The sequence below is a fragment of the Watersipora subatra genome, chromosome 1 (assembly GCF_963576615.1).
Source record: "Watersipora subatra chromosome 1, tzWatSuba1.1, whole genome shotgun sequence".
NCBI lineage: Eukaryota > Metazoa > Bryozoa > Gymnolaemata > Cheilostomatida > Watersiporidae > Watersipora > Watersipora subatra.
Genome location: NC_088708.1, coordinates 4,295,957 through 4,537,497, shown reverse-complemented (window position 1 = coordinate 4,537,497; position 241,541 = coordinate 4,295,957). Strand labels below are relative to the sequence as shown.

The 241,541-nt window shown below is 36.6% G+C and overlaps 15 protein-coding genes and 1 long non-coding RNA gene across 24 annotated transcripts; 8 read left to right on the top strand and 8 right to left on the bottom strand.

Moving 5' to 3' along the window:
• Positions 1-11,435: 11,435 nt before the first annotated feature.
• LOC137390856 (uncharacterized) lies at positions 11,436-14,624 on the top strand. Its single transcript, XM_068077196.1, has 5 exons — positions 11,436-11,694; positions 11,817-11,948; positions 12,153-12,356; positions 12,639-12,830; positions 14,448-14,624. The coding sequence occupies exons 1-5, from the start codon at positions 11,485-11,487 to the stop codon at positions 14,622-14,624; spliced, it is 915 nt and encodes a 304-aa protein (XP_067933297.1). The 5' UTR covers positions 11,436-11,484.
• Positions 14,440-19,607, top strand: LOC137397370 (programmed cell death protein 7-like). Its single transcript, XM_068083663.1, has 6 exons — positions 14,440-14,567; positions 14,779-14,905; positions 18,779-18,891; positions 19,027-19,150; positions 19,262-19,340; positions 19,464-19,607. The coding sequence occupies exons 2-6, from the start codon at positions 14,788-14,790 to the stop codon at positions 19,597-19,599; spliced, it is 570 nt and encodes a 189-aa protein (XP_067939764.1). The 5' UTR covers positions 14,440-14,567; positions 14,779-14,787; the 3' UTR covers positions 19,600-19,607.
• Positions 19,608-19,739: 132 nt separating this feature from the next.
• On the bottom strand, positions 19,740-48,490 carry LOC137397362 (DDB1- and CUL4-associated factor 12-B-like). Of its 2 annotated transcripts, none has more exons than XM_068083658.1 (9): positions 48,390-48,490; positions 33,977-34,406; positions 33,480-33,686; positions 33,178-33,238; positions 31,520-31,716; positions 20,981-21,043; positions 20,736-20,892; positions 20,444-20,589; positions 19,740-20,146 (listed from the first exon to the last, which is right to left on the bottom strand). In XM_068083658.1, the coding sequence occupies exons 2-9, from the start codon at positions 34,313-34,315 to the stop codon at positions 19,994-19,996; spliced, it is 1,323 nt and encodes a 440-aa protein (XP_067939759.1). In that variant the 5' UTR covers positions 34,316-34,406; positions 48,390-48,490; the 3' UTR covers positions 19,740-19,993. The 2 variants fall into 2 exon arrangements, with proteins under 2 accessions (XP_067939759.1, XP_067939753.1); XM_068083652.1 differs by lacking the exon at positions 48,390-48,490 and adding an exon at positions 48,083-48,210.
• Positions 48,491-48,704: 214 nt separating this feature from the next.
• On the top strand, positions 48,705-57,387 carry LOC137386091 (transcription factor Sp1-like). The gene is made up of 8 exons (XM_068072772.1): positions 48,705-48,842; positions 50,497-51,510; positions 51,627-51,684; positions 51,877-52,051; positions 52,728-52,826; positions 52,990-53,090; positions 53,187-53,297; positions 56,743-57,387. The coding sequence occupies exons 1-8, from the start codon at positions 48,786-48,788 to the stop codon at positions 56,877-56,879; spliced, it is 1,752 nt and encodes a 583-aa protein (XP_067928873.1). The 5' UTR covers positions 48,705-48,785; the 3' UTR covers positions 56,880-57,387.
• A 5,610-nt stretch (positions 57,388-62,997) lies between these two features.
• Positions 62,998-92,019, top strand: LOC137386092 (CAP-Gly domain-containing linker protein 4-like). Its single transcript, XM_068072773.1, has 12 exons — positions 62,998-63,165; positions 67,249-67,387; positions 68,190-68,310; positions 75,976-76,379; positions 80,597-80,658; positions 81,623-81,708; positions 84,380-84,495; positions 84,788-84,916; positions 89,301-89,434; positions 90,266-90,375; positions 90,727-90,992; positions 91,460-92,019. Exons 1-12 carry the CDS (start codon positions 63,036-63,038, stop codon positions 91,488-91,490), a joined length of 1,728 nt encoding a protein of 575 aa, XP_067928874.1. The 5' UTR covers positions 62,998-63,035; the 3' UTR covers positions 91,491-92,019.
• An 807-nt stretch (positions 92,020-92,826) lies between these two features.
• On the bottom strand, positions 92,827-108,215 carry LOC137386058 (obg-like ATPase 1). 2 transcript variants are annotated; one of them, XM_068072719.1, is made up of 10 exons: positions 108,150-108,215; positions 106,624-106,743; positions 106,267-106,410; positions 102,957-103,084; positions 100,612-100,781; positions 100,159-100,334; positions 99,512-99,652; positions 99,302-99,398; positions 93,315-93,437; positions 92,827-93,107 (listed from the first exon to the last, which is right to left on the bottom strand). In XM_068072719.1, the coding sequence occupies exons 2-10, from the start codon at positions 106,722-106,724 to the stop codon at positions 93,012-93,014; spliced, it is 1,176 nt and encodes a 391-aa protein (XP_067928820.1). In that variant the 5' UTR covers positions 106,725-106,743; positions 108,150-108,215; the 3' UTR covers positions 92,827-93,011. The 2 variants fall into 2 exon arrangements, with proteins under 2 accessions (XP_067928820.1, XP_067928821.1); XM_068072720.1 differs by having other exon boundaries at positions 108,095-108,192.
• A 4,518-nt stretch (positions 108,216-112,733) lies between these two features.
• LOC137391991 (Krueppel-like factor 6) lies at positions 112,734-121,385 on the top strand. The gene is made up of 3 exons (XM_068078572.1): positions 112,734-112,962; positions 116,839-117,571; positions 120,552-121,385. Exons 1-3 carry the CDS (start codon positions 112,861-112,863, stop codon positions 120,770-120,772), a joined length of 1,056 nt encoding a protein of 351 aa, XP_067934673.1. The 5' UTR covers positions 112,734-112,860; the 3' UTR covers positions 120,773-121,385.
• Positions 121,386-122,673: 1,288 nt separating this feature from the next.
• Positions 122,674-127,133, bottom strand: LOC137385372 (uncharacterized). Its single transcript, XM_068071824.1, has 5 exons — positions 126,994-127,133; positions 126,481-126,699; positions 123,755-123,904; positions 123,322-123,445; positions 122,674-123,093 (listed from the first exon to the last, which is right to left on the bottom strand). The coding sequence occupies exons 1-5, from the start codon at positions 127,023-127,025 to the stop codon at positions 122,986-122,988; spliced, it is 633 nt and encodes a 210-aa protein (XP_067927925.1). The 5' UTR covers positions 127,026-127,133; the 3' UTR covers positions 122,674-122,985.
• Positions 127,134-132,705: 5,572 nt separating this feature from the next.
• On the top strand, positions 132,706-162,850 carry LOC137409044 (E3 ubiquitin-protein ligase Su(dx)-like). Its single transcript, XM_068095536.1, has 18 exons — positions 132,706-132,831; positions 137,541-137,609; positions 137,893-137,959; positions 139,602-139,749; positions 139,997-140,121; positions 140,223-140,783; positions 142,676-142,844; positions 147,149-147,416; positions 151,676-151,860; positions 152,139-152,292; positions 152,508-152,596; positions 155,560-155,719; positions 159,821-159,954; positions 160,443-160,583; positions 161,007-161,127; positions 161,372-161,445; positions 161,796-161,923; positions 162,103-162,850. The coding sequence occupies exons 3-18, from the start codon at positions 137,920-137,922 to the stop codon at positions 162,273-162,275; spliced, it is 2,670 nt and encodes an 889-aa protein (XP_067951637.1). The 5' UTR covers positions 132,706-132,831; positions 137,541-137,609; positions 137,893-137,919; the 3' UTR covers positions 162,276-162,850.
• A 519-nt stretch (positions 162,851-163,369) lies between these two features.
• On the bottom strand, positions 163,370-165,426 carry LOC137407961 (zinc finger protein 367-like). Its single transcript, XM_068094352.1, has 3 exons — positions 164,756-165,426; positions 164,220-164,481; positions 163,370-163,930 (listed from the first exon to the last, which is right to left on the bottom strand). The coding sequence occupies exons 1-3, from the start codon at positions 165,396-165,398 to the stop codon at positions 163,666-163,668; spliced, it is 1,170 nt and encodes a 389-aa protein (XP_067950453.1). The 5' UTR covers positions 165,399-165,426; the 3' UTR covers positions 163,370-163,665.
• Positions 165,427-165,606: 180 nt separating this feature from the next.
• On the top strand, positions 165,607-180,594 carry LOC137396608 (uncharacterized). 2 transcript variants are annotated; one of them, XR_010978708.1, is made up of 4 exons: positions 175,555-175,745; positions 176,091-176,125; positions 180,266-180,347; positions 180,458-180,594. It is a non-coding gene; the product is annotated as an uncharacterized lncRNA (long non-coding RNA). The 2 variants fall into 2 exon arrangements; XR_010978666.1 differs by lacking the exons at positions 175,555-175,745; positions 176,091-176,125 and adding an exon at positions 165,607-165,844.
• A 461-nt stretch (positions 180,595-181,055) lies between these two features.
• On the bottom strand, positions 181,056-191,270 carry LOC137394271 (uncharacterized). Of its 3 annotated transcripts, none has more exons than XM_068082271.1 (6): positions 191,250-191,270; positions 183,818-183,936; positions 183,617-183,729; positions 183,273-183,342; positions 181,319-181,450; positions 181,056-181,194 (listed from the first exon to the last, which is right to left on the bottom strand). In XM_068082271.1, the coding sequence occupies exons 2-6, from the start codon at positions 183,891-183,893 to the stop codon at positions 181,097-181,099; spliced, it is 489 nt and encodes a 162-aa protein (XP_067938372.1). In that variant the 5' UTR covers positions 183,894-183,936; positions 191,250-191,270; the 3' UTR covers positions 181,056-181,096. The 3 variants fall into 3 exon arrangements, with proteins under 3 accessions (XP_067938372.1, XP_067937340.1, XP_067938030.1); XM_068081239.1 differs by lacking the exon at positions 191,250-191,270 and adding an exon at positions 190,358-190,446; XM_068081929.1 differs by lacking the exon at positions 191,250-191,270 and adding an exon at positions 190,409-190,427.
• LOC137392106 (uncharacterized) lies at positions 190,762-210,037 on the top strand. 3 transcript variants are annotated; one of them, XM_068079571.1, is made up of 8 exons: positions 190,794-190,874; positions 200,103-200,158; positions 205,183-205,305; positions 206,074-206,194; positions 206,427-206,592; positions 206,782-207,010; positions 208,545-208,813; positions 208,916-210,037. In XM_068079571.1, the coding sequence occupies exons 3-8, from the start codon at positions 205,192-205,194 to the stop codon at positions 209,064-209,066; spliced, it is 1,050 nt and encodes a 349-aa protein (XP_067935672.1). In that variant the 5' UTR covers positions 190,794-190,874; positions 200,103-200,158; positions 205,183-205,191; the 3' UTR covers positions 209,067-210,037. The 3 variants fall into 3 exon arrangements, with proteins under 3 accessions (XP_067935109.1, XP_067935672.1, XP_067936464.1); XM_068079008.1 differs by lacking the exon at positions 200,103-200,158 and having other exon boundaries at positions 190,762-190,874; XM_068080363.1 differs by lacking the exons at positions 190,794-190,874; positions 200,103-200,158 and adding an exon at positions 205,788-205,809.
• Positions 210,031-229,758, bottom strand: LOC137390685 (MAGUK p55 subfamily member 7-like). 2 transcript variants are annotated; one of them, XM_068077272.1, is made up of 16 exons: positions 229,698-229,758; positions 228,707-228,853; positions 227,170-227,253; positions 224,741-224,872; positions 222,665-222,746; positions 220,895-220,980; positions 220,187-220,258; positions 219,634-219,830; positions 219,363-219,469; positions 218,974-219,048; positions 216,585-216,683; positions 215,943-216,020; positions 215,736-215,829; positions 215,413-215,521; positions 211,761-211,883; positions 210,031-210,242 (listed from the first exon to the last, which is right to left on the bottom strand). In XM_068077272.1, the coding sequence occupies exons 2-16, from the start codon at positions 228,845-228,847 to the stop codon at positions 210,066-210,068; spliced, it is 1,656 nt and encodes a 551-aa protein (XP_067933373.1). In that variant the 5' UTR covers positions 228,848-228,853; positions 229,698-229,758; the 3' UTR covers positions 210,031-210,065. The 2 variants fall into 2 exon arrangements, with proteins under 2 accessions (XP_067933373.1, XP_067934106.1); XM_068078005.1 differs by lacking the exons at positions 220,895-220,980; positions 222,665-222,746 and adding an exon at positions 218,709-218,738 and having other exon boundaries at positions 216,585-216,689; positions 218,971-219,048.
• On the bottom strand, positions 213,646-215,290 carry LOC137410597 (uncharacterized). Its single transcript, XM_068096044.1, has 5 exons — positions 215,278-215,290; positions 214,596-214,659; positions 214,464-214,540; positions 214,187-214,277; positions 213,646-214,027 (listed from the first exon to the last, which is right to left on the bottom strand). Exons 1-5 carry the CDS (start codon positions 215,288-215,290, stop codon positions 213,646-213,648), a joined length of 627 nt encoding a protein of 208 aa, XP_067952145.1.
• A 2,148-nt stretch (positions 229,759-231,906) lies between the features above and the next one.
• On the bottom strand, positions 231,907-241,309 carry LOC137402076 (tRNA methyltransferase 10 homolog A-like). Its single transcript, XM_068088551.1, has 6 exons — positions 240,866-241,309; positions 239,398-239,626; positions 238,348-238,419; positions 237,958-238,104; positions 237,695-237,800; positions 231,907-232,786 (listed from the first exon to the last, which is right to left on the bottom strand). Exons 1-6 carry the CDS (start codon positions 241,015-241,017, stop codon positions 232,140-232,142), a joined length of 1,353 nt encoding a protein of 450 aa, XP_067944652.1. The 5' UTR covers positions 241,018-241,309; the 3' UTR covers positions 231,907-232,139.
• Positions 241,310-241,541: the final 232 nt, after the last annotated feature.

Genomic DNA, 241,541 nt, shown 5'->3' with positions numbered 1-241,541 from the left:
TTGTAGCGTGTGCGCATGGTTTTTTCTTTTATTTTTGCATTGATTTTGCTTTACAAATATGACATATGTCTGAATTACCATATAAGATGTTTTTTTTACTTATAAAAGCCCTTTGATCGGCTTAACAATACCGATGGTAAGTCGATAATGTATTATCGACATGTAAACAGTATTGTTGTATGGGAATACTGCGAAAACAAGATACCAACAGGGAATGCAGCCAGACCACAAGATAAGCATGTAGTGCCTACAAGCACTACATGTCTTGTAGTGACATGTACACTACATGTCTTGTAGTGAAAGACATCAGCCTAAGGTGATGTCTTTCAATTATTCCATTTCCAGTAGGTTTATAGGCACAGCTGGGGATCTGCTCTACACTCCATTTCTGCAGAAACTCTTTCATTCTAGCACTTGTAAAACATGGGCCATTGTCACTCAGAAACTCCTTAGGAGGCCCACGTTCTCGAAACACATTGTCTAACTGTTCGATTACTACATCCGATGTTTCATTAGCCATTTTGAACCAAAGAGAAAACCCGCTAGGCCCACAATCAATAATAGTCAGATAAGGTCGACCGTTCACATGAGTAATATCTGATGCAAGGCACTCCCATACATTTGCTACGTTTAGCTGACCGTGATCCCATTTGATTGGATGAGGATCTACACTGTTACACATAAAACAAGTTTTCACTACTTGCTCAACTATGTCTTTTTTGATTGTTCGTCCAAGCTTTTTCTGGGCCAAGTACAGGGTTTTGCTGACACCAAAGTGGTGGTCGTGATGAACTTTCTTTACGTCTTCTATCTCATCTGTGTTAGAAAGTACAACCCCTGAGCATGCAACAACTTGTAGCCATTTCTTTGGTACTCCGGTTAGGACATCCGACTTGTTCTCACCTGATGGAACAAGTTTGATCATTAGTGTTAACCCGTATTCATCAATCAGCTGACCAATAATTCCAAGTCTACGTCGAATGATCAACTCACTGAGGCCAGTAACCATAGGCCTTTTGGTATCTTCTATCGCTGAACTTATCTACCCATAAACAGTAGATGAATCTGTGATCACTTGCACATTTGTCATTTTCTATTTTAGCGCTAGGTTGATTCCTTTCAATGCAGCTTCTAGCTCAGCAACATTTATATGAGCACCATCATCCTCTTTACGTAGCCATACTGCATCCTCAACAGTGTAACTATCTACCTCCAGAGACACTCTGAGACCCAAGTTGCTGGCGTCAGACTACACAGTACACTGAGAGGTCTTCTTGACATCCCACTTGCCTCTCACTGGGTCTTGCTCTTGTACTTTTTTGAAATATTTCATCCAACAAAGATTTCACAGAACTAGGAACTGTTTCAGACCAGTCTATGTCATTAGTCAATCTTTTTACATAGCTACAAGCAACTCTTAACCATCCAGCAACTGGGTAATGTCCAACTAGTTTGCCACAAATGGAAAAAAGGTCTCTTTTTGTAACCTTTTCTGAAACTACAGGCAAATCACCATCTCGCTTCCAGTTGTACTGATCATCTTCTGCATTGTTTACTCTAAGACCCAATACACGAGTATCTGATAGTGTCAATGGGTCTTTTGCCACAAGTCCAAACCTTAGTAAGTGAGCTCTAACAACATCAGTTTAAACCACCTCCTCGTTTACCCAAATGTCATCAATGTAGTGATCAGTTCCATTGCAAATCTGTTCATCTAATGAGAGCACTTTATCTATAATCTTGGACATTATCTTGGGAGCAACATTCAAACCGAATCCCATGCGTGTCATTACATACGTTTTACCTCTGTACTTCACTGCCTGGAATCTTTTCAGACTGGGCTCTATATGAATTTGTAGATAAGCCTTCTTCAAATCTAACAGACATGCTTTGCTTCCCCCTAACCTCCAATCTCGCAGTTTTTCTTGGCAAATTGCAGTCTCAACACCTGGATTACTGTGAATATAATTGTTTAGTTCACGGTAATCCATAACAGGGCCAATCTTATTGGGCTTGTTCGGTTGTTTTTCAGCCATCAATGGAATTATCCCCTCTACATGACCATGGACTGTGCTATCATATAACTCCAGCCATTCATCATCTATCCAGTGTTGCACTTCTTCATCAAACTCTTTTCTGTCATCATCATTTATCTTGTATTCAGAGCAATGATTTTGTAAAATCGGTTCATCATCTTTCCATTTCCATTTGACAAACCATGCACTACCATCAAACCATGCTATGAAATCTTTATCATCAGTCTCTAAACTACTCTGGTGTCTTACGCCAACACTTATCACTGGCACCTCACCACCAAACTTAACGCCATTGTGAACATCAACATTAACTCCACCGAGTTTAGCAATGGCATCCATTCCCAATATCACTTGTGCTCCACCTACTAGTGCTGATGCAATCAAGCACTTTGCAGAGGAAGCTCTTCATTTCCTGTGACATTGACTTCTAAAACAGTTTCACCCTTACACTCAGTAGTTTTACCATTTAACAGCAAGATGCCTAAAAGACATCAAAAGAGCCAATAATTGAAAACGCCAAAAGAAAATTGGAAACTTCAGAATTGGAAGAAATCAGTCATGGAAACTGCGTCAACACCGCCTGTGAAAACTGCCAAAGGGAAGTGGAAGCAATTAAACCTACTAATCACCATCATAAAAAAGCCACCAGAGAAACATTAGAGATGAGTCAAATGAGTCACACACAGATCTGCCACCCCTGTTAAACTTGACCTAGAAACCAGGTGTAAGTCACCACCTTACATATGGCGCCTTACAGTGCCTCACGTTGCGTGTTTGCAACTCGAGTTGTACAACTCGAGTTGCTGTTCAAAGAACTCGGCCTGGGTTTTTGATGAACTCGAGTTGTGTTACGCAAAACTAACCCGGGTTTGTAAAAAAGCAAAGTGAGTAATCGGGATGTCTCACTCACAGAACTGCATTTGCGCAAGTTATGTAAAATTTAACCCTTTCGGGCTTTGATTTTTTTTCTAAAACAATACCCAAAATGCTAATTTATTTGCGAAAATATGCAATTTTCAATACCTATTTGCACTACTTTGGCTGCAGGTATTTCAATATTTTTTTTAAGTTTTACTGTCTATAAACATAGAAGATAAACATCATGCTGTGTTGGAGATGCTAAGTATGCCTTGGTAGAGTATCTGAGTGCTGCAATAGAAGCAAAATACTTCATTTAAAAAAAACGATTGTTGCAAAATTATAATCGTTTTTGTCTTGTATATACTTGTACTATAATTAATGACTTTGGCTGCAAGTATTTCAATGATATTTGTTAGTTGTACTAGCTATAAACATACAAAAAAACCATCCAGCTGTGTTGAAGTAGCTGAATACACTTTGGTAGGTTATCGGAATGCTATCATTGTGTCAAATAATCACTAATTTGTAACTCACAACAAATGAATACTGCGGAATTATAATTGTTTTATCCAGTTTATTCAAATTTCAAACAACATTGTTAAAAAACTGTTATAATACACACAATACAACATTGTTATAAACTGTTATAATACAAAACAAATACAAACATGTATATCATCGAACTACGTGTTCACATATAAAGAAATATCAAAATGTCATAAAACGTCTTCTATTTGTTTCCATAATAATTTTGGTAATAGTAAAAATAATTTCAACGTAAAGACAAACGTAGTTCCAATGCAACTAGTTGTAAAAACATCGAGGTAAGTGAAGGAAGTCCTACCTCAATAAAAAGCATCAACTAGGCAAATGATCTCTCGTTATTGTTTACAATTATAATAATAAAACGAACTTTTCAAGATGATTCGCAATAAATTACAGCGAGTATAATTCAAAGTTTTCTGTAGATCACTACAACAACAACGATCTTCATCATAAACGGCTTATATATGCCTTATGAATCAATAGAAACAAACGCGGTAAACGTTCTACAGGAATTGACACATGTGTCGCCCTGACAACGCATTAACTATACGCACGGCGAATTATGTGTCGTTCAAACCTTAAAGGGGTTAATAATTGATTAATAATAATAATTTGAATATATATTTAAATTATATGTATTGGCGATATTTGCGCTTATTTATTTATATAAATATAAAAAGACAAAAACAGTTGTAGAATGTGAAAAGCAAACTAAAAACAATCTATGTGGGGGCCAGGCCACTTCTTTTTCAAATGAAAAAAATAATTCATTTTTTAGAACCTGACAAGAAACTGAATGAACACCGAAAATGAACAAACATAGAAATTCTGTCAACAACGTTTAATGAAGCACCCAAAAAATTCCATATAAAAATATAGCTAGAGAAAATGAAATGATGAGTTGTTTAGTATGGCGCCTTACAGTGCTTCGCGTTCCATGTTCTCAAGCCGAGTTGTTGAACTCGAGTTGCTGTTGAAAGAGCTCGGCCTGGATTTTTGATGAACTCGAGTTGTGTAACTCGAGTTGTACAACTCGAGTTACATTTACAAACTCAAGATGGTAAATATAACTCGAGTTGCAAACTCGGGACACTATAATTCGCCATTAGCTCTGGTTTTACAGTACACACATACATAGTTTAATTTCTATTAGCTAACGGGTGCCTATTGATGTATCATTGTTAATATAACCAGATCTACAGTTACGCTACCGTAATACCAATATATTGCACTTTACTTTTACAAACTCGCGTTGCGTGTTCACAACTCGAGTTGTGAACACGCAACGCGAGACACCAAGGCACCATACCCTACACGCCCACATCATGTACACTGGCTAAAAACTTACGCAAACAAGATATCTTCATATGCCTGACGGAAAGCATTGAACCTTAACAATCAACCTACACCCACAGGCTAACCATCCCACATGCCAGACATCAATAAAAGAGAACAGCTCCAATAACTCAGCATCTCAATCCCCATCTCTAACTCCATCTTTCTCTTTTCCTGAGAACCTCCTTGGACGCTCTCCCCTCTGCCTGCTGAGGAGCCTCTCTCTTCTCTACCGATGGAGCCTCTTTCTTCTTCTACAGCTGGGCCTGTTCTACACCACTATCTCAACTGCTGACACTCCCTACGTATGGCCTCTCACGATTCTCATTTGACTGTCGAAACTCACAGCTGTACAAGACTGATTAACAAGCATAGACGACTGTTCGAGTAAAGATGTAATTTTATTAGCTCTTCTAATAGTTTGTCATTAATATTATTGTTTTAGAATTTTGTTAGTTGTGTATTTCATGGTTGAACTTATAGAATAAAGAAGTAACTTTGATTGGTAGATATTAGTATTGCTTACAATAACTTAACACCTTCACTGTACCTGAACCAGTAATAACTAAATTAGTTCACAAGCTAAGCGAAGGTGCACAAACTAAACATAGTCAAAATAGAATAATATGACGAGCAAATTCAACACTGATGTTGTGTGTGAATTCGGATTAGTTATGCATAACATAATTTCTCCACAACCATACATAACATGATTATAAAAATACTTTTGCGTGTTGAGCGCAAATGAGCGGGTCTTAATAACACATCAAAAATAATTAATTTGAATCTAAATCAGGTGAGGTAGAGTGATGCAACGATAATAGAACCAAAGTTTGTATTTAATGATTGGTGAAGGCTTACCAGCGTTCGCGTCAGTGTGTAATATGCTGTGAGAGAGGGCCATATTTATTTGTGCTCTGCTTCAATGAGCTATTTCATTTTTATGTAGCCTCGGATCTATAAGCTGTATGGTCAACTTACCCGTGTAGGTTTAGCTGTGAATGTAGATGAATAAAGTCTCAGCTCAGTCATCATGCATGACCATGCTATCGTACCGGCCATGCTCGGCATCTGTCCCGCTCGTCGCCTCTTTTTAAAGTCATTTCTATTTGTAGCCTCAAACAAATAACTTTTGTCAACAGGGTTCAATATTCCCACAGACAAGTGTGTTCAGTTTGTAATAATTTATAGTAATAAGTTCAAGTCTCATACAGCACCTTTTGTTAGTAGACTTTTTGTTGATTGCGAGTAGATACATCCAGAGCTAACGTATTTACTAGAGTGTGTAACTGGAGCAGAAGTATAGAAAGACTTGGCCTATTCTCAGACATAGTGTTCAATCTGGCTTGACTTTGCCCAATTTGTGTGGGGTTGTGGATTATTTTGTCCTCACAAGATTTCTTTGTCCTTTGGTCGACACCCTTGTATCTTTCTCATTTGTAGATTACCATTTGGCTTCTTTATTTGGCCATGTGACAAAGCTGGGACACATTTGCGCAGACTGACCTTGATTGTGTTGTCTGATTTGACTATCTCATGATTTCTGCAATATTTTCTTCCATTCCACTAGGTAGAATTTGTTTGATAAAAATTGTATCAGTTTTCTTTTTACTTGCTTACACAATCAAGTGCATTTTGGAAGATATAGGCTGTCCTTTTTTCAAATGCTGTAATGTTGTCAATGTTGTAATTGCCTATGCTGATGTTACATTCGTTGCTGCCTCTTGAGTTTAGTAATGCATAATTAGTTGTTCCAAAATTGGTTTTCTGCACTCCATATGAATGCTTGTCAAGTATACAAGACTCTACACTGGGCGATCTAGCGCTCTCTCATTTGGACTCACCAAGTCTCTCTTCAGTACATTTATATATACCCTACAGGATGAAATTATTCGATGTATTTAATAATTCGCGAGTTCGCGTACAGTTAATTCCGCGAAGTATTAAAATTCGTGAATATCTATTTTTATTTTTAACACAAGGAAGAATAACTACTACCTCAAACTAAAAACTAGCCGTTAGGCAGAGTTCGTAAACGTAGCTGAGTTCCAAACTTTTAAAATCATCGCCGGGGCTTTGAGTTAAGCCCATTGCTAATACATCACACTTCTTAACAAAACTATTCAAGGTTGTCACAAGTTATTCGCCACGGCATCATCATCGAAAAAATCTCTCCTGCAGTTCTTTACGTTGAAAAAACTAACTTACCAAAAATTGTTAGTTCACCAAAGGCCTCCAAATCGATAAACATTCGTGAAAACTTTTGGATGCAGCAAAAAATTTATAGCTTAGCATGATCAACATAAATTTATCAGCTACCCTAGGACACTTATGTATTTGCCTCATCTAACTTTTGCGTTTTCGCGGAGTCATCCTCTCGCGAAAATTTCATATGCGAAACTAAACTTTCATAACAAACGAAAACACGAAATTAAATAGCTTTGTTCATTGATAGTCCAAAAAACAAATGGCAGCAAGCGATCAAATTGCATTATCGACCTCGCCCACACCATTATACCTGCGGATCACAATTACAAACTAATCCTAAATTGAAATTTTTTCTTATCGGTGAACCAGGCTCGTATTCTCTGGGGCGGCTGGCCGGCTGAGCCGTCCTAACTTTTTAGGAATTTTTCGCGGCTAAGTACAGTCAAACTCGGATAACTCGCCCTCGGATAAAATGTAACATTTCATCTCAAACACAAGGTTAACTCGAACGGATTTGTTTGGTCCGTTCCCACGCAATGATAAATTGCTTCAGATAACCCGACCTCAACATCATTTATTCAAAAAGTTATTTGCCCAACGGCTATGGAGACGGTTTTTATCGCTGTAGAATATCACTTTATTCGAAGCCATAGAGACAAACATCAACTTTTAGTAGTTCTTAGGCGTCATTATTATTATCATCAGTGGCAAAATATTCTTGTTAACGACCTTTATAAAGGTTTGCAAAATATCAAGTTTTACCAAACATCCGCTTGGCCATGTCCCATCGAAAGCGTAAAAAACTCCGTATGAACTTAAAATAAAGTCGGCAAAATTGATCTTTGTTAAAACGCTCAAAAGAAAAAGATGTCTTTTTCTGAGCGTTTTAATTGCGGTCAAGTTTTGCCTATTTTAAGTTAAAAACGTCTCGTCAGTCACATCACCTAAAACAAAACAAATCTCAAAAAATAGAAAAATGTTGATACTTTCCGATAAAAAAATTTAAAACTTCACACGAGAGGTCCGGCTGAGGCCCTACATAAGAAAAACCTGTTGTGGGCTTACACTGCCCCCTTAACACTCCCAGGTGTTCATAACTAGTCGCCTAGCATTAGTGGTGCGAAATTAGAGGTGCGAAATTAAGTTGCAGTGAATTTTTACTCTGTATGCTACTCACGAAACTAAATACTAGCAAAATATAAGTGTCCTAGGGTAAATAGAAACCTAAACATGTCGTATACGCCTGCGTAGGTTTTACTCTATTGCTAGCTGCTTTCACGGATTAATTTATTTGCAAATGTGTTCATCCGCGAATAATTTAGTCCGCGAATATGCATGAAAAGACAGTTTTCGCGAAATTTAACTTGGCGAATAATTTCATCCTGTAAGGTATATTTCGCAAATTTGCGTGTCTGTATGTGTGTCTGTATGTTAGTATGTTATTTTAATGGCTATAGCTATTAAAATCTGAGAATGAAAAATCCATTTAGCAGAAGATTTGATCCCAGACCCTCCCATTCACCAGTTCTATCTCTTATCAATTAAGCCACACAAGCTTGAGGGATTCATTAGGCGATATATGTCGTTATATGGCTGCAAATACGCTACCACTCTCCATTACTGCGCAACGTCTTGGAGAGCTGTAGCGTAATTTTATGCGCGCTCAATCGTTAGAGCAAGTAGTTAACTCTTATTAGTAAAGTACTCAAATTAGTCATTGGCAATATGCCGGGCTAATGGCAAGTGGCAGGCAGCTACATTACCTCTCATTGCTTATAAGCGGATCTTTAATACTCTGACAACACCGGCCATTCTGTTGGTCATCTACTTGAAAATTGCTTGTAGCTTGTTACAGGATGTTTAATAGGCTGAACGCCGAGAAAAATGAGCTCAAAAAAACGCGATTTCATTACAAGCTAGCGTTATTATCGTGCTTTTTTGAGCTCATTTTTAAATGTACAATGTTAAATAGCATATCTACCTTTCAGAAAAGACTGAGATTATTTTGAAGGCTGAATTTATATAATAATGGGTTTCAATACACCCATCTCTATCATTCTAAATCGGACTAAACATCCCCAATTTCCATTCCTAAAAGGCTAGCGTACGTCCCATATTTATGGGCGGGGCTTGTTGTGCCGATCGGGTGTTTTCGAAACCGATATTAAAATACTGTAAAAAAGCCTTCATTATTCTGAAAATTAGCAGACCAATCTTTATTTTGAGTACAAAATCGGAATCAGCGTGTCTGTTTTACCGAGAAAATACGATAAAAGTTGTATGTGACAGTTATGGTTTAAGTGAATCACAAGTGGCCTTGCATTGTTTAACAAAATATTTTTTGCAGATAATAACTGTAAGTAATGTCTCTTCAAGTAGAGGTTCTACTTCAATGTGGTAACTTGTGCAACCCACTATGAGCAGATATGGCCACTCCTTTATGTAACATACATGTATGTTAGCTTCAGTTTTTGTGAATGACTTCTCTGAAATAGAATCATGCATGACAGGTTTAGCTGAGTTTGTTGCGCATTTGTAGATGTTTCACATTTCTCCGCTGTCTTCTGAATCACCTCTTACATTTTTGGCTGAAATAAAATTTCTTGGCTCTCCGAAGGTAGTTTTAGCAGTTTTATGGGCAGAATTAAGAACTCGACTTATACAGCGTGCCATTCTTGTGAAATGGTCAACTGGTCACCTTGAACACCACCAAATCACCTTGATGTTCAACAGTGCACCATTGGAGGCTGCTCATTCTTATTAAAGTACCAACCTAATCAAATAGTTTTCATGATTTTGATCATCTAGTCATCATCTCACATCAGGTTTCTTACATCGTCGAATTTGGAAGCAGTCACTCTACATATTCAGTTGCATTGATATCATCGGTAGAGTTGGAGAATGTCTCTTATTTTTAATTCATCTGTAGTTTAGTAGTGATCATTCAGTAAAGCTCTAGGAATGCACCTGATAGCGTCTGCTTTAAAACCTTTTTTGTACTATCTAGAGTTCATATCTCTGCAGTAATAAATACAAACACCTCAGTTTCAATTATGATTTATCCATAGATGTCTTAAATACAGCTTTTAAAGTCTGATGCTCTGAAAGTACTACAACATCTAACTTCCCATATACATGTATTTAATAGTTCAACTTACTGCATTCCAATAACACTGCAAACCACACTCGCAAGTTTCTTCTTGCATTGTTTTAGAGCGAGTGCTTTTTATGTAAATAAAATAATTAGGAAACATAATTGCAAAAACATGCCATATACATGTACAATTATGACCAGTAAGTTGAAAAATATTGTACCAAGAAAGAATATAACCAGAAAATGTTAAATGTTTCATTCCTAGCATGTCACTCTAATTTTTCATTGCTGGAACTTCAGTAAAATTACATCTCCAAATTTTGCGCGTCTTAGATATTTGATTTCTTTTCATTTCATTTCGGCCTCTAGTTATGTGAAATAGTGCACTATTAAATGTTTGTGTTGAGAAATGTTGGTAGAATGCTGTTCCTCCTCCAGGGACTGACAGCATTTTAATGTGACAAGCTGACTTGTGCTTTCCCTTATACATCTTCTTTAATGACTTCTGCTTCTGGAATATGTTGTCTATGCTTGGGTATACAATAATTATGTTGCTTTGGAGTTTTTTACAATAGTAAATTATCATAATGATGTTATCATTTTTGTTTGACGACGTATGTCAAAAAAAATTATTTTGCATTTTCTATTCTGTTTAGACCTTGAGGTCTGTTAGTTTATTAATACATGTTATTACTTTAATTGTTAAACAAGAGGCCTGAATGCTCTTGTTATCTGTTCTTTCATATCTTACATGGACAGTGACATCCAATAGCATTTTATAGTCTGATACCTTTCACCATTCTTTTTGATAGCGAACATACTCTCAAAATTGTAGCTGCAGGTATGATCCTAAGAAAGGGGTCAGACAGGCCTATAATGCAGTTCATTCTCATGAATAACTGTTTGTTGCACTAAATCATCTTCTAATGTCATAGATTATGCTCTCATGCAATTCAGTCCCAAAGGGATTCTGTTTACTCTCGATTAATGGCTGCATCACTTATTCTCGTTAGAGCTAGACTTTGCCATATAGACCAGCGACTGTAAAAAGATGAGTATTTGTGCATAATTGATCGCAATGGGTATAGCATTGTCCTTCGTTCAAAAGGTTCATCCAACTTCTAAAGCTATGGCTAAAACTAATACAAAATGTGATTGTAAAACTTCATGTAAAAACTATGTGGATGAACTGGCTGTAGGCATCATTATTAGTATCATTGTTTCTTTTTTAACCCACTCTGCTAGAGATTAATTAGTTTTAGTAAGGTCTCACCTACTCTACAAAATTGAACAATTGAAGTGTAGTCATAAGGTAAAGCGAAGTCTTATAAATCGGTTGCTACTTTGTTGTTGTAGGATTCATCTAAGCTTACTGTTGCTTAGATTTTTGGCTTATTTTTGGAGATGTCAGATTTTGTTCCTAAGTGGTGTAATAGCAACAGTCAGCGGTTGTTATATCCTTCAAACTTTGCAAGTCCACCACCATTCCCTCCCCCATTCACGCCTCCACCATTTGCTTTCCAAGGACATCCTCAACTTCATTACCACGCTGCTTCACTACCGGTAACCGGCCAAGTTCCCTTGCTGCCCTCTGCATTTCCATCTTCAAACACAGTAGGTTTTAAGTATCAAAATTTTAATTGTTTTATCCTGTAATATTTCTGTTCATAAACTGCAGTCTTGTCAAAGTTTGTGTTGGTAATACTAACTTCTGGTAAAATTATAATTTGTTGCAGGAAATTGTTCAGCCTCTGCCTTTACACATAGATACTGCACAAGACAAAGTGAAATTGTGGATGAAAACTTGTAAGCTATCATGGCCTGATGTTTCGCATGTCAAGCCACCGAACTGCACTGACAACTTAACGGTAAGTAACAGACCTTTCAATTTTATACCACTTTCACTCTGTCAGAGTAAAAGACAAAAAAACTGTTGGATGAGGATTGGAACTGTGAATAGGTCCTGTGGCCCTATGCGTCTGAGAGCACACAAGATTTGCTACTATCAGAGAGTGTTTGGTGTGGCAGATGGTACTGGGAAACGTGCTCCACCTCTTTTTCAATACTTGTAGTTACACACCATAAAGATCATCCTACACAAACTGAACCTTCACAAGCTGAAATTTAAAGCCTCTTCCAGTAACAAGGCTACGATAACAGAGCCCTCAGATCCTGAAGTTTCAACTAGTGAAACTTCAGAGACCCACCCTTCCGCCATGCACACCTGTTTGTCTTCCGTCGATCATTCATCATCATACAGAATGGAGGAAATTGAAGTATGTAACACCATAGCACTATGTAAGAAACGACAATGAACCCTGTTAGTTATACCGTTGGCTGTACTTTGTGATGAAACATACACCCAGGTTGTGAAAACTTTATCTGCATTGGGATATTCTCATTTAAAGTGGCTTGCTTACAATATGCTTATCAAAAACAGAACTGGGTTTTGCTCAAGGTCACATCAAGCACAGTCGTTTGGTTATATATTGATGATGCAGTGCAGCGATGTGCATTGTGGCTATGTTTTAGTGTACTGGTGATTTTGGGTTTTGTAGAAAGAGATGCAAAGCTTACTCGAGGTATTAGAGGATAGAAGGACACAGGAAGTTGTCAAATCAAAGATAGCTGCTGCTCAGAAACGCAAGGCAAGCCGACTTACGACTATAATGCTGATACCTCTTGTTGTAAATGTTCCCTGTTGCTATGAGACACGTTCAGCACCTAGCTGCTCTCAGATGAGCCCTAGAGTAGGGGGTTATAGATGTTAAACCTGCTAATACAATAGTTAAGTTTATGCATACAGCCCATGTCTATTTACTAGCAATTGAACTCTTTTATCCAACTAACACTAAATGTTCAATAAAAACTTGAACAAAATATTTTGATAATGTTGGCTTGAAGGTTACTTGACAGCGCAAATTTTTATTGGATTAACAGCAGAAGATAACATTACACATTGGGTTAGAATAATATTCTTATGTAGTTTCAACCAAATTCTATGTTTTATTAGCATGTTCAAGTCATGAGAATGAATAGAAAGGTTCGTGATTTGTGCAAAATATTGTCTGGAAACAGCTGTTGCGCTGTTCAATTCTACTAGGTGAATAACCAGAATGATGTTGCACGGGTAATAAAAAGGTTTTTGCACAGAAAATTTATTTTTAATCAACATATACAACATTTACCATTCTAACTTTTAAATTAAGGTGATTGTTTATTTCTGTGTGTGCTACAAGTTTAATAAAGTTTATGCTATGTGTACATGTTTATAGCATTTTAGGGAAGTCTGGGCACATATATTTGTTTTAGCAGTTTTTTTTGTAATAAATTAGTTCAAGCGTGCTAAATGAAGCGTGAGATTTTAACCAATTGCCATTGAAAATTGGCAGGTGTAATAAGTATGTGCACAAATGTTCCATAGTTTGGCAAGTAGGCCGTGTGGACTAGTAAATAGCTCGCGAGTCTGCAAGGGGACTCCCAAGTTTTAATACAGTGCTAAATTGCTTTTTTGTTCCTAGGTCTTAATCGCTATAACTGGACACACTCGTGATAGACGACAGACCAACAAACACTGAGATTTATTATATATAGATTAAAATCACTAGTTTTTGACTGGATTATCTACAACTTGTCTGTTCAAAATCTTTATTCATGAAAACAGAGCATGCGTTAGTAGGTTTTAAGTAGATGACTTCCGAGAATATCAAAGTTTTACGGACATTTTTTTTAAATTTCCAATTCATGTAAAAGAAGAATTTTTTGCTAGCACACTTCACAAAATGAGACACGCAAGCCAATTGGTGTAATTCCAAAATTAAATTAAATTCGTTAAATTAAACTAGTTAAACAAGTTAAATTGAAACTAAAATTAATGCGGTACATATAAATACAACACGGAGTTTTTCAATACCTCTGCAAACTGCCTTGACCTTGCGTTATATTTGCCATAATGCATAACCAAAATGTGAGTGTAGCATTTGTATGGGAAAAATACGTTAGAATGGCAGCCAACAGAACTGCTTTTGCCTTGCATTCATGCATTGGTTAATCGTTGGCATTGAGATTGTAATTCATACATCTGTGTTTTAACAAAACAATGACTTCATATCACAGCTTGAAGCTTGCCCCGCAAGTGTTTTCGTCTCTAAAACTGATATTTGTTCTTCTAACATCAAACTCAAAGCTAAAAAACAAAGTATCATGGTTATATTGTTATAAATACATATTATTTCACAAAGCTGTCAGTTTACTTTTAATAGGAAAAGTCAGTAATGTCTGCTCAGTTCAATTCGATGTGTTTCCATCATGATGTCCAAATCCGTTAGCAGTTTATCAGTTACCATATACATATAGTTATTTTGTAGTTACGTCGCCTCAATACGCAGCAGAGACTGTGGGAACAAAGACGGCTAGAAGAGGAACATAAGGCAAATCAGCACAAGGAGATAGAAACATGGTTTGATGGTCTTCAGGAAACCAAGCGGGTATGGTCTCAGCGTTTCCTCCTTCTGGACATACTTAAGTTCTGTATGGTTTCATAATGATGCTGCTGATTTATGTTGGAGCAGGAAACATCACTGATGCTTTGTCATGTTTAATCTGTCAGCTGTCCATATTTTTCCTCTTAAGCAAGAAACAGTTAATCTGTGATAGTATTGTCAATATATTGACACCATTTACTATGTTTTCCTTTAGACGGAGGAAATGAAGAAGGCTGCTGACGAGTCAATGGCTGATGTTCGTCATAAAATTGCTGATGTGGTGCGCCATAAGGAGCTGATAGTATCTTGGACTAAGCTCAGGTCGATACGCCTACGAAAAAGTGTGCATGTAAATCTTTAGTAGCCCTTTAATCATTGGTTTTATATCTAGCAGCTGTGCTTAACCATTCTTAACCGTAAAACCTTTATTTGAACGCCATGGTGCTCCATTTTTCAACCCTTCTCTTATAGTGGCGCTTTAGTAGAGATGCCGTTTGAATTAAAGATTGAGTAATATTTTTCAAACACCTCAAAATTTTCTGAAGATAAATTTAACCCTTTTACGAGCGAAATGAATGTCGAATAAATCTACTATAACTTGGCTCCAACTTGTCGTAGATCTTTAAATAAATAAGCCCGAGAAAGCTGACACATTTCTCTACCAGCTGATATTTATTGCTTGCAATTAACTATGATCATATAGTCTGCGTTGAATATTGTTGGAGTTTTCAAGTTTTCTATTTTGTTCTAAATATGTGGTCTAAGGCATATTTTCATTTCATAATTATATTTAACAATGTTGCATAAAAGTTCCTTGCACTCATTGATATGTTTGCTACAGTTTGCAGTCAAAATTGGCTTTTTGCGTGCAATAAAAGAGGAGTTAGGAGCATCGATCCATTGTAAGCCGAGTTTGGTTAATTGCAAGGATGCTATCAAATAATATGCTATAAATTTGAAAATTTATAAGTTACATAATAATAATTTATCAAATGCTACAAATATATATTCAAGAACAAGTGATGTAAACAAACCATATTTATAATACATTAAAAAAAATTAACATTTTTAAAACAAAAATATTAGCATCAATTACCCGGTCAATTGTGTTCTGATTTTTGCCTTCGTTTAAAACCATTTCATATTCTACTGGCCCTTCCACAGCGTTTTCTGACCTCAACTCCTCTTTTGCACAGCTGAGGTAGTCGATATTAGTGTTTCAAACAATTTTTTAGCCGATAGCAAAACTTTTATGCAATGCTGTTTACACTTCTCACGCAATTAAAGAAAAACTGTGTGTTATCAAAATAACCTCAAAATTTTAGCCTTAAAATATCTAGTAGTACAGGTTCCATTGTAAAAGGGCAAAAATTTTTCACATACATCGAAGTATCAAGACCAAGGAACTACTATTATACTGATATAGTTACTAATAAGTTTCTATGGCGTTGCATTCAAAGTTTAACGATAAAATACTTGGAGTTGGGAAACGGACTTCGATACAAACAGAAACAATAAAATAATTAATTTTGTTGGTTTAATCAAGTCATTATTAGTACGGTCTTCTGGACACTTTTTTATTGATCATTTGCTATTATGGGTTCGTAAATATTAAGAATGACAAATAGTGGCGGTCAAATAGAGGTGGTGTTCAAATAGAGGTGGCGTTGAAGTATAGGTTTTATGGTAATCGATTCTCAAACCTCTCTAATCAACCCCGAATCCTTTACAAAGGTATTTTTCTCAGTGTGCAGTTGTTTAGGAGCTGATTTTGACTGCCTCAAAGTTGACAATAATCAGCCCATTTATGCGTGACCATGAATATACATGTATGTGTACATATACATGTAGTATATATGATAACATAATAAAGTTAAGAGGAAAATACTCACTACAAATCCATTTCACGCATCCAGGTGATAAGCTGAAGACCGCAGTTGGGCAAAACAGATATATATATATATCTGTTTGTGGTGACCTTTGTGGTGACCTTCAGTTCACTATTTTTTCTCTTACTCATATTATTATTATTGTGCTCTTCGGAAATTCTATTTTTAGTGTAGAGCTATCATTAGTTAGCAAAATTAATATCATAGGCAAAGCTTCGATTTTGATGGACTATACACATGTACATGTATATACCGTATATACATGTGCATACAGTTTATACGGTATATGCACAGTATATATATACTATATACATGTATATCGTATATACATTGTACACTGTATATACATACTATCTATACAGTGTATATATGGTATAAACATCATACCAACATACATACAAATCTCAGTTTATTGTGTTTTCTGTAATTCAGTGAATCGGTGTGTCAAGCTATAGCTATTAAAATTTAGGAATGAAACATCCGCTTCATGCTGGATTTGATCTGGGAACCCATGCTTTTTCATCCCCGCCATACTAGGGGGAATTTGTTTTCTGCCATACGATATCAACAAAGGTTTCTCTCGAATTTAAAATTTGGCGACTTGTATTAATTAGGATGAAATAACAAAAATGTTCGTATGCTATTCACTGAAATACCTTCCACAACGCCGGAAGTAGATATACGTTGCTCGCTATCGCAGTTCAGCGTTATTCGCTATGGTAAAAACAGATTCACAAACAGATAAGCGTTAAAATTTAGTTAAAAGTTGGAAGTTTAATAAAGTACATACAAAAACTGTCTTTAAGTATGTGTTTAGTAAGCTAAATTCATTTAAGTTAGATTCAGGGTTTATGCTACACGTCTGTCTCAATGGTAAGAACTCTCCATGGTACGTACTGCACGTAGTACATTGTTATATTACATTTTGTTGCAGATCATAACCACTAAATACACTAAAGTTATTGTAGGTAACTATAGTTGCTGTGGTTAACATATTGTTTTGCTACTCAATATTAACGATGATGATTTTTACCAGGAGGTAATTGCATTAGATAATTACTATTGGTTTCTATACCACTATATACATCTATATGATATTGTTGCCTTATGATGCCAACACTGAAACGAACTAAAATCATATAATTGTATACTAAATAATTTTTTATTGTAATCATAGCAAAACAGACTATATTTAGCCATTACTTGCTAATGATTTTACATTTCAACACCTTTACAGTTTTCTTTCTCCTCCTAAATTATTTCAACAAAACACTTCTTTCATGGTATGAAATTTAAAAGTTAGTTATTTGAAAAAGTTTGAAAACCTTTACAGTTGTTTTATTTTTTTTATTCATTTGAACTGCACAAGAAACACATTTCTCATGAAATGAAGTTCATAAGCTGGAATGTTAAAATTTGTATATGTTGAATAAAAATAAAGTTTCTGTTCAAAGTTTTACTTTGAACAGTTATTACAGTTATTACTTTGAACAGTTATGTTGAACGTTATTACTCGGGTAGTTTACTATATACATGTATGTACAAAGCAGGCTATTATAATAAGTATAGCAGTACACAATGGCTATAACGTGGCCAGCAAAGAAAAGGAATTAGTGGAAAAATATCACCTACTCAAAGAGAACATTGAAAGGTTTTGGCATGTAAGAGCAACTGCATTTCTGGTTGTCATTGGAGCATTGCATGTAATAACATTTGCACATCAAATGTGGCCCAAACACCAGCAACAATTAACACAATAGAGTTGTAGACAAGTGAGTTTTTGGAAACGGCTAATATCTTGAGGCAAGTGCTAAAACTCCCAGGTCTCAGATGAAATGCCAGTGCTCAAGTAGATATTACCACTTTGGTGAACAGAGAGTGAGGAAACAGTTTTTATATCTATACATGTAGATTAGTGTTGCATCAGAATCGGAGCTGTGCCTACGATCCTTATTTTTTGACAAAGATTCCTCTTACACATAATCTAGGAAACTCAGTTGCTAGCACTGATACCCAGGTTATATTGAAAAATGTCTGTTGTAATTGCTATCATGGTTATTCCTATCAGTCTCCTATAATTTAATATTTCAAAACTGGGAGCTCAAGCGACTGATCAATGCAAGTAACCTTAACTCTTTGCTGTTCTTATATTAACAATATAGCATATCCTCTCCGACTTCATGCTGGGCATCCTTTAGTAGCGTAATGAGACCTCTTGAGCCATAGTGAGACCTCCGCTGTCTAATGTTCCACATTTCTGTTTTGATTGGTAAAGATTAAAACTGTAGATTGTTCTTGATGCAGCTAAGAATAAAAATGTTTCAGGGCAATCAGATGACGGTGACACTAGCGAAACCTTCGTTGATAAGATGGCAGCACTAAACAAACTACTCGATGAACGCCTGGAATTGTACAAGAAAGAGGAGAAGGCCTTGAAGGTGATTACACACCAGAGGTGGCATTATTTTTAAAATCACATTCCGAATATCGTTTTCATTTGTGACTCTAGTAAAACGGCATGCGTCATAAAAGGATGTACGGGTTACATACCGACCCATCTTCTAATTCTGTAGGTAATGTTGGAGATAGAGCAGGAGGAAACGCTGGCTAAAGAGGCGAGGATAGCAAGGGTGCGACGGCAGAGGCAACATGACAGACTCGAGAAGGGCCGGGAACTATGGTTATTTGGGTCTCAAGGTTAATAATTACTTGATATTTGTCAGTGTCTGTCAGCACACAACCAGCTATTCAACTGGCAATGTAATATTACATTTGCAAATCTTGACAACTAGTTTCTAAATATTTTAGTGGTGCCTGAAGAACTAAAAGCTTTCCATGATTACTACACGCAAGCAGAAGAAAGTTTAGATACATTTCTGCAAATCAGGTACGACTTTTTGAGGATGCGACTTTTAATGTTCATGTATCTTTATCTATTAACCAACTGATATAATAGCTTGCAGGATAATCAGATTAATGTTCTATGACCACATGAAACTAATTCTTTCAGGGGAGAATGGGATAGGTTCCTTGTTCCTGAGCATGTAGCTGAAGCCACTCGAATTCCTCAAGGATGGGTTACACCTACTGAGCCTTCATCTGAACTCTGGCAGAAATACCTTAAAAATCATGAGTTGACTTGCTAAATAGATAACATGTAAGCAATTTATTTTAAAATAAATCTGTTATTTAGTAACTTCACCTGAAGTATTTAAGGCTGCTCATGCTTTGCTATGTAATTCTTTGGGAAAGGTTAATGGAAATGAACAAACGGACCTACTACTGATACTGTATGTACATGTGCCATTTAATGTAGTGACAATAAAACAGAAAAAAATAATGGATGAGAGCAAATACATTGTCGTTAAGCTTGTCATGAGTAGACTAGGTTTCTGGTAAGTTTTATAACGATACAGCAGTATAAAAATTCTAGTAACAGTAAAATTTGCACAAATTCGTATGACGGTTCAACTGTTCGTTTTTCCATAAAAAATCTCTCTTAACACCTGGTCCAGCCAACCTACAATGAGCCATCCTCCTTCATTGCCATATTCCAGCATAATTGCCAATGAGGTTTGCAGGAAGAGGCCCACCAGCTGTAAACAGTCTAGATCCTGTGTCATCGTAGCAGTGCGTGTATATGGCATTATGACGTTCACTGGCAGAGAGGTTGTCTCGCCAGGAATCAAGGAGCTGAAGAATACGCAATGGTACATTGCAGCAGTTAACACTTGCTAGCCACTACATCAGTTCATTAGACATGCACTTCTGTACATTTGGCTTGCACACAACTTCCCGAACACAAAAATTCTACAAAATGAACTGCCTAACACAACTATTATAGACCTAAACAGAAGATGATCAAAAATGAATAGAAGTGCATTTATATGATAGTATGCTTCACTCTTCGGTTAAATGAGGCATAATTCATCTACTGAGGGTAGAACGCAGAAGAAAGAAAGGCAGGCTACAGAATGAAGAAGCGCCTACCAAATAGCCATCACCGGTATTCAGCTCGCAGATGTGTCCGCATGTACAGTGTAGGTATTTACCAGCATTCATGTCATAGAAAAGGACACTGCCCACACCAGTTCCAATGGTCACAATGTTTTCATTAAAGGAGAGAGATCGGATGCCTGTAAACACACATGCCTGTTACTCACTCGATTACCTACCAAAAAAACTAGACGAATGCAGAAAAATGTACAACAGATGCCTGGTAAAATGCTAGGAAGGTTTTTTAGCCACACATTATTGGAGTCTGTAAAGAGAGTACACTTACCGCAACCTTTTTTGAGTGCTTCTATGTTGAGCACAGGCTTTAAGTCTCGGTCCATAAGAGTTACATGAGACTGCGACCCAACAGCATAGACTTGCTTAGAGTAGTCATACGCTAAGCACACTGTCTCCCTAGAGTACTGCAGCTGTTCACTCGCCGTCTAACACACAATATACAATCTGCTATAATGCACGTGCGTTAGGTATACATAAAGTAACATCGAATTAAGTCTGAAAATAAAGACCTACCGTTTGAAAATTACAAACATCTATAGTGTGTATCCTGCTATCCATGGAAAGCACTCCCAACTCCTAAAGCAAAAAGTTATACGAAAATACATCACAATCGCTTGATGAAATGTTCTCTATAATTACTGGAAAAGTGAAAACTAGGTTTATCAAACAATAGATATAAAAGAGTAACCACAAGATCAACTTCTGAACACATCTCGGCGACCCAGAGTCAAACCTGTAGTAGGTTAAATGGGCAATATAAAACTTATCTAAATGTCAAGCAATTTACACTTTTTCATGTCTTTGTGTGCATAATCTATATATACATGTATATATATTTTTCGGAGTTTGTGTGTCTGTGTATGTTCAGCTATAGCTATTAAAATCTTGGTCTTGAAATTCTGCATTCTGATGGATTTGAACTCACGGAGATTGCAACCGCAAGTTTTAAATCCATGCGCACTACCACTGAGCCATACAAGGCAGTCAAGGACATTATCATATACCGTATAGCCTATGCCCACGCTAAATGATGTTTATTTAAAACTTTATTAACTCTATAAAACATGCTTTTTCATGTTTTCTTGAACTTTCATTTTTGGTTTTTCGTAAGATTCAATTGCTATATCGCGGTCAAGGCCAATTCTTTTCACCCGGACAATTGTATTATCACCATAGGAAGAGCCTCTACATTCTCTCTCCGTTTGGTCAAACAAAAACAGTACGATATCTCGTTTTTACATTTGTACCAATATCGAGAGGTACCAGTATCGTCGTATTCAAAGTTTGATGGGTAGTTTCTGGTGGAACAGTAGCCTTTTTATATACAAACGCACGCACACACTTCTATGCAAGAATTGTTATTATTAATTCAACATATTCAGGATTTTTATTTTGTTTTCTCAGTTCGTATTAATTGTATCATTACCGAATCATCTTTTCTTGTAATTGTAGCAGAACAGACTTAATTTAGCTATTACTTGCTAATTATTTCACATTTACATTTAAACATTTTTATAGTTGTTTTATTTAGTTTCCTAATGTATTTGACCTGCAAAAATTTTTTTCTCATGATATGAAGTTTGAAAGATACAGTTGTTTGACAAAGTTTGAAAACTTTTCCAGTTGTTTTATTTTTTTCTCTTAATTTATTTAAACTGCACAAAATACTTTTCTCATGATATGAAGTTTAAAAGTTACAATGGTCACTGTTTTTATATGTTAAATAAAAATACATTTTCTGTACAAAGATTTTTATTGCCAGGGCAACGCCTCTGACCATCCAGCTAGCCTGAAACTGTGACTAGAAAAATATTTCACACAATCAAAAATGTCATACAAAGGTGTTAGGTTACAGCATGCTTGACTAAAACCAAAACTGGCATTATGATCGGCTTTGATATTTAATAAAATGCTCAAATTGTAGCTGCTTTATTCAGCTTTTACAAGTTGGCTTAATAGTAAGTAGTATTTATCTTCTTACACGTGTTTTGATGGGTCACAAGATACAAGTAATGATGCTAGAAAGTTGAATTAAATAATTGAATATTTTAGGCCATCCAAAGAAGACATCAGAAAATGTTGCACAGAGCTTTCGGTATCTGATAACTCCTCAAAAGGTCAAGTTTATGTGAAACTTATTCCAAACTTCAAAATGGCAACGCAGGATACAACTACTATTAAATATTATGATTTGATTAAACAAGCTGCAACTTATATTATTAAGATAAACACGATTTAACTATTCTTACATACATAGCAAAAGCATCTATCTAAATAACTTATCAACTAGTTAGAATAAAAACATAAAAATTTAGTTGAGCTACAGACACGATAAACTAGTTAAACTACAGACATAATCAACTAGTTAAACTACAGACATGATCAACTAGTTAAATTACAGACACGATAAACTAGTTAAACTACAGACATGATCAACTAGTTAAACTACAGACATGATAAACTAGTTAAACTACAGACGTGATCAACTAGTTAAACTACAGACATGATAAACTAGTTAAACTACAAACATGATCAACTAGTTAAACTACAGACATGATCAACTAGTTAAACTACAGACATGATCAACTAGTTAAACTACAGACATGATAAACTAGTTACACTACAGACATGATCAACTAGTTAAACTACAGACATGATCAACTAGTTAAACTACAGACATGATCAACTAGTTAAACTACAGACATGACCGACTAGTTAAACTACAGACATGATCAACTAGTTAAACTACAGACATGATAAACTAGTTAAACTACAGACATGATCAACTAGTTAAACTACAGACATGATCAACTAGTTAAACTACAAACATGATCAACTAGTTAAACTACAGACATGATCAACTAGTTAAACTACAGACATGATAAACTAGTTAAACTACAGACATGATCAACTAGTTAAACTACAAACATGATAGACTAGTTAAACTACAGACATGATCAACTAGTTAAATTACAGACATGATCAACTAGTTAAACTACAAACATGATAGACTAGTTAAACTACAGACATGATCAACTAGTTAAACTACAGACATGATAAACTAGTTAAACTACAGACATAATCAACTAGTTAAACTACAGACATGATAAACTAGTTAAACTACAAACATGATCAACTAGTTAAACTACAGACATGATAAACTAGTTAAACTACAAACATGATAGACTAGTTAAACTACAAACATGATCAACTAGTTAAACTACAAACATGATCAACTAGTTAAACTACAGACATGATAAACTAGTTAAACTACAGACACGATAAACTAGTTAAACTACAGACATGATCAACTAGTTGAACTACAGACATGATCAACTAGTTAAACTACAGACATGATAAACTAGTTAAACTACAGACATGATCAACTAGTTAAACTACAGACATGATCAACTAGTTAAACTACAAACATGATCAACTAGTTAAACTACAGACATGATCAACTAGTTAAACTACAGACACGATCAACTAGTCAAACTACAGACATGATCAACTAGTTAAACTACAGACACGATAAACTAGTTAAACTACAGACATGATCAACTAGTTAAACTACAGACATGATAAACTAGTTAAACTACAGACATGATCAACTAGTTAAACTACAGACACGATAAACTAGTTAAACTACAGACACGATAAACTAGTTAAACTACAGACATGATCAACTAGTTAAACTACAGACACGATAAACTAGTTAAACTACAGACATGATCAACTAGTTAAATTACAGACATGATCAACTAGTTAAACTACAGACATGATCAACTAGTTAAACTACAAACATGATCAACTAGTTAAACTACAGACATGATAAACTAGTTAAACTACAGACACGATAAACTAGTTAAACTACAGACACGATAAACTAGTTGAACTACAGACATGATCAACTAGTTGAACTACAGACATGATCAACTAGTTAAACTACAGACATGATAAACTAGTTAAACTACAGACACGATAAACTAGTTAAACTACAGACATGATCAACTAGTTAAATTACAAACATGATCAACTAGTTAAACTACAGACATGATCAACTAGTTGAACTACAGACATGATAAACTAGTTAAACTACAGACATGATAAACTAGTTAAACTACAGACATGATCAACTAGTTGAACTACAGACATGATCAACTAGTTAAACTACAGACATGATAAACTAGTTAAACTACAGACATGATAAACTAGTTAAACTACAGACATGATCAACTAGTTGAACTACAGACATGATAAACTAGTTAAACTACAGACATGATCAACTAGTTGAACTACAGACATGATCAACTAGTTAAACTACAGACATGATAAACTAGTTAAACTACAGACACGATAAACTAGTTAAACTACAGACATGATAAACTAGTTAAACTACAGACATGATCAACTAGTTAAACTACAGACACGATAAACTAGTTAAACTACAGACACGATAAACTAGTTAAACTACAGACACGATAAACTAGTTAAACTACAGACATGATCAACTAGTTAAACTACAGACATGATCAACTAGTTAAACTACAAACATGATAAACTAGTTAAACTACAGACATGATAAACTAGTTAAACTACAGACATGATAAACTAGTTAAACTACAGACATGATCAACTAGTTAAACTACAGAAATGATCAACTAGTTAAACTACAGACATGATAAACTAGTTAAACTACAGACATGATCAACTAGTTAAACTACAAACATGATAGACTAGTTAAACTACAGACATGATCAACTAGTTAAATTACAGACATGATCAACTAGTTAAACTACAAACATGATCAACTAGTTAAACTACAGACACGATAAACTAGTTAAACTACAGACATGATCAACTAGTTAAACTACAGACATGATAAACTAGTTAAACTACAGACATGATCAACTAGTTAAACTACAGACATAATCAACTAGTTAAACTACAGACATGATAAACTAGTTAAACTACAGACATGATAAACTAGTTAAACTACAGACATGATCAACTAGTTAAACTACAGACATGATAAACTAGTTAAACTACAGACATGATAAACTAGTTAAACTACAGACATGATAAACTAGTTAAACTACAGACATGATCAACTAGTTAAACTACAGACATGATAAATTAGTTAAACTACAGACACGATCAACTAGTTAAACTACAGACATAATCAACTAGTTAAACTACAGACATGATCAACTAGTTAAACTACAGACATGATAAACTAGTTAAACTACAGACATGATCAACTAGTTAAACTACAGACATGATAAACTAGTTAAACTACAGACATGATAAACTAGTTAAACTACAGACATGATAAACTAGTTAAACTACAGACATGATCAACTAGTTAAACTACAGAAATGATCAACTAGTTAAACTACAGACATGATAAACTAGTTAAACTACAGACATAATCAACTAGTTAAACTACAAACATGATCAACTAGTTAAACTACATACATGATCAACTAGTTAAACTACAGACACGATAAACTAGTTAAACTACAGACATGATCAACTAGTTAAACTACAGACATGATAAACTAGTTAAACTACAGACATGATAAACTAGTTAAACTACAAACATGATCAACTAGTTAAACTACAAACATGATCAACTAGTTAAACTACAGACATGATAAACTAGTTAAACTACAGACATGATCAACTAGTTAAACTACAAACATGATCAACTAGTTAAACTACAGACATGATCAACTAGTTAAACTACAAACATGATAAACTAGTTAAACTACAGACATGATAAACCAGTTAAACTACAGACATAATCAACTAGTTAAACTACAAACATGATCAACTAGTTAAACTACAGACATGATCAACTAGTTAAACTACAGACATGATCAACTAGTTAAACTACAGACATGATAAACTAGTTAAACTACAAACATGATAAACTAGTTAAACTACAGACACGATAAACTAGTTAAACTACAGACATGATCAACTAGTTAAACTACAGACACGATAAACTAGTTAAACTACAGACATGATAAACTAGTTAAACTACAGACATGATAAACTAGTTAAACTACAGACACGATAAACTAGTTAAACTACAGACACGATAAACTAGTTAAACTACAGACATGATAAACTAGTTAAACTACAGACATAATCAACTAGTTAAACTACAAACATGATCAACTAGTTAAACTACAGACACGATAAACTAGTTAAACTACAGACATGATCAACTAGTTAAACTACAGAAATGATCACCTAGTTAAACTACAGACATGATCAACTAGTTAAACTACAGACACGATCAACTAGTTAAACTACAGACATGATAAACTAGTTAAACTACAGACATGATCAACTAGTTAAACTACAAACATGATCAACTAGTTAAACTACAGACATGATCAACTAGTTAAACTACAAACATGATAAACTAGTTAAACTACAGACATGATAAACCAGTTAAACTACAGACATAATCAACTAGTTAAACTACAAACATGATCAACTAGTTAAACTACAGACATGATCAACTAGTTAAACTACAGACATGATCAACTAGTTAAACTACAGACATGATAAACTAGTTAAACTACAAACATGATAAACTAGTTAAACTACAGACACGATAAACTAGTTAAACTACAGACATGATCAACTAATTAAACTACAGACACGATAAACTAGTTAAACTACAGACATGATAAACTAGTTAAACTACAGACATGATAAACTAGTTAAACTACAGACACGATAAACTAGTTAAACTACAGACACGATAAACTAGTTAAACTACAGACATGATCAACTAGTTAAACTACAGAAATGATCACCTAGTTAAACTACAGACATGATCAACTAGTTAAACTACAGACATGATCAACTAGTTAAACTACAGACATGATCAACTAGTTAAATTACAGACATGATCAACTAGTTAAACTACAGACACGATAAACTAGTTAAACTACAGACATGATCAACTAGTTAAACTACAGAAATGATCACCTAGTTAAACTACAAACATGATCAACTAGTTAAACTACAGACATGATCAACTAGTTAAACTACAGACATGATAAACTAGTTAAACTACAGACATGATCAACTAGTTAAACTACAAACATGATAGACTAGTTAAACTACAGACATGATCAACTAGTTAAATTACAGACATGATCAACTAGTTAAACTACAGACATGATCAACTAGTTAAACTACAGACACGATAAACTAGTTAAACTACAGACACGATAAACTAGTTAAACTACAGACATGATCAACTAGTTAAACTACAGACATGATCAACTAGTTAAACTACAAACATGATAGACTAGTTAAACTACAGACATGATCAACTAGTTAAACTACAGACATGATAAACTAGTTAAACTACAGACATAATCAACTAGTTAAACTACAGACATGATCAACTAGTTAAACTACAGACACGATAAACTAGTTAAACTACAGACATGATCAACTAGTTAAACTACAAACATGATCAACTAGTTAAATTACAGACATGATCAACTAGTTAAACTACAGACATGATAAACTAGTTAAACTACAGACATAATCAACTAGTTAAACTACAGACACGATAAACTAGTTAAACTACAGACATGATCAACTAGTTAAACTACAAACATGATCAACTAGTTAAATTACAGACATGATCAACTAGTTAAACTACAGACATGATAAACTAGTTGAACTACAGACATGATAAACTAGTTAAATTACAGACATGATAAACTAGTTAAACTACAGACACGATAAACTAGTTAAACTACAGACATGATCAACTAGTTAAACTACAAACATGATAGACTAGTTAAACTACAGACATGATCAACTAGTTAAATTACAGACATGATCAACTAGTTAAACTACAGACATGATCAACTAGTTAAACTACAGACATGATCAACTAGTTAAACTACAGACACGATAAACTAGTTAAACTACAGACATGATCAACTAGTTAAACTACAAACATGATCAACTAGTTAAACTACAGACATGATCAACTAGTTAAACTACAGACATGATCAACTAGTTAAACTACAGACATGATAAACTAGTTAAACTACAGACATGATAAACTAGTTAAACTACAGACATGATAAACTAGTTAAACTACAGACATGATAAACTAGTTAAACTACAGACATGATCAACTAGTTAAACTACAGACATAATCAACTAGTTAAACTACAGACATGATAAACTAGTTAAACTACAGACATGATCAACTAGTTAAACTACAAACATGATCAACTAGTTAAACTACAGACATGATAAACTAGTTAAACTACAGACATGATCAACTAGTTAAACTACAGACATGATAAACTAGTTAAACTACAGACATAATCAACTAGTTAAACTACAGACATGATAAACTAGTTAAACTACAGACATGATAAACTAGTTAAACTACAGACATAATCACCTAGTTAAACTACAGACATGATCAACTAGTTAAACTACAAACATGATCAACTAGTTAAACTACAGACATGATAAACTAGTTAAACTACAGACATGATCAACTAGTTAAACTACAAACATGATCAACTAGTTAAACTACAGACATGATAAACTAGTTAAACTACAGACATAATCACCTAGTTAAACTACAGACATGATCAACTAGTTAAACTACAGACATGATCAACTAGTTAAACTACAGACATGATAAACTAGTTAAACTACAGACATGATAAACTAGTTAAACTACAGACATGATAAACTAGTTAAACTACAGACATGATAAACTAGTTAAACTACAGACATGATAAACTAGTTAAACTACAGACATGATAAACTAGTTAAACTACAGACATGATAAACTAGTTAAACTACAGACATGATCAACTAGTTAAACTACAAACATGATAAACTAGTTAAACTACAGACATGATAAACTAGTTAAACTACAGACATGATAAACTAGTTAAACTACAGACATAATCACCTAGTTAAACTACAGACATGATCAACTAGTTAAACTACAAACATGATCAACTAGTTAAACTACAGACATGATAAACTAGTTAAACTACAGACATGATCAACTAGTTAAACTACAAACATGATCAACTAGTTAAACTACAGACATGATCAACTAGTTAAACTACAGACATAATCAACTAGTTAAACTACAAACATGATAAACTAGTTAAACTACAGACATGATAAACTAGTTAAACTACAGACATGATCAACTAGTTAAACTACAGACATGATCAACTAGTTAAACTACAGACATGATAAACTAGTTAAACTACAGACATGATAAACTAGTTAAACTACAGACATGATCACCTAGTTAAACTACAGACATGACCGACTAGTTAAACTACAGACATGATAAACTAGTTAAACTACAGACATGATCAACTAGTTAAACTACAAACATGATAAACTAGTTAAACTACAGACATGATAAACTAGTTAAACTACAGACATGATAAACTAGTTAAACTACAGACATGATAAACTAGTTAAACTACAGACATGATAAACTAGTTAAACTACAGACATGATAAACTAGTTAAACTACAGACATGATAAACTAGTTAAACTACAGACATGATCACCTAGTTAAACTACAGACATGACCGACTAGTTAAACTACAGACATGATAAACTAGTTAAACTACAGACATGATAAACTAGTTAAACTACAAACATGATAAACTAGTTAAACTACAGACATGATAAACTAGTTAAACTACAAACATGATAAACTAGTTAAACTACAGACATGATAAACTAGTTAAACTACAGACATGATAAACTAGTTAAACTACAGACATGATAAACTAGTTAAACTACAGACATGATAAACTAGTTAAACTACAGACATGATAAACTAGTTAAACTACAGACATGATAAACTAGTTAAACTACAGACATGATAAACTAGTTAAACTACAGACATGATAAACTAGTTAAACTACAGACATGATAAACTAGTTAAACTACAGACATGATCACCTAGTTAAACTACAGACATGACCGACTAGTTAAACTACAGACATGATAAACTAGTTAAACTACAGACATGATAAACTAGTTAAACTACAAACATGATAAACTAGTTAAACTACAGACATGATCACCTAGTTAAACTACAGACATGACCGACTAGTTAAACTACAGACATGATAAACTAGTTAAACTACAGACATGATAAACTAGTTAAACTACAGACATGATAAACTAGTTAAACTACAGACATGATCAACTAGTTAAACTACAGACATGATAAACTAGTTAAACTACAGACATGATAAACTAGTTAAACTACAAACATGATAAACTAGTTAAACTACAGACATGATAAACTAGTTAAACTACAGACATGATCACCTAGTTAAACTACAGACATGACCGACTAGTTAAACTACAGACATGATAAACTAGTTGAGCTACAAATGTGATAATAATGAACATTTACATGAAGCAGGTAAAACTTGAACTACAATTCATTATATTTATTAGCAATGATATTTCATACTGTGTCATAATACACATCAATCTATGTATATAAATCTCAGTCTGAAGTTCAGTTTATCCAGCTATAGCTGTTAAAATATTGGAATGAAGGATCCATAAGGCAGAAGAATTGATCTCGGTACCTCCCATTTACCAGGCAAATGCCTTACCAATTTAGCTACGCGAGATTCGTATCTATGGGCAATATATGTCACTATGTGGGCGAAAATACGCTACCGCTCTTTATTACGGGGCAACGACATGCTATGTATCAGTAAAAGCGTAGATAACTAGCTTACTTAAATTAGCCATTGGCAATGTGCCAGGCTAATGGCAAGTGGCAGGCAACTACATGTACATTATAAGCTGATTTTTAATACCCGTGCAACGCCGGGCATTTCGCTAGTGCTTAGCTATAATCGAATTTACTGCATTTACATGGCAATGATGTATTACACATTTTGCAGCAATTATATACAATATAGTGCATGGCACTGTACATTACATTTTGTTGAAAGCGAATATTTTACTAGAACATACCATGGAGTTGGAGTTGTACGCAAGAGCTCGAATTTTATCAGCTTGAGGTATTCGTTTAACAGCCTCGGGTTCTCGAATCTGATGACTGGGCAGACGCAAGGACGAATAGAGGGAGTCATCCGTATCAATATCCATACCTTGCTCATCCTCACCCTCGTCTACAATCTTCCAAAGTGCAAGTTTGCTATCCCTTGAGCCTGCATATAACATACATGATATTCAGTAGAAATATAACATACATGATATGCAGTAGATATGTAACATACATGATATGCAGTGGATATATAACATACATGATATGCAGTAGATATGTAACATACATGATATGCAGTAAATATGTAACATACATGATATGCAGTAGATATGTAACATACATGATATGCAGTGGATATATAACATACATGATATGCAGTAGATATGTAACATATATGATATGCAGTAGATATATAACATACATGATGTACAGTAGATATATAACATACATGATATGCAGTAGATATATAACATACATTATATGCAGTAGATATATAACATATATGATATGCAGTAGATATGTAACATACATGATATGCAGTAGATATGTAACATATATGATATGCAGTAGATATGTAACATACATGATATGCAGTAGATATATAACATACATGATATGCAGTAGATATGTAACATACATGATATGCAGTAGATATGTAACATACATGATATGCAGTAGATATATAACATACATGATATGCAGTAGATATATAACATACATGATATGTAGTAGATATACAACATACATTATATGCAGTAGATATATAACATATATGATATGCAGTAGATATGTAACATACATGATATGCAGTAGATATGTAACATATATGATATGCAGTAGATATGTAACATACATGATATGCAGTAGATATATAACATACATGATATGCAGTAGATATGTAACATACATGATATGCAGTAGATATGTAACATACATGATATGCAGTAGATATATAACATACATGATATGCAGTAGATATATAACATACATGATATGTAGTAGATATATAACATACATGATATGCACTAGATATGTAACATACATGATATGCAGTAGATATGTAACATACATGATATGCAGTGGATATATACCATACATGATATGCAGTAGATATATAACATACATGATATGCAGTAGATATATAACATACATGATATGTAGTAGATATATATAACATACATGATATGCAGTAGATATATATAACATACATGATATGCAGTAGATATATAACATACATGATATGCAGTAGATATATACCATACATGATATGCAGTAGATATATAACATACATGATATGCAGTAGATATATAACATACATGATATGTAGTAGATATATAACATACATGATATGCAGTAGATAAATATAACATACATGATATGCAGTAGATATGTAACATACATGATATGCAGTAGATATATAACATACATGATATGCAGTAGATATATAACATACATGATATTCAGTAGAAATATAACATACATGATATGCAGTAGATATGTAACATACATGATATGCAGTAGATATATAACATACATGATGTACAGTAGATATATAACATACAAGATATGCAGTAGCCTAGTAAACCACTGATTATTATGAAATAAGATGAATATAAGAACCTACCGGTGACACAATATTCATCATCAACCCAGGTAAGGTCAAAGATCCAATCACTATGACCTCTCTACAAAATTTATTGAGATTGTAACTGTAATTTGCCAAAATCGGTGTAAACCAAAACACGACTCCTGGCAGTGGTCATACTGAGAGGCTGGAAATAAGAAACAACAAATCTATGAGCTAGGAAGAAAAAAACATGGTAGCTGACACAAGTAAGAAGCGCTTGACAACGTGACTCAAATTGGAGCAGGCCTAACAAACTTACTAAAAGTAGCTAAGATGCCAATCGTCAGTGGGGAACCTACCTCTCCGAGATAAACAGGGTCAAATGAAGGAAGACGATAAACACCAAGATCATTCGTGTGCTCAGCACCGGTAGCTAGCAAAGTCTTCGAAGGGTTCAATGATATGGCGTGGATACCGCAAGAGCAGTCAGGCGCTTCAGTTCTGCCGGTACTGTCTATTGTTGGTATCAGGATAGTCTCGTTTGTATAAACATCTTTTATCAATATCTAAAAATTATAGTCTGCACTCTGCACTCTCCACAAAAGTAACGGACAGGATTGAATGTGTAACAATATACAAACATCAAGGCTGTGGCTTGCCCACCGAAATGCTGATCAAGCAAGAGATACGAAACATCATGCATACGTTTAGCAGTTTCTATTAGTATTGAACTTCATCGAAATTGAAAAATGATCTAGCAAGGATTGAACAGACGGATCATTAAGGTCCCGCTTAGGACATTTTATAACCTTATAGAGCAAATTAATACCAACTATACAAAGTCTTCTTTGCTCACCTTGTTGCATTTACTGCCCATCACTACCAGACTGTCACTGATCCATTGTGCAGCAAACACCTTGTTAACTTCGCCTAGATCAAGTTCGTGTTCTCTGAGCAGAGTTGGCATTGCTGCCGAGAGATGCTTGCTGACAATCGACTTGATAGGTTTCTCATTTTTCCCATGCAGCTCACGCTTGAAAACATGGTTGAACAGTGATAGTCTATTGGGTTGAAACTTTAGCGGTTCCTCTGACACCGTCTCTTTGCACAAACTCGCCAACCTTTTGCTGTGAGAATTTGATCTCCTGTTGGGTCGAGCAGTGGGGCTTACAAAATCATACCGGTGCCGTTCCATGTTCTTATTTCCAAATATGTAATACAGATATTTGCACCATTGGTCAGCTTGTCAGCACTGATAGTTGAAACTGAGTCATGATTCCCCTTATCTAAAATTGCATAAATATTCCTATATATATTTATATATATGCAAGGTACAGACTTCCTATACATATATAAATCCAGTCAAACATGGATAACTCGAACTTCACGGGACCGAGCGAAAGTGTTCAAGTTATCAGAGCGTTCAACTTATCAGAGCACTGTCACAAGTCCATGTATTTATTTATTTATTAGTAGATACATGCACATATACAAACTATAATAGAAATCAAAAGTATAAATGGCTTGTTTCAAATTAAATGCTTCTAATGTAAAGTTTAACACTTTTTTATCAAAACGTATAGGAGATTTTTCTATCACTTGAGATTGTTTTATTGTTTGAGTTATCCATGTTTGGCTGTATACATTTATTTATATACATGTATTTATAAATGTATAGCAAGTCTGTACCTTGAACAACAAACAAAACTTTCAGGCATTATATTTTTTAGGAAGATTTGTTTGTGGCAACAGTTTAAACAGCTGTGAGAAGTGTGGTGCTGTAGAGACAGACCTTGTTTTGTTTAGAGTGTAGGTGATTGCAAAATCATATACAAAGACATGAACTTCAAAAACATGACATATAAAGCTGGTTTCCCCAAACCATTTACAGTACAAATTTCAGCAGTGCTAATAAATCAGTCAACAGAATCTGCAAAACAAACCAATATTGTAGCAACATTGAAAATCTATATTAAGATTGCCCTGCCATCAGAACAAAAGCTTCAATTACGACTTGAAGGGTCACCTCCAATATATGTTTGTGAATCAACGAAGCAAAAACTTGTACAAAATTAATAACAAGCTTTATTCTAGCGAGTACACAAACTGTTTTCACAATGACTAACAGAGATTACTGATTGGTTGATGAAATAGATCGCAATAATGACATGACATTTAAAAGAGTTTCTGCCAGTATGCTTGACGCAATTATTAAGGAACACAACCTAAAGACGAACTTCAAATTCAAGGAGATATTTTAAGTTTTTAACTATTTTTGATATGATATAAGCTTGTTATGGACATATCCTTGGTAGCTCTGACAGCAGGAAATTAGTATTGCTAAAGATCAAAAGTTTATGCATCAAACACACACTTAGGTTCATTGAAGTTTAAAACATCCTAAAAATTGCTATCCTAACATGCACATATCAAACTGTCATGGTTCAGATCTAAAAAATAAAGCAAACCGACTATGACACCAGAATATTTTCATTAAAGGACAAACCTAAAAATTCTAGACAGTGTTGCAATGGTTTGAGGACAACTGCTTACAACAAGAACAAATGCTCATTCCACTAAATCTCACTCATTTATCTGAAGTGTCATACAATAAGCTAAAATAGAGCTGCAAAGAATATGCCTCCATGTTATAATGTTACCCCTCTTCACTCATCCTCATAAACTACTATCAAAAACTCCTCAATTCTAAAGATATTCTCTGCATCAACTTCAAACAAAAGCATCGCTTAAAATTGGCTTGAGAAATTTAATTATAACAGAAAGCCAAGAATATGCTTAATGATGACTACGTGCTTCAACCTCATGGCACGGGTTACCAATGATGCTTATAGAATCCAACTGCATGTAAGTTAAGTGCTGCTTTATGCCATATGAAATAGCAAAACAGTTTGTTTCCGGTTTAAAAATTGAGTGAGACTAATGAGAATTATGCTAAGGTCAATGTCACCAAATTTCACATACATGTATATCTTTCTAAAACGTGTTTTATACTCATCACAAAACACATTCCTTTGTCATGCATTTGAGCGAAGCTACAAAAATGCAGAGATGGCTGTCATATGAGCTGTCATATGAGTTGCATACAACCAGGAAATAGAGCTCACGTTTCCAAGAACCTAGCAATATAGATCGGATGTCCAGGCTTCTCTGAGCATATGTCAAGGTTCATTGTAACCAGCTCATGTTATCACACCGAAAATTCCCTGGAACTTACAGTTACATTTATTAAGGGAGCAGAACAGGAAACCGAGAACCCTATACTTATGTAGATTCACACACGCATCATATAAGGCTTGCAGCAAACTACACCAAAGCATCGCATTCCATTTCATGAACAAATAAATTGTTGAGAATTTCATTGGTCAATGAGGTCTGCTTAAAAATCACACAACGTTGACTGTGAGCAATTATATTGGAACAGTTCATCACTGACATACAAAAATAAAACGAAATATGAAAACAAAACTGTCTAATGGCTAATATTGACCAGAAATGAAGATGCTGCATCGAGTATGCAGTGATTGAAATGTTTTATAAAACAAATACTCTGAAGCAGTTCATCTACCTTTGAAGGATTTATAAAAGAAATCTGGCTTTTTTACTGTCAGGTTTGCCACATCAACTGCTACTGTAGCTGTTCTGAAAGGCTTTTTACCAAAGAAAGTAAATCACTGATTACAATTATGAATAACAATCTTCAATTTACATTAGAATTACAATACTCTATGTAGGTAAATGTAAAACTAAGTTTACGCAGCTCACAAATGCTCCACACTACTCCATAATACTAAGTATTGTTACTAATGTGATATTTTGATTACAAAGCAACATCTAAACAGCAACTACCCAGCAGAGTATACCAAATATGTTATCTGAATGAATAGGCATACAACAAAATATTCGCACTTATTCCTAATTGCTTACCAGCAAAACAGGCACATGTATTCGCAGATATATGAACCAACCTATTAAAATACGACATATATTGCGACCTAAACCAAGTGTTGACCTGATGACCTAAAGCTAACCTTGGTGACTTTATGTTGACCTTCAGCCTATTGAGATCCTATTCTGACCTCGAGAGATAAGAGCATTTCCGGTAGAACCAAAGACAATGAACTAAAGTTGAATCTCAATCATCTCTCTAATCTCTCTAATTTATGTAAGTTTTTGCTGCGTATTATGTAAGAAATTCCATAAAACGTCAAGCGGTGCAAATTCTCAAATTCGATTTGAATCATGACTGTCTCAGTTCGCTTTAAAAAAGTTTTTTAATGCCGCATTTGGGAGAGAGTGACATAGATGTTGTCATGCAAGTGCCAAGTATTACTGGTACTTTGCCAACAAACATTATGCTTTTTAGCTAAAGCTTTATACAAGCTAATATTATATAGTACTGTCTCATTATAGCTATTAATAATGCTTGTAGCTTTTTACAAAGCTTTTCTATGACCAAACATATAAATACTTGGGTTTTCTGTTATCAAATCAGTTGTCTCTGGAGTGTGCAATAAACCATTTCTCTAATTTAATACTCTATTTAATTGCTTCTGTGCAGAAACATAACAGAAGCAAATTGGCAACAAGGATTTCTCTTTTGAACAGTTACAAAGAGTTTTGTTCAGATTTTATCATTGATAAAATCGATACAAAGAGTTCTAGTTTATTACAAGAGTAACTGTTCAAAATTGCACCACTACAATGGCAGAAGTAGCAGACCTGATCAAGCTAATGCAGAAGCAGCAGGAGGACCAGAGACAGCAGCAAGAGGAGCAGAGAAAGCAGCAAGAAGAGCAAGAGCCAATTAGCTTCTGTTATGTTTCTGCACAGAAGCAATTTAAATGGAGTATTAAATTAGAGAAATGGTTTATTGCACACTCCAGAGACAACAGAAGCATGAGGAGTTCAAGCAGCAACAAGAGGAATACAGACGTCAGCAAGATGAAAGAATGGAGGAGAATAAGAAACTGATGGAGCTACTACTACAAAACCTACAACGGAAACAAGAAACAGCTGCAACCGCTGTTCCAGCCTTCCCAGGTTTTGACCCAACAGCAGAGCTACTAACAGATTACATAGACAGATTCAACACATTCATTGCAGCAAATTCTATTCATCAAGACAAGATTGCTGGCACTTTTCTCACCAACCAACAGCCTACACTCTACAAGCAGCTTAGTAATATGGCAGCTCAGCTTTCAACACCCAAGCAGATCAACGACCTCAACATGGATGAAATACCGGAATTTCTCAAAGACCAGTATGACCCTAAGCGCTTCATTGTTAGAGAGCGTTACAAGTATTGGAGTGACATGCAGAGGAAACCTGGAGAAACTATTCAAGAGTTAGCTGCCAGAATTCATCAAGATGCAACTACATGTGCCTTCATAGACATTACAGATCCATTGGATGAGGCTCTCAGAACAAGATTTATCTGCTCTGTAAACAATGAAGCAGTTCTCAAATCTCTCTTCAAGGTCAAGGACAATGAACTCAACTTCAACAAAGCTATACAGATAGCACAGGAAACAGAAGAAGCAGCTAAAGTTGCCAAAGAGACAGTTTATGGAAACTCGTCTAAAGTCAACAAGGTTGCTCAACAGAAATCAAGACACAAACCAATCCAGAAAAACAACTCTACACCTGACAAGCAGAAGGAAGGAAAGCTATGCTACAGATGTGACCGAACTAACCATACAGCGGATGACTGCAGATTCAAAGCAGCCACCTGCAACTTTTGTTCTAAACAAGGTCACATAAAAAGAGCATGCAAGAAAAAGAAATCATCTGCAGCAGAAAAACCAGTAAAGATGATAGAATGCACATCAACCAAGATGGTGAAACTTGCTGAAAACATCAAACTGGAGGGAGACAACTTCACACTTGAACTGGACACTGGAGCATGTGACAACTTCATCTGTAAATCAATATGGGAGAAGCTAGGAAAGCCAAACCTAAAACCTACTACAGTTAACTACAAATCAGCCTCAGGACATCTCATAGAGACGCTTGGCAGATGTGAGCTAACTGCCCAATTGGATGCACAGAAAGAAGTCAGACTACCATTTGTGATTAGTGCTGTACAAGATCTCAACCTACTAGGAAGAACGGCTATACAGCAACTAGGCATCTCTATTGATGACAAGCTACAACAGAACCTTGTATCAACAATCACAGAGAACCAGCCAGATGGGAGGTTACAAATCAAGTGTAAGGAGATGTGCAAAGAATTTCCAGAAATATTCAAAGACGAGCTAGGATGTCTCAAGAACTTTGAACTAGAGATAAACTTCAAACCTTCAACAAAGCCAGTCTTCTGCCGACCCAGACCAGTTCCTATTGCCTTGACAGAAGAGCTCAACCAAGCATACGAAGCAGGTGTAGCTAAAGGCATATGGGAACCAACTCAATTCAACCAGTATGGAACACCAGTTGTACCTGTACGCAAATCTACAACAGGTCAAGCTGCAGGGAAGATCAGAGTATGTGGAGACTACTCCAAGACTATCAATAATCAGCTAGAAACACATAGGAAACCTATCCCACTACCAGAAGATCTAATCAGAAAACTAGGTGGAGGCTATTGCTACACAAAGATTGATTTAGCAGATGCCTACAATCAAATATTGTTGGCACCAGAAAGTCAACGACGACTAGCACTATCAACACACCGAGGAGTACTACTACAGAAGAGGTTGCCCTTTGGCATAAGCTCAGCACCAGGGTATTTTCAAGAAATCATGGAGCAACTGACACAAGACCTCCCAGGAGTAGCAGTATACCTAGATGATATACTAGTGAGTGGAGCCAATGCAGAGAGCCATCTACAAAACTTACGTCGACTTCTTCAAAGATTAGAAGAAAGAGGGCTCAGATGTAGAAAAGACAAGTGCTGTTTTGCTCAACCCACAGTAGAGTATCTGGGACACAAACTCACTTCAAAGGGAATCACTAAAGGAAAGAAGGCAGATGCAGTACAACAGATGCCAGTCCCAACAGACTTAACTCAGCTAAGATCTTTCTTAGGAGCTACACAATTCTACAGCAAGTTCATACCCAATCTGTCACAACTCACAGGACCATTGCACAAACTGACACGCAAAGGAGAGACCTGGAAGTGGGGCACTGAACAAGAAAAGAGCTTCAACAAACTGAAAGATATGCTATCAACTGATAGTGTCTTAGCACACTTCAACCCAGATCTTGACATTGGAATCTCATGTGATGCTTCAGAAACTGGACTGGGAGCTGTACTATTTCATCGTTATCCTGATGGAAGTGAGAGACCAATAGCCAATGTTTCAAAAACACTGACCAGCACACAGAGGAAATATGGACAAATACAAAAAGAAGCTCTCTCAATCATATTTGCTCTAAAGAAGTATCACCAGTACCTGTATGGTCGACGGTTTATCTTGGTAACTGACCACAGACCTCTTCTCACACTTCTAGGACCTACCAAAGGAGTTCCAGCTCTAGCAGCCAACAGACTAGCAAGATGGGCACTGGTACTAAATCAGTATGACTACACCATAGAATACAGATCTACCCAGCATCATCAAAATGCAGATGTCCTCTCAAGACTGCCAGTTGGACCTGATAAAGAGTTTGATGCAAGAGATGAGGATGATGTTGATACAGTATGCACTATTCACACTATTGGACAACAGCTCAACTCTACAGACTACAATGTTCTAGCAAAGGAGACAAAGAAAGACCCAACACTAGCCACAGTAATGCGCTACACAGCAGAAGGATGGCCTGGTAACAAAGAGATGAAGGAGACTCAGCTGTCACTCTTCCACAAGATCTCAGATTCACTTTCTATCACTGAAGGTTGTCTTCTATATGGCAACAGAGTAGTCATTCCTGTCAAGTTACAACAGGAAGTATTAAAGATCCTTCACCTTGGACACTTTGGAATGAAAAGAATGAAGAAGCTAGCTCGAACTGCTGTCTATTGGCCTCGCATTGACTCTGATATAGAGGAGACAAGCCGACAGTGCACTGCCTGTGCTGAACACCAGAAGCTTCCACAGAAGTATCCTATACATCCCTGGATGCTACCTGAGAAGCCATGGAGTCGTCTTCACTTAGATCATGCAGTGAACTTCATGGGCAGCCAATGGCTAGTGATGATAGATGCCTACTCAAAGTATCCATGCATACACAGGACGTCATCTACTTCTACCAGAGCTACCACAGACATCTTAGAGGAGATATTCGCACACTTTGGATACCCTCACACCATAGTCACTGACAATGCTACCAGCTTCACCTCAGGAGAGTTTCAGCAGTGGTGTCAAGAGAGAAGCATTGTTCACCTCACTGGAGCACCCTACCATCCAGCTACAAATGGCGCAGCTGAAAGACTAGTACAATCCTTCAAACAAGCCATGAAGAAATCGTCACTCTCACCTAAATCTGCACTACAACAGTTCCTGATGCACTATAGAAGGACACCACTTCCTACAGGATACTCTCCCAGTCAGCTGCTGAATGGAAGACAGATGAGATGCAAGATTGACACCCTATTGCCATCACCCGCACACATAGCACAGTTTCATCAATCCAGAGAAGTCAACCGATCGGCAGAAAAGACAGTTAGCAAGATACACAGCTACAATCTTGGAGCACCATGCTATGCCTTGTATCATGGACCTAGACGCAACAGACAACCTAGATGGGTTCCAGCCATTGTTACTAAGAGATATGGAACTCATAGTCTCAATGTCAAAGTGGTACCAAAGGGACCTACTTGGAGAAGACATGTTGAACAACTCAGACCAAGATACTCAACAGAAGAAGATCAAGACCCTGGAGATAAACCTGATATAACAGAGGAGACAAAACTGCAACTACCAGCCCCTACAACTGTAACAGAGCAACCTCCGTCTAGAAGAAGACCACGCAACCCTCGTCTACCTGATGGAGATGAGTATAGCAGAGACAAACCCCGAAGGTCTAAGAGAACCAGAAAGAACCTTTAGCTTAGTGAGGAGGTGTCATGCAAGTGCCAAGTATTACTGGTACTTAGCCAACAAACATTATGCTTTTTAGCTAAAGCTTTATACAAGCTAATATTATATAGTACTGTCTCATTATAGCTATTAATAATGCTTGTAGCTTTTTACAAAGCTTTTCTATGACCAAACATATAAATACTTGGGTTTTCTGTTATCAAATCAGTTGTCTCTGGAGTGTGCAATAAACCATTTCTCTAATTTAATACTCTATTTAATTGCTTCTGTGCAGAAACATAACAATATACTCTACTTGTACTCCTTGGGAAGAAAGTACTCGGAATCTACTTGTAAACTTAAATACTCTACTCTACATCAAATATACTCTACTCTACTTTACTCTACATCAAATATACTCTACTCTTACTTGCACCAGGGAGTTGTCAACTCCCTGTTGACACATGATATTTCTTTTTACTTTACCTAGACTGTGATCCAATTTGTATTGTGTACTACCTGCTTTGTTCAGCACCACAATTTCTCTGTTTGTACTCTGTATGTGTGTAATGTATGTTGGAACAAGGGCTTTTTCTTATTGAAATGTCAATCCAAGGTCACATAGACTACTGAAATGTTGTGCAAGTAACATGGTATGATAGTTAAGTGTCTGTGAGAAGTATCTGGCATCTTGATGAGGCCACATCGCGCCTCAATGAGCGATGCCGTTCTGGAGAACCTCATTTTCTGCAAATGCAACAGGCTGCAGGGCCTAGTATAAATAAAGAAAACTAGAACCAGGGGATAGTTGGACATTATACTTTTATATTATCATATTATTTTATCATATTATTATCATACCCTAATCATTATCATTTTATATATATAGGCCTACCTTTACTGGTTAATTTAGCTGTTATACTTGTTTGTTCGTTTTACTTTAATTTAATAAAAAGTACTTGATATTTGATTAATGTACTCTATACTTGTACTTGAAATTCAGAAGGAAAACTCTACTTGAACTTGAAATTTGAGAGATAACTCTACTTGTACTCGGAACCAAGTTGCGATACTCTACTTGTACTCGGAAGGCAGAAACATGTGTATACTTGTACTTGTACTCAATTTTGTTTTGAGTACTCGCTTACTCTACTTGAACTGAAAAAAAGTACTTGAGCACAGCTCTGGTGTCAAAATAAAAATACAAGAGAACCCGATGGACAGACCCAACATGAAAATGGAACAGGTGCTAGAACCAGAGCCATTAAAGATGGGAATTTGGCAGAGGGATGGAAGAGGTTTAAAAGAGAATTCGAGAAGTTTCTTGTTGCAATGGGTAAACCCAAAACAGGAAAGGAAGTTAAAACAGTAATACTCCTGAGAACTATCTGCCAAAAAGGGAATGATATATCTAAATGAGAACTTTGATGTACATGTAGAAGAGGCAGATGAGGTAGATTATGATAAAATGATGACATTTGATGATTTTTGCAAACCACAGGATGAAACGTTTATAGCAAGACAGGTTGCTGAATATGAAACAGGATAGACTGAGCACTGAAGAATTTGAAATCAAACTGAGAACACAGGCCAGAATATGCAAGTTCACTAAATTAACCGATGACCTAGCATGCTATGCTTTAGTACAAGGACTTGATAATATTAGATTAAGCAAAAAACTGCTTCTCAAAGCTTTTGAGGGACCTCTCATACTAGATGTGGCAGGCAAAATGGCTAGGAGAGTGCTGTTGCTGCTACACACACGAAAGAATTGGGGAAAACACCAACAGAGACAATACACAAAATGGGAGGGTACAATAAGAGATAACAAACACAAAACAGAAAATACAGAGAACAAAGCTCAAATGAAAATTCCCACACATGCGAAAGCGATTTCTGCAGAACTAAACACAAGAGAGGCCCATCTAACTGCCCAACCTATGGAGACAACTGCAGATACTGTCAGAAAGAGAATTATCTTGAAAGAGCATACAAAAAAACAGCAATAAAAATAAAAAGAAGCTAAACTAATGTCTACCCAGCCAAACAGCTCAGTAGAGTACAAGGAACTACTGGCAATGAATCAACTGACAGTCAAAAAAGTCAGAAAAAGATTGCTTATTCCTTTGATACACAAGAAACAAAAGCTTGATTACCAGCTTCACACAGCTGCAGCCAGAAACGTTATAGCAGTGAAAGACTGAGAAGCAACAAAAGCCGGAAATAAAGCTCAGCCAGGTAGTGATTGAGAACCTACAACGAGGAGCAAATGACAAGCCAAGGAACATAATCTATTCAAGGTGAGCAACCACCTAAACTCATAGAGATCAAAACAGTCAGAACAAAGAATCGCCCAGAGTAGATGCATGCTTTGACACAGAAATAATAAAAATTGATGACACTATTAATACTGTAAATTTAAGAATTAAAGTTACTAGGAAATGGCTGATTGAAAACTATGATAATGTATTTAAAGAACTAGGACTGATGCCTGGTGAATACAAAATAAAGAAAGATAAATCAATACTTCCAGTCCAACACAGGCCAAGAAAAACTCCTGTCATGATGTGGGGTGATGTTATAAAGAAGATAAGGGAACTGGAAACAGCAAATGCTATCTCAAGTGTACATAAACCCACAGAATGGATCTCATCAAAGGCAGCTATAAGGAAGCCAAACAGCACCATTCGTATATGTATTGATCCACAGGACCTGAACAAAGCAATTATAAACCAAACCACTACCACACATTACAAACCACTACCCCATCCCTACGCCAGATGAAGTTTTACCCAAGGATAGATTCTTCCAAGTCATTAGCTTAAGCTGTAATTAAGCAGAATTAATGACGTTTTAGACATTCTTTGGAAGATACTACTAGAACCGCATGCCCTTTGGCTTATCATCAAATGGGGAAGAATACCAAAGAAGATTATGTATGGTACTAGATGGGTTACTTGTTGAAGTCATAGCTGACGGCATGCTGTTATAAGAAGTGGGTGAAAGTAAATAAAAAGCAAAAGTTGATCATTATGAATGTCATTGATCGAATAAAAGAGTAAAAATAGATAAAAAATGAAACTACATCTGACAGAATACATGGGTCCCATACTCCCAACAGAAAGAATTAAACCAAAACCAGAGAAAGTATAAGGACTGAAGGACATGCCAGAACCAACAGATACAATAGAAGTCAAGGGATTTTTAGGTACAGCAAACTATCTTGTTAGATTTGTGCCACACTTATCCACATTAGTTGGGAAACTAAAATAAGCGGCAAAGAACTTGAGAACGTCAGAAATTTCACAATTGAAAAGGAAGAACGGAAAGCGTTCAGTGATCTGAAGGAAGGTAAAAGTAAAGACACTACTACGATACTATGACCCAAATAAGGCAGCCGTCATCGAGTGCGACGCAAGAATCAAGAGACTTGGAGCGGTACTACCCCAAGAAGGAACACTTATCACTGGTATCAATGTATCATTCTTTGGAATTAGAGTGAATGGCAGTCATTTTTGCATGCAGCAAGTTCGATAAATATATATATGACAAGAAGGATCTGCAGATATTCTCTGACCACAGAACATCGGAACCAGTATTTAAGGAGAAAATTCAGAAATCTCGACAGATTAAAAAATATGTTACTATCATCACAGAGATGTTGTGGGTTTGAATTAGATTACAAACCTGAAAAAAGGCTTTCCATGGGCCTTGCAAAGAAGAGTGTTCTGACAGCTAGTCAACACAAGTCAAAGATTGAGATATTTACGGTAGACATCGATGATAGTGAGCCAACCGAGTTCACAAATATGTCAGATGAAATATTATTGTAATGAAACCATGGAGTACAGGATGAGGGATACTGCATGCTAAAGAAGATAGTGAGAGAAACTCAGCCTGATAGGAGAAACAAATGCCATAAGTTAAACAGAGACTTCTTGACCTTCAGGGACGAGCTGACTGAAAGGGCTGGTTTGATCTCTAAGGCTCACTATACCAAAAAAACTTGATCAAAGAAGTTGAAGAGACACTGAATGGCACACCAGAGTACAGATAGTATAATGCAAAGAGCTTGAGACATTATTTACTGGCTAAAGATGTTTGAGGAACTCTAGAAAACAGCTGAACAACACATAGAATGCCTGATAAACAAACCTGCCAACAGGAAGGAGCTTATGTCACATGAAGGACCTTTCCAACAGATGTCATGTACTACATGAACACACCGAATCTCATACTCGCAGACTATATGTCAGACTTCATAGCAGTTACAAAATTGCGTGACGAAGCTGCAAGCACGATCGTAGAGGGATGCAAAAAAGTGTTCGCTCGACATGGCATATAACAAACTCTACAAAGTGGCAATGCTCCATATTATGTCAGCTGAAAGTTCAAAAAATTTGCTATGGAGTGAATATTTGAACACACTACATCACCCTACCACTCACAAAGCAGCGACAAAACAGAATCAGCAGTAAAAATAGTCAAAAATATATTCAAGACTGCAGAGGATCCCTGGAAAGCACTGTTAGAGTGGCGTGGTACACCCAACAGAAACTTCAAAAGCCTAGTGAAGCAAGTATACTCGAGAAGACTTAGAAGGATGATACCGCATTCATGAGAAACACTGAAAGTTTAGAGTCGAGACTTTGACGATATAGCAGGAGCTTGCAAAGAAAGGCAGAGAAGAGCTGCTACTTCTTATGACAAGGGAACAAGAGAAATGCAACAGCTCAAACATGAACAGCCAGTTCTACTACGTCAGTACAATAACGGAGTTGCAAAGTGGAGAACAACACAGATCTTGGAGCTAGTATCCAACAGGTCATGCACGGTTAAGAATGACCAAGGCAACACCATAAAGAGGACTAGAGCGGATATATAGGCCCCACCAGAGTTGAAAAAGAAGAGGGCGAATAGCAAAGATAACTGATCAGAACCAAAGACAGAATCAGATGACGAACGGAAAAGATGGCCACTGAGAGCAGGAGTGGGCGTACTGTAAAGCCCCCATACCTTGCAGAATTCCAACCATATTAGATGGAGAATGCAGAGAGATTGAAAATACACATATTCCCTTGCTCAACAGGTCCAACCAAACCACTGTAAATATTTTCGTAGTTATAAAATCACACAGAATAATCTACATACAGATTTGTTATACAGCAACCATAATCATTACATATAGCATGCTATAACCTTCTGATGACAATCACAAAGAACTTATAAGGAAGAGATGTTACCCAACGACCTAGAGCTCACCTTGGTGGCTTAATGTTGACCTACAGCCCACTGTGATTCTATTCTGACCTCGACATTTAAAAGAGCATTCCCAGCAGAATCAATATGACAATATATATATATATGACAATATATATTGTCAGTATATTGTGGCAATATACTGAAGCTGAATCTCAATCAGCTCTCTAATTCGCCACAACTGGTTAATTAATCATACATCAGTCAATACCAAGTGTGTGGTTGCATCCCATTGCTACAGCACTCAACAAGACACGCAGCATACAGTAAGTTAGTCCTGCTTATATATATACAATACATGCAAACTCACACTGTAAAGATCAATTGAATGACGTACGGCAACTGTTGCCTAATGCTCTGCTGCAGTTATGAACGAGTAAGACGTATGCAGGTGACAAAAATATTTGATCTAACATCTTACAGCACTATAAAGACTAAAAAACCAAATTAAATTCTCAATAAAGCATTTAGCTACGTTTGAAAACAATACCAAAGCAAGTGATAATCTTTCAGTATACAAATAATATTACAATCTACAGCAAAGGTTTAGGACATTTAAGACGTTTAAGACAGGTTTAGTACAACTCGAGACATGAGAGGTTTTTAGTAAAGAATTTTTGTAATAAAAGAGTTCCCACGCCTTTCCTTCTTTCTAGAAGGGTGCAGTGGGAAAATTTTAGATTAGATTAGACATCAGCAGTCTCGCTGGAAGTCAAACCTACATTTGTAGCTTTAAAGCGGATCCACTCTAAAAACTAGTATGTTAAGAGCGCTGACTCATGCGCTATCAACAGTCTAGTAGTCAGGTACAGCTTGTAAATACGCGTCGCTTTGAGTCAAGCTAGTAAATTAACACGGATGTTGGTAACTAACAGAATAATTGGAGCTGCTACTGATGCAAAATGTTGGATTTATCCACTATTGTGAAAGATCTATTTCATGCAACAAAAATATGGTACAAAAGTAAAATGTACTTTTTTAATAAGCTCTTTACACACTAAATAAAATGCAAATCAAAACAATGAATACCTTAAACCGATAAAATGTTTACTATTGATAATTTAAAATTTCCTTTCGGTTTGAAATAGGTCCGCCCTGAACACACCCAGCGTCTGTTAGCTACGCCCTTGTCCGACCTATTTCAAAATGAGGCTGCAGAAAATATTAAGGCGCGTAAACTGTTACCTAAAATTATTCATACATTTTAATTATTTCAAGTAAACTTTAACATGTTTTTATTGTTAAAAATTTTTTTAAATTGTATAATTTTGTTTGAAGAACGTAAGTTTTTTTGTAGTAATAAAATAAATTATACGCGCATTATCATAAACGCAATGTGTGACAAAGAAAGTGGGCTGGCAAATTAAACCGAATGTGCTGAAGAATAATGTGTTGTTCGAGGTAATGCGATATTGAGATTCTACGATGACTTCAGAGCCTCCTGCGATGCAATGTGTAATTGTGTCATCTGCCAACCTTCAGGTGATAAACCATATTCGAATGTAAAGGGTTTTTCTGCATAACGCTTACGAAGTGAACAAAGAAATACAAGCGTTAAATCACTTAAATGCCAGAGCCCATTATACGTACATGTATCTAGTTTTGTTGTCAATAAGATCATATGAAAATGCACATTGATGCGTAGTCGCTGCGAATTTTTATTTTCGAACTCACACTTGGAGTAACAGGCTCTGTACAACCCTTTACTATTGTATATAGCTCGTCTATAGCCTGTAGGACCTAAACTGCGTATCGATTTCAAGTTTATCAAAAATAGATTTTTAGTCTATTTTTGATCATTGTTGATATTTTAATAGAAATGTTTCATTAGTTTGTTTTAATTATAACCAAATTTATAATTTACATAAACGTCTTACCTTCAGGTATTACATCTAAATGTCGATTGTTTGCTGATGATGCTTTGCTTCACAATACCCGAGGTGAAAATAACATTCTACAAATTGACCTCACTATACTTGAGCTCTTGGCCAAAACATGGCAACTGTCTTTTCATGCTAAAATATACTCAGTGGGGGAAGTGGACACACAACAAAAGTTTATTTTAGTGGGGAGCAGCTCCAGAATGTCAATTCCCATCCCTACTTACACGTAGGTGTTTAGCTGAGTAATGATCTCAAATGGGAAAAACATAAATCATGTTTCTTTCAAAACTTACAGACTTCTAGGAATGCTTAAAAGAGTTTTAAAAGATGCAGACACTAAAACTAGAAAAGCGGCCTACGAGCCCCTTGTTCGACGAATTCTTGAATACGGGTCTCAGATTTGAGATCCATACCTGAAAAATAACATAAATAATTAGAAAAAATTTAAAATAGAGCTCTTCGTTTTATTTTTCGTTTGATAAATTTAGTTAGTTTTACTAAGCTGCGAGCTGACACAAGTTTTCCTTCACTGTCGAAGAGAAGGCAAGATAAGAGGTTAAATCTCTTTGTAAAAGTGAAAGCAAGCGATGTCATGGAAGATTCATTTGATATTTTTAAAAACACTCACACAATACAAGACAAAAAAGGGCTTGTTTGCCCCAGCTATGAAATCCACTGCATTATTCAACCCTTTCTGGCCAAGAGCAACTGGAGACATTCACGACAAACCAAGTAGAGTTTTAGATGAGTGAGGTACTTAAGTGTATTTTATATATTTGTGGCACTGTCTTACTTTTAATCTTAGCTGCAAAATATTACTATTACAAATACTAATTAATAAAAAAGATAAAAATAAAATTTATGTGTATACATAACCACAAACAAAAGTAAAATTAAAACATTGTGCAGAATCTTTTGCAAAAAGTTCCATGCTGTTGCCTCATTTTGAGGATTTTAGTGGAAAAATTTCTGATCTGAAACGTTTTGTAATAATAATGTACAGACTCTTTGGAAAATCAGAGACATAAGTTAGTTTTAGACTTCCAACATTAGTTAAAATTTGATAAGGGTTAATACCTTGTTTGAAGTTGATGTTTATCATGGATCTTTGTGCTATCTGAGGTGTGTTTTCAATGGCTTGTTCAAAAAACTCTTTTGCTGGTATAATAATAGCTTTATTTTATTTGGTTGTAACTGCTGAATGCGGTGTTATAGATAGATATAGGCTTATTTAATTATCATCGTACTTTTAGGAAATTACTCCTTCACCATTGGCTATGTTAGCGCAGACATGTAGCAGAATTGGAAATGACGGTGGAGCAATTCCCAGTATTAAAGGACCTGATGTGGAACAAGCTGTTGCTTCTACTGCCATGTTTACTTCAGGATCACTTTCCTCTACAACTACAACACCTTGTGTAACTGGTTCTCAGTCAACTGCCATTGTGACTGCTGCTACTCCGGCTTCAATAGCTGGTAATAGCAACTGTCCAACTTCTTCAAATTCTACTAACACATTTACAATAAGCCAAGATGGTGGTACAATGTCTCTTATGCCAAATGTTACACTACTGCCACACATGCAAAGCATTAATATTGGTGGCCAAGAAGCTCTTTTTATACCCGCTCAGAACACTGGAGAGACAAGCACAACGTCCCCAATACAAGTCGGTTCTCAAACTGTAAAACCGATACAGTTTGCAGGGCAGAGCGCAATTCCTATTCAGCCTTTATCGCAAGGAAATCCCATAGTGGTGCAACCAAATGGACAAACAGTTCAACAGGTGCCTTCATTTATTCAGATACCAGTATCTACAGCCAATGGACAGACAATCTATCAGACTATACAGATTGGAACTGTGCCAATTCCAGTGAATACTACAGTCAATGCGAATTCGGTCTCACTACTTCCTACAGCAGCCACGAGCTCTGGTCAACAGTCTGAAGGCATCATTGCCGCCGCTCTGGCTGATAGTCAAGTTCAACTTAAACCTGCGAAAAAGTCTACACCTCAAGAGTCCAAAGTAGCTAGCAGTGGAGATGTGCCCATCGTGCAGCAGGCCACCCAGTTTGTTTCTACTCCCTCAGGCTATATGCTTGTGCCCATTCCTAGTAACGAAAGTAGCGAAGCTTCTGCTAAGGCGTCAGTTGTAAGTTCAGCTTCTGGTGCAAGTGCATCAGGGAAGTCAGCGGGTTTCACCACACTGGTCCCTGTTGAATCTGTTACACAGAATGCTACAGTAGTTACACAGATAGCAGGCACTCAGGTGAGGGGCAGATACAATCGGCTGTGTACTTAAAATATCTGTTGAGAAGTTTATATGAGTAGATCACAAATATATGATGGCAGATTAAGTTACTTTGTTTTTCGTTGATGTTGTAGTTGGTGCCTGAGACGGGAGCATCCAATAGCAGTTTGGGTACAACAGCATTGGCCTCCTGTATGTACTGATTAATGCATTTGCTTCCATCTCTCTTAGTCAAACCATTGCTCCTAGCTATTTGCAATCTGTGAAGATGAATATATTACATTAAGATCCTTTTTATGTTAACAACCGCAAGCAAATTCTCTCAAATTTCACATGAGATTAAAAAGAATTATTCCCGAAATCTTGTTTTGCATTTTTTCTTAGCTGTGCAACTGCAGCAGGATCCCAATGACCATACAACGTGGATGATCCTAGGTACAACCTTTCAAGATTCTCCACAAACAACAGTTGCTGGCTCTGATGATCGCAAGACAAGACAGCGACGTCACGCCTGTACTTGCCCCAATTGTAGAGATGGCTCTGCTTCCAATGATAGAACGTGAGTGGAATCTCTATACATAAGCTATCATCTCATATCCTTCGACCTCTACTATCATATCCTTAGACCTCTACTATCATACCCTTAGACCTCTACTATCATACCCTTAGACCTCTACTATCATACCCTTAGACCTCTACTATCATACCCTTAGACCTCTACTATCATATCCTTAGACCTCTACTATCCTTACATCTCTACTATCATATCCTTAGACCTCTACTATCATATCTTTAGACCTCTACTATCATATCCTTAGACCTCTACTATCATATCTTTAGACCTCTACTATCATATCTTTAGACCTTCACTATCATATCCTTAGACCTTTACTATCATATCTTTAGACCTTCACTATCATATCCTTAGACCTTCACTATCATATCCTTAGATCTCTACTATCATATCCTTAGACCTCTACTATCATATCTTTAGACCTTCACTATCATATCCTTAGACCTCTACTATCATATCCTTAGACCTTCACTATCATATCCTTAGATCTCTACTATCATATCCTTAGACCTCTACTATCATATCCTTAGACCTCTACTATCATATCCTTAGACCTCTACTATCATATCCTTAGATCTCTACTCTAATCTCTGATCTAATTGTAGTGATGAAATTTATTTACAAAGTAAACAGTTATTATTTTTCATCTGACATCTTGCAGCACCGCTGATGGAGAGCCAAAGAGGAAGCAGCATATCTGTCACTATAAGGGGTGTGAAAAAGTTTATTGGAAGACTTCCCATCTTAGGGCCCATCTCAGGTATGCAGGCTGTTACCTGCATCATCATTTGTTTTGCTTTGTGAAAAATATGTTTGCCAATCTTTAAAAACTAGAAACTTTGTCGTCGATTGTGTAGTACAAACTAGATAAAGAACTTTAGCATATACAGTCACTCATCATAACTTATTTCTTCTTGGGGCAGGGGGCACACAGGAGATCGACCTTTTGTTTGCAATTGGCCTTATTGTGATAAAAAGTTCACTCGATCAGATGAGCTACAGAGGCATAAAAGGACTCATACAGGTATATAAATCTGTCAGAATTAATGGTCATGTACTTTGTCTTGTGAATATTCTCTTGTACTTTGCCTCTCATATTGTTTGACTATTGCTATTTCAGGTGACAAGAAGTTCGAGTGTGACGAGTGCAAGAAACGATTCATGAGAAGTGATCATTTGACGAAGCATAAAAAGACCCACGGCACTGCTCGAGCACGGCGACAGATCACTGGTTTGTTCAATGCTACTTCGTAGGGTCAACTCCAGCAGCTGTAGTAACTATAGATTTGACCAGCCTTCATTCAATATTCACTCTATCTCTTCTCTGTCATCTTACGAGCTCCAAGCTGACACTGCGCTTATGTATCTATAAGAGCCTTTTAGACCTAAGATACAAAATAGAAGTATAGTGCATGTCAGAGTCTGCTAGCTTGTTTATCTCCTGGTGTTTTTTCCGTTCCAAATCGCTGCCTCTGCTAATCAGTTTTATTATATAGTGCATTACCAGGTCTTCAGGCAAACTATATTTAATGGTGGTAATAATGAGACGTTTATATAATGCAGTATGATGTCGCTTTGTAATGAGACAACGTATTTACAGGCCAAAATCACCTGAGTTTTAAAAAAATGCAATGCAACTTCTACTTATGAAAGCGCTTCACTCCAGAAGTGGTTCATATGTAGAAACTTTGGTACGTAGTTTCCGATTTTACCATATAACTTCCCTAATCCGTTCCAAACCTGCATAAAACAGATATAGCATCTGTATAAATTGTAAATACATGTAATGATTAAACCCGGTAACAAATATATATTAGAATTATATTACTATATAGTAAATAAAAGAAGTACACAGCGAATGAAAAACTGAAGTACCGGATGAAACTATGAACAATGTTTGTTTATTTACCTCTGTTGCTAAGACCAGACCACGGTTCTGGTTTATTTACCTTTTTTGCTGGCCATCTAGATCAGGCTAAGACCAGACCACAGTTCTGGTTTATTTACCTCTGTTGCTGGCCATCTAGACCAGGCTAAGACCAGACCACAGTTCTGGTTTATTTACCTCTGTTGCTGGCCATCTAGACCAGGCTAAGACCAGACCACAGTTCTGGTTTTTCTCAGCATTAATGTTTTTTAAAAGCGTAAGTAGAAAGATTTTTTTCATTGGCACAAACTTAAAAGCTGTCTTCATAAAGTAACGCAGAATTTGAATTGCCAGAAACGTAAGTTGTCCTGCTTTGTATGCGGTATATGATAACTCCAAGTTATACAGCGAAACAAAACATTGGAAGTGATGTGTTATTGTCCATGCTGTCATTGGGATGTTTTTGTGATAGATCTGCTTTTTGCTGAATACACACTTGCAAGACATGTATGAGTGAATTCTACAACATCATTTTTTTATTTTTGCTGTCGCAGATTCCTCTTGTAGAAGGATGGTCTTACAAATGCTATGGGAAGCGAAACAAATTATGATTTGTTGTACTATTTAATGCGTGTGGGCCATGGGAGCTAAGTGAGATTGGTAACCTAAAGTGAGACTACCATTCATATTGTTCACAAGTGAATGGAGGCTTTAATGCAATTATAATTACATGTAGCTACGAGGTAGTCAGTGCGTGTTCTTGCAACCTCCTGGTACTAGATAAGTCCATCAAACACTGCTGCATAAAAACTACTCAGTTGGTTTTTCATAGAACTGTAAGTGTAGAGAAAGGGTAATTAACATTCATGTATGCGAGTATATTTGCTAGGAAATTAAAACTGTTGATAGCCTGAGTTTCCATGAGATAGTGAGCGTTATAGTTTTAAGAGCCAGAAATCAACAATTGAATGCGACATAGTAATGTTGAAAATAAGGATATTTTGTGTGTTGTTTATAAACACTAGTGAAATTATTCAAGTAGCAATAAAACGCAACACAATAAAAAGTGAATCTTAATTTCAATTATTTACACTTGGATCGCCAGTCTATTCCATAAAAACCTTGTAACAGGGATGTTAGTGAGATAGAATAAGCGACAGTATTTAGTCTATATTTTGCTTATGATTGTTAATAACTCTACAAAGAGGATCTGAAGCCACATACTGAAGGTAGTAATAGATCTATTCCATTTTCCATGAAGTTACGAGTTAACCTTCATCTCGATACGCAGATTAAATATCTGTATTAGATCAGCATTAATGTTTTAACTGTAACGGCATGTCTTTGCTGCTTTTCTTTTTCATCTCACACTCTTTGGTTGCTCGCTCTTTCCTTTGAATATATACTACCAATGCACAGGTAATAAAAGGTTTTTGCACAGAAAAAATCTTTTACGTAACATGTACAACATTTATCATTTTAACTTTTAAACTTCGTATCATTACAAAAGTGTTTTTGTGCAGTTCAAATAAATTAAGAGAAAAAATAAACAGTGAGTACATGGAATTGTGCGTATAAAAAAGTTAACTGTTGTAGCAGAAGCTGGTTGTGTTCAAAGTTTTGATGGACGATACTGGTACTTCTCGATACTGGTACAAATGTAAAAATGAGATATTAGACTGTCTTTATCTGGTAATTTGCCTGATCAAATGGAGAGAGAATGTCGAGGCAATTCCTACTCCAGATAATACATTTGTCCACGTGAAGAGTATTTAGCTTTTACAGATTTACGGAACTTGGAAATAGGAATTTAACGGCACATTTGAAATGGCACATTTAAAAATTAATGTGTAACGACAAAAGTAAGCTTTTAAAAAAATTCCAAAAATATTAATGTTGTAAAAAGTAATAATATTAATTAATAATAAAAAGTGCATTGGAATATTGTAGCTTGTGATCTGCAATTGTGATAAGGATACTGTAGATAAAATAGATGAGACTGATAAGAATGTCTTAGCCTTGTAGTCAGATACGTGTGTTTGCAACCTCGCGATTGCAATGTCGTGAGTTCAAATCCAGTGCATTACAGATTCTTTATTGCTAGATTTTAATTGTTATAACTGAACACAATGATAAAAACAAAAGACAAACATTGAGATTTATATATATTGTATATAGATAAATAAGATACATAATTTAGGGTTGTGTTATCCTGAGAACTGCTTTTATCTGATTTGTCAAAACTATAATAGAGAAGATACTTGATTTTTGGTTGAGTAGTTACCTACTATTTTTCAGTGGTCAAAGATAGTCTATTTACCAGAGATGATAGATTTCCTCTATCTATTTACTAGAGAAGATAGGTTTCCTCTATTTACTAGAGATGATGGGTTTCCTCTATTTACTAGAGGTGATAGGTTTTCAGTGGAAGCTAGTATCAGTGCTAAACCAGAAATGGTTAGTGGTAAGATTTGCTTGAATTTAACTTGGGTGTAGATTAAAACTATTAGCTGTCGCTTAACAATTAGCCTCGGTTAGCTGCTCATTGGATTTTATGGATGAAATTTTTACCATTTCGAACTTATTTAAAATTGAATAATTATTGTTAGCAACGGTAATATCTTAAAAGGATCCTCGGGTAGTTTACAGCACACTTCCGGGTTTTCAAATCAAGCAAAGGCCACCTACTGCTTGAGCTTTGTTATCATGTGTCAATATATCTAGGAAATTCTACCCCTGGCTGATTTTGTTAACACTCAATTCGCCTTCATATTTTTGAAGCATTTTTAGTTGTTTTTGTGATTTGTAGATGGTAGTGTTGAAGCAGGTGTACAAATGTTGCCAAGCGAGAGCTCTGTAGGGAGTGTGGAAGTGATGAATGTTGTTATTCAACAGTCAGGCAAGGAAGTACCCGTGGGAGAGCTCATCACTACAAAACAGGCCTAGCAAGTTAACACTGTTTATATCTCTTCAGCGCCTCGCTGACTGCCTCATTTTCACGTTTATTTTGCTCGGCTCTAAATTAAGACTTGTTGTATATGTTAGCTTCCAGTTATAGTACAATTGGCAATAGTACAAAAGCCTATGTGTTGGCTATCAGCAACCAATTTAAACTATATATGGTTGTATTTTTGTAATTCATTCTTTTTGTATACTATGTGAGTATAGACCTATTATTTTATGAGGTACCGTTGAGAGACGGTCATGCCATTGTTGCTCATATTATCACTCTGCCTTCTCTTTCAATACTGTTTTTTATATAATTTTTTATTTTATCAACCATATCACAAAATTTTTGCAGATATAGTAATTGGCATTTACAGCGAGTGTATCTGCGTATTACAATTAAATACGCTCCTATTTAATAACCATGAAGCTGATTTGGAATATTGTGTATAATATAGAATCATACGTATTTCTGATCGTAAAGTACTATATCAAACTTAATATAGTGATCAACAGACTTTTTCATTGAAACCAAGTGCATTCCATGTGAATTTGGGTAGTGAAATGTTTGTGATTTATAGTTCTCTGCAATTCACACTCTGCTTGCGACTCAAGGTGATCAAGATCTCATTAGTTGTTATTGAGATATACATATAACTCTCAGACTAACCATACATATGTAGGTAATAGTTTTGGTAGTTACAGCTATGTTGCAGTTCTCAACATAGCCCTAAAAACAGCGATATGTTTGGAAACACTTCATATAGTGTGTGATACCAGTTGTGCGCTATTTTTATTGCTTATTGTATTAAAATAAAATATCAAGCAGTGGGTAGCATTAGAAACTATTTAGTTCATCGACTATATGTGACTCTATTATTAGTCTTGTGACACTATTATTAGTCTTGTGACTCTATTATTAGTCTTGTGACTCTATTATTAGTCTTGTGACTCTATTATTAGTCTTATGACTCTATTATTAGTCTTGTGACACTATTATTAGTCTTGTGACACTATTATTAGTCTGACGATATTGTTAGTCTGTGACACAATTGTTACTCTCTGACACTATTATTACTCTGTGACGCTATTGTTAGTCTGAAACTATTATTAGGTTTGTGACACTATTATTAGTTTGTGACGATATTTTTAGTCTGTGACACTAGTATTGGTCTGTGACAGTATTGCTAGGTCTGTGACGTTGTTATTAATCTGTAACATTATTACTAGGTCTGTGACACTTAGTCTGTGACACTATTGTTAGGTCTGTGACACTGTTACTAGTCTGTGTCACTAGTATTGGCTTGTGACACTATTATTGGTTTGTGATGCTATTTTTAATCTGACACTATTGTTAGTCTGTGTTGGTATTTTTAGTCTGTGACGCTATTGCTAGTCTGTGACTCTATTATTAGTCTGTGACTCTATTATTGCTTTGTGACGCTATCTTTAGTCTGTGACGCTATTGTTAGGTTGGTGACGCTATTATTAGTCTGACGCTATTATTAGTCTGACGCTATTGCTAGTCTGTGAAACTATTATTAGTCTGTGGCTGTATTATTGGTTTGTGATGCTATTTTAGTCTGTGACACTATTATTAGTCCGACGCTATTGCTAGTCTGTCAAACTATTATTTGTCTGTGAAACTATTATTATTCAGTGACTCTATTATTATTCAGTGGAACTATTATTAGCCTGTGACACTATTACTAGTTTGTGATGCTATTCTTGATTTGTGACGCTATTAGTAGGTTTGTGACGCTTAATAAGATGAAGCCTGTAAAAATTTGCCTTAAGCGAAACTTTAGCTGCTGTTAACTGGGCTGTGTCTGCGAGCATTAACTATCCAAACCTTTTAAAATTGGAAATAGTCCTAAAGTCATACTGGAGAGTCGAAGGAAACACAAAAAATCATCGCTAGTCTTTCAATTGCCTACTAAACTTGTTCAAGTTATATACGGTACTTGTTTTTAGTCAGGTACCTGACCACTAATTAGCCAACATAAGAATATACGGGGCTAGAAGTGAAGCCTTCTTCTGTGAGCTATGAATGTATGTAATTGTCATGAAAAGCAAGGTAAAACATCAGGTATTGCTAGTGTGTAAGCTTGTCAGCTTAGCTCTATATTGCTGCTGTAAAGGATGAACTTGTCTCGGCTTCACATGTGGCATGAATTTCTTTCACAAATACGGAAGTTAGGCTACAGCCTGCTAAAACTTCATATAGTTTTAGGTACTCTCACCCAGCACAAGCTTCTATTTAATTGTTAGATATATTATTTACTTTATGGGATATGCAACAAGACTTTTTTCAACCAAAGAAACTTGTAAATCCTTTTTGCAGATCTCCTCATGGTATTCAAGTGACAAATAAAACATTTGCCAACTTGACAGTTTATTTACAGCCTGTGCACTCAGCTTCAAGCTTGAAATTACTTAATTTAAATGTTACTAACGAAACCAAATGTGGCTACGCAAATATGTGTTGACTTCGTCTGAAGGTTTTTCTTTCTGAATTTTTGAATCGTAAAGGGAGGAGAATAATGCAAACTGTTTGCTCTAAAGAAGATTTTTAAGTGAACCTTTATATAAATGAGACGTTAACCAAAAAGTTCAATATGCGAATATCTGAAAGTACATGATTTTATAGCATAGCAATAGCATCTTATAGCAAGCATTTGTTACTAGGTCAAATATAAAAGCAGAACCAGCACAGTGCAATGTAAGCACCTCTTTACTGACATACTTTTTCAATCAGCTCTTCACTCGAGTTGGTTAAATAAATAATAGAAAACTAAATGTTAAATACCCTAACTTTAAAGGATTTTAGTCTCAAATTAATGTTGAGCTGTTACTAATTGTAGCCGACTAGCAGTTATTTCATAATGCAAGGGAATTCGCTTGTGTAGTTGCTAAACTATCATTAATTATAACTAATGTGTTATAGTGTTAACTATACCTAACTAATGTATTATAATGTTAACTATAACTAATACGTTATAGTGTTAGCTATACCTAATTAATGTGTTATAATGTTAACCATAACTAATGCGTTATAGTGTTAGCTATACCTAACTAATGTGTTATAGTGTTAACCATAACTAATGCCTTATAATGTTAACCAGAACTAATGTGTTATAGTGTTAAATATAACTAATGTGTTATAGCGTTAACACATTAGTTTAGCAACTACACAAGCGTGTTTTCTAGCATTATGAAAGAAATGGTAGTTGGCTACAATTGGTAACTGATCAACATTAATTTGAGACTAAAATCCTTTAGTTACACTTTGAAGTTTTAATCCTTTGAAGTTTACTTTTCAACAAAATGCCTAGCTGTCTTGTGACAAAAAAACAGCAAGAATCTGGTAGAGTAGTAGCCATTGAGACATGCAAGAGCTGAGCTAGTACAACGATTACTGTGTACAATTATAGTGCTGGGCTGGTCTTGGATTGTCACCTATCATAATACGGATGGTTTTGGAGATATAATAATAACAAAGATTATGAAATGATGGAGATAGGCTGGATCCAGTGGAAATGTTGCTCGTGCGCATTTCACATTTTTAGATGCAGTAGGAACCTCTGCACTATACAAATTAATTCAAGAATAATTATAGAGATTTTGAAATTATTAATGACCATGTTTGGTAACTGTTTACCAACACTGATTAAACATTGATCATCGCCTAGTTTAGTAGCATGCTAAACTAAACCATTCTAACTTTTAAATGAAGGTGTTTGCTTCTTTCTGTGTAGGTCTGTCCAATGCATAATCAAAATATCTTAAAGCTCGAGGCATAGCTAAAACGAATTGTTAAAAAACATTTCTTACTTCTTAAGCTACACATTCGTACAATATTTAAAATAGCTTATAAACAGTGGCAGGTAATGTAGTTGCCATTGGCTAAGTCTCTTGAATAAATTTGAGAAATTTAATCTAGTAACTCAGTAACTAGTAGCTAATATTTTAACCTTTATCATAAAAAGAGCCGTGTCTGTCGAAAGCCAGCTAAGAGCTGTTAGAAAAAAATATTGCAAAAAAGATGTTGCTCCTACTGTTTTCTGACAAGCTTGTTTATTTGATTGCTACAAAGTTCTTTTTTGTAGTTATTATTTTGATGGGTTTGAATAGTGATGTCAGTAGCATGTTATATCAGTGGTAGTTATTGAATTTTAAAAATATTCGTGTAAGCTTTGGTTTTTGTAGTAAGCCTTTACCTTTTTCCCTTTTTATCAATTACGTTGTGAGCTTGATGTAGTTCTGGCATAGATGTACATCTCACCGCAACCGTTGGCTTGAGGATGTACGATTCATCACCCTTTGTTACTACAATAGTATGAGTTACCAGTCAGCAGTGGCCTACAGTCTATTAACGTATGGTATTTAGTACTCAGTAATGCTATGTGGGAAGTAATAGTTTATGGTGGAGCCACTGACAGCTCAAACCTTGTCAATAGAAGTGCTGTTACTGAACAAATTTTACAAAACTTGTCAAATGTAACCAATTGATTCAGTTCATTACTGAACCAATTTACTACTCAGCCAGTTAACTACTCAACCAGTTAACTACTCAACCAGTTAACCAATCAGCCAGTTAATAGTCACCAAGTTAATTACTCAACCAGTTAAACAACCAGTTACCTATTCAACCAGCTGTTTTCTATATTTGTATTACTAGGTGTAGGGTGGAGACCAAGTACCCATAGCATAGCACAGCAAGGAATATTTACTAAAAAGTATAGAAGTTTATTAAACACATTTTGTTAAATGCGAGTAAGAATTGTTTATTACTGAAATAATTTGCAACCATGCCAAGATAACTTCTAAATACCAACAGCACACACTACTTCTCTGACCTTACTGCATTAGCACTACCAAGTACTAGCATTATGGTAAACTAAACAATCTATGACACCTGTATCAGCATGATAGTCTTGTATCAAACCAGTTGTACCATAAGCAACTGAATTTATCAAATATTATGACTGAGAATTGTTTTAAAAGATTTTTTTTCAAAAGAATGTTTTATTTGTTTTGTGCACGGATTAGAAAGCTTACATGTGTGCAGATTTTAATTTATTTAAAAAAATAACTTGTTCAATTGCTAGTTTTTACCAAAATAGCACACCCTACATAAAGGTACAATAAACTATAAGATAAACTAGTTGACAAGCATAAAAGGCATGTAGTCTAAAATAAATGAAAATTACATGTATGTAATCTATTTGTATGTTTGTGTCATAACAAACATATTTCTGTGTTAGCTCCTTGTTGTTCACATGTAAGCTAATAAAAAACCTAGGTTTACTGTAATTGTTAAAATATCCAAAAAAAGATAACTTTTTTGTAAATTGTTTGAAGTTAACTGTTAGTTAATTATTTTTTTATTTTAAACAATAAACAAAAAAACAAAATATAAATTGCTTTTATTTGCAGCCCTGATATTAAATATGACTTATACAATAAATTTATATTTACACACACATATATGTACATATTATTTCATGAGTATATTTATGTAGCGCAATATAATTGTATTGTCTTTACGCAAAGGGGCTTTAATAGTATAGGCATTCTGTTTTGTCGATGAGTTTAATAACAATGTCCCATTTCATAGTGTTAGGATGTATCGGTTGTCAAGGAGTATTATAGTCTGAGCATTGGTAGAGGTAGTGCGTACTAGTTTCGTCTTCCAACAAACATGTGCATGTAGGTGTATAGGTTGCTCAAACAATGTACTGGAATAGTTGCAGCTTGCTATCTATGACCAGTTAGCAGATGCTATTAACTGTGCTATAATGCATTCCTAAGGCAGTACATAAACACTCTGTGTTGTCTTCTCATTAGTTATAATTAAGAGTTATCTTCTTCTAATGAATAAACGTAAAAATCTTTTTAAAGATTACTTTGATCAAAATTTTTAAAAAATTTATTAATTGTTTGAACATTATATTCACTAAAAATATAGCTTTAAAATTTAGATAGAGATTATGAAAAACAGTAAGTGTGATATCGTCGGGACGTCTTTGAGTACCCCAACGCATTTCTTCAAGGGTTAACACCCTCTTGCTATTCTGCTGAAAGGTTGGAAAATGGCTCTTGTTACTAAATTAATAATGCCCTGTAGTATAGGGAGGAATAACTCTCGCCAGAATGATTAGCATGGAAAGCCACCATTCGGATACATCCTTAAGTTCGACTGCTAGAGAATCGTCTTCATGGGTTAAATTATGGCATGCAAACTGCAATGCAACTGGTGGTCTCAACATTAGCCAAAATGGTGGTAAGTCAATTCTAATTTAAACCTACACTGCTTCGGCTTTGGCACACATTAATACAAGTTGAGCTAGAAATTTTAATATCTTTTTACTTATTCAATAAATATTGTTTCATGGATGTTTTCAGTCAAGAAGTATATTAACATTGGTCTTAGTTGTCACGAGGCACGATTTTCACAAATATACTTGTACATAGGGAGATATCCTTTTTAAAAATGCTGAAACGTGTATAGGAGAACACTAAAGAGCAAGAGAAGTTACTTGATAATGGATTAATCAACATGTCACTAAAATCGTTTATGGGCATGCCGTTTTGACATTCGTTCTAGCCTCATCAATTTCTTTTTAGTCACTCATTAATCTTTTTTAATTTTGTGTACTGTTATTTAGTTTACTAGCTTTGCTACTTTGGAAAAATTATATATAAATATGACTATTGATTACCAGTTTAAAAATTGCTTTTATATTGCTTATATATATCAACGTTTTATTTACTTTATATTTATTTATCTTTGTAGGGGTTGTCTCAGTTATTTTACAATTCTGTCTGGTCCCAGTATTAAACCAATTTAAAAGCAGCAGATTTTAATTAGGATGAAAACTATTAATGAAGTAATTTTAATCATTTTGATTTCTGTTGTAATTAGAATTCTTCTTTTGTGAGCAATTAATGGAAGGGTTGTTTTTGCTAGTGATTCTAAGAATTTTTCCTATGTTGTATTAGTGAGACTTCAATAAGTGTAGATTGTTGTTGGGAGAAGCTGAGTAGAATTATAAATGTGCCCTTAATGTTAAACTCATAGAGAGTCAGTGTTTATGCCATGACAAGGTAGTATACTTCATTAGTCCTAAAAAGTGAGCTTCTCTATTGAGGAACTATGAAGAAATGTTTTTCAGTGTGAGGCTACTAATGTTTACAAAAATCCTTAAATTCGAGTTATTTTCAATATCTTTGAATTAAAAGAAGATCCATCGTTAAAATTCTGGCAATTAAAAGTAAAAGTGGGGACTCTCAAAACTGGTTTTAACCAAATGTTCTAGCGACATGTTCCCTCATGATTTTTATGTTTTACTCTGTGAATAAAACACTTGAATGAAAGTTAGAGTGGGTGGAGTGCAGTGCAATGTTTTATCAGGTTTTACTCTCCATTGTTACACCTAGATACAGTTTTATTAGTAACCAATGTTACTTCAGCGGTGCTTCTAATTTGTCAGTAACCATTTCTGAATTCTGTCTGTTTTAGCAATTACTAACCCATTGAATGTTTCTAGCATTTATTCCGTATTTGCTGCATGTTTGTCAAACTCTAATGGAGACTGGAGTGTATTTGTGGCGCAGGAAAAGCTAGTCTACTATTTTCTGTTGCATTGACAACATTTGCCATCAGATTTGTGGAAACAATGCTTTGTGACATTGCCTGATTTATCGCGAGGTAGACATGTGGACTTTTAGTTATGTAGGGTAGTTTTTAATCTTTAAAATTTAATTTTCATTTTAATCTTTAAAATTCTAACAAGTGCAGCTCAACAGTTACTATCACAAAAGTAAACCAAAATTTGGCAATTACACACACTTTCTAAATCAAACATGTGGCTCAGGTTGTTGTTAGCACAGCACTACTAGTAGTCTCAATGGAACTAATCACATTTTACGCTTTAGTTGAAGGTCAATGACGCACCGAAGCATTTTGTCTTCCAAGAGAAAGCTTGATTCGAAATTCGCGCTTTGTCGATGTTTTAACACCAAACTCGTTTAAACAAGTTCAATTTGGAGAATATTCTGTTTGTCATTGTAGGTTTTACAACATCGACATTATGCCGCTGTTGCGCTTCAAAGCATTGTGTCCGTTTGGTTCAAAATTATCATAGATCTATTTATGGTAGTTGATATATGATCTAGATTAGCAAAGTTTATTATTTAAATTGATCAGTGATCAGTTAGGAGGATTAAAGGGAAGGAGTAAGGAAGTAGTCATGGTCATATAGGTGGGCCATAAGCGTTTCTGCCTCATTTACTTTTTGAGAGGTAGCCTAATAGGCCGAAGACGCTCCTCATGGCGGAGACTGGTGGGCTGTACACATGTGCTGGTGTCATCGACACTAATTTTATTATTGTGTGATTTGTTAGGAGCGCCCTATCGTTTTTTTCCCTTACCAATTCTGATGGTGAAATAACCAGTGTTTTGACCAAAAATTTACCTAAAGCTACCAGTTAGCTGTTGTGTTGACTTTTTCGCGACTAATAAAGCTAAAAAGCTATGCATAGTCGACATTCTACCAGCGCAAGTACTTTTGACGATGACGATTCACCAAATGTATCTCGAAGAAACCATTGGTATGCATTTTCGACTACGTAGCTGCGAATGCATCGGTGTGTTGTAGCTTGCCAAATGTGGGTGCTTTAAAATGTTGACCCACGTACCCAAAACCTTCGAGTTGCGTTTGAAGCTTAGTGATTCACCAACATTGATTTCTCTAGCATACCAAAGGCTTTACACCAATGTATTATTGGTGTATAGCCTGCGATATATTATTATTTATGGCATTAAATGACTGCTCTAGAAGGTTCTGACATCTTGTACTAGATGTCATCATTAGAGAGGAAATTAACTATATGTCGTGAAGGCTGTACTTTTAAGAATGCGCTTGGATGCAAAGGGTGATGTATTGCACCTATGGGTTCAGCACAAGCGTTTGATGGCCTTGGCATTAGTACCAGAATGGTGGTGTTCATATGGGATGCTGTTTTATTACTAACTCGCTTTTCATTGGTTAATTGTGCTAGTGATAACCTTGCTTTGCATTTTAAAAGTGACTAAAAATGATGATCGTGTAAATAACGACTAACATAAAAGGTGATTGTATAAAAGTCTTCAACACCGAAATACATTGGCTAATGTATTGCTTATGCTACATGATAAGCAGGAGTGGTCACACAACTCCCAATTGTTCGTAGCTGACGAGTTTACATGCTATGAAAAAATTATTGCGCAACTCCACATTTTTTATATTAGCCTGTTGTGGTTTTAGCTACAGCGGGGCACATAATTTATATCGTGGCTGACACTATTAAAACGCGTCTAATGTCAAAATTGTCTTTTTGGTCATCTTTCTTTAAAAAAATTTTTTAATGCAACCACCAGGTCGAACATTTTGATAACTAACTCGTCTGAGAACAGTGTTCATCATTTTATATAATAGCTCCATTTGAAAGCAAACTTTTCTACACGTTTTGACATTTTTAAATATTGTGCTTCAAAATTTATAAAGTATTCATGTGTTTTGACATTTTAAAACAAGTTGAAAACAGAGCTGCGTAGAAATGCTGTAAGGGCATCACGAATGAAGGTGATGAAATTCTAACCTATGATCGCCAAGATTTGTGCAAAAATACAAATATTGGTGTTTACATCACACGCAGTACTTTTTGTTGATACGATTTTTTTCAACAATACCCCTTGAATCGGATGTCGGAATCGCTTCGAAGAATTAAATATGCGACGTTTGAAACCATTTATATGGTACGAAGATGAAAAATATGACAAAAATTTGTAGCATGTAACACTAGTGATTGACACGTACTGGTCAGAGTAGCCAGCTGCTGGAGAGATGCAAGTAGCCATACATAGTGTACCGAGGCATCTTACATTTAGGTCAATTCAAGGTACACTAAACACTTCTATTAAAGCTGCCTCACATTCTCCTTGCTAATGTTCAATTTGTGGTCAGAGAAATATCCTATAGTACTTCTCATCAGCTCGAGTTAACCTATCCATTATTTCAGTCAAAATACTAGTCTAAACGGTGACACGGACAGAGCTGTTCTACAGACTGTAGCTTTGTGCTTAGAGCCTTGAACTTGCACCTTGCGTCGTCTTGGTAACTGTAAATAGTCATTTAGGGAAGATTATGAACCCTTGACACGGGCTGTTTGCTGATATCTTATGAAATCATCTCTCCTGTCAATCTGTTTCCATCACCTCGATTCCTGTCATGTTCCAGGAAGCTATGGAATTGGCTTATGCTTTTATCAAGATATTAGCATTGACCTGATATCGAGTTTGATAGAATACAATTTACTATTATAGGATCAGCTACAGATCTGGCATCAGCCATTGGAGATAAGGAAGTGGTAGCTAAAGCAGTTGCGTTTGTTGTCAACAGTACAAGAAAAGGCATTGTGCCTTTGTGTGCTGATGTAGCCAACCTGCTAAGCAATAGAAGAAGGTAGGGTAACGGAGACACGAGCCTATCTGTGGCGAGTCTAAACTGTTGATTCCCAGTATTGCATGGAATATCTATTTCTTTAATATTTTGGGCAAGCTGTTTTTATTTTAGATGTGACAATTATTATCTATATGACTTGCAACAGATATATGAAGGCTTTTGATGCCAATCAAAACTTTCAATCAAAAATGCTAATCACAAGGATAATTCTTTTTGTTTAAAATAATTGTTTAATTGACTTCATTCATTCAAAACCAAAACTTTTTTTTTGCATAGTTTTATTTGATTAACTCAAATTTTAATTTTTGCGGTTGTTCGATTTTTACTGTTAACGTGCAGCAGTTTTGCTCATGGAGCAAAATATAGGAGTAGAATTAGTTTTACAAGCGCTATAATAGCCACCGACAGTTGTTGAGGATTCCTAATAGATAATTGTGAGGTAAATCCATTGAGGATGCTATTGCCTTCACCCAACCAAAGCCAAATCTCATTGATCAATTGAAACATCGGTGCAACACGTAGTCGAGTAGTGCAGTTGTGCGCAGCCAAAGTAGATGTCTATGATATGGGTTGGCCCTGTATTCCGTTGGTGCATGTGTTATAGCTACGGTCTTTGGTCCCTAGTTGTTGTACCTTCCGTTGGTGTATGTTATAGCTACTGTCTTTGGTCCCTAGTTGTTGTACTTTCCGTTGGTGTATGTGTTATAGCTACTGTCTTTGGTCCCTAGTTGTTGTATTTTCCGTTAGTGTATGTGTTATAGCTACTGTCTTTGGTCCCTAGTTGTTGTACCTTCCGTTTCAGCCTAGAGGATAGAATAGTACAACTGACAAAGCAAAATGAGGCACTGCAACTGCTCGCTGATAGCCAAGGCAGCACCACCGGCAGCACTTCTACTCGAGCCAAGCTCCCACCACTGCCAGGTGTAAGTTTTATAGTCATTTCATATGTGGTGGCTCAATGCCCTGCCCTCAATTATTTCCTGATAGTAATTTTTGACAACTGCAAAGCAAGTTTGTGTACATATAACCAAGTTATTAATAACTGCAAGGTTACTACACGCTGTTTAACCATTTTATATAAATAAACAGGACTTTAACCCTTAAAAACTAGCTTTAAAAAATAAATGGCCGCACTAGCTTGTTCTTTATTAGCCACTAGATGGGTGAAGTAGCGACAAGAATCACTTGGGCAGCATTATCTAGCCGCAGCATTTCTATTACGGTAGTTCATTTCATAGCTCAAAAACTTCATCATAAATAGTTGAAATGTTTACATATAACATTAAAACAAATGCATTATATTTTATCTTGTTTAATTTACAACTACAGCAACTTTGAGCTAACATGACTTATTTGTTTTGTATGTCAGAGCTGTTGTATGTCGGAGCTGTTGTATGTCGGAGCTGTTGTATGTCGGAGCTGTTGTATGTCGGAGCTGTTGTATGTCGGAGCTGTTGTATGTCGGAGCTGTTGTATGTCGAAGCTGTTGTATGTCGGAGCTGTTGTATGTCGGAGCTGTTGTATGTCGGAGCTGTTGTATGTCGGAGCTGTTGTATGTCGGAGCTGTTGTATGTCGGAGCTGTTGTATGTCGGAGCTGTTCTGTCAGAGCTGTTGTATGTCAGAGCTGTTGTATGTCAGAGCTGTTGTATGTCCGAGCTGTTGTATGTCCGAGCTGTTGTATGTCCGAGCTGTTGTATGTCCGAGCTGTTGTATGTCCGAGCTGTTGTATGTCCGAGCTGTTGTATGTCGGAGTGTATATTCTAATAAGAATACATTGTATCTTGTTTGATGCATTCCAGAACTCAAATACTATGATGAACACTTCAAGTAATCACACTTAGTATGAAATAAATCCATTATTTACAACTATGTACAAAACGAACTTTCATTTAAAAAACTAAGTTAATATGGGTATAACCATCAGGTATAATAGAATAATTAGGAAACCATAGGTATAACCATAAAAAGGCCTTTATTGTTACTTTACCTGAGTGACATGCAACACAAGATTAGAATTGGCAGTGTAGGTTCAGTGGTCGAGTTACTAAGAAGAATTAGTGACATGTGAACACAAGTACGGGCTCAGCTATGCTAAGTTTGGTAGCAATGTGAAGGATAAAAATTCATGGCTTAACTTATACTGGTAATATATCATTATACGGGTAATATATCGTTATACTGGTAATATATCGTTCTACTGGTAATATATCGTTCTACTGGTAATATATCGTTCTACTGGTAATATATCGTTCTACTGGTAATATATTGTTATACTTGTAATACAGTCAAACATGGATAACTCTCCCTCGGATAGCTCGAACACATGGTTAATTCGAACGGTTTCTTTGGTCCGTTCCCACGTAATAATAAATTGCTTTAGATAACTCGACCTCAACTTTGTTAACTCAACAGTTTTTTGCCCAACGGCTACCGAAACGGTTGTTATCCCTTTAGAAAATCACTTTATTCCAAGCCATAGAGGTAAACCTCAACTTTTTGTAATTCCTATGCGTCGTTATTACCACAATCGCCAAAATATTTTTGTCAACAACTTTTCTAAAGGTTTGGTGAAATTTGATTTTTGCCAAACATCTGCTTAGCGATGGCCCTTCGGAAGCAAGGAAAATGAGGTAACCTTCGCATAAACTTCAAGAAAAATCGGCAAAATTGATCTTGGTTAAAACGCTCAAAAGAAAAAGAGGTATTTTCTTCTGAGCATTTCAACAACGATCAAGTTTTGCCAATTTTAATCTAAAAAACGTCCTGGCAATAACATCACCTCAAACAACAAACCAATCTCAAGTGATAGCAAAATCTCTATACTTTTTGATGAATAAGTTTTAAACTTTACATTAGAAGCATTTAATTTGAAACAAGCCATTTATGCTTTTGATTTATATTATAGTTTGTATATGTGCATGTATCTACTAATAAATAAATAAATACATGGACTTGTGACAGTGCTCTGATAACTTGAACGATCTGATAACTCGAACTCTTTCGCTCGGTCCCGGGAAGTTCGAGTTATCCATGCTTGACTGTATATCGTTATACTGGTAATATATCGTTATGCGGGTAATATATCGTTGTACTGGTAATATATCGTTCTACTGGTAATATATCGTTCTACTGGTAATATATCGTTATGCTGGTAATATATCGTTATGCTGGTAATATATCGTTATGCTGGTAATATATCGTTATGCTGGTAATATATCGTTATGCTGGTAATATATTGTTATGCTGGTAATATATCATTATGCTGGTAATATATCGTTCTACTGGTAATATATCATTATACTGGTAATATATCGTTATGCTGGTAATATATCGTTATGCTGGTAATATATTGTTATACTGGTAATATATCGTTATGCAGTTAAATGGCATGTCAAAGGTTTCTAATTTTATCTAGATTACGGATAAAGCTTTGTTAATACCAGCACTTTATGTCTGAGATTATGATCACATTTTCTTTTAGCGGCACTTCCATGTTTGGTATTGTGAAATGCAACACATTCTGTCTTTCGTCATTAGATAAAATTAGCAGCCCTGACGCATTTTGGCTGCTCAGTAGTGTATGGCAAGGTGAAGCAATCAGATTTGCGGTGCTTTTCTTGGAGTGTCATTATGAATGGCATCGTGCAACCACTTTTATTTCATCATGAGTTGCCAGCTTAGCTTAGTAACATTTAATTAGCCTTATTAAGTCTCCATAAACTCGAAGAGAAAATGAGACCATTCACCTATTAAGCTTCATTCGAAAATTAATTAGAGTTAGGAAAAATATTCAAGTGATAATCCAATGATTTCAGAGCTCACTAATCTCTCACTTTAAATGGCATCAAGCCCAATTTTCGGCTTACATTCATACCTCGACATACATTGTATAAGCTTAATACGTTTTGGCACTGAGCTCATATGTCAATGTTTCAGTGTTCTTGTATCTCAACGCAAGATTTCCTATATAAAATAACTAAATACTAATTAATCCGTTCCCATACTATGAAAAAATGACCTAAAACAGAATATGACGATGGAAAAACGTGACTTTAATTGTTGTAATTCGGTACCTACGTTCACAAAGTAACGAATATATATTTATTAGTTATGATCAGCAATGGAATGTAACCTTATTATGCACAGTACTGTGTGGAGTTCTTACCTTTGAGACAAACGTAGTGGCTGATGGCGGAGTGAAAGAGATTTGACAGCAACGGGTTCAGTACGCTAGACTTTTGTGACGCTGCGTAGCAATACATCAACGATAAATTTACCTGAAATGAATTTAGCTTATTAAGCACACACTTGAAACTAAATTTTAATCTTTTACTAAACTTAACTTCAATTTTGTCTTAATGTTTTATTTGTTCAGCTTGGCGCTTTTTATCTCATTTTTATATAACTTTAAGCCAACCTTTTACAAACATTTCTTTAACTGATTCGAGGAGAAAGACTGAGCGATGCTGTTCTCAAAAACGACCTCTCGCATACTTGGCCATTTACAATTGGCTCGTATGCTTGTATTTCAAGGCAGAAACTTGCTCAAAATTTTGTTCGGACTTCGATTTTCTTGTACGTTTCAGCACTCGTCTGTCAAGGTCTGGCTGTGTTATATAAATCGATGTGTACTCACATGCGGTTGATGCCAAGAAGAAAGCTCTCTCAATCTCCCCACGCCTTTATACTCCTGTAACCTCTTGTACTTCCTGTAACCGCTCGTACTTCCCGTGACCTCTCGTAACTACCTGTAACTACCATGACCTCGGGCATTAGCGTAGCCCGCGGCCCACCAGCTCGATTATACAACATGCCCTTTTTCTTTTCTCTTTTTGTATGGGCCACTAACCTTCCAGAAATACATTGGGACTCATTCATCAACTCACCTTGCTGGTGAAGTTTACCTTACGCTTTAACCCAGGTCTTCCTCCATCGACACCTCCTGCGTACCATCACTCCCGAGCAACCCGTGGCTGCTGTTGTACTCGGCCGCACTACTCTCCTGATCTTCCACTCTCACTGTTGTATAAATCAGTGTACTCTTCTCGCCACTGCCAGCTCCATTGCCAGTCTGCACTGGCTTTTCCACCACTCTGACCTCCGCCGCTACCAATACTTTTACCGTGACCACTGTCACTACCAACACTCCTTCCACCAACATCTCCAACACTACTTCCACCAACCCTGACAAGCCCGGAGTCTTTTGGTTGGGTCAGTAATGACTCCTCAACCTCATCTCCGTCTCTTCCGTCTTTACCTCGCTCTCCCCAGTAAGAGGCAGGCTCGACAGGCTTCCTGTGGGAGGTCTCCACCTGGGCCGTAACCGGCTGCACAGGGGATGGCACCACAGAGCTGGGAGTTGGCATAGGCCCAGACCTATCTAGCTCGACCTTACCTGCAACCAGTGCAGGTCTGCTACCAGCCCTCTGAACCTCGGCTAACTCCTGCACCACTGCCCTGAATGCCTTGACATTTTCCATCTCCATGACTGCTGCCTCCCGTTTGGCTTTCAGCTTAGCCAATTCCTCCTTCGACTTCCTCCGCACCTCCCTTTCCTCTCTTTCAATCTCTGCTACCTTTTTCTCATGACCTTCTCTGTCTAACATTCCATTGCTGGATACCTCGGCTAAAAAAGAGCAAACCTTTTCCATTACAGACACTGGTTCAGCTACTTTCTCAGCACCTTCCCTTACCTCATCGTGACTCTGTTCTCTATCACCCCCCATAGACACTTGCACATCTCTGGTGCCTTGGGCTGTCCCCTGTTGGCTACCAATTTCCACGTATTCGCTACTCTTCACTCCCTTGGTTTTACAAGTCCACCAATCTTGACCTGTGTGACCTCTCTTAACTTCGCTCTCTCTGTCAGACTTCTTGGTCAGGTTTTGCAACTCGACATCATCTGAAACATAACTTGACCCAGCAATAATGGTTCTTGACGAAAACGGCTTAACTGGCTTAATACTTCTACACTCCTTAACAGCCTCAAACTTACTTTCGCAAACCGCGTTTACAACAGCAAATAATTTAAGCTGCCTTAACTCAGTTATGCCCAAGAAGTTCGTTCTCAATCCTTTCACCACATATACCTCTGTCTCCATAACTCTATATTTACTTTCCAACTGAACGCCTGCTTTACCGACTACTCTTAGCTTACGACCATCTATTCCCGCCAAAACAGTAGATGGCTCCTCTAGCCGTAGGTTCAGCCTTTCGGGCCGTCCCCTCGGTTACAGTCGACCACCTCTGCCCCAGTATCAAACGTAAATTCAACGTTCTTCCCATTGACCTTCAAAACCTGTACAATTCTCCTTTCTAGTCAACTGTCCTCCTCATACTTATCCCTAGAACCAGAGAACCTGACACTTCTGCCCTTACTACTATCTTGGTACCCTCTCCTTATACTTCTCCCCCTCAAACCTATCCATACTGTTGTCCCTGTACCTGCCAAATTTGTCTCTAATCTCGCGGGGGCTTCCTCGGCCCCTATACCTCTCCCCACTACTGTCCCTGCTACCATACCGCTCGTAGCTATTATCTCGACTACCTCCCTGACCTCCTACTACTACCTCGCCCGTCATAACCTACTTCTCCTCCTATCCCTACAATAACGGGATACATGTCCTCGCTGTCCACAACAAAAAACATTTAATGGAGGGACAACTCCTCATCTCATGCCCACTACGTTTGCAATTGTAGCATACTCTACCTCCACTGCCTTCTCTACTGCTTGCTCTATCTTAGAGACATGCCTCTCCCTGCTCATTGTCTCTATACTTTCTACTGTCACCGTCCTTGTTCATACTCCCTGCCTCTTGTCCCATATCTACTAGCACCTTGCTCTTCACTACATAATACTCTCTACTACTCCTCGGGCTACCCCTAGGGGAAGATCTACCTGCTGACTCATAACTTCTATCTCTATCATTACTCCTGTACTGCACTCGGCTATCAAACTCTGATACCTTTGCTACTTCTCTCTTAACCTCACTCTTTAAATCGGTACTTCTACCCTCACCTCTCAAAAATCTATCAGAGCTGTCGGCCATTTCTCGAGCCCTCAATGCCTCCTGCAATAACGCCCAAGTAAGATTGGCATTCTTCATTAACTCTCTGCTTACTTCTCTATCTCTCAACCCGTTAACCGCCACAATAAGGGCAAACCTTACCCTATCATTATTGTTAGTCACCTCTGCATATCTGCTCAAACTCTCTACCCGTTGTAAAAACTCTCTATCACTTTCCCCAAGTGTCTGCCTAGCCGTAAGGAACTTATGCCCCTTTACGAACATACTCTCTTGTCTACCATAATAACCCTGTAAAACCTCCACTGCCCCTTCATAAGTAGAATTTACGCCATCTACGTTAAACCCTGCACCTCTCAATACTTCTCTACCACTGTGCCCAATAGCTCTCAATAGTGGCACTAACCTAGCTCTACCTCTCATAATAGGGCGCCTATTTTCACCTTCACCTTCGTAACCTCTTCTCTCTACAGCACTCTCTATACATAAATTCATCTCCTCTATGAATCTCTCCCACGACCCATCACCGTGCTCCCCAAACACCAGCTTCGGAAACCCACTCTCCATCTCTACCCGATACAATATCTCCCTCGCCACGAATACACTCTACCCCACTCGTATAATTAGTGTAACTCCCACCTCCGAATATGTAATAAATAATTGCACCTCAACAACACTGCTACTACACCTCACAACACTACCCTAATAAATAATTGCACCTCAACAACACTGCTACTACACCTCACAACACTACCCTACCTCACGTTACCTCACCTACACGCCTGTGAAAGGGTCTATACAACCGTTTAACTTACCCGCAACCAGAAAAATTATCGCTAATGACAACACTAAAAGAAAAAAAAAATCAGAATTTTGTCAACTGCGCCATGTTATATAAATCGATGTGTACTCACATGCGGTTGATGCCAAGAAGAAAGCTCTCTCAATCTCCCCACGCCTTTATACTCCTGTAACCTCTTGTACTTCCTGTAACCGCTCGTACTTCCCGTGACCTCTCGTAACTACCTGTAACTACCATGACCTCGGGCATTAGCGTAGCCCGCGGCCCACCAGCTCGATTATACAACAGGCTGTATATATAAAATATTTTCATCTGAGTGTGTCAGAGTAAACAGACAGCAATTATTAATCATATCAGGTTGTCGTTGATATTTTGTTAATTGTGTCACATTTGAATTTTCTTTGTAATGAATTATTTTGTGAGGAGATCATGTAGGTCTGAGAGAAATTTTTTGTTAAATCTTTGATTATTCTTGCTTGATGACTGGTCTAATTACTGTCATGAATTTAATGCTCATTTCGCTTGCTTGAGTGTGAGTTGAAATGCTGTTAACATACCTTAACATGTTCAGTTTGCTGTCAAGCATTCTCTTGTGACACAATAAGGTGAAAATTCTGGGTAAGAATTTTTAGGAGCTAAAGCTATTGGCGTATATTTAGAAATAGATAGTCTATCATCGGTAATAGTTCCAGTGTGATTTACTTATATGACCTGATGGTTTTGTATGAAAATTGCTCTAATATTCTCTAAAATGTTTCAGGAACTTGGCATTTCGGAAACCATTAGCCCTACCGCAAGTCCAACATCACGTAACCTTCGCTCAGCCTCTTTGCGGACATCTGGCAGAAAACCTAACAAACCAGAGTTGACAAACGATTCCTCTAACGATATCGTCGCTCTGCCAGCTAGTCCACCACAATACAGTTTTATGCCTGTAACCCCGGCTACTAAGTCATCGTCGAGGGCGGATAATGAGATCATTATCCACCCGCGACCCTCTGATGACCAGCACTTGCCGACAGTAAACACAGGTATTACTGTGGCTGAGGTACATGCCTTGCCCGAGTCTGTGCAGGAGTCCGGTGAATACAAGTCAGGAGCTGATTGGCCTAGGAGTCCTGCTCGCACTCCCAGTCTCTCCTCAAGTGAACGCGATTCGGATAGGTGCGTCTTATCCTCTCCTGATTGTTGCACAATTTCAGTAAACAGTCATGGTGGTTTAAGCATTGGGTATACATGCAGCACTGCATGTCATTTAGCAATCCATAATACTGTAAAACCTCTCATTGAACGCCATGGCGCTCTATGTTTCAACCCTTTATAGTGGCGGTCAATTGGAGGTGGCGTTCAAATAGAGGTGGCGTTCAATTAGAGGGTTTACCGTAACTGCCATCTCCTTCCCTTCATTTCTCGTCTGTCTTCGTCTAGCTTGCTTACATTGCCTAGCTCTCTCTCTCTCTCATTCCCTTATAGCTGTGTAAGTCACTAATGGCTGTCCATGTCAATATCATACCTTGAGGCAGTGCTTCCTCCCAGGTCCTCACTTCACACATTGCCACTGGCAAATCTTTGTTGGTTCACATCTGAGGTCATTTTTGGCCTTATATTATTATTACTGCTGTATAATATATTGCGGTACCTTTAATTTGGTCCTATCCCAAAACCACCATATGCTCAAGTAAATACTCATAAAATACACTAATTTTTCAAAATTTTCCCACAGTTTATAAAATCTACGATACCCCTTCGAATACTGCAGGTGATTCATAATAATATTATATAATTATATTATTATATTATATATTAATTATATTATTATATAATTAATATTTATGAAAGTGTGTGACAAACTAGATGTGAGAAAGTAAGTTTTATATCAAAACTAAATATAAAAAGTAATACAGTGGACCCTCGTTATACGATTTTAATTCGTTCCAGTGTTTACATCGTAAGGCAAAATCTCGTATAGAAACCCATACTAAATATCTAATGCAAACACTCCTTGGTAAAAATCCTCAAAATTTTATATAAATACTGTACATATTAATATTTAGTCACAAAATAATATGTTAATTTGAGTAACTATAGTTACTTACAGTAACTTTAGTGTACAGTGGACCCTCGCCATACGATTGTAATTCGTTCTAGGGTTGACATCGTTAATCGCAAATGTCATATAGAGGGGTATAAAAACTTATATTAATTATCTAATGCAAATACCCCCTGGTAAAAAACATCAAAATTTTCCCACGACCAAACGAGCTGAGCGAATGTTTGTGAGTTGTATGATAAATGCATGTGCACACAACTCACGAAAATTATTCATCAACAGCGTCGCAAACCCTTGTATCGAAATCTCACCAACAAATTTAACCATTTTTGTGTAGAGTCGTTTAAGTATAATAACGATACAAAACACTTAAAACATATTTAAATATGTTACCAAGTCTTTGAAAATTGTCGACATATTCCTAAACCTTACCCATCTGATCGGATTATACACAAATAGACAGATTAATTTGGCCGAAAATTGTTATTAAAACTTGCCAAGCCGTGCTTTTATCAAAATTAAGACCGGCAAATGAACCGCCGAGCGACAGAGAATAGAACCATTAAGTCGTGCGCATTTAACGAAAGAATAGCATGCACATTTCACCAGTCTATAGCATTGGCGAATTGCTGAAGGTTTCTGTAGTTAACGTAGAAGTACTGAAATCGATTCTTTTTTGCCGACTTCAAAGTAACTGACATTTTGGAAACTTTTGAGTACTTTGGTATTCTAACTGATGTCCAAAGCAGTGAAAGTAAAGGAAATGATGATATTTATTTCTAACGATTCTTATGAGATTGTTACAATATTTAATTATAAGTTTGGATGACTATTGAAGTGTTAAAGTCACACTAACAACATCGATGATGGGCAATATGTTACTGTTATTATTTTTTCTAAATAGTTTTGTTAAATAGATTTTCTAAAAATCTATAGATATAAATATCACAACTTCTTGATATTGTTAGTTATGACATTTTGAAATGTAAACAAAATTGTGCATTGGTTTTCTATTATTTCTGTATTACTATATTAATAATATTGGTTATTCTAATAATATCAGTGCATTTTACTTCTGATATTGCATTTCTCCTATTGCAGGGGGAGAGATATAAACATATGATCTTTTCCTTTCATTATTGCTGTTTGTCATGACCAAACACTGTTTTAAATAGATTTTCTAAAAATTATATAAATATCACAACTTCTTGATATTGTTAGCTATGACGTTTTAAAATGTAAACAAAATTGTGCATTGGTTTTCTATTATTACTATATTAATAATATTGGTTATTTTGATAATATCAGTGCATTTTACTTGTAATATTGGCCAATATTGCATTTCTCCTATTGCAAGGGGAGAGATATAAACATATAATCTTTTCCTTTCATTATTGCTATTTGTTGTATATAATAACACACACACCCAGTACATTACAGCTACCATTGCAGTTATCCTATTGCACTGCAGTGCCATTTGACTGCTAATATTGCATTTTTCAACCATCAATACCCTTTCTTTTTTCCAATATCACTTTGGTCGTGGGCTGTATGACAGGGGAATTTCTAGTATATATGTACTGTACATATTAAAAATTAGTAACAAAACGATATGTTAACCTTAGTGACTATAGTTACCTACAGTAACTTTAGTGTGTTTAGTGGTTATGATCTGCTATAAAGTATAACGTTGCAATGTAATATGTGCAGTACGTACCATAAGGAGTTCTTACATTTGAGGCAGAATGTAGCATAAGTGTTGAATTTAAATTAAATGAATTCAGCTTACAAAACACATACTTGAAGCTAAGCTTTAGAAGTTTAGTGTGTTTTATTAACTATTTTACTGAACTTCAACTATTTCATTGCTAAAATGTTATCACCTATCTGCGTCCGAATTCGTTTTCGCAATAACTTTGAATACTTGCTGGGTCAGATACTTGCTGGGTCAAATCATTGCTGGGTCAGATACTTGCTGGGTCAAATCATTGCTGGGTCAAATACTTTTTGGGTCAAATTCTTGCTGGGTCAAATCATTGCTGGGTCAAATACTTGTTGGGTCAAATCCTTGCTGGGTCAAATACTTGCTGGGTCAAATACTTGCTAGGTCAAATGCTTGCTCAAAATTTAAAGGTTCACTTGCAACAAAATTCATATTACAGTTATTTGATATCAAAAGATTCACCATGTCTTACTCTGTTGTGTTGTAGGTGCAAAATATATGGGAATGTGATTATAAGCTCTTAAAAGCTAAAAAACGAACAGTTAATCGCAGCCACACGAGACCGCCGTAGTTTGGATTCGCTTTCCAAAACGGCTCAAATGTGACGTAGTTGTGGTAGATGGTTTCTGTTTACACTTTCATGCAACCTCATTCGTCGAAATATTTTCACAAATATATTTCACGCATTCAATAAAGCCATGTCTATTGTTCTTACGCGTCTATTTTATCGTCATTGTAATGCTATCACTTTTAGCACTGATATCTCATAACTTACCGTAAAAATTCGTTAAACTTTTTAACCTTAGCTCGAAGGAGCACATATCATTGTCTGATAATCATGACGAGCCTGTTGGTCACCTGTGATAATCGAAAAGTGCTGCAAAAACTATTTGCGAAGTATTGGGTCACATGATCAGATTACGACTTGCCGATTAGATAATGCCGAAGCAAAACTTTAAAGTAGCGAGCATCTATATTTGATACGGGGTCTTCGGTAGAACCCGAAGTGTTTGTCTTAAACTAATGCTACGATAAGTTTTATATTGAGCCTTTTATTGGCCTTTCAATTCACGTGAGAACATCACGTGACAAGACGATAATCAAACTGTAATGACTACGTCATCGAAATAAAGAGATTCTAATCTACGGCGGCTTTTCGTTTTTGAGCTTTTAAGAGCTTGTAATCACATTTCCACATATTTGGCACCTACAACACAACAGAGTAAGACATGGTGAATCTTTTGATACCAAATAACTGTTATGTGAATTTTGTTGCAAGTCAACCTTTAAGTCATGTTGATAAATTTGTATATTAATGTAATCATATGTAGAGGGGTAATAGTAAAGCTATAGTTATTACTAACAGTTTTAGCATGCTTTCGGTTTATCATATTCAGTCACAACAAAGTCATTGCTATATGACCCTTGCTAGCCCTTTGAGTGACTTGGTCGCGAGGCTCTTAGTTTGTCAACACACTTGGTCAATGCATTACAAAACAATAAAAAAAGTTGAATATTCATGCATGGCTGTACCACACATGATGATGCCTCTCTCACTCCATGGTCCTAGTTACACATTTGAAAAGCTTTACTGTTACTGTGCTGCAGGTCACTCGAGAGAACCGTTGTATCGGAGCGGCGATCGACTATAAGCAAGAAACTCGGGAAAAGTAAGTTAACCTATAGTTCTTTGCTATACCACAGAGAAATATGTTTCTTTGCTATACCACAGAGGGATATAGTTCTTTTCTATACCACAAAGAGATATGTTTCTTTGCTATACCACAGAGGGATATAGTTATTTTCTATACCACAGAGAGATATGTTTCTTTGCTATACCACAGAGGGATATAGTTCTTTTCTATACCATAGAGGGCTGTAGTTCTTTGCTATACCACAGAGGAATATAGTTCTTTTCTATACCATAGAAGGATATGGCTCTTTGCTCTATCACAGAGGGATATAGTTCTTTTCTATATCACAGAGAGATATGCTTCTTTGCTATACCACAGAGGGATATAGTTCTTTTCTATACCACAGAGAGATATGTTTCTTTGCTATACCACAGAGGGATATAGTTCTTTTCTATACCATAGAGGGCTGTAGTTCTTTGCTATACCACAGAGGGATATAGTTCTTTTCTATACCATAGAAGGATATGGCTCTCTTTGCTATACCACAGAGGGATATAATTCTTTGGTATACTACCGAGGAATATAGCTCTTTGCTATATCATAGATATATATATATATATATATATATATAGTTCTTTCCTGTTACTTTACTTTTTATATGGGACAACCATTATGGTGCATCCACTTGGGGGTGCACCAGATTACACTTCACTACAAACAGTTTTCTTCTCACTTGGCACTCTCAATGGCTCAAGCCAATCTGGCTTGTCAATGTGATAGGGGTAATAAATTGAAAAGTGCCCAAGTGATAGGGGTAAATGGTTGTTCCTGGGGGTGGCAAGCACTCGTTTTAGGTTGTCTTTAGTAAGGTCTAAAAACTGAGTGTATTTTTGTTTGCTTTGTCTAGTGAACTATTATAGTGCCCTCTGTTCTGTATTATTTCGCAATTTACTTTAGAAAATATCACCTCCTCGTAAATACATATTTTGGCTACTTTCAGCCGTTCTTCTCAACAACAAACTCACAGAAGAGCTGGATGCTGCACGGGCCACCATTGAAAAGCTTCAAAGGGAAGTTCGAGATTTGGTAAGCAATATTCGTCATTTTTGTCTGCCCAAGCGCATAACATTGGAAAGCCTTGAGCAAGGCTTTGCAAGACAGCACTGTCTTATCAATGCCTTTGATGAATCTTGGAACATCACTCTAAATGCCTGTTCTTCCTTAGCATTTACCTATTCATTAAACCATAACTGTCACGTACAACTTTTATCGTATTTACTAGGTAAATCAGACACATTGATTCCGATTTTGTACTCAAAATAAAGATTAGTCCACTAACTTTCAGAGTAATGAAGGCTTTTTTTACAGCGTTTTAATATCGGTCTCGAAAACAACACGATCGGCACAACAAGCTTCACCCATAAATACGTGACGTAACCTAGCTTTTTAGGAAAAGAAATTATGTAGGGATGTTTAGACCGATTTAGAATAATAGAGATGGGTGTTTTAAAATCCATTAATATCTAAATTCAGCCTTAAAAATAATCTGTCGTTTCTGAAAGGTAGATAAGCTATTTAACATTGCATATTTAAAAAAGGGCGATAACAACGCTAGCTTGTGATAAAACCGCGCTTTTTGAGCTCATTTTTCTCGGCGTTCAGCCTATTTAAACATCATGTAACAAGCTACGAGCAATTTTAATAGTTTATATACCTTTCATAAAAGACTGCGATTATTTTACATGCTGGATTTAGATAATAATGGGTTTTAAGACACCCATCTCTATTATTCTAAATCGGACTAAACATTCCTAACTTCCGTTCCTGAAAAAGCTAGTTTTCGTCACATATTTATGGGCGGAGCTTGTAATGCCGGTTGTGTTGTTTTCAAAACAGATATTGAAACGCTTTAAAACAGCCTAAATGACTTTGAAGGTTAGTGGACCAATCTTTATTTTGAGTACAAAATCGGAATCAGCGTGGCTGATTTACCTAGAATCTACGATAAAAGTTGTACGTGACAGTTATGGTTTAAAGTTGGATTAAGTGTTGAGTATCAGTTTTGCCACCGCCTGGCCTGGAAGACAGGAGGCAATCCTCCTGCAGAGTCGACTTGAATGATCGAGGAAGACAGCGATTAAATACGCTTCACTTGACAAACTAGCTACAAGGTTGCACGGAGGGCATATCTGATACGCGTTCTATTCTTTTATCCTTGTTTACAAGCAAGCCCGTGTGGTTTGTCTCTCCAATGAAGTACTGTTATAATGGGCCATTTGATGACATTGCCAGACTGCACTTGGCCCACAAGAATTGCCTTTCTATAACTTACTACAGCAAACTCCTGCAATCTCCATCACCTACAAATAAATATGATATAAATGTCACAACCCAGAGACATTGAGTAAACTACCCTCAAACACAGCACACCAACTATCCAAAATATTACTTTATTTTGAATAGTTGGTGTACAGAGTTAGCTCTACCGAGTACAGAGTTAGCTAGTAGTTATTGATACCCGACAATTGGCATGGCACATAAACTTGCCTCCCTCATATTGGTCTAAAGTCTGGTTCACACTGTATCACCATATGTCGGCATTCTCCTTCCGACGTTCATCGTCGGCTATGTGCACAGGGGACCGATAACATCGGCGAAGCAACGCGGATACGTCGGAAAAGTTTGCAGCTGTCAAACTTTCTCGATATTTTGTTGAGCATCGATGACAGTTTGTACAATGTGAATCATTTTGGCGATAGCAATTCGCCATTTCTCGATTTGTGTATTTATTTCCGTTTCTGATAGTTGCTGCAGGACTAATATTTGATTCGAGCATGCAAAAACCAAGAGGTTGTTTGCAAACAATTAAAAAGAAAAATGATAACACTACGTCACGGAGTGTTGGCTGGTGCAAACGCGAATGGGTTTGTTATAGTGTGAACATTGTTATTATCGACGTTCACCGAACTATTGTGGCATCAACGCCGAGATACAGCGATGCAGTATGAATGACCAGCCCTGAGATATATTACTGTCAAAACTATCACAGCCCGTGCTATCTGGGTGATAGTTATTGCTGTGAATATTGACTGAGCCTCTTTGTTTCCTGTCGCTGTTGGGGTCCGGTTTAGCTGATGCAGTGAATGTTTTATTTTTTGTTTTTAAAATATTAAGCTTTTGTTTTCAAAGACAAATATAAGTTTATTGTAATATTGTACTAAGACATATGTTAGGAATACTTTTATTCTCTCACCATTCTATCCATATTTAAGTGGAAGCAGGCGTTTTTCCTCATACGCGGAACATTCACATTTGACTACGCCGATAATTATTTATTAATGCAGTAATTTTGCATGTCCGATAACAATATGGGAATAGTAATTTGCGCTTATTTAATGCTGAAATTCTTGTATCACCAGTGTTTCATCTTATCTATGGGTCTGCAAGTGATAGATCGCTATAACTCTTGTTTGTTTCCAGAGTTCAAGTCTAGAAAGGGTCTGTCGGATGTGTAGAAATATTTTCTACATATCTCTTTTATTTTACAGCCGCTGTCATTGTTTTGCCATGCACTTCTAGGCTGTATCTTAAACTATAATTGTTGTCAGCTGATACTGTGATTCGCCCTCTTACAATGCTGCGTTTTCTTGGAGAAGCGCTGCTCATTTGTGGTCAAGAGCACTAGTTCTAGTTAGAAGAAATGGTTAGACGCATTGATGTGAGTCGGGGAGAATCATGTCAGCTCTCTCTATTGCAGAGGGCTTACTGTAAACACAACAACCATGATGGCTCAGTAAATGGTCAGGTGGCCTTCCTGCAGGGCTCAGCCCCAGATGTCTTGCCTCCGCACCGATGCCACCAATCTTCACGCAGGTATCTGAGAGCACTACCGCTTTCTTGTTTTCCCATGTCAAGGCCATTGTTTGGGGTTGTTGGATATGAAAGTGTGTTCAGGATCGAATACAAGAGTAACCGAGATTGAATAAAATGAAGTGTTTGCGCTTTGAGAAAACTTATCAAACTACAGTTGCAAGAGTGGCTGAAATATTGGCATAGTGTAGATTTATCACTGGTGCGTGTTTGTCCTTGAGAGTTACATTTTCTAAAAGTTGCTGATTGAAAGGTACTCGAGTGTCTAACAGTTTTACATGCTTTTGTATTGCAGTAAAACTGTTGGATCAGTTAGCTCAACCCTTTCCTGTCAGACCTGCCGAGAGGCTCAGCTGGCCGCTGGCAGCAATGGTGCTCATATCCCCCGTCTCCTAAACCATGACCACATCACCCTATTTACCAGGTGACACGCGCGTTCCAAGGGGCATATTCACTCATTGCCGATGCTTGCATAGAAAGCGTTTTAACTGTCATGGCGTGTTACATGTATAGTTTATGATATAGTACATGTATATCTCGTGGTATAGTACATGTATAGTTTATTGTATAGTACATGTATAGCTCATGGTATAGTACATGTATAGTTTATTGTATAGTACATGTATAGCTCATGGTATAGTACATGTATAGCTCGTGGTATAGTACATGTATAGCTCGTGGTATAGTACATGTATAGCTCATGGTATAGTACATGTATAGCTTGTGGTATAGTACATGTATAGCTCATGGTATAGTACATGTATAGCTCATGGTATAGTACATGTATAGTTTATTGTATAGAACATGTATAGCTTATGGTATAGTACATGTATAGTTTATTGTATAGTACATGTATAGCTCGTGGTATAGTACATTTATAGCTTGTGGTATAGTACATGTATAGTTTATTGTATAGTACACGTATAGCTCGTGGTATAGTACATGTATAGTTTATTGTATAGTACATGTTTAGCTCGTGGTATAGTACATGTATAGTTTATTGTATAGTACATGTATAGTTTATGGTATAGTACATGTATAGTTTATGGTGTAGTACATGTATAGCTCATGGTATAGTACATGTATAGCTCATGGTATAGTACATGTATAGTTTATTGTATAGTACATGTATAGCTCGTGGTATAGTACATGTATAGTTTATTGTATAGTACATGTATAGTTTATTGTATAGTACATGTATAGTTTATTGTATAGTACATGTATAGCTCATGGTATAATACATGTATAGTTTATTGTATAGTACATGTATAGTTTATTGTATAGTACATGTATAGTTTATTGTATAGTACATGTATAGTTTATGGTATAGTACATGTATAGTTTATTGTATAGTACATCTATAGTTTATGGTATAGTACATGTATAGTTTATTGTATAGTACATGTATAGTTTATGGTATAGTACATGTATAGCTCGTGGTATAGTACATGTATAGTTTATTGTATAGTACATCTATAGTTTATGGTATAGTACATGTATAGTTTATTGTATAGTACATGTATAGTTTATTGTATAGTACATGTATAGTTTATTGTATAGTACATGTATAGTTTATTGTATAGTACATGTATAGCTCGTGGTATAGTACATGTATAGTTTATTGTATAGTACATGTATAGTTTATTGTATAGTACATGTATAGTTTATTGTATAGTACATGTATAGCTCATGGTATAATACATGTATAGTTTATTGTATAGTACATGTATAGTTTATTGTATAGTACATCTATAGTTTATGGTATAGTACATGTATAGTTTATTGTATAGTACATGTATAGTTTGTGGTATAGTACATGTATAGTTTATTGTATAGTACATGTATAGTTTATTGTATAGTACATCTATAGTTTATTGTATAGTACATGTATAGCTCATGGTATAATACATGTATAGTTTATTGTATAGTACATGTATAGTTTATTGTATAGTACATCTATAGTTTATGGTATAGTACATGTATAGTTTATTGTATAGTACATGTATAGTTTATGGTGTAGTACATGTATAGTTTATTGTATAGAACATGTATAGTTTATTGTATAGTACATCTATAGTTTGTGGTGTAGTACATGTATAGTTTATTGTATAGAACATGTATAATAAGGTTTGTTTTTGCATTATTAGTTCTCACTTATGGCAGCTGTGAGTTCATTGGATGGTGTTTGTAGATAAAGCATTGTAGAATGCCTTTTGCTTGTTGTTTGGCAGCCTCCTTTACTCAAAATTATTTCATTTGTAAACACACCGTATCCTTGGAATCTTCTCTTCTGCCTTTCCTTATCTATAGTAATGCGCAAGAATTGATTTATGAAATAGCTTTTTTACTGTGATTATTTCAAGTTTGCACCAAATACCTAATATACAGCACATGTAGCTATTTATGATTCAGAAACTGACAGTTTGAAGCTATTTTTAAGTCAAAACACTCAACATTGTTTCCAATTGACTTGGCCTCATCCAGCAGTCCAGATTAGTTGCATAACTGAGACATTTTATGTGTATGATCTTTAATGTATTCATAACAAGTCGGCTCTGAAGTTTGGTTTATGTGGAAGATTAGTTACAGTAATTCGGTGAAATAAGTTTTTTAACTGACCATTAAAATCAAAATGTCTTTTGTAATTCTTGTTCAAAGCATGCTTTTATTGATTCTTAGCATCTTCTGAAGGAACATCCCCTTTTAAAAATGCTCGAAAGATAATCCTAGAGTAATTGCTGAAACGTTACAAACCCAATGACGTCGCCAAGAATCGGTAAAAAAAGCTTGATCATATGGAGTAACAGAATATATTGTGCTAGTCGATCACTGCTCAGGCTAAATAGTTGTGTCTATGCTTCCATTCAGTCCGTACAAATAAACCTTGATTTACACTCGATGCATGGGCTGTTAACCAGAGGCTACTGCTGCACCAGTGAACCAATTAAATTTCCCAATAAATAATTTTTGAAATGTTTCCTCTGTAAAGAAAGCTTTTTTAAGTTATGAATCTTAGATATGTGTTTATTCTCTTGTAGAAATTCACTGCAACCTGATAAGGCCTTTACCTTTTGTTTTATAACTCGTGGCTTTTAGCTTAGAAATTACAAGAAAATGCAAAGTTTTAACTCTGTTGTTTACCAACAGTTTAAAATCTCATAGTTATCTGTGATTTACCTGCTTCAACTTGACAATTTATTTTATGAGCAACTAAATAGCTTCATCTAAATAAAAGTTATTCAATATTATTCAACATCTCAAGAGACTCGTGGAGACTTGAATCGTAACAGCCAGATGAAGACCTGCACGGGTGTTCCTAAGTTTAGTCTTATTTCGTTTTTGTTGAGCTTTTCAACTTGAAAACCATTCGAATCAAATTTGTCTGCTTTATGTTTTGTATAATGACTACCAAATTTCAAACATGACCAAGTTTTATTTCAAGTTCACATTTAAAGAGAGCCAATCAAAAGGACATGAACCTACCGATTCATGATTACTCACCAGCCTTTTATTTGTGAATCAAAACATTAGACACGCCAAACCTACCTTTTAAATATTTATTGGCACACAAGACCAAGCTAGGTGCTATACATCTATTATTTCATCGAGTCTCTCTTGAAGTGGTAATGGCTCACTGGGTAAGAACGTCGAAGCTATTAGAATGGGAGTCGGTGTGTGATGGGAGGCAGAGGAACCTATTTGTCAATTAAATGGACATTTAGTACGTTCGTTTCTTACTGCGTGATTCAGGAGGATAACGAAGCTTTCATAAAATGTTATGGTAGAATGTCACTTTACCAATGTTCGTGTTTATAACGCTGCACGTACAAGATTTATGCCATGTTTAGCTAATAAATATACCTATATTAATGTAGATAGGTAATATTAATGTACCTATTAATTTACTGTCCTTTCATCCTCAGACACGAGCTGGTTAAAAATGGTAACTCTATAGTACGCAAATTCCAGAGCATATATGATAATGGACTAGTGACAACCTTTGTAGAAGAAATTGTAACTTTCAAATAATCGCACATGATCAATGAATACATCAATTTATTAGGTCGACCAATAATATTTACTATCGAGTTTTAAAGCTTTTTCATTATCCATTAGCATCCCAGACTAGGCACTGCATTCACCATAGGCCCCTTCTATCCTAGCTGGTGTTTGGCGTAAATTATTCTGTTTTATTGCGATTCATCGACAGTAACCCGTAACAACTATGAGTGGACTGGGCGTCATGTGTGCACTGTACATCTGGATACTACATGCCAAATATTGCCTAAAGATTGTCCCATCATACCAAATATTACCTATGGATTATCCCATCATACCAAATATTACCTATAGATTATCCCATTATACCAAATATTACCTATAGATTATCCCATCATACCAAATATTACCTATGGATTATCCCATCATACCAAATATTACCTATAGATTATCCCATCATACCAAATATTGCCTATAGATTATCCCATCATACCAAATATTACCTATGGATTATCCCATCATACCAAATATTGCCTATAGATTATCCCATCATACCAAATATTGCCTATAGATTATCCCTTCATACCAAATATTACCTGTAGATTATCTCATACCAAATAGTATCTATAGATTATCCCATCATACCAAATACTACCTGTAGATTGTTCCATCATACCAAATATTACCTGTAGATTATCCCATCATACCCAATATTACCTGTAGATTATCCCATCATACCCAATATTACCTGTAGATTATTCCATCATACCCAATATTACCTGTAGATTATCCCATTGCTCATCTTTCAGGGAAAATATGCTTGTAACCCTAGAGGACAGCATTCTTACCAACAGCAACCAGTGTGGTACTGTTCAATATATTGGTCATCTTGATGGATTTGCCTCCACGTTGCTCTTTGTCGGATTGCAACTTGCAGATAAAGGTAGGGACATTTCTATGGCAGTTGTTTTTCTGTCTCAATACTATTCGATTTTGCATGCTTAGATATTTTAAATAATCTCTTTGAATGTGACTCAACGTGATCATCAAATAAGTGACGCCAACCCATTGGCATTCATTATGCAATCTGATGATAATTGCATAATGAATGCCAACCCGTTGGCCTTATGCAATCTGGTGATAATTGCATAATGAATGTCAACCCGTTGGCCTTCATTATGCAATCTGGTGATAATTGCATAATGAATGTCAACCCGTTGGCCTTCATTATGCAATCTGGTGATAATTGCATAATGAATGTCAACCCGTTGGCCTTCATTATGCAATCTGGTGATAATTGCATAATGAATGTCAACCCGTTGGCATTCATTATGCAATCTGGTGATAATTGCATAATGAATGTCGACCCGTTGGCCTTCATTATGCAATCTGGTGATAATTGCATAATGAATGTCGACCCGTTGGCCTTCATTATGCAATCTGGTGATAATTGCATAATGAATGTCAACCCGTTGGCATTCATTATGCAATCTGGTGATAATTGCATAATGAATGTCAATAATTATGCAATTATTGACATTCATTATTGGCATTCATTATGCCAATAATGAATGCCAATGATTGCATAATTATTGGCATTATTAATAACCGTCTCATTTCGCGTCAGAGTCATGATTTTTGTCTTAACTCTTTTCACAAATACATGAAGAATTGTAAGATTAAACAAGAATATCACAAAGTCTTTGCACAGCTCTTACCTAACGGTTGGCTATTTTTGTTAGTAAAACGTTCTTAGTTTTTCGTTTCTGTTCAGTTGAAGGTGGACTAGATGGCTCTCTAAATGGCAAGAGGTATTTCACCTGCCCTAAAGGCTGTGGAATATTTATAAGGGCGCAAGACATAGTTAATGTCATTACCAAGAAGGTAAGTTTCATAAATTTTGTGTCATTCACGCTTTATGAAAAGATTGGCTTACCTGGAAGATGAGCTGTCTGGCAGCTGTATTCTATAATAACACTGCTTCTCACAATAAAAATGATCTGCCATTTTTTGTCACGCATTCCTTCATGTCATTTGCTGGTTCTATCTCCTTATCACGTTAATGAATTGACAAGAAACTTAATGCATTTCTTTGGCAATTTGTCATAAGGATTAGCAGTCTATATTTTTGTTGCGTTTAGTAAGTTGGTTTATTTACTAACACAACTTGACTCATACGGTATTACGCCTGGGAGTCAATCTATATCCTTATTGATGTGTCTGGTCTGCTTGTAGCAAGCATCTGTATTTCACAAGAGCAAAAAGCCAATTGTGCCGCCTCCGCATCCAGACAAATCGGTTGTCTCATCTTCAAATAGCGGCAGCACAGGAGGCTTTGTGGGTAAATTGCGACGAGCAGCTGTAAATATTCGTCACACCCATAGTCAGAAGCGTATCTCCCTTCCAGGAGACGCTGAGGAATCGAATGAACTGAGACAATCATTGAAGGCCAGCAGCGGTGAGCGAAAAAGCTCATGTAACACTCACCGACAGACACAAAGGTATACATAATGAAATAGTATGCAAAATTATTAATGGTGGCAATAAATTCGTTTTTTCCTGTTACCACTTCCTAGCTCTCACCAAGTGCCTTGTCGATAGAAGAATCATACGAGACCCATTCAGCTACTCAGTTAATTAAACTAGGTGTGATTGGCCTTGAATAGTAAACAAGGTGGACTCCCTTAAGATTAAAATTGTTGGAGGTACAAGTTGCTAATGGTTATGCATAGGAAGGTGTGGTCATCTTATTTCTCACAAGCGGCTAAAATATGCATTTGATAAGTTTCTATGAAAATATTTGTTAAAGTAGTCATAGGAATGTGGTCATGCCATGTATATTACTCTTGCTGTGCTTCCATTAATGCTTGCCTGTAAGACTGCCCCTCACCTGTCACAGAAGGTTTATGTAATTCGTATTCTAACGTTGCCTATACCTGATGTGCCAAGACCTTCATTTGTTGATTAGGGAAAGAGATTTGCCTGATGGAGTTGTCTGATGCCGTTGTGAAATGCCAAAGCCAATCTTGCCCGTGCTGTTACGAGAGCTCAACGAGATGCTTCTAGCTGATGCCTCCTAATTCACAGTTCAGAGAATTATTAGCTCATGTCTTTATATGTATATATTTTTTATAATTTGTTATTTATATTTGATAAGCATGAAGTTATAGAAGTTACTTGTGCAATATGATCGTTGGCTGGTCAGACCCGTTCAATGCTTGTTATGTAATTTTATCTAGGCATGCTTGGTCTGTATATCAGCTGATGACTTTGGTGCTGACAACAGGGTATACAACTACCCAGCATAGTAATAGCTTTCTAGTTTCTTATAGATATATGTATATCTTATTTCATATTTACGAAATATTTTATCACATTTTATTTTAACAAAGCATTTTTAGACACTCAGGCAGTCATATGGTGAGCTTTCTTGTTTTGTCTATCTTTTATACCATATTCACCATTGCGTATGACATATCTTCTGACAAGAAAGTGAAATATAAGAAGGTATTTCTAAGATAGAAAAAACCCTTAAAAGATAAAGTTTAATGGAGTGTGAAGCAAGTCGGCATACATAAAATATTTCTAAGATATTTAGTAGGTCCATATATTAGGCTTGACTTATGTTCCATCTAATTGCCTATTATCTAGTATAATATTACGAATACCAAGACTTATTTATGATCGGATTAATTCTTGAAAGTAAATATGGCGGCATCAGTTGTGGAGGTTCTGTAGCCCTCCCTCAGTAATCATCATAGCAGTGTCATTATGTAACCAAAATAGACTGTATATGATAGGCACATAAAATAGCAGCGCATCTAATGATTGTGATAGAATTTAGAGTGAACTGAGTCAAGGTGTGTAAACTGACATTGTCAGCAGGTGATTTAGAAAAGACCCATGTATAAGCTACAGATTTGGTTAACTAGTGCCACATGATAACACCTCGACATTACATTTCACCTGGCCTATTTATTCTATTGCTCTTAATGTTTGCAACTGCTTTGAACCTCCATAACACTTGAATACTAATATTGCAAATGCTTCTAAGCTTATGCTCCGTATTAAATACAGGAAATGACATACCACAAACTTTACAAATGACAGACACAAGCATATACTTAGAATATTGTGGCCAAGTGGTGATGCTTATATCTGCAGTCCTATAAATACAACAGTTACCGTCATAGGTTTGATATTGTATTTATGAACGTCTTTGAAGCTTGCGATAATAGGCTTAGAGCCAAGCGCTAATATTAAGCCAATTTTAAAAGAAGGCTTCAAAGTAGAGACGACGATTGCTAGAAGTGGGAACAGGTATTTCCTAACGGGTGCTTCTTAAATGGGTATTTTATTATTAGAAATAGGATAACACTTATCCAGCCAGGTATATAGTAAAAAACAGTTTGCTTATCAACTTTAAAGACTTCAGCCCCAATTACCATGCTGCAAATGATTCACCTTAGAGAGGAATACAACAGAAATATAATTAAGGACTTCATTCACCAAATGACTGCTCATTTTTTTAATCCAGCCGTGTTGAACTTGAAAAATATAATATCCCCATCTTGCACAACATATTCACGGCCCTTCTGTAGATACTTCCCTGCCGCCTGTAAAAGAACATAAATCTTAACAAAACAACCGCACGCAGTGTATTTTGGTGGACAAGTTGCATTGTCCTGTACATGAAGAGTTGTCGTCTGATGAGGTAATTTAGACAATACATGATAAACAAGTCTGTATATGGAGTACTTGGTGTCCATCAGACCAGGGACTGCAAGTGCTTGGCACGAATCTGTTATGGTAAAAAGGCATACCCTTGTGGCATTCTCTGAGCCAGCTTCTTTGAAGTCAACAAATTTCATAACTTCAGCCATAATGAAGCCCTTTTCAAAATCTGTATGAATTCGACCAGCAGCTTGCGGTGCTTTTGTGCCTCTCTACAATAATGCCCATATATATTTAAATGGTAAATAGTCAATAATTCCAAAAATTAAATTGTCTCTCTCCCAGTATTTTACTAGGTATCAGTAAAAAACTATCAGTATTTCTTGTACAATCAATAGAGATACAATAGGGAACTACTACCAAATATAGCAATAAGGCACCTAAAGTGCAGATAGCTTTGACTTAGCAACACAGCTCAAACCCTGAGGATGACAGATAGTTGGTAAGAACTTTGGCTACACTGTTACTCAAAGTCTGTTTATTATGGCTTAAAGATTTACATGCAACAAAATTCACATTACAGTTATTTGATATCAAAAGATTCACCATGTCTTACTCTGCCGTGTTGTAGGTGTAAAATATGTGAAAATGTGATTACAAGCTCTTAAAAGTTCAAAAATGAACAGTTAATCGCAGCCATCACGAAAACGCCGTAGATCAGAATATCTTTCCGGAACGGCTCAACTGGGACATAGCTGAACAAGATGGCTTCCATTTATACTTTCATGCAACCTCATTCGTCGAAATATTTACACAAATATACTTCTCGCATTCAATAAAACCATGTCTATTGTCCTTACGCGTCTATTTCATCATCATTGTAATGCTGTCATCTTGAGCACTGATATCTAAAAACCCACCATAACTAGAAATTCCAATGTCATACAGCTAACAACCAAAGTGATATTGGAAAAAGAAAGGGTACTAATGATTGAGAAATGACTTTTTTAACAATTCTTATGAGATTATCCCACGAGCAAACACGAGCGAAGCGATTGGTTTGGGAGATTTATGATAAATGCACATGTGCACACAACTCCCGAAAAATCATCCGTTAACGGCCGTCACCAAACCCTTGTAACGAAATCCTATCAACAAAGTTAACTATTTTTCAGTAAATTCGTTCAAGTATAATAATGATACAAAACGCATATAAACCTATTTAAATATGTTACCAAGCCTTTGAAAGGTTACCGCAAATTCCTAAAACTAACCCATCTGATCGGATTATACATAAATAGACGGGTTTATTTGGCTGAAAATTGTTATTAAAACTTGCTAAGCCTCACTTTTATCAAAGTTAGGACCGGAAATTAAAACGCCGAGCGACAGAGAATAGAACGATTAAGTCGTGCGCATTTCACGAAAAAAATAAAGTGCACGTTTCACCAGTCTATAGCATTGTCGAATTGCCGAAGGTTTCTGTAATTAAGTTAGGAGTACTGAAATCGTTTCATTTTTGCCGATTTAAAAGTAATTAAAAGAAATTAAAACGCCGAGCGACAGAAAATAAAACGATTAAGTCGTGCGCATTTCACGAAAAAAAATAACGTGCACGTTTCACCAGTCTATAGCGTTGTCGAATTGCCGAAGGTTTCTGTAATTAAGTTAGGAGTACTGAAATCGTTTCATTTTTGCCGATTTAAAAGCAACTCACATTTTAGACAATTTGGAGTACTTTGGTATTCTAACTGATGTCCAACGCAGTGTAAGTAAAGAAAATTACGATGATATTTTTTCTAACGGTTTTTATGAGATTATTACAATAACTAATTATAAGTTTGGATGACTACAGAACAATGACTACGTAGTACAGAATTTCTAAAAATCTATATAAATATCACAACTTCGTGATATAGTTAGCTATGACGTTTTGAAATGTAAACAAAATTGTGCATTGGTTTTATATTATTACTATGTTAATAATATTGGTTATTCTAATAATATCAGTGCATTTTACTTCTAATATTGGCCAATATTGCATTTCTCCTATTGCAGGGGAGAGATATAAACATATAATCTTTTCCTTTCATTATTGCTATTTGTTGTATATATATAATAACACCCACACCCAGTACATTACAGCTACCATCGCAGTTATCCTATTGCACTGCAGTGCCATTTGACTGCTAATATTGCATTTCTCAACCATCAGTACACTTTCTTTTTTTCCAATATCCCTTTGGTCGTGGGCTGTATGACAGTGGAATCTCTAGTTACAATATTTAATTATAAGTTTGGATGACTATTGAAGTGTTATAGTCACACTAACATTATCGATGATGGGCAATTTGGTCTAGAAATTCCCCTGTCATACAGCCCACGACCAAAGTGATATTATGAGATATTATGAGATTATTACAATATTTAATTGTAAGTTTGGATGACTATTGAAGTGTTATAGTCACACTAACATTATCGATGATGGGCAATTTGGTCTAGAAATTCCCCTGTCATACAGCCCACGACCAAAGTGATATTATGAGATATTATGAGATTATTACAATATTTAATTGTAAGTTTGGATGACTATTGAAGTGTTATAGTCACACTAACAACATCGATGATGCGCAATTTGGTTTAGAAATTCCCCTGTCATACAGCCCACGACCAAAGTGATATTGGAAAAAAGAAAGGGTACTGATGGTTGAGAAATGCAATATTAGCAGTCAAATGGCACTGCAGTGCAATAGGATAACTGCAATGGCAGCTGTAATGTACTGGGTGTGGGTGTTATTATGTACAACAAACAGCAATAATGAAAGGAAAAGATTGTATGTTTATATCTCTCTCCCTGCAATAGGAGAAATGCAATATTAGAAGTAAAATGCACTGATATTATTAGAATAACCAATATTATTAATATAGTAATACAGTAATAATAGAAAACCAATGCACAATTTTGTTTACATTTCAAAACCTCATAGCTAACAATATTAAGTAGTTGTGATCTTTATATAGATTTTTAGAAAATCTATTTAACAAAACTATTTAGAAAAAATAATAACAGTAACATATTGCCCATCATCGATGTTGCTAGTGTGACTATAACACTTCAATAGTCATCAAAACTTATAATTAAATATTGTAATAATCTCATAAGAATCGTTAGAAAAAATATCATCGTCATTTTCTTTACTTTCACTGCTTGGGACATCAGTTAGAATACCAACGTACTCAAAAGTGTCCAAAATGTCAGTCATTTTGAAATCAGCAAAAAAGAAACGATTATATTTCAGTACTTCTACGTTAATTACAGAAACCTTCGGCAATTCGACAATGCTATAGACTGGTGAAACGTGCACGTTATTCTTTCGTGAAATGTGCACGACTTAATGGTTCTATTCTCTGTTGCTCGGCGTTTCGTTTGCCGGTCTTAATTTGGATAAAAATAAGGCTTGGCAAGTTTTAATAACGATTTTCGGCCAAATTAATCTGTCTATTTGTGTATAATCCGATCAGATAGATAAGTTTTAAGATATTGTCGACAATTTACAAAGACTTGGTAACATACTTAAATAGGCTTATATGTGTTTTGTATCGTTATTATACTTAAAGGTTGACTTGCAACAAAATTCACATTACAGTTATTTGGTATCAAAAGATTCACCATGTTGTGTTGTAGGTGCCAAATACGTGGAAATGTGATTACAAGCTCTTAAAAGCTCAAAAACGAAAAGCTGCCGTAGATTAGAATCTATTTAACTGACGTATTCATTACAGTTTGGTTATCGTCTTGTCACGTGATGTTCTCTTTGTGAATTGAAAGGCCAATAAAAAGCTCAATATAAACTTATCGTAGCACTAGTTTATGACAAACACTTCGGGTTTTACCGAAGACCCCGTATCAAATATAGATGCTCGCTACTTTAGTTTTATTTCAACTAGGACTAATCGTCAAGTCGTAATCTGATCATGTGACCCAATACTTCGAAAATAATTTTTGCAGCACTTTTCAATTATCACAGGTGACCAACAGACTCGTCATGATTATCAGACAATGATATGCACTACTTTGAGCTAAGGTTAAAAAATTTAACGATTTTTTACGGTATGTTAAAAGATATCAGTGCTAAAAGTGACAGCATTACAATGACGATAAAACAGACGCGTAAGAACAATAGACATGGTTTTATTGAATGCCTGAAGTATATTTGTGAAAATATTTCGACGAATGAGATTGCATGAAAGTGTAAACAGAAACCATCCTGTAACAACTACGTCCCATTTGAGCCGTTTTGGAAAGCGAATCCAAACTACGGCGGTCTTGTGTGGCTGCGATTAACTGTTAGTTTTTTAGCTTTTAAGAGCTTGTAATCACATTCCCATATATTTTGCACCTACAACACAACAGAGTATGACATGGTGAATCTTATGATACCAAATAACTGTAATGTGAATTTTGTTGCAAGTCAACCTTTAAACGACTCAACTGAAAAATGGGTAAATTTGTTGATGAGATTTCGGTACAAGGGTTTGCGACGTTGTTGATGAATAATTTTCGTGAGTTGTGTGCACATGCATTTATCATAAACCTCTCCAACATTCGCTCCGCTTGCGTTTGGTCGTGGGAAAATTTGTTTAATTTTTTAACCTTAGCTCGAAGGAACGCATATCATCCTCTGATGAACATGACGAGCCTGTTGGTCACCTGTGATAGTAGAAAAATGCTACAGAAATTATTCGCGCGGTTTGGCAGGAAGTATGGGTCACATGATCAGATTATGACTAGACGATTAGACCAGGCCAAAAAAAAACTGTAAAGTAGTGAGCATCTATATTAGATACTGGCTTTTCGGTAGAACCCGAAGTGTTTGTCATAAACTAGTGCTACGAGATGTTTTATATTGAGCCTTTTATTGGCCTTTCAATTCACGTGATAACATTACGTGTCAAAACAATAACCAAATTGTTTTGACACGTACATCAGAAAAAAACATTGAATCTAACCTATGGCGTTTTCGTGATGGCGGCGATTAACTGTTCGTTTTTAAGCTTTTAAGAGCTTGTAACCACATTTCCACATATTTTGCTCCTACAACACAGCAGAGCAAGACATGGTGAATCTTTTGATACCAAATAACTGTAATGTGAATTTTGTTGCAAGTAAACCTTTAAGGAAACAAGAATTTGCTTTTATGAATAACAAACAAATTACAGCTTCAAGCTATTTAAAATGTATTTTGTAGCTTCCCAACATATTTATAAATCCTGTAAAATTTATTTACTATAATGAAAGTCAAGTAGCACACCAACAATTTGGTTGCAAAAACGATTTCATCTTTAAAATTTTCAATTGTATAAAAATAGCTTCATCACCTGTTTTTACCTGAAGGTGCAATTAAAATTTACTATGAACAATTTATCGGCCGTTTAAACACAACTGCATTATGATTGCAGCAACTATGACCAGAAGATGCAAAGAAATTGACATAACAACACTCTTTAGACATTCACTCTATACACCAACATGATATTCGCTGTTTCTTGGCTCTAGCTAAAATTGAACTATTGATATCAGAATAAGAACTTCATTTTTCTAGTTACTAGAGACTAGTAAAAAGAGTCTCCAGCCTGATAATCTAATATTATAGGATAAATGGCATACGTCTCACACTTCATCAAACTTGTTTGCTTAAGTTCTATGACTATACCAAAAAGCACGCTATTTTTCAAGTTTAACATCGACCACATGTAGAAAAGCCTTTACCAAAAAGAGTCATTCATTTTTATATGACTAAATACTGTTAGAGCGGCCAAAAGGGAAATGTACATGTTTCAAAATAGACTTTTGTAAGCTTTATGAATATTCATGAAAGGTTTGTACTGCATTTCAATGCATCAAGGTTAAAAGCTAGAGTTGGAAATTAATGTGAATTTGTTGTACTATGGTGATGAATTGTGTCAATGGCAGAAGTAGTTCATGGCCATGAAGCGCTGGCCAGTGATTCCAACAGCAAGAAGGGTGAGATAAAACTAGAGTTTTCTCTTGTCATACATTTTTATGGCTGGTCATCTTTGAAGGTCATTGTTGAGTTATAGCAACTGAGTTAGTGTTGAGGACCACCGCTCTTACCTTAATGGTCCAAGCTTTTACCTCATCTGAACCTGCAGTGAAGAAGTATTCAAGGTGCAGTGCCTTGAAACCATTGGTAATTATCTTGTCCAGAGCACTACAAAATAAAGAATAACCTGAATCAAGTAATGCTGAAAAAAAAACTAAACCAGTCTATCCAAGGCTGTCAGCTTCTCGGCTGCCATCTATTAACATTGACATTTACAATACCTGGTAGCATTTTTTTCTTGTAGAAAACTAGTCGTTTCCTCCGGCGACATATCGACAAGTTGAGTCTCAAGGGCAGCACTCCAGGGTATGATGACTCCTCGAGGGTCATTCTCATCTATCCACTGCTTGATCTTCAGTAGCCTGAGAGAAAAGACTGCACTAGGAGATAACTGTCAGAGACAAGCAACCAAATGTGATTTAAGTTCATTAAATACGCATCTAGCGAGTTCTTAACAGGATAAAAGGATTATGATGAAGATTATGGTTGATGACAGCTCAAGTACATACAGAAGTATGAGAATCTCATTCGATCTTAACATTAAGTAAGGCGATGTACATAGTAGTGGAACACTGCTTATAGTTGACATGAACGCAATTATATGTACTAGTAATATACAAAGTAGTAGAACACTGCTTATGGTTGATATGAATGTAATTTCTAGTAATATACACAATAGTGGAACACTGCTTATGGTTGATATGAACACAGTTTCTAGTAATATACACAGTAGGGGAACACTGCTTATGGTTGATATGAACGCAATTTCTAATAATATACACAGTAGTGGAACACTGCTTATGGTAGACATGCCAGATAGTAGTGTTCAAAGGCACATCGAGCAACTGGAGGCAAGAATATGATTTACCACTTGTTTTTCTTTCTGATGTAATCTTTCTCTGATAGGTTTATCAGGTAGATGATAGGTTTTGAGGTGATGAACAGGTGTTCATTTAGTATTTCTATCTCTTTATTGTCCCATTTACCAAACCTAACGGGCTTGGCCTGCGTGTCCAGCAAGTCCTTTACTTTCACCAGGCATTCCTACAAGCCACCCCAACACTGTACACACGTTTCTTCGTGATTAGCCTAATAAACCATAGTGCACAACCAATTACTTACAAGTCACAGATAGAAAAGTTAAAAAGGTAATGCGCAAGTAAATCTAAAGAATCTAAGGACTGCAGTCTCAAGTTAAAAGCATGGTACACAGGCTAAACAGTACAAATATAAAGTTGTATAAGCTAATGAGAAACACGAGGTACGCAGGCTAAACAAGGTAAAGGCTAAGCAAGACAAAGTAGAGAACTCCAATGCTCACATATTCAGCCTTAGTTTGCTTGTCTCTGTCCTTCTGCTTAACGAGTCCTTCAAGCCGCTTGTTAAGCTGCTCCAAGTCTTTGGCCCTCAACTCGTGGAAGATCACATCCAGGTCTCTTACTGGGTCCACATCGCCCTCCACATGTGTCACATCTTCATCTTCGAATGCTCCTTTATATGCCAATAAACATTGTGAATAATGCCAATAACCAGCAGACAATTTTTAACCCATTTATTCCCACTCACAGCACCCTTACTAAAACATAAATGAATAAGCTAAATTTCACATTGATATGACTGAAAAATTTGATAATGTTTTTCAAGGAGCAGAAACCTTTCAAAAATTGACTTGAGCTACAACAAAATATGGAGTTGCTTCCCTAATCTGTCAATCATTGCTTACATAATGCATTGCAATAATTGTTTAAGTATTAGCAGGTTTCAGAAATGGGGCTTACATAACCAATAGCAGCAAATAAAGCCAATCTGCCACTCAAGAATATCACCGAAACAATCTTACACCACACTGCTATTCTAAAAAAATACATGGCATATGACACTTGAAATTTAAAAAGAAACGCCCTTATCCTCAATAGATTACTAGACACCTCTCAGCAATGATAGCCATAGATTCTCAGTTAAAAAAAAGAAGCTTGTTAAAGTATTTGGAGAATGGAGAAAGGAATAAAACTACTTGAAACTACAGCAACTTTGAAGATGAGGTCTATGAGGAGTTATCAGTGCATGCAATCAATGAGCGCTTTTAAACATGAAGGTAACATTCAAATAGATTTGTAACACAGGTTGCATAACTGTAATCTATGTAGGGTTATTTTGACCATAAACCAAACAATTTGAGGAAAATAGTTACACAGTAAACTTACACATACAATTTACAGGATCATGCTGAGTAAAGACAACACCATTATTTTCTTTGGCTTGTCTTATGGAACATATAGATAGATTCTCTTGACAAATGATTGCAAGAGCTTAAAACTAAATGAAATCTCAACTTGGGTGACAGACATTCAGACGTAAGAGGAATATAACAGCAGGCTATGTCTTCTTATCAATACCAATTCACTTTACAAACATTTGATACCTTGAATATCAAGTCTAGCTAGCGAACACATACAAGACCTTGAATATCAAGTCTAGCTAACGAACACATACAAAACTTGAATATCAAGTCTAGCTAGCGAACACATACAAGACTTGAATATCAAGTCTAGCTAGCGAACACATACAAGACTTGAATATCAAGTCTAGCTAGCGAACACATACAAGAAAGGCAAAGGAGTAAAATTGAAACGTATGGTAGGAAACAAGTAGAGACTACGGAAAGAGGCAAAAGAGAGGACGATGGAGATGGAATAGAGAAGAGCCGGTACAAAAGATGCAATAGGAGAAAAGTTGAGAGCTAGGAAGGAGAGAGAGAGAGTGACGTGAGAGGGTAAGGAAGAGACAAAACAAGAAAGCCATAAAGGGCATAGAAAATGTAGAGCAGAGACCTGTACAGAGATGGATATCAAATGGAACAGAACAATTTGAGCGCGATAACAGAGAAGGAAAAGATGGAAAGCAAAATAAATGAGTGGTGAAATAAACAAAAGGTACGAGGAAGGAGAGATGAACCTAGTTTAACTTAATCATCTCCTCCTATGGACTCAATTCTGACCTCACAAGTTCCACCACAATCTGTTTTAGAATTAAAAGACTGTTTGAAAAACAAATGATTCAAATTGTGAACCAGGTTTTTCCATCACCACAAAAGTAGACAACTTCTATCCATTGCCAAACTAAAAACTATTTAACCATTTAACACTAACTTTCACAATAAACTGTTTGTTCAAGAGACTAGATAATATATATAGTATATGAATTTGTCATAAGTCCTCTATTAATAGAGAATTCTAGGCCAGAGAATGTATTGTCGTATCCATAGCAACTCATTTGACAGCCGCATGTTCTCAGAGTTCTGTATTAAAAAAAATTTTTTTTAAATAAAAACCTGTTGAAAGAGTTTGGGTGTTTTATCGTAATGAAAGATAAAAATAACACAATACACTACGCAAAACATAAAATATACTACAGTTAATATTATGTATACTACAATGAAACATGCATACAGCGGTTGAATACTAATGATAATAAGGCAACTCATCTTAAAGGTGTTCGAGTTTAAATTGTTATTTAAAATCTAAATAGCAAAAAAGTGTCAAATTTTTTGATCAAACTCGAATGTATTTGAGATCTAAAACAATTAAAAACTGAATCTGGACTGTAAATAATTTAGCCTGTCGCAAACTGGAAGTCAGTGCCGTAAAAATCTACGAAATTACTCACTAGACATATGAAAGATAGCATCACATTGCTTGATATGGGACAGGAAGGCATTGCCTAGTCCCTGTCCTTCTGAGGCACCTTTCACAAGACCAGCAATGTCAAGCACATTCAGGTATGCTGGTACTTTGCTACAACATGTACAAGGTTACCCGTGCATCTGTAACTAGAGTAGAGACCGTGCTACTAGCCACTCTAAAATCAATTATTTGATTATTAAAGACAGTAGACATATGTGTGTTATGCAGTAACCTTAATCACACGTGTACGGCTGCAATAAAAAAACATTAACAAAGAGCAAAAACAAAATGAAACAAAAACGAATTGAAAGAAACTGCAAAACGATTTAAAACTATAATTTTAACTTTTGATACATGGTAAAATGGTGAAAAATGGTAAAATAAAAAACCACATGAAATTATTTTAAGTGAACAAATGGTTAGTGTAACAGACTGGATCTTGGTATTTTCTTACAACTCACCAAGCAACTTATATATTTCCTTACAACTCACCAAGCAACTCACATATGTTCTTACAACTCACCAAGCAACGCACATATGTCCTTACAACTCACCAAGCAACGCACATATGTCCTTACAACTCACCAAGCAATGCACATATGTCGTTACAACTCACCAAGCAACGCACATATGTTCTTACAACTCACCATGCAACTCATATATCCTTACAACTCACCATGCAACTCATATATTTTGCTATATTTATTCATGTAAATAAGCAGTTTATAACGGAGTTAGCAGCAACTAACCCACTCAAAGGAAATGTGACACTTTAGACTCTGGTAAGGTAAAGCAAACAGTCACAGGCTTTTTCTTTGAGCTAAAGATATCCATTGGCTTTATATACTCTCAAAACTCCAGTCGAAACTGTTGATACATAACTATAGCAAACCAAAACTTACAAAAAAGATTAGCTCATAGGGTGATGACGTCAGAATAGTAAACTAATGCACATGCCATGGATAGATATATCAAAACGATGTTACAGGCCATTTAATTTTAGGAAAGCAGCTCACATATGTTCTTGTGCTGATAAATAGATTTATCAGCATGTTTAACACAATATAAATATTTATCAGCAATGTTTATTTTGTGTTAAACATTAACCAAAAATACCTCATTTCTAGCAGTTTTAATAAATCCTCACACATCATCAATAACTTGGTGTGAAAATCGAATCATAGAGCTTCGATTTCACAGACTTGCAGCAATGAAACTAAGCTGTCATAATTATGGTCACCATACCGCTGTCAAATATACATTGGTAATTTTTTGAACTTTGAAGAGGTCGCTTGGCGACTTTTGTACAGTGCACCCTCGAGATACGATTACCCTGATATAAGATCTTTTTACCTTACGAAGTCAAATATTGTGATATCTTCACCTCGCTATACGAATTTTATTTCACCATACGAATTTGAAAAAAGTTTCGCCCGAGTTAATATTTGGCCGTCGGTGTGCTCATAACACACGTCGAAATAAAAAAGACACCGAAATATAGTTTGCAGAAAACATTCTTAGAATGTTTAGAAGAGACACGATGATCGACTTCTCTCATGTCCGCGTGGAAATATTCGTGTAAAATACACAAGCGAGAGCAAATATTCATTTGTAGCGCTATTATAGCTTTTACTATTAACTTTTAAGTCAGCATACATATATAACTACAACTATCTACATTTAATTCGTTATCTATGGAATCTTAGACAGATACAAACGTTACAAAACGAAGGAAAAATGATTTCTATGTCAACAAAGTTGGATGTCGTAAATAAGAAGGGACCCGTATTATTAACATTGTCAAGGAATATGATCGCAACCAATCAGCATTTGCAATTATTATTAAAACAAGAACTCCATTAAAGCAAGCACAAGAAAGAGCTTCCGACTGAAGATTTGAATGAGCTAGGTCATGCACGCGATCAGCATTCAAAAGGAGCAACCATTTAGTAAAGGCGAGGATGTAGAAGATACAGAAAATCCCACATTCGCAGAAGTGTTTAATTTACTGATGTGGACTGGTACATTAAAACAATGCATGTATAATATATATTATTTATCTCTTGTGTGGCATGTTTTTCATATTTTATTCATTTTATTTGTTTCCTTTTGATTTTATATTTTCTTGTTTAACCATGTCTTTGCATATGGGCTTGTTATCTTCTATGTGAATACAATTCATCGTATGTATTTAACTCATATAACTAGCTACTCAAGATAGTTGACGCATCCGCATTACTTTCTGAAACTTGCTAAAGCCCTGTCCCCCCATAGGGTATAAATACGTACAAACTTTGTATGTATGGTTACATTGATTCTTGTGCACATTTCATACAAGACAAACTACAGTACAACATTCTCTGGATCCTTTTACAAGCGCTAGCTAGCAATTTTCTGCATTGCACCATCAATTTTTTCGTAGAAAAATTGGACAGGAATGGACAACTTCTTTTAGTGTGCTAAAAAATTCCAATTCATTACGTTTTAAATTTATTTTCAAGTGTACAGCACCATAATTAGCATTGATACGTTTTGCCTCCTCTCTGCTTTACCCGCTACATGTACCAGCTAAAGCCACGTTACTCCAAAGGTATGTACGTCCAGTATAGAAAATATAATTTTATTTTTCTTTTCGGTAGCCATTAAATGGTCAAGTGTGCGAGAGGCCGCTTTCTATAACTGCATCGCTCGGCCTTTATGATTTAGGTTGAAAAAGGTTTCAACCAGATAGGCTAAAGTTTATAGTGAAAGTGAAGATAGGAACTGCTGAAGGATAAAATTTCGTAATAAAAAGTTGAAATTCAGTAAAATAGTTCAAAATACATACTAAAACTTAGTTTTAAGTGTAGGCTTAGCAAGCTAAACTTACTTGAAGTGAATTCAAAGTTTGTGTTATGCGTACCTTTTGAAGGCAAGAACTTCGTACGTACTACATTTGGTACACACATTATAATTTTGAGTTTTATTGCAGATCATAACCAATAAAATACACTAAATACAATACAGTTACTGTAGGTAACTATAATTACTAAAGTTAACATACTATTTTGTTGCTAATTGTCAATATGTACACAATTTTATAAAAAAAATTGACGATTTTTACCAGGGGGTGTTTGCATTATATAATTACAATGATCTTTATACCCCGATATACGAATTTTTCACCATACGATGCCAACCCTGGAACGAATTAACATCGTATCTCGAGGGTGCACTGTATTTAACAAATACGCTCAGACCTCCCTATTTCAACCTTGAAAGGAGTTATATAACACAAGTAACATTAACTGCACCTGGCTGGCTTGTGATAGTCACAGAGGAATCTCCACCTGTCATCAGGTACTGCTACTCGGGCCTCATTTGGATCAATAGTACAGAATGGGAAGTTTTCAGCAGGAGCAGCAGACTTGGTCATCACATTGAAGAATGTTGACTTGCTAGTATAACGCATAACGTAATAGCTTGATAAACAGCAGCACCAAAAGGGCATGACTAATAAACTAATTAATACGATATGATAACACATTTTTGCAAAAGCAGAATTTTAACTATAAGAGTACTCTGATCAACGTAGGAAAGCAACTGAATCCTCACAAATTTGATGAGCCAAGTGAGTTTGAAATGATAACGGCGAATCAGTCACAACTCACCCCACATTCGGCAAGCCTACAATTCCAATTTTGATATTAGTGCTCAGTCTTCCCATGAGCATGGGAAGCTCTTCTTCCTGCTGTTTTTTCTTTCCAGGCATAGTTTTTACACCTTTTTAGCTGTACCAAATTAAAAACATACAAATTTAAAAAAGGTGATTTCACTACTTTATATCCAGAAAAACAAAAGCAGCCAAAGCAATTAACTCATAGTATTAAAGCTATTTACACAAACAATAAATATAACTAAATATGTAAATACAACTCGACATGTAAACACAACTCGAGTTCATTAAAAACCCTATAGAGCCTTACAGTGCCTCTATGTTCTCAAACCGTTCTATGTTCTCAAACCGAGTTGTTGAACTCGGGTTGCTGTTCAAAGAACTCGGGCTGGGTTTTTGATGAACTCGAGTTGTGTTTACAACTACAGCTATATTTACAAACTTGAGTTTGTAAAAGTAAGGTGCAATATACTGGTATTACGGTAGCATAACCGTAGATATGGTTATATTAACAATGGTACACCGACAGGCACCCGTTAGCTAATAGAAATTAAACTATTTATGTATGTACTGTAAAAATAGAATTTAAGGCAAATTAGAGTGTCCCGGGTTTGCAACCTGAGTTGATAAAACCGAGTTATATTTAAAAACTCGAGTTGGATCATTGCTTACTCGGAAACAGTAACTCGGGTTTTTTAACTCGCTTTCGAGCAGATTTTACCGGTTTGCAGAAGCCGAGTTCTTCAAAATTGGTTTATAACTAGTGCGTTGTAAACTCAAATTCCTGGTAAAAGCAATAAGTTTTAGTTTTACAGTACATACATACAGAGTTTAATTTTTATTAGCTAACGGGGCTTATTGGTGCACCATTGTTAATATAACCAGAACTACGGTTATGCTACCGTAATACCAATACATTGCACCTTACTTTTACAAACTCGAGGCACTGTAAGGCACCATACTTTGAACAGCAACCCTAGTTCAACAACTTGGTTTGAGAACATGGAACGCAAGGCACTGTAAGGCTCCATATTATCAAATGAAGTAGAACAATCTAGGTTTGGCAATAGAATCAACATAAACTGAAATATATACTAATGGGAACAAAATTGTATAACTTAAAAAAACCAAAGCTATAAACCTAATTCAATCTTGAAACCTAAAAAAACTGCTAGAGCTGCAAATGTTCATATACGCATCATAATATTGCATCACGTAAGTGAAATATCTTGAAAAGGCAATAGTTATAATTAGCAGTATACCAATATACAACTGAACCTATACAATTCAGCCATTCCTCTATAGGCCTTCTATACACCGTATCTGCTAAACAGAATACGATGTTATGTACCAAACTCTCAATAACAGAAGAATATCGCACACAATGGGAGAGGTAACGAGCGAAACGCATCCTCTACATAATTTGTTTCGAAGCCTTCGCCCAGCACTATAAAAAATTCATTTACCCATATAAGAATATTTTGAAATGAAAAAAGTATGCCATCAGTAACAAAAACTTACAAAATGCTACAGAAAAATAACTTCATTGAAAGATATGCGTTACCGGAAATTCAGAAAAGGACATTTCGTTCCCTTTTCTTATTGCTCAAATGAATTTAATGGTTACCGTACATATTGATTAACATGTATATGCGGTGATTTTTGTTTTATCTAATCAAGCACAGTATTTTTTATATATGTATGTATTTATTTGTATAATAAAATAGTTTAGTCATACACTGTAATGACAATGTTTTTTCTGCAATGAAACTGATGAGTTCCTAAATACCGTATGTTAGTACGTACGCGCATGTTTACTTGTGAAGGCGTGGCATTTCCACCAGAGTTGCGCTTTTGATTTGACGTCATCGAACGTCTCGTCCTCTCGTCACATAATGTTATCGTTGCAGGATTTTACAATTAGAGCAGTAGTTATCTGCTCGTTGTTTAAACAACTTCTTAATGAGAACATTCTCACTACAAAATACACGGTAATACTAATTAGACGTAAATTCGAATAGCCAAAAATCTGTAAGTACATGTGTACAAATTTGAGTGCATGTACATGAGTACAAATACATGGGCACAAAATTTTAGCGATACGATTAAGCTTTTCCGTTACCATAAGTTATCTATCTGAAATTGACATTTTTTTTCACAAAACTAATGAGAGGTTGTTTTGAGTTTTTTAAAACCATTTTATCTAAAATACTGTTAATGACAGTGATACAAAAAGAGCTGTTTTAATAAAACACAATGTAAACCAATAATCTTGCTTTGAGACATTCTATCATGTATACAATCGATATGGTGAGTTGTTTTTTTATACTATTTATGAGAACTTTATTTGCATTCATTTGAAGACAGATGCTCTGACAAACAAAATTAACATGTAAATAAAATCACTGCATATTTAATATCTAACATAAATATACAGCTATTTGTTTACATATGCAAATAGTAAGTATTATAATCTGGCTCCTTTTGTTCTGACACAAAAAAGGTTAAAAAAAACAATGATGAGGTGAGTGTAAAAAAAATAACATTGCAGTAGATGAGCTCATTTTGAGCTCATGATCTCATCATGAGATCAGTTTGTAAAATGATAGATAATACATCAAGACAAAACTTCTGGAATAAAATAGCCTCATCATTATCACAATCTACCAGCATACAAGACAAGGAATGATAAATACCGAACTTCTGATTGTCATCAAGGGTGTCAGGATGGCCTAGTGGTAGCGCTTTTGACTATCAACCATGGGGTTGGTGGTTTGAGTCCTCCTTAATGCCGATCTGGCAAAAAGCTCTCAGTAAGCTTTCAACCCTAATTTGCTGGGTCTTTTAGACCATAGCTTGGAGGCCTCGTGTACTGACAACATGGGCACATTAAAGATTCACCTCTGTCCTTTGCACATTGAGCAAGTGAATTGGACTCTGTCAAAGTGTTGCAAAGGCATCCCTTCAGGCTAGCCTAACAGTTACAGAAGTGGTGGAAGTGGTAGCCTCTTCTCCAACATACTGCTTGCCACAAGCATGCATCGTTAAAATGTAAGTCATTGCCAGTTTCCGAAAGAACTCTTTTATCTCATTTGTGAAAGTTGGTTCTTTTGTAGGATTTATTTGAAAGCTGAGCTTTCATTTTTGTTTTCAACTGCATTTTGAGAGCATAAAAACTTTTAATTATGAATCGCATTTGTTCTAAAAACTGTTTCTCTGAGAAAATACAAATAAGTAGGGCTATAACTACTAGTGTAGCAATGTTTTTTGCTCAGTGGCAGATGGGGGACATACAAGACTTTGTCACTACGTGTCTTTTTTGTATGAGATGGTCAGACTCAAAATGTTTTACAACTTTTCATCAAATACATATGGAAGCCTTTGAAGGTTTAAAAAAATGCTTACCGCTGGAATGGTGAAAGCTAAGCAAATATTCCACACTCAAAGTGGCAAGCTAAGATTTGACAGAAAAATGTTTGATAAAGTTTGACAAAATCCTTTGGAGCTTGAAGTTTTACGAAGTGCTTAAATATTTCATTTAGGCATCGTTATCACTTATTCTGCATGTTATCCCTAAGGAGTAGAAGATTGGCAATGGAGGGTGTGTCATACTTATTCTTAGCAAAAAGGAAATATTAGACCCACTATGCTAGAAGGATTAGAGTGCTTACAAAAATAGAACAACAATGAAAACAGTAACATAAGATGCTCTCATCAATTGTTCAAAACAAAGAGAGTAAATGCTTTAAGACTGAGCATTAGTACATTGAAAGCAAATCAATTACGCCATGGAAGCGCTAAGACACCACACCCAGCTCATTATAGACTAACTCTATAGTTCCATACTGAAATGTGGGCAATCAATATACATGTATTACTCATCTGCACTTGACAAATCTAATGTGTATCAACATTCGTTATTTACATAAGTAGTAAACCTTTTACTCTACTAATTTAGATTAACAAAAACACCTTTTGCTGTCGCAACAGGCAAGGCTGTCTGTGTCATCATTACAAGATTTAAAAATAGCTGTAATAGGTCTGCTGTTGAACGAGTGAATGTTTTTTAAGTTTAAAATTAATGCAGAAACTATTATGATGAACGGAAAAATGAAAAGTAGATTTTTACAAACTCCTGCTTTTAAGAAAGAGAGCGTGAGAAGGAGAGAGCGCTAGGAAGTCAGTACAATCAAATGACTTCAGACTTTACCGCTTGCAATACGTGAAGGTTAAACTTTACAAAAGGCTTTCACGGTTTTGAGCTAAAACTTTTACAGTTAGATTATGAAACTCAAACTGAACAACTTGCAGTCCAAGTTCACAGGCTACACTGTGGAAAACGAGCTGATTATTGCATGTAACACAGTCAATACGCTGATTTAAATGAAGGTAGTTTAACTAATTGTGATGACAAAAGCTTTTGTTATAGATTTTATTCAGTGTTGCCTTTGTCTTAAATATTTAGTAGTCATTTGTCAGCTGTCCGATAAATATGTCATACCGTGGGCAACAAAATACAAAGCAGGTGTATAGAATAATGCAGTTACTAAAATATTACGTAGAGCTTTGGGCATGACGACTTATTTGTCATGTGAATGGCTGGTTCCTGATTCTGGAGTATATGAAGTGAAGAAGTACTGAATTGATGCCCACCTGTGTTCTAGATTTAAGCCAACAAATTCAGCAATCGAAAAGTGAGAGGAGGGCAAATATATCGCTCTCTCAGAGTAAGCTGCAAGCTATCAGATATCTGTTGTAGCTGTCAGGTCATCTCCCTTGCTACCATTATTGTTGGGGAGTTGATAGTCTGAAATTAGTTGATATTCTTTCTGATAAAACTATAAAGATCTTATCTTATACGGCTGATGCACGAGCACCTCTTATAGAACTTTGGAGATGAAACACCAGCTACTTTTAGACTAAGAAGTTATTTGACCTGAGTAAACATCTTCGTGTATGCACATGCAGCTCGAAAATGTTTGGCACCCTTCAACTGTATATTTTCTCATAGTTACCACACAATGTCATTATGCAGAGCTAAAAGATGTTTTCTGTAATTTTTAGTAACAACGTTAGATATCTGAGGATACAACCTCAATGTAATATTTCACTAGGTGTACATGCTTGGTTTTATGAAGAAATTGCCATGCTTTTGTTTGGATTGGGTGTTGTCTTCTCTCCATTTTTTTAAACCTGGCAGGGCTTTTGAGCCTTAGCGTAGATATAGTTTTGTTTTGATATTTTAGTGGGAACTCTAAAACAAGAGAACTTTTCATTATATTTCATGAGTCACTCAATCTGAACACTCAGGTCCTATTGGAAGCCTTCGAATTCAATAAATAGCCCACTATTCAAACTGGAGGTCAGAAGCATTACTCTGTCTGGTCTATACTTTAGATTACAATCAAGTGCTGTATTGACTTGGACATCTTTACTGTACGCGATGATATGGAGACACGCTATTTCTCTACGTAGCCTCGCTCAGACCTTTTCAACACTTTAGGCTTTACGATATTTTAACTAGACATTTTTAACATTACCTCGTAATATTACAAGAGGTAGTTAGTGCATTGCTTATATCTACACCATTGTTTGGCTCAACGGTGTCCACAGGCGACATATTTTAACTTATTTGAACAACTTTTAACTGATTAACTTCCATTCATTAGTATTTCTAATGGCCAAGTGACTCCTGCCTTTAGGGTGTTGTGAAACCCAATGCTCATGCGAACAGAGGCACTGGCACGACCCTTGTCCATACTTGTCCATTCTCAATTTGACTAAATAAACGTGCCAGTCAAGTTTATCAAACCTCGGATAGAACTGAGTTTGCACAGCGATCAAGTTGCTAGCAGCCTTCTGATAGCAACTCGCAAGGCATTCACCAATTCACGAAATTTGACCTACATGCGTAAGATCACCTGCGCGCACGCAAGCTATCAAAGCGAAAGTATGTTTACGTCCAATGAATAAGCTGAACAAACAATCTGTCCAACCAGATAGAAGAATAACAATTCTAATCAATGGGCATTTATTCTCATGAAAATAATAATGCGGCTCTCGGATTCCGTTCCATAGAAAGAAGCGTGTGTTCGTGATAGAAGAGTAAGGGTAGCTAGTTGTAAGGATAGATTTGTTTGCATACTGCCTGCTGGTTTAGCAAACCATTTGGATGTTACTGTGAACCCTGCACTACATTGCTTAGGCTCTGACAGAAAAGCATCTCCGTACTATGGATAGCCTGCCGAGTGGAAGCATATTTCGGGAGCTGCAGGTCGTACATGACACAGGATATTTCTCTTCTCAGCCTTCGTTAGAGGACAACTGGCAGCAGGTACACTTTCTCATCTTTTTGTTACTTAATGGCGACAACATTAATGACAGTTATCCTAGAGAGATTTGTTCTAAATTCCAAATGTCATTTTACAACTAACATAGCTTTTGACCAGGCTACATTTAGCACAGGACTGTAGAAGTGACGTTCCAATCAACGGGTCAGTTACCTTTAGGAAACCAGGCAAGCTATGGAAAAAGTAAACTTACAGTAATACGTTTGTTTTTATTAGTAAGCTAACAAAAATTAGTATTTTATTAAATTGGTTTGTACATCGATTCTTTCAGAATCTGTAAAGACGTAGGCCGACATTTTACCCTTTGTAATTCTTGGTTGACGTGTAGAAATGGGACGAGACTCTCGACCAGTGAACTCGCTATTTATTTTTTTAAAGGTCGCAGACGGTTGTCAAAAAACTTAGACGGATGCAAAAATAACTTTAGATATTATATGATTTATTGTCATGAAAAATACTGATGTTTAGATTGTACGCAATTAACGGTATAGGACAATGCATAAGCATTCATTAGTCTCAAGGCTTGAGCCGCCGACCCGGCATTCTGATATGAACAAAAGATGACTGGAATAGGTACTAAAGCTTGCACTCAGAGTTATGTATCAAATGTTCTTTCAAGACCCTAATTCTTTTGACTGGTAGAATTTGGAACCAATATGAGGTTCATTAGTGTTGCTTGTGCTACGGAATATTGGGGGGGAAAAGGAGGAATGCACCAGAAAAGGAATTTTCGTAATATATGAGAGAATAGGCTATGGCCATTTGCTTTTGAGATAAAGTCCTTCAGCAAATATTTGATTGCGAGTCAGTAAGATCTTATAGCCTGTGTACACATGTCTACACTGATCACGAATGGTTATACTTGCAAATATAAAACTACTTTTTCTTATTATCTTACATCGTCTTGAATGGCGTAGAGCCAACAGACGTGAGTTATCCTAGCAAATACTCAAATTATATGAAGTGATTTCTACTCAAGTTCCGAGCATCCTCTTTACTGATGTTATAAAGCTAATAGCAGCGAGTAGCCATGTCGTACGAACGAGCGGTAACCCCACTCTCTCCGGTCGACTAAATGGTCAGATGTCTTTCAGGCTATTCCGCCATGTATGGGCGCTTCTTGATAGCGATTGAAACACCAGTATGATATAACCCCGAGACACTTCGACTACGACGATGTTTACTCCGAGTCCAGCTACTCACAAATAAAACATTATACATAATATGTTGTGAACTACATACACACAGTTATAGACTATTTGTCATAGATGAGTAGAGAAACCGCTTTGAAGCATCTGAAGAAGTCAAAGCTGAGCTCATAAAATGATGTGCCCAACATATACGTATGCTCACCGAGTCATATTCATAAAGCTACAGTGCATCAACCTTTAAAAGATATACCATACTCGATGCAGCCACACTGTATGTTATGTCATTCGTGAAAGAAACCTGCCGTTACCGCCATCAAATAGCTGTATTCATTGCAGCACACTCTCATGGCGTCGGTGTTCTTATTAGGGTTATGGATGAACCATATTATCCTCCAGCTAAAACAACTGAAAGGATAGTCTTCTAACAACTGCTGGGAATGTTTTTTAGTTATACCTGTTGACATAAGCTCGCTGAATTGTTTAGAAAGTTTGTATAAGCGACAGGAACAGAGAGGTGCTTCTCAGTGCAGCGCCGCGTCAATTACTAAGTTTTTGTTTATGTGAAAAGCTGATGCCAGGCGAAAGGAGTTTGTATTAATCACTGAGAAGCCTCGCCTTCCATTCGTGACTCTAAAGTTTTAGGCAGATTGTAAGTGCATCTTGTTTGAGAAACCCAGCAGATAACTACTGCTGGCAAACCAAGAAGGTATGACGGCGTGATCACACAACCAAAAAACTGCAACACCTTATATCGGACATCAACACCTTGCCAATTTACATTATATGCAGAACAGCGTTATGCAACAAGGGTTTTCCTTTCGAAATACATAATTTACTTGACTATTTTTGGTTTTTGTCTCATGGTCTAATTTTCTTTGAACGGCCTTGACCGGTGTAAGTAAAGTTAATATCTATCTATATTCACACTATTCTTGCTCATCACGTCTTCTGAGCATCAAGACCCCATGACTTATATTAATTTTACAGATGCTTCCTGTTTTGAGCATACAAAAGTGTAACCAATATCATAGCTATTTACCAAATGAATAAAATATTATGTTTACAACAATTAAAAGCAAATATTGATAGTCATGTAGTTATTTCTACTTTTTATGTCTTTGATAATTATTCATGTGACTCGTAAGTACATATAGTTAGTAGCCCACTAGTAGATATGTTATCAGTAAAGTCTTTGTACCATATAAGAAAAGGGACTAAAATTAAGCCTGGGTTTCTATCAAACACAATCGTGATAAGTAGGTTTATTAACAGAAGTTCTTCATTTTTAGGACAATAATATAAGTGTTCAATCAGATGTCAGGCTACTTCTAATAACACTTTATCATGAAACACAACATGTGATTGGTTAAAAGCATTGTAAAAGAGAATTCCTTTCACGACTCCGTCTCTGCATTATTAACCTGTTAAATAAGATAGAAGATGACAAACTTGTCAGGATTCTCTGGCGTGATGAGCTTGTGTAATATTATTGATTGTCTCCTTCTGTTGCCTATCAGCGGATGAACAGCAGAGCTAACTGAGAACATTTTGTCGCATAAATACTAAAGTGATTTGTTTAAACAGTTATTACCATTCTGTAAAAAAGAAAACATTAGAATTTGTGTGAAACGCAAGTAGAAATGCATCGTTTGGGTCTATACAAAATTGGCTTAATTCTGTCATAATTACATGAAAGTTTTTATTTCATGTCAAAGGTGCACACCGGAGCGGAGGGAAAGTTTTTTGATAATAGACACTCATACACTTTTTTATATACTTTTTCATTTACATTTTGTTAATATATTTGCTGTAAATCACATGAAAAACTCCTTTTTTCAATATGTTCGCCATAAATTACATAATGCTAAGACTTACTAGCAGCTATTAACAGGGTTGTAAAAAACTTGTGAGATAATTCATCTGCCGCAGTATGACCAACACAATAAAATCTGTGTCAACATTTGTGGTATTGTTGGATGTTTGGACTAGACTTTCGCTGCTGTAGATCATTCCATTTGAGCCGCGATTGTATTCCATTACGCACTCAATTCACATTGTTAAATGAACATAATTGCATAAAACAGCGGGCTGTATGTCCCAGTGAATGAGGCTCAATGGAGACAATTCCCTCCTTTCAGCGATAAATACTTGAAGATCGTCTATCCTTTTTATGTAAGGGAATCAGGACAAGTTTATCGGCAAATTATTGTAGATCAAATGGCCGCAGCCGGCAGTTCCGTACAACCTCATCATTAGGTTACTCAAAAATCTTTTGCCACGTTAAATAGCTAAGTTTTTACACAATCCTGAGCTAATACATTTAGTTATGTTTGTAAAATATGCAGAGATATCAAGGAGTCACATAAAATGTTTCTCAACCACAATTACGATAGCCACGTAATAGCAATGAGAGGCTTATCTCCCTTTGTTTGCTTATACCTTGCCAACTGTTTAAGATAGGACATCGGGCGAAGCTTAATCTGACCCTGCCTTATATGTCAAATCTGGCAATACCTGCCGATATTCCTGCCAATTATAGCTTAGCCATCGGCTTTCTGCGCATGAAATATTGACTGCTTGCTCAAAGCTCAGTTTTTTTTAGAACATAGTTTTTCAAGCGCTGTCTCTTTTTGGCAGCCAAACAAATATAAAAGCATACGTGGTCAGAAACTAAGATTCTAATATCTGTTGTTCTGTTTTTTATTGTAGAACTGCTTAGAAATGGAGCGATATTTGAAAAATGAGCCCCAGTTAACATCATATAAAAAATTGAGGACAGACTTAGACCATCCTTGGAATAGCCCGCTATCCTCACAAGACAATGACTCAAAGGACACTCTCGCAATACCCAGCTCACCAGAAGATGCAGAAACAACAGAAAAATTAAAACATTTTGCGAAACTAAATCTCAATGATACGGTGCGAAGCAATGACACTGTACTGAGCAGTAGTAGCTGTGGTACCATGAAATCCTCACACAGCGCATTCAGTACATATAGCAGCGCTTCATCAGGTTATTACTCTCAGTCTAGCGACGATCAACTCAGCTCTCACAGTCACGCATCACCCTCTAGTCTTGGTAGCCCAGCCTCACCCATCTCTCCTGTACCTGACCCATATGTAAGGACCAAGAATGGCCGTCGTTCTGCCGCCTCGGCATTTGGAAACCAGAGCAAGGGGGTGGCTGTAGAACATTTTACACCACAAGCACTTCTAATGGGCAGTGGCAGGCACAGTGCAGCAGCGCCAGGTCGTCCAGTCTCTAGGATGGGTTCTGCGAGTCCTAAGTCAGCTGTAGACGCACCTTCTCTCGCTAAATCTCCAACGAGACGAGAAGTGAGCCCTGACAGCAAACGACGTATACACAAATGCCTTCACCAAGGATGCAAGAAAGTCTACACAAAAAGTTCTCATTTGAAAGCTCATCTTCGGACACACACAGGTTGCTTTATTACTCTATTTGAGCGTTTCCTATTTTTCTAATCGAGGGTTGTGAGATATTAGGTGTCAGCACTCGGCATCGCTGCTGCCTACGCAATAGCAGCTCTCTTAGACTTCTTCCATAAAATTCAGACTTCTTCCATAAAAAACCAAACAAAATATTGCTCTGTAAGAATGCTGCCATAAAATATGAACAATGACTATGTCACGGGAGCATGTTGATAGGTCGATCATTGGGCGGATTGGGCGTTATCCTTGCGTACCAATCATCTCTAGTAACTCTCTGTTAAAATATTTGGTATCCAAGATGAGTCATGGCTAGTTTATCCATCACTGGTGCTGTCAGTTGAATAATAGTTTTTTCTTTTGCAACCGCTGCCTTAGCAGAGTCGCTCATATCCTGCACACCGATAGTTATATTGATTGTCACGATCGATGGAGCCTTTATTGAAGCTCAGTAGAAAATTACACATTATTGTGAATCACCTGCAAACACCCTTCACATATTTCTATTCACCTAAATTGTTCTCTTACGAAAGTAAATACGTGATGAATGGACCAGGGGTGGAGTCTCATCACGCGTTTTGTTTCTGTCACTGTGTAAGTTTCTTTCTTGTTAAAAATTCCGCAAGCCTTTATTTAGAAAATCTGCATTCTCACAAACTGTCTCATGGGAAATGATTTCTACAATGGCTATGGAATATAGCAAAACAGTGAAATGTGTGTTGATTAAGGGAAAGCTGGCTTCCTTCTAGTTAGTTCTATGAAAGCTGAGTTCGCTATTGATAAATATAATATTGACCTAGTCGAATCTCAATAACTCAAGAGTTATGTCACAATATGGTTGACCACTGTTTGTATAATATAAATCTGTGGAATGAATGAGCTCCACCCGGTTTCATAAACCCTCCAGCACTCTCTAGGTTAGCCTTTTCTATGAGCGACCCGCTAATATCGATGGCCAGACCAAACCAAATGAGCACAGGCAATGAGATTCCACATTACATCAAGATATAATTCAGAGGAAAGGCATGCTTCGCTTGAAGGAGTTACGTTTCAAGAGTGTTTGAGATGATGGTGCTGCAATGCGTAGGTTCTGAATTGTTCGCCGCATTATAGAATCTTATTTCATGAATAGCAATTAGAAAAGATTGCTAAATATGACATCTCACTTCTCCAGAGTTTGGTTTCATATAATAGGGATGATGAACAAGCATTCACAAACCTATCCCCTTTCATTGCCTCTCACAATGCACCAATGCGCTTACAAACAACCCGCCTGACATTTTATCCCGATGCTTGGGATTGCGGCCTCAGTGAAAGGGTGGTGGCAGCGGGAATGCTATATAATGAACAAATAAAAAGGCACTCATAGTTATCTTGTGCCAGTACCCTATCGAAATATTTGCTAGACTGTTTCATAATTCTCAGTCGTGATAACGCTAATAGTTTGGAGATGGTTTACGCCTGCCTTCGGACTGAGGATTTCTATGATTTCAATGATAGCAGCGATCTCGATTATTAGTCGAAATGTTAGCAGCAGTTCCTGGTAGAGCGAATCCATTAACAGTTTAACACTAATATCTGCCGCTCATGTACTCAATGGTAGGGCAAGTGTTGCATCAGTTCTAATGCCATGTAATGTGTCTAGTAACACCAGAGGGGAACAGTCAGTATGTAATAGTACTACCTTGTGGAAGTATTGTATGCTACTCATACAATAAGTATTTTATTAGTATCGTCATATGTAAAAGTACTATCAGGTTATATTTTTTACAATTTTAAGAATGTTGAGATTTGACGCAGAGCTGTAAATAAAGATAAAATTGAATCTTCTTCTTGTGCGGCGGCGTCACCACTCAGACCCCCCTAAACAGCACTATCTAAGACAGTAGCATCTACCTGTTAGTGCTTGCCTAAACAGCACTATCTAAGACAGTATCAACTACCTGTTAGTGCTTGCCTAAACAGCACTAAGACAGTAGCAACTACCTGTTAGTGTTTGCCTAAACAGCACTAAGACAGTAGCAACTATCTGTTAGTGCTTGCCTAAACAGCACTATTTAAGACAGTAGCAACTACCTGTTAGTGCTTGCCCACTGTACTAGGTAGATGAACTGTGACTTAGCGCAGTGTACTAGTCCCGCAGATAAGCACTTGATGGCAGTGATATTCTACTAAAAGTGACATAGAGACTTAAGATAATCTGCACTGCTCGGTGTCTGAGTGGATGACAAGAGAGTCCTACATGCAGTCAGCGTGTTGACTTGAGCAGCGAGTAGCCTTGCATTGGCTCAAAACAATTACATATCATGAACCGATTTAGAGTACATTGTACATCTCATAAAACCAATGCTGAAAATTTTGGTGCTTCACATTTCTTTAATCCAGGCAAAAATAGATTAGATATAGAACCTTAAGTGATAATAAAAAAAGAGTTATTATTTATTATGTACAGAGTTGGAACAAACAAACTTCACTGTGACATCACAAATTAAGATTGTCATTCATAAATATTAAATTAAGGTGCAATTTTGAACTCTTGTGACTGTTTTGTAATCAAATCTCTCTAAAGACAAGATTTTTTTTTAATTTACGCAAAAGCAGCGCTCTGATATGGAGCTAGTTTACAGCGAGGCTGTTGTACTTATCACCGCATGCAGGATAGAAAGTGATGACTCTGTTCTCTTCATATTTAGCCTCAAAAGCTGATGAGATTTCTTTGCTAAATGATTTAGTTTAGGGAGGAAGATTATAGAGAGTATATCTCTAAGTACCTACTTATCTTGATTGGCGTCACTCGATTTAGAAACAAGAGCATGAGCTGCTCTTTATTTTTCAAAATCTGATTAGAAGAGATAATAAGATCTGATAAGCACTTCTACACCCACTCTACTGTTTTATCTCTGTATTTGAAATACTTACATGCCACTTTCATAGGCTAAATATGATCTGTTAGAAATTTGACCGATATGTTTTAGGAGAGAAGCCATATAAATGCACATGGGAAGGGTGTGAATGGCGCTTCGCGAGATCAGATGAGCTCACTCGTCATTACCGCAAACACACAGGTTCAAAACCGTTTGCTTGTAAATATTGCACAAAGACTTTTTCTCGATCAGATCATCTGGCGTTGCACCTAAAACGCCATCCAGAGGCGGTGAAGCCTTCGTCAATGACAGGGGCACCAGCCAACACGTAGCAGTTCCTATGATAGATGTCTACCTTCTATCATGTATATATGTGTACTAAGATATTTACTAGCTACTAAATCTTATATTTTTTCTACTTTTTACTATGCAGAGCTTTGATTTATCGCTCTACATTCTAATAGCTCTATGGTTTACTGCTCGACTCGTCTGCTAATTCCCCTAAGTACTCACCTTGTACATTTATGAATTATTCTTTTGTTAACCGCATTTGAGCACGCTCTGATCACCTAGGGTACATAAGCAACTGCGAGCCAATATAATTAACTTTTAATATGAATCCCTTTTTATATTCAAATTTAGATTTTATCGTGATACATGCAAACATCTTTTGGATTTCTGCCTCGTGTTGCCTTTGCTCAAAGTTTCTCTGTTACATTCCAACAAAAATATTCTCTTCTTGTGAGCAGACCATGTTCATTTGCACCTATCTTACCATCACACATTTTCCATGTTTTTTACTTTTTTTCTTATGCATTTGAATACCTGACATTATTATTTAATTTGCACATTGTTATATTATTTATTTACATTAACAATTCTCATACTGCGTACATTTACAGTGTATGTACGTATGTACGTATGTATTAAAATATAGAGCATGTCTAATTGTTAAATTATGCTATAGATTTGTTATTTCCATACCTTAAAGTACATGAGAGCCACGGCAAGAGGTTAGTAGTTCAGCGTTGCTGTTCCCACCAAGTTCAAAATTATGTGTAAACCTTTCAAAACCATTTTAGAGAGTTGCTAATATTTATCGCTTATAGCTTGTATATTTTGATTATTTTTAGTTTTTAGAATCATACAAACACTGAAGACAGCTGCTAGATTGCATCTGTATCACTTATTTCATATCGACTGTTACCTATGTCATAAATTATAAGATGAACTAAAAAAAATTTAGGTAGCAGCCTACGGTGACTAGTTATTCTACACTGTAAAGCGTTTTATAACAGCACGTCAACTGTTTGTAGTGTTTTGATTTTACATGAAACATAGTAGTGTTACGTTTAAAATGGTTTTTTGTCACAGTTGCACATGGCTTGACCTGCCAAACTAGACAGCTATCTCAACTTTCTTCAAACTCATCCAGCTTTCTACTACCTCTTCACCAGTAACACTACTTCCACTCTAAATGGTAGTTACTGGTCACACTTCTATATGTAATGTTGTCTTGTATTGGATTTGCTTAGATTTCCAAATATCAACACACGTCACACCTGTGTACACGCCATGTAGCTATAACTCATAGCTGCCTGTACACTATGGCTTTAGCATTTGTCGCAAATATTGCAAGTTTTTACTTACAGTTTAAGCATTTCGCTGATCACCAATAGATGCCATCATACAGAGTTGTCCGCTCTCAACAGATAGTGACAGCCGTATCATCAATATGAGTAGGCAACTCTCCGCTTTCAGAATAACTCGTTTATTAGTTCACACCCATTTATGTATGAGACACTTAGTTGAGACTTTCTTTTACACCGATTGATCACTCTGGTAATTTTGTGCTAATCAGAACATCTTTGCTGAAATGCTTTAGTAAATAAATTGTCGGTAATTAGGAGATGGTTAATTCTAGAAGTGTAATATACTATCTACTTTAAAAGTTAGTCTTCATGTTGCAAAAAATCTTTCCCACAATTTTATACCTTTGTTTTTACCATTTGCAGCACTTGTGCTTGTATTTTGGTCACATTGTTTTTTGTCATTGGCCAACTGAATGACCCTCAGAGAGCTCTCTAGTCTAGTCTACCTGATATATGACTGTAATAGCAGCCACTACTAAACAATTCAAAAGGAAACGTTCATGAAGCCCACTCTTGATCAATCTCAAACATTTTATTTGTCAATATTAATAGAAACAACATTGAAACAAATTAACATACGAAATGAGCTAATGATTTTAACATTAGCACCTCTGTTCTTGAGCTTTTTCACTTGTTTTCTGCATTACACGTGTTTATTTATTTAAAGGTTGTATTTTCCACGAAAATATATGTTTAAAAATATACAATTTTATAATAATAATATTGATGCACCGCAGCTGTTTTCAGAATAAGTCAATAAGTTATCAAATTGAAATCAATAAACTTACAAAATAATAATATTAATAACGATTTGGTAGCAAGAACACATAAAAAGGAATGCTGGCAGTTTAAACAAACTCATGCTGAGTATAGCCAGTGCTGAATGCATGATTTCACATGATAGAGTGAGTGCGACCATATTTCATCTTTACCCAGTTTGAAGGCGCCATACATTTGCGAGTGAATTCTCTTGAGAAAGGGCCTTGGTGTCTGGAGCGGCCCTGAAACATTGCATTTCTTTGTGTGGTATATTGCGTGTAAGCATTAAAATAAAGCGCACTGTATTAAAATAAAATAAATATTATTTTACATAACACATATACGGAATAAAACATAAAGATAACCCAGCAAAAGCAAACTGGAAGTTGGTGACAGTTTAAGGAGAAAGCAACTCTTGCAATATTGAAGGAGTAGAACTTGCTGGTAGACGACTGGTGTCTGAGGCTTACCGTCTGATCAAAATTGACACTCTGTGCCGTGCCGAGTGCCCAGCGAATGCTCTTTGTGTCTGACAGCGCAGTTTGTGGTCGAACAAGTGTGGCTGACTTGCTTGGAACTATTGACTCATAATTTCTGTAATAATTAACTAAAGCTCATACTAAGCCCGTCAATGCTCTGTCTGCTGAGACAGCGAAATCACACTTCAGCAGATTCTCAAAAGCGTTCACTCAAAAACTGCTTGAATCCACTGCAAATCAATATTGGAAGCTTCTTCACTCTATGGTTACCTCTATGGTTACCTCTATGGTTACCTCTATGGTTACCTCTATGGTTACCTCTGAGTCGCGTGTTCAATTATGCAACATGATAATACTCTTTAATACTTGTACACAGTTGACAGCTAGATTACAAAAGTACACACGTGAGGTATGCGTAACTTACCTAGGCATGTTGGGGCGACCCGACCTGCTAAATCTTACAGCAGTTTTTGGAGCAATTAATGCATGCTTGAGTCTTGGGTAGTCAAAAGAAGCTTTTACTGGCACCTTCAAAGGAGAGCCTGACATATGAAGATAGTCCCCGCGTAAAGACCTGAAAAGATGCAATTTTATGATAGCCGATTCCATTTATTTTCTTTCTTTTACTGTAAATGTGACTACTCTAAGATATATGCATCTCAAGAATTTTGTTATATGTAATTCTATTTAGAAGAGAGTTAATAACGCTCAACAGGAGGTTTTGTAGAGCATCAAAGAATTTACACTTGCATCTACGATGGCCTGCATAAATGTGGAAAGGCTGGTAAATACTTCTCAATGATGCTAAAACAGTATTCCAATAATAAATTATCACAAAATTATGACTACGACATCACAAAAAGTATCCCGAAGGTATTTCGGTAAGCGTACCAAAATAATGTCACGAAAGTGTCACAATGATGTCACAAATGTACCAAATTACCATCGAAAATGGTTTGCAGCAGCATTAAAGTAATTTCACTACTGTATCACAATACTATCACAAGTGAACCACTACAGTACTGTATCACAATACTATCACAAGTGAGCCATTACAGTATCACAGTACTATCCCAAGTGAACCACTACAGTACTGTATCACAATACTATCACAAGTGAGCTACTACTGTATTACAATACTATCACGAGTAAACCTCAACAGTATCACAATACTATCACAAGTGAACCATTACAGTATAACAATGCTATAACAAATGAACCACTACAGTTTCACAATACTATCACAAGTGAAAAACGATTGCTCACCATTGTTTCATGCTGAAAGCTCTGGTGTATTATTCACTTGCTTATCCCACCTGCAACTTTGTACTACCAGCATTGCAGTACTATGATATTACAATCACTATTGCACTGTGGTACTATAATTATCACCAACACTATTGTACTGTGCTACTATGATTATTAACATCACCATTGCATTGTGGTACTATGATTATAACCATCACTATTGTACTGTGGTACTATGATTACTACCATCACTATTGTATTGTGGTACTATGATTACTACCATCATTGTTGTACTGTGGTACTACGAATACTACCATCACTATTGTATTGTGGTACTATGATTACTACCATCACTATTGTATTGTGGTAGTATGATAACTACCATCACTGTTGTACTGTGGTACCACGATTACTACCATCACTATTGTACTGTGGTACTATGATTACTATTATCAGTACTGTATTGTGGTACTATGATTACTACCATCACTATTGTATTGTGGTACTATGATTATAACCATCACTATTGTACTGTGGTACTATGATTACTACCATCACTATTGTATTGTGGTACTATGATTATAACCCCCACTATTGTACTGTGGTACTATGATTACTACCATCACTACTGTATTGTGGTACTATGATTATAACCACGACTATTGTACTGTGGTACTATGATTACTACCATCACTGTTGTACTGTGGTACTACGATTACTACCATCACTGTTGTATTGTGGTACTATGATTATAACCACGACTATTGTACTGTGGTACTATGATTACTACCATCACTGTTGTACTGTGGTACTACGATTACTACCATCACTATTGTATTGCGGTACCATGATTACTACCATCACTATTGTACTGTGGTACTATGATTACTACTATCAGTATTGTATTGGGGTACTATGATTATAACCACCACTATTGTACTGTGGTACTATGATTACTACCATCACTATTGTATCGTGGTAGTATGATTACTACCATCACTGTTGTACTGTGGTACTACGATTACTACCATCACTATTGTATTGTGGTACTATGATTATAACCACGACTATTGTACTGTGGTACTATGATTACTACCATCACTATTGTATTGTGGTACTATGATTATAACCACGACTATTGTACTGTGGTACTATGATTACTACCATCACTATTGTATTGTGGTACTATGATTATAACCACCACTATTGTACTGTGGTACTATGATTACTACCATCACTATTGTATTGTGGTACCATGATTACTACCATCACTATTGTACTGTGGTATTATGATTACTACTATCAGTATTGTATTGTGGTACTATGATTACTACCATCACTATTGTACTGTGGTACTATGATTATAACCACGACTATTGTACTGTGGTACTATGATTACTACCATCACTATTGTATTGTGGTACTATGATTATAACCACCACTATTGTACTGTGGTACTATGATTATAACCATCACTATTGTATTGTGGTACTATGATTACTACCATCACTATTGTATTGTGGTACTATGATTACTACCATCACTATTGTATTGTGGTAGTATGATTACTACCATCACTGTTGTACTGTGGTACCACGATTACTACCATCACTATTGTACTGTGGTACTATGATTACTATTATCAGTACTGTATTGTGGTACTATGATTTTGCGTTTTGCCTTAAGTTTATGAGTTGTTGATAAACACAACTAGATGATGAAGCCAAAGCCATTAAACGTTGCGAGAGCTATCATTGATAATAAAACACCTTTCCTGTATGTAGCCTGTACTGACATTTGGTCTGCACATGTTTTTATCTGTAAAAATTATAATGTTAGTTGAAGCTGTTATTCTCACTGAAACTGTTAATCGCCAATGTAATTATTCTAGCATCGACTTACTGGATTCTGTATGGCAGAAGGTCGGGTGATGGTGTAAGGAACTCCATATGCTGATACGATGAAATAGACTCAGTTCCTTGAGATTTATCCGCTGATTCATATAACTTAGGCAATCTAAATGGAGTATTGGCATCTTCTCTAGCCTTGCTACTCCAATCTGGAGCTGTTGAGAGAGCTGGTGGCATCTGTCCAACTTCGGGTAAACCCCGAGGCTTACTTCTGCAATGATACAATGTCACCTGCACTTGATTTCTAGTCACGATATACATGTGTCTCTCGGTGTCCAAATATGCAAGAAGACGTTAGCTGTCCCGTGGAACTAGACAATGTCACTCCGAAGAACACTTGCAGTCTTTTACAGAGCCCATGCACGGCTAATATATATATATATATATACATTATTAGGCTATATAAGCCTATTGAACATAAATTAACATGAACTGAATACAATTTAGTGCTAAATGACAAGCTAGAGACAGGAGACTTACACATTTCAATTAGCTGTAAACATACCTGCCATAAATGCGAACATTATATTTAGGCATAATGATTTAATCCTCAGCAAGCCTTTCCTTCCATTATTGGCTGGCTTGTATCGAGTCTCAATAGTGATTGCGCTCGCTGATGTCGCTCTCTCACTCCTAGCTAGAAACACCGATGCAAGTTAACTTCTACAGCAAGCCTGCTTAGTTCTAACTAACAATATTATGTTTGTACCAGTTGCTACTCAGTTATTGATGAATTGTCTTTTATGTTTTGCTATTCTCTCAATACATACCGAAATTTTCTTTTGTTTCTGAGAGTGGATACTTTGGCTGTCAATTGTTTCCAGACCTAAAAGTTTCAATGAGCATTGGACATTGTTTAAAACTTTTGGCAGCAGATGCTTAACCTAAATATAATGTACATTACAGCGTGTCCATCTGACCATTTTTGTTTTCACAATTGTGCAATGAGCGCAATAAAACCATTGCAGACAGGCCTATCCAGAAATGCTGCTAGCTAGTCCGCTGTTAATTAACTTTTAACAACCTTCTTGCCTACTGTTAACATGGAAATATTATATTAAAAGATGACAGAGTCATTTCCTAGCTCTTTAATGCCAAGCTATACAAAGTACATGAAGTGTAGTTAAGCTGTGCCAATTGTGCGCAGGTATAATTCAGGTCTGCTACCATACACAAAGGCTAACTGACGAAGGGACTAGGCCTATTGATGAATAACTGTTGATGTTGCGCTATCTCCTACCACCCAATCAACAAAGAAATAAAACTTAATTTGACTATTTTTTTCCCAATGCACTTGAATAAAGTACTACCATTGATGCAAAGCTGGACAAGATGTCAAAGACACTGAAACTAAGTTAAGGAACCTAAACTAAGGAACCTAAACTAAGGAACATAAACTAAGGAACATAAACTAAGGAACATAAACTAAGGAACATAAACTAAAGAACCTAAACTAAGGAACCTAAACTAAGGAACATAAAATAAGGAACCTAAACTGAGGAACCTAAACTAAGGAGCCTAAACTAAGGAACCTAAACTAAAGCACCTAAACTAAGGAACCTAAACTAAGAAACATAAACTAAAGAACCTAAACTAAGGAACCTAAACTAAGGAACATAAACTAAGGAACCTAAACTAAAGCACCTAAACTAAGGAACCTAAACTAAGGAACATAAACTAAGGAACCTAAACTGAAGAACCTAAACTAAGGAGCCTAAACTAAGGAACCTAAACTAAGGAACCTAAACTAAAGAACCTAAACTGAGGAACCTAAACTAAAGCACCTAAACTGAGGAACCTAAACTAAAGCACCTAAACTAAGGAACATAAACTAAGGAACCTAAACTGAGGAACCTAAACTAAGGAGCCTAAACTAAGGAACCTAAACTAAGAAACATAAACTAAGGAACCTAAACTAAGGAACATAAACTAAGGAACCTAAACTGAGGAACCTAAACTAAGGAGCCTAAACTAAGGAACCTAAACTAAAGCACCTAAACTAAGGAACCTAAACTAAGAAACATAAACTAAAGAACCTAAACTAAGGAACCTAAACTAAGGAACATAAACTAAGGAACTTAAACTAAAGCACCTAAACTAAGGAACCTAAACTAAGGAACATAAACTAGGAACCTAAACTATGGAACATAAACTAAGGAACCTAAACTAAGGAACCTAAACTAAAGAACCTAAACTGAGGAACCTAACCTAAAGCACCTAAACTGAGAAACCTAAACTAAGGAGCCTAAACTAAGGAACCTAAACTAAGGAACATAAACTAAGGAACATAAACTAAGGAACCTAAACTAAGGAACATAATCTAAGGAACCTAAACTAAGGAACATAAACTAAAGCACCTAAACTAAGGAACCTAAACTAAGGAGCCTAAACTAAAGAGCCTAAACTAAGGAACATAAACTAAAGCACCTAAACTAAGGAACCTAAACTAAGGAGCCTAAACTAAAGAGCCTAAACTAAGGAACATAAACTAAGGAACCTAAACTAAGGAACCTAAACTAAAGAACCTAAACTGAGGAACCTAACCTAAAGCACCTAAACTGGGGAACCTAAACTAAGGAGCCTAAACTAAGGAACCTAAACTGAGGAACCTAAACTAAGGAGCCTAAACTAAAGAACCTAAACTGAGGAACCTAAACTAAGGAACCTAAACTAAAGAACCTAAACTGAGGAACCTAAACTAAAGCACCTAAACTGAGGAACCTAAACTAAAGCACCTAAACTAAGGAACATAAACTAAGGAACCTAAACTGAGGAACCTAAACTAAGGAGCCTAAACTAAGGAACCTAAACTAAGAAACATAAACTAAGGAACCTAAACTAAGGAACATAAACTAAGGAACCTAAACTGAGGAACCTAAACTAAGGAGCCTAAACTAAGGAACCTAAACTAAAGCACCTAAACTAAGGAACCTAAACTAAGAAACATAAACTAAAGAACCTAAACTAAGGAACCTGAACTAAGGAACATAAACTAAGGAACTTAAACTAAAGCACCTAAACTAAGGAACCTAAACTAAGGAACATAAACTAAGGAACCTAAACTAAGGAACCTAAACTAAAGAACCTAAACTGAGGAACCTAACCTAAAGCACCTAAACTGAGAAACCTAAACTAAGGAGCCTAAACTAAGGAACCTAAACTAAGGAACATAAACTAAGGAACATAAACTAAGGAACCTAAACTAAGGAACATAAACTAAGGAACCTAAACTAAGGAACATAAACTAAAGCACCTAAACTAAGGAACCTAAACTAAGGAGCCTAAACTAAGGAGCCTAAACTAAGGAACATAAACTAAGGAACCTAAACTAAGGAACCTAAACTAAAGAACCTAAACTGAGGAACCTAACCTGAAGCACCTAAACTGAGGAACCTAAACTAAGGAGCCTAAACTAAGGAACCTAAACTGAGGAACCTAAACTAAGGAGCCTAAACTAAGGAACCTAAACTAAAGCACCTAAACTAAGGAACCTAAACTAAAGCACTTAAAACAATGCTCCTTTGTCAAGCGAGTCTTAGAATTCTTATCTACCTGCAGTAGCAGATTATGAGTTGGTGAGGTGAATACATATGCGCAGCTATGGTTTTATGGCATAAGGAGTTTTATTAATGTTTGTGAAAAAAACTTTGTTTTACCCCTTGGTTCAAGTGCATATTAATTGTCAAAATATAATATACATTAGCTCACGTTAATTCTCATTATATTGCAAACTGTTGGTGGTACATTTATTAGACTTCTATATAGCATTTCTATGGTTAACTACTGCTGGTTCCTATACAACTTCTACACCAATTTTCTCAATATTATTAACATATATGTTTTTATAATGAGTAAAGAACTTCTTTCTAGCAAATAAAACAAGAAATATATGACTTGCTCTACACAGCTGAGCACTGTGGTACATAATGCTTTATTACAAAACAATAATTAATTGTTAACATACAATGTACTTTACTATAGCTTTAGTTTCTAGCTGCATTATATATTAACAGGTTTTTCTTACAAATCTAAACACAATTCATTATTTTCTAATAAGTTTGCCGCTACAATAATCAAGTAGAATATAAAGCAGCTGAAATGACCTGTAGCGGTGACCTGCATCAATTACTAATCGCTAGAACAGAATATCTATTTTCTGAATATGTCCTGAACACTATTAAAAGTTTGTGAATTTGTGTATGTTATAGATACTTAAAAGGTTAGTAGCACATCTACAATGTTCCGCAGCTTTCTTAGAGTTGTCTCCCCCAGCTACTAAGTACAAAAACTTCTAGATGCTTTGTATTATTACTGTGTATTACTGGAAGGCCAATAGATTCAAGAAAAATTCATAGATCTATAGATGAAATAACAAAAGAAGTAGAATGATTAAGTGCCAGAACCAGAAATGGCTCGATAATACAGGCAGAAATGAACAAAGATGAGGAAGAATACAAAAAGGTTAGAAAGGTTAGAAAGATAAGGGTCTTTCATGTATCTTCTATAATAGACTATATAGCCCTAAATCTATTGTGCTATTTATGACCTGGTCATTTTGAACACGAGTAATAGCTTAACATATTCAATGCTTTAATCTAAATAATTAGAGCTACGGCGGGCAGCACCGCAGGCAGCACCGCAGGCAGCACCGCAGGCAGCACCGCAGGCAGCACCGCAGGCAGCACCGCAAGCAGCACCGCAGGCAGCACCGCAGGTAGCACCGTAGGCAGCATCGCAGAAGCATCAATTGCTCGGTGAGACTATCTCTCATGTGCTGTGGAAGTATGATGATAATCAGTACTCTATGTGCAAAACTTGCTTCTGTTATGAACTTATAATAAATGTGAACAAATTATTAATGGTTTGATTGATGCTATAATTTTACATAATAGCAACACACTGGCTGGAGTTCTTCAAACTTCAACTAAACTATAATTAAATTTAGGAAAATGGTTTTCCTCGCTAGACAAGAAAGTTCCTCTATAGTGAACAACTATCTTTTGCAACTTAATGATTTTTATATGCACTTACAAAATTTGATTGCATGTTGGCTATGACTTGTCTTCTCTTGAACAAATGTTTAACTCTCGATCAGTAGGAACCTGGCTCTGAATGGCAGTGATGTAAGTTTATGCTCATTTGGCTTTGTTCGGTGTTTGTTGATAATATACTCATAATCATGACAAATACATTCAATTTTTTATGTGAATCTGTTACTTCTCTATGCACGAGTGAAATGACCTTTTGTACCTAGTATAACTCTTTTTTACAATCAATGAGAATCAGCTCATCAAAAGCGCATATTATTGTGAAAGAATCCTGATAATTATGACAAACGAACTGACTTAAAAGACTGGCCATAGAACTCTTTCCCAAAACTGGGCAGTACTACATTTCCTTCTTATTGTAGAAAAGGCTGGTGGAGTACCGCTTAAATTGGCTTCTCTGACTCAATATTTTTCAACCTCTCTGAGTATATTTTTGTATATACGTATTATGAGCCTCTCTCTCATTGACAATTGGCTATTGAATTAGCCTGACAAATGAAAATGTAAAGATATCTCGTGAAAAAACTGAATTGAGTTATTTGAGTCTAAAGTGGCATTTTAAGGGAAATCCTACGATGAAAAGAAATTTTATTTATTTACATATTTACATTTATGTATTTATTTTACAAAGGTCTTTTTACTCTTTGTTTCTTTTTGCTGATTAGATGATAGGTTAAATGACAAAATTTGGGTTTACTTATTGAATCTGTTGCTATTTTTAAGGGCAATATGCTAAATACTCACAGGTTGCTCAACAAGTAAGTTTTACAAGCATAAAAGTGTTTCGGCTCTGTTGTGAAAAACAATGGTTTGTGCTATTCAGGTGGCACAGTGTTAACAGCATTCTTCATTTTATGTGCCACAACTATTTTGCTTCAATTTGTCTGAAAAGCTGCATCTTTCTGTTAGTTTTGTGATCAAGTAAGATTTTTCTAAATATGATATATAATGAAACCCTTATGGCAACCAGATTTATTATACTGTACATACTATAATAACTTGCCTATCTGCTAATGTTTAGCTAAAAGCCTAAAAGGGAGTAGAGTAGGCAACTCGGAGTAGGCAACCTGCGGAGTAGGCAACTCCAAAAATCAAATGTGTATTAGATTGCCGAAGCATTTTGCGGAATGCCTGTATAGAGGAAGTCACGTGATCAATAAAACTCGTGAATTGTTTTCTCACAACACCGCTCATAAATGTTGACTAACCGAATGTAATTTTTTAACTCTACGCCCTGTACGCATTCTTCATTAAATGAATGTGCAGTAATCTTTAACGGATATTGTCTGGACAAGGTTGGATAATGTTTTCATTTAATTTTATATATCGTGATGATTGCTTTTATTGTTAGGTGATAAACTTAGAAAAAGAATATGATTGATTTGACCTCCGGACGCCCTGACATACAAAATGTATGCGGGAAATCTCGGTTGGCTTCAATATGCTAATTTAGCCTAGTAACAGTCTGATCTTTGCTCAACTCAATGCTACGCTCTTCTTGCGTTCTCTGCGTATTTTGTGGTGGCAGGGTTATTATGGTCATGTTTGGATTGCCTTGTGAGCAAATATGTGATTTCGTCATTAGTCACAGCCTTTTGTCATATAATTGTTATTGTATAAGTATGTTTGTCGGTGAAATTTTTTATATTTTGTATTTAAGTGTTGTTTATTAGGTGCTATTAGAAATTGACGTTTGTTATACGCTGTGAAAGTGATACTAATCTAGCGCACGACCAATGAACATGTCTACACGTTTATTGTAGTCCACACTTGTTCCAATTTCTCCTGGACTTTAAAATTTTGACAGTTAATAGTTTCACTTTTGCTTTTCATTTTGAAAATATGAATTCATGATTTTGGTCACTTCAAAGGACAACATTTTTGTCATTTGTATATATAGGCCTAATAGCGATTTTCCGTCGGATTTTGCCAATTGAATAGAGTTTTGTAGTGTATCCTTATGAATGCTGATAAAGGTTAATCAATATAGTCAGCTTGTATAAGATGGTCAAAGAGATAACTTGCCATGTGAGGTCATCTATCTCATCGCCAGTGGTAAAAGCCTGTACTCTCTCATCATCATAAAGGTTTTGTTTTTTTAACTTGATCATTTTATATGTTTTGATAGCTACCTCTGTGATATAGCAACAAGTCCACTAGCTTTTATCAGCTTATGAAAAACCGTTCTCAATAATGCCCAGAACATTCGTATTGAAAAATAAGTTTGAACATTTCTCTACATTTGATTAAAAAATGCTCTGGTGTTACAAGTTAATAAGTAATATTGATTAATGAAATACAAAAATAGATCTATCAAATGGCTAAAAGTTGATGATTTTCCAGATCGAGTTGGTGTAATCATGATTATGGAAGCTTAGTGAGTTTCTGAATTGTGTTCAAGATTATGTGTTGTGAAAGTTGTAAGTAGATCATTATTACAAGCTAAACAATAAACATGTCTGTATGGAGCTTGTTTACTTGTTCAAAAAGCAAGATGACTTAAGATTCTTCAGAAGTTGTTTATTTTAACCATAAATAAAAATGGATAAGTGAAATGTGAGCAAAAAATTGGTGAGCCTGGAGGTATTAAATGAACTAGTAGATAAGCCTTGTCTTTTCCACATCGAACCAATCTAAGTAGAACCTCTTGTAGAATTTAGAAATTTGCTTCATAGAGAATTCTCTATGAAAGATATATAGCTTTCTACGCTGTAGTTTTGTATTACATGAAGATTAAGGTTAAAGCTCTGTAAATTACATTGTCCCTATGCAGTTTTCAACTTCAACGATTGGCTCATGCATTAGTTTGATTTTAACCATCCTAGAGAGCCAGTCGCATGCAAGCAGTTATAGCTGAAACTTAAACATATATAAAGAAATGTAAGTTTCCTTTTCCACCTTCTAAACAGCCATGAGAAGATAGTTGTTCTGTTTGATATTTTTTTGAGGCTGCTTCAAGAAGAATGTTTTAATATTTTAATACAGGTCTACATTTTAGTCAAACTTTCCAAACACTTGTCTTTGGTTTAGACTGAATGATATTAGAATACTGTTCCGATGGTTCAAAACTATTTTGAAATGAATTCTTGAGGTGTTTTTAAAAATCTGTAACAGGTTTATAGCAAATTTCAATGCGTTATATATAAAGTCCAAGTTTTAAAATTAAAAGCTATTTTTTATATCACACTAGTGTTAACTTGGACTTGTGGCTGAATGAGCACCTGGGTATATTGTGCACATTGATGCAAAGAATGATTATGACCAAAAGTGGTTCGAGTAAATGGTTGTACACACTATTTAAGAGTCAAAGGCAAGCTTTAGAAAAGCCCATAACATTTTTCGGGCTTTCATACAACGCACAGGCTTTTTGTGTATTGTTTGATGCACACAAGATAGCAGTACTGGCTCAAAATAAAGGATTATCCAAATGTAAATTTTATCTTAACCACAAAAGCAATTACATTTATAATTGAACTTGCGATCACTTTAGCATACGAATCTTTCGACATGAGATGCGAAGTTTGAGTAAAGATTTGTCTCAATTTAGAAGTAATTTCCAATATATGATGTTCAAAGTTTTTTGAAACATGTAAGTCAATACATATCTACACGGTTCTCTTTCACATACTCTGGTGTACATTGCTAAAATAATATTAAGCAGTGATCCATACTATTCGTTTTTAGCTTTAAAATCGCAAATCTCAGTAAGGCGTGTACCAGGGACTAGTGGACAAATAAAAAAGACAATGCTTTCTCAGACATAAAACAAGCAATAGAAAAATATTGAGCGAACACCTACATATCAAATCTTCAGAAAATCTTGAGCTGCGAGTGTAGTAGCTTAACTATTGTGAGGAAGAAAGGAAAAGTGATGGGGTGAAAAAAAAGCCTGCAATGAGTTTAAAAAATAAATTTAAAGATAATAAGATATGATAACAAAAATATATAAATAAGTTACATTAATTTAAAGTTGGTGTCCATAGTCAAAATTGGACTAGTTCTGTATCTGTATTGGGGCTTCTATGCATCCCCTGTAATGCCAAAACTATTCAATTTATCTGGAGTTACAATGCAATCCTTTTTATTGGTTATCGCTTCAGTTAATCTCTTACATACAATTTATCTTTTGTAGATGTATGTTAGTAAAATCTTTATGTTTAAGTTTTTGGGGGAGGAACACATTACATGAAACACCATATATTTTTATAATAATATTTTCTTCCACATAGGTCGGTCTTGACATACGAAGCAAGTATTGCAAAAGAAAGCAAGTAAGATTAACTTCACATGCTTCGTGCTTGTCTGTACAATGAATGGTTTTCAATTGCGCATTCTTAAGTACTCACTGATGCTCAGATGTAAATATCATTTCAGTTGCATTAGCAATGCAGTAGTAAGATTGTAGGAGCCATATAGTATGCAGTATAATTCTATTGCATACTTTTACTACTACACAGTGTGCTGTATACGTGCAGTACAACTTTTTTCTAATGCGCAGTAAGCACTATTGGTGCAGTGACAGTAATACCTACTGCACAGTGTGCAGTGCTGTATGCAGTGAGAGTGTTGCTTGTGTGCATTTCGCAGTGCTAGAAGCAGTAGAAGCTTTTGCATCACACTGTACACATATGCAAAGCGCATTTGCGTAAAAATCCATCAGAGTCAAATATGGAGTTGACTTTGATGCAACCATCACACAATTGCATGATGTGAATTCCCCTCAAACTTGAGTACGAATGGACAAACAAATTTATTACTATCAGAATGTTGTATATGGAATATTGAATCTCTAATGTTAATAAGAATACAATACAAGAATCCCAATTTCCTTCAAATAGTGATAATGGCTGACTCCCTATTCTGATGCATTCATGAGCTTACTGACAATTTTGTACGATACAGTACAGACGCTCTTGGAAAGCCAGCTGTGTCTGTTGATCCACAATAGCAAGGTCATACTGATCCGGTGTTGCAGTAGTTTTGCAGTTTTAAGTTATCAAAAACGCACATTCGCAGTATGCCTGAATTGCTGGGTTTCAGGTAATGCATAATGGAGGTAAATGCACAGTAGATTGCACAGTAGATGCAATAGTCAGTTTGCAGTAGAACATAATTGAAGTAACAGTAGATGTCTACTGCAAATTAAAAAGTTGCGATAAATGAAGTTGAATTACTGCGTACTGCGTTGCAATGGCGCTGTACAGCTAATGCTTCACAATCCTGGTAAAATAAATGGTTTATTTTTGTAACTATCATTAGTAGAGGTTGTTACGATGCTGATCATCAATGTATTAATAGAGATTATTGATATGTGTTTGTGTGTGTTAGAAGTGTTGTTGTAACTTAGCAGAAGTGAATCTTCTATGGTTTAATTTTATGGTTGCAGTAAGCAGTCAAATACAGAAGTATTATTAATTAAATTCACTTTTGTTTTTTTGTTTAATATTTTATTATAATAAATCTTATAAATAACATCGTAATAATTTTGAAAGTTTTACTTTTCATGTAGGTATAAGTAAATAATAGGTTATGTTGTTATATCTATGCTTTTTACTTTTGCAAACAAAATAGAATAAAAGTTCTTAGTTGAAGTACCACTCGATATAATAATTTGGCATTATCTTTGTACAATAGCAAACCGGCCATGTTTAGGCTCAATATGAAACTAAAATCTAAAGCTTTTGAATGTTGTAAAAGCTTTAACACATTAGCGCAACGGTAAGGGCTATATTATGTACTTGAAATTTCCTAAAACTGTTAGCCACAGTGACTAATTAGAGATTATACTGCCAAGTGTTAATTATTGTACATTACACAAGTTAACATGGTAGTGGCGAACTAGTCCCTCTAGGCTGGTCTTGTGACATGGTCACGCTTGCTTATCACTAATATCCTTGGCAGTTCTTTCATCACATTATAGATAATGTATAGGTGTTGCGCAACATACCGTTAGATAACTACTAGGTTTAATGCACTCTCATCGCTCTCTTCGTGTTATCCATAGATTTGGCAAGCGCAGAAGATGAGCAAGAGCTGAGCAGTTGTGACAAATCTCAAGACAAGAAGCGCTCTGGTATGTGGCAGCAACTTTATATCTGGAGTTACCATTGATTCCTTCCTTTTATGTATTAATGTCATTCGCCGTTAGAAACATTCATCAATTGCACTGTACTCCATGCAGTAGTATCAGAAACTGACCTTTGCACAACCTTCTACTAGCTAGTCCTATTCCTCGGTTTTGTTTCCCTACTTCTACCTTTAAAGTCTATCAATCTCTATTGTTTGCTGAACTGTTGATCCTCAAGTTTTTATGGTTTCTATATGGCATAATTTATATTGAACTGACCTATCCTCAGGTAGAGGCGACAGATCGTGGCTGGACTATGGATGCAAGCAGTACTTATTCACAGCTTAATGTAACAAGTATGTTGGTTTGACTGTCTTTATTTGATGGCCCCTCTGTCCCTTTAGCTAAATGATTCTACTGTTGGCATGTTCTATGGAGATACCTGTAGATTGAAATTTTGATGCAAGTACCAAACTGAGAGATTTGGATTTGTCAAACCATGTGCATATGCTCAAGTCAAGAAAAACAAGTACAGTCCTGCCTCAGGTTTTCCGTGAGAACAGATGATAGTTAAAATACTAAATTTGAGATATTTTGTTTTGGCTATTGCATAAAAATTTGGATGAGAGAAGCCAAAAAACCTATTGACTAATGCTATCTCATTAACTTTAGTATTCAAATGTTTTATGCAGATGTGTTCACTATATTTTATATAATACTGTGTTTTGTATTTTCTGTGTATATTAGATATTATTCTATTATTTTTCATTATTCAAAAACACAAACTGTTTCTCTTCTTATTTTATCTTAAACATAAATCTGAGGAGACGAGGGTATAAGTTGCTACAGATACAGCAATACTTTACCCAGCCTAATCTACTCTATTAAAAGAGAGTTTACAAGAAATTCTGTGGGCTTCATATTTTACCTGCTTCCTTATATGCAGTTTAGGGTGTACAATAATGCAAAAAATGCTTTAAAAGTTGCTTTCTAGTTTTGCGATGAATTAAAATTATTTACATATATATTTTGTAATAAGAAAATCGCTTTGGAATTACAAATCGCTTCTCGAACAGATTACTTTAAACAATTGTGGTGAAAAACTGAGGTCAGGCTGTATAATACTTAGACGTTAAAGTATTTCTTTTGTATTATGCTTGTTTTTTTTTATGCAGTGTAGTCCCAATTAAAGATAAATTGATACGATGAGCAAAAAATGCTTTCAACTTAATATGATTATTAAAGAAGCGCTAGGAAGACAAATAGGACATGGTTGTATTGCAACATCGAAAGCTGACGTACAGCTCTTTGACATCATCAGCTTTCAATAACAAATGACATGAAAGTTGAAGTTTTGGTTATATTTTTATATAGTTTAGATAATGTACTGTTTTACCATTTTTTAGCAACTTGCACTACTCAAGAGATCAGTGGCATTCCTTGTGTATTGTTAAAAAATAACCATGTAATTAAATTAAAGTCATGGTTTGGGATCTTGAATATCTAAGGACCGTCCTTTTTCATCCCTTATTGATACAAGTACATAGGTCTAATAGATTGCCAGGAAATCACTGTTGAGATTAATCATTTGTTTTGGACCATTTCTCATTTTGGGTGTTTGGATGGATGGAAACTTTTTGGTTGCACGTTCCGACAAGTTAAGACACATGAATGCATTCACCGGTCTGTACTGCTAAGTTGCAAAGACAAAACGGTTGTTAAGTCCATAGTTATTTTGCTGGTACTTATTAAGCTATGTGTCACCACATATTAAATGTGCTAGCTTAAAAATTGCTGGAGTTTAAAGGCTAACACGTGCCATGACTGCATTGGCTGATCAATATGTATAAATACAAGCAGCTTCGAATCTATTGTGTTTTGTTTATTCTCTTATTTTCATGCATTGACAAACTACATAGCCACTGTCGAGCATCATTAAAACTTATTTTTTTCAATGCAAAGTCTTTCTATAGACACCAGCCTTTACATGTTATATAGTCTCACACGCGGAGATAACAAACACACCAGCTCTGTACAGCTCCAAACCGGACCCATACATCGAACTTAGCATTGACGGCCAGTCTGCCAGACGCACGGAGGTCATAAAAAAGAACAGCTCTCCAAAATGGGATGAAATATTCACTGTGTAAGTAGATAACTGTGTAGACTTTACCAGGCTGGTTTGCAAGCATGAGTGATTAAATATGTCCTCATACTGGGTCGTACTGATTCAGAGTCACCTTCCTTTCATGATTACCAAGTATAAATATCCTTCAAAGTGTCAACATGTAATAGAATCTATGGCTTTTCTTTCCTCGTGTCTCTTGAAGTATGCGAGCATGAGTAGACTTAATGTTGACTATGTCAGTAACCAGCTATTGTTGGACCTTCAGGCTCGTCACGCCGACAGCAAAACTCTGCTTCAAAGTGCTCAACAAGAATACGTTGCGGACAGACACGGTGCTGGGTGAATGTGAAGTTGATGTCTGTGAGCAGCTTAGAAAGAGTGGGGGAAAATGTGAGTATTCGCCAACTTTCCTTTATCAGGTGTGTAGATACATTTGTAAAACGACTCCACTATGAAAGTTATCTGAAATGCTGTTCTTTGATCTGTTTTAGTCAAATCGTATAAGTTACAACTAGAAGTCAAAGGTGAATTTAAAGGATCTTCACATGATGCTGGTGTTTTAAACATAGTCCTAAATGGAATGGATATTAAATTAGACTCTCTCCCTCCCGTGACCAATGGCTCACCCGCCGGAGGCATTCAAGGGGCAGGAGAAGGTTCTACGCCCTCCGCTCCTGCTCTTGAGATAGCGAATGGACGCAGCTCACCTACAGTTAGCAGTTCTGGCACTCCACCAGTAATATCTAACATAGATGTGCTCAGGTCTCCGACCAGCACTACCAGCATTACTTCTACATCCACGGCTAACTCACGCGCTTCTCCTGGTGACTCTACATCCAACAGACGGTCTTCAACCAAGCCTGATCGACCTCCTGTTCCTAAGACTTCCACCTCTGTGTTGCGTCCAAATGCACCTCGTCTCCCCAATCCCCCGAGATCACAGGCACCACCAGTGCCTCGCTTACCAAGGTTAAGCAACCAGACTACCACTACCGCCTCTACAACAACCACAACTACGCCAGCCACACAGACGACAGCTGGCAGCACAGAGGGTATGGACTATTTGGCATTTTCTGTTATGATAATTCTGTCTTGTTAATAGTGTTACAGTCAAGTATCAGTAGTTTCTTCAGTGTCCTGCGAAAGCCCCACTGACTGACACAAGATATGGTGAAACAGGGAAGTTGGCAGTGATGATTAACATAACGCAATCTGTGCTTGTCTATGATGAGCCACGAGTCTCCTGTTGATCAGCTGCGCTGTATTACCAAGGCTGTATTAGTAAGGCTAATGACTGCACACGGTTATAATGCTACGTCATTGTGTGTCATTCTTTCTCTCAATAGTTAACCAGTCTTGGTTATTGTTGAAGCTGCTCTGCTTGGTTTCAACTGTGATGCATTAGTCCACAAGGTCAAAGTACTTTGGTTGACTTTGTATGGTGAAACCTTTGTATGTTGAAACAAATATTTTCTTAGAAATATGCCATAATCCATTTAGTTTGTTTCATAGCCTAAAGACCTACGCTAACTCTAAAAGCTATTGCAGGTAATTACATATTGGATTATATAGAACTGTAAAATCTTGAATGTAAATTACTAAAGTAGTAATCAATAACAAAAAGGTTTTTCTTGTTACCTTAGAGACTAGGTAACAGAGGTGTTGTCAGTAGGCTTGGCAGTGTTTGGTTTCAGTAGGACAGGTGCTCAGCGGTACTTGATACATGTATCCTTGACTAAGTAAACTAAACCTTACATAATGTTCATTACTTGTAGATTTATTTTCGTTTTATCTTTATTTTTTACCAACTTATCAATTTTTACTTAGAAGCTGAAACATTGTGAGAAAGTTTGAATCGATCATATTTGAAATTACTTGTAGAGCCGAATATTTTCTCAAACTCCATGTGATATACGTGTATTGGAGAAATTCATAAGTTGAGGGGATTGTAAACAGAGTTTTGACTGTACTCTAGTCTAAATATGTGTATTGTCATGTTGGATCACTCATCTGTCATGAGCCAAGTTTTTTTAAAACTGGGATCACTTTAAGTTGGTCACAAAACATGCATGCAATTTTTACAAAATTACAATATGATGAATGTTTTAAATGGTGGAAAATTTGGTGATTTTGTTAAAAACTGCTCGTAACAAGGTGTTAACAGATGGTTTTCATACCGCCCTTGTCTAAGAACGTGTACGCTATAAAAACTTGACAGCATTGTCTACTCAAATAGTAGCCAGAATTTAAAGGAGTTTTTAGTAGCCAACTGTTTACATAATTCTGCCTTGACGAGCTAGGAGAGAAATTTAAGTGAATTTAACACAGCAAGAAAGTTGATGAAGCAAACAGTGAATTTACCTGAAAGAGTTCAAAGTGTATCTGTTGTTTATTATAGAAAAAGCCGGCATTCACGCTTCACATTCTGTCTACATTCCCATCAATATTCTCGTGTTTGAAAAATCAACTCTTATCTTCAGATACCGTTCTTTTTAACCGCTTAGACCTAGATATCAACTACATTTTAGGAATGGTGCCACCAATTTCCGTTTGTAATAAGTACCATACTTCTGTACTTATTTGTGCATATATTGAGTTGATCAAGTTAATTTTTATGATAAAAGCATGGAAGAAATGGTGACTCGTGGTCATATGGAACAAACAACGCGAGGCTTGCAGTGCGCCGCTATTTTGAACTGGTTCAGCAAAAGCTACACATAGATTCACACAAATTTATATATGCCTATCTGTGCATATCTGGAAAAAAACTGGAGTTATTGTCCTTCGTCATTATGAGCACTATTTGGCAGTCCACGTTCAGTTGTTTGAGAAATCATAGCTTTCTATAAGAAATTATACAATGCAAACAAAATCTATATATTTAAATACGAGTTACCCTTGGATTTGAATGTATGTCTAAAAAAATATTATTTTCTAATTACAGCTGAGGCAAGTAGTGCTGCTCCACCAGGCAATCCTGGACCAGCCGCTGTCTCAACTGGTCCGCTACCCACTGGATGGGAGGAAAGAAAGGATAGGAATGGAAGGTCCTATTATGTAGACCATACAACCAGGACTACAACTTGGGAGCGTCCGCAGGCCCTTCCCTCTGGGTTGGTTCTATAAATTGTATCAGTCTGTGTTAGCTCACACTTTTAATTGTGAGGTCGTTTATCTGATGTTAAGGCTTGGACAGTGGAGTCGGCGAACCTTTTGTCATTTTTACAGGATAAATGATACTGCTTGTGCTGTTGGCACTCAAAGATTAATTCAATTGTATTAAATCTTACAAAAAGGGTGAATTTAAAAAATAATATGAACGATGGAATTGAGAAAAATTAGCATGCTTTACTACATAAGAGTAAGGGTACTTTCAGATTTCCTAAACCTAGAGTGTATGCAATTGGGTATATGAGAGGTTTTCAAATTCCTATCGCATACCTCTTGTCATTTTAGGCGAAATCTGATAGTTTCTGCCTTGATTGCGGTACATGACAGTAAAGGTTGATTCAGAAAAATAAAATGACATAAATAATGAATTTAAATCATGATTTTATTACCAACATTTTGTTCATAAATTTGCAATTCAGTGTTTCTGAAAAAAGTCTTGTTGTGATGCATTTAATAAAATCTGTAAACACTCATCGGTCATAAATTAGCGAATGTCAAGGAGTCGTGACTGCTAAGTGACTGCACATAGAGAAGGACCTTGTGATATTGGTAAACATCAAAGCAGGATAAAATGTTAGCTAGCAACTCTTACTCTGTAGATTTGTTGTTCCTCATGACTAAACGAATGACATGATATCAAACAGATCTTTACTTAACCAGTAAGGCTTGTTTGTACTTTTGAAGTAATAACCACATGTAATTAGAAGTGACTGTTTGACTGTTTTGTTTGTTCATGCTGTTGAACACTATTAAATTCACCCGAATCAAACACTATTGAAGTCTGGGCTTCAGTTAGAAAAGGTGGGTTTACTAGCATTCTCGTGTTTAATGCAATACACAGACAATTTTTAAGAGCAAAAGTGTTCATTTTATTCAAAAATATATTATGCAGTGGATAATTAATATTATTGGAAACATTGATTCAAATACAAAGAATCCGAGTTTTTCAAAAATGTCAATTTTTCTTCAATCCTAATTATGGTGCACAACAATCGTGCCAAGTTCATGCATGGCAATGCATCAGCAAAAGCCTTAGCCTAGGATCCTTATGATGTTTATTGTTTTTAGGCTACGATAATAGAAGCTTGTTCTATAATAACAAACCTGTTCAGTGTATACTAAAAATGAATCTTCGATAAAGTAATTACTATATCAGCCGTATATCGCTGAAGGCAGCATATGCAAGACAACTCCAAGTTTATGGATATGCGTAGGACTAAACTGATGCTTATCGGGTAACTCTTCCTACAACAGATATTTCTTTTGAGATTTAGTCATGCAAACCCGTCTATGGTACATTGGAAATCCCAGTGGAATCGGGTATATGCTCATTGGGGATCAGCTCTTTCAGCCAATCTCGGATGCATCAGTTTTCTCTCTGCCAGCGTAGACTAGCGTGTAAACATTGCCACAGCTATGCAGATGATGCGTTTTATTGGTATGTCTAAGCAAGTATTCACTGTATGATGCCAATACTATTGAAGTCTCCGAACTGACTCGGCTCAATCATGAGCAGTACTAGACACTTTCAACTGATCGTAGTAAAGGGTCAAATGTTGCTGTCGGTAGGTACTGGAAGTTAGTTTTTGTCCATGGAAAGCTGTAAGCATATAGGGCTGTCTTCTTAATATCTGACGATGTAATAGGTTACGATACTGATAATTGTCATGATGTTGATCTGATAGGCTTTACTATAGAAATCGATAATAGTGTGGCTAGTTAGAGGGCAGTTGCAAATACTAGATTTCAAGTGGCACAAAACAGGAATAGTAATAAGGATGTAGGATATGATGACATAGTGATGCATGACTCTTGGTTGATGACTGGACCAGTATGAATCTTGTTATTGGGTTTGATTTCGAGCTACTCCAAATAAAATTGGATGGCAAAAGGTGTGCTGTTGAGCATCGCTAGCTTTCAGCGCCATTCGCGTACAATCATAGTACAATCTTTCGTATTATACTATTTTTAACTTGTGTGTATCTCCATAAAAATTCCTAAATGTCAATCAGTGAATTTAAAATGGCATTTGTGACATGTTTCAACCAAATCAACCATAACCAGGTGATCACATATTTGAGTTGTTATGCTATGCCTATTAACAGCAATGTTTTCCACTGATTCAACTGATGTATGTACTTGCAATCTAGCTCCATAGTGACACCTTTACAAAATAATCGAGAACCAATCATATTTCACTCAAAATTGCATTTTGAGGAAACTTGACTTAAAGGTTTTGCCAACCGTTTTGCATTTTGTTTGTTTCTATGTTTAACCCATATAACAAATATTGGCTCATTGACTAATGAAGCTGTGAGCATTCTAATGCTGCCTGCAACTTTTGCATCCAGATTTCTTTGAATGAATTATGTTATGAGTCGTTTCCTAATAAAATCTGCTATTTTTTGACCAAAAAGAAGAATTTAATTATACAATCAGTTGTCCACACAACAGTTGTTATGACACATTCACAACAGAATTGTTACAATAAACATAGTGACAGTTTGATGAGAAAAGGCCTGGCTACACATGCAATGGGTTGCCAATGCATCATACTGACACAAACATGTTGATCTACTTCGGTTGAGGTAAAACTTATGCATCTCTGATGGAATGGAATGTTTCTTAGAATAAACTATTGCAGCCAATCACATTTTACTAAATTTCAATACACAATAGTTTCATTTAACCTTTTGAACCCTGGCCGTTCATGTCAATGCGTGTCAGTAAACCTGGGCAATTTGTCCTTGGCAAGTTTTTAAAGTTTTATTAAATAAAACTAAATGTGCTCATAATACCATGATATTCGGTAAAACACAAGCAAAACAGTCGGACAACCCACAGAAAATATCATCAAACAGAAAAAAAAACAGTATTTCACCATTAATAGGGTTAAAACTAAAAATTTGTACGATTTTAAAAACTAATAAAAATATTTACAGTAGTATCTTATCCATCGAGCACACGCATCATCATTTCATGACTCAAAATAAACTGAAAAATTATAGTTATTATCATAAAATTCTTCATTTGCATCACAATCATCCATGACCTACCCATGATAGAGTCTTATCGATTTTTTTCGCGATATCCTTCCAATAAAATTTGTTATTATAACGAAAGAAGTAGTTGAAGATATTTGAAAACTGTTACAAATGGAAGTGACATTTCTGGTCTACATCCTGTGCAAGAATTAATTTGATTAGTTTGCACTGTTACTTAGAACAGCTTTTGTAAACAGAGCCATGCGAATGCTGGTATTCCGGCGCCAGGGTTTCTGACACACTTCTAATGCTGCCTGCAACTTTTGCATCCAGATTTCTTGGAATGAATTATGTTATGAGTCATTTCGGAACAATGGCACATCCGGAATAATGGCCATTAGGGTTCAAAAGATTAAGGTTTGCTTTTATGTGTTGATGGCAATGCTGCTTCACACAAATAACTGTTTATATATGGACAAAGATATTCTCACTCATAACATATACATGGAGGTAAAGAGTGTGAAATGGAGCTGTTTATGAAACCATGAATATTCTTTAGATAAATTAATTTGATAAAACTCAGCTTTTTATAGTTTAATCCATATTGCGAATGGAAAATATTTTGTACCTGGCTGTTTCATCTTGAGTAAAAATATAGTAAGGCATGAAGCTGCGCAAACTGTTGATAATCCAGAGTAGATAATAACAATGCTGACAATAGGCCTACTCCATTAATGATCTCGGATAATCTAACAAGGGCATCATATCCTTTACATAACTTGAAAAATTTTTTATTGGTCAATCAATTTGTGTATACAATGCAACATTTAGTAGTATTTATTAGTGTTGGTGTGTAGTCACAGGAAATACACTACAGGTTGTCTAAATATGGCAAATAAATTACATTATTAGCAACAGTCTTGCAAGATTAGCTGAACGAAAACATGCATAAATACTTGATAACATTGTGGGATACTGGAAGCTATAATCTTGCCCATTGTCTTCCTGTTTTTACCATGTAATACGATGATAGTTGTATTGTCACTCAGCTCCTTGACATGACGTTACTGACTACTGATACGACAAGTGTCACTATTTTATGACTGTTCAAGAGGACTGCCTTGTTGTCATTGTTACAAGTTGGTCGCAAGGCCTCGTGATCTTAGTTTATACTTGATAGGGCTAGTAATTACCTCAACATTTCGTGCTGTTGCTGTTATATAGCCACTGAATTATCCAGCTCATTCACTCAATTCTTGTAGTTGGGAAAGGAGAGTGGATGATCGTGGACGAGTTTACTATGTTGATCATAACACTCGTACGACTACATGGTTGCGTCCAGATACCTCATTGCTAGCAGCGCATTCCCATTGGCAGCAGAGCAGTCACGCTCGCAGTCAAACAGATTTCAACCAGCGCTTTCTTTACCCCCAGCAGCAGCAACAAATGCTGGAGAGTAGCTCATCAGAAAATGACGTGATTGGTCCATTGCCCGACGGCTGGGAAAAGCGTGTGGATAAAACAGGAAGGGTATGTGTTCTCCCTTACTTGAAGGCCCTCATGGGTAAAGTTATTTTTTAATCATGTCAGGTTATATTGAATGATACATTGTGGGAATATGTCTCTGGGATAGCTTTGATTTGATACAAGTGCTACTACATCAGTGTTATTATCTCACTCCTGATAGCGCTGTATCCTTGCCTTCGGATCAGTATTTCAATAATGCAGCGTGGACATTTTTGGTATTGGCAAGCAGTGGTCAGTTAACCATTGCTAGTAACATTCACATTCAACCTGCGAATAATGAATTAGTATTATCAGACACCGCAATAATCACTATGTTTCCATGACTCGCATAATCCGCATGTTTCACATAATTCGAACGATCCGCAAGTTGAGTTACTTAGCAATTGAGCGTTTCAATGAACACTTGGCGATGCGGATTTAACGCCAGTACTTGACCCCATAGGTCAAGTATTAGCCTAATTAATGACTCTATAAATAGCTAAGCAGTCTTGTCACGCTTAGCTTAGTAGCGATCGTTCGTAACGTTGGCGCATTGAGACTGCTGAAATCGAAATAAAAACGACTGAAGCGTGAAAATGTTTTTAATGTAATAGCCAACAATAATCTAATGCGCACCAATTGCAAGTACCGTTTCCATGATTCGCAAACACGATGGATTCGATAAAGTTTTGCGGATCGCAAAACTCGCTTAGCTTGCGAATTTATGCGGATAGCTTGCGGATTTATGCCGTTTCCATGACGCGGATAACTTGCGGATTGGCTCTAATTTGCGAATTATGCGGGTCATGGAAACGCAGTGAATGTAAGTATAAAGAACAGAAGTGATATAACGGGCGGAGACATTTGTTACGCAATGCTAGATAGCACTGCTGCCAGGAACTTCTAGATTCAGCATAATAGGTAGTCAATAATCTTCCTTAAAGGTTGACTTGCAACAAAATTCACATTGCAGTTATTTGGTATCAAAATATTTACCATGTTTTACTCTGCTGTGTTGAGGTGCAAAATATGTGGAAATGGGATTACAAGCTCTTAAAAGCTAAAAAACGATCAGTTAATCGCAGCCATCACCAAAACGCCATAGGTTGGAATTCCTCTTAAAACGGCTCAAATGTGACGTAGTTGAACACAATTGCTTCCGTTTACACATTCATGCAACCTTATTCGTCGAAATATTTTCACAAATATACTTCACGCATTCAATAAACCATGTCTATTGTCCTTACGCGTCTGTTTCATCATCATTGTAATGCTGTCACTTAGAGCAATGCTATTTCAAAACTTACCATAAAAATTCGTTTAATTTTTTACCCTTAGCTTGAATGAGTGCATATCATTCTTCGATAAAAACGAGGAGCCTGTTGGTCACCTGTGATAGCCCAAAAATGCTGCAGAAACTGTTCGTGCCATTTATCAGGAAGTACGGGTCACATGATCAGATTACGACTAAATGATTAGACCAAACTGAAACGAAACTGTAAAGTAGCGAGCATCTATATTTAATACGGGCTTTTCGGTAGAACCCGAAGTGTTTGTCATAAACTAGTGCTACGAGGCGTTTTATATTGAGTCTTTTATTAACCTTTTATTTCAAGTGATAACAGCACGTGTCAAAACAATAACCACTATGTTTGAGTACCTCATTGCAATAAAGAGATTCCAAACTGCGGCGTTTTTGTGATGGCTGCGATTAACTGTTCGTTTTTTAGCTTTTAAGAGCTTGTAATCACATTTCCACATATTTTGTACCTACAACACAGCAGAGTAAAACATGGTGAACTTTTTGATACCAAATAGCTGTAATGTGAATTTTGTTGCAAGTAAACCTTTAACAATATCAACTCATCTGAAAAATAAATATCTGGCTCAATAAATTGGAGAATTGATGGGGCCAAACCTCCCAGTTGTTAATTTTCTTTTATTACATTGGGTTGGAGGTGAATAATATAAATTTCGTTTCTAAATAGATATGTCTATCAACCAACAGTATATGTTTAAAGGGATCAAAAATTTCTTTTGTTTTCATATCAGTGGTAGCATTTACAATATATGGAGTTACCGTAAAATCACTTATTGAACCTCACCTCTATTTGACCCCCACTATAGGAGAAAGGTTGAAAAATATAGTACTACATTTTAATTGAACCCCACCTCCATTTGATTGCCACTTTGACATTCTTTGATCTTTATGAACCCATAATAGTAAGTGATCAGTAGATAAGTGTCCACAAAATCGTCCCAATAATGACTTGGTTACATCAATAACAATTAATTCTTTCATGGTTTCTGTTTGTATCAAAGTCCGTTTTCTAATTCCAACACTTTTTTTTCGTTAAAGCTTTGAATGCAACACTATAAAAATAATTAATAACTGTATCAAGCTGATAGTAGTTATTGTTTTAATGCAGTCTTAATACTTCGATGTTTGTGAAAAACGGTTTACATTTACGATGGTATATGAACGACTAGTGTTAGGCTAAAAGTTGCGCTTATGGGGCTAAAATCTATCATTATTTGTGTGAAATGCAATGCGTAATAGTTTTTCTTTGCTAAAAAAATTGTTTAGACGCTAGTATCGACTAGTTCAGCTGTGCAGAAAAAGAGTTGAGATCAGAAGACATGTGGAAGGTATTAAACAGCCAGAAGAAGATGAAATTGTTCCATTAAAAGCAACAATCAGAACGTAACAAACAGGCCGAGCAAATGATGCAAATATTTTGTTTCAAAAATGTTAATTTTTTTTTTTGCTTGTATTGGTCAAGTATAAATATGGTTCGTTTATGTCACATCTTTTTGAATATAAATTTGTATCATTTGATAGATTATTATTATTATTATATCTTATAAATTTGCAGATTTATAGCATATTATTTGATAGCGTTTTTGTGGTTATCTTAACTCAGCTTACAATGGATTGACGTTCATAAATCTTCTATTGCACATAAAAAGCTAGTTTTTGCTGCCAACTCTAGCAAACATCAATAAGTGCAATTAGCTTTTATGCAACCTTGCTAAATATAGATATAAAATAAAAATATGCTTTCAAATTTAGAATAAAAAAAATAATTGAACGCTCCATCAAATTGCAAAGCAGGGCACAGGCTATAATATCATCGCAGGTTAACAGCAATAGATATCAACTGGTAGAGATATTTCTCGGCTTCTTAATGCATATTTATTTAGAGATCTTTGACAAGCTGGAGGTAAGTTAGCAGATTTATTGCATACAAAAGAGTTGAATGTCGAAAGGAGATTGCAACATATAGGCAACATTAGCTTCGACCATAAAGGGTTAAATTTATCTTCCCAAAATTCTGATGAGCCATTTGAAAAATACAATGCCAGCCTCTATTTGAACGCCACCTCGATTTGACCACTATAGGGAAGGCTTGCCGTATATTACTTTGATTAGTGTATCAGAATGGGATGCATCCAAACAAGGCACATGTTAGTTCTTATATAATTATATAACATATTTGTGATAAGATTCCATATTCATAGTCTGAGATGCTATGATGCTAATAGGTCTCATCTAATTTAATCTGAATGCTAAACAACAAAGATATTTCAATTAACATACCCGCCTGTGGTTTCTCAGTAAAACTTGACGGAGCGCATTCAAGGAAGTGCTAAAATTTTTATACAGTCAAACCTCGATTTATGATGACCTCAACATTTAAATTACATGTTGTTAAGCAAACATTTGCTTTGGCACACCAAATGATTACCGACTTATGTTCGAAGTTTCGTGAAACTGCAGTTTTGTAAATCATCACATATATGGTAGCAATGATTAGAAAGAAGGCAATGTTTTTCTTAAATTCAACTAGCAAATAGTAAAGAAACAGGAGAAAAAACTTGGGATCAGTTCTTAAAAACATTGAAGCTTGTAGTTATTGTGTAGAAAAAAAAACAGTGATGTGGAGAGGCTAGTCGTAGTGATTAAATATAAAATTTAAAACAATTTCCAATATAAAAACAAATATCTATGGATTTAACTTATGTTGATTTGAAGATCACATAGTCAATGTTAGACTAGCTCCATATTTCTATTTTGACCGTCCATTGCTTGTAGGTTGCTAAGTTTACACTCGTCTTTCACTTAATGTGTAATTTGATAATAAAAATATTAAAGATATGTAAAGATTGCTCCAACAAGCGACAGTGTCGACACGGACTAGGGAGGAATAGGTATATTGCTAGGTGCAGATGCCTGTGTCCATTCCAGCTTTTGCGTCACTAGCCTAAACTTGTTTACGCAGGTTTATTATGTGAACCACAAGAACAGGACGACTCAGTGGGAGGATCCAAGAACACAAGGTCTCATGCAAGAGGATCCTTTACCGGAGGGCTGGGAGATGAGATACACAGGGGAAGGCGTCCGATACTTTGTTGATCATAACAGACGATGTACCACATTCCAAGATCCGCGAGGGGGCCAAAAAGGGTAAGTGAATCGCTGATCATACTGCTGCACTTAGTGTATGAAAACTTCAAGACAGACTTATAATTTAGGTGTCAGAGCAGGTATGACTGAAGCCAAACATTCTATTTATTTTGTAACTTACAATTCAAATGATTTGTATCTCACCTTCTACGCGCATTAGTTCTGCATTCTAAATGATTAACAATGCGTTAATTAATGTAGGCTTTAGCTGTTTTTCAAACTATCAGTTCCTTCAAATACTCTTGGTAAAACCACCAGACTATATTTTTTGTGTGCAGGCCGAAAGGAGCCTATGGAGTACCCTTGCAGTATGAGAGAAGTTTTAGGTGGAAACTTGGGCAGTTCAGGTACCTCTGCCAGTCGAACCAGCTTCCCAGCCATATCAAAATCAATTGCTCAAGAAATACGTTGTTTGAGGATTCTTTTCAACAGGTGAGTTGGTGCTATCGCTTTTAGTCTAGTTTGTTTGCTCTAGCATCGGTGATCATATACAGTTATCTTAGTGAGCCCTTGTTTGTCGATATCAACACCACTAACTTTTGGTCATCGCTGCTTCATCACTCATAGTTTGGCTTGTATGATAAGTTTTGCTTGTGTTAATAAATCCATTCAGGCACCTGAAAATTGTATGTATGTGTTTGTTGCAGATTATGCGAATGCCCCCATTTGACCTGCGAAGGAGGTTATATATTACTTTTAGAGGCGAAGAGGGCCTCGATTATGGAGGAGTAGCCAGGTGGGTTTTCCAACCTTCTAAGACCTTATAGCCTTCATATATCCTTTGCAGTCTTCCTCTTATCACTCTCAAATCATTCAAACTGCCATCTGGCAAAGGGTGAACATAAATATGGTGAAAATTTGGGTATTAATAACTTTTTCTCAGCAGTCCTCCAACCCTCACTGTTACCTTTGTTGAAAAGGAGACCTGACAGATTAGCATAATTTGCTGATCTTAATCACATTAAAAGAAGAATGAGAAAGCAAACATGAAATGAAACATCATAGCAGCAAATGCCATGCATTTGTGAAGGCAATTACCAACAGACAGCACACTTTTTAATAGGAATAACTTACTCTTAAACCAAACAAATTGTCCCATGTGGTAGCTATGTACGAGGTCTGATCCAAAAGTTCCCGGAATTGAGTTGTATACTCGTGCATATTCACACGATGGAAAAACCCATTGCAGGGTTGGCTGGGAAACACCTCTGGAGTGTTGTCACAAAATTTCAGGTTGCTATGACAATGCGTTCTCATGTGAGCTAACGATATGTCAAGGTCTGTCCGGTGCTTCGGTATTTTAAAATTTTTTTTTTATCATCATGTCTAATTAACAGGAACAGCGCATTTGCATTAAATTTTGTGTGAAATTAAGAAAAACAAGGATATTACGACCTTTAAAATAAAGTTTTGATCATTCTTGAAAGCTTCCTTAAAATCGTTGCAAGCGTGCATCCTGAGCTCGTTTTGGTCATCAGTCAGCAAGCTTGGCACGAACTTTGCTGCGACTCGTTTAATCTGTTAAAAATTGTTTAAATTGTCAGTTAAAACTTTTTGAACAGTTCCAAAAATAAGTCCAGTCTCTCAAAATATCTCTAATGGTTAAACGTCGATCTGGCATGACTAGTGACCTCACACTGTCAATTTACGAGCAGGTTCTTGCCGACGCTGGTCTGCCAGACCTCGCGTCATCTTCAGTGCTGTCTCTACCTTCACAAAAACGTTTGTACCACTCAAAAATTTGTGTTCTTTATAGACCAGCATCTTCAAAAGCAGTAGTTAACATTTCAACTGTCTGAGTACTTGTTTTCCCTAATTTCGCACAAAATTTAATGCAAATACGCTGTTCCGATTGATTAGGCATGACGATAAATTTGTTAAAAAAAATACCGAAGCACCGGACAGACCTTGACATATCGTTAGCTCACATGAGAACGCATTGTCATAACAACCTGAAATTTTGTGACAACACTCCAGAGGTGTTTCCCAGCCAACCCTGCAATGGGTTTTTCCATCGTGTGAATATGCACGAGTATACAACTCAATTCCGGGAACTTTTGGATCAGACCTCGTATTGTCTTACATGGTAGCTTTGTATTGCTAAGAAATTTTGTTTTACAAAAAAGTTTCTTTTTGTAAAACAAAAAATTTACCTATTGCTTGATTTTGTAATATTTCATGACGTAGTCATACATTACTTATATCACTGTTTTTGCAATTGATAATGCGTGTTGTCATTTCATGAAATGTACAAATCAGTGAGTGGCAGTCTAAATGATACAAATTTAAAATGGGTTTCAGTTTACTGCCAGTTCACATGAGCACGAATCTTGAATAAAACCTCGTGTTGAAATTTATTTGGTCTAAAACCCTGTATCTGTCAGGTCCCATCATGATCAAACAGTGCTAAGTTTCATAAATTCATCAAGGGAGGGGTTTATTAGCTGGGTAGTTATACGGTTTCATTCCCTCCCTATTGGATGAAGCTAGATGTATGCAATTGATCGATTGTTTACGGGAATGCGAGTCATTTCTCTGCAATTTCTAGTCTATGTACATAAATTCTGATTAATTCTCATCATTGTTCGAAGCAATGGTGAATGTGTTATTTATTGACTTGGGCAGGAGCAGGCTTGTCTGTGTGTATGTATGTCTGAATGTATGTCTGTATGTACATGTATGTATGTACATAAATGTATGTACATAAATGTATGTACATAAATGTATGTACATGTATGTCCGTATGTATGTCCGTATGTATGTCCGTATGTATGTCTGTATGACTTAAAACATGGAAGTGATAAGTATGGATGACTCTATAGCTTAATCAACACACAGGGCGACGACTATTTTGTTTGTTCTAGTTTTAGTCTGTCTTGTCTTCATGTGAACTAAGCACACAGAAAAAGACAAAAGTTGTTCTGTGTTTGCAATTGCGAAATTCTCCTGTCGCATCTCACATAAATAGTGCTTGTGAAAGTCTTTGCTGTATCACAAACTGTTAATTTGACTGAGCTAAAGAACAAAACACGTGGTGAACATGTTATTGTTGCATTTCAAGCTAAGCTTGCTGAATCCATTTTTTCTGTTGAATGCTATATGTGTATATATGTCTACGTAGCAGTATGTATACATGTCATTCAAGTGCATATGCGTACTTATACATGTCACATAAGTACATATGTGGCTTAGGAATATTTCAATCTATGCTTGACAAGACATTTATAAACCAGTGTAGCTATGGCCATGTTACGCATTCATTTTCATGTTTACATTTTTTATAATTATTACTTCTCTGCCGTTGATAATTTTCTGCTAGGCATGTAAACTACTTCTGTTACATTTACACTTACATGTAACTATCTTATACCCGTGCGCAACCTTTGAGTGTGTATGCAGCTCATTCGCAGGCATCACTATTACATGTCCACAATCCTGCTGCAAATGACAACATATCTCATGCGCATTCTCATCTGTCTCATACACTTTGTTCATACATTGCTCCTCATGTCCATGTCTTTACTAATGTAGAGGCTTTTAGGGCACATAGACAAATGTACACATGTGCCTTGCCTGTCTGTTTCCTCTTTTGAGTAGCAGAAGAGTAGTTTCCTCTAGCAATTACTTCTCTCACTCGCCCATTAAACCGCAAGTGTTGTGTTAATTTTATAATCTCATTGGTAATTCGTACTTTTCTAGGGAATGGTTCTTTCATCTATCACACGAAGTTCTTAACCCGATGTACTGCCTCTTTGAGTATGCAAGTGTGAGCAACTATACGCTTCAAATCAATCCAGCTTCTTCAGTCAACCCAGAGCATCTGATGTACTTCAAATTCGTCGGTCGTTTTATTGCCATGGTATGTGCAATCACTTATCCTGCCATCATCCGGCCTTTATAAAAAATTGAAAGACAACAGTTTGTTTTAAAGCTAGTGCAATGACCGTAGATTGTGGCTTTGAGATGCTCTAAAAATTTGTAGAAAATCGTAAAATTACTAACTGGTTAAACAACGTCTGTATTTTATTGATGAAAATAACTATCCTTGAAGTAGTAATAAACATTAAGGAACTAGGTGAAGGCCCAGCTTTGCAGTGATAATAAAATAAGCTAGTAATATAAGAATAGATAAGATAATAATAAAATAAGCTAGTAACAAGCTCGTCCAAATATTTACTATAATAAGAGCCGTGATGAAGCCAGCTAAATAATTGTTATGTGCTAGTTAATAACCAGTAGCATTTTACCAAGCGCTTAAAGCGTGCCTATTTCAACTTATGTGATGGATATGTGCACTATTGTTAATCACTACGGACAGTTGGACACATAGTCAAATGCAGACATAGGCAAACTACGGCCTGTGGGCCATATACAGCACACTAGACTATTAAAACCGGCCCGCCAAGCTTGTCCAGTAAATAAAATAATAATGCTTCATAAATAATTCATTACATCTTGTCCATACAATACCTCGTTTCACCAATAGATGGCGCACTGACATTTAGGACTTTGTTGAGTCCTTACTCTTTATTTCTCTCGAATTTTCTCATTACCATTTGAGCCCTTTTGGAAAAATGAGCGGTCCAAAGAAAATGAAAGGGGACAGTGAGTGACAAACGGCTACTGCCAGAGGTTGGTGGCTAATTTACAGACTCAGCAAAATGTTTTTCACCATCAAACTGCAATTCAAGAGGCAAGCACAAAAACAAGCTTTTTGCTGACTTTCAAATTGGCAAAGGCTAACAAGCCTTTCTCTAAAGGCGAGTTTTTAAGAGAATTCATAATAGAGACAGCAGGTGTCAAGTGTCCTAAGAGCAGAAGCAGGTTAAAAAAAATCAGCTTATCACGCAGGACAGTGCTTCGCCGTGTTGAACTCATTGATGAAGATATATTCAGCGAGTTAAACAAAAAGGTGGGAACTTTTTAAGTTATTATCATTAGCACTTGATGAACGTACTGACATTAAATACATTGCTCAGCTCCTCATTTTTATCTGCGGGATAAACGAAAGTTTCGAGATAACTGAGGAAGTTTAAAGCATTAAGCCGCTGAAAGAGAAAATGCGAGGCGAGAACTTATATGAACATGTGTCTGCTGTCATCGAGAGAGTGAAACTATCACGGAGTAAGCTTGCTTATGTCACCACAGATGGATCGCCAAATCTAACTGGTAAAAATGTCGGACTGCTAAAAAGAATCCAGGATAAAGTGAACGAAAAACCCTTGGGTAATTTGTTTACTTTAATTCGTAAATCTTATTTGTCTTCATTGCATTATTCATCCGGAGTCTCTGCAAGTCATAGTAGGTTAAACATGTCGTGGATCTGGTTGTAAAACTTCTTAACTTCATACACGCAAGAGGGTTTAATTACCGTCAGTTCATTGCGTTTTTGGAGGAAACTGATGCAGATCACCAGGACTTACTTTGACATTCTTGTGTTCGTTGGTTAAGTTTTGGGAAGTGCTTAACTGAGTATGGGTGCTCAAAGAGGAGATCGTCTCCCTTTTAGAGTTGATTGGGGAAATTCAAAGAGTTTCCCGAGCTGAAAGACGTGAACTGGCTGTGTGACTTTTTGCTTTTTCTCTTGACGTATTTTTGTATATGAATGAGCTGAACGTGAAACTGCAGGGGAAAGATCAATTTGTGCACAACATGTACACAAATGTGCCAGCCTTCAAATCGAAGCTGGTTTTATTCTTGAGACAAATGTCATACAAATCGTTCGCACATTTTCCCGTCACGCTAAAAGAGGTCACACAAAACAAAGAAATACTGCAAAACACTGGACAGCCTGCACATAGAACTTTGCTGTCAGTTATCAGATTTTGAAAAAATTGATAAGTCGCTTCAGTTGGTCTTCTGCCCATTATCACAAGACTCTGAAACAGCACCACCGGAGCTGCAATTGGAACTGATCGACCCTCAGTCTTATTCCGCTTCAAAGGAGAAGTTTAACTCCTTTAAACTGGATGACTTTTACGCTTCACTTAATGAAGCCATGTTTCCAAACCTGCGGAGAATGGCACGAAAGATGCTGGTGTTGTTTGGCTCACCCTACATTTGTGAGTAGACATTCAGCATCATGAACATCAACAAAGCCCGTCACAGATCCAAGTTAACTGACTAACACCTCCAATCTATTCTGAGAATTTCTACAACAAAACCAACTCGTAAACTTTGACGCACTGGCAAAAAAGGAAGACCAACAACACTGTTTTCACGGAAAGTTTTGAGTTTTTCTACTGTTTTAAAAAAATGGAAAGTTTAAAAAGACGCATCTTTTAATTACGCACTGCAGTGGGACAGAAAGGATTGAGGTTGATTGCCTATTTTGTTGGCTAGTAATGTTTTGAATGTTGCAAGTGATATTCATCAGCATTTCAATAAATTTTGATATTTTTTATACTTCGTGCCTTTAGTTGAATTGTATTAAAAAAAGATTAAATCTCCAGGGTTGATACATCACAGTCTTCTATTCTAATCTATTTACTTGTAGTTTATTGTTTCTTTTGCTTATTTGAAAAACACAGTCTTCGATGTTAGTGTTCAACGTGTTCAACTTTTATTTGCATGTGCTTCCTGTACAATGAGGTTTGCAAACTACAAGCAACGCTCTATTATATTCGGCCCAGCAGTCAATGTACTGTAGTGGCCCGTTTCTCAAAATTTATAACCCATAGTGTCTTGCAAGTCAAAAAGTTTGCCCATCCTTGGTCTAATGGGTTGGCTCGTTGGTCTGCAGCCTTGGAAGTTTTGAGTTACATCTAGTGCGAAGGTTTTTTTTAATCCTAAGACTTGATCGTTATACTTAGACAGACGAACAACTGAGAAACACTGAGATTTGATATTAAGGAATGAAAAGTCTTATGGTAAAAATCTCTAGAGTTAACACACAATACAGAATGAGTACAAAGGAGTTGTGCTTATATAGAGATCAATGACTGAGTCAACTTGTCTCGTAATGTTCGCAATTTATCATGCACACATTGTTTTGTTGCTCACATTAGTTGCTAGTATGTCTATAGTGTGTGGAAGCACATTTATTCTTCTGCCAAATACTAGAAATTAAGCTATCGGTTAACCCAATCAGGTGATGTAGTAGTAAGTGGCACAACTACATGTACATGTATTAGTTGGTAACACAACTCTATAGTAGGTAACACAACTCTATAGTAGGTAACACAACTCTATAGTAGGTAACACAACTCTATAGTAGGTAACACAACTCTATAGTAGGTAAAACAACTCTATAGTAGTAGGTAACACAACTCTATAGTAGGTAACACAACTCTATAGTAGGTAAAACAACTCTATAATAGTAGGTAACACAACTCTATAGTAGGTAACACAACTCTATAGTAGGTAACACAACTCTGTAGTAGGTAACACAACTCTATAGTAGGTAACACAACTCTATAGTAGGTAACACAACTCTGTAGTAGTAGGTAGCACACTTATACATGATTTACGGAGTTTGTAATGAAATGTGTGATGAGCTCACTATGAAACTCTGTTGAAGCTTCATAAAAGCTGTTTATCAGAATTAACTGCGGAAATAAAAAAGTAGACTTGCTTATTACAATTGATCCTTAAATCTGTAAGGCCAAATGTGTACTGTGCTTGTAATAAGTTGTGTATACTTTTAGCACCATGGTTACTTGGTGGATCAAGTTGAATTAGCCGAAGCTAGCCTAGGCTTTCAACAACAGATAAATGCCACCATATAGTAAAAACAAGTCATGCTCTAGTCTTGAGTTTTTTTAGACTTGAAAGTTTTTGTAAATAAGTTGTTTTAAGGGAAATGTCATTATTATTTATATTATGTAGAAACAGTTATTATTTTTACTTACGCTATATTTGTTTTTAATCGTTGTTTTATGTTGTCCCATTCTATCAAGTTGTCTTCATGAACTTTTATGTGTCCAACTGATAGTGTCTTAAAATTCATCTATAATTACAGGCTCTCTACCACAGCAAGTTTATAGACAATGGCTTCACGCTACCTTTCTACAAGCAAATGCTAGGAAAGAAGATTGTTATGAAAGACATCGAAATCTTAGATCAGGAATTTTTCAATTCTCTAAACTGGATCAAGTAAGTTATTCATAGCTTTGAAGATATTGGCTTGGTTTATGTAGAAATCTACAACTTCTCACAGGTTACAGCTCTCACCAGGCTTTAGGACCCTTTGCCTTATCATCGATGCTTTATCTTCTTGCTACGTAGCTGTCTTTAAATTTTGATCAAATAGTTAGGCATTCACTACCAGACCCAGTTTATGTTTATTGACAAGCAAGATTAAAATATTAATTTTTCATTCAATTATTTTCATTTTAAGAGAATTTTTTGCTGTTACTAGATGGCTTTCGAGCCTTTTGACTGCATGTTGAATATTGCAAATTATTTGCAGTGTTTATTTATTTAAAAGTTGGTACTGCACTGTAACTTCAGCCTTTCTATCTACTTTATCGAACCTGTGTAATGGTATTAGTTTGGTCTTAGTTTGTTGTTATAAAATTTATGCACTCTAACAGTGTAGCATGGGGTTCTGTTGAAAGCTGTTTATGTTCCTATATCTGCAGAGATAACGACATCGAAGAGTGTGGCCTTGAGATGACCTTCTCTGCTGACTTTGAAGTGCTTGGTAAAATCGAGCATCATGAACTCAAGGAAGGTGGAGATGATATTCCTGTTACAGAAAGTAACAAACTGGAATATCTAGAGTGAGTTTTTGTACCAAAGTTGAAATATTGTACTTGGGGTTTACAGCTTCCTAAGGATGAGCACTCTGTCACCTATTGTGCTAAAGCTAAGTTTTTATTTGCCGCTGAGTATAAATGTATGATTGTGTAAAATACAGTACAGCGGCAGCGGTTGATCAAATAGAGTTCCAAACCTTTAGGCTATATTATAAACACAATTTACATTATTTGTAGCAATATTTGCATTTAGGTCCCACAATCAGAGACTTTTTTTATTGATATCTGATGCGGACAGATTCTTTAGAGTTGATTTAAAGTTTGGTAAAAAAGCTGCTATAGCACCTATAAGGGTGGACTTGGTAGGCCAGTCAGTTGGGATGTAGTGACTGCATCCAACACTTTCTGTATAAACAAGGGGTGACAAGCTCATGCTTTTCCATCTAGGTTGATGACCAACTGGAGATTCACCCGAGGCGTTGAATCGCAGACCAAAGCATTTCTTGACGGTTTCAATGAAGTGGTTCCTCTCGAGTGGCTCAAGTATTTTGATGAGAGAGAGCTTGAGGTAACGAAGACAGCATGTTCTTTTTTACTCAGACGAGCTTAGATTTCTGTCGAAGCGTCAGAACATTGGCACCTGTTTAAGTAGTGTATCACCATAAACTTATGTTCACCTAAAATGTAACATGAGAAGAGACAATGAGAACAGGCCAATAGAGTGGTTGAATCGTGTTTAAATCAGTAATGAATCGTTCAGTCGGTTAGAGAGAACATGTTCAGGAATTGTAATCCTTACTATACAATTGCAGTTGATGCTGTGTGGTATGCAAGAGATAGACATTGATGATTGGGAGAAGCACACTATATACAGACACTATACAAGGTAAGTTCACTCACTTTCTCAAGGTTTCTCATTTTCTCATTCCTGTATACATTCATCATCACCTTGGCCTATGACGAGTTCTTGCAGTTTAGATCACTGCAATGTTCTCTTTCTGCACAAGTTGTTGTTTGTAGTTTTCTTGAACACAGGAATTGATGTAGCAAAGCTTACAATAATAATTAATATTTTATCAAATATAATAACAATTATAATTGATATAGTGAGGTTAAAAATTTTGCAGTCGTGATTCATAATCAAAATGCTTGCATAAAAGCAAGGCAGTCTTCAAATGACTAGGCAGTTTTAGTGTTGACTGTTTATTACCAGCAGTCTCGGCCTTTCCTTTGTAGAAACAGCAAGCAAGTGCAATGGTTTTGGAAATTCCTACATGAAATAGATAATGAGAAGAGAACACGGCTTCTTCAGTTTGTAACTGGCACCTGTAGGCTGCCTGTTGGAGGATTCGCAGAACTAATGGGTAAGTTCTACTAACTGTCAGCAATGACCCAATTTTGATTGGCAGGCTTTGAATTATGTAACATACATGTAATTAGTGATGTTGAAAATTGCATTTGAACATGGAGTAGTCTGTTGATGTATTAATTGTTTATATTAATATATTTGTTTATATTAATTGTTAATTGTTTACATTTGCAGGAAGCAATGGACCTCAGAGATTCTGCATAGAGAAAGTGGGAAAAGAAACTTGGTTACCACGTAGCCATACCTGCTTCAATAGATTGGATTTACCGCCATACAAAAGTTATGAACAATTAGTAGAAAAGTTGACTTTTGCTATTGAAGAAACCGAAGGTTTCGGCCAGGAGTAATGACTTGTAAAGGCAAACTTTCTGGCAAACTTTAATTATTCCAACTCGAATGTTCTGTCCATCTTTCAATTGCTGATTGCATATTTTCCTCACTAACTGTTATAACATTGGATGCATGCCTTCGTTTGCACCCGCCTATCTACATGCTGATCGTAGAGAGCGATGGAAAACTGCTGTCAGCTTCTTGCTTCCCTCGTCATGCCCAAAAGCTATATTGTAATATGCTATAAAATTCAAGAAAGCTTTACCATAGTATGAAATTTTTTGTGTGATATGGTTGCACAAGTGGATCTCATCACAATAATGGTTGTGTTGGTTAAGTTTCTTCAGGCCCTTTTTGATACTTGATTTAGGTCATTTAATTTGATCAGAATATAATGAAACTATTTTTGTGCAACCGCTGATGCGGGTCCATATTTTTGTGAAAGCGCATGTATTTCTGGGGATTTGTGCTTAAAGAATTTTTTGTAAACATGAGTAAAAGACCCGAGTTTTATGTTCTGGCCTCAATATTATACAACATGGTCACAGTTGTCGATGATATATTTTCAATAAAGCATTTTTTATTTAAGTTATATGCTGTTTGTTGTGTTATATTCTGCAATATGCTGTATCAGAACTACTCACTAGTTGTTTTGTAGGGTCTGTTCATCCGTACATGTTATAATAAAAACAGCTATTACGTGAAACATTTAAAATTCTGGAATGAAGGAAGTGAAGCTCACCAGACTAGTAGGTGAATCCTTGCAAATGTATGTGATAGTTTGCTAGACTTACAACAGGACCACACCGAAAGGTTTGGAATTTATATCGAGACCAGAGCTGTTCAAGACAGCCTCGAGCTGGTGATATTGGCATGATCGCGCATACACACCACTTTGCAAACCTGCACAAATTCAACATTCATTTAATTTTTACTCTGTTCTACAAACCCATGATCAAATTTAATACAACTATATAGGCAATAAATCAATAGAATTGTCAGCTGATTGCACTCTTGAACCTTGGTGGCATCGTCTTATTAGATGCTCCTTTATCCGTGGACTGCAAACTTACAGTAGCACAGTAGGTACAGTACATATGAAAGCACCAACGATAGCATATAAAAATGTATTTGTACACGAATTAAAGTTTCATGTAGGGCGAATGTGAACTCACAGCTGAGATGGTAGCCAATGACAGTGGAAGACAATGATAATCTGAGGAAACAACAGGAAACCTGCGCATGAAAAGATATACGCTTACTATTAACAGGCAGTCTCATAATACAGAAACAGCAAAAATTCAATGGGAAAACGATAAGCATCGCTGAGCAAATTATCTTCACTTTACAACCACGCATTAAAGATGAGCAGACTTTTGATGTCTATGTACGTCTATGTACGCCAACTCACTTTTCCGACAGTTCTATCAATGCCAAGGCGCCCTGTATCTCATTGGTTTTGGCACTAATCTTTCGCTTTTTTGGCTTTCTCACTGTCTGTTTATCTGATGAACGCTGACCATTAGATATTGATCTTTTAAATATAGTTACCGGCTGCTCTGGTTCTGGTTCATACTTCCTAAGTACAACCATTTCTGCCATAACCTCGGCTTTCACAACAGGATTGTCATAACGCAGTATTTCCACATCAATCTTATGGTCTCTACCATACCTAGCAATGATAGCAAAGAAAATTTCAATGAAATTTGAAAAATAAAAAGGCAATGGTTATTATATAACATTTCATGTCTTGCAATAATCTCAAATTTTGTCTCGGTCAGTTGTGGGTGTGCTTGAGATAGCTTAACAATCTAGGAAGCAGGAATGTTTCTTACAATTTTTAATAATATACATTTTCCTCAGAAAAGACCAACTATTAGTAAATTCAACACGATTAGGGAACACAACACGATTTGGTGTTATCATAATTGATAAAATTGATACCGATAGTTAAAAGTTACCTGTAGAGCCAACGAGCTACTTCATCTTTATTTGGGAAGCAGTCAACTTCAGCTTCTATAGATGTCACAGGTGCACGCTTAAGGGTAGATTCAGCGTGGTCTGGGCAAGCCCGGTTGGCATGTGCGTAGCGGTTCATACAAGAGGCGACACCGCATTTAAAAGGTTTTTCTCCGGTATGTAAACGGTGATGAGTTCGAAGTTGACCGCCTTGATTAAATGATCTGTCGCAATGGGGAAAATCACATTTGTATGGTTTTTCTCCTGCATAAATAGAAATGAATCATACAGTTACCACACATTTAAATAGTATTAGGCCATAAACAGTTCCTTGTTGAGAAGTAATGAAGAATACGCTTGCTGTAAAAAATTAAAGTGGGAGGTAGTTTTTAAATAGCTACAATTTGATGACTGCCCAAACCTTTGCTTGACTACAATTGAAAAACATCTCCTTACAATAGAAATTAACAAAAAACTCATCGTGCATGACAATAGGTACCATGACAATAGGACCTAATGCATAAAGATTTTAGCTTACCTGTATGAATTCTCATATGAGCTTCTAAAGATTTAACTCTTGGAAATATCCTTTTACAAACTAAACATTTCATTTTACTAGTAGATATCTCTCCTTCAGCTTTAAGTACTTCTACTTCTGATTTACGCGGACGTCCAATTTTATTATATTTTGAGTTTTGATTAGCGTCATGAGAAGGTGACGCTTTAGGGCTTCCTACAGGAGAACCAGAGTCGGCTTGCTGGTTATTATCAACATTATGGATAGATTTCGAGACAGAGGAAGTCGGTGATGTCATTAAAAGTACTGTCACAAGCTGAGTTTTGGCGGATGGGTTATCACCAGATTTCTCTGTCGTATCACACCCACTAGTCGAACTTGTAGCACAACCCGTTTGATCACTTGCACAAAATGTACCATCCGCAGATTGAGTAGAAACTGGTAATTCACACATAACCTGAATAACAGTGTTGTTTGATGATGGGCAACATTGATTAATCAGTGAAACGCCTCCCGTCAGATATTTTTCTTTCACGTCATTATCTAAACAGCTGCTGTGTGACATTTGTTTACACGTCGATGCATTAGTAATAGAACAAGTGGGTTTTATCGGTTTCGACTTTGGATAATGCAGAACAGGCAGGGTTTTGGCTGTCATCGCCATAAGTGCAGAACTGATTAGAGTGCTCGAACGGGAACGAAACAGGAAACGACGAAGAACTAAACTTTCCCTCCAAAGAACTTTTCGCGCTACGGGCTGTAGGATTGTAGCGCAAGTTTTGTTTTGAATACGGAAGCCTAGCAAAGCATTACTACTCAAGAATAACTAGTGAGGCTAAAGCAGCGATCGTCTGTAAATAAATGTTTAAGCGCTGAGTTCGTTTTTCTTGCTGCGGCATATTCGACATATGAACTGAGGCTGATTTGTTTTGACCTACCGCTATACAGGTGGCCATGGACATATTTGGTAGTAGCTATATACGGGAACAGTATTTGTGAACTGTCACTGCTCCATCTATTGTAATCCCACTACCTGTTTAAAGACAACTAGTTATAACTTTCAAAATTGTACCGATCGCTGTTCTTCTGTCATGCTCAAAGTGTTAAAAGGTAAAATAGAGCTGTTTAATGTTTACATGCTCTATGCATTCAATTTCAGAGTTGTTTTCTCCTTGAAACTGAAAAACCGAATCTTCATTTGTTACTTCGGTTTACTCCATAGGCCTAGATATATAAACCTAGATTGGACAATAGGGAAAAAGCCTGTCAGACTTAAATAGCATGACGTAACGTCATTGTATTGTACCTCATGCTTGACTGCACTGTTGTTAACAATGGAGCTAATGAGGAGAAGGTGGCAAAATCACATTTATTTTCACATAAAAACCTTCTTGTATACATAATCTAGTAAACTAAAGCAATTCTATGATAATATCTGATAACCACCATAGATTAAAAGTATAAAAGCTATGAAATGTTGCACACAAATCATGAGCCATCAGGGTATATTTGCCACTTTCTCCTATCCCCATTCTCTCTTTTCCCCTTCTCCAAAGAAGAAGTGAGAAGGGGAAAAGAGAGAACGAGGAAAGGAGAGGGGGGCAAATAGCCCACCCACCCGAGGAGCCAGACCCTGGCTAGGTAAATGACTAATATCATGTTGAACTAAACATGACTAAATATAATGAGCCTGTGAAGTTTTGATCTGATCAGGGAAATGGAATCAATGGCTTTCTTAGCTAGAGCTGGAACGAGACCAAGGAATGCAGGGTCGGACCAGACTCAGGGTCAGCAATGAGGGCCAAGATTGGGTCGGACTGGGTCAGCACGCGCGATTTTTTATTCATTTAAGGTTAAGAGATAGTTCTATTACAGCCTAATGTTGTGACATCAATAAACTAAGATAAAAGAAACCATTATCACACCAATCATTATATTTTGTGGCTTGGTTTATAGATGCAATCTACAATTTATGGCTAGACATTGGTGGATCAATGCTATTCAATGGGTGATAGATTAATGGCATGATTTGGCTAGTGTTTTGATTACATATTTTATTTTCAACTGCTATTATAATCAACAAGAGATTAGTTATAAAATACTTTACAAATATAGAAATAGATAACCCAGCAAAGTGGAAAGCAAAAATCCATCACTTCCCTAAAACCTCTGGTATTAGTGAAAGAAACTTAAAATAAAATAAATTTGCTGGATTGAAGGTTTTTAGGCGCGCTTTTAAGTTCCTCAGGATGCCCTCGTTGTAAATGCCTCAATAGTATTGAGGTGGACCCTTCTTTGTAGCTTAAAGATTGACTTGCAACAAAATTCACATTACAGTTATTTGGTATCAAAAGATTCACCATGTCTTACTCTGTTGTGTTGTAGGTGCCAAATATGTGGAAATGTGATTACAAGCTCTTAAAAGCTCAAAAACGAAAAGCCGCCATAGATTGGAATCTGTTTATTTCTCTGACGTAGTCATTACAGTTTGGTTATCGTCTTGTCACGTGATGTTCTCACGTGTATTGAAAAGCCAATAAAAAGCTCAATATAAAACTTATCGTAGCACTCGTTTATGACAAACACTTCGGGTTTTACCGAATACCCTGTATCAAATATAGATGCTCGCTACTTTACAGTTTTGTTTCGGCATTATTCAATTGTCAAGTCGTAATCTAATCACGTGACCCAATACTTCGAAAATAATTTTGGCAGCACTTTTCGATTATCACAGGTAACCAACAGGCTCGTCATGATTATCAGACAATGATATGTACTCCTTCGAGCTAAGGTTAAAAAGCTTAACGATTTTTTATGGTAAGTTATAAGATATCACTGCTAAAAGTGACAGCATTACGATGACGATAAAATAGACGCCTAAGAACACTAGACATAGTCTTATTGAATGCGTGAAGTATATTTGTGAAAATCTTTCGACGAATGAGGTTGCATGAAAGTGTAAACAGAAACCATCCTGTAACAACTACGTCCCATTTGAACCGTTTTGGAAAGCGAATCCAAACTACGGCGGTCTCGTGTGGCTGGGATTAACTGTTCGTTTTTGAGCTTTTAAGAGCTTGTAATCACATTCCCATATATTTCACACTTACAACACAACAGAGTAAGACACGGTGAATCTTATGATACCAAATAACTGTAATGTGAATTTTGTTGCAAGTCAACCTTTAACTTGCTTTTGCATATTATACAAATAACTTGGTATTTTCCTTTCGTGACTGGCTTCTTCATGAACTCCCAGACCACCAACATGTTGATTATTTCTTGCCGAAAAACGTTGTGAAACCTATAGTCCAAAGACTATTGTCGCAGACGTAAAAATGTAGTCTTGACTCACCTTGTTTTATTTCGCCTGGTCCTTCCGCGCTAGGACTATATGCGACTCCATTTCAATCGCACTTAAAAAGCGATATACAACCGCTGTTGTTTAGCCATAAACCTACTCGTGTCTTTGTATAGGAAGACCCGAGGGTCGGGTGCCTCGACCTGGGCACCTCTGACCCGGTGGGTCAAGACCAGACGAGCTACTCGTGCCAGCTCTATTCCTAGCTTCATAATGCGCCCTAATCGAAATATATATCTTTGCTATCTCACGAGCTAGGCTACTAGCTTAATGATTACACTTAAACAATAGCATGATGTTGAACCTCAGCAACTTTTCCATGGTGGCAATTAGTACTAGCCTGGAAAAGTTTTTCACCAATCCCGCACTACTAAGCAACACTCTCGTCGCTTTCTCACTGTGGTTACAAATCTCAATCACCACAGGCGAAGACAAAGTCAAGCCACCACGATTCTTAACCGTGATTAGGGAATTCGTTGCTTGGTTTACATCATAGTTGGTAACATCCACGATGCTAGTGATACAATCATTATACTTCAACTTTGGTGACCTAGCCAGCTACATAGCCAGCTGTAAAATAATCATTCTGTCTCATTTTTAACTTAAGACATACTTGCATACTCATCATATTTAGTCATGTTTAGTTCAGCATGATATTAGTCTATTTACCTAGCCAGGGTCTGGTTCTTTGAGTGGGTGGGCTATTTGCCCCCCCCCTCTTCTCTCCCCCTTCTCTCTTTTCCCCTTCTAACTTCTTCATTGGAGAAGGGGAAAAGAGAGAATGGGAATAGGAGAGGCTGGCAAATAAAGCCCTGATGGCTTATGACTTGTGTGCAACAATTCGTAGCTTTTATAGTTTTAATCTATGGTGGTTATCATATATTATCACAGAATTGCTTTAGTTTACTGGATTATGTATCCAAGAAGGTTTTTATGTGAAAATAAATGTGATTTTGTCACTTTCTCCTCATTAGCTCCATTGTCAACAACAGTGCAGTCAAGCATGAGGTACAATACAATGACGTTACGTCATGATATTTAAGTCTGACAAGGCAACCGATGGGAATAGCTATTATTGGCCAATCTAGGTTTATATATCTATGGTTTACTCAGATGGGTACTAAGGTATGAACCGCTTCGAACCGAGAAAGAGAAGACAGCTGCTCTAGCGATGTGATATTATTAAATTGGACAGCACTAGCTGCTCTGGCTCTGGGGGTGGGAAGCCAATAGTGATAATTAGATCAATCAGTCTGAGAGCACAAAGCTATGAAAAATAATTATCATTTGCTATGGTATTGTATTAGTGTTACATTGTATTCAACTCAACTCCGGTTTATTTTATTTTCAGCATACTAAAATAAAAGTTTATAAGTACTTGGTAACATCTGACTTATGCAGCAAAATATATTGATTACAATTTACACCTTAAGGCTTAAAAGCATCAGTGTTACTGTTTCCTGTTAGTGTTACTGTTAAATGCTAAAGATGTAAGCATGTTGACCATCTCTGGTTTTAGACAACTCCTTTTTTTGACACAATATGACCACCAAGAGAAAAACATTTTTCGCTGGTCACACTGGTGGCACATCCACTGTATATACGGCGTACATATGATGCTAGTAGGGGCAACTCATATTGGTGAGCCTTACACCATGATAATATGTCTGTTGCATTGGTTATCCTCTGATATATCGCCTGTAGGACGTCAATTTTCTTGCTTATTCTTGATTGGCTTGTATCCACCTCATCACTATTGACTGTATCTCTTTCCCTTTCTTCGTCATTTGTTAGAAAATCCACCAAACTGAGATTCTGCAAAATAAACCGAAAAAAACTTATCTATCTTATACTATATTTTGTCGATGTTAGACTGCTATACTATGAATCTACAGAATGAGAGATTACAAAAAAATCAGGTAGCGTTTCATTTTCCTGTTACAACGGGATGATTTCAAGTTCAATTATCAAATGGCCATCATAAGAGAAGATAAGAGAACTCACTGTTTTTTGATGACTGAGAGGGTGTTTGACCCTGGGATGTGGAGGCACCAGAATACTCACACTCTCTCTTCACTGATACTGAGGAACATATGAAATCCTTCACTTCTTTGGTCGGCCACTCTTCAATTTGAGGAGATCTGCAATAGTGATTAATAAGCAATGTAGCCAAGCAATTAATAGCCATTTTATTTAAACACTCAAGAAAAAATTTTTTTGCATGACAATGAATCATGATTCAACAGGTTCACAGCTCGGCTTGCACCTATGACTTAACTTACCTGTAGACATAGCGACGATCCAAGAACAACGCTGCAGTTATGTACAGGTTTCACTCTCTGTTCCATCATCATCATCTTTACTAGCTTTGCATATGTTTTGGATTCGAATGAGTGTGGGTGCAATAGACGACAGTGTTACATTTTGATCTCCTGAGAGAAGGTCAGTCAGAACAGAGAATGGCTCCAAGCGAGGGGTATGCTCTCCTAGAAGGTCGATTTGGGATTGAGAAAGAATTAAATCTCTGTGTTTTCGGCTGTTAACAAAGACCTCATTTACTGCTCTGTATTGTACATAGAACCTCTGCAGCATCTTGAATTTGCTTCTCCAGCGGGTTGAAACGTCTTGAATAAGAGCCTTTTCGTCTATTCCCATATTTTTCTTCACCTTTGCTAACTTCTTTCGTATGCCGTGTGAATAAGAGAACACGGACACTATCTTCCTCACTGCCTTCACAAGAGCAGTGATATCCTTAGACTTCTTCATGGCAGTATTCACCGCATTGTGTAAGATGTGCCCAAAGCAACTCAGCCTATTTACGTCCAAGTCTTTACACACTTTGATGTTGTTAGAAGCGGAATCTGTTGTTATGAATACCATCTGTTCTAAGTAGAGATCGTATTCTAGAAGACCTTTATGTATGAAGTCACATATGGTCTTAGCTGTGTGTGCCTTTGGCAGATACATAGTAGCCAAACACTTGGTCTGTAGTAACCACTCACTATCGATAAAGTGAATGGACAATGACATGTGGGGGTTTTCAGCTATACTGTTCCAGCCATCTGTGGTGATGCTGAATGCACTCAAGTTGTTTACTTGCGATACAAGTTCACTTTTCATAGAGTTGTACATGACAGGTATGGCGGTGTTGGAGAAGAATTTTTTTGATGGGCATTGGAATCTAGGCTCTAACGCAGCTAGCATGTTCCTGAATGATGGCTTGTCTACAGTGTAAATAGGACCAGCTCCAGATACTGTGAAGTTGGTAACTGCGCGTACCAATTCTTTGTGCTTATCTTTATTTTTGTCGAAAGGTATAGGTATTAAATAGCTTCTTTTGTTTAGGATCTTCATCTGCATTATCTCTGCCACCTCTCTTGTGACTGAGCAGCTGATGTGCTTCATCTTGGCAAGCACAGCTGATGTGCTTCATCATACTGTGCTGGATGGCGTCTTAGAAGGTGTTGAAACAGGTTTGAAGTACCCGAGTCGGCTGTTTTGACGGATTTGCTACATAAGTCACAGGTTACCTACAACAAATGACATACCATGAATAATGAGCTGTTATCAAAACATCACCCAAACATAATACAATCAGTGGGCCGATGAACGGCTAAAATTCACTTCCATTTCTGAGCGACCTAGGATGTATATAAATAAAAACAATGTTAGCCTTCATTACATGCTAATGCTACAATATAACATAACATACCTAGTCCTTATCGCTCTCATCTGTAACAGTAAAGTATGTCCAGCAAGCACTTCTTTTCATCTTGGGATTCTTAGTGGTTGCTGACACATTAGAAGTGGATTGATCCTTTTCGGGTTCATCTTCAATCATTCCAATTTCTGTTTCCGATCCTCCTTCAGCCATATTTTCTCGTGACTTGTGAGTATCACCTGAGTAAGTTTATAATAATGATCATAACAATTAAGTTTTCTGTACACATGTATGTTTGCCATTTCATTTTTATAACTTTTAATATTTTTTCGGAAAAAAAGTAATCGCATTATGCATTCTATTTCTACTATTCGCATCACTATGTATGTAGTTCAAATTTGACTGTGTTAGTTTGGTATACACTCTCACTGTTACTGATGGAGTAAATCATAATTCATTAATTAATTGCATGAAAAAAATAATTGAATGACCTTTGTATCTAATCAATTGTCCTAGTGTAAGGATGTAATTTTTAGACTTACAAAAACATGCCATGTCATTTGCCTTCTCACTTGTTATTGACTTTTGTTTAGTTATATATTTTTATTTTCATTTGTTTTAATGTATTTATTAATAAATAATAAACTAATAATTAATATTTGCAAAAAATGTTCAAGTAATGGTGACATTTTCAATTATATTAATTAACCAATACAATTTGAAAAATATTATCCCCTTTAAAATTTAATGAATCATGCTGTCAACAACATACACTCTTGGCTGCAGTTGATTAATATGGCGTCATCAAATACCTCCATCTCTCTGGACCTCATACATTACACCACCAATTTTTGCCGTGACTTTGAATGGTAGCTATTTTGGTCTTTCTCTGTAGTTTCGGACATAGACCAATGAGTCAACTTCGTACTTGGTATTAATCTTCAAAACTTGGTTGGATGATTTGGTTAATTGGGATAGCCCGAGCAATGAGAGCATATTGCGAGGTTGCCTACTGTGAAGTATTTCAGCTGGTGACTTCCAGTTTAGCCCTGGGTGTGGCATACATCTGTTGGTGCTCAGAATCTTTTGAAGGAATCTTTGGCGATTCTCCTCCCGCACAAGTCTTTTCGATGCTTTTTTTAGTGACTGGAAGCATCTATATTTGATACGGGCTTTTCGGTAAAACCCCAAAGTGTTTGTCATAACCTACTGCTACGAGACGTTTTATATCAAGCCTTTTATTGGTCTTTCACCTCGCGTGATAACATCATGTGCCAAAACGACAACCAAATTGTTGGAGTACATCAGAAAAATAGATTAATTCCAACCTACGATATCGGATATCCTGCATCACATGCGAGGCTCTCTGCGCATACGACAAAACGGCGTGCTGGAAGCACGCGTGGCCCCGCAGGGCCATGCCAGATGGTGAGCCATCTGCCCCCCCCCCGGCCATGAGGGAGACCAGTGTAGCAAATGCACGCCCTGGCTCACTCTGGGGTGGGAAGAACGATAAGCCGTCTCCAGCTGATTTGGTACTGGCCCAGACTGACGGCCACAGTCAGACGGCTCATCAAGAGTTGTGAGGTGTGCCAGGCCGCAAAGCATGGAGGGACAAAAGCGGCCAGAGGGAAAAGAAGGCTTTATGCCAGACAAGCTGGAAAGCCACTCACCACCGACCGAGTTTTTTTTCTGCCCACGAGCACGTCCTTAAGGCGCAGCAGAGGATGCAGACGGTGCACGAGGCGCTACGACAAAGTCAGATGGAGGTGAGACAGGAGGACCGGGAGGAGCCACCGCTGTACGCCCCAGGCGACTGAGTATGGCTCACGAATAAACGCCGGAGACGGGGAGAAAATCCCAAGCTACAGGCGAAGTTCGTGGGACCATACCAGGTCCTGAAGGCCTGGGGGAACCACACATATCTGGTGGAAGGACAGGGCCAGTCTTCCATTCAGAGCGAAGGAAGGCTGAAACCTTATCATGATTGCCCAGAAAGGTTGGGGCAAGCCCCGGCCACCCTGGAGCCAACGAGAGGTCCTAACATGAAAGTAGCGCGACCCAGCAGGCCGGAGAGGAGGCAGGAGGTCAGAATAGACCCTGTACCCATAATGCCGCCCCCAGCTGGGAAAGGTTGCTGCTAGAGGCTGCAAAAAAACGAGGACAGGAGATAACTCCGGAAGAAAATCCGGCCGGGCCGGAGGAAGAAGAAAGCCAAATATGCCCTCCGAGTTCCGAGGAAATCAATCCGGCCACACGGGAAAAAGTTCCGGGAAAACCTGAAGCAAACCTGGTGGAGACCGAAGAGACCACAACACCAGATCCTATCAACCCAATCCAATCAACTCCGGTCCGGCACAATTCGAGGCCGGCCCGGACCACCAGGAAGCCGGAATGGTGCGGAGATGGGTATGCTACTCCATGGAATTGTCGGAAAACGGTCCGGAGGTCGAACAGGAAGGCAGCAAAACGGTCCTCACGGACGCGACCAAAGCTTTCCTGTTAAAACACTCGTTTTCTTTGGACGACGCTAGAGCACTCGAGAAGATGGACAGCGAAGGTAACACCTCGCTACAGGATTTATTGACTTTGGTCACAACTAGCTTGAAAGAAGCTGAGGAAGCACGGGGTGCACCGGAGCCGGTAGGTGTGGCAGCACCCAAGGGAGATCATGAGTGGGAGGAGGCGACTGCCGAGGCCAGCACGAGCTGCCCCGGAGAAGCTGCCTCCAAAGCAGATGATGAGGACCTGGACAGAACCATGACAGGAGAGGAGGAGGTCTGCCGAGTGGCTACCATAAGCTCTCTCCCAAGGTCTAGATTGGAGACCGTGGTCACCAATGGAGGGGAGAGTGTTGTGGAGTGTGATCCACTGAGAGCTGAGCCTAGGGCTGAGTTAAGCCGAGCCGGGCTGTGCTCAGTCAGGCAGAATGACGAGGTCAGAGTTTAGCCAAAGCCAGAGCCATGCCGAGTCAAGACCGAGCTAAGCCGAGTCCAGCCAAGTAGAACGGAGGCGGAGCTTACTAGCTATATAAGCTCGAACATTTGTGTAGAAGAGCAGAGCTGTTCTGGGCCTGCATATTGCCTGTTACTTGAGCATTCTTGTACAACTTATGAACTAAGCAGAAAATATATGTATAAACTCATGCACCGAGTCTTGTACTAGTGGAGGAAAGTGAAGGTCGCACAAAACCTTCACAATACTATCAACTTTGAGAAATATATAGATTAATTTGACTCATCTGTTTAGTTATAAATTTAGTAGCTTGTATCAACGATGTGATTGGCATAACTGTCCTGGCACAACCCAGCTTTTACTCTTGATTTTGAAGTGAATGCTAGTATGTAAAAGTGCAGTGAGGCTGTGTGAGGCTTGCATGACTGTTTCATTGCTTTCTAATTGATTCGATTAATCACTTGTCACATGCATAACAATAAATCAGTTGGCACACATGCTCTGCAAACTGTCAAGTCATTTGCTTTTCAAAACTATAACAGAGTATGGTTCTAACTATGGAATGCTCTAGTCATAGCTAAACATATCACAAATCTTCACCTTGAAGGATAGGCGAACAATATCTAAACTAAACACAAACAGCTACATCACATGAAATTTAAAGCATCTGTTCACTGCAAACGAGTTACATAGCCATGTTGATGGAATCATAACAGGTCTAGTAATTTCTGCTGCTCCGTGCAAAGCTGATGACAACTTCAAACGAGCCAAAGCTCTAAATAACATTCTTTCACTGAATGGTGTCTTGCGTCTTGAATATCTTGTGTCCGACTGTAGGTTTTAAGGTACTAGTCCCAGTTGACCAGCGCTACTCAGGGTAGAGAACAGCGGAGTTGACAGGTTCAACTGAGTTGCTGATAGCACTGACAAGATGTTCTCCAGAGCAGTGATCTTGTCGACGGTACTTCATCGTAACTAGACCAAAGCATCTGTCTACAAGAGATCTGGTTGTACCAGCCAATATGAAGCTGTAGGTGGGTGACTTGTGGCAGCCACCCACCATTATGTGCCTATGCAGTGTTGCTTACACATAATAGCCAATATATGCATCCCACTTTGAAGCTTATGCAATACCATCCCTATCATATCTGGGCAAGCAGCTTATCCTGCTTGCCCGGATATGCTGGGGATGGTGAGGTACTCAGCAAAATCAAAGATCAGATATTTGATTTTGCACCTTTCCATGCTGGCTGAACTGCGTGTAGTGATCACATAACCTGTATACTTCTTTCATGTGGTTTTGACAGCGCCAGAGGCTGATTCATTTTTACCCTCAATCTTCGACTTCCTCACCATAGCTTGCATCAATTTGTATTTAGAGCAAGTCTTCCCTCTTCACAATCTTGATGTCTGGGTAAGCTTTCCCATATGTTGTTAAATGTCTGCAGCTTTACGAAAACCTTGCTTGCTTCCATAGCTGCCTGCGCGTAAGCTTTATGTACCTCCTGCATGGCTCTTCCACACCGTAGGTAGATTGGCAGAACTCTGGCTATGCAGCCAGTTGAGGCAGACCATACTTTATATTAGTTTTTGTTAAACCAGGCTATATTCACTGTTGTCTCATGACTGCAGGTGTTGTATGCGGTGAAAAATATAGTCCAAAAAAATCAACCTGATGGCTAAGTTTACTCTAGTCAGTGCCCAACGGTGGAGCTATATGCATTCTGCTTATATAACCAGATTGTCAGCCAGGTGGATTGATTTGATATATGACCCTACAAGTCAACAAGGCGAAGTGAGATCGATTGTGTATAAAATTTTAAAATGGATTTCTGTCTCATCCTTTAACTTGTGTGAGGTGTAGTGCTTGTCCTTCTTTGATGCTCTTCTGTAAAGTTGTCAACACTGTCACTGATTTATCCTCTAGTTTTATAAGCATCTTCTGCCATGATGGCATTCTTCTATGCAATGGTCTTGGCGATACTCATAAGCAAGTCTCGTTTTTCACCGTTGGATCTGGTTTTCCATCTGCTTATATAGAATTCATATGTAAAGCATTGCATGACGACAAGCAATTCATACAGATTGACAACTGGTCAGTATTGGTTGTGAAAGCAGAATTCATAAATTGGCACATATACGGTATGGATGTCTTCACAGCATTCATCAGGCATTATAACATTCACTAAAAAATCCTGACGGATTTGTCTTCTTTGTAAATGAGCATCTGTAGGCCAATTGTAGCAATTTATATATTCAAGCCTCCGTCTCGATGTAAATCTATAGGATTTGTCCATTCATAATTCATGTCCACACACTCCTCAACATGATATCAAGACCATTATTGTTGTGAATGCTGATAATTCAATTTTAATCAATCAGTCTACACTCAATGATATAAAAGTAATTCTCCCCGCTCTATTTTAGATAAAATACTTGAGAGTTGAAGTTTTATTCAAGTATTCAGGCAAAATCCAATGGCCATGCGTTCGGCCTTTACCAGAAGCATTATGTTCAACAAGTTCTACAAAATAACATTACGACTAAATGCTGGCCTACGACCACTCCTATAGCTGGAGACGTTAAATAGTCAAAGATGATGGTAGCAAGCCCGTCGAACAGTTGCTTTACCAATCTGTCATTCACAATCAACTTTATGCTGTACATCAACAAGGCCGGATAACTCGCATGTATTGGAAGTATTGGCAAATGCAATAGTGCATCAAAAGAGACACTTCACCGTTGCAGCATGCATACTGAGATATTTGCAAGGCAAGTCAGATTATGGCTTTGGCTTATAATAATAGTCACATCTATCACTTGTTGCATACTCTCATCCTAACTGGACTGAAAGAAAAATAATATTCAGCAGGTTTGATGTTCATTCACAATAACCACTTGATGGGCTAGATCAGCAAACAGCATAGCGTGTTTGTTAGCTTTGTTCCTGGCAGAGGTGAAATATAGCTCAGACTATATAACTGCTACGAAAGTTGCTAATATGACATCACAAGTTCTCTATCTCCTATAGAAGTCCTAAGCATTGCTAGTAAAAAGAAATAGCCAACGACTATCCCACCACGAATCCCTGCTACAAACAGAGAGCATGCTCACTAAGCTTGTTGATATATTTGCTAGATATGCGTTAGGCTAATTTGACTAAATATCTTAAAACTATTGCATGTCTGCAAGTTTTCATTAAGGTTTTGCGTCAGCAAAGTGTGGGTGTTGGTTGTTAAGTGCTATGAGCTTTTGTGAAGTTTGTATAGCTTTTGTATATTTTTACATATTTGATTAGCCACTGGAACCTTCCATAACGATGTCTACAGTGCGCACAAGCTGGGGTTGGTCTCTTGTGTGTGTGTCACGTTTTATTTTACTGTAGTTTTTGCACTGCTAATCTTTAGTTGGGTACGTGACATTTGAAGCTATGTGCTTGCCACAGCAATATTGAAACTGTTCTACTTTGCAATTATTATAAATGAATTGACAGCGCATTTGGGGTTGCACCTGCCTTAAATTTAGACAGTGGATTTACTACAGAACACAAGTTCCACCAACTCAAAACTACCAACTATTCCCAAAAGATTTTGAAATAAGCTAACCCTTCTGTGTAATAGTCTGTCTAATACCATCTGATCTACAGTCGCAGACCATTCTCTAGATCTGTATTTGACATTACATTAAAAATATTGTATGCATAACTTTCTTCTAAATTATCTAACAACCACATTGTGAAGCCATTTTATCCGTTTAAAAACACCTATAAAGCAAGTAACATTAATGAGTAGCATGGTATTGGCTGAGTGCAAGAACCGCTTTAATGTATTGATCGGCAACGCTGGTATCAGAAAAACTTGTAAAGGTTTTATTTACTAATTGTCTTGCACAACAAAAAACTGCTGATGTTATTTTCTAATTCCATAACTATCGATTGTGTTGGCTCCAGTGGCTGTGTTTGCCAAGTTTGAGTCGCGACATTTGCCATGATATTTTTTCAATAATGGCTTCGATTGAATCAACAGCATCGTTTTCCTGCTAATGCGGCAATATTACAAACACAAAAACCCGAAGAAAATGCACACAAAGGGAATTGCAACACCGTTACCACAAACACTCCTTTTCTATTAATGACAAGACTGAAGAAAACCGCTGAGGATCTGCTCATTGCCCACTCTCCTCTCTAATTTATTATGTTTAGTATGTAAATATGAATGTTGTCTGTTTGCTAAATCAAAACACAAGATACATTGATAATGCAAGTTGAAGCAACAATTTTTTTGATGTCTTGGTTTGCTCTACAAGTACATGTACCTAGTGTCTGACTGAAGTGCTTTTAATCTTTTACACAGTGAATCACACGCACCGGCATATGCCAGTTCATATACCGTAAGCACGTGAAACAACTGTACATCACTCTATAGTGTCACATCTTTCATGTTTTATAGATGTCATTTACACTGCTAGTGTGTAACAGAGCTTTTAATTAGAGTTCATCAAGTCTGGTATACACCATATTGGTCTGTCACTTTATTTATAACAAGTGGTTTAGGTCATCATTGATGAATGCACATTTTGTTTACTACAGGTAAAGACTTACTGGGAAATGTCATTTCTCAGTATTGTTGAAATGCAACAAATAATTGTGGCTCTATGTACACTTGCTTCGCCTTGATTATGATTATTTAGCCTATGATTATTTGTGCATTACAATCTATATTTAGACATGCCGTTTGACAAGGCTAACCAACTCAAATAATTTGGTTCTAAAACATTTACTCATGCACTCTGTTAATTGACTGACTGTATCTCATCATTCATGTATTATTTGAGCCGATTAACTACCCAAGGCATCACATTTGCTATTTTATTGTTGAAAAGGTAGATGCCTCTAACACCCTACATCTGGTCAATTTTTATACAACAAGAAGTGTCAATATAGAAGTACTAAATACATAGGTAGCAAATCCATGGCAAGTGTAGAGATGTGGGACAAGTGTACGACTTCTAACAACACTGGTTGATCATGAAAATTTTAAATCAAGTTATGTAGTACAAATGATTGTGACTACTAATACTTGAGCTCTTCCTTTCTGAAGACATTTTTGGATGACAATAAGATAATAGAATGATAGTTTCCCCAGTGATTTGGCTTCTCCAATCAGTCAGAGCTATATTATTGGCGATTGGAATGGCTATTTGCTTCAGCAGTGTATTCTCATCGCTAGGGTATGCATGCACAGGCTTATGGTTCACTTTTAATGGCTTGTCAAATACCAACTCTAAACACGACTGTTTAAAACAATGCTATTATTGGAATAATTTTAGCTTGGGAATAAATCCTGGGTAGCATCTCATGCTGCTTCTGTTGTGATTGAGCAAAGCACTCAAACCGCTTTAGTAAAGATTATCGTTAAATATTTGGCTGGTTCATCACATAGTTTAACGGTTGCTTCCGATCAAAATCCTGGAAATGTTTTTAGCCATTCACTTTCTATCATTTGGTATGCCTATTTCAGCCTCCCTGAAATCCTTCACATAGATTTTTATGTAGGTGATGCCGAATGAATAACCAACAACCCCAAATGTCTAACCATTCTGACGGCCCCTTTCCTAACAAATCAACTTCAACTCAGGTATGCACTTACTGGTCTTTTATCGATGCAATGAATAATAAAACCTTGTTTCGTTTGGCTCTGCAATGAACCTACCACATCTGCTTTTACCAAAAATCTTTCACTTTTAGAAGCGATCTCTCTCCATATCACAAGTTGTCAGAAAGAAGCGCTTTGTTACACCATTCAAATCTAATAAGACAAATACAGCCACCAATAGTGAAACAGATCAGAGCACATCTAGGCCCTCTTCATCCTGCTCCGCTCCCATTCAATTGGCTAGCAACTGCAGTAGTTTATTTGTGAAGTCGAAGTTCAAACCACCTGCCAGCACACTGTCTGCACCCTTACCTGTGTGCTCTGAGAAAACACAACTTGCGGTAGCCAAAGAGAAGTTACGAAGACTTCAGCTTGTTGGGTATCATCATAAGCACAACGACTTACAGACTTTAGTTAGACTAACTGCAGTGTGGAAGGAAACTGGACATGATGCATTGCATAAATTACATGCGGAAATTTCTGCAGAATGTAAACCTTCTAGAGCAGAACTCTTGCAACATCTGCACATTCCACAAGAGCATATAACTTGTGACTGCGATGATGCTTAACTGTCATATAACCAGTTAGATGTTCAATATTTCCAAATGAATTGATATTGTTAACTTGTAAGCATACAATGCGCTAATTATAAATAATATATACATAAAATTTGAAAGACTAAACTGGACATATGAGCAATGGGTATTGTTCTTTCGTTTGCTGGTGAATAACTACCACATGCTATCTGTCTCGAACCAGTCAATTGAACAATGTGGAATCTCATCCGTTATCTCCTCGGCAACAAACATGTCAGCGTTTTCTAGGGCATCTATAAATACAACTCACATAGTGGTACAGACATATTCTCGGTAAATCCTGCAGAAGGAATCCTTCACATATAGATTAGAGACGGAAACTATTACAGGTTCGACAGAATTTCAATTGGCACTCACCGAAGTTTTTGGGAGACCAAAAAAAATCATCTTCCGTGTCGCACCGAATTGGCTCAACAGGTGTGCACAGCACATGCTTTAACAGCTCCGGTGTTGGCCTTTCTTTTAATGAAAGGATATCCTCATAGTCTTCTGTAATTACAAACACCATACCTGTGAGACCCACAATGATAATATATTAACCATACAGAAACAATGTTACAGAAATGATGTTAGCTCTCGCAAATGTAGACTTGCTATTTTGACAGCTATTTTCAAGGCCATTGTGATAGCTCATAAATATATGTCTAGGTAGTGTCCACAAAAGATGTAGTACAAGTACTGTACTTATAACATGATTTAACCAAAACATTACCGTATTGTGCAACTTTATTATGGTGTCACATTCTGTCATGCAAAGCTAATTATTTTGGTCTGGATTGATCGCTTGGAAAAACCTTCAAAAGTAAACGGTAGTTCGTCAAAAATTATCTAATATCAATTAGTAAGTTCCTAGGATCCATAGCGAGTCTTCCTAATGATCGTTTAACATGCACAAATTTTGTTGATTGTCTTACAAACTCTAATATATTAAAAAGCTAAAATTTCACTTTTCACAGAACATTTGGAAAAACACCAAAAACTAAGTGGTTACCGGACAACTAATCGGAGAAATCCCTACACCTTATTATAGACTAGGTGAATACCCGGCGTTGTATTTTTATTTAAAATATACACAACATTCACCATTCTAATTTTTAAACTTCATACCATGATAAGTGTTTTTTTGTGCAATTCAAATGAATTAGAAGAAAAAACAAAACAGCTGTAAAGGTTTTCAAACTGTAAGTTTTAAATTTTATAACTTGACAGAAGTGTTTCGTTGAAATAAATTAGGAGGACAAATAATAATGTAAAGGTGCCTAAATGTAAAATCATTAGCAAGTAATGGCTAAATATAGTCTGTTTTGCTATGATTACTATGAAAAATTATTTGGTATACAATCACTGGTATATGATTTTAGTTCGTTTCAGTGTTGGCATGCGAAAATTGGCATACGAAAATAGCTTAGGCTATAGACGTGCATAGAGTGGTACCTATAGAAACCCATAGTCATTATCTAACGCAATCAACTCGTGGTAAAAATCATCATCAGTAAAATAGTAACAATATGATATGTTAACCTTAGTAACTGTAGGTACCTACAATGACTTTAGTGCATTTTGTGGTTATGATCTGTGTGCCCAAGATAATATAATATTATACTGTAATGCACTACATGGAAAGTTCTTACCTTCGAGACTGACGCATAATATAAATGCTGAATCTAACTTGAATGAATTTAGTTTAATAAACACCTACTTGAAGGAAATTTTAGTATGTACTTTAGTGAACATCAAAATTTTAACAAAAATTTTATCCTTTAGCTGTTTGCGATTCCATGTTTACCATAACGGATATCGCTGAACTCGCCATGGCGAGCGATGCATATCTCTTAGTAACTTATATAATTAGTACATAAATCGCCAAATTTTATTTTCGAGAGAAATCATTTTTGATATCGTGCGGCAGAAAAAATTTGCCCTAACAAAAAAGCATCGTGTTTCTTAAAGTTGGACGAAAAATATTTTTAACAGGGGTATCATAACGCGTGGGCGCAATGCTCAAATAATACGTCATTTAGCGTGTGCATACACTATGCGGTATATGATAGTGTCTATGATCAATACGCCTTGTATAGCTCATGGTAGAGCGTAGATTTAAAACTTGCGGAGTTTTGAATTCCAAGAATTAAAGAATGCGCAATTTTAATTCCAAGATTTTAAAGGCTATAGCCGGATAGACAGATATACATCCAGACAGACGACGACAGACAACAAGCCTTGAGAAATATATATAGATATGCATAGAAGGTGAGAGATGTCAGAGTGTGTCTTGGCATTTGCTACTTGTAGGATGAAATGATGAACCGACCTGGTTCAGTAGAATGTTCCAATGGACAAAATTCAATATCATCTTCTTTTTCTGTCGGCCTCACTGGCACCTAAAATAACATGAGTGGCCAATTGTCAAACTGATGCGGCATTTCGTAACATATATGCAAAGCATATTCAAGAAAGCTATAAATCAGATGTGCTATTTATGTATATAAAACACTGCAAACACACCTTGAATGTGCAACATGAAACTGACCTTCTAAAACAACTAATAATAAATATAAAAGATAAATATCTGTCTTTATTATGATCGATGACAACATTCAATGTCCATTCTAATGCTGGCTACCTGCCTTTTACTTCAATTATCAATGAACATACCTTGGTTTTGACAGCATGTTTGGATGCAGGTGCACGTTCCCGATGGCTCGTATTCATGTTCCTCATAGTCAGACCATCAGAAGATCTAGGTGTCTTTACTGTCTTATAATTACCTATAATAATAAGAGATATTGCTCTATGATTGATAACATCAGGGCAAAGAGCACACGCAGTTAACTCAAGGATTTACATTAAAATTACCTATCAGACTTGTGCTTTTTCCTGGTCGTCCCTCATTGTGACTATTTGCATTCTCTAAGCCAACTTCAGTTGACATGCTTAGTCAATAATTCTCTGTAAGACAACAATAACCGAGACACCTGAAACAAGAGAAATATAAGAAAATCTTTTGAGAACAGCAGTAATGATCTAGTTGCCTTTAGTTGACAGGAATTTGTAGTTAGCCCTTAGTTAGGAATTGTAAGACTGGAATTTTGGCTTAAAAATATATCGTTAAATGAAATCCAATATATTTTTATGTGCAGACCAACAATAAAATTCAGTATCTGAATTGCGTCCATGTAACTCATGTTCAATCTCCAACAACTAATATTACTTGTAACATTGAAATAGTGTTTGTGAAAATGATTGAGCAGCTATTTTGTGCGTAGACATCTTCATGAAACCCAGTTTGGTTATAATATTGTCAAATATTGTTTCATATGTGACTATAATATAATTGGAGAAAAATATCAAACCTTTATAAAATGTCTCATAATGGCTTCTTGGTTAGTTTGTGAGAAGACAAAAATGGAATTGCAGATTTGTGGATATCGCATAGATATACGAAAACTGCCTTTGAAATTAAAAATTCAAGCTTTGCAGAGAGTAAAATATGCTGGCTTGATAGTTGCTGGTGAGTCATCAACTTAGTGCTTCATCAAGTTGCCAATTGAAATTGCATAGTTGGGTAAGTGACACTTAATGCATTTTTATTACCTTGGTTTAGCATCAGGAAACTTCACAGCATGATTACCTAGGCAAATTTAGGTACTGTACCTGATCAATGAATGGACTGTGAATATATTAGTAGTAGGGCTAGAATAATACTAGTAGAATACTAGCATTATACTAATATTATTATTATTAATATTATTCTAGTATTAGAGTACTAGAACAATATTAGTAGTACAGCTGATGACCCTTTGTATAACACAGTAGTGTAATCATTGTGTGTCAAGTGAACGTTAATTCGATCCCAAATCTAAAAGTCAACCGACCCGCCTAATTTGTTATCAGATAGTGAGTATCTCTACTGTAACTGGTATAAATCGGGAGTTAAATGCATTATAATTTTACATTCAAAGGTATGAGAGAGCTTCCTAATAAGTTTGTATATCTCTAAAGGTATGAAGTGAAAGCATTGAATTTTGATGCCAATTGATGATTAGTGCTATGACTGCAGAAAATCTATCAATAACAGACAAAGACTTGAATTTGATTAATCTCTTGTGAGAGGTTTCATTGATGGTAACATAAGCATAGTCAGTCGTACAGCAGAATAGCACCACAGGCATTACATAAACAAATAGGTCTAGAGAAATGAACAATCGTACTCCTTCAAGTCAACTATACCATATGCTCAAGTATTAATGACTTCTGTCTGCAATGTAGGAATTGGACATGCCACCATATTAGTTTTGAGAGCTTAAATTTTTTCCAAAGAGATATATTATGCAAAACATTATAAAAACACGACTAGATGAAGTTGTTAATAGTTTTCTACGTTCGGCAAATATAATTGTGGCTTTTGGAAAAAATGTTCCAGAATATTAAGAAAAACCGTTGCTCTCAAATCTAAGTCACCTTTGGAAAAGCCATAAAGGAATAAAACAAATATTTCAATGTATAAAGTTGTGCTAAAAATGAATGGATCTATAGTTGTAACACCAAAACCTAGCATTACTTCGGGCCACTTCGGAAGCCATAATGTGAGGAAGAAGGAGATGCCATAGTGTCAATTATTTTGCATCTACAACACAGCAGAGTAAGACATGGTGAATCTTTTGATACCAAATAACTGTAATGTGAATTTGGTTGCAAGTCAACCTTCAAGTACAGAGAGAAGTTTGATCAAATGTTTCCACCAGGTTCTTTAGCAAGAAAAGAGAAGTTGAAAGTTTGTGAATGACAATTATGTCAGAGACTGCAATGTTACTTCACTAAAAAAAAGAGCTACAGAGACTTCCTTGCCGTGTGTCAGAATTGGGTGTGGAAGCTATGGCAGCATACAGTCATGTTAATTTAGTAAAGTCTTGCAAGTTGGAAGTTGCAAAGACAGTGTTCCCTGACAAAAAGACACTGTTGATGAGCTGCAATCATGCTCCTTATCTCAGCAAACATGTACAAGGTGCACAGATGAATGAGATAATGGCCTAGTTTGGCAACTACATGCAAAAGTGAATAATGCACAATGGTATTCGTTAGCCCTAGATGAGTCAACAAGTATTTGGGATGTGGCGGCACAACTAGCCATATTTATCAGGTAAATATATTTCTGTCTTCATGATTTGTTACACAAAAATGCAATTTAGCTGTAATGTTTATGCACATGGTTGTGAATACAAAATATAAAAATGCATTAAATACAGACTGCTGCATCATATGTTAGCTGTTTGTAAAATGTTATTTCTGTTTCTAATATTTGCAAAATCCTCATTTGTAGACTTTTTAATGAAGAAAGATTTGTAGAAGAGCTGTTAACTCTTGTTGGCATCGAAGGAGACACAACAGGATCTACAATATGACATATAACACCCTTGGAAAAGTAAAGAGAAGCAGGACTGTCTTTTACGAATTGTGTTTCTGTTACCACTGATGGAGCAACAGCAATGACTAGCAAGGATTGTTAGGGAGATTAAAAACAAGTCAGCCAAAACTGCTAGCTTTCCATTGCATAATTCATCAAACACTGCTGTGTGGCAAGCTTAATGAAGATTTCCTCATGCTGATGACAGATGTAATGAAGGTGATCTCATGAGCAAATCGGCATTTTATCACAGGAAATTAGGACGGTTTCTAAGAAATACTGATGCCCAGTATGATGAGCTTCTCACCCACAACAATGTTCGTTGGCTCAGCAAAAGAAATGCTCTCACCAGAATATAGCAGTTACCAGAAGACTTGTTTGTTTCATGAAACATGTGGCTCAAGTCCTGAGATGTTTGTTAACATGCTAAAAAGTGAAGAGCGCATGGCTGATATAGCTTCCCTGGTTGGCATCTGTGGGCACCTCAACACACTCAATTTGAAACTGCGAGGGAAGGACAAATTAATAGTTGGCCTTTATTCCGCTGTGAGTCGTTTGGTTAGCAGTTATCATTATTCACAAGTGACATTCAATCAGATATGCTGCACTTTTCTTGCCTCAAGTTAATGCGGAATCAAAGGGAGAAAAATGATGTCCAACACTACACATCAACATATCAACAACCTGAGTCAGGAGTTTTCAAAGCATTTTAGTAAATTTGACAAAATAGAAAAGTTGACTCGGCTCATAAAATTGGAATAATTAACATAAGAATTGATGGGGGTTGGGAATTAGCCGTAGGTGAACTTCCTATCGACTTGTCAGTAACTGCCATGCAGATAGAACTATGTCACCTGCAAGCTACAGATAATGCCTTGACCCCCGAGTTGGCCAAGGCTGAGTTGACTTGACCCCCACCCGACCAAGGCTGTAGCAAAAGCATTGTATCCTAACATAACTCGACTAGCACTTTGGCTGTGTACAATATTCTCATCAATATATCTATGCGAGCCTGCATTTCCCAAGATGACCCTTATCAAATCTAAGCAATGATCTGTCCTCATGCAAGACTACTTTTATCAATCAATGAGATTAGCATGTACCCAGATGAAACTAGACTAAAAACCAATTTCATCCTAGTAATTAACATTTTGGTCTAAGTCCGTACTGTGTGTGCACTACATTACTGTATGTATAATACTCTAGAACACTTATATTTCGCTAGCATATAGTTTCGTGAGTAGCTCCCAGAGTAAAATTTCGAAGCAACTTAATTTCGCAGCTCTGATGAGTGCGAAAATATAGTGATGTGGAAATAAATGCAGTGGAACAAACATAATTAGATTCCTCAGGTTCAGTTCACCAATAAAAAAATTTCAATTTGCGACTAGTTTGTAATTGTGAACCGCAGGTAGAATGGTGTGGGCAAGGTCGATAATGCAATTTGATCGCTTGCTGCCATTTGTTTCTTGGACTATCAACAGGCCCGTTTTCACTGGGGCAGCTGGCCGGCTGAGCCACCCCAACTTTTTGGGAATTTTTTACGGTAAGTACAGTCCAACTAGGATAACTCGCCCTCAGATAAAATGTAACATTTCATCTCAAACACAAGGTCAACTCAAACGGATTTGTTTGGTCAGTTCCAACGCAATAATAAATTCCTTCAGATAACTTGACCTCAACATCATTTATTCGAAAAGTTATTTGCCTAACGGCCATGGACGCGGTTTTTATCGCTGTAGAATATCACTTCATTCCAAGCCATAGAGACAAACATCAACTTTTACTTAGTAGTTCTTAGGCGTCATTATTATCATCATCAGAGGCAAAATATTTTTGTTAACGACTTTTATAAAGGTTTGCAGAAGATTAAGTTTTATCAAACACCCGCTTGGCCATGTCCCATCGAAAGCGTAAAAGCCTCCGGATGAACTTAAAATAAAATCCGCAAAATTGATCTTTGTTAAAATGCTCAAAAGAAAAAAGATGTATTTTTTCTGAGCGTTTCAACTGCGGTCATGTTTTGCCTATTTTAATTTAAAAACGTCTCGTCAGTCACATCACTTAAAACAAAACAACTCTCAAAAAATTACAAGTTATTGAAGAGGTGTCAGTGGTGAATCCAAACCTTTCCAGAGCCATGCTGCTTGTGTAGTACTGCGAGTGTCAGTGCATGTGTCTTATTTTCTTTCAACACACGGTGCTCATTGCATTGATTGATGTCCCCAGCAAACTTTACTAACGCGTGTGCATTGACATCAAATTCCTATTATTATAAATCATTCTTAATGGGAAAATAATCATAATTAATTGCAAAATAATAACCTAATAAATCTTGACAGTCAAATTATTTTGTTGGTTTATATTTTAACGATGCTATAGTGGTCCTTAAAAACGTTAAAATAAATGTCGTTATAAAATTCCATTCTACAGTATCAATGAACAAAGCTATTTAGTTTCACTTTTTCGCTCGTTTGTTATGATAGTTTAGTTTCGCACATGAAACTTTCGCGAGAGGGTGACACCGCGAAAACGCGAAAGTTAGATGCCGCGAATACATAAGTGTCCTAGGGTAACATATTTTTGATGCATTTAGTGTATGTTACAAGATAGTTGTTTACCTTAGTAGTGTTAAGTGATTCAAGTGTTGACGTTGATGTAAATAATCTAAGTGGCTGGCCAGCCCTAATAATAGTAATAAGTTTTAGCCGTAAACTGATTGTCTAAGGCCATCGTCCTATACCATGCTTGAACCGTAGTCTCGTGAACTCTTGTTGTTGTTGTAATATTGGCTAATCCAGTGTTATCACAAATCTAATTGGTTAATACGTGACATAACAGTGTATATGCATTATTTATACTAATTTATGTTTTTTTCTAACAGAAGAATAAGTATTGTTTATTGCCTGTGTTCATTACCTGTGTTACTTCTGTTTTATGTGAAAATATATGTAATTATAAAACCAAAACTTTTGTGGCCCAACTGACTGCTTCATTTCCAAAGTTTGGACCGCTAACAAAAAATTTTGGCCAACTCTGCTATAGTATCATAATTGTACAAAAGGAAAACAGTTGGGTGCTAATTAGACTCCACCTAGTCTTTGTTAGACTATCACCATCTCTACCTTCAAACTTAAGCATTGCTATGCCTACACTTTCAGTTTTGTGTCTTTGTATAAAAAACCGAAAGCTTTTATTGATTGCAATTACCACTCAATTGTTTTCTTTGGGAAAATTATGACACTAAAACTAGCCTATAAACCAACTGGCAATTCCCTTTCAATGTACCAATGAAATTGTTTCTTGTAAGTTTTAGTCACAGAAACTAGACTATCCGTCAAAAACATTTTTTTTACTATGAACTAGGGTTTTTATAGATAAAAATAACTTTACCAGGTTATCAACCTATGATGACTTGAGAGAATGCAAGATTTTGTAGTTCGCGTGACATCAGCCACAAACCCTACGATAGGATTTCCTTCTATCTAAAAGGTAATTATTACACAAAACCGAAAATAATTTAAGAATAAAGCATAAAAGTATATATTCAGATCCAGTCTCTTAGTTTGCCACAGCTGAGTAAGTTTGCTATAAACATATGATGATATTAAAACAAAAGAAAAACGATCGCTAACAGGAACCGAAAAATGAACGTTAGGCCTATAGATATACCGAATGCATATTGTATGTGTATGAATAAAAATAGATCGATATAAGCATTTATGAAAAATAATCAACAAAAGAATAAAAAAAACATACAAAACAAGCGGGCAATAGAAAAAATCAGACTTCCTTACGCGAATGCGTCAAACGACTACAGGCTACACGCGCCTGGTTTACTAGCATGTAATACAAAGGCAAAGCTTTACATAATTAATTACAGCAGGTAGCCATACATTCATACCAAACAAATTCATTGACCTGCTGTTTGCTATTAAAAGCTGCAAATTAATCTTATTAGTTATAACGAGCTATCTAGGCTACAAGCTAACCGTAATTAATAGTTACTGGCCAGTTACTGTATGGCTGCGTGGTAAGCGTACGTAATTTCCAAAATTTACCGCCGCATTTTCGCTCAGCACATTCGATCCTGAGTTTGACAAAAGTTGGATCGTTGTAGTAAATAGCTCGAGGGGCGTCTACTCGGCCTTGACAATCAAATTGTTTGTGACTAGCAGTTGCGTTTGTAGAATGACCCTGAGTATAACTAGTAGAACATAGAATAATTACCGTAGGAATTATGTACCTAGCTTTTTACAACTTTCGACGACTTATATAACTGACGGCCATAGACCATGCGCATATCAAGCTTATATACACAAGTACCTATCAATAACAACACTATCGCGGTGTCCATGATAAAACAAGAAAAACATAGACAAATTAAATCACAATAATTGCAGGTTGGAAGGCTTATTCAACCCAACCAACAAAACTGCTTATGTCAATGGCCATTTGTAAACATTAAAAATTCTCAAGTTATAAAGGCACTTCAAGGGCGCATCGAACGTAAGTAAAACGCAGTCTCTGCAAAATTAATATGAACAATGAATAATAGGTTGTGTCTTTCTTTAAATTGTTATTATACATTTTACCTTGACAGAACGGATATTTCTCAATAGAATATATCATTTTCAAGAAACTAGCTTTTTTTACAACGCTAAAACGATTTCACAATAATTGCTGCAATCTCGACATGGCGCCATCTGCTATCAAATCTTGACTAACCGCCTAAAACTAATGTTTATTAAGAATTTAGGAGTTCATCTAACATTTAAGTTTATATTAAACTGGGTTGTTGTAACTTTATTACGAAGTAATTATTGTTTTCCTTTATTTACCAACATCTGAGGTAAGAACAGTTGACATGAAATAGTACCATACCTGCCAACTCTCACGCATTGGGCGTGAGACTCACGCTATCACCCCAAAGAAAAACTGAAAATGCGTGAGATTTTTGCCCCAATTTCAAAAATTTTATATATGCTATCATTGATACATCAATTGCCCCAAAACCAAATCTCACACATTGCCCCACTCGTGGGTTGGCAGGTCTGAATAGTACCTATCGTGAAACGGGATAGGATAAAATGTGTGGCGTGGAAAAACGGATGTCTTATTACTTTTAATAGCTTAGGAGGTAGTACCAATAAACACCAATGAAGTTGGGGTTACAATTTGAGGTTGCAATATTGTTTAACTTGGTACAAATATCGATTTGGTCCTTTAGCTCAAAATATTTATTATTACAACGAAAGGCTAGTTTCATACCTTTACTGTAAGTGTGTAATATACAGGTATTATGAGTGTTTTTTTCACCCGGTTGTTCACTTTGCAAGGTTTTTTATGACACAAACAGCTATGAAAACTACAAAATTGTAGTTGATTGAATATAAAGCTTTATTTAATTTCATAAAACATATTATTGATAATGGAACGTGACTTTGATGTAGGAATCCAATCGATGAATTGGAATTGATGTATGAAAAAGTTAATGCATTACAAAAATGACAAGTACAAAATACTTAGATAGCTATCGATTAAGCTCAATTGTGTGTAGTAAGCTGATAAATAACTCGGCGTTGATAACTCCAAAATTTATACTTCAACCCAGTTGACTTTTGCATTGCACTTGAAATTAAATTTAAGACCAAATTAGGTAATGGTATGGTATGCTAAAATTGGAGGTATCTGTTCTAAACAGGCTTGGCCGTGGCAACGCAATACTTTTACAGTACATTAAAACTTTCTCACGTGCAGTAAACATTTACTGCAACTGTGCTTCTACTGCAAATTGCCCTCTGCGATCTACTGCGCATTTACTTTTATGACGCAATACTTAGAACCAAGCAATGTATGCAAATGCGCAATCTTCAAGATATGAAACAGAACGTATACTGCGACTACACATTAGTATGAAGTTGATACTGTCGATCAGCTGACACTGCTAGCTTTTCAAACATATGTACAGCATAGTACGAAATTGTCAAATGCCATGTTCAGCAAACTCATGAACACGTGCTTTAACTCCCATATCATTTCGGAATAGGAGAGTCTGGCATTAGGCCTATCACCATTCTGATTGATGAAATTAGGGTTTATGTATTCTAGTTTTATTAACATTATATACATTAAAACCAGAGTAGATTTTCGTTTCAATCATATGCAACCTGCAAATTGTGATAAATTTGTTGGCTCACTCATACGCAAGTTTGAGCAGCATTCACATCTCGCTATCGTGTTGTGGTTGCAAACAAGTCAACTCAATACTTGATTCTGGGATGAGTTTTCACGAAGATCTATTGTGCATGTATGCATGGTGGACGCCTGGCCATGACATTGCAATTCTTGTAGATATTTTTTTATGTTATATCTTGCATGCTGTGTTGTTCTTTTTATTATATCATTATTAATTTGTCCATATATTATATCGCTATAACAATTAAGTCTTCGTCTATCGCTGTATTATAACCATGCCAGTGGATTAGCAATTCTGTTTATTAATAATGTTGTACGGTTTTTTACTCAGTTTCATTAGCTTTAATGGGCACGTTTTGTTGTATATAAAGGAGTACGCTCACTCAGTTGGGCAGAACAGATAGCTGTACGCTCCTCGGTTAGTGGAATTTCCTTCTGTAATAAAAACTAAACTACACGCATTCTCTTCTTTTTATGTAATAATCTAGAGCGTGCCAAGTAAAGACCGGCAAATTCCATTACACTGGTGGCAGCAGTGGAATTGCGCCGAACTCGGCAGGTACCTTCTAGAAATTTGCAAATCAAACTCCAACAGACCTTAGTAGAGGAAAACCATAATAGTATGGCAAACACCTGGGGTTACGAATCTGGCCAAGATAGCTGTACAGCTATCCCCCACATTCGTAAAAAAGCCTAAGGTTTTAAAATGAGCAAGTTCTCAATGAAGGTTTGATAACTGGCACTACGCCAACCACCCCCACCCTGTAAGTCGCTCGATACTGCCAAAAAAGGTTTAAGCACTCCAAGTCAGGCCACGATCATCTATAACGGTTCCCTCACTCGGGGAGAAGCTCAAGTCATGTCTCAAAAGAGGCAAGGAGTGTAGACTGGGACACGAACCGACTAGCTGACACCATTGGGAAACTTGTCAGATTCAGTCGAAACTTGAAACCGGCCTCCCAGTTCCGAAATGCCAGAGTATAATGGCATCGGAGACCCAGAATACTTCATTACCAGATTTAGAAAAATCGCAGCTGCAAATAGGTGGGCCGACGGGGCCAGCACACTGCACCTCAGAGAGGCTTTGAAGGAGAGGCAGAGTCCTGCGGAAGGGCAGTTGGGGTGGCGGCCATTTTTGAAGCTAATCGAGCCGATTTGGACTATCTTCCCGACAAGCCCGAACAGAGCTGAACAGTTTTAAAAAAAAGGAACTTAAACCTCCTTGCAGGAACACGCAATGGAAATTGAATGGTTAGTCCGAATAGCCTACCGGAACTGCCCGAACCATTAACAAGCAACATGGCAAAGGAGTACTTCTCAAACTCCCACGGCAAACTCAACTACAGCGGAATGTCTTAACGGTACCCACAGAGATTTTCGCGGATGCAGTACGGGCTGGAGGAGAATTTCTTCAGATCAAATCTGGAGAAAAACCGACTTTGGGCAAAGCCATCCGAACTGTGGTTGAAGAAATAGAAGACCCAGAGGCCAATACAGGACATGGTGTAGTACGCAGTGTCAAACCGGACACCTTGAATGAACTGCTATCGACAGTAAAGTAGCTGGTAAAACAGGTCAAGCAGCTGCAAAACCAGCCAACAGAGCCTCCAGAAAGTAAGCGTACCATTAGTTGGGGATGTGGAGGCACCGGACATCTCCGAAAGGAGTGGCCCAGTCAAAAAAAAAGGAGCCGGTAAACGGAAAAAGGCCGCAGCAGCACCCACTACTAGCTGCAATGAGGCCCCTGCGGAAACAAAGAAAAAACTAAGCACCGTTTCAGCCAAGGCCTCACCTGGATGAACCTATCCGAGAAAGTCAGGCTGACCCAGAACTCCCCCCCCCCAAGCAACCCCCACAGCTACCCAAAGCACGTTCCAACCACTACACCTAGAAGAGTCAGACATGAGTCCTCCCGAAGTAAGCACTATGCCTTCCTCTCAGGTACCTTGGTGCTCTGTCTCGCAGAAGACAGCCCCCGCCATCCAAAGAGATTCCCCCATACACGTTTTCTACTTGCACGAATGGAGCAGCCTCAGACAACCCCTTTCGAGCACAGGTAAACCGCTCAACCACACCTGCTGGCATGCCCACACTCTACCAGTTACTTTCTCCGGGTAAAATCGAAGGTCGAGTAGTGCACTTCTTGTTGGATACCGGATGCACCACTAACCTGCTGGGAAAACAGGTGTTCGACCGACTTCCCGAGGTGTAAGAGAATGATTGGAGGAGAGTGACACCCATGGCCTGCTTGCTGATGGGACCAGGTTACCCTTTTACGGTGTAATCCGACTCCCAATAAGGCTCTGCGAAGTGAAGACCAAAGAAGTCGTCATAAGTCAGTCAGATTAGTGAAGACAGACCAATGCTCAAGGTGTTGGTTAAGTGTCTCAACCCGAACCCCAACTTCTGACCATCTGTACGGGAACTACTGTAGGCACTTACACTGGTGTGGAAACGCCTCCTCTCATCGCCGGCGCCCCTCCCCTCAAGGGAGGCCCTGTTGTGCCGATCACCCGAGTCGAGGCCGAGCCGCGGATCCCCTAGAATCTGCAGGAACTGTACCAGGCTGGCAGACCCTCATGCCAGAACGCAGAGTAGGCTAAAAAGCTGGATACCTTGCTGACCAAGTATGGGTCAGTGTTTAGCACTGTTGATGGCGATATGGGTAAAACGTCGCTCGTGGAGCACTCCATACCCGTGAAAGACAGGACACGACCTATTCGTCAACCCCCTCACCGCCTAGGGCTGGAAAAGAAAGCGGAAGCCGAGAGACAGGTACAGGTCCTGTTGGCCAGAGGGTTAATTGAGCCGGCTGGAGGAACGTGGCGCTCACCTACTGTGTTAGGGAAGAAAAAAGATAGAAAATGGTGGTTCTGTGTGGATTACCGAAGGCTCAACGCAGTAACAGAACAAGACGCCTATCCCATTCTCCGGATAGGTGAAAGTGTGGATGTCTGGATGCCTAGGCTGGAAGCCGATATTTTAGTACCCTCGATCCCGTCAGCGGATACTGGCAGGTTCCGCTGGACGAAGATGCCAGGGAAAAATCAGCCTTCATCACTTGCTCAGGATTGTGGAAATGAAGAGTCCTTCTTTTCGGGTTGACTTCCGCCCCAGCCACCTTCCAACAGTTGATGGTGATAGTGTTAAGCCGTGGTCACACGGGCACCGAACCGAACTAAATGACGCAAAACGACGTCGTTTTCAGCTCTAAAAAGTTCGGCTAAGGACATTTCTGGCCGAAGCGAACTATTTCGGTACTGCTCGAAATTTCGTGCCGAATCCTTGCTCTTATTGGCTGGTTAAAATTCTAGAATTCTAGCGAGCACGCGTCACATTTTTTCTTACGTGCGTGTGAGTAAAGTTAAAAAAGAAATGGGACGATACTTTTATTTCGTTAAATAAACAACATGAAGCAATTTACGACAAGGTTCACCCGGACTTGTGATTGGGTTGCATAAATGTAAGATGTTGCACTTAAGTTTTGCATAAATGTAGGGGAATGGTTGTGATTTTCTTTCGTGTAGAATATAAGTAATGTGTCATATTCATCCTGATGAACTATCGTTGACTGATTTATTTATGTAAAACCACAGTACTATGATAAAGACTGTTTTTGTTTGTTATGTACTCAGCATAGAAAAACATTCATATGTTAATAAAAAAATATAATTATGTTGATGGGAAGGGTTAGCAAAATATTTGTATCGAGTGATTTATTTTGAGCAGCCGAACGATCTTCTGATAAATCTGCTGTGTAATTATGATTTATAATAGTTCCTCAAAGTTTTTTGTTTACAATAGAAATATTTAACTCAAATACATAAAAACTACTAATGAAACCGTGTCCTGCCTCTATACGTATGGTATCTAAGAAGTGAAGTTACTTCGGTGGCCGTGTGACATGTGCCACGAACCGAACCAGCCTCCGAACCGAACCGATCCTACGTCGGTTCGGTGCTCGTGTGACCACGGCTTTACACGGGCTCCACTGGCAAATGTTACTATGGTACCTGGATGATGTGATTGTTATCGCACCTGATTTTGACCCCCACCTCCAGCGGCTGGAAAAAGTGTTCCTGCGGCTACGGCAAACCGGACACAAGCTCAAACCAACAAAATGCGAACTGCTACAGTCCGAAGTGTGGTACTTGGGCCACATAGTAAGTAGCAAAGGGGTTGCCACAGACCCAGCCAAAATGGAGGTGGTGGAGCAGTGACCTGTTCCGCGTGGAGTCCGGGAACTGCAAGGGTTCTTAGGTACTGCCGAGTACTACCGACAGTACATCCCTAGATTTGCCACCATTGCAAACTCCTTCCACCGGCTAGTGGGGAAGGAATAGCCCTGGCAATGGGCAGGGGAAGAGCAGGCAGTGTTTGACACCCTGCGCCACAGCCTCACCACAGCACCGATGCTAGGGGATCCGGATCTCAGGAATACCTATATCCTGGACACGGATGCCAGCGAGTGCGGCATGTGAGCTGTGCTGTCACAGCAGTATCGCGACCAGGAACAAGTGATTGCTTACTATAGCAAAACACTCACCCCATCGGAGCGAAATTATTGCATGACACGCAGAGAGTTGTTGGCAGTGGTCAAAGCGGTAAAACACTTTCGCCCATACTTATACGGACAGGAGTTTTGGCTTCACACGGACCATGCCTCCCTGCGATGGCTCTTCCCGCAGGAAGGAGCCCTCCGCCAGTTGGCGCATTGGCTAGAGGTGCTAGCCGACTTCAAGTACAAGCTGGAGCAATGCGCAAGATTAAAGCTTGGCAACGCCGATGGCTTAAGCAGACAGACCTGCGAAGTCTGTCGACAGTGTGCCCAAATAGAGTACCGCGATGGGGGTCCAACTCGGCTGGAGTTGGACCAAGAAGACCAGGATGAGGCGAGGGTGATCGGGAGAAACCATTTTCTGTCAGGGATTGCCAAGCCCAAGCGTGAGGCTGCCGGTTTACGGGTGCAGCTCCGTAAACCGTGCGATTATGGCAAAGCCATACCCCGTGCGACCCTTGTTTCCACTGAAACAGCCAAGGTCAACCCGAGACCGGTCGAGGCCATCCTGGGATCCCCTGACATTGAGCGGGGGATGACCCGAGGCACTACTAGTCGCCACCAGGAACCACGACAGAGCTGGGCAGAGATCGCCAAGCCTGCGCCGGAGACGACTGGCCGTACGGGTCGGCATCCTGCCACCATGGGGGCACAGGCCGGCTCAAGGTCGATCGAAGCCACTCTGGGACCCGAGGCATCGGGTCAGCGAACTAACCAATTGGCTCGGCTGCAGAGCGAGGGCAAACAAAAGTGCCGTAGCCATAATGTACCAAGCACTTTGGAGCCACACCGAAGTGCCTTCGGAACAGTTGGAGTTAGGGAGCCAGGCGCTCGGGGTCTTGCATCGCAGAAGGGAATCCCTGAGAATCAGGCAAGACGGCGTGCTGGAAACCAGTGTGGCCACTCATGGTCTTAGCCGGTGGTGTGCCGCGTGCCCAGTGGTTATGAGGGAGCCAGTTATCTGACAGACACACGTCATGATCCACTTCGGGGTTGAGAGGACGGTAAGCCGCCTACAGCTTACTTGGTACTGGCCCGGACTGACAGCCGCTGTCCGCAGGTTAGTATGAAGCTGTGAGGTACCAGGTTGCCAAGCACAGAGGGACTAAGCCTGCAGGAAGCTGGCAGCGGTTATACGCTAGCCGATCCTGGTACAAGGTCGCCATTGACCTGGTAAGCCCCCTCCCCACTACCCTGAGGGGCAATAAGTGGATCTTATTGTTCTCGGACCACTTTACCCTTTGGCAGGATGACATTGCCATTCCGGAGGCCACGACTCCAGTGGTGGCCAGTGCCCTCAAATAAAGAGTGTTCTGCTACCTGGGGCTTCCAGAGCAAATCCATACAGGCCAAGGCGCTCGATTTGAGAGCCAACTGATGGAGGAGCTCTGCCAGCTCTGGAAGGTGAGCAAGACACGGACTACCTTTTTACCATCCCTAGGCCAATGGGATCGTAGAGAGGAGCAATCGAGGCCTGGGCGACTCTCTGAGGGCCATGTTGTTGGAAGGAAACAAGGAGGAATGTGATGTGCCCCTGCCACAGCTCTTGCGAGCGTATCGAGGCCCCCCACACCGTGACAGGCGAGACGGCCAACTTCATGATGTTCGGCAAGAAGGGAAGAATGGAAGAAGCGCATGAGGCTTTCAGGGAGGTGCAGATGGAGACTAGGCAAGCAGACCAAGAAGAGTGGGAGTGTATGTATAGATGAGTGTATATACACACACATGTATATATACACACAACCAGACACACATACACACATACATGTGTGTGGAGGCGTGTATATACATGTGTGTGTATATACATACACTCATCTATATTCAGATATATATTTCTCAAAGTATGTCTTCTGTATGTGGATATGTTGGTACGTATTCTGACTATAGGTCTTAAAATCTTGAGATAAAGATTCCGTACCGAAGAAGATTTAATCTCAGACCCTGCCGTCTACCAGACCGACGCATGATCCACTAGACCACAGAAATTGAATTGCTACCTTGCCAATATAAGTCAGCATATGCGAGCAAATACTCAACAAATTTGCGTGCGACGCGGCTCATAGCATAATGTCACGAGAAGCTGTTCGCTCACATTATTAAACGTACTGGCTGATAGCGCGCAGGCTAATAACGAGCAACTCTCACTACTTCTCATTGTTTATAAGACAAAACACTTTTCTCATGACATGTAGTTTAAAAGTTAGAATGGCAAATGTTGTTAAATACAAATCAATTCTATGTCCAAAGACTTCTATTACCCAGGAAGTGCCGGGTAGCACAGCTAGTATGTGTATATATATGTGTGTGTGTGTCTGTATAGATGCATAAATAAAAATGTTTACTAGAATTTCCCCTGACATACAGCCCACGATCAAAGTGATAATGGAGAAAAGAAAGGGTACTGCCGGTTGTTGAAAAAGTAGTTGTCAGCAGGAATTGACAGAGTATAAGTGTAAATAAGAGTTGTTCGAGATGATATAAAATAAATTTGAGGGAGTACGACTCCAAAAAAGTGCAACGAACAATTTATCTTGGAGATAAATTTGGGTTGAAACCAGGTATATGAGTAATTGGTTAATTGTTGATATTACAGTTGTATGTGGTAGTGTAATATAAATAGATATATAAAGGTGAAAAAGTTCTATTTTAGAAGTGTAAGTATAGAAAAATGTTAGGAATGTTGTGAATGAAAAGTATATGGGGAATGTAAAGTTGTATATAAAGTAATAGAACTGGAATAATGGTATATGATATAGAATAATGTTGTAAATAGATTTATATGTAGGCCCTATATAAGTACATGTAAAGTATTTTGTATACGAACTAATAACAAAGGAAATATATAATAGAAATATAGAAAAGAAGACATATAAAGTGTTTTGAAAAAGTTCATATAGAAAATAATAGAAATAGTTTTGTTAGATAAGTGCAGTGTTCTATTAAAGGTCGCGCAGTCTAGTCTCCTCTCTTTTACGTTGTAGGATTTGGTCATTGATAGCTAGTCAAGTGATGCGTTCTCTAGCAAAGTTGTTAACAAGTAAGTCATTAATGTTTCGAACTCGAGAGAGGGAAGAATATAGTTCATATTGAAAAAAGTTCGTTTCCTGTTACAACGGTAAAATATTGAGAGTTGGTTTGTATGAGCCGATGAATAGTAGCTTTAAGATCTTGAAATTGGATTTTACTGAACGTGTGCAAATTTTTCAGTTTCCCTAATAATAGGGAAAAGTATAGCTCAGTAAAATCTAATCTCAAAATCTTAAAGTTACTATTCTCAATATTTTACCGTTGTAACAGGAAACGAACTTTTTTCCAATATTAACTATTATATACCCTTCCGAGAGAGAGAGAGCAACAAACGATATTTCAGCGGTAATTTCGGCCATAGACTGGTGAAATGGTGCACTTTTTTCTCGTGAAATGCGCACGGCTTTATGGTTCTACTATCTGTCGCACGACTTTATGGGCGTTTTGTTGGCCGGTCTTAATTTAAAAAAAAGAAGTCTTGTCAGGTTTTAATGGCGATTTTAGGCCAAATTAATCTTTCTGTATGTTATGTATTATCCGATCAGATGGGTAAGTTTTAGGATATTGTTGAAACTTTTCAAAGACTTGGTAGCATATTTAAATAAGTGTATCGGTGTTTTGTATCATTATTATACATAAACGACTCCACAGAAGAATGATTAAATTTTTTTGATGGGGTTTTGGTACAAGAGTTTGGGTACGGCCCTCGATGGATACTTTTTGGGAGTTGTGTGCACATATGCATTTATCACTATATATCACTCGCTTCGCTCGTGTTTGGTCATGGGATTATTAGTGTTCAAATAGGTCAACTTATACTTACCTTAAATTATAATTTTTTCTGCTGGTGTCATGACGGCGGGTTTTGCACTCATCATGTGACTGTCTAAATTGTGTGCTATAGTAAGTGTACTCCTCCATAAACACTTGGAAGAGTGAACTTCCATGATGAATGTAGTTTGTTTGTATCATAGATATATAAACCTAGAGTGGCCAATAATAGCTATTCCCACCGGTTGCCTTGTCAGATTAAATAGCATGACGTAACGTCATTGTATTGTACCTCATGCTTGACTGCACTGTTGTTAACAATGGAGCTAATGAAGAGAAGGTGACAAAATCACATTTATTTTCACATAAAAACCTTCTTGGATACATAATCCAGTAAACTAAAGCAATTCTGTGATAATATCTGACAACCACCATAGATGAAAACTATAAAAGCTATGAATTGTTGCACACAAATCCTGAGCCATCAGGGCTTTATCCCCATTCTCTCTTTTCCCCTTCTCCAAAAAAGAAGTGAGAAGGGAAAAAAGAGAAGGGGGAAAGGAAAGGGGGGACAAATAGCCCACCCACTCAAAGAGCCAGACACTGGCTAGGTAAATAGACTAGTATCGTGCTGAACTAAACATGACTAAATATAATGAGTATGCATGTATGTCTTAAGTAAAAAATGAGACAGAATGATTATTTTACAGCTGACTATGTAGCTGGCTAGGTCACCAAAGCTGAAGTGTAATGATTGTATCACTAGCATCGTGGATGTTACCAACAATGATGTAAACCAAACAACGAATTGTCGCGGTGGCTTGACTTTGTCTTCGCCTGTGGTGATTGAGGTTTGCAACCACAGTGAGAAAGCGACGAGAGTGTTGCTTAGTAGTGCTGGATTGGTGAAAAACTCTCCCATGCTAGCACAAATTGCCACCATGGAAAAGTTGCTGAGATTCAACATCATGCCATTGTTTAAGTGTAATCATCAAGCTAGTAGCCTAGCTCGTGAGATAGCAAAGAGATATATTTCTATTAGGGCGCATTATAAAGCTAAAAATAGAGCTGGCACGAGTAGCTCGTCTGGTCTGGACTCACCGGGTCAGAGGTGCCAGGGTCGGGCCACTCGACCCTCGGGTCTTCCTATACAAAAACACGGGTAGGTTTATGGCTAAACAACAGCGGTTGTACATATATCGCTTTTTAAGTGTGATTGAAATGGAGTCGCATACAGTCCCAGCGCGGAGGGACCAGGTGAAATAAAACAAGGTGAGTCAAGACTACATTTTTACGTCTGCAATAATAGTCTTTGGACTATAGGTTTCACAACGTTTTCAGCAAGAAATAATCAACATGTCGGTGGTCTGGGAGTTCATGAAGAAGCCAGTCACGAAAGGAAAATACCAAGTTATTTGTACAATATGCAAAAGCAAGTTAAAGGTTGACTTGCAACAAAATTCACATTACAGTTATTTGGTATCATAAGATTCACCATGTCTTACTCTGTTGTGTTGTAGGTGTGGAATATATGGGAATGTGATTACAAGCTCTTGAAAGCTAAAGAAAACGAACAGTTAATCGCAGGCACACGAGACCGCCGTAGTTTGGATTCGCTTTCCAAAACGGCTCAAATGGGACATAGTTGTTACAGGATGGTTTTTGTTTACACTTTCATGCAACCTCGTTCATCAAAATATTTTCACAAATATACTTCACGCATTCAATAAAACCATGTCTATTGTTCTTACGCGTCTGTTTTATCGTCATTGTAATGCTGTCACTTTTAGCACTGATATCTTATAAATTACCATAAAAAATCGTTAAACTTTGTAACCTTAGCTCGAAGGAGTACATATCATTGTCTGATAATCATGACGAGCCTGTTGGTCACCTGTGATAATCGAAAAGTGCTGCAAAAATTATTTTCGAAGTATTGGGTCCCGTGATCAGATTACGACTTGACAATTGAATAATGCCGAAACAAAACTGTAAAGTAGCAAGCATCTATATTTGATACGGGGTATTCGGTAAAACCTGAAGTGTTTGTCATAAACTAGTGCTACGATAAGTTTTATATTGAGCTTTTTATTGGCTTTTCAATTCACGTGAGAACATCACGTGACAAGACGATAACCAATCTGTAATGACTACGTCTGAGAAATAAACAGATTCCAATCTATGGCGGCTTTTCGTTTTTGAGCTTTTAAGAGCTTGTAATCACATTTCCACGTATTTGGTACCTACAACACAACAGAGTAAGATATGGTGAATCTTTTGATACCAAATAACTGTAATGTGAATTTTGTTGCAAGTCAACCTTTAAGCTACAAAGAAGGGTCCACCTCAATACTATTGAGGCATTTACAATGAGGGCATCCTGAGGAACTTAAAAGCGCGTCTAAGAACCTTCAATCCAGCAAATTTATTTTATTTTCAGTTTCTTTCACTAATACCAGAGGTTTTAGGGAAGTGATGGATTTTTGCTTTCCACTATGCTGGGTTACCTATTTCTATATTTGTAAAGTATTTCTTAACTAATCTTTTGTTGATTATAATAGCAGTTGAAAATAAAATATGTAATAAAAAAACTAGCCAAATCATGCCATTAATCTATCACCCATTAAACCATAACTGTCACGAACAACTTTTATCGTATTTTCTAAGTAAATCAGACACGCTGATTCCGATTTTGTACTCAAAATAAAGATCAGTCCACTAACCTTCAAAGTCATTTAGGCTTTTTTAAAGCGTTTCAATATCCGTTTCAAAAACAACACAATCGGCATTACAATCTCCGCCCATAAAGATGTGACGAAACCTAGCTTTTTCAGAAACGGAAGTTGGGAATGTTTAGTCCGATTTAGAATAATAGAGATGGGTGTCTTAAAACCCATTATTATCTAAATCCAGCCTGTAAAATATTTTCAGTTTTTTATGAAAGGGATATAAACTATTTAAAATTGCTCGCAGCTTGTTACATGACGTTTAAATGGGCTGGACGCCGAGAAAAATGAGCTCAAAAAGCGCGGTTTTATCACGAGCTAGCGTTGTTATTGCGCTTTTTAAGTATGCAATGCTAAATAGCTTATCTACCTTTCAGAAAAGACTGATATTATTTTTAAGGCTGAATTTAGATATTAATGGATTTTAAAACACCCATCTCTATTATTCTAAATCGGTCTAAACATCCCTATGTAACTTCTGTTCCTAAAAAGCTAGGTTACGTCAAGTATTTATGGGCGGAGCTTGTTATGCCGATCGTGTTGTTTTCGAGACCGATATTAAAACGCTATAAAAAGTTCTTCATTACTCTGAAAGTTAGTGGCCTAATCTTTATTTTGATTACAAAATCGGAATCAGCATGTCTGATTTACCTAGTAAATATGATAAAAGTTGTTCGTGGCAGTTATGGTTTAAATAGCATTGATCCACCAATGTCTAGCCATAAATTGTAGATTGCATCTATAAAACAAGCCACAAAATATAATGATTGGTGTGATAATGGTTTCTTTTATTTTAGTTTATTGATGTCACAACATTAGGCTGTAATAGAACTATCTCTTAACCTTAAATTAATAAAAAATCGCGTGTGCTGACCCGGTCCGACCCGATATTGGCCCTCATTGCTGACCCTGAGTCTGGTCCGACCCTGCATTCCTTGGTCTCGTTCCAGCTCTAGCTAAGAAAGCCATTGATTCCATTTCCCTGATCAGATCAAAACTTCACAGGCTCATCATATTTAGTCATGTTTAGTTCAACATGATATTAGTCTTTTACCTAGCCAGGGTCTGGCTCTGGTCTGGCAGAGTGAGTGGGCTATTTGCCCCCTCTCCTTTCCCCCTTCTCTCTTTTTCCCTTCTCACTTCTTCTTTGGAGAAGGGAAAAGAGAGAATGGGGATAGGAGAGGCTGGCAAATAAAGCCCTGATGGCTCATGATTTGTGTGCAACATTTCATAGCTTTTATACTTTTAATCTATGCTGGTTATCAGATATTATCACAGAATTGCTTTAGTTTACTGGATTATGCATACAAGAAGGTTTTTATGTGAAAATAATAGTGATTTTGTCACCTTCTCTCCATTAGCTCCATTGTTAACAACAGTGCAGTCAAGCGTGAGGTACAATACACCTTGACGTTACGTCGTGCTATTTAAGTCTGACAGGCTTTTTCCCTATTGGCCAATCTAGGTTTATATATCTATGGTTTGTATTTAGTATCTTTCCTGAGCATATTATCTATCAGTACTTGTCTTTTTGTAGGCTTTAGTCATGGCTGTATCACCAGTATTGAAAACCTCTATCTGTAAATCCAACATCAGCACATCCACCAGCCTCCGTTTCTATGTCAGAAGAGAGCTGAATGTTGTGGGAGATGTCAACCTTGTATGTTCTTGTATCCTTGTGCAATCACATTCTCTGACTGCTCACATTCTTCAACCTTGTATGTTCTTGTATCCTTGTGTAATCACACTCTCTGACTGCTCATATTCTTCAGCCTTGTATGTTCTTGTATCCTTGTGTAATCACACTCTCTGACTGCTCACATTCTTCAACCTTGTATGTTCTTGTATCCTTGTACAATCACACTCTCTGACTGCTCACATTCTTCAGCCTTGTATGTTCTTGTATCCTTGTGCAATCACACTCTCTGACTGCTCACATTCTTCAAGTTTTAGGATTCATTCTGTCGATTGTAAATCGATTGTGCACTCGGATCTGATGTAGTTTACTATATAATTTGCATGAATTAAATGTATAAATTATTTCAACTATATTTCTTGGAATGGTTAATTATGCTGCATCTAGCAAAGTTTGCTGATAGTTGATTTTCTAATAGCGTAATTAAATGTAATCATCATTTGTAGGTTTATGGCATTCAGCATCTATGTAAGATGGCCTCAAGTCATACAACCACCTTATTAACTTGTTGTCAAACTCTTTTAACTTTCATCGTTATAACAAAAACTTCTGCTAACATCAACATTAGTTAAACTGTAATAACCCATTCCCACTAATAACTCGGACACCTTCTAACCCAGGCAACTTTTGCTAGGTGCTTGCTACCTTGTCTATTGGCTTCCAGTTCTTTATTGTTGCTCATTAAAACATGTCAATTCAAAGAAAATTTTCCTTCTCATCGAATGCTTGTAGACAAGACTGTCTCTTTACAACGCTTTCAAGTTACTATGTGACCAAGAACTCATCTACCAGGAGCTCATGTCAGATCTGTCCATCAGCTCCTTTTGTAGAACTGGAGTTGTCGACACTTCAGGTACAGTTCTGTCCAACTAGGATAGATGATGCGCAGCCAATCAACTCTCATCTGTAATTTTCCTTCAGCAGACTTTGTTTACTGAATTTACTTAACATGTTAGCTTTGAGTAGTCATCCAAGAAAACTTACTGAAAATTGGTAGAGCCCATGCTAAATCTGCTGTTACATATTAGGTGTGATGAGCCTACAGTAGCCATGTAATATCAAGTATGGGATATTGCTACTTGCAGTGATTTTGGAAGCTGATTCTGATTGTCATATAATGGAAGAGCACCTGCAAAATATGACACTGACGACGGGTGATGTAGTCGCTATTGGCCAGTATTTATCAGCGTTAACCATGAAGACGTACGCTGCCAACACACATATTCACAAGATGCTTCAGTCCAAGTTTTAGTGAGTCTCATATATCTATATATTCTATATATTCCGTACTTGAGGTATAGCACTCATGCTTTCAGCTTTACATTTTAGCTTTACATTTTAGCTTTAGCTTTGAATTAATTTGCTTCTAATTAACTTAACTACAAGAAAAATGTCACATGAAATAAATGTTTTTGCTGTCAATAAGCCATCATCTTGCAGTGGAGGAACACAAAGGGAGACAATCGTAAGGCGAGTCTTTGAGGAACCATTAAGGAGGGCTCAGACTATCATTGGCTCCGAAATCAAAGGATTTGGTGACAAAGAGTTTCTACAAAAAATGGACACGCTATCGGCCAAATTTGTTGGGCTATCCAAGTCTGTGGTACATGGCAACTTTACAGCTAATAACATTGTTCTTAAAGACTCGGGCTGCGGTGGCAGAATCCTAGTAAGTGCTTGACCCGCTTATTTGAAGTATATAAGTTGGTCTGAGTACATAGGTTGGTCCGCACTTAGTCACTTATCTCAAGTACATAAGTTGGTCTGCACTTAGTCACTTATCTCAAGTACATAGGTTGGTCCGCACTTAGTCACTTATCTCAAGTACATAGGTTGGTCCGCACTTAGTCACTTATCTCAAGTACATAGGTTGGTCTGCACTTAGTCACTTATCTCAAGTACATAGGTTGGTCTGCACTTAGTCACTTATCTCAAGTACATAGGTTGGTCTGCACATAGTCACTTATCTCAAGTACATAGGTTGGTTTGCACTTAGTCACTTATCTCAAGTACATAGGTTGGTCTGCACATAGTCACTTATCTCAAGTACATAGGTTGGTCTGCACTTAGTCACTTATCTCAAGTACATAGGTTGGTCTGCACTTAGTCACTTATCTCAAGTACATAGGTTGGTCCGCACTTAATTATGTCTGGATATCGTCTTTTTTAGGTATTTTTAGCAAATTTACATCATGCATAGCGCAAGACTATGAATTGTACAATAGTCTTGTACACAAATGCCATCATATACACAAGCTACAAACTACCGTACAAACCTGCTTTTACTGGTGGTCATAGACAGTTTGGGCTATCGTGTGTCATCTTCATGGAATTCCTTGCTAATTTAGCTAAAGAAAATTGATAGTTGATGGTTTTTAGGGCTGCTTCGAAGCCGTACTCGCTGGAATAGATTTGTTCTGATTTCTTTGCTTAGACAACTCTGTTTTTTTCATTAAAAATCTACTCTGTTAAATCAGGCTCTGCGTCTCGAATAGCCATTCTACTGCGCATATGGACTCTCATCGCACCCTACTTTTTCTATTATCTTGTTATGTTATGATTTAATGTAAATAAAACGAACAAACAAACATGCACATATATAACCGACAAATGTAACAAACAAGTACATAAGCATAACAAATGTATTTACAAATACAAATATAACACACACATTTACAAAGTGAATAAGCACATAGAAAAGCATAAAAAACTCAATTGCAATGTTAACAGATACAGATACAGACACAAATAACATGTGCTCATTCTTACTCAACAGACATTTACTCTCGTAAGAATCATGCGTTTGCATAGCGCAGAGCGCGCTGCGTATAGCGCACTGCACATATCGCACTGCACATATCGCACTGCACATATCGTCAATATCGTCACATTGCAGTCAATATGGCTGACATATATTTCATATTGCTGTGTATTTTATCATCAAGCTCAAGTATATCTCCATCAATGAGAGTAGATTCACAGCAAAATCCCTGATTGTGTCACCAATGCTTTACCTGACTATGTCGTTATTAGCCATTTTGAGACCTCACTCTTGTATTCAGTTGAAACTCGGTCATACTCTAGGAAGTCTTCAATGTTTCTGCTCTACAGCGCTGGAGGCTATAGAAATTTTTTCATGTGACTATGCAGCTTACATCCTTTTCCACATTGTTTGTTTTGAAAAGAAAAATTGTATTTTTTAGGCCTTCGGCTCAGAGCTGAGTCATCTTGGCAATCCGATATATGACGTCGGCACCATCGTTGGAGACATGTTTGTCTGGTACTACATCCATGAGATGAGTGATAAGCCTATGAAGGAGAGGGACAACTTCTGCTCAACAATTCGCGAGTGCATCATTCAGTTCCTTTCAACATATATTGACAGATTTTTTTTATTGGTTGAAGAAGATGCAAGTTTGGCCAACATCAAGCGTCTTGCGGCAGGATATGCTGGCGTTTCTGTACTCTTCAGGTGTGTGGCATACTCATCACATCAAATACATCAGCATGCATAGCTGGCAAATCAAACCTCTATGATGTTCCCTTCTATTCATATAATGTCATTATATTGCAGAGCTGCCGGTAATGACTGGAACAAGCAGCTACCAATTGGGTGTGGTGATGTTCGAGATGCCATCTTAGCGTGTGGTTATAGGCTCATCGATGGTTTTGAGAAGGTTGAGACCTTCTCTCAGCTGGTCTCATTAGGGTTGGCACTCTCTTGAGCTAGATTTACCTATGTGGTTTTTGTAAATAGTGATTAAATTAATTTCTTGTCATTCACCGTGTGCATGTATGCTACTGATGTCCATTGTAAAAACTTTGTGGTATGATTTGAGTAGATCGTAATTGGTACATATTCAGTTACCTTAGCTGTTTTGCATCCTTTAATTTGGTGTCTTGTGTTCAGCACTTTTTTAATTTCCTATTAATTTTTATCGTAGCAATGCTTGCTGATAAATCTGCTAGCTATTAGAATTAGCTATGTAGCAATGCTTGCTGATAAATCTGCTAGCTATTAGAATTAGCTAAAGGGTACCGCGAAACTTACCTACTGTGCCATAGAAGAACTCACCCGCTTCACTGTGCCATAGTATAATTCACCTGCTTCACTGTGCCATAGTATATTTTTAGAGACAGTTCTTATATCTACCATTATTCTATATTTGTTTAAATACTATTTTTCCCTACTTTAAGCAAAAATGATGCAATGAGAATGGCTTACTTTTATTTCATGTTATCAAACATCCAGTTTGCTTTTTAGTTAGGGTTTAATTCAGGTTTCATTTCTTTGAATTTTGTGCAGTCATTCATTCACCCCGTAACCTTCACATCTCTGCCCATAGTCTAACGATATAGCTGTATCAATTATTGGCAGTATGTCATTGCTGTGCGCGTTAAAGCTAGCCTCTGCTCGCCCATGCTGCTCCATGGTTATATTTACCTAGAACATCGTTTCATCATGTTGTACTTTACTTGATGTTTGTTTGATGATTCTGCAGATTTTTATGTGCTGATTTGCTATAGACTTCTATTTTCTGTGTAGATCTCATTGCTCCCTAATGGCTTCTTAATATTCCAAATGAGCATATATTGCATGTGTGTAATCTTTGAATATTATCTTTAAATTCTATTCTTGACCTTTATATGTATTCTTGATATTTTTTTCTATTTAGAATAAATAATAGTCATATCACTTTTGTAATCAATTGTTTGTTGCAACTTCAGTCCAGCCAGCTCGAGGGAATCCAGTTTTCTGTGGAATTGACGGAACGAGATATGGATATGAGTTGGTTATAGCTTTGATTAAATTCTGTGTTAATGATAGTTTCATCATACGCTTGACTATACACAGACTCTATCATAGCAGCGCCTAGCACCATCTCCTCAACTTCATTTGCCTGCAAAATTTAGGTTTGACATAAGGGCCATTTTTGAATCATTTACTTTTGAAAATAACAACATTATGACCCACTTGTAACTGGAGCATCGCATACAATAGGGAGATGACTCGTCGGATTTGTAATGGATTAGCTAGCGGCTGCTACATAAGGAATAATGCAGCAGGTATGGGATTTGCACTGTAAGAGCTAGTGGGGTGGCCAGCAAAAAATATATCTAGTTGTACACGATATCTAGTACATGTAGTTCCATTTCCTCTTGTACATGAAAAATAAAAACTAAGGTACGGCATTTAAATAATAATTATAAATCGTAACTGTAAATAATAACAATAATAGTGTTATGAAGTGGTAGATGATAAAGAGCACACCATTTATTTACATGAGAACATGGCTCGCACATTTACTCCATAGGCTTAATATTATAGCAGTAGTAAGTTGCTCTAATATACGGTATATAACTTGTGGTTTCGTGATGGCTCTTGTAAAGAGTTCTATACCAGCTCACAAATGTGAGAGATTACCAGGAACTAAACAATGCTGCATTAGGACTAAGTTGGCAGCATACCAAGGCAGAGCACTGACCTGCAGCCATTAAAAAACCTAACCTTATAGCTCATTGAAAGCCTTTTCATTGCTGTTCACATGTTCATAGCTGTTCACAAGTGCACTGCTTCAGGCATTCTAATGCCAGATTCAGCTTTTATTGCTGTTCAACATGATTTTCCAGTGCTGCTCATCCTGACTCCACAAGTTACAACCCCAAACTTGCCAGGGATTCTACTGCCTAAAAGGCAAAAACTAGCTTCTATTTTGCCGACATTGCTGAGTCGCCAATTGCTGAAATTTTACACTATGCTGCCGACCAGATGGCATGCTGCAAAGACCAGACGGATGTACACTTGCTGACACATCGTACGGACATTAAAATGATGCCCATCTGCTGACACATCGTATGAATACCATCATCATAGCCGACCCAGACTTGCCAGTTGTTAAAAGCAATGAAATACCCCAGAAACCCGAGCTAAGAGGAAATCTATCCCTCATGCATCAGACTGGCTCATTTGCAGAGTCCATGCATGTCAGTTAATTAGCTTTTTCTACCCTACACAAACATTTTCATGCTTTGTGTCCTTTGCCCTCTTATTTCCTTCACCTCCACACACTTGAAAATTACCTATCATATCAAACATTATCTTTCCAGAGATAATTTTTGTGCAACAACAGCTGGTATCCCAATACGTACCCGCTGTTTTAACAAAAGGCTACGCCAGTCTGGCAAATCAACATGAAACTGATAAAAACAAAAAATAAGTATACATTTACCACGCTGAGGTCTTTCAGTCTAAAGTTTTCTTAGTTGCAAAGTGTCTGCAAGCTACTAGTGGCTTGCAGATTTCCTGCTGCATGAAGTTAATTGCTTGAGCTAGCAATATGCAGCTATGTATAGCTACTGCCATTTGCATAGGACACCCACCATAACAACCTGGCTAAATGTGTATATACACGACTTACACTGAGCTTTGTATTTGCATGGCCCCCGGTGTACACTTTCATCTGTCTGAGTTTTTCAAGGCTGGGAGGCTTGATAAAGACCACCAGAGGCTTGATCTTGGCACACCTCAATATTGTCAGAGTCTGTGAATTAAGCGGAGCATGTCATACTAGAAGTGCTGGCAACATCAGCCAGGCTTAAGCTTCTGATACCTCAAAAACTGAAATCTATTTGAATTGATCTACTTTTCAACACGAGATAGAAAAACTATAGAGGCCAGACAAGCATATATCCTGCCACGAATAGACATTGCGCAAACAGCATGGTCAGTTGAGAAAGTTTATAGCGCAATCAACTCTTAGACTGAATCTACTGATTGAAACAATAATTACAAACACAAAATCAATAAGCCGAAATAGAATTATAGAAACATACTAGTTGAATGCACGGCGTTTCATGGGTAATAAAAACAGCTTATAAACATTGAATTATCTTACTTACTACATTACCTTTACATTACATTACCTGCAACTATTTATAAGCTTTTTTATTACTCGTGCAATGCTGTGCATACAGCTAATGAGACAGTGAGTCCATCGTGTGATGCAAGGTCATTATGCGTATTTTTAACCGATGTAATGAATATTTTCAATATTATTGATCACTATATTCAGTTGAAGGTGTAGTTTAATGGGTAAGCTCGACACCTTTAGAACAGTAGGTTACAAGATCGAATCCTCTGCGAAGTGGATTTTTTGTTATTCAAACTTAATTGCGAGAACTGGACAGATGAACGCTCACATTTATATATATAAGGTAGCTGAATGCCCGGCATTGCTCAGGTAACAACGAAAGTTTTTGTAATAAAAATTCATTTTTATTTAACATATAATAACAGTTACCATTCTAACTTTCAAACTTCGAAGCATTAAAAGTGTTTTGTGCAGTTCAAATTAATTAAGAGAAAAAATGAAACAACTGCAAAGGTTTTTAAACTTTTTCAAACAACTAACTTTTAAATTTCATATCATGAAAAAAGTGTTTTGTGTAGTTGAAATAAATTAATAGAAAAAATTAAATAACTGTGAAAGTGCTTAAATGTAAATGTGAAATATCAGCAAGTAATGGCTAAACAAAGTCTGTTTTGCTACGATTACAATGAAAAATTATTTGGTATAAAATTATAGGATATTAATTTGTTTCAGTGTTGTCATCGCGAGGCGAAAATGTTGTATAGAGTGGTATAGAAACCCATAGTAATTACCTAATGCAAACACCCCCTGGTAAAAATCATCAAAATTTTATATATGTACTGTACATAATAAAAGTTAGTAACAAACCATATGTTAACTTTAGTAACTATAGTTACCTACAGTAACTTTAGTGTATTTGTAACATTACATTATGTGCTGTACATACCGCAGGGAGTTCTTCCTTTCGAGACAGACATACAACATAAACGTGGAATTTAATTTAAATGAATTTAGTTTACTAAACACGTACTTAAAACTAAGTTTTAGTATGTATTTTACTAAACTTAAACTTTTTCATAGGCTAAAATTTTATCACTTATCTGTTTGCAGTTTCGTTTTTGTTATAAAATAACAAATAACACTGAACTGAGATAGCGAGCATCATATCGCTTTCATGCGTTGTGGGAGGAATTTCGGCAAATAGCATATTGGCATTTTTGTTATTTCGTCATAATCAGTACATCGACTGCCAAATTTTAGCTTCAAGAGAATTTTTTGTTGATAACGTATGGTGGAAAAAGTTGAAAAGATCTCTTCCTCAAATGGCGCTGACGAAAAATACCTCGTGTTCCATATAGTGAGGCAAACAAAATTGTATAACAAGTGCATCGTAACTCGAGGGTACACTGTATTAATTAATAAAAAAAAGTGCTCATTTAGTGTGTGCAATCGCGAAAAGGATAAGCAGTACATGAAAAGAGCAATGAGTGTGATATGAACTGGTGATATGGACTGGTGATATGAACTGGTGATATGGACTGTGTGATATGGACTGGTGATATGGACTGTGTGATATGGACTGGTGATATGAACTGGTGATATGAACTGGTGATATGGACTGGTGATATGGACTGGTGATATGGACTGGTGATATGGACTGGTGATATGGACTGGTGATATGGACTGGTGATATGGACTGGTGATATGAACTGGTGATATGAACTGTGTGATATGAACTGGTGATATGAACTGGTGATATGGACTGGTGATATGGACTGGTGATATGGACTGGTGATATGGACTGGTGATATGGACTGTGTGATATGGACTGGTGATATGAACTGTGTGATATGAACTGGTGATATGAACTGGTGATATGAACTGGTGATATGAACTGGTGATATGAACTGGTGATATGGACTGGTGATATGAACTGGTGATATGGACTGGTGATATGAACTGGTGATATGAACTGTGTGATATGAACTGGTGATATGAACTGGTGATATGGACTGGTGATATGGACTGGTGATATGGACTGGTGATATGGACTGGTGATATGGACTGTGTGATATGGACTGGTGATATGAACTGTGTGATATGAACTGGTGATATGAACTGGTGATATGAACTGGTGATATGAACTGGTGATATGAACTGGTGATATGAACTGGTGATATGGACTGGTGATATGAACTGGTGATATGGACTGGTGATATGAACTGGTGATATGAACTGTGTGATATGAACTGGTGATATGAACTGGTGATATGGACTGGTGATATGGACTGGTGATATGGACTGGTGATATGGACTGGTGATATGGACTGTGTGATATGGACTGGTGATATGAACTGTGTGATATGAACTGGTGATATGAACTGGTGATATGAACTGGTGATATGAACTGGTGATATGGACTGGTGATATGAACTGGTGATATGGACTGGTGATATGAACTGGTGATATGAACTGTGTGATATGAACTGGTGATATGAACTGGTGATATGGACTGGTGATATGGACTGGTGATATGGACTGGTGATATGGACTGGTGATATGGACTGGTGATATGAACTGGTGATATGAACTGTGTGATATGAACTGGTGATATGAACTGGTGATATGGACTGGTGATATGGACTGGTGATATGGACTGGTGATATGGACTGGTGATATGGACTGTGTGATATGGACTGGTGATATGAACTGTGTGATATGAACTGGTGATATGAACTGGTGATATGAACTGTGTGATATGAACTGTGTGATATGAACTGGTGATATGGACTGGTGATATGAACTGGTGATATGGACTGGTGATATGAACTGGTGATATGAACTGTGTGATATGAACTGGTGATATGAACTGGTGATATGGACTGGTGATATGGACTGGTGATATGGACTGGTGATATGGACTGTGTGAAAAGATGATATGGACTCAAGGACTTGTAATTTAAATGTCGTGATTTGAAATCTAGTACGCAGGTAATAAATCTAGTACACAGGTAATCTTACATTGCTAACTATTATTGCTATAAATGTAACTGGACAGGCAAACAACAGACAAACATTGATAATTTATATACGTATATGTATGCCTAGTTTCCATGAGTTGAGAAAAGCTATGCATGCACATTTATACTCCAACTAAAAGTGTACGTTTAAAAAAGCTTACATATTTGCCAAAACCAACCTGTGGCTGACACACGAGCACGCAAGTGTGTCCAGTTTCCATAGCTTCATGAACACTATCAATAGTGATTCCATAGAGATGGCCTTTGTATTCTCCAAACTCTAGCAGCCTGCATAAAAACATTTTAACTTTTTCTGATGTTCATGATAGAGAGAAAATGACAGAACAATGACGAGTTACATGCAATACAGCACATAGGATTTGTGACTTTGTAAAGACTATGGTATGTTATTGGTAGGCATCGGTTTAGCGCATATGTAGACACAAACATAACATAGGGAGGTTTTCTTGCTTGTCTACAACAAATATAATAACAATCTCACTTTTGTTTTTGCAGTAGACTATCCATTTGCAACTTTGATATAAAAATGAAGTCCTTGCCATCTGTTTCTAACAGCTTTTTTGGTCTTGATGTCACTACAAGACATAACATTAATATAGAAATCTAGTGCAATGCACAGAGCATCTCTGATTGCATTATTGTTCTGCATCAGTAACATACAACGATGTGAACACAAGAGAACAGGCACCTGGGACAGGAGATATATATTCCTGGTTGTCTTTCACTAACTTCTGTTTCAAGCCATGTGTTCCGACATGCTTTGGACCTGTGAAGAGTAGTATGGTTTATGGATGGTGATTAATATACAACATCAGTAAATATACTCAAACGCATTTCTATGACTGTATAGTGTCAGCTATGTATCATACTAGCTGTATGTAATTTCTCAGATGTTTTTATTATCATATGTATTTTAAAAGAAATGGCAACTATAAATGATCGTCAAATAAGCAAAACATATTCTACCGGTGGGGTGCTGGGTGCACAGCATTTAACTATTATAGCTTGAGGTGGTTGATATTATAGTGGCTATACACACAGTCTAGACATTCAGCTAGTTTGGTCAACTCATAACAACATGGTTGATGGGCATATGATGCCGTGTCAGAGGAGTAGTACTCTCTAATAATCTGATTAGCCAGGTCAGTTTGTCACGCTAACTTCAAATGAATAGAATTCTGTTCTCGTTTCCTTTCAGACACTGTTCCAAGGAATCTGTTACCGGTATGCTGTATCGTACACCTAGCTAACAATTAACCAGGTTACCTGCACAGCTACAGCAGAAAGACCATTGTTGCCATAGTATGAAAGAGCTATGGAACATACGCACCGAGAATAACTAGCGGTCTCTTTCTTCCGATGGGAGGCTTGTAGAGCTGCACTTCCTCATAAACGGTTTTCCATTGCAAACATTTTGGCTTGCCGTCATGTTCGGCTGTATTTGCAGATATCAAAAAGCAATAAACTATATAAGCAATAGATCGCCTGCTGACCTTAGCAAATGAAAATACCTATCATAGCAAAACAGGTGAAAGACATTATAGAAGACTGTGGTAAAGTGAATCTGTTAGTTTAGATTTAGGAAGTTGAATAGTCCAGCTGAGTAGTCACTGATTTTTCCATCCCTTAAAGCCATTTGTGTAAAATCTTGCATCTCTTTTTCTGTCTGAGTGGTACTGCTAATATACTACTAATATTATTATTACTATATACAGCATTACCTGATATACTAAAGACACATCCTACATATAGAGTTGATGTATCTTTCAAGTACCCACAACTCCAGTATTTTATTCAGTACTTGGTATATTTGCCTCATTACAACAGTAGAATTTTGTGCGATCTAATACTAAAGACGTAAGGTAAGGCCCGGGTTTGATTATTACAGTCGATGAACACAACTGAGGATGTGTCGATGGTAATGTCAAGAGAAATACTGGGTGTTGCTATTTATACCAATATTCTATTTGAAACTGCGCCAACTAGCCCAGAAAGAAACCATCGACAACTGCATGTCCAGACCTAGCATGGCTGGCTGCAGTCAAGAGCAATAAACTGCTCTTCCATGTAGAAGGAAAGATGAGTCTTACATGTTGGTTTGAAAGTTATACCGGGTACATGAAATCACCTATATTTTAAGTTCCGACTCAAACAGACCTAGCAAATGAGGGTTAGAAGGGCAGAAGATTGCTTCCAGAGATCTGATAGGTGAGAAGCATTTGAAGTGCTTCTTTGTTGTTCGCTGTTTTAGCTCTATGTTACTTTTATTGCTTGTGATGACTGTAAATTAAGCCAGCAGTTATATGTCAACAGTTATATGTCAACAGTCACATGTCAACAGTTATATGTCAACAGTTATATGTCAACAGTTATATGTTAACAGTTATATGTCAACAGTTATATGTCAATAGTTATATGTCAACAGTTATATGTCAACAGTTATATGTCAACTGTCACATGTCAACAGTCACATGTCAACAGTTATCTGTCAACGGTTATATGTCAACGGTTATATGTCAACGGTTATATGTCAACGGTTATATGTCAACGGTTATATGTCAACGGTTATATGTCAACGGTTATATGTCAACGGTTATATGTCAACGGTTATATGTCAACGGTTATATGTCAACATTCATATGTCAAAAATCATGTGTCAACAGTCATATGTCAACAGTCAAATGTCAACAGTCATATGTCAACAGTCATATGTCAACAGTCAAATGTCAACAGTCATATGTCAACAGTTATATGTCAACAGTCAATGTGATGAAAATAAAATCTTTTGTTAATTGCAAATGATGTAAAAGAGCTCATTTTTACAGTTAGCACCTTTGCCAACTCAAGATTGATTACTACCTTATGAGTTTTCAAAAAGCACTTCGGAAACAAAAACCAAAAGTGCCAGTATCTGAACAATCTGAAGGAATATTTATGTATATGTTAGTTATGTCCTTCACAGCAATTTAAGGTAGATCTATGCTTCTCCTATAGTCTCAGCTTCAAATGTTGTGTAAATAAGAAACCATAATATAACGGTTTTCCGTAGGACTAAACACAGATGCTATCATTCTTTATATGTACCTAAACATAATCAACATATCTTCATGCACAGGTTGCGAGTAAATATTATGAGGATAGCTCTGCTTTGAAAGTTTCCTTTCTGGTTTTGTAGGAAATTTTGTACTATTATTATTATTGCACACCAAAACAAGATGAAAGTGCTGATTCAAAAACTTAATATTGTTATCAACTTCATTACCCAAAGAGAGGACAACTTCTGCTCAATACCAGAACTAGTAATATCATTTGAGTTTTAAATTGGCCAGAAAAGTAGGCTCTTCTGATCTACATTGTAGATACAATGTGAATTACTACTAACTTCATATACAAATATAAACAAGCATGCATCTACCAAGTCTAGGAAGAAAAAATAGAGAACACAATATAGTACCTTCATCAATCGTGGAAAACTCTATGTTACCTACAAATAACAATGAATTGTATCAATAAAAATAAAGCAACAAGTAAGTGGCTTGTAAAACATCACTAGTGTGGCATGCTAAATCTTACATGCAGCATTGAACAGGCATGGTACTTACCGTCTGTAATAACTGTATTGAACAGGGTTAATACTTACCATATAAATTAACTGTATTGAACAGGGTTAATACTTACCATATATATTAACTGGATTGAACAGGCATAATACTTACCATCTATAATAGTTGCCTGACATTTTGTCTTCCTATGCTTTTTCACTTTTCGCTGAAGTCGTGGACTTAGAAGACTTCCTAAAAATGCAACGTACACACAATCATGGACAATGAAATCACTAAAAATTTTAAAAAGACTATAAAAAATATTTGTCATTCAGTTCGCTGTTTAACGATTTAAAAACAGCCAGAATACATACATGCATTTTTCTGAGTAACCTAAACGTTTTTGTGCCTACAAAAGTCTTTTGCCAGAAATAGAATCTCGATCTAGGATTACTGAGAATGATTGTCTCAAAAAGGTTCCAGATATCATATGCTATCATATGCTATCATATGATATCATATGCTATCTATCATCAGTCTACCAACTCCTCAGATCACTTACTTACCCATACTTTGAGAAACTCCTGTGAGTGGAGGAGAAATCTTTCTTGGTAAGCTTGGACTACCAGGAGCTCCTCTGCCCGCTGAGCTATTGTACATTTCCGTTGACCTTCTGTGTAAAAGTGTAGCATGAAAATTTAGCCTTAGATTACATTATACCAACAGATTAGTACAAAATCATCCTAAAGTCTTTAATGTACAAAGATACTAAATGGACCTTAACAGTTGTGTACATTTGGCTACACAGGGCACTATTCAAGCAGAATAATGCATCACCTGATTTGCAGAGTTCTACTGGGAATCAAACCAGTTTTGCTGGATTGGTCGTAAAAAAGCCTAGCCTGCCACCAGAGCGGATCATCCGTATTAAGTATCTCAAGGATATCACCGCTGACGAATGAGAGGCCTGCTGCCTGACAGGGTATAAGCAGGTCTGCTGAAGGGTCATAGGAGAAGCGGGCTCTTATCTTCACCTACAGACATAATGATGTTGCTCACCAACCTTGGTGGTCTGGCGCTGCAGCTGGTCAGAGAGCTTTAGTAACTTTTTAAATTATTGTTTTTATGATGCAAGTCAAGTTAAATAGCTCTCCAAAGCCTGTTAGTAATATACACAGTCTTACACATGCTGAACTACCTTTATAGCAACCAATGTAGTCCTGACACAAATAGAAGTGACTGCTGGCTAGTCATTGACACTTGAGCACGCTGTGGTGACTTGTATGTAATTGTAAACCCTTGGGTTAAAAATCATATAAACTGGGCAGAGTGGTAGATGAGACACCTTCACCTTCGAGAATAAATCTAGCGTAGCTTTTTGTAATTTTACCTTATCTTTGGGGAGTGTTTCATCTATGAAGTCTGGGATGAGCTTGAGGCTTATCATGCCATCACAAGAGTTCTATAAATAGCAACATCTGCTGCTCAGTAGATGCCGTTCTTTACTAGTCTACGCTTATTTCCCAGTTAGAATGATGCTCAATAATACAAAATGTTCAGGAAACTCTTGCAGGTCTGTTTATTAGCCGATTACTAGCAGCCAGTCTTAGCTAACATAAAATGAATCCAACCTCCTGTTGCATTCACATAATTTTAGCCTCAATGCATTAGTTAGATTTTTTTAAATATGTCCAAACAAAGCAAACAGTAACACTGCCCACAGAAGCTTCTAGAACTGCAAAGTAAAGACTCTTCAAGCTCCACTGTTTTATCCTTAGTAATACCTTTAATTATACTCACTGAAATGCAAATAAAACACGTTGATGAACTGCTAAGCAAAAATAGTATGTACTTACATTTTAAGTTTCAGGACAAAACATTCAGAACGACTGGTATTTTAATGCAAACATAACTTAATTATAGTTCAATTATACTGAAGTTTCACAAACACCTGGAAGTGCCTTCAAAACCTGGTCCTGGTGTTTTGTTCACTACCCAAAGCAAAGACTGTTTTAGAAATTTTTTAAAAACACAAAGCAGTTTCGTATAGCCATGCTTAAAGGTGCTAAACATGAAAACATGTGCATAACTTCAGTACCAGTATATGTACAACCTCTTCTATAGGTCTTCCTCTGACAGGTATTCCATTGACCTCATGCACTTCATCACCAACCTGTACCAAACCTGAAATTTCCACAGCGTAATGGCTACTCCAGCATTAACTATAGCAGGGGACAATGCTTACATCTGTAACGACTCATCTCTTTGAAAATAATTGTCGTTTTTTAATTTTAACATTCATATGTATTTTTCTGAGTTCATTGAGTAACATTTTTAAATGACAGGCAACAAATTTGCTAAATAATATGTTGGCTAAACACTACTTAGCAACATCATGTGATGGATCATGTGATGGATCATGTGATGGATCATGTGAACCTTGAGCCAAAGCATACAAGTGTGTTTTGGGGCATAATTAACGTGTAATGTGTTTAATTAATTTATCATGAGGGGTCATAAGACATCTAGAGGAGTGGCATAGTGGTTTGTATATTTGCACAAAAACCAATATATGTACATGTATATGTATTATTAAGCCAATGGAAGCAAATGTCTGTCTTGAATATTTAAAAGAAATGTTCACCTACATGTTAATCTCAGTTTGAGAAGGCTTCGGATGCTGAAATACTCTTATGTAAAACACTCTATATCATAACAAGAAAAGGTTTTGGCCTAAATGATGTTCAATGCTACTAATACCCTATGCTACTACTAGCTACTGCAACTACTAGCTAATGCTAATACTAGCTAATGCTACTACTAGCTAATGCTACTACTAGCTAATGCTACCACTAGCTAATGCTACTACTAGCTAATGCTACTACTAGCTAATGCCACTGCTAGCTAATGCCACTTCTAGCTAATGCCACTACTAGCTAATGCTACTACTAGCTAATGCTACTACTAGCAAATGCTACTACTAGCTAATGCTACCACTAGCCAATGCTACTACTAGCTAATGCTACTACTAGCTAATGCTACTACTAGCTAATGCTACCACTAGCTAATGCTACTACTAGCTAATGCTACTACTAGCTAATGCTACTACTAGCTAATGCTATTGCTAGCTAATAGTACTACTAGCTAATGCCACTACTAGCTAATGCTACTACTAGCTAATGCTACCACTAGCTAATGCCACTGCTAGCTAATGCCACTACTAGTTAATGCTACTACTAGCTAATGCTACCACTAGCTAATGCCACTGCTAGCTAATGCTACTACTAGCTAATGCTACTACTAGCTAATGCTACTACTAGCTAATGCTATTGCTAGCTAATAGTACTACTAGCTAATGCCACTACTAGCTAATGCTACTACTAGCTAATGCTACCACTAGCTAATGCTACTACTAGCAAATGCTACTACTAGCTAATGCTACCACTAGCCAATGCTACTACTAGCTAATGCTACTACTAGCTAATGCTACTACTAGCTAATGCTACCACTAGCTAATGCTACTACTAGCTAATGCTACTACTAGCTAATGCTACTACTAGCTAATGCTATTGCTAGCTAATAGTACTACTAGCTAATGCCACTACTAGCTAATGCTACTACTAGCTAATGCTACCACTAGCTAATGCCACTGCTAGCTAATGCCACTACTAGTTAATGCTACTACTAGTTAATGCTACCACTAGCTATTGCCACTACTAGCTAATGCTACCACTAGCTAATGCCACTACTAGCTAATGCCACTACTAGCTAATGCTACTACTAGCTAATGCTAGCGATAGTTCCCACTCTAACAAATACAAGTTAATATGTGCCCAGTATATGGACATAATGAACTTAGTTTTCTCACCACTGCGCTCAGCAGGACCACCAACGAATACTCGAGCGACACATATCACGCCATCAGAATCTCTATTCTTTATGGTCACCCCCTGCACAAGAGCATGTTCATTTCACTGACATCGATAGTGTCTAAAACTTGATAACACTTTGCCATTTATTAACTTTTAAAACAAAACAACGAGTTTTTAAAACTGTAATAAGCAGCCTTTTTGTTGTTGGTTGATTTAAACCAAATGATAATTTTGATTTATTTTCCTCGGCTTCCCAAATGGGCAACACTCAGTTGGCTCTAAACTGTTACAGCTGACTACATATTACAACGAAAGTCTGCATCATACAAATTCAAATAGCTAGGTAGTCTTCAATCTCTAGATCAGCTGACATGGTTAAACATGGTAAAATGAGATGCTGTAATAGCAGTATAACTTCTTTCATACTAATAGAGACAAACACAAAGGAAGATCTGAATTATTTAGCAAAAAACGGTTAACGACAATTAGGCTTATTATCAAGGTACTTGACTAGACTTGAGCGATGAAAGACAAGGGTCTGATTGCTACTAATAAATAACTATACATAATTATTTTCTGGATGCATTAGTAATCTGAATTAAAATAAGCTGTTTTTCAAATATTGCCTTTTTTAATATAAAAATTGATGTCACGCTTTTAGTATGATATCTCAATATATACAAACAGGGCTGTGCCCAAATCAGCTGTCTGCTGAATGTGACAGCCTAAGCAATTGAAACAAATCTTTGGTGATTTGAATTAATTTTACACTGAATTAGATGGACAGATGCAAAAGTGATTTGAGAGTTAATGTGCAAATTAAATGAAGTGATTTAGGATTTGACAAACAAGTCGAATTATTAAGGAATATGTTTCCATGTATCTGTTTTAAGGATTATATTATCAGTTATAAAACTAAGCTAAAAATTAGTGCGACTACTTCACCCTAAGGTGTATTGTGAAATTACTGTTAAGGAAAGTTGGTATTACATTTACACGTACTACAATATGAAAAAGCCCCGAGCAGTGGTGAAAATCAAAAATTTTTTAGGTTGTAAACAGATAGCTGAAATTCTTGTTTGTAAAATAGCAAAATGGCAAACTGCAGGAAAGTCTAGTTTTTGTATCCAACTGCTAGTTCTTCTTAACCCTCATTAAGTTAAGCTTTTTCATCTTTTTGTATGATAACAAATTTCTGTGGATTAATAGCCCATAATTTAATTATAACAATAGAAATATATAATATTCATCATAAATTATTGTAGTACCATTGTGCAATTGAATAATGGAGGGGAAAAACTGACAATCACCTAGCGTACCACGAACACTGCTATGCTTATTATATGTTTCTGTACTTGAAGATTCGTCAAATATTTCCAAATCATAACTTAATGATTAAGGATTTGAACTGTGTCCATAAGGTGGGTAATTTGATAGATATGATTTGACATGCATTGGCAATTTGATTTTAGTCAGATCCATTTTGAACTAATTGGATCTGGATTTCAAACAGTGAAAAAACGTAGTTTTGACACTACCTTAGATATAGGACCAGTTCTAAATAATAAAAACTTGCTACTCAACATAAAATCTTCTATCATGTTTAAATTGTGAAAGCCTTCACATTGAAAGGCCATTGAGAGTGAGAGCCTTTTCTACTATACAATGCTAGCTCCAAAAGATTACATTATTAAGCGCTATACAAATTGTTAAAGCGAATCTGCTTCAATGATAACGTGACCAAAGTGTTCTGTAGTTGATATACTTTGTGCGAGTAACACGGCATGTTGTAACCGAAGACCTTGTGACTTGAATTTAAGTTCCCATAGCCAGATTAGAGCCTTCCTATACGTACAAGGATTGCTGTTCTTATCAAGAATTAGAAATACAGACAAAAGGAGAACACCTTGCGCAGCCAGCTGGCATGACTGTTTACTTTTATTAAAACTAATACAAAGGACTACGAAAGTGTTGAAATGAACTTTATTTGCTGTAGTCTAAAAATTCGGCTTGTATCACATTATGAAATAAAAACCACAATTTATAACACTTTAATACAGATGATAACTTACCAATGGCTCATCATTTCTCAAAAGTCTCACAATTTTCACAGCTCTGTCATTGTCATCACACTGAGGAAGAATGTCTGGAAGAGCTGGCAGGTATTCCTGGTTGGCTACTCTGTCATGTACATCAAACAAGGCCTGTCAATAGTACAGGCAAGAACCTCTTGACCCACTAAAATTTTACTTTTTTAATTGAACATCTATCTATATGATATATGTTAGTGTAAGTAAAGTACTTGTTCATACTATCTATAACAGACTATATATGTTAGTGTAAATAGAGTACTTGTTCATACTATCTATAACAGACTATATATGTTAGTGTAAATAGAGTACTTGTTCATACTATCTATAACAGACTATACATGTTAGTTTAAGTAGAGTACTTGTTCATACTATCTATAACAGACTATACATGTTAGTTTAAGTAGAGTACTTGTTCATACTATCTATAACAGACTATATATGTTAGTGTAAGTAGAGTACTTGTTCATACTATCTATAACAGACTATACATGTTAGTGTAAATAGAGTACTTGTTCATACTATCTATAACAGACTATACATGTTAGTGTAAGTAGAGTACTTGTTCATACTATCTATAACAGACTATATATGTTAGTGTAAATAGAGTACTTGTTCATACTATCTATAACAGACTATACATGTTAGTGTAAGTAGAGTACTTGTTCATACTATCTATAACAGACTATATATGTTAGTGTAAATAGAGTACTTGTTCATACTATCTATAACAGACTATATATGTTAGTGTAAATAGAGTACTTGTTCATACTATCTATAACAGACTATACATGTTAGTGTAAATAGAGTACTTGTTCATACTATCTATAACAGACTATACATGTTAGTGTAAATAGAGTACTTGTTCATACTATCTATAACAGACTATTTATGTTAGTGTAAGTAGAGTACTTGTTCATACTATCTATAACAGACTATACATGTTAGTGTAAATGGAGTACTTGTTCATACTATCTATAACAGACTATACATGTTAGTGTAAATGGAGTACTTGTTCATACTATCTATAACAGACTATATATGTTAGTGTAAATAGAGTACTTGTTCATACTATCTATAACAGCTGATGGCCTTATGTCAAACAAACTTCTTTTGCATTTCGTCCTTAAAATTTAACAAATAATCACTTTATAGTTACTGCAGTGATTAAGTTTTCCAAAAACCTGTGAGAAAAAAGCAAAGCATAAAACCAGCATCAGAATAATCCTCATATACATGTAGATTGACCAAAGCTGTGTTTGTCCAACTCTCAAAGTGGAAACACCTTATTGTAAGGCATAAGATTTTAAAGTTTCACCGTTCACTAGAGCTTGTTCTTAACACTGATAGTCTAAGTAAGTGACTACCACCCGCTCTCTCGTAGCATATATATGAGTATATTACTACGAAGTGTCAGTATAGGTAATATAGACAAGTGGAGAAACGACATAATATGAAATGAATGACGCATGTGTGACTCAGTCGCTGATCAATAGGAGATTAGTGCGCTGTTCAAAGGAATCAATAGCAGAGAAACAGTGACAGCTGAGCAGCTGCTTAATGAAGTTAATTACTCGCTTGCTTCTCATTTAACTTTGGCACACAATAGCGGGCAAATACACGCATTACGAGCTAGAATTACCCTTTTGAGATGGTTTCCATAATAGATATCGACTCGTAAATCCAGTTTTTGGTATTCTTACTATTACTGCTTCATTCTAAAGACAATGCTCGACGAATGAGCGATGCTGAATAATGCTCGTCTCAAAAGACTCAAGCGTACCACATATTTATTAGCAGAATGAGGCTACAAACACTGCTTTTGTTGACTGGTGTTTGAATGTTAATATAATATTTATTATTATTAATATATTGAATATTTAAACTTCAGTATTAATATCTATAAATTAAAAAAGATATACGTACTTATACACTAAAGGAGATGTTAACACATGAATAGTTGCTGACAAAAAGTGAAACTCACAATTAACGCTTTTAGCCTAAAATCAACGCTTTTAGGCTCAAATTATTTTTGCAACAGTGTAATTTAATGTTTTAAAAAGTCAATCACGAGTATCTTATCTTATCTTATCACGTCGCATCTTATCTTATCACGTCGCATCTTATCTTATCACGTCGCATATGATTACAATTCTCAGGTTCTAAGCCTTTTAACGAAATAAACAGGCCTTTGTTTGTCAAATGCGTGTAAAATAGTTAAAAACTTGCTAAAAAAAGGTAAGATGTTATCTAAATAAAATAATGCGGTCCTATTCTGTAATGTGATATCAGCCAAGAGAAATGACCAGAGCCAGTATGCCATGTATCTGAGTGAGGAACCATTTAAAGAGTCACCAATGCCATTGAGTGGCAAAGTTCTTCACAGGAAGTATATATAAGTAGAAACCTACCCTGATGCTTGGATGAGACATGATATTCAGTAGCTCTTTGGCCTCATCTACCAGATAGAACTTGTTCCTATATTCTTCATAGACCTGTAGCAAGTGCTATGGTTTAAGATGTGATTGCATCATTGAAGTCATTCAAATGAACTTAAGACCTATATAAGCCTGAAACATCAGCTACAACTTGATGTCATATTTGTCTATGTAGACTAGCCCTGGCCAGAGATGTAAGCTTTTGAATGAGATCATTTTTTGAAATGCTCAGATTCAAGCGAGTGCTTTATTTGTGACGTGTATAGTGATACATGTGAAAAGGGTCTGTGAGCGCTAAATATAAGATCTCTTCTTTAGCCAATCAACAGCACAAAATTTTTATATAGGTCATAATAAATGTTATTGCTAGTAAAATGCATTGTCTGTGATATCAAAGATTCCTGTCATTAGGATCTCATCGTGCCATAAGAAGTTTCACGGCAGTACATAACTAGGGACTGGACTCGATATTTTATACCGCCGAAGTTATTTTCCCTCATTGATTCTGTCGCTAAGATATCGAGGCAAAAAATTTCTAATGAGCAGATCCACATCAGAATAGCTGAGACAATTTTGAAGATAATAGTTTTATTCCTGTATCAATTGGGGCAAAAAACCAGCCCATGCCAACTCCATATCATCCAGAGAAAATCCACAGATTTGTAAAGAAAAACTGATAACATTCGGCAGGCTGAAAATTTAGAACAAAAGCCTGTAGCATACAAAGAAAGATTTTAAAGTATTATGCCAGATTGCGGTGTGACTAAAGGAAAGACCGTAGCATATACATGGAAACAAATCAATAGAGATAAACACGCATTAGTGGAACCCCAATTCATGGACAAATGTTCTGCATTGTAAGGAGAAATTAGCTGCAATTAAACTATTCACCCTTATCAGCATGGCTAGGGGAGACAGGGGCGGATAAACAGACAGCTCCCAGGCTTTGAAAAGCACACTTACCAAGGATTAGCTATGATAATGACTGCTTTCAAAATATGCAATAGCTACTTGTGCTATCTTCATCGAGGCAAAGATAATTATCTGATTTTATAATTAAATTTTACACTGATATCAGTTGATTATCTACTAACTAAACCTATGATAGAAGCTGTAGGCATATTAACTTTGCTCAGTGTAATGTTTTAGTTTTAATGTAAGGGATTACGTTATATTTTAAAGCCCCATCTGTAATGACTAATAGCAAAGAGGTCAACTATGTTAACTATTTGAAGGTTCTGGGACATATTCAGTTGAGGTGGTATCTGTATGAGCCTATGAGAGGCCTTATCTATTACTGCGCTTCTGCATTTATAGTCTGATATAAGTTATTAATATATTAACCATCTTCATAAAATGTTCAGATTTGTAACTTACTTTGCCGTGAGAAACATCCGTAGCTGACAATAGAATGTTGCTGCTTAAACTGAAATTCTAGTGTCCGACAAAAATGGAGTTGCCCGACACTCTCGAGATACCTGAAGCACTTTTGTGCAAACAAGACACTTACCAAAGCAGCTAGCTCATACGAATGCTGAGTATATGGAACATGCCCGACTCGCTTTAGTTGTCTAATTCTATCTTCGACTCTGTTGACTGTTAGAAGTGTAACATCTGGTTCAGGCAGAACAAAGGAGTCCATGCAAGGCATTCAGCGCTATTAAATGATATAACAAAGTCAGAGCAGACACGCTCCCCAGAACTACCACATGCTAAAGTGAACCATATTAGCACATTTCTCTTAGCGATACCAAATAGGCTAGAGGAGCAAGACAACTCAGAGAGATTAATAAGAATTTACTTAGAAAAGCTTTTATCTCATGAGCTCTTCAACAGAATGCTCACATTCTCTGAGCATTCTTCCATCAATCCTTGAAGGCGCATTAAAATCATGTGTAATAAATGATAGCTTTGTCCCTACTCGCTGTGAGCTGACACTTCACTCGCAGAAATATGTTTAAGGTATTTTATTTATCTGAATGGATTAGGTGATGCTGGTCTATAAAACAGTCTATACACTGGCTGAAATCTAATAACAGAACGCATCTAGTGTATGTATTTATAACACTGGATCTAAAGACTCCGGTCCCCTATGACTGTTGTCCTTACCAATACATATGGGTCTTCTTGACAAGATGTAACTTCACACATAGAGCAAAGACATACCTCCATGAATAGAGACAAGACATACCTCCATGAATAGAGACAGGACACCTCCATGAATAGAGACAAGACATACCTCCATGAATAGAGGCAAGACATACCTTCATGAATAGAGACAAGACATACCTCCATGAATAGAGACAGGACACCTCCATGAATAGAGACAAGACATACCTCCATGAATAGAGACAAGACATACCTCTATGAATAGAGACAGAACAATCCACTATGAATGGAGACGAGACGACCCAACATGAATAGAGCATAAAATGTACAAATGTAACCCTACTATAAAATAGCAGTGCGAACACAGAGATAATTGTACATAAGACTCTTACAGTCAGTGCGACTTTTTAGTATCCCGTTCTGCACTCATCGCTTACATCCCTTCAGTCTCTAGAAGCCCTATAATTTCTGCTTTGATTTTAGCGAGTAAACAAGACTGAGCTTTGATTGGCCAGAAGCATGCAACAAATGCATCACTTTGGCTTTGGAGTGGCACTAAACAATATGCATAGTGCCTGAGGTCATCATCAGCATTCCGCACATCTGCTCAATCCCACCAGTCTGCCTTTCAAAGATCGTATTGTGCTTTACCGCTAAGGATAATATTTTTGAATTTTTAGTTACATTTTTTAAGTTAGTGAGCCTGCTGCCCTAATATTTGAAACATGAACTTAAATAAATTTCAAACTGCAAATTATCTAAAAACCCTGAAAACAATCAACTGATGATCAACTGAACTTCTGCCATGTTAGAAGATCATGTGTAATAATAGTCGGCCGAAAAAAGAAATGTAAGAGAACCAGTGCTTATTATTAAATGAATGTTTTATTGGTCCACCAAGGTCTCTCATTTTTACAAACCAACGAAGAATAAAAAGCATGGACCTTACAAAGAGATATAATTTGCGTTCATAGATATTGTATAGGGCTCCAGCTGTATGTGTCATTTTTACGTCATTTATAACCCTGTGACAATCAATGTCTATCTATAAATCTCAGTGGATGTCCGTTTGTGATTTAGTCAGTCCAGCTATGGCTACTAAAATCTTGGAATGAAGACTCCATATCGCAGAAGATTTGATCTCTGAACCTCCCTTTCACCAGGCAAAATTCTAACCATTTGAGCTACGCAATATGCATTGGATGCAATGGGCGATACGAGTGGTTATAGATTAAAATATATAGGTGAAAATAGCATAGTGACTTTGCATTACGTTACGAGCCAGGTCACTAAAGCTTGCTCTCACGGCTTTTATTTGTAAGTTTAGCAATACAGATACTAGCTTGCTAAAATTAGCCATTGGCAATGTGCCAGGCAAATGGCAGGCAACTACATTACCTGCCACTATTTATAAGCTGTTTTTAATACCCGTGCAAAGCCGGAAACTCCCCTAGTTTATGAAAAAAGGACAGAGTGAATAAATATGTTTATTGTGTTAGACAAACATGACTGCTTACTGGATTGTTCTTGACAGTGTTTTACTTGGTTATTTTCTTCTCCACAACTTTGACCGCATCCTCTTTTTAGGTTGTTTTACTACAGTTTTAGGTTGTTGTACTATCAGAGATCTGTACTAAATAACTCTTTCAAACTTCTTTGGCGACTTTCAAATGCCCAGAGAAGTGAAAGTTTCACTAAACAAATTTAGGCAAATGAGTTATATTGTGTTATGAGGAATGAAACAACTGTGATGATGACAACATTGTTTATGGTACATACATTTTTGGACACTCTGTGATTTGACAAAATTAAAACTCTAGCAAAGTTTAATATACCACGCATCAATACAAAATCCATAAGAAAGATTTTTTGATAGGAAACTTGCCGTGTGCTTCTGCTACGCTATCATTACAACTTGAACATGCACTGGTTAATTTCAGAAAAATATTAAATGGTAAAAAAAGACACGCATAAGCCGAAGTTAATGGTCTGCCAGGTTCATAGCAATATGCTCATTCAAAGGTATAGCTGGATCAAAGGACAGCATCACTTATCCTTTTGATAAAGCAGTCTGTACATTAGCCCTTGGAATTAATTATATCTATAGAAATCATTGTCAGATTTTCCATTCATGTTGAATAATTTACCTTTAGAATTGACACAAATTTCTTGTTATTTGTTTGGTTTTACATTCTAACTAGCTCCAACACCATTCTTTTCCATCTTTTTTGCTTAAAACTGCAGGTGCTGATTTTTTCGCTATCAACACGAGAAGAATTGTAATAATGACGGGTGACTGCCTAAGAAAATCATTGTGATAGTCTTGCCATGACGAACTTAATAAAGATGTGAAAAAGTGTACTTCAAGGCACAATAACAATTACTACTGCGATTGTCCGACAGTAGAAGCCATGCTTTCAGTGAGAAAAACAATTGGCATCAATTGGATACTAACCTGTATGCAGCGACATATCAAAAAATCCGCTTTAAAATAACAAGCTTGATAATTTTGGCACTCTGGCATGGGAACCAATTAATCCAAAATAGCAAAGATTAATCTACAGATTGACTGGACATTGTTTTTATCGTAAATTATTTTTATTGAGAAATGTGCTATGAAATGTGTGCGTGCTAGTTTAGTGCACAAGAATTTGTGAAAACCTCACAAATTCCCCTCACAACCTCCCCTCTCAACCATGACTTGGTCGATGAAGGGAATTCTCCGAATGTATCTTTTAAATTATTGAAAGGCAATAAGATGACGCTTTATCTTGGCAATCAGAAAAAACTCAGTGATCACATAAACCTTTACTCCACTATGGCTCAAGGAAAGATCACAACTGCTTATCAGGTAAAGCACATTCAAGCTTACTGTGAGAATGAGACTCATTAACACGCGGTTTACAGCCAGTATCTACAGTGTCACTGTCTGCATCACCATCCTTTACTAAAACAGTGTCTGCACAGTCAGTATCTACAGTGGCACTGCCTGCACCACCATCATTCACCAGGACTGCGTCTGCACAGTCAGTACCTACAGTGTCACTGTCTGCATCACCATCCTTTACCAAGACTGTGTCTGCACAGTCAATATCGACAGTGTCACCGTCTGCATCACCATCCTTTACCAAGACTGTGTCTGCACAGCCAGTAACTATTGTGAGTTCATCTTCGAATTCTGCATTTTCACAGATATATTGAGAGGTCGTCTCCCCTCTCATGGTTGTTGTTTTAGTGGCATCATCTGGAGAAGATGAGACAACTGCGGTAGCATCTGCTGCTACTAGATTATCTCCATGGGAATGAAGGTTTGAAGGTGAGTCAGAGCCATCCTCAATGTCACTCATCAACTCTACTTGAGAGGCTTGATCAGGCGCTGATGAGCTGTTTATAGACTGAGCTCCTTTCCGTTTGGGAATCACACTGAAGAATGCAGCCTCCCAATCTTTTGTTTCATAAAACTTTTGCAAGATCCCAAAGACTACAAGTCAAGAAAATCAATTGAAGAAGCAGAAGATCTACGAGACCTAAAGACTATGACAGCCACAGAGCATCCAGGCATGATTGGTCAACATTATGTATACAATAGAACACACAGATATCTGTTCAGAGCCATGCGCACACCAGCATATGATAATTACATGCAATGGTATTCACTGTGATTTCAAATATTCTTTGACAAATGAAGCAATTAGTTTAGCCAAGGCTTCAGGCATTATCTATAATCATAGGCCTACTAGTAAATCATACTATAATCATAGGCCTACTAGTAAATCATACTATAATCATAGGTCTACTAGTAAATCATACTATAATCATAGGCCTACTAGTAAATCATACTATAATCATAGGCCTACTAGTAAATCATACTATAATCATAGGCCTACTAGTAAATCATACTATAATCATAGGCCTATTAGTAAATCATACTATAATCATAGGTCTACTAGTAAATCATACTATAATCATAGGCCTACTAGTAAATCATACTATAATCATAGGCCTACTAGTAAATCATACTATAATCATAGGCCTACTAGTAAATCATACTATAATCATAGGTCTACTAGTAAATCATACTATAATCATAGGCCTATTAGTAAATCATACTATAATCATAGGCCTACTAGTAAATCATACTATAATCATAGGCCTACTAGTAAATCATACTATAATCATAGGCCTACTAGTAAATCATACTATAATCATAGGCCTACTAGTAAATCATACTATAATCATAGGTCTACTAGTAAATCATACTATAATCATAGGCCTACTAGTAAATCATACTATAATCATAGGCCTATTAGTAAATCATACTATAATCATAGGCCTACTAGTAAATCATACTATAATCATAGGTCTACTAGTAAATCATACTATAATCATAGGCCTACTAGTAAATCATACTATAATCATAGGTCTACTAGTAAATCATACTATAATCATAGGCCTACTAGTAAATCATACTATAATCATAGGTCTACTAGTAAATCATACTATAATCATAGGCCTACTAGTAAATCATACTATAATCATAGGTCTACTAGTAAATCATACTATAATCATAGGCCTACTAGTAAATCATACTATAATCATAGGTCTACTAGTAAATCATACTATAATCATAGGCCTACTAGTAAATCATACTATAATCATAGGTCTACTAGTAAATCATACTATAATCATAGGCCTACTAGTAAATCATACTATAATCATAGGTCTACTAGTAAATCATACTATAATCATAGGCCTACTAGTAAATCATACTATAATCATAGGCCTATTAGTAAATCATACTATAATCATAGGTCTACTAGTAAATCATACTATAATCATAGGTCTACTAGTAAATCATACTATAATCATAGGCCTAGTAGTAAATCATACTATAATCATAGGCCTACTAGTAAATCATACTACAATCATAGGCCTACTAGTAAATCATACTATAATCATAGGTCTACTAGTAAATCATACTATAATCATAGGTCTACTAGTAAATCATACTATAATCATAGGTCTACTAGTAAATCATACTATAATCATAGGTCTACTAGTAAATCATACTATAATCATAGGCCTACTAGTAAATCATACTATAATCATAGGTCTACTAGTAAATGAACAAAGTTGAGCAGTGAAAAAACGAAATAGCATCAAATAGTAGTGACTATAGTAAGTGGCAGAGTTCTTTTGTATCCTATAAACTATATACAGCCTAAAAATCTCTCAAATATTTCAAGTTAATTGAATAAAATACACGTACACAGATTGTAATTTTTGTAAATATATGTTAAAATACAAAAACTACAGTGAGAGGCCCATAAAAAATAAAAACATGCACTGCCTACCATGATATTGCAAATTGCGACATACAGATATACCATATCTTTTCGTCCTAAGGCCACAGCTACATCTAGGCCTATATATGTAATTCTCAAAGTTTGTGTGTATATATGTGTGTGTATGCGTGTCCGCTATAGCTATTAAAATAGTGGAATAAAAAATCTGTAAAGCAGAAGATTTTATATCTGAAGCTCCCATTCACCAGACCAACACTCGACTAACTAAACCACATGAGCTTGATATATTCGTTAGGCAATATATGTCACTATTTGGGAGCAAATAGGCAACCGCTTTCGGTCATGAAGTAAAGTCATGGCATAACGTAAGTAGCTCTTATTAGTAAGCTTACTCAAATTATCCACTAGCAATGTGATAGGCTAATAACACGTGACAGGCAACTCTCATTACCTATCATTGTTTAAAAGATGATTTTTAATACCCGGGCAACGCCGGGTAGCGCAGCTAGTCAAACTATATATCACAACCTTGAAGCTACAGTGAATAGGCAATGGAGGCAGGAAGAGGCAATGGAGAAAAGAGTAACAAAGCAGAGAAGAAAATGTAATTATATGAATATAACTCAATTTTATGAGATGTACTGGATGTGAGAGGGAAGTGAGATTGAGTAGAAGGGAATATCAAGTTATAAAGATTACATCAACTTAGAGTTTTCTTATTCATGAGAAGACAACAACTGGTTTCAGTCAGGTTTGTATTAATAGTCCTGTACTAATATGCTTTGAGATATGCTTGTCAGTTGCTAATCAATGGTTTAGATCTATTTGTTGCTATCAAATGCAAATGTGAAATCAAGAATTATACAGACCAACAATACTCCGAGCACAAAAGCACTAAATATTCCATAACTGGGGATGTCAAAAGAACAGCTAAAGTCATCTGATTTTCATTCATCTTTGGTGTTTTACATTGGTGTAAGATTAAGTTAACATGTGGTGGTTTACATTGGTGTAAGATTAAGCTAACATGTGGTGGTTTACATTGGTGTAAGATTAAGTTAACATGTGGTGGTTTACATTGGTGTAAGATTAAGCTAACATGTGGTGTTTTACATTGCTGTAAGATTAAGCTAACATGTGGTGTTTTACATTGGTGTAGGATTAAGCTAACATGTGGTGTTTTACATTGGTGTAGGATTAAGCTAACATGTGGTGGTTTACATTGGTGTAAGATTAAGCTAACGTGTGGTGGTTTACATTGGTGTATGATTAAGCTAACATGTGGTGTTTTACATTGGTGTAAGATTAAGCTAACATGTGGTGGTTTACATTGGTGTAGGATTAAGCTAACATGTGGTGTTTTACATTGGTGTAAGATTAAGCTAACATGTGGTGTTTTACATTAGTGTAGGATTAAGCTAACATGTGGTGGTTTACATTGGTGTAAGATTAAGCTAACACATGGTGTTTTACATTGGTGTAAGATTAAGCTAACATGTGGTGTTTTACATTAGTGTAGGATTAAGCTAACATGTGGTGGTTTACATTGGTGTAAGATTAAGCTAACACGTGGTGTTTTACATTGGTGTAAGATTAAGCTAACATGTGGTGTTTTACATTAGTGTAGGATTAAGCTAACATGTGGTGGTTTACATTGGTGTAGGATTAAGCTAACATGTGATGTTTTACATTAGTGTAGGATTAAGCTAACATGTGGTGGTTTACATTGGTGTAGGATTAAGCTAACATGTGGTGGTTTACATTGGTGTAGGATTAAGCTAACATGTGGTGTTTTACATTGGTGTAAGATTAAGTTAACATGTGGTGGTTTACATTGGTGTAAGATTAAGCTAACATGTGGTGTTTTACATTGGTGTAGGATTAAGCTAACATGTGGTGGTTTACATTGGTGTAGGATTAAGTTAAAGGTTGACTTGCAATAAAATTCACATTACAGTTATTTGATATGAAAAGATTCACCATGTCTTACTCTGTTGTGTTGTAGGTGCGAAATATGTGGAAAGGTGATTACAAGCTCTTAAAAGCTCAAAAATGAACAAAAAATTGCAGCCGCACGAGACTGCTGTAGTTTGGATTCTCTTTCCAAAACGGCTCAAATGTGACGTAGTTGTGAGAGATGGTTTCTGTTTACACTTTCATGCAACCTTATTCGTTGAAATATTTTCACAAATATACTTCACGCATTCAATAAAACCATGTCTATTGTTCTTACGCGTCTGTTTTATCATCATCGTAATGCTGTCACTTTTAGCAGTGATATCCTATAACTTACCGTAAAAATTCGTTTAATTTTTTAACCTTAGCTCGAAGGAGTACATATCATTGTCTGACAAACATGACGGGCCTGTCGGTCACCTGTGATAATCGAAAAGTGCTGCAAAAATTATTTTCGAAGTATTGGGTCACATGATCAGATTACGACCTGCCGATTAGACCAAACCAAAACAAAAATGTACAGTAGTGAGCATCTATATTTGATACGGGTTCTTCGGTAAAACCCGAAGTTTTTGTCATAAACTAGTGCTACGATAAGTTTTATATTGAGCTTTTTATTGGCCTTTCAATTCACGTGAGAACATCGCGTGACAAGACAATAACCAAATTTTATGGCTACGTCATCGAAATAACGAGATTCCAATTTACGACGGCTTTTCGTTTTTTAGCTTTTAAGAGCTTGTAATCACATTTCCACATATTTTGCACCTACAACACAACAGAGTAAGACATGGTGAATTTTTTGATACCAAATAACTGTAATGTGAATTTTATTGCAAGTCAACCTTTAACATGTGGTGTTTTACTTACGTAAAATTAAGCTTACATATCAGCATTATTAGAGCAACAAATCGTTGATTTTGTTCAACGTAGTGTAAGCAATTAGTAGTTTGATAGCCATGCTAAGTTAGAATTAGCCTAAACAACTCATAACGAGGTTATCTTAGGACTTATTGAACATGTTTAACGTCTCTTCAATTAGCCATATTCAATATAATGGCAGCGCGGTGTAAGGTAGAGGTCACAGACAACCAGAGGAAGCAATAATAGGACTAGAATAGACATACCATGATCTATGGTGAGCACCTTTCTACACTCCATCTGAATGTGCTCTGATATTGGTAACCGAGCATGAGCTATACCTTTCTCCACAGCAAGCTTATAACAGAGGCCCTGCAGATTGAATAGTTAGCGCGTCACCAGGAGAGAATCGCAAAACTTACCATTATGAAAGCTATAACGGTAAAGTGAAGTTTGTCTCGCATTGAAGGTAATTTCTACAGCAGAATATTGTCAAACTAAATGTTTATTATTGTATTCTTGTACCAACCTTTTTAGAATTGTGGTCGACAAGCCCTCCAATAACATACACCTTTCCTATATCCACAGACTCAAGGACATTCTCTGATTCAGCAGCCAGGTAAACTATATTTGAACAAGGAAATGTCTCCTCGTATGATTCCGCACACCAGGTAACCTAATGATAGTCGTAAAATTATAGTAGTGAGCTCACTACTTGTATTTGAATATATGATGGTAAAAATTTTCCTATTTCACCTATTTATTGTACTATGTGGCCAAATTCTTATAAGCTACATTACAGTGAAATCCTAAAAAAAACTTTCATACAGTAATTAGTTAACTATGTTGGATGAATGCAGTGAGTTGTATTTCAAACAACAAAATCATAAAGCAAATTTTACTGAATGAAAATACTTACATCCCATCTAGAACCGGACTGCTGCGTTTCAATAATGTTTTTTGCCAACCCTCCATAGCTGGTCACATAATACTACAATAAATCATGATCAGGTCATAAAGATGTTTGAATTTACTAGTAAGTGAGATGTGACAGCCTATGATTACAACACAAAACTTTGAAAAAGATATAAATATTGAAATGAATTAAGCAATATTGATTTCAATAATACAAAAAATAATATGGACAATTTTTCCAATAATAAGAACAGTGTCCACCTGTCTGTTTGAACCCATGCTGAGAGCGTTAAAAAAAAATCGCCTCCCACGGAATTGAACTCAAACCCTCCATTTCAAAGCCCGGCGCTCTAACCACTATTCCACTCCTGCGCCTTACCACTTTACGGGATACTTCTCCATATACTGATTACTCATGTCGATCTCCCACAGTGCCCGAGGGTGGCGAGCGCACTAGTGTGTATAAACCATTGCTAGTATTATGTTCACTGTCACACTTTTAAGATCAGTCATATGGCCTGACAGGTCAAGACAGAACAATGCCTAGAATACATTAAAATTACAACATAAAAACTATCGGTTTGACATTTGTATTGATTCTGATCGTGATCTTTCTGATAGGTGATTCTGATTGACTTTTATAATAGTGCAAGTTAATCGCATTGCTGAGAGTTATCATCTCTTCCCATGAGTAAACTCTCTACAAGCATTTTATATAAATTAAATATGGCATACTTTACTAATTCTGACAATATTATTATTTTGAATAATAATACTTATGGTAAGATTTTTCAAATATACTATGGATGATATAAGAAAATATTCCTATTTTTCATTGCACTAACTTTAGAGTAACAGCTATGAAATTAAATGTTTTTAAGCAATAGGTACTCATACTAAATGGTAACAGCGCACATCGACAGCATATTAAACAGGGTGTCATAAATGATAGCTAGACCGAAATGAAATCTTCCATTACTAAAGAGAACAGAAGCCCTTATACATAGATAATAATAAAGTACACCTGGTTTGTTTAAAACATATTCTGTACAACCTTAAATGGTTCTGGAGCCCTCCTGTTGATCGCATAGCAGTGTTGAATTTGTTTAGTAAGCTTTCTGATGTCGTTTTCGACCATGTGCTCCTCAAATGAGGCATCTATGACGACTGTAATATCGACTGGATGTTTACTTTCACGTCGGAGTTTTTTTCGGGATGGATGAAAAATACCTTCAGCAGCTTCAAGTTTTCGCTTTTCTTTTTTCCGTTCCCTCTCTCGCTGCCTGTGTTGAAAGCATACGTTAGTCAAATCAGAATGAACTTAGACATACATGGTGAAATGCATGACAGAATATCTATGGCACCAGTTTGCCTACCAGAGCAAAACTGTGGTGTTTACATAAAAAAAGAGACAGGTACGGCATCTTGAGCTACCATCACTTTGTCTACCACAACTTTGTAGACACAAAAAAAGAACAACTTCAAATACACAAAAGCAAAACCCTCTCATTTACAAATGTATACTCTTGAATTTTGTATAACAGAACATGTTTAGGCTTACGATTACATTACTGATAACCACATCAGTTCATCAGAGCCTGATTAAGAATACGTTTGAATGGTATGTGTAATTATTTTAAATATTAGTTTAGAGTTTGAAATTAAATAAAAAACGTATCTTCTTATGGAATATCTACTCCAACATATTTTAGAATATGAAACAAATCTCAAAACAAATTAACTCGGCATGCTGAATTTTCACTGTGTACAGGCCCGTATCCCTGGGTCGGCTGAGCCGTCCCAACTTTAAGTGATTTTCAGAGACTAAGTACTAAGAATTTCAGTCTAAGCTCATTCACTTGAAATTTCCAACAACTAATGCAACTAGCGTTTTATATTGTCTTCATGGTGGTCTCGCCAAATGAGTGATCTTGTGATCTTTGTTAAGACTTGGAAACTGAACTTTATTGCTTATAGTGGGGGTGTGAAAAAGACCCCCGAACTTGCATTTTCCTTATCATAACATAACCAAATCAAAACATCGATGAGGAGCGCTGTGGGGCGGAGCTCGTCTAAATAATTTTTTAATATTACACATACATGTATATAAAGATGTTGAAATAGATACAGAATCAGTTGAGAAGGTTTTCTGCCATGGACAGATTGACAGAACAAGAGTTATTGCAATAAAGAAGTAATAGCTCTTGTTCTGTCAATTTCCCTTACAGAAATCTGTAGAGTCATGAGTTTCATATCGTTCGTTGGATAAAGAAAAGGTTTTGCCTACCATGAACCATAAACAACATATTTATGTAGATTTTGATGCTTAAAATTGATTGCATTTATGCATACTTTGAGGGTTGTTGACGCTTAAAACATCCAGAGCTTCGGGGCGCCGCCCCGAACCCCGTTGGGGGCTTACACCGCCTTCAAACCTCCAGGTGTTCATAACTAGTCGCCTAACATTTGCAGCTGCCCCAACTTGCAACCAGGGAATACAGGTCTGATTGTGTACTCCTTACCTTTTAACCATCTGAAATTGTTGTCTCTTTTCCAGTTTTCGGAGTTTTTTCTGTTGATTCTTCGAAAGCTTTAACACTTCAGGCTGAGTAGATGACACAGCATCATCACCATCAGCAGGAGATACTGATTCTACCTGCTCTTGTTCATTCATTGTATTTAATGGCAGGTAATGACTGCAACATGACCGTGTTTTTAGTTTGAAACAAAAAAATAACAGTGCACAGTTACTGTATAGAGGTGAGAGCTTGAATGCTGCTTTATCAATGCTTCATGTAGAATCATATGACACAAAATCTTAGGCAGAGGCACTTGAGAACAAAAAGCATATAAAAATCTTTAACTTATCAAGTACTGATTACTTATTGTAATACCATATTAGAAGACTCGAATAAAACAGTAATAAGGTAAAAGCTTTGCCTGGATGAGATCTCAATGAATAAATGGCATTTAACAATGTTGACAGAAACACCTAGACAAGTACGTGTACTATGCAGTTGAGAAAAGTCCGTTCAAACCAGGGTATTTTACCAAAATATTACACAACTGCTGCAATTTAGTGACAAACCAATAGAGATGAACATTTTCTTCATGTTGTCTTACTAAGTGATAATCAAATGATTTGACTCAATTCTATAGACGAACAAACATACACAATTTTAACTACAGCCATACCGC

Excerpts from the sequence above, each read along its gene's own strand:
- LOC137390856 (XM_068077196.1), top strand. The coding sequence starts at position 11,485 with ATGTCAGATTTTGTTCCTAAGTGGTGTAATAGCAACAGTCAGCGGTTG. Across the intron at positions 11,695-11,816 it reads CATTTCCATCTTCAAACACA|GAAATTGTTCAGCCTCTGCC; the intron begins GTAGGTTTTAAG and ends AATTTGTTGCAG. Across the intron at positions 11,949-12,152 it reads ACTGCACTGACAACTTAACG|TTACACACCATAAAGATCAT; the intron begins GTAAGTAACAGA and ends CAATACTTGTAG.
- LOC137397370 (XM_068083663.1), top strand. The coding sequence starts at position 14,788 with ATGAAGAAGGCTGCTGACGAGTCAATGGCTGATGTTCGTCATAAAATT. Across the intron at positions 14,906-18,778 it reads GTCGATACGCCTACGAAAAA|GGCAATCAGATGACGGTGAC; the intron begins GTGTGCATGTAA and ends AAAATGTTTCAG. Across the intron at positions 19,151-19,261 it reads ATGGTTATTTGGGTCTCAAG|TGGTGCCTGAAGAACTAAAA; the intron begins GTTAATAATTAC and ends TAAATATTTTAG.
- LOC137397362 (XM_068083658.1), bottom strand. The coding sequence starts at position 34,315 with ATGGAACGGCACCGGTATGATTTTGTAAGCCCCACTGCTCGACCCAAC. Across the intron at positions 21,044-31,519 it reads CGTACAACTCCAACTCCATG|GAGTTGGGAGTGCTTTCCAT; the intron begins GTATGTTCTAGT and ends TTTTTGCTTTAG. Across the intron at positions 20,147-20,443 it reads ATACCGGTGATGGCTATTTG|CTCCTTGATTCCTGGCGAGA; the intron begins GTAGGCGCTTCT and ends CGTATTCTTCAG.
- LOC137386091 (XM_068072772.1), top strand. The coding sequence starts at position 48,786 with ATGACTTCAGAGCCTCCTGCGATGCAATGTGTAATTGTGTCATCTGCC. Across the intron at positions 48,843-50,496 it reads TGTCATCTGCCAACCTTCAG|GAAATTACTCCTTCACCATT; the intron begins GTGATAAACCAT and ends TCGTACTTTTAG. Across the intron at positions 51,511-51,626 it reads CACAGATAGCAGGCACTCAG|TTGGTGCCTGAGACGGGAGC; the intron begins GTGAGGGGCAGA and ends TTGATGTTGTAG.
- LOC137386092 (XM_068072773.1), top strand. The coding sequence starts at position 63,036 with ATGATTAGCATGGAAAGCCACCATTCGGATACATCCTTAAGTTCGACT. Across the intron at positions 63,166-67,248 it reads CAACATTAGCCAAAATGGTG|GATCAGCTACAGATCTGGCA; the intron begins GTAAGTCAATTC and ends TTACTATTATAG. Across the intron at positions 76,380-80,596 it reads AGTGAACGCGATTCGGATAG|GTCACTCGAGAGAACCGTTG; the intron begins GTGCGTCTTATC and ends ACTGTGCTGCAG.
- LOC137386058 (XM_068072719.1), bottom strand. The coding sequence starts at position 106,724 with ATGCCTGGAAAGAAAAAACAGCAGGAAGAAGAGCTTCCCATGCTCATG. Across the intron at positions 100,782-102,956 it reads TGCTATCTTTCATATGTCTA|GAGCATTCGAAGATGAAGAT; the intron begins GTGAGTAATTTC and ends TGGCATATAAAG. Across the intron at positions 99,653-100,158 it reads ATCAGAAAGAAAAACAAGTG|GCTACTGAAGATCAAGCAGT; the intron begins GTAAATCATATT and ends CTTTTCTCTCAG.
- LOC137391991 (XM_068078572.1), top strand. The coding sequence starts at position 112,861 with ATGGATAGCCTGCCGAGTGGAAGCATATTTCGGGAGCTGCAGGTCGTA. Across the intron at positions 112,963-116,838 it reads TAGAGGACAACTGGCAGCAG|AACTGCTTAGAAATGGAGCG; the intron begins GTACACTTTCTC and ends TTTTTATTGTAG. Across the intron at positions 117,572-120,551 it reads TCATCTTCGGACACACACAG|GAGAGAAGCCATATAAATGC; the intron begins GTTGCTTTATTA and ends GATATGTTTTAG.
- LOC137385372 (XM_068071824.1), bottom strand. The coding sequence starts at position 127,025 with ATGCCTAAATATAATGTTCGCATTTATGGCAG. Across the intron at positions 126,700-126,993 it reads AATGTTCGCATTTATGGCAG|AAGTAAGCCTCGGGGTTTAC; the intron begins GTATGTTTACAG and ends GTATCATTGCAG. Across the intron at positions 123,905-126,480 it reads CTTCTGCCATACAGAATCCA|GTCTTTACGCGGGGACTATC; the intron begins GTAAGTCGATGC and ends GCATCTTTTCAG.
- LOC137409044 (XM_068095536.1), top strand. The coding sequence starts at position 137,920 with ATGGATGCAAGCAGTACTTATTCACAGCTTAATGTAACAA. Across the intron at positions 139,750-139,996 it reads TGGGATGAAATATTCACTGT|GCTCGTCACGCCGACAGCAA; the intron begins GTAAGTAGATAA and ends TTGGACCTTCAG. Across the intron at positions 161,446-161,795 it reads ATATACAGACACTATACAAG|AAACAGCAAGCAAGTGCAAT; the intron begins GTAAGTTCACTC and ends TTTCCTTTGTAG.
- LOC137407961 (XM_068094352.1), bottom strand. The coding sequence starts at position 165,398 with ATGGCGATGACAGCCAAAACCCTGCCTGTTCTGCATTATCCAAAGTCG. Across the intron at positions 164,482-164,755 it reads TCATATGAGAATTCATACAG|GAGAAAAACCATACAAATGT; the intron begins GTAAGCTAAAAT and ends CTATTTATGCAG. Across the intron at positions 163,931-164,219 it reads GTAGCTCGTTGGCTCTACAG|GTATGGTAGAGACCATAAGA; the intron begins GTAACTTTTAAC and ends TATCATTGCTAG.
- LOC137394271 (XM_068082271.1), bottom strand. The coding sequence starts at position 183,893 with ATGTCAACTGAAGTTGGCTTAGAGAATGCAAATAGTCACAATGAGGGA. Across the intron at positions 183,343-183,616 it reads AACATGCTGTCAAAACCAAG|GTGCCAGTGAGGCCGACAGA; the intron begins GTATGTTCATTG and ends ATGTTATTTTAG. Across the intron at positions 181,451-183,272 it reads GGAACATTCTACTGAACCAG|AAGACTATGAGGATATCCTT; the intron begins GTCGGTTCATCA and ends TTGTAATTACAG.
- LOC137392106 (XM_068079008.1), top strand. The coding sequence starts at position 205,192 with ATGGCTGTATCACCAGTATTGAAAACCTCTATCTGTAAATCCAACATC. Across the intron at positions 205,306-206,073 it reads TTGTGGGAGATGTCAACCTT|ACAAGACTGTCTCTTTACAA; the intron begins GTATGTTCTTGT and ends GAATGCTTGTAG. Across the intron at positions 206,195-206,426 it reads TGGAGTTGTCGACACTTCAG|TGATTTTGGAAGCTGATTCT; the intron begins GTACAGTTCTGT and ends TGCTACTTGCAG.
- LOC137410597 (XM_068096044.1), bottom strand. Across the intron at positions 214,278-214,463 it reads ATCACCAGTTCATATCACCA|TCCATATCACCAGTCCATAT; the intron begins GTTCATATCACA and ends CATATCACACAG. Across the intron at positions 214,028-214,186 it reads TCACCAGTTCATATCACACA|TCCATATCACCAGTCCATAT; the intron begins GTTCATATCACC and ends CATATCACACAG.
- LOC137390685 (XM_068077272.1), bottom strand. The coding sequence starts at position 228,847 with ATGCCTTGCATGGACTCCTTTGTTCTGCCTGAACCAGATGTTACACTT. Across the intron at positions 215,830-215,942 it reads ATATATATCTCCTGTCCCAG|TGACATCAAGACCAAAAAAG; the intron begins GTGCCTGTTCTC and ends TATGTCTTGTAG. Across the intron at positions 211,884-215,412 it reads TGCTCGTGTGTCAGCCACAG|ACTCTGACAATATTGAGGTG; the intron begins GTTGGTTTTGGC and ends CTTAATTCACAG.
- LOC137402076 (XM_068088551.1), bottom strand. The coding sequence starts at position 241,017 with ATGAATGAACAAGAGCAGGTAGAATCAGTATCTCCTGCTGATGGTGAT. Across the intron at positions 239,627-240,865 it reads CAATTTCAGATGGTTAAAAG|GCAGCGAGAGAGGGAACGGA; the intron begins GTAAGGAGTACA and ends CTTTCAACACAG. Across the intron at positions 232,787-237,694 it reads GGTGCTCACCATAGATCATG|TCTTTGGGATCTTGCAAAAG; the intron begins GTATGTCTATTC and ends CTTGACTTGTAG.